This window comes from Salmo trutta, chromosome 13 (genome assembly GCF_901001165.1).
Source record: "Salmo trutta chromosome 13, fSalTru1.1, whole genome shotgun sequence".
NCBI lineage: Eukaryota > Metazoa > Chordata > Actinopteri > Salmoniformes > Salmonidae > Salmo > Salmo trutta.
The window spans coordinates 73,261,618-73,549,975 of record NC_042969.1 but is presented as its reverse complement, the minus strand read 5'-3'; the positions used below and the strand labels follow the sequence as shown (position 1 = coordinate 73,549,975).

Here is a 288,358-nt window from a genome sequence, read left to right as displayed (position 1 = left end):
AGGCAAAGAGTATAGTGAATGAGGGGTATAGCTGAAATTCCCTTGAGGACGATCAAGACTGTGTGTGTGTGCGTGTGTGTGTATTTGTCCACGTGCGTGGTGTAGTTACGTGTGTGCTTGTGTGTGCATGATTGTGTGTATGTTCTGTCACATTCATTGCTACGCCCTGATTCACACAGGTGGGTGATGTGCTTTTAATTAAGAACTCAGTCAAGTAGATAGTCCTCATTTGGTAAGTCTTCCCCAGTGGGGCTCTATAATGGGCTCCAAATTGACTTTGAATTAAAATCAAGGGTTATAAACAGGCCAAGGTGGACCAGTCTGCTGCACCCCAGCCTGAGTCAGAGGAAGCTGTCTGTCACCGGGGGTGGGATGGTGGGGGGAGCTCAGGGCTTCAGTGGGGGGTTAAGGATGGAGGGAGACTCCTCTAGTCTTTCTCTCACTGAGATAATTCCCAGGCTCTCTGCATGTATTGTGTTTACCTCCAGTTTCATGTCTGTTTTTAGCTGCATTTATATTTAGTAAAGCCAATTTTCCTTTCCCCTCAACAATCCCCCCTCCCCTCCTGTAATATCACAGTAAAATACCAATCAGGAATCTATTGTGGGACTACTGCAGTGGCTGCCTGGTTTGCCTTGATGGACCCAGAGTGATTGTCCATGGAGTCTCTCTCTCTCTCTGTGTGTGTGTGTGTGTGTGTGTGTGTGTGTGTGTGTGTGTGTGTGTGTGTGTGTGTGTGTGTGTGTGTGTGTGTGTGTGTGTGTGTGTGTGTGTGTGTGTGTGTGTGTGTGTGTACTGCTCCTGTGGCGGGGAAGATAACACACCGCCCAGCTTCTCTCTCCCCAAAAACAATGCTTTGTGTTCCGTGCCCGTGCCCACACACCCCACCCAAGCTGATTCACGTCACCTGGACGGCAGGCAGGAGCTGTCAGAACACTCAGGCACTGTGAAATGCAGCAGAATCAATGTTAGCTAGGAATCAGTGTGCTAAAGTCTGAACATTTGTTTCGCTCGCTTGCCTCCTAATAGACTGCAGTCCTATCCAGCGAGCGTGGTAGAACACCACCATCCCTTCTCTCTTGTTCTTCTTCTTGTTCCGCCCTGCATGGAAACAAGGCCCATCTCCAGCAAATTAGTTTTTCTATCACTTTTGTAAAGAGAAAAAAGAGAGAGAAAGAGGAAGGGGGTAAGAGAGAGAGAGAGAGAGAGAGAGAGAGGGGGGAAGGAAGTGAGATGACGGATACAAAGTCGATATGTGGCTTGTTTCTCTTGGGCCTCAGTGCTTCGGCGCAGAAATAATTGCTTTTCTGTAATTGTGGGGGTTTGGAGGGAGGAAAGAGTTTTGATTGCCGCACCTCCTCTGTGTGATGGCATCAGGGAACACTGCGTCTTTACACCCTGGGGAGTTCAAACGATCGAGAGGGAGAGAAAGAGCGTTAGAGATAGAGTTGGAGTTAGAGCGAGAAAGAGAGAGAGAAAGAGTTGGAGAGAGCTAAAGAGAGACAGAGCACTCCTTCCCCTGCCCTGCTTGAATAGACCCTAGCTGCATCTCAATAGGGCAAAGGGGCTTCTTCTTCTTCACTATACTCCCCCTTCAAGTTTAGACTATTGAGATGCAGCACTTTATTTGGGCTGACGTGAGCTGGTGTGCATGGGTGAATGTGTTTGTGTGATGTTGGATATTGGACTGTTCCAACTGCTGTCCACACACACACTGCCAGCCCAATCCAGCCCAGTCTCGACGGCGGGCGGGACTGTGCCAAGCTCAGTAGCTCTCTGCCAGGACAGTTCACCCCCACAATCAATATGTCTGAGGAAGGTGCCTCAACACTGCTGCCTTCTGGGACTGCTGCCTGCCTGTCTGCTGGTGACTCATTGTTTCTCCCTGTATCACTCTCTCTCTCCCTATATCACTCTCTCTCTCTCTACCGCTCCCTCTCTCTTTCTCTCTCTCTCGCTCTCCCTCTCTTTTTCTCCCTCTTGCCTCTCTTTCTCTCTCTCTCTCTCTCTCTCTCTCTCTCTCTCTCTCTCTCTCTCTCTCTCTCTCCCTGTCCCTCTCTCTCTCTCCCCCTAAACTCTGTCCCTCTTTCTGTCTCTCTCTCTCTCCCTCTCTTCTCCCCCCTAGACTCTCTCCCCCTCTCCCTCTCCCCCTCTCTCCCCCTAGACGCTCTCTCTCTCTCCCTCTCCATCTTCCCCCACTCTCTCTCCCCCTCTCCCTCTCACCCTCTCTCCCCCTCTCCCTCTCACCCTCTCTCCCTCTTTCCATCTCTCCCCCTCTCCCTCTCTCTCTTTACCCCAAGACTCTCTCTCCCTCTATCTCTCCCCCTCACTCTCTTCCCCGTAGACTCTCTCCCTCTCTCTTTCTCCCACTCTCCCTCTCTCGTCTCCCTAGACTCTTTCCCTTTGTCTCTCTCCCTCTCACTCTCTCTTCCCCTTAAACTCTCCCCCACTCTCTCTCTCTCCCCCTCTCCTTCTCTCTTCCCCCTAGACTCTCTCCCTCTCTCTCATGGTCTTTCCTTCTCTCTGTATCTCTCTCTGTTTCTCTCTATTTTGTTCTCTCTCTCTTTTTCTGTCTTTCTGTCTGCCAGAGTAGAATTGGGTGAGAGAAGTGATAGGGAGTGCAAAGAAGACAGAGGGCTGATGAGTTTTAAATGGAGGGAAAACTGTCCTCAGAAGCAGGTTTTAGAAGTGGGGGGGGGGGAATAACCTGGCGGTGGGCTCTGGAGGTCCTCCCCCATAATTTTTTTGGGGCATCTAAAGCTAATTTCCTGCATTTTTACACAATCCAATATGCCGTCTCCATTTAGAACAAAAAGTAAGCAAAAATGCTCACAGTCATCAAACTAGGTAGTGCCTTCGGAAAGTATTCAGACCCCTTGACTTTTTACACATCTAAAATGGATTAAATAAAAAATGTCCACAGCAATCTACACACAATACCCCATAATGACAAAGCGAAAACAGGTTTTTATACATTTTTGCTAATTTATTACAAATAAAAAAACAGAAATACCTTATTTACATAAGTATTCAGACCCTTTGCTATGAGACTCGAAATTGAGCTCAGGTGCATCCTGTTTCCATTGATAATCCTTCATTGGAGTCCACCTGTGGTAAATTCAATTGATTGGATATGATTTGGAAAGGCACACACCTGTCGCCGGAAGCTCTGGACGGGGACTGCGCACTAAAGGCCTGATGCGTGGGGCTGGCTTTGGAGGTGCCAGACTAGTGACACGCACCACAGGCTAGTGCGAGGATCAGGAACAGGACGTACTGGACTGGGCTGACGCACTAAAGGCCTGATGCGTGGGGCTGGTTTAGGAGGCGCCAGCCTAGTAACACGCACCTCAGGGCCAGTGCGCGGAGCAGGAACAGGATACACTGGGCCATGAACCCTCACCGGCGGTCTGATGCTTGCTACTTGCATCACCGGTCCTGGCTCGATGCTGGCTCTAACATGACCCCTGTGAGGAGCTTTCATCAAACGCACTGGACTGTAGCTGCTCACTGGCGATACCGTGTGTATCTCCGCATAACATGGTGCTTGCTTGATCCGTCGCTCCCCATAATAAGCACGGGGAGTTGGCTCAGGGCTAACCCTTGGCCCAGCCAAACTACCCGTGTGCCCCCCCCCAAATGTTTTTGGGGCTGCCTTTCAGGCTTCCTTGCCAGCCGTGTTCCCTCATACCTTCATCGTTGGTCCTTTTCTCCTGCTGCCTCCGCTCTTCTGAGTGCCTCCACCTGTTCCCATGGGAGGCGATCCCTTCCGGCCAGGATCTCTTCCCAAGTGTAGGATCCCTTGCCGTCCAGGATGTCCTCCCATGTCCAGTCCTCTTTACCCTGCTGCTCCTTCCTCCGCTGCTTGGTCCTTCGTTGGTGGGTGGTTCTGTAACGTTTGTCATAAGAAGTGGACCAAACTGCAGCGGGTATATTTATCATCTTCTTTTATTTGAAGGAAAAACAACAAAACACTTACACAAAACAAACGACGAAAACAGTCCCGTAAGGACAAGTAAAGAGAGGCAACCGACAGGCGCCGACAGGAAAAATGCTGGAAAGCTTGAACGAACAAGACAAACTGGCAACAAACAGACAGAGAACACAGGTATAAATACACAGGGGATAATAGGGAAGATAGGCAACACCTGGAGGGGGTGGAGACAAGCACAAGGACAGGTGAAACACATCAGGGAGTGACAATTCTCTATATCAAATTTCAGACAGAACAACCAGCCAGCCCGAGCCGCCTGCACACCCAACCCCCACCAGTCTAGTCAATAACTCAACTCTGTCCCAACACAATTGCCTTCCTAGTTCACACCTTTCATTTATTTTATTCCCAAGAGAAAGGTTTGATAGAAAAAAAACACACATACACCTTAAATATGTATTAACACACAGAAACAGCAAATCCTCCATATAATGAATCTCATAGGACTAATAGTACTGTAGCGCTCTTTTTACTTGCACACAATATACCTTGGTCACCCCGTTCTGTCCCTAGGGGTCAGACACCCTGCAGCGCCTCAACCCAACAGACCCCCCTCAGCTTTAGGATCTTAGTGAAACATTCATTATTGCATTCAGGTGTATTAGGCCAAGTCCAGAGTGACAACCCACAGGACGGCAGACCCCCAGGGCCAGGACTGAGCAGTCCAGCAGCTAGGTATTGCCTAAATAGGTATCTCCCCTGACGTGGGCATGCTTTCAATACATACTCCTTTAGTCGTATTGTATTCCATATAAGGCATCCAGACCTTAAGGAAGTTGCACAGTATACACTTAATCTTGTAATGAATCAAATCTAGTGATACATAACTTGACATTGTGGGAGGATAACCAACCTTCCAATTAAGGGAAATGCATTTCTTAGCTGCTATAAATGTTTGGTTGCATAGTTTCTTCAGATAACAGTCTCCAGTATCAGCAAACAAAAACAGGGAGAAGGGAGAATAAGGAGACATGGTGAGATAAAAGAATATACTCTTTGCCAGAAATCAGCCAGCCTTCACAAGACCATAACATATGCAAATATTTCCCCTTTTTGTGTTTTACACCTCCAGCAGAGGAATGACATCTCTGAGTGCATGTAATTCAGTTTCACTGGCATATAGTACGTTCTATGGATGGTCTTAAACTGCAGCAATTTATGTCTGAGATGATATGAACATGACTGGGCATTCAAACATATCGGTGTCAATTCATCATCATCATCAATAGCTTCTACCAGGTCTTCCACATATTTTTGTTATACATATTTTGTGTCATCGGGAAAAGCCTTGATACAGTTTGGAAATCAACTTTGGAGGTTTGTCATACTGCCTTAAAATAGCATCTGGCTTGTCCAGTGTTTGCTGCACAGAGAGAATAAAAATTCACCTTACCTGTCATAGACTTCCCTGGCTACCTGACCCGGCTGAGATCCCTGTCACCGTCTGATCCTAAAATGAGGCATGACAAAGAATTACCTTGCCGTACATTTATACATTATATTATCCAAGAATAGAATCAATGGTTCAATAATTGGAATGACAGTTATTCCCAGATCCCAGACTGTAATTTTGAGCCTAAACTGCTATGCTGTAGATAATGTAGGTCTACCCATCAATTCAAGATGGAACTTTGTATCACTCACTGTAGACATGCTGTGATAAAAGAACATGCTCTTTGCCAGAATTCAGCCAGCCTTCACACCATAGACTGTGTCGTGTCTTTGGCATCATTAAAACGGAAGACATGTTTATCAAATAACTCTCTTTAATTATTATTACGTGTTTAAACTGATTAATCGTGTAACTGTAATTAACTAGGTTGGGGCACCTTGGAAAATATTCAGATTACAAAGTTATAACTTTCCTAATATAACTTTCAGATATTATAATATCTGATCGATTAGTCTTCTTTAATGATGTTAGTTTACCTCACGTCAATCTCATTCCAAACGTCGTAAATTGTTGGTTATCTGCACGAACCCAGTCTTCACTATGAGTCATCCATACATCAATTGTCTTAAAATCATTTATTTACTAACTAAATAATTCACAGAAATGCATAAAACAGATATGGTTACAAGGAAATGATAGGAGAATGTGCCCTAGTGGGCTAAACCGGCATGGCGGCTTGTTAGACAAAGAAAGGGGGTTGGGCTTGAATGAAAGAGCGGGAAGACTGAGGAACAGAGAAACAGCTCTGCTATCGTAAATACAGAATCTTATGCATTCTAAATTACCGCCCATTTGGAAAAGGAAAATGCAATAAATATTTACTCTGAGCTGCGCATAGATGCTGGCCGTGTTGGCCAACAGAGATCTTCCTGTCCTCGGAAGAATGTCACTGGTGGTAAATTGGATACGTTGTAGTATCTTCGTTGTGTGTTAGATTGGATCCGTCATCCGTCCTTTCCTAGCCCACGTCTACAGCGGCCGCTGCTAACTCAACGGCTAGGAAGTATCACTTCTGTAATGAATAAAAGTTCAAAGGTCATACCATTCGCAACCAAAGCTCACGCTGAGGTTGGCTTAGTTCTGTACTTGACATGTGTGTCTTTTTAACGCAGAGGCTGCAGACCTCACGTACCCGGAACAGACTGATTATATTTTTGTCATTGTCTTATATAGTGGCGAGTGGAGAAGGGTGTGTTTCATCGTTTATAACCCCTGCCGCTTCACAGGGGCGGGCCACTGATTGGTCAGGGCTCTTTCCTTATGAAAACCCAATTCTCTCATTTGGAAGCTAAAATTACATTTAATCTCCTAACAAACAGTTTCAATATCAAACATTTAAATTGCACAACAATTCCATGTGAATCTGATAACTAGAATGTGTAGACTTTCCCAGGTACAGTTTATGTCTTCCTGTCATCAGTCATAATATCTCAAATGACAACCGAACTGACATCCATACTCATTAAGTTCCAATGCATATTTCCAGCTGGTTTTATTACCAAAATATGGTTCCTTTCCCCCAACTTGTTGGATGTTCCCAGACTCTCTATATTTAACAAAGGCTATTCAAAAGTCCTTCAGTAGGGTCCGAGAGAGAGGGGAAGGGAGAAAGGTATTTATGGGGGGTCATAAACCTTACCCACAGGCCAACGTCATGACAACTGGTCATTCCCTGGCTGTTTGATCCTGCTGGGACCCCTGTCACCATCTGATCCTGCTAAGATATAATGAGCAAGGTGTTGTGTACTGACTGCATTAGAGGACTGCATTCCCGCCAGATCATTTTTCATGCTGCGGGCGGGAGCGGGCGGTCAGACAGACGACTTTGGGATGAAAATATTATTGTTGTCCCACAGATTATTTGGAAACGGTCCTCTTTCTGCTTTTTATGCGTTAGCCTACCTATTGTATTAAAAGCACATCTTTTTCACATTATTCACACACTCACAATTCACTACTTCAACTTCAGTAGCCTACCTCTCCTAGTTTGGCGTGAGAGTTCAAGTGTCCCTAGTATGTGTGGTCTCATTAAAATAGAGTAGGCTGCCGACATGGGTGGAGAATGAAGTGGCTGTTAACTTGAATAGGAAATTAACTTAAATATGATTAGACTGTAGTTTACAGTGTCTATAAATAAATGTTAATAATAGAAAGATGTGGAGGGCGCTCAACCAACGTGAGTCAAAGTGCAATCAAAAAATGTAATCATCAATGAAAAGGAAAAGGCACAACACTTACATAGGTTAGGCTACTAAGCAAACATTGTGCCTTTTCATTTCAATAAATATTGATTACACACTTATTTGTCTCTGCCTGCAAGTCGTCCTCTTAAAAGGTAAACCAGTGTTATAAAGTACTTAAGTAAAAATACTTTAAAGTATTACTTATGTATTACTTAGGTATCTGTAATTTAATTTACATTTTATATTTTTGACTACTTTTACTTTACTTCACTACATTCCTAAAGAAAATAATGTACTTTTTACTCCAATAATGTACTTTTTACTCCACATCCCTGACATCCAAAAGTACTCGTTACATTTTCAACGCTTAGCAGGACAGGAAAGTGGTCCAATTCACTCACTTATCGAGATAATATCTCTGGTCATCCGTACTGCCTCTGATCTGGAGGACTCACTAAACACAAATGCTTAGTTTGTAAATTATGTCTGCGTGTTGTAGTGTGCCCCAGGTTATCCATATATTTAAAAACAATAAAATTGTGCCATCTGATTTTCGTATTATAAGCAATTTGAAATTACTCATACTTGTACTTTACTTTTGATATTTAAGTATATTTGTGCAATGAGATTTGCTTTTAATACTTAAGTATATTTAAAACCAAATACTTTTAGACTTTTACTCAAGTTTTTCTGGGTGACTTTTGCTTGAGTCATTTTCTACAAAGGTATCTTTACTTTTACTCAAGTATGACAATTGGGTACTTTTTCCACCACTGAGGTAAACTATATTTTCTATCCAAGATGGCGTAGCAGTTCAGACGTCCTTTACCCTCCTCTTGTCGTGTCCCGTGTATATATATATGTACATATTTTTCTTCGCATTATCTTTTTACATTTTTTCTTCTAAAACTCAACCTCAAAGCACTCTCCTGCAACCCGCCTCACCAATTTAAAAAAGAAAGTATTATTTACCTCAAATCCGAAATCCACAACAGAAGCTAGCCAGAGGTTAGCCATTTTCACTGGCTAACGTTGGAGTTCAGCTAGCCACGGTTAGCTGTCCTCAGCTATCCATTAGCTCGAAAAGCTATCGCCAGTTTTTGTACAGCGCGACTCAGACCAGAGCACACCGGACCTATTCTCTCTCCTTTCCCCGATTTCTACCGCAGCCTCTGGACATTTACACCTGGATCTTCAAATCAAATCAAATCAAATGTATTTATATAGCCCTTCATATATCAGCTGAAATCTCAAAGTGCTGTACAGAAACCCAGCCTAAAACCCCAAACAGCAAGCAATGCATGTGAAAGAAGCACGGTGGCTAGGAAAAACTCCCTAGGAAAAACTCCCTAGAAAGGCCAAAAACCTAGGAAGAAACCTAGAGAGGAACCAGGCTATGAGGGGTGGCCAGTCCTCTTCTGGCTGTGCCGGGTGGATCTTAAAACAGAACATGGTCAAGATGTTAAAATGTTCATAAATGACCAGCATGGTCAAATAATAATAATCATAGTAGTTGTCGAGGGTGCAACAAGCACGTTCGGTGAACAGGTCAGGGTTCCGTAACCGCAGGCAGAACAGTTGAAACTGGAGCAGCAGCATGGCCAGGTGAACTGGGGACAGCAAGGAGTCATCATGCCAGGTAGTCCCGAGGCATGGTCCTAGGGCTCAGGTCCTCCGAGAGAAAGAAAGAAAGAGAGAAGGAGAGAATTAGAGAGAGCATATTTAAATTCACACAGGACACCGGATAAGACAAGAGAATACTCCAGATGTAACAGACTGACCCTAGCCCCCCGACACATAAACTACTGCAGCATAAATACTGGAGGCTGAGACAGGAGGGATCAGAAGACACTGTGGCCCCATCCGATGATACCCCCGGACAGGGCCAAACAGGCAGGATATAACCCCACCCACTTTGCCAAAGCACAGCCCCCACACCACTAGAGGGATGTCTACAACCACCAACTTACCGTCCGAAGACAAGGCCGAGTATAGCCCACAAAGATCTCCGCCATGGCACAACCCAAGGGGGGGGCGCCAACCCAGACAGGAAGACCACGTCAGTGACTCAACCCACTCAAGTGACGCACCCCTCCCATGGACGGCATGGAAGAACACCAGTAAGTCAGTGACTCAGCCCCTGTAATAGGGTTAGAGGCAGAGAATCCCAGTGGAAAGAGGGGAACCGGCAAGGCAGAGACAGCAAGGGTGGTTCATTGCTCCAGCCTTTTCGTTCACCTTCACACTCCTGGGCCAGACTATACTTAATCATAGGACCTACTGAAGAGATAAGTCTTCAGTAAAGACTTAAAGGTTGAGACTGAGTCTGCGTCTCTCACATGGGTAGGCAGACCATTCCATAAAAATGCAGCTCTATAGGAGAAAGCCCTACCTCCAGCCGTTTGCTTAGAAATTCTAGGGACATTTAGGAGGCCTGCGTCTTGTGACCGTAGCGTACGTGTAGGTATGTACGGCAGGACCAAATCGGAAAGATAGGTAGGAGCAAGCCCATGTAATGCTTTGTAGGTTAGCAGTAAAACCTTGAAATCAGCCCTTGCCTTAACAGGAAGCCAGTGTAGGGAGGCTAGCACTGGAGTAATATGATCACATTTTTTGGTTCTAGTCAGGATTCTAGCAGCCGTATTTAGCACTAACTGAAGTTTGTTTAGTGCTTTATCCGGGTAGCCGGAAAGTAGAGCATTGCAGTAGTCCAGCCTAGAAGTAACAAAAGCATGGATTAATTTTTCTGCATCATTTTTGGACAGAAAGTTTCAGATTTTTGCCATGTTACGTATATGGAAAAAAGCTGTCCTTGAAACAGTCTTGATATGTTCTTCAAAGGAGAGATCAGGGTCCAGAGTAACGCCGAGGTCCTTCACAGTTTTATTTGAGACGACTGTACAACCATCCAGATTAATTGTCAGATTCAACAGAAGATCTCTTTGTTTCTTGGGACCTAGAACAAGCATCTCTGTTTTGTCCGAGTTTAAAAGTAGAAAGTTTGCAGCCATCCACTTCCTTATGTCTGAAACACAGGCTTCTAGCGAGGGCAATTTTGGGGCTTCACCATGTTTCATTGAAATGTACAGCTGTGTGTCGTCCGCATAGCAGTGAAATTTAACATTATGTTTTCGAATGACATCCCCAAGAGGTAAAATATATAGTGAAAACAATAGTGGTCCTAAAACGGAACCTTGAGGAACACCGAAATTTACAATTGATTTGTCAGAGGACAAACCATTCACAGAGACAAACTGATATCTTTCCGACAGATAAGATCTAAACCAGGCCAGAACTTGTCCATGTAGACCAATTTGGGTTTCCAATCTCTCCAAAAGAATGTGGTGATCGATGGTATCAAAAGCAGCACTAAGATCTAGGAGCACCAGGACAGATGCAGAGCCTCGGTCTGACGTCATTAAAAGGTAATTTACCACCTTCACAAGTACAGTCTCAGTGCTATGATGGGGTCTAAAACCAGACTGAAGCGTTTCCTATACATTGTTTGTCTTCAGGAAGGCAGTGAGTTGCTGTGCAACAGCTTTTTCTAAAATGTTTGAGAGGAATGGAAGATTCGATATAGGCCGATAGTTTTTTATAATTTCTGGGTCAAGATTCGGCTTTTTCAAGAGGCTTTATTACTGCCACTTTTAGTGAGCTTGGTACACATCCGGTGGATAGAGACCCGTTTATTATGTTCAACATAGGAGGGCCAAGCACAGGAAGCAGCTCTTTCAGTAGTTTAGTTGGAATAGGGTCCAGTATGCAGCTTGAGGGTTTGGAGGCCATGATTATTTTCATCATTGTGTCAAGAGATATAGTACTAAAACACTTTAGTATCTCCCTTGATCCTAGGTCCTGGCAGAGTTGTGCATACTCAGGACAATGGAGCTTTGGAGGAATACCCAGATTTAAAGAGGAGTCCGTAATTTGCTTTCTAATGATCATGATCTTTTCCTCAAAGAAGTTCATAAATTTATTACTGCTGAAGTGAAAGCCATCCTCCATTTGCGAATGCTGCTTTTTAGTTAGCTTTGCGACAGTATCAAAAAGACATTTTGGATTGTTCTTATTTTCCTCAATTAAGTTGGAAAAATAGGATGATCGAGCAGCAGTGAGGGCTCTTCGATACTGCACGGTGCTGTCTTTCCAAGCTAGTCGGAAGACTTCCAGTTTGGTGTGGCGCCATTTCCGTTCCAATTTTCTGGAAGCTTGCTTCAGAGCTCGTGTATTTTCTGTATACCAGGGAGCTAGTTTCTTATGACAGATGTTTCTAATTTTTAGGGGTGCAACTGCATCTAGGGTATTGCGCAAGGTTAAATTGAGTTCCTCGGTTAGGTGGTTAACTGATTTTTGTCCTCTGACGTCCTTGGGTAGGCAGAGGGAGTCTGGAAGGGCATCAAGGAATCTTTGGGTCTGAGAACTAGCTGCTACCTGAGTGACTATTGGCAACGTCGGTCCCGGAATTAACACACATTATTCCGGAGCTAGCCAGCTAAAGAGTTCCGTCAGCCACTCGTGGGCTTTTCCTGAGCTAGCCAGCCGAAGTGTCTCCTGGGCTACAATCACCTATCCTGACCCGCTTTACTGCCGATGCGGAGCCCCATCGGGCCTTCACGACTGGACCACCGACGTTATCTGCCCGAGGGAGTTATCCAACTGGCCCCTCCGTCGCGACGTAACCTGATCGCCCATCTGCGGCCCACTAATCGTTAATCGTTAGCTGTCTTATCGGCTGCGATCTGAACCCACAGACGGAAACGCACGAGGTGGCTAAAAACAGACCTCCCTCCATCTTCTACTAGCTTGCTACCTATGGCCCGGCTAGCTGTCTGAATCTCACTGGACCCTTTGATCACGCGGCTAAGCATGCCTCTCCTCAATGTCAATATGCAATGTCCACTGCTGTTCTGGTTAGTGTTTATTGGCTTATTTCACTGTAGAGCCTCTAGCCCTGCTCATTATACCTTATCCAACCTCTCAGTTCCTCCACCCACACATGCTATGACATCTTCTGGTTTCAATGATGTTTCTAGAGACAATATCTCTCTCATCATCACTAAATGCCTAGGTTTACCTCCTCTGTATTCACATCCCACCATACCTTTGTCTGTACATTATACCTTGAAGCTATTTTATCGCCCCCAGAAACCTGCTCCTTTTCTCTCTATTCTGGACGTCACAGACGACCAATTCTTATAGCTTTTAGCCGTACCCTCATACTCATTGTTCTCTACTCCTCTGGGGATGTAGAGGTGAATCCAGGCCCTGCAGTGCCTGGCTCCACTCCTACTCCCCAGGCGCTCTCTTTTGATGACTTCTATAACCGTAATAGCCTTGGTTTCATGCATGTTAACATTAGAAGCCTCCTCCCTAAGTTTGTTCACTGCTTTAGCACACTCTGCCAACCCGGATGTCCTAGCTGTCTGAATCTTGGCTTAGGAAGTCCACCAAAAACTCTGAAATCTTCATCCCTAACTACAACGTTTTCAGACAAGATAGAACGACCAAAGGGGGCGGTGTTGCAATCTACTGCAGAGATAGCCTGCAGAGCTCTGTCCTGCTATCCAGGTCTGTACCCAAACAATTTGAACTTCTACTTTTAAAAATCCACCTCTCCAAAAACAAGTCTCTCACCGTCGCCGCCTGCTATAGACCCCCCTCGGCCCCTAGCTGTGCTCTGGACACCATATGTGAACTGATTGCCCCCCATCTATCTTCAGAGCTCGTGCTACTAGGTGACCTAAACTGGGACATGCTTAACACCCCAGCCATCCTACAATCCAAGCTTGATGCCCTCAATCTCACACAAATTATTAATGAACCCACCAGGTACAACCCCAAAGCCGCAAACACAGGCACCCTCATAGATATCATCCTAACCAACGTGCCCTCTAAATACACCTCTGCAGTTTTCAACCAAGATCTCAGCGATCACTGCCTCATTGCCTGCACCCGTAATGGTTCAGCGGTCAAACGACCTCCACTCATCACTGTCAAACGCTCCCTGAAACATTTCAACGAGCAAGCCTTTCTAATCGACCTGGCCCTGGTATCCTGGAAGGATATTGACCTCATCCCGTCAGTAGAGGATGCCTGGTTATTTTTTTTAAATGCCTTCCTCACCATCTTAAATAAGCATGCCCCTTTCAAGAAATTTAGAACCAGGAACAGATATAGCCCTTGGTTCTCCCCAGACCTGACTGCCCTTAACCAACACAAAAATATCCTGTGGCGTTCTGCATTAGCATCGAACTGCCCCCGCGATATGCAACTTTTCAGAGAAGTTAGAAACCAATACACACAGGCAGTTAGAAAAGCCAAGGCTAGCTTTTTCAAACAGAAATTTGCTTCCTGCAACTCAAACTCTAAAAAGTTCTGGGACACTGTAAAGTCCATGGAGAATAAGAACACCCCCTCCCAACTGCCCACTGCACTGAGGATAGGAAACTCTGTCACCACCGATAAGCCCACTATAATTGACAATTTCAATAAGCATTTTTCTACGGCTGGCCATGCTTTCCACCTAACTACCCCTACTGCATTCAACAGCACTGCACCCCCCTTAGCTACTCGCCCAAGCCTCCCCATTTCTCCTTCTCCCAAATCCATTCAGCTGATGTTCTGAAAGAGCTGCAAAATCGGGACCCCTACAAATCAGCTGGGCTTGACAATCTGGACCCTTATCAGCCGAAATTATTGCAACCCCTATTACTAGCCTGTTCAACCTCTCTTTCGTGTCGTCTGAGATTCCCATAGATTGGAAAGCAGCTGCTGTCATCCCCCTCTTCAAAGGAGGTGACACTCTTGACCCAAATTGCTACAGACCTATATCCATCCTACCCTGCCTTTCTAAGGTCTTCGAAAGCCAAGTCAACAAACAGATTACCGACCATTTCGAATCCCACCGCACCCTCTCCGCTATGCAATCTGGTTTCAGAGCTGGTCATGGGTGCACCTCAGCCACGCTCAAGGTCCTAAACGACATCGTAACCACCATCGATAAGAAACAATACTGTGCTGCCGTATTCATTGACCTGGCCAAAGCTTTTGACTCTGTTAATCACCACATCCTCATCGGCAGACTCAGTAGCCTTGGTTTCTCAAACGATTGCGTCGCCTGGTTCACCAACTACTTCTCTGATAGAGTTCAGTGTGTCAAATCGGAGGGCCTGCTGTCCGGACCTCTGGCAGTCTCTATGGGGGTACCACAGTGTTCAATTCTTGGGCCAACTCTTTTCTCTGTATACATCAATGATGTCGCTCTTGCTGCTGGTGAATCTCTGATCCACCTATACGCAGACGACACCATTCTGTATACTTCTGGCCCTTCTTTGGACACTGTGTTAACAACCCTCCAGACGAGCTTCAATGCCATACAACTCTCCTTCCGTGGTCTCCAACTGCTCCTAAATACAAGTAAAACTAAATGCATGCTCTTCAACCGATCGCTGCCTGCACCTGCCTGCCTGTCCAGCATCACTTCTCTGGACGGTTCTGACTTAGAATTTGTGGACAACTACAAATACCTAGGTGTCTGGTTAGACTGTAAACTCTCCTTCCAGACTCACATCAATCATCTCCAATCCAAAGTTAAATCTAGAATTGGCTTCCTATTTCGACAAACAAAGCATCCTTCACTCATGCTGCCAAACATACCCCCGTAAAACTGACCATCCTACCAATCCTCGACTTCGGCGATGTCATTTACAAAATAGCCTCCAATACCCTACTCAACAAGCTGGATGCAGTCTATCACAGTGCCATCCGTTTTGTCACCAAAGCCCCATATACTACCCACCACTGCGACCTGTACGCTCCCGTTGGCTGGCCTTCGCTTCATAATCGTCGCCAAGCCCACTGGCTCCAGGTCATCTACAAGACCTGCTAGGTAAAGTCCCCCCTTATCTCCGCTCACTGGTCACCATAGCAGCACCCACCTGTAGCACGCGCTCCAGCAGGTATATCTCTCTGGTCACCCCTAAAGCCAACTCCTCCTTTGGTCGTCTCTCCTTCCAGTTCTCTGCTGCCAATGACTGGAACGAACTACAAAAATCTCTGAAACTGGAAACACATCTCCCTCACTAGCTTTAAGCACCAGCTATCAGAGCAGCTCCCAGATCACTGCACCTGTCCATAGCCCATCTATAATTTAGCCCAAACTACTACCTCTTCCCCTACTGTATTTATTTATTTTATTTATTATTTTGCTCCTTTGCACCATATTATTTATATTTGAACTTTGAACTTTCTTCAAATTATAAATCTACCATTCCAGTGTTTTACTTGCTATACTTTATTTACTTTGCCACCATGGCCTTTTTTGCCTTTACCTCCCTTATCTCACATCATTTGCTCACATTGTATATAGTCTTATTTTTGTCTACTGTATCATTGATTGTATGTTGTTTTCCTCCATGTGTAACTCTGTGTTTTTGTATGTTGTCGAACTGCTTTGCTTTATCTTGGCCAGGTCGCAATTGTAAATGAGAACTTGTTCTCAACTTGCCTACCTGGTTAAATAAAGGTCAAATAAAAAATAAATAAATAAAATATCCTATAGGCCTATACAAAACATAGCAAATGTCGCTGTCTTCATTATTGCTGCTTCCAGTTCAGTAGCCATACCTGCGAGATCAGGTGCACATGTGGTCTCAATTAAATAGAGTTGGCTATAGCCTATGCATTGGCAGAGAAGCACGGGGCAGTTATCCTTCCAAGGAAATGTACTTCCTAAATAGGCCTATGATTAGTCTATAGTTTACTACATTGCCTAGAAATAGGCCTAAATATTGATCACCCATATTTCTCCGTCTGAAAATCTTCCCACTCCTAAAAGGTAGGCTATAAAATAGCTCAAGAGAAAGTGCAAGTCTCTCCAACTCTGCTCACTTCAAACTACATCTAGCATATTGGCTGCTCTAGCCCAGTAATACAATATCAGGGCCATGTTAGAATCCCTGGTAATTTAAACTATTTCTTAAGTTATTTTTGCGCATTTGATATTTTGCCTATAGGACGCAAAATTGCTGGTCTGTGGTTGGGTTTGGGACCCGTTCTTGCGGTAGAGGGTGGGAGTCAGACAGAAAACTAGCGGGTGCAGGCGGGAGCGGGATGAAGAAATCAGTCCCACACAGACATCTACTGTGCACCATGACAGTGAAGTCTGTACCGTTAGAACGGTTTATTACTGGGTCAGTGTGAAAAGTAAGGAATTAGCTTGGGAAACTGACAGATCAATAACGTTACATTGTCATACTGACTAATGAAACTCACATTGCACTGAAAAAACATCATAATATCAATCTTCAATCGTTGGCCAAAGGTTTCATCGTGTGATTCAGAAGAAAATAGCTAACATTAGCCAACTTTTGGCCAGCTAGCCAAGTTAATTTACTTCTGAAACGGGACAAAACAAAGGCTACAAAACATTTCTGCAAAAACAACAGCTGTTAGATAGTAATAACAGTCAAGTCATATCACTATCTGACAGATAACTAGAGGCTAGAGCTGACCTGGCTTTGGTAGCTACTAGCTAGCGTAGCTTATTCATTCACCTCAATCGAGAGGGGATGATACATTAGCTAACCTAACATGTCAGTTAGAATACTAGCTCAGCACAGCAAATAAACACTAGTTTAGTTGTTTTCTGTTAAGATAAACAGCAGTTACCTTGCCAGGTACATCAACTAAAGAGTAGCCAGTTTCTGCTCTGATTGCTTTTACAACTCGGTTAAAGAGCGCAACACATACACACCGAACTAAGCTCAACTCTACCATGCTGGTCCAGCCAGCCTTCCAGATGCTTTGCCTTCACACAGCCTGTCAGCCTGCTCTGTGGTGTCCACACGGTCCTAAATCCAGCTGGCTGAACACTCCAAACAGCCTACCCGATCGCTCGGAGGCGTCCGCATGGTCCTAAAGCACACCGTTGCTGCTTTTTGTATCGCATTGCAATTATAAAACTGGGAGGGACAACAATGCAATTTCAGAATGTAGGGGGGACATGATCCAACCTCCCCTGTCCCCAGTGAAAGTGGCGTTGCTGCTCAGAAGTAAACCCACTGAAAGAAGAGCAGAGCAACACTCTCACTGTGAAAAATGGGACAGACAGACCTAAACCAAAGCATTTGATCAGAAGTAGGATTGATATGTTTTTGTAAGAACAAATGCTAAATACTGGAGAGGAAGACTACTTAACGATTAGGTTAAGAGAAAGAGAGTGAGATATTCACAAAGTGAAGGAGAGGATTGCTGGCTTTATATCAACATGAAGTTATGTAAAGTAAAAAAAACTGCATAATAAGAATTGACAAAGGTATGTACAATTCATACAATCACATCTTGTGTACTCTGCACACCCCCACTGGTATCCATCATGTAGTTCAGGAGGATAGCTCTCCAGGAACAGGGTTGGAGAGCCCTGATATAGTCACACACCCAGAGCCAAACACTCTGAAATAATTTTCCATGATATTCCATAGCGCCTCACTCCTCTTTCAAACCCCATCATTTGACTTTCAAACACATACACACTCACACACACTCACACAACAGCTGTGCAGTCAGCGGGGTCGCTGGCCCGTGGTAATGACAGAGGGGCTGATGGGATGGCAGCTGAATGTTTAGTGGCTTCGGAGGGTGATCCCAGCGTGTCTCCCCCCGTGCCACCCTCCCACCCATCTACAGACCTCTCTCTCTCTCTGCGATATGAGAGGGGGGAGGAGAGGGAGAATTGGGTGACATATGGAGAGAGAAGAGAAGAGGGAATGCTAGAAGGAAACAGCAAGGGAGCTATAGCTGGAAACGAGGAGTGGGGAGAGAGGGAGCTATAGCTGGAAAAGAGGAGTGGGGAGAGAGGGAACTATAGCTGGAAAAGAGGAGTGGGGAGAGAGGGAGCTATAGCTGGAAAAGAGGAGTGGGGAGAGAGGGAGCTATAGCTGGAAAAGAGGAGTGGGGAGAGAGGGAGCTATAGCTGGAAAAGAGGAGTGGGGAGAGAGGGAGCTATAGCTGGAAAAGAGGAGTGGGGAGAGGAGGGGAGCTATAGCTGGACAAGGAGAGGGAGCTAGGGGATCGAGGAGAGAGGGAGCTATAGCTGGAAAAGAGGAGTGGGGAGAGAGGGAGCTATAGCTGGAAAGAGGAGTGGGGAGAGAGGGAGCTATAGCTGGAAAAGAGGAGTGGGGAGAGAGAGAGCTATAGCTGGAAAAGAGGAGTGGGGAGAGAGAGAACTATAGCTGGAAAAGAGGAGTGGGGAGAGAGGGAGCTATAGCTGGAAAAGAGGAGTGGGGAGAGAGGGAGCTATAGCTAGAAAAGAGGAGTGGGGAGAGAGGGAACTATAGCTGGAAAAGAGGAGTGGGGAGAGAGAGAACTATAGCTGGAAAAGAGGAGTGGGGAGAGGGAACTATAGCTGGAAAAGAGGAGTGGGGAGAGAGAGAGCTATAGCTAGAAAAGAGGAGTGGGGAGAGAGGGAGCTATAGCTGGAAAAGAGGAGTGGGGAGAGAGGGAACTATAGCTGGAAAAGAGGAGTGGGGAGAGAGAGAGCTATAGCTGGAAAAGAGGAGTGGGGAGAGAAAAGGGGTGAGGGAGAGAAAGGATGGGAGAGAGAAGAGGGCAGAGAGGGAGAGAAAAGAGGGGAGAGAGAGGGAGAGAAAGGAGGGGTGGTTGAAGAAGAGAGAAGGAGAGTTGAAGTGCATGTGTGTGTCTCCAACATAAACATTATCATTCAGGCGAGAAAGTTATTGACAGGTGTCGTCAACAAGGGCTGCCGTTGTTTCTTTTTGTTTGTTGCCAGTGGCCCATTTGTACGTGTGTACGTTGCACGTACAAGCCTGCTTGTGCATGCATGTGTGTGTGTGTGTGTGTGTGTGTGTGTGTGTGTGTGTGTGTGTGTGTGTGTGTGTGTGTGTGCTTGCGTGCGTGCGTGTATGTTTAGTGCCCATGGCGTTTGTGTCTGGCTGTGTAAAGCTGATAGAACAGAAAGGAGCACGTGTTTGCATGCTGTGCTGGAGCTCACTTATTTCCCTCTTTTATATCCAAAACCAACAAGCCTCCATGGAGGAAAGTGGACTTGAGTTGAGCACCATACATCACTCTAAACGTTCATTACTTTCTGTGTCAATTTAATGGCCAATTAGTCATCAGCAACAATTTGAAACAATACATTTTCTAAACGACCAGGAAAAGGGAAATCAGACAATGAAAAATGGAGTGAGATCAAAGTTATTAATTATTGGCATTTGGAGGTTCATTATTAAAAGTCAACGGGTGGGTTTTCAATCGGGTGGTACGGCATTCAAATCAGCGGGAAGAGATTAAAGTTTCAGCATTAAAACACTCCACAGATTTAACATTAGCGGCTTATTTAAGCTTTGATTTCTTTCAATTGTTTCATTTAGTTAAACACAAATAATAGGCCTGAAACATGGAAATGGTAGTATGATCATACTAGGTTTGGGCGCAGCACACACACACAAACACAGGTGTACGGAGGATGTGGGCTTACAAGTGTGTGTGTGGAATGCGCATGTATGTTATGTGTATGTGTCTGTATAATGTACATCTATGTCGTGTGTGTATGAACTGCATACGTGATTGGAGGGGAAGGGGTTATTGCAGGTGACAGGGAATTAAGAAGAGATCTTTGAAAACGAGTCCTGAAGGTGGCACCTCATTTACAAAAGGCAATTGGAATCAATGTTAATTAAAGCACAACAATGCAATAACTGTCATCTCATTACGGGGAATAATAAAATTCAAATCACAACGTCACTCTCTCAAATGCCGACTGGTCTCTGTCAATCCCTTGGAGAAAGAAAATTACAATTGAGTTTAGAGTGATCGTTCCCCTCGTCTCCTTGCCTCATCCTTTCTCTCATCCCTTTCACTCGGTCGTAGGCTGTTGCTGGTGGGTTGGGGGTGGCTTGAAGGGGGTGGAGCTGTGGAGGGGGAGATATAGGGGCCTGAGGGGTATTGGGGATTGTTACACATGACATATGAAATGAGGAAAGATCTAACAGAATCTCAGAATCATGCCATCCATGCCCATGGGCGCTTGTTTTCTGTGTTTGTATTCAGGTCCTATAGTGAGTAGAGCCAACCCACTTGTTTTTGTATTCAATTGCCATATTCAATCCGATTACATTTTGTCTGCTATGCACACATTATAGGCAATGTTCCAGTGTTCACAGAGACCATATTCCCTAAATGTTGCATATGTCGCCTCAATCGGAAGTTACCTTTAAATATTAATCGCGCTATAACGCGGATCTTCCATGGTTCGGATTGAATCTAGACCTTAATCTTAGCACCCAGAACCAAATGATTATGGCCTTCTGTAACTGGGAACAGTTATGTTTTTGGCTTCTGTCTTTGTGTGCCTTCGGTTTGCCAGTGTAACTAACCCCGACGGCGGGGTTAGCAAACAATCTTTGGACTGGTAATTAGTCTAGCCAGCTATCCAAACTTGTAGTAATCATGGCTGAATACCTACCGGTCACGCATGGTGCATGCCACCCTCCAAGGGGCCACCTTTATTTTGTTAGTCATTCTCACACAGATATCACATTAGCATGACATAGGTCGTTACAAAATTGTAGAAATGTAGGAAATGAGCTTTAAAAATGCCAAAATGTGTCTTTGCCCCATGGCAAAATGTGTACAATTGCAGAAAACTTTCTTAAAAAACATTCATGGCATATTTTTTTTAAATTGCATTAAATCAACTTTCTCCACCGTCAGTTAAAATGTTTTACTGCGAGGTGGCGGCCCCCCCCAAAAAACATATTGGGTAGGGCCCCCGAAAGCCACCCCGAAAAGCCATCCATCCAAATAGGAACATGGGTGCTGTTTGGCAAATGGACAACATGTCACTACTATTGTTGAGGGCCAGCTCCTTTTTGTGTGTGTGTGTGTGTGTGTGTGTGTGTGTGTGTGTGTGTGTGTGTGTGTGTGTGTGTGTGTGTGTGTGTGTGTGTGTGTGTGTGTGTGTGTGTGAGAGAGAGAGAGTGTGCTTGGGTGTGGAGAGTTCAGGTGGTCAGTCCAATTCAAGTGTTCAGCAGATAGAAACTGTCTCTGGGCCTGTTTGTATTAGACCTCAGCTTGTGGCTGGGGTGTGTGGGGTCCGTATGGTTTGTGTGGCTCCAGTTACCGTGACCATCTCTTCATTGCTTACCGTAAAACAGTGATTATGAGAGAAAGAGAGATGGAGAGGGAGAGAGCGACACGTTCTCCTACAGCACATACAATTTAATTACAGCCACAATCAATCTGATTTACGCACTTACACACACTCACAGAGAGAGAGAGAGAGAGAGAGAGAGAGAGAGAGAGAGAGAGAGAGAGAGATCGAAAGAGAAACACAGAGAGAGGGAGATAAAATACACTTAAGCAAGCCCTTGGTCTTACTAATACACACTCATACACACTAACACACACTAATACATATGCCCAAACTCACAATTCAGTAAAGAAAAACATACTCACACCCTAAAAAATGCACTTACACACTACACACATACACAGTTTCCTTTGCCAGAGGGTACTACAACAAATAAGGCTTGATGGATTGATTAATTTTTATTTAAAAAAAATCACCTTTATTTAACCAGGTAGGCCAGTTGAGAATAAGTTCTCATTTACAACTGCGACCTGGCCAAGATAAAGCAAAGCAGTGCGACAAAAACAACAACACAGAGTTACACATGGGATAAACAAACGTACAGTCAATAACACAATAGAAAAATCTATGTACAGTGTATGCAAATGCAGTAAGGTTAGGGAGGTAAGGCAATAAATAGGCCATAGTGGCAAAATAATTACAATTTAGCATTAACATTTGAGTGATAGATGTGCAGATGATGATGTGCAAGTTGAGATACTGGGGTGCAAAAGAGCAAAATAAATAAATAACAATATGGGGGTGAGGTAGTTGGATGGGCTATTTACAGATGGGCTGTGTACAGGTACAGTGATCGGTAAGCTGCTCTGACAGCTGGTGCAGTAAGTGGGAGATATAAGTCTCCAGCTTCAGTGATTTTTGCAATTCGTTCCAGTCATTGGCAGCAGAGAACCGGAAGGAAAGGCGGCTAAAGGAGGAGTTGGCTTTGGGGATGACCAGTGAAATATACCTGTTGGAGCGTGTGCTACGGGTGGGGGTTGCTATGGTGACCAGTGAGCTGAGATAAGGCGGGGCTTTACCTAGCAAAGACTTATAGATGACCTGGAGCCAGTGGGTTTGTCGACAAATATGTAGCAAGGGCCAGCCAACGAGAGCATACAGGTCACAGTGGTGGGTAGTATATGGGGCTTTGGTGACAAAACGGATGGCACTGTGATAGACTACATCCAATTTGCTGAGTAGAGTGTTGGGGGCTATTTTGTAAATGACATCGCCGAAGTCAAGGATCGGTAGGATAGTCAGTTTTACAAGGGTATGTTTGGCAGCATGAGTGAAGGAGGCTTGTTGCAAAATAGGAAGCCGATTCTAGATTTAATTTTGTATTGGAGATGCTTAATGTGAGTCTGGAAGGAAAGTTTACAGTCTAACCAGACACCCAGGTATTTGTAGTTGTCCACATATTCTAAGTCAGCACCGTCCAGAGTAGTGATGCTAGTCGGGCGGGCGGGTGTGGGCAGCGATCGGTTGAAGAGCATGCACTTAGTTTTACTAGCATTTAAGGGCAGTTGGAGGCCACGAAAGGAGTGTTTTATGGCATTGAAGCTCGTTTGGAGGTTTGTTAACACAGTGTCCAAGGAAGGGCCAGCTGTATACAGAATGGTGTCGTCCGCGTAGACGTGGATCAGAGAATCACCAGCAGCAAGAGCGACATCAATGATGTATACAGAGAAAAGAGTCGGCCCGAGAATTGAACCCTATGACACCCCCATAGAGACTGCCAGAGGTCCGGACAACAGGCCCTCCGATTTGACACACTGAACTCTATCTGAGAAGTAGTTGGTGAACCAGGCGAGGCAGTCATTTGAGAAACCAAGGCTGTTGAGTCTGCCGATAAGAATGTGGTGATTGACAGAGTCGAAAGCCTTGGCCAGGTCAATGAAAACGGATGCACAGTACTGTCTTTTATCTATGGCGGTTATGATATAGTTTAGGACCTTGAGCGTGGCTGAGGTGCACCCATGACCAGCTCGGAAGCAAGATTGCATAGTGGAGAAGGTACGGTGGGATTTGAAATGGTCGGTGATCTGTTTGTTAACTTGGCTTTCAAAGACTTTAGAAAGGCAGGGCAGGATGGATATAGGTCTGTAACAGTTTGGGTCTAGAGTGTCTCCCCCTTTGAAGAGGGGGATGACCGCGGCAGCTTTCCAATCTTTAGGGATCTCAGATGATATGAAAGAGAGGTTGAACAGGCTAGTAATAGGGGTTGCAACAATTTCGGCTGATAATTTTTGATAAAGAGTGTCCAGTCTAGCCCAGCTGATTTGTTGGGATCCAGATATTGCAGCTCTTTCAGAACATCAGCTATCTGGATTTGGGTGAAGGAGAAGTGGGGGGGGGGCTTGGGAAGGTTGCTGCGGGGGTACGGAGCTGTTGGCCGGGGTAGGGGTAGCCAGGTGGAAAGCATGGCCAGCTTTCCACCTGGCTTTTTCAAATTTCTGTTTGAAAAGGCTAGCCTTAGCTTTCCTAACTGACTGTGTATATTGGTTCCTGACTTCCCTGAAAAGTTGCATATCGCAGAGGCTATTCGATGCTAATGCAGTACACCACAGGATGCTTTGTGCTGGTCAAGGGCAGTCAAGTCTGGAGTGAACCAAGGGCTATATCTGTTCTTAGTTCCACATTTTTTGAATGGGGCATGCTTATTTAAGATGGTGAGGAAAGCACTTTCAAAGAACAACCAGGCATCCTCTACTGACGGGATGAGATCAATATCCTCCAGGATACCCGGGCCAGGTCGATTAGAAAGGCTTGCTTGCTGAAGTGTTTTGGGAGCGTTTGACAGTGATGAGGGGTGGTCGTTTGACCACGGGCCCATTACGGACGCAGGCAATGAGGCAGTGATCGCTGAGATCCTGGTTGAAGACAGCAGAGGTGTATTTAGAGGGCAAGTTGGTCAGGATGATATCTATGAGGGTGCCCATGTTTACGGATTTAGGGTTGTACCTGGTAGGTTCCTTGATAATTTGTGTGAGATTGAGGGCATCAAGCTTAGATTGTAGGATGGCCGGTGTGCTAAACATATCCCAGTTTAGGTCACCTATCAGTACGAACTCTGAAGATAGATGGGGGGCAATCAATTCACATATGGTGTCCAGGTCACAGCTGGGGGCGGGGGGTCTATAACAAGCGGCAACAGTGAGAGACTTATATCTGGAAAGGTGGATTTTTAAAAGTAGAAGCTCGAACTGTTTGGGAACAGACCTTGATAGTATGACAGAACTCTGCAGGCTATCTCTGCAGTAGATTGCAACTCCGCCCCCTTTGGCAGTTCTATCTTGATGCAAAATGTTGTAGTTGGGGTTAGAAATTTCTGAATTTTTGGTGGCCTTCCTAAGCCAGGATTCAGACACGGCTAGGACATCAGGGTTGGCAGAGTGTGCTAAAGCACTGAATAAAACAAACTTAGGGAGGAGGCTTCTGATGTTAACATGCATGAAACCAAGGCTTTTACGGTTACAGAAGTCAACAAATGAGAGTGCCTGGGGAATAGTTGTGATGCTGGGGGCTACAGGGCCTGGGTTAACCTCTACATCACCAGAGGAACAGAGGAGGAGTAGGATAAGGGTATGGCTAAAGGCTACAAAAACTGGTCGTCTAGTGCGTTGGGAAAAGAGAACAAAAGGGGCAGATGTCTTGGCGTGGTAGAATAGATTCAGGGCATAATGTACTGACAAGGGTATGGTAGGATGTGAGTACAGTGGGGGTAAACCTAGGCATTGAGTGATGATGAGAGAGCTTGCGTCTCTGGAGACACCAGCTAAGCCAGGTGAGGTCTCCCCATGTGTGGGGTGTGTGACAAAAGAGCTATCTACGGCATGTTGAGCTGGACTAGAGGCTCTACAGTGAAATAAAACAATAACTAACCGAAACAGCAGAAGACAAGGCATATTGATATTAGAGAGAGGCATGTGTAGCCGAGTGATCATAGGGTCCAATGAGCAGCAATAGGTGAGTCCGGGAGCCGTTCGGTAGTCGCTACCATGCTAGGCGAGCGGGAGGCATGGCGTTCAGAAAGCTAGCGGGCCGGGGCTAGCAGATGGGTCTTCGGTGACATCGCAACGGAAAAGCCTGTTGAAACCACATCGGACAATTACGTAGGCAGACCAGTCGTGATGGATCGGTGTGGCTCCGTGTCGGCAATAAAGGGTCCAGGCCAATTGGCAAAAGAGGTATTGTAGCCCACGAATTAGCGGGTATACCTCTTCGGCTATCCGGGAGATGGGCCTAGCTCGAGGCTAGCTCAAGGCTAACTGGTGCTTACTTCGGGACAGAGGCATTAGCCAGCCGTAGCCTCTCGGTTGCAGCTAGCTAGCTGTGATGATCCGGCGTAATGGCCCAGAGCTTGCGGCAGGAATCCGGTGATGTGGTGGAGAAAAGCAGTCCGATATGCTCTGGGTTGATATCGCGCTGTGCAGACTGGCAGGTATTGCCCGAGCTAAAGGTGAAGACCGCTAGCCGTGGCTAACAGTGACTACTAGCTTTCCTACTAGCTCTGACTTTGCTTATAACTACATTGTTGAGGGAAAATGTACTTGCTACAATTGTGATATGTTGTTGTCTCACCTAGCTACAGTATCTTAAAATGAATGCACTAATGTAAGTCATGCTGCATAAGAGCATTTGCTAAATTACTAAAATGTATAAAAAAATATGATATCATAAGAGGTGCGCCTGTAAAGATACTTTAGCACTTCACAAATGATTGAATCAAAGGGTTTATAAATGTAACATGTTTCCCTTCACTCCTAAAAGGCTCAAAAGAAAAAATGTCTCAAATGACCTACTAAATCACATTAACGCTGAGTAGGGACAGTCTGGATGACGGTCGCTGGCTTCTTAACAGCCCAAGCTCCCAAGCTTAATTAAATAGATGTATGTCTTTGTAGGATGACATAAGTGACACAGTCAGCATTTTTGCTCATGTTCTTATTTAATATAGTGCATAGATTTTACATATTGTTGGTCCCGGGAATCAAACCCACTACCCTGGCATTACATGCACCATGCACAACCAACTGAGCTACAAAGGGCATTGGAAGTGTGGTTCCCTGTGGCATTTTCATATTGTATGTTCATTACACTTGTAGAGATATCATATTATCTGTTCATCACCCTTGTAGGGATATCATATTGTCTGTTCAATACCCTTGGAGGGATATCATATTGTCTGTTCATTATCCTTGTAGGGATATCATATTGTCTGTTCAATACCCTTGTAGGGATATCATATTGTCTGTTCATTATCCTTGTAGGGATATCATATTGTCTGTTCAATACCCTTGTAGGGATATCATATTGTCTGTTCAATACCCTTGGAGGGATATCATATTGTCTGTTCATTATCCTTGTAGGGATATCATATTGTCTGTTCAATACCCTTGTAGGGATATCATATTGTCTGTTCATTATCCTTGTAGGGATATCATATTGTCTGTTCAATACCCTTGTAGGGATATCATATTGTCTGTTCATTATCCTTGTAGGGATATCATATTGTCTGTTCAATACCCTTGGAGGGATATCATATTGTCTGTTCAATACCCTTGTAGGGATATCATATTGTCTGTTCATTATCCTTGTAGGGATATCATATTGTCTGTTCAATACTCTTGTAAAGATATTGATTTAACTCATAATGTGCAATTGGCATGAAAAACATGTAGCACATACATTGGCGAAAATCTGATATCAACTTTGGAGGGGACAATTACATGAAATTTTCTCAAGAGCAATTCCTGAGGGGGACACCAAAAGTAGTGCTGTAACACACAGCCTACATTGTAATATGGTAAATGTATATTGAGGAACAAAAGAAATAAGGTGTTTGCCGTACTCCTAACTACCGGTACCCAAAACTACACAACTAATCACAACAGCAATACCATTGCCTTTAACAAATCTTAGTTCAGTCACCAGTTTAAGTTGAGAGTGGGGGTATCCATGGCATTTTCCAATTATGTTCCTATTTTACAAGTCAAAAAAATTGAGAACCTTTCATAATGTTGCCAAACAAAGACTCAACAAACTTACCTGAGACTCCCTGTCTCTGCCAGTCTGTCCCTGCATATCTGTCCCCAACTCTGCTGTCTGTGTGCCATCTGTTGCCTGCTCTGCCTAATGACATCATTGTGAAACATTTCCTTTAGAATTTCATTTCTTTCTTATGAACATTTTATCAACTAGTCTTTGCGATATTAGGCTACTAGGGTTCTTACTATGCGTTTTGGTGTATTGAAAAATACTCTGATGTCCGTCTTTTATTTTTCTGCCATTTTTCTACCTGGCTGGCTGGCTGGCTACACACACAGTAGGAGATGGGCTTCTATCATCTTCAATCATTCTATTTGGGCTTCGATCTAAAAGGTAGCTAGCAAATGTGAAACGGATTAAAATGACAAGAGTTGACAGCTGTATGAGTTCACCATTTACACAACATATGCTGCAACCTTTTGTAATTTTAATAGTTTGTTTCATATTGGCTGGCTTCCAACAATAGCTGAATTTACAAAGCTAGCGAGCACCAATTCAGTTTCAGTGGTGTTTGCTATAATCTTTGCTACCCGGGTTAAATAAAGGTGAAATAAAATAAATAAATAAAAGTTCACTTGCGACAATTTAGCTTTTGCAACAAGACCATTAAATATATTTAAGACAATGGTAGAAGAGAGTGTAGTTCTGTTCAGTTTGTATTTCAGTTTATCGCTAACCTTATCACAGGGACTTTGAAGCACTAACTTACATCATCTGCATGCTGATTCCATCTTTGACGACGCCACATAAATGGAATAGGTACTAGCTAGCTTAATAGTTAATATTTGCGCACTAGCTCTGCATATTCAGCTAGTGTGTGTGCGCGATTGACTGGATTAACCTCACGTCAGTTACGTAGCAAGCTAAGGAACTGGCAGTGGATCAAACCATTGTGAGGCAAAGGGTGGGGGGGGTTGCAATCTTTTGAAACTTAAAAACGCGCTATTAAGTGTCTATAATCAGCACAATTGCTTTCATTGCATATTATTAATATTATTTAAATTACATAGTTATGTTTAAGTGATATATTGGGGGGGACAAATCATATTTTTCCCAGGATGGGGGGGTTGTGTCCCCCCGGGATTTCCGCCCCTGAGCACATATTGCTGAAAAATAGGTATATCATGTTTCCATGACTACAATCAATGTCCATGTGTGGTGATTTGCCACTTTTGTGTTGGAGGCATTTCTACACAGGAAGTATTATTTTAGAGGATGTCAGAATTGTACCATTTTCTATTATGATGGTGATGGTTGTGTTCAAAGTTTCCAGCTTTCATTTCCCCCTTTTCTCTACTTTAAGAATACAGGTGGTAAAATGGATCAAGTAAATCTCAATCTGAATGTGACCATGACCTTGCTCTAAGGTGAAGCACTACAGGCCTCCTTTAGTATTCTGGTTGCTCAAGGCTTCTATAAACATAATGAGGGAAGATTCTGGTGACAGACCCACTCCAGGTAGAGATGAAGTGATAAAGTATAGATGTTCCCATTTATGAGTATACTTACAGTACAGTTTGTGTTTGCACAGCAAAACAAAATTGGTTCAGTGAATGTTCCCAGAACATTTCATTACGTTGTAGAAAAAGGTGTATGAACATTTCTCCCAAAAGCTCTAATAACACAAAATCTGTCCAGTTGTGCTGATGATTATACAATGTTTGTATTAGGATGCATGGAAAATTCCTCTGATGTTGCAAGAATGTTCACAGAACACACTTTTAATGTTCTCTAAAAGTTCCCAAAACATTTAATTTTATTAGGTTGTGGGAACAGTGTGAGGACATTAGGATATAGGTTCCCAAAGCACAAAATATGTCCTGAAGTGATAAAAAAAGCATATCAGGATGCAGAAAACATGCCACTGATGTTGAATGTTCACACAAAAATGTATTTGCATTCTTTAGAGGTTACCAACATAGTATATTTTTTTTTTACCCAACATTTTCCAATGTTCTTAGAATTATAGTATTGTGTTCATAGAATCATAAAATTGCATTGGAAATGATTGACAACCAGATTGTGGTAACATGTCAATAGATGCACATATCTACTAAGACAAACAGTACTCTATATCCATGAGACTTGAAATTCTTAGCCTATGTGACACAATAGATAAGCTCCATCCTGGTCCCCACTTCTTCACATTATATGTTGGACAACATCTAAACATGAATTGATACCAATAAGCCATCAGAAGGTTCCGAGATGACATAGCAGTCAGACGTCCATTGTCCTCGTCTTGTCGTGTCCCGTGTATATATATATTTACATATTTTCTTCGCATACCTTTTTATATATATTTTTTTCTAAAAACTCAACTCAACCTCAAAACACTCTCCTGCAACCCGCATCACCAATTAAAAAAAAAGGTATTAATTACCTCAAATCTGAAATCCACAACAGAAGCTAGCCAGAAGTTAGCCAGTTCACTAGCTAACGTTAGAATTCAGCTAACCACGGTTGGCGGTCATCAGCTATCCCTTAGCTCGAAAGCTATCGCCAGTTTTGTACAATGCGACATACCGGACCTATTTTCTCTCCATATCCCCGGATTCCTACTGCAAGCTCTGGACATTTACACCTGGATCTTGCAGCTAGCTAGCTGCTATCCGAGTGACTATTGGCTAATGTCGGTCCCGGAGCTAACATCAATTATTCCGGAGCTAGCCAGCTGAAGAGTTCCATCAGCCACTCCTGGGCTACAATCACCTATCCGGACCCGTTTTACTGCCGATGCAGAGCCCCATCGGGCCTTCACGATTGGACTACCAACGTTATCTGCCCGAGGGAGTTATCCAACTGGCCCCTCCGTCACGACGTAACCTGAACGCCCATCTGCGGCCCACTAATCGTTAGCTGTCTTATCGTTTGCTATCTGAATAGGTCTATCGGACAATTTTCTTGGGCCACTAAATCTATAACTATTTTGCCAATTGGATTGGTCCCCCCCTACCACACGGAACCCCACTAATCTACAGACGGAAACGCACGAGGAGGCTAAAAATCAGACCTCCCTCCATCTTCTGCCAGCTTGCTACCTATGGCCCGGCTAGCTGTCTGAATCTCACTGGACCCTTATGATCACTCGGCTAAGCATGCCTCTCCTTAATGTCAATATGCCTTGTCACGACCAAAATCTATTCATCTGTTTTCCTCTGAGTTGCTGGAGGACTGAAGTGTTACAGTGGCGTTATCGTAGGTGGTAAAATACCACAGAGGAAAACATGATGCTGTTGGAAAGATTTGTATTATTTTTGTAACTTCTTGGTCTGAAGACTCTGCATCTTTTATCCATATAATCTCGTCCTGCTTTCACATACAATGATAATACTGATTATTCTACAATCATATACAATCTTACTAGCCTGGTCCCAGATCTGTCAACTCATTGCCACTCATGATGGCACAAACAGACTGGTAGCCAGGCTACAATCATACAATAGTCTACATGGCACAAACAGACTGGTAGCCAGGCTACAATCATACAATAGTCTACATGGCACAAACAGACTGGTAGCCAGACTACAATCATACAATAGTCTACATGGCACAAACAGACTGGTAGCCTTATTGTTTATACAGGTTATTCCCATTTAGATCATGTATTTTTCAAGAGTGACCTGTTCAAGAGTTTGTTTAAAGTGGCAATCCGTAGCTGAAACAATAACAAAGTGTTACCCCGCCCTTGTTTCTGTAAAACGCTGAGGGATGGGGCTAGAGAAATGTAACCACTCCGAAATTCATAGCCAGCACTATGGATGCAAGGATTGACCATCCATGATAACACAATTATAGTTTTAACCATGTTTTGAGGCTTTATAGTGTGAATTTATTACATTTACTTTTTACAAACATTTGAGTAAAACAAGTTTATATTTTGGTTTCTGATTGGTGTACAAGAGTTGAACTAAGCTCATGAGGCACTTATATGTTTATAAGAATCAATGGGTACATAAACTCAGCAAAAAAAGAAACGTCCCTTTATCAGAATCCTGTCTTTCAAAGATAATTCATAAAAATCCAAATAACTTCACAGATCTTAATTGTAAAGGGTTTAAACACTGTTTCCCATGCTTATTCAATGAACCATAAACAATTAATGAACATGCACCTGTGGAACGGTCTATAAGACACTAACAGCTTACAGACGGTAGGCAATTAAAGGTCCCAGTCATGAAAACGTAGGACACTAAAGAGGCCTTTCTATTGACTCTGAAAAACACCAAAAGAAAGATGCCCAGAGTCCCTGCTCATCTGCATGAACGTGCCTTAGGCATGCTGCAAGGAGGCATGAGGACTGCAGATGTGGCCAGGGCAATAAATTGCAATGTCCATACTGTGAGACGCCTAAGACAGCGCTACAGGGAGACAGGACAGACAGCTGATTGACCTCGCAGTGGCAGACCACGTGTAAACACCTGCACAGGATCGGTACATCCGAACATCACATCTGCGGGACATGTATAGGATGGCAACAACAACTGCCTGATTTACACTTTGGAATGCACAATCCCTCCATCAGTGCTCAGACTATCCGCAATAGGCTGAGAGAGGCTGGACTGAGGGCTTGTAGGCATGTTGTAAGGCAGGTCCTCACCAGACATTACCGGCAACAACGTCACCTATGGGCACAAACCCACGGTCACTGGACCAGACAGGACTGGCAAAAAGTGCTATTCTCTGACGAGTCGCGGCTTTGTCTCACCAGGGGTGATGGTCGGATTCGCGTTTATCGTCGAAGGAATGAGCGTTACACCGAGGCCTGTAGTCTGGAGCGGGATCGATTTGGAGGTGGAGGGTCTGTCATGGTCTGGGCGGTGTGTCACAGCATCATCGGACTGAGCTTGTTGTCATTGCAGGCAATCTCAACGCTGTGTGTTACAGGGAAGACATCCTCCTCCCTCATGTGGTACCCTTCCTGCAGGCTCATCCTGACCCTCCAGCATGACAATGCCACCAGCCATACTGCTCGTTCTGTGCGTGATTTCCTGCAAGACAGGAATGTCAGTGTTCTGCCATGGCCAGTGAAGACCCCGGATCTCAATCCCATTGAGCACGTCTGGGATCTGTTGGATCGGAGGGTGAGGGCTAGGGACATTCCCCCCAGAAATGTCCGGGAACTTGCAGGTGCCTTGGTGGAAGAGTGGGGTAACATCTCACAGCAAGAACTAGCAAATCTGGTGCAGTCCATGAGGAGGAGATGAACTGCAGTACTTAATGCAGCTGGTGGCCACACCAGATACTGACTGTTACTTTTGATTTTGACCCCCCCCCCCTTGTTCAGGGACACATTATTCCATTTCTGTTAGTCACATGTCTGTGGAACTTGTTCAGTTTTATGTCTCAGTTGTTGAATCTTATGTTCATACAAATATTTACACATGTTAAGTTTGCTGAAAATAAACTCTTTATTTTATTATCATTCATCATTCAAGTCCAGATTGCCCCTTTAATGTAAAACAGAAGAAAAAAAACATTTTGTTATCAAAAACATTCTTAGAGTGTTTGTGGGATGGTATCATCCTAATGTTAGATAAAACCATAACTAGAACTTATTGTAAGTATTTAGACATACCATGTGCGCTTGAATCCACACACTCATACACACCGCACACTCTCTCTTATCACTCTCTATGTCACACACACACACGCCAAGGTGTGGTGGTTTGATTCTGTCTGAGAGAATTCCTATCCTAGCAGGAGCGTTTTTCTCCTGTCTTTTTTCCTTAATGAGCCAGTGAAGCTTCGCTCATCAGCCCTTTGTCAGCGGGTGGCTGGAGCTTTACAGCCGGATTAAAACCGATTATGTTTTCATTTCACGCTCTTTTATTGGGCCCGATAATAGAATTTGGTGTAGTGGCTTAGGAAGAAGAGAGGGAGGGAGATAGAGGGATGAGAACACAGAAAGAGTGTCTTTCTAACCCCCCCCTTTCTTCTACTCATCTCTCTCTCTCTCTCTCTCTCTCTCTCTCTCTCTCGTGAATACACGCTCACGACTGATCAAAATAATATCCAATTATAGAGACTAACCTACAAGCAGTCATAAATTCACACCTCTCTTCGCTTTACTCTTTTTCACCCTTTCTTTTCCCTGTCCTCTCTCGTTCTCTTTTCTCTCTCTCGCTTCTCTCTTTCGTTCTCTCTCTCTTTCTCTCTCACTCTCTCTATCTCTCACTGTGCCACTAAACATTTTCTGGCCCATTCCTCTCTCTGTCTCTTTCCAATCAAACTCAAGGCAATGACTTTTGGCCTCTGTGAATTCTGTATATATCCCCTTCTCCCTCACCCTCACTCTTGCTCTCGCCGTCAATCAATCATCCATACCCTTCTAACTCACCCCCCCATCTCGCTGCCGTCGCCACCATAACACTTTAATTACGCTGAATAAAAATTACGAGCCGGAACACCAAGTCGCAAGCAGGTTGGCTTTAATTGCCTTGGTTTTAATTCCAGTCTGCGGAGAGAGTTTCATAAGAGAGAGAGAGAAAGAGAGAGGAAGAGAGGGATGAGAGGGGAGGGAGAGAGCGAGAGTGTGACTTTCAGATGACCTCCTTATCAATCGACAACCAATAGCATGAGACTGCGTTTTCCATTTCTCCTGCACACACAACGCCTCCTCAATAAAAACAAAAGATTAAGATGGGCAACAGAACACAGACACTGGACAGAGGAACTCTGACTTGAAGGCCAGCATCCCGGAGTCGCCTCTTCACTGTTGACGTTGAGACTGGTGTTTTGCGGGTACTATTTAATGAAGCTGCCAGTTGAGGACTTGTGAGGCATCTGTTTCTCAAACTAGACACTCTAATGTAGTTGTCCTCTTGCTCAGTTGTGCACCGGGGCCTCTCACTCCTCTTTCTATTCTGGTTAGAGCCAGTTTATGCTGTTCTCTGAAGGGAGTAGTACACAGCGTTGAATGAGATCTTCAGGTTCTTCGCAATTTCTCGCATGGAATAGCCTTAATTTCTCAGAACAAGAATAGACTGATGAGTTTCAGAAGAAAGTTCTTTGTTTCTGGCCATTTTGAGCTTGCAATCGAACCCACAAATGCTGATGCTCCAGATACTCAACTAGTCTAAAGAAGGCCCGTTTTATTGCTTCTTTAATCAGTACAACAGTTTTCAGCTGTGCTAACATAATTGCAAAAGAGTTTTCTAATGATCAATTAGCCTTTTAAAATGAAAAACTTGGATTAGCTAACACAATGTGGCATTGGAACACAGGAGTGATGGTTGCTGATAATGGGCCTCTGTACGCCCATGTAGATATTCCATAAAAAATATTCAGTTTCCAGCTACAATAGTCATTTACAACATTAGCACATAACCCCCCCCCCCCAGCCCCCCTAGACCCTTGGCAGCGACCTGAGGGAGAAATAAAGAAAACATCCCCCAACCTCGCTCTCTCCCACTTCCTTCTGTGCATTTATAATGAGTATGATTTATAGATCCTCCCACAGCCAGGGTCACTACTGTAAACACTCAGAGATATTAAAATGGAGGCCCTGCCACCGCCCACTTTCAAATCTAGACTGCTGGGAGAGGAGGATGAGATGCCAAAATAACAGCACTGAATAGTTACCATCATCCAATCAAGAACGGTAAATACAAGCACTAACCATGCCCTGATGGTTGGCGATTCCTTGGTGATAGTATATCTGAACCCCTATTCCTAACCGAACCACATCCATTGTTGAGGCCACTCCTGCTCTCTCCGCTAATGTTTCATATGTATTTATGTTCTTTGTGCTAAATGGTAAATGTGGATCAGGGTTGGAGAGAGGGTAAGTGGTGGTGAGGTGCAGTGATACTGATAGTGGCATCTGACCAAGTGCTCCATATAGGATGACATCACACTTTTAGGGCGTGTTTGAGAGAGTGGGGGAGGAGAGAGATGAGGGCAGTTGTCAGCGAGGCATGAGCTCAGAATATCAATGAGAGAGGACAGCACTAACTCGCAGGCACTGAATCTCACCCGTCTCTCCCAGTCCCAATCCCCGCCCTCTCCTTCTCTCCCGCCCTCCCTCCTCCTTCTCTCCCTCCCGATCTATAACTCCTCTCCTCGCTGGCTTTTATCAACAGGCCTGACACCTGTCCTTTTCTCTTCCCTCTCTCCTGTTCTCCCTCTCTCAGAATCTGCCTCTGATGGTGTAACCAGCTCTCTTTCTTTCTCACATACTCCCCGCCCCTGATATGGCTGGTAGATGGTGTATTCACAGTGGCTTCAGAAAGTATTCATACCCCCTTGACTTATTTCAAAATGTTTTCTGTTACAGCCTGAATTCAAAATGAATTAAATTGTTTTCATTTTTTTTACAAAATACAACATAATGACAAAGTTGAAAACATGTTTTTAGAAAATGTTGCTAATTTATTGAAAATGTAATAGACATATCTCATTTACATAAATATTCACACCCCTTTGCTATGACACTCCAAATTGAGCTCAGGTGCATCCAATTTCCTTTGATCATCCTTGAAATGTCACTACAACTTTATTGGATTCCACCTGTGGCCAATTCAATTGTTTGGACATGATTTAGAAAAAAACACACCTGCCTATATAAGGTCCAACAGTTGACAGTTCATGTCAGAGCAGAAACTATAACATGAAGTCCAAGGAACTTTCCATAGATCTCTGAGATAGAATTGCGATGAAGCATATATTTGCGGAAGGATATAAAACAATTTCTAGTGGTGAATGTTTCCAAGAGCACAGTGGTCTCTATCATTGGGAAATGTAAAAAAAAATATGGAACTACCCAGACTCTGCCTAGAACTGGCCGTCCAACCAAACTTGCGTAACAGGGCAAGAAAGACCTTGGTCAGGGAGGTGACCAAGAACCCACTGACCACTCAGACAGAACTACAGAGTTCTTTGGCTGAGATAGGAGAACCTGCCAGAAGGACAACAGTCTCTACAGGATCTCACCAATCTGGGCTTTATGGGAGAGTGGCCAGACGGAAGCCACTCCTGAGAAAAAGGCACATGACAGCACGCCTGGAGTTTGCAAAAAGGCATGTGAAAGACTCTTAAGAGCATAAGGAAAAAGATTGTGGTCTGATGAGACAAAAATTGTACTTTTTGTCATGATTGCAAATTGCTATATCTGGAGAAAACCAGGCACAGCTCATCACCCATCTAACACTATTCCTACCGTGAAGCAGCGTGGTGGCAGCATCATGCTATTGGGATGCTTTTCAGCGGCAGGGACTGGGAGATTGGTAAGGATAGAGGGAGCAATGAATGGAGACAAATACAGGTAAATTATTGCTGAAAACCTGCTTCAAAGTGCAAGCAACCTTGGACTTGGGGGTGAAGGTTTACTTTCCAACAGGACAATGACCCCAAGCATACAACCAAAGCAACATTGGAATGGCTTCAGAACAAGAAAGTGAAAGTCCTTGAGTGACCCAGCCAAAGCCCAGACTTGAATCCCATTGAAAATCAGTGGAAAAACCTGAAGATTGCTGTTCACCACCGCTCCCCATCTAACTTAACAGAGCTTGAGAAAATCTGCGAGGAAGAATGGGAGAAATTCCCAAATCCAGATGTGCAAAGCTGATGCAGATATATCCAAGACAACTCAAAGCTGTAATTGCCAACAAAGGTGCTTCTACAAAGTATTGTCTCAGGGGTGTGAATACTTATGTAAATGAGACATTTCAGTATTTCATTTTCAATAAATTTGATCAAAATTCTAAAAACATGTTGTACAGAGAAGTAACCAAACACTTTGAAATTTGACGTTTGGAACAACTTCGAAATATGAAGTTTGAGAAGCATGGATGAATGTCTAATTGTGACATGAGACTGTGGAATCTTGTTGGGTATTGTGTGTAGATTGTTGAGAAAAAATGTATAGTTAATCCATTTTGAATTCAGGCTGTAACACAACTAAATGTGAAATAAGTCAAGGGGTATGAATACTTTCTGAAGGCACTGTATATTTATTTACCTTCTTTTCTCTTTATCACTTGTTTCTACCTCTTCCTAACTGGTCCAGATGCCTCACCCTGTTATCCATCTCCCTGATTTATGTTGCTCTCTCATGAGCCCTATGCCATCTCTTACTCATGTCTCCACCCCTCTCTTCCCCTCCCTCCCTCTCACCATCCACACACTCTCTCTCTTTCTCTCTCTACCGCCCTGTTTGCCTCGTCTTTCATTATCTCTACTTTCCCCCGCCTCCCCCTCTCACCCCCCCTCCCTCCCTCTCTGGCGGTCTAACTCCAGACCCAGGGGAGGGCTCTTTGAGGGTCTACAGACTTAATTACTGTAATGGGGTTTCTGACACTACCGACTGGGGAGGGAGGGAGGTTATTGGTTTTATATAAGAGCCTCTGTCTTCAAGCAAACAAAAGTATTTCATTGGTCCTTAGAGAAGCCATTCTTTCCAGAGCACCACAGCAGCAGTTTGGGGCTCTTTTCATTACTCCCTTCATTATTGTGTGAGCGTGTGTGTGTTTGCGTTTGTGTGTTTAGAGGCTTGAGAAACTCTTAGAGAAAGTGTTAATTAAGCATTTAATGAACGCTGAATAATTTGAGTGGTTCCAGAGTTTTTTTGGGGGGTTCCTCAGCTTGTTTGTCGTTGTTTGCGGGAGGGGAAACGTTCTTCAGAAGTCTGCAATTCTCTGTTATGGCTCGGCAGGGAGTAAGAACCAAGCTGGGCCAGAGCTGGGCCTGGGGAACAGACTGCCACTGCAGCCTTAAAGAGGGGGGAGAGGAAAAGAGGAGGAGAGGAAGAAAGCCTGCCAGAGTAATTTGCCAAGTTCTGTACATCATCATCAGTTCCTTTCAATGTTTATCAATCACATCCATGTCTCAGATGTCTGGTTGGAGGAGGAAAAGGAGAGGCAGACTGGCACATAGACACATGCATGCGCAAAGTACAGTCGTGGCCAGAAGTTTTGAGAATGACACAAATATTAATTTCCACAAAGTCTGCTGCCTCAGTGTCTTTAGATATTTTTGTCAGATGTTACTATGGAATACTGAAGTACAATTACAAGCATTTCATAAGTGTCAAAGGCTTTTATTGACAATTACATGAAGTTGATGCAAAGAGTCAATATTTGCAGTGTTGACCCTTCTTTTTCAAGACCTCTGCAATCAGCCCTGGCATGCTGTCAATTAACTTCTGGGCCACATCCTGACTGATGGCAGCCCATTCTTGCATAATCAATGCTTGGAGTTTGTCAGAATTTGTGGGTTTTTGTTTGTCCACCCGCCTCTTGAGGATTGACCACAAGTTCTCAATGGGATTAAGGTCTGGGGAGTTTCCTGGCCATGGACCCAAAATATCAATGTTTTGTTCCCTGAGCCACTTAGTTATCACTTTTGCCTTATGTCAAGGTGCTCCATCAGGCTGGAAAAGGCATTGTTCATCACCAAACTGTTCCTGGATGGTTGGGAGAAGTTGCTCTCGGAGGATGTGTTGGTACCATTCTTTATTCATGGCTGTGTTCTTAGGCAAAATTGTGAGTGAGCCCACTCCCTTGGCTGAGAAGCAACCCCACACATGAATGGCCTCAGGATGCTTTACTGTTGTCATGACACAGGACTGATGGTAGCGCTCACCTTGTCTTCTCCGGACAAGCTTTTTTCCAGATGCCCCAAATAATCGGAAAGGGGATTCATCAGAGAAAATTACTTTACCCCAGTCCTCAGCAGTCCAATCCCTGTACCTTTTGCAGAATATCAGTCTGTCCCTGATGTTTTTCCTGGAGAGAAGCGCCCTGAAGCCTTCTTCACAACAATTGAACCGCTCTCCTTGAAGTTCTTGATGATCCGATAAATGGTTGATTTAGGTGCAATCTTACTGGCAGCAATATCCTTGCCTGTGAAGCCCTTTTTGTGCAAAGCAATGATGACGGGCACGTGTTTCCTTGCAGGTAACCATGGTAGACAGAGGAAGAACAATGATTCCAAGCACCACCCTCCTTTTGAAGCTTCCAGTCTGTTATTCGAACTCAATCAGCATGACATAGTGATCTCCAGCCTTGTCCTCGTCAACACTCACACCTGTGTTAACTTCTTTGGGATAGGTGGGACTTTAGTGTCCCACCTGGCCAACATTCAGTGAAATTGCAGAGCGCGAAATTCAAATTAAATTACTATAAATATTAAACTTTCATGAAATCACAACTGCAATACATCAAAATATAGCTTAACTTGTTGTTAATCCAGCCAAGGTGTCAGATTTCAAAAAGGCTTTACGGCGAAAGCAAACCATGCGATTATCTGAGGACAGCGTCCAGCACACAAATGCATAACAAATCATTTTCAACCAAGGAGTTGCGACATGAAAGTCAGGAATAGCGATATAATATATGCCTTACCTTTGAAGATCTTCTTCTGTTGGCACTCCAAAAGGTCCCAGTTACATTACAAATGGTCCTTTTGTTCGATAGAGTCCTTTTTTATATCCATAAAAACTCAGTTTAGCTGACGCGCTCAGTCAATAATCCACTCGGTTTCCCTCTTTCAAAATGCATACAAAATGAATCCCAAACGTTACCAATAAACTTATCCAAACAAGTCAATCAACATTTATAATCAATCCTTTGGTACCCTAATATGCAAATAAACAATCAAATTTAAGATGGAGATAAAGAAAAAGAACGCGCTGTCTCGGGCCATGCGCTTGGAAACTACAGCCAAAATGGGAGCCACTTAGAAAAACTATAACTTCTCCCTCATTTTTCCAAAAACCAGCCTCAAACTCTTTCTAAAGACTGTTGACATCTAGTGGAAGCCATAGGAACTGCAATCGGGGACGATTTCACCCTATTATAAAAGTGCCAGGCATTAACCTGTTGGGGCTAGGGGGCAGTATTTACACGGCCGGATAAAAAACGTACCCGATTTAATCTGGTTACTAATCCTACCCAGTAACTAGAATATGCATATACGTATTATATATGGATAGAAAACACCCTAAAGTTTCTAAAACTGTTTGAATGGTGTCTGTGAGTATAACAGAACTCATTTGGCAGGCAAAAACCTGAGAGATTCCTTTACAGGAAGTGGCCTGTCTGAGCATTTATTTGCTTTCTTTGACATCTCTTCCAAAAACTGAGGATCTCTGCTGTTACGTGACACTTCCCACGTCTCCAATGGGCTCTCAGAGCCCGGGAAAAACCTGAATGACGTAATTCAAAGCCCTGGCTGAAACACAGGAGCGCTTTTGCTAAGTGGTCTATCAGCAGACAAAAGGCTTACGCGCGTGCACTGCCCGCCCCCGCCTTTCTGTTTTTCCCTCTATTTACAGACAGGCAGATTCCCGGTCGGAATATTATCGCTTTTCTACGAGATAAATTGCATAAAAATGGATTTTAAACGGCGGTTGACATGCTTCGAAGTATGGTAATGGAATATTTAGAATTTTTTTGTCACGTTATGCGCCATGCGCATGACCGTGATTTACCATTCTGATAGTGTCTAGAACTCACGAACAAAATGTCGCTGATGGAACATAACGATGGATTATTTGGGACCAAACCTACATTTGTTATTGAAGTAGAAGTCCTGGGAGTGCATTCTGACGAAGAACAGGAAAGGTAAGACCATTTTTCTTATAGGAAATATGATTTTGGTGAAGGCTAAACTTGCCGGGTGTCTAAATAGCTAGCCCGTGATGGCTGGGCTATGTACTTAGAATATTGCAGAATGTGCTTCATCCGAAAAGCTATTTTAAAATCGGACATATCGAGTGCATAGAGGAGTTCTGTATCTATAATTCTTAAAATAATTGTTATGCTTTTTGTGAACGTTTATCGTGAGTAATTTAGTAAATTGTTAGTAAATTCCCCGGAAGTTTGCGGGGGGTATGCTTTTTCTGAACGTCACATGCTAATGTAAAAAGCTGGTTTTTTGACATAAATATGAACTTGATTGAACAGACATGCATGTATTGTATAACATAATGTCCTAGGTGTGTCATCTGATGAAGATCATCAAAGGTTAGTGCTGCATTTAGCTGTGATTTGGGGTTTTGTGACATTATATGCTAGCTTGAAAAATGGGTGTCTGATTATTTCTGGCTGGGTACTCTGCTGACATAATCTAATGTTTTGCTTTCGCTGTAAAGCCTTTTTGAAATCGGACAGTGTGGTTAGATTAACGAGAGTCTTGTCTTTAAATAGCTGTAAAATAGTCATATGTTTGAGAAATTGAAGTAATAGCATTTCAAAGGTTTTGAAAATCGCACCACAGGATTCAACTGGCTGTTACGTAGGTGGGACGATTTGGTGCCACCTAGCCCAGAGAGGCTAAAATCAGTGGTATGCTGAATTTTATTTTTTTGGATGGTTTGTCCTCGGGGTTTCACCTGCCATTTCAGTTCTGTTATACTCACAGACATTTTAACGGTTATAGAAACGTTAGAGTATTTTCTATCCAAATCTACCAATTATATGCATATCCTAGCTTCTGGGCCTGAGTAGCAGGCAGTTTACTTTGGGCACGCTTTTCATTCGGACGTCAAAATACCGCCCCCTATCCCAAAGAAGTTTTAACGAGAGAATCACTGACATGATGTCAGCTGGTTCTTTTGTGGCAGGGCTGAAATGCAGTGGAAATGTTTTGGGGGGATTCAGTTCATTTGCTTGGCCAAGCAGGACTTTGCAATTAATTGCAATTCATCTGATCACTCTTCATAACATTCTGGAGTATATGCAAATTGACATCATACAAACTGAGGCAGCAGACTTTGTGAAAATGTATATTTGTGTCATTCTCAAAACTTTTAGCCACGACTGTACTCTCTCTCTCTCTCAAACACACACACACGCACAGGGGAGGTCTTTCCTACAGGCTCCAACTGAGAGGCAAGTCCTGTTGGTTGGTGGGAAGTTAGGAATATAAATGGCCTGCTTCACTTCCCATTAGTCTGGCAGTGGCATGGTCAGGTGCTGCTGAGTGAGCAGACACAGAAAACACTCTGTTTTCTCTTCACCCTTTTGGCCATCTTTCTCATGTTAAGTCACCTGCCTTTAATCACACTATCACCCCTCTCCTTAAACCATTAAGATGTTTTTCTCATTTTAAGGGGGTTTAGAGTGGATATTCACATCATTCTAAACTGGAAACAGACTTTAGCTTTGAAATATCAAAAACTCTTCACTTTGAATGTAATGTGCCATTTTAATTGTTTTATTATTACATTCTGTTCTATTTACATTTATGAAATGTAGGCCTATTGCAAGGGGCCCTGGCGCTGAATGAACCAGTAGCCTACTTAATTGATATTTTTAGAATCTCAAAAATAGACTCAAGAGTTATGGTTTATAAACTCTTCGATTTTTGTCGTGAAGTGGTTGTATGGGTGAGGTTAACATGGTGTGGGTTTCCTCCCTCGTGTCACTGGCGGCAGGTGCGTAAATAACACCTTCATTAAACTCGAATAAATAAAAGTCCCATGGTATCCGCGCGCGCCACTCACGTGAAAGCCCCTCATCAAAACCCTCATCGATCGTGGCTCATCTGTTCACAGTCGGTGTCCTAACCGATACCCCGTCACTCCCTACCGTACAGGGGCGGGTTAGAATGATATGACTGTAGGCTAGGTGTCTCACTCGCAGTGTAATTTCGCCGAGTGCTCGGTCGTGTGGACGTTACACCAGAACGAGCAGATTAGACAGGTCTACTGTGGACCGGCTCAGTGTCTACTGTTTATCACCGATGTTTACCTTTCAGCTCCTATCAGAGCTAGGCTAGACTGGACAGTAGCTTGGTAATACACGACACTAATGACTTCTACACACTGACCGGGTTTAAAGTGAAAACTGTCGATACATGGCTATAGACATTCTGGACTCGAAGTAATTTGACACATACGTCAGCTCTTCCGAAATGTTTTCGTTTTCTTCGGGTGGGTGAGGGCTGAGGGTCAGCAAATGGTTAGTATATCCAGGCACCGGGGAGCCATGGAAAGCAACCGAACTGTGTTCGATTTATTTTGGCCATCTGTTGACATCTTTACAACTTGATCATCAGTCTTGAACGTCAAGATCGCGGGCAACAGCGTGGTTTCCCGCCACCTCTTATTCTGGCAAATGCACTATGAGATAGGATAAGGTTTAATGAAATGGGCCGTTATTGAACTGATTTGCATAGTAACTATACATTGAATGTTTGCATTCTATGTGGCTCTCTGGGCTTGGATGAGATTTCTCAGCAGTTTAATAACCTGTACAACTGACTTTTGATAGTAATTTTGACTATTTCGTTGTGTTTAGGCTATAGCCTAGTGCTTATGTTATTCATATTTGATGAGATGATTCAACTGGCAACATTGAACGACAGGCTACTCACTTATTATACTAGTAACATTGAACGACAGGCTACTCACTTATTATAGTAGTAACATTGCACGACAGTCTACTCACTTATTATAGTAGTAACATTGCACGACAGTCTACTCACTTATTATACTAGTAACATTGAACGACAGGCTACTCACTTATTATACTAGTAACATTGCATGACAGGCTACTCACTTATTATACTAGTAACATTGAACGACAGTCTACTCACTTATTATAGTAGTAACATTGCACGACAGTCTATTCACTTATTATAGTAGTAACATTGCACGACAGTCTACTCACTTATTATAGTAGTAACATTGAACGACAGTCTACTCACTTATTATAGTAGTAACATTGCACGACAGTCTACTCACTTATTATAGTAGTAACATTGAACGACAGGCTACTCACTTATTATAGTAGTACCATTGAACGACAGGCTACTCACTTATTATAGTAGTAACATTGAACGACAGGCTTATTCGCTACGGTGGTGGTGGTAGGCTACATCGTCCATCTTAGTCTCTCTCTCCCCTTCCCAACTCCTCTACCTCCCTGTCTGTCACACACGCTCTCTCTCACTCTCTCTCACTCTCTCTCTCTCTCACACACAGTCCTGTTGAGCAAATGAGCGCTGCTCCTATTCGGGTCTTTGGATTTGCAGTGAGTGGCATGTTTCACAGCGTCTAGCCCTCTGACCAGCTTCTGTATGTACATGTATGAACAGGACACGATCTGAACCACTATCGCAGACCACACTTGCATCAAAAGCGCATGGAAAGACTCTGAACACTGCATTCGTGCCGGTAAGTGTGTGTGTGTGTACCCATTGTACATTTCTATCGTGGCATGTCTGTCTAATTCCCAGCAGTTAGATCTGTTTGCAACAGCACGGACGTCAAGTTAATACTGTTTTCTATCACATTCATAGCCACTGACAGACAGTAGAATGTTAATGTGTTATTTCACGATCCTCTGTTTGATGAATGCGTTCTAAAGCACATGTATGCTAAACGGGGAGCAGTGCGCTGGTTTCTCCAGTGGGACCAATGCAACCACCACATCCCATATGAGTGATGGTGAGAACGTTTAATATAAAAATTATAAAGATGTACATTATTGACTTTGACAACTGAAAACAAAATGATATCAGAATGAGATTAGGAGGCTATTTCATGCGTTTTTACGCGCCCTGAGTTTTCCACAGTGTACAAAGAAACAGAGAGCTCTCCGACCATCTGCCCCTCTTTTTTTATTTAACCTTTTTTAACTAGACAAGTCAGTTAAGAACGAATTCTTATTTACTGTGACGGCCTACACTGGCCAAACCCGGACGAGGCTGGGCCAGTTGTGTGCCACCCTATGGGACTCCCAATCACGGCCAGTTGTGATACAGCCTGGAATCGAAACAGGGTCTGTAGTGACGTCTCTAGCACTAAGATGCCGTGCTTAGACCGCTGCGCCACTCGGGAGTCCCCACTTGTTCTCACTCTCGTAGCTCCGCCGCTTGTCCTCGTATCCATTTCAGTGACTCCAATAATATCGAGTGGCGGTAGCGAGCGTATTGGCTGTGTGTGTAGGGGCTCGATGGGGTCACCCTAGCCGGGTTAATTGAGTTAGCAGCCCGCGCCTGGTGGCTGCGTGACAGGGGAGAAAGGAAGGGACCCGGGATACCCTGGTGGGTCTGGGACGCACAATTATTTGTGCAATAGCGGTCCATCTAGTGGTTAAACGATCCCCCGGGAACGCGTGTGGTTATGTCACACTTGAGTACCAGTGACTGTGTGTAAGAGAGACACGGAAAGTGTACATTCTTGTGAGAAGTAGTTATGTTTCAGGTTCCCTTTGGTCCTTATGCAACAGTGTTCTCGAAAACGCTGTCACACTATAGCTGTCTGTCGACATTACACCGTCACCACGGCACTCTGTTGTGTGCGCAGGCTCTGGCAGGCGGCGATAAGAGTTAGTGGGAACCGGCCTGCTCAGAAACTCCAGTACCGCTGAATGTGATTAGAAGAAAATAAACCTTTTTACAGTATGGCGCTAACCCGGGTCTCCAAGCCCGGCCCGTGTGGTTGCGCGTTCAGGGCAGGCGGCAGGAAAGCCAGAGACGTGTGCGCCCTCCCCTGCTCCCATTCTATATGATAACCTATTGTGCGCTGAAATGAATTGGATAATAATAGCATTGATCTGAACCTGACCCCTCGGGCGTCGTGCCCTTCGGTCCATTGATCGTATCTAGGATTTATGGAGGGTGGTTAGGGACCTAGGCCATACTCTGGCCAAGATGGGTGTGGTGGGCTTTTGTGCATAACAGAGGTTTTCTTGTGTGCAATGTTTATGTATAATAATGTTTTATGTGTATGTGCCTAGAGTCGTTTGAACTGGACTTTGGCCTACTGCTATCTATGTGCTCCTCCTGATTGGTTAAATATGAGAAGCGCTTGACAACTGGTTGGGTCCTATGCATCATCCTGAGTGTATTTATATATATATATATATATATATATATATATATATATATATATATACAGAGAGAGAGAGAGAGAGAGAGAGAATCCGAGAGAGAGAATCCGAGAGAGAGAGAGAGAATCCGCATAGAAGAATGTGTGTGTATGGACCGTGCAGGACAGAGCGCAGCATTAATATCACTCTCAGACATTAGACCTATCATGTCTGGTACAGAACCATTCATCAGCCTCTCCTCTCATAGTGATGCCACTCAGATCCAATCCATTAGCCACGCAGTGTGGGCAACACAAGTTTATGTCTGCCCACTGCAAGAGGACTCAGTTAGTGTGTGTTATGATTCTGTAATTGTTTTAAGGACAGATTGGATGTAAGTGTATGTGTCCCTCTCCATGCTCGAGGCTATCCTACGAATGTGTGTGTATGTTGATAAGAGATACAGCTTAAGGTGGGTGTCTGGGGAGTGTGAGTAAGTATGTTTGTAATGTGTGTGTGTGAAAGAGGGAGAGAGTTGTGACTCGTGATGGATGATGGAGAGGATAGATAATGACATCTTGTGAAGAAACACCATTCCCTCTTTTCCACCCCCTTCATTTCACCCCCCCCCCCCCCCCCCCTAGGTGTCAACTAGAGAGGCCATGCAGGAGCTTGCAGGGATTTGTAGTTTTGCATGATGTCTACTTTGATGCTAATTAGCATTTTTGAATCGGAGAGTAAATAGAGCCGAATATATTAATAAAAGTCACCTTGTCCAAGAGAGATTTACATGGTTATCAAAATATCACGCCAGGGTAAGTCTACATGAAACACAGCCCTTATTTTAAGTGTTTCTAAAAATCCGCTACGGGAAAAATGAATAGTGGATAAACAATTGGAACCATTTCCCTGTTTGACCGCTAGGATTTATGGGTATTATGACACCTCCACTGTGGGGCTCTATTCACAGTCAACCCTTTTTTCTTCCTATTTTCCCCTTCCACAAAGAGAGCAACAAATATGTTCTACCTCACTCCATCTCTCCCTTGATTGCACTTTCTCTCTTCCCCCTTTCCCCCTTTCCCCCATTCCCACTGCGCAAAAACTGGTTGAATCAACGTTGTTTCCACGTCATTTCAACTCCAAAAATCTATGTTATGGGATTTGCAAAAAGTATTCAACGTAAGGGCATTTAGTATTTTTTCACGCAACTTTTAACCTAAATCCAATGACATGGTGAGATTTTTAGTTGATTTAACAATGAAATTACAATAGTGTACAACTCAATCAAATTGAAATCAAAACTAGACATTGAATTGACATCTGTGCCCAGTGTGTTCTCTCCTCACACACAGAGAAACAACTCTGCCTCTACCAATCTTTCTCCCCCTCTCCTCTCCTCTCCTCTCCTCTCCTCTCCTCTCCTCTCCTCTCCTCTCCTCTCCTCTCCTCTCCTCTCCTGCTCTCTTCCTCCTCTCTATAGTTCCTGTACTGGCTAAAGTTCAGCAGGTGTGCATAGCGATGTTGATTTGCAGTCTGGTATCTCATCAGTGGGAGGCAGGTCATTGATGTGATTGTGTCTCTGTCCCCAATGTCTCTCCCTCCGCACAAACATCATCTTCCTCCCCTCCTCTCTTCCTCCCCTCCTCTCTTCCTCCCCTCCTCTCTTCCTCCCCTCCTATCCTGTTACAGATTATGCAAACCACAATTATAGTTAGATGTAGTTATACACAGACATGCTCAAATTCAGATTCCGGACACACACACGCTGATATAATGCAGACTGTTTGTGTGTCGTTCTTTCTCACACTCAAAAACAATGACTTTGTTGTGTACTTATATTTCTTATTCTTTCAGTGTGCGGTTTATACTCTTGTTTATGAATACTAATTGTTCCTGCCAAAACCAGCACTGGACCTAGATCCACTGCTGTGCACAGGGTTTATCTAGATGTTTTACACTCAAACCCAATATTTGGTGTACTGGACCATAGTAGTAGACCTCAGGTCATCATAGAGTACATATTGAAAAGTTTCATTCCAAAACGTCATATATCAATTTTCTGAAATGTTGTTAAATTAGCTTATATTGTTTAAAGAACTTATGAAAGAGATTGGTGTGTTTTTTTTCTATATCTAATCATGGCATGGGTTTGTTCAATGACAGACATGTATTTGTTTAAAATCTATCACTTGATGGTTTCATTTCAGAGAGACACATAATAATGTTTTTTTTTGCAAAAAGCTATATATTCGCATCACTCAGAGAAATAAGTAGTACTGCTAGGTTTTACACAGTTAAATGTAGCAAATAACTACACTTTTAATAATGACATTTACAAATTATAAATTTGTAACATCAATATTTGTAAAATAATTAGAAATAATAATTCAAACAAATAATGTGAGATCTGTATGTAAAACATTTCCATTTGATATTTTAGTCATTTAGTAATGTTCTTATCCAGAGTGGCTTAGAGTTAATGTAGTCATCTGAAGATACTGTTGTTAGTTGAGATCACCACATATCACAATCAAATATGCAGGATACTAACATTCTATTCCAGCTAAACAATGGATATATAGCTTTTTGCTAAAAAAAAAAATACATTTTCATACACATATAAAATCTATGAATTCAAAATCTGAGAACAATAATATTTTACACACACACGAAGATACCCATACGCAATCATTTCTGATGAAAAAACACAAATGTGAAAAATTGGTGGATACATCGTTTTGGAATTAAACTCTTCAATAATGAATTGTAGAGAAAGATAATCACAATTACAATGGCTGCCAAGTCTAAATGCAAGGGAAATACAACTCACTGGTTTGATTTGGTAGACTAGTAACAGTCAAACAAACACAGAGCCAGATGCTCACACACTGTTGTCTCAACACACACCCTGGGACTCAACACACACCCTGGGACTCAACACACACCCTGGGCCTCAACACACACCCTGGGCCTCAACACACACCCTGGGACTCAACACACACCCTAGATCTCAACACACACCCTGGGACTCAACACACACCCTGGGACTCAACACACACCCTGGGACTCAACACACACCCTAGATCTCAACACACACCCTGGGACTCAACACACACCCTGGGACTCAACACACACCCTGGGACTCAACACACACCCTGGGACTCAACACACACCCTGGGTCTCAACACACACCCTGGGACTCAACACACACCCTGGGCCTCAACACACACCCTGGGTCTCAACACACACCCTGGGACTCAACACACACCCTGGGCCTCAACACACACCCTGGGACTCAACACACACCCTAGATCTCAACACACACCCTGGGCCTCAACACACACCCTGGGTCTCAACACACACCCTGGGACTCAACACACACCCTGGGCCTCAACACACACCCTGGGACTCAACACACACCCTAGATCTCAACACAAACCCTGGGCCTCAACACACACCCTAGGTCTCAACACACACACTGGGCCTCAACACACACCCTGGGCCTCAACACACACCCTGGGCCTCAACACACACCCTGGGCCTCAACACACACCCTAGGTCTCAACACACACACTGGGCCTCAACACACAACCTGGACCTCAACACACACCCTGGGCCTCAACACACACCCTAGGTCTCAACACACACCCTGGGCCTCAACACACACCCTAGGTCTCAACACACACACTGGGCCTCAACACACACCCTGGGCCTCAACACACACCCTGGATCTCAACACACACCCTGGGCCTCAACACACACCCTAGGTCTCAACACACACCCTGGGCCTCAACACACACCCTAGGTCTCAACACACACCCTAGGTCCTCAACACACACACTGGGCCTCAACACACACCCTGGCATACTACACATGTGATGTATTGAGGATCTGGAGCGGTCTGCCCACTTTCCAAATCTTTGATCTCTCTGCTCACTTTCATGAGGCAAAACATTTGTGTTTGTGTCTGTGTGTGTATGTGTTATGATGATAGGTGTGTATTGCTGTTTGTCACACTCCACTATAGTGAAAAGCCATTCTCAGACTTATCGAACTTCTGAAACCTGGGATAGCGATCTCTGTTAATTTAGATTTTTTTTTTACATGCGTGTGAAGTTATCACCTGCTCCGTGTGTGTGTGTGTGTGCCTCCAGCTCTCACCATCTCATGTCAGAATTAGACGTTCATCCATGTTTCTTACACGTCAAATTTCAAAGTTATTCCAAACGTCAAATTTCAAAGTGTTTAAGGTGAAGTTTAGGCATTAACTCAGAAATGTAAGGTTAGGCATTGACTACAAATGGTTAAGGTTTGAGATAGGCTTAAAACAAAAATACATTTCTAACACTGGATTTGAGCTTGAATCATTCCATCTCTGTCCACAACACCTTAACAAAACCAAAACCTCCTTGAAGGTAACCGCGCTCACTCACTGTTGCCCCTAGTGGCCAGTTTCCACATCATCAGACATGGATGGACATTGAATACTGACTTGTATTGTGTGTGTGTGTCCTCACATCCAGTCCTGCAGAATGTCCATTCCTGCCTGTCTGAATAACTCCCCCACACCATTTCCATCTCTGTCTACCCCTCCCCTCTCTCTCTCTCTCCTGTCCTTCCCTCTCTCTTCTCCTCCCCTCATCCTCTCTCTCCATCTTCCTAACCCTCCCTCTCTCTTCTCCTCCACTACTCCCTATCGATCCATCCAAAGTCATGAGTCACAGAGCAACATCATCTCCCTGATTGATGGGTGTCAGAAATCAATCCAAAATAACTTTAGGAAAGAATGACAGAATGAAAGAAAGAAAAAAAGAGCATCTCAACAGACAGTACCCTTCGTCATCTCTGTGTTGTAATCATGGATTCCATCTTCTGTATCACAACTGGCTGTGATTGGGAGTCCCATAGGGCGGCGTACAATTGGCCCAGGCTTGTCCAGGTTAGGGTTTGGCCGGGGTAGACCATCATTGTAAATAAGAACTTGTTCTTAACTGACTTGCCTAGATAAAAAATAATAATTCTCTCTCCTCCTTTTCTATTGAAAGGCAGGCTGAGGCTCCACTGGTGGGAAAGGAAAGAGACCAAGACCCAAGAGATAGCCTCAGTTGTCCCTAACTCTCTAACGGTAAGGGTAGCAGAGGAGACATACAAGAGGCAGTGTGTTAAGGAGAGCCAAGGTCATTTGGGCTGCGTTACCCCTTTAGGCCACTAGTGGGCGCCCTCCTCTCTCATATCAGGCCTGGAGGGACATGGCCATCTGAAAGACTCCTCTCTCTACCACCTTCCACCACTCCCTCTATCAGTCTCTCTTTTCAACAACGTAACGCTAATCAACCCTCGTTGCCATGGAGAAGACATACTCCCTCACGGCCCACTACGATGAGTTCCAGGAGGTCAAGTATGGTGGTCGCTATAGCAGCGGCACCCTTAGCAACGGCATGAGCCTGCACTTGGGCGGGAGCCTGGACCGTAATGTTGGGCGGGGCCGAGGCAAAGGGGGCGGGGCTAGTGATCGGAGTCGGGACCTGAGTGGCATCAACAGCGGACAGGGACTTCCTCGATGGAGCCGCAGGGAGATCTGCCTGCTCTCTGCTCTGGTGTTCGCTGCGGGGATGTGTGTCATCCTGGGCAGCATGCTGGCACTCAAATACATCTCCCTGGACTTCCAGCAGGAGGCGCACTGCAGACAGGACTGCCAGAAGAAACGCTCGTTAGTCCGAGCCGCACGCTTCGTCCAGGCCAACATCGACCCCACCATCCAGCCCTGCCAGGACTTCTACAGCTTTGCCTGCGGCGGCTGGCTACGACGCCATGGCATCCCAGAGGACAAGCTGAGCTACGGCATCATCACCGCCATCGGAGAGCACAACGAGGAGAAGCTACGACGCCTCCTGCTGGAGCCCGTGCACCGGCGCACTGTGGACTCGGCTGAACGCAAGGTGAAAGAGTTCTACCGCTCCTGTGTGAACATCCAGGAGATTGACAAGCTGGGGTCGGGGCCCATGACGGAGGTGATTGACAGCTGTGGCGGGTGGGACCTGGTTGGAGCGCCCTCTGGTGGTGCGGGGTGGGAGAGCAGTACTGCACCAGCCAGACCAGACTTTGATGAGCTGCTCTATAGGACCCAGGGGGTGTACAGCACGGCTGTCTTCTTCTCTCTCACTGTCAACGTAGACGATAAGAACTCCTCACGCAACGCTATCAGGGTAAGAATGTGTGTATGTATGTGTCTGTCTGTGAACACCTACTGTTCATCATCTGACTGATATACCATCTGTTTACTTACATGTCGGTGTTGTTAACACGTGTTCATATGTGTTCTCTTAACTGTGTGTGTATTTATAGATTGATCAGGAGGGGCTCACACTGCCTGAGAGGACTCTGTACCTGGGGCAGGATGAGGACAGTGTGAAGGTAAAGGATTACCCCCTCCCTCTTTCTATCCACCATTCCATCTCTCCATCTGTTCACTTATCGACCCATTCCTTTCTTCTCCATCTATCCACCTGTTTGTTCCTGTCATCGCTGTTTTATTTTGTTATCCCGTCTGCTCCGCCATATGTCACACTACTGTCCATTGACCATTAATAATGATGTCATGTTGTTGTCCAATCTCCATTAATGATGATGTCATGGACAGATCCTGGCAGCTTACAAGGCCCTGATGGAGCGTCTGCTAAGCATGCTGGGAGCTCACAATGCCACTCAGAAGTCCAAAGAGATCCTACAGCTGGAAACACGCCTGGCCAGCGTAAGTGTATGTCTGTGTGTGTGTGTGTGTGTGTGTGTTCAGTTGTAATGTTTCTTCCCCTCTGTTTCAGATCACTGTGTCTGAGTATGATGAACAGAGAAAGGACATCAGCATTATGTACAACCGCATCACCCTGAGACAACTACAGCGCATCGCTCCCAGTGTGAGTACCACACACACACACATCTTTATATCTGTATTGTGTGTGTGTGTGTGTGTGTGTGTGTGTGTGTGCAGAAGTATGATGGATTAAGAGCTGAACTCCAGCAGAGCATTGTGAAGAGTGTGTGTGCGTGTGAGGCGGGGGGCCATTCTACGCCCTGTAAACCGTTCATACTCACGCCTCTGTGGCTCAGCGAAGCTGTCCGCCCTGCAGGGATAGAAGGAGACCAACGGGGGGCTACGGAACGAGGGAGGTGGGAGGGAGAGAGAGGGTAGAGAAAGGGAGAGGACTGGATAAATGGTAGTCGACAGGGGGACTACAGAAGGAGGATAGAGGGAGGAGGGGGGAAAGGAGAGAGAGGGGAACCGATGGGGGAGCATATGGAATGAATCTGGGGGACAGAGGGACTTGGCGGGTAGAGAAAGAGGGAGGAGAGGGGTGAAGACAGGAGGGGAGAGCCATAAGGTGCGTTGGAGAGCAGCAGGAAACTGATGGAGAATTCAGAGCTGCTCCATCACTTCTGATTGGAGAAGAAGGGAGGGGAGGGGAGCGAAGGGGGGAGTGGACATGAACGGAGAGAGAGATGGATGATGTGAGCTTCACTAGCATCACTGATAAAACGAGAGAAAGAAACATGAGAGAAAAAGAAAGAAAGAAAGAAAGAATACAAGAAATGTGAAAGAGATTACTAAAAATATGCAAGTGGAGAGTGAAAATGACATACAGAGAGACAGACAGATGGATGTAGAGACAGACAGCAAAACCCAGGGGAGGAGTAATAGACAGTAGCTGTAACTGTTGGTTAGAAAGATGGACAATTAGATATACAGATGTAGGATATTAATTGATCACTCTTTTGTTGCTGAGAATTTTATTGCGCAGCACGAAATGCAAATTTGTAGTGTATTTGGATTTTAAAAAGGCTTCTAAGGTTTGTAATTTCCACTTAGAAATTTCTGACTTGATTTGCCCTAAAAAAAATGTGTCAACAGCTACAAAAATGTACATTCATTATAATCCTCATAATAATTCACATTTCCTTTTGCTGCAGGATTATTTTCCAGCTGAAGCAAACTGGCTCAAATTAAGAGAGCCTACATCAGACCACGCTCAGACAGACAGACATGGTCAAATTACGTTCATACTGATTTATCCCTCTCCACCTTTCCCGCTTTCCCTCTCTCTCACTCTTTTCTACTATCCCACTATTGCCTGTTAATAATAGTGGGAGATTATGAGACCATTTGGGATTACAGGGATGCTGTATGCTCAGAAGTTAAGGAGGAACTTTGTGTTGTGGATGACCTAAACTGTGAGCAGCAGTTTCTAGGGCTTTACCTTCTTGTTATCCTCTATATGTTTTTGATATTGTGGAGGCAGCATTTTCACTTTCCTTACTGATAAAATAAAGGCTTGTTGGAACTCCCCCTTCCTTTCATCAGAGCAGTGTGACAACAATCATGTTTTCTTATCTTGCTGAAACTCAAACCTCCTCTCCCTCCCCTTTCCTCTCCTCTCCTCTCCTCTCCTCTCCTCTCCTCTCCTCTCCTCTTCCTGCTCTCTCCCTCTCCTTTCCTCTTCCTGCTCCCTCCCTCTCCTTTCCTCTTCCTCCTCTCCCCTCCTTTCTTTTCCTTCCTGCTCTCTTTCTGCTCTCTCCTCTCCTCTCCTGTCCACTCCTTTCCTCTCCTGTCCTCTCCTCTTTCTGCTCTCTCCTCTCCTGTAACCTGTCTCTACAGCTGCACTGGAAACGTTTGTTGGACAGAATCTTCCATGATAACTTCTCTGAGGATGAAGAGATTGTGGTGTTGGCTACTGACTACATGGAGAAAGTCTCCGAGATCATCAAGACCACCTCCAAAAGGTGAGGGAGGGAGGGTGGGAGGAGGGGAAGGGTGGGAGGAGGGAAGGGTGGGAGGAGGGGAGGAGGTGAAGGGTGGGAGAGTGGGAGGAGGGAAGGGTGGGAGGAGGGGAAGGGTGGGAGGGTGGGTGGGAGGAGGAGAGGAGGAAAAGGGTGGATGAGAGGCAGAGGAAGAATGCAAAGGTTAGAGAGTTACATGGAAAATCAATGGCATAAGATACATGAGTTTTGAGCATTTGTAAGAACTTTTGCAGGAGTTGCTGAATTAGTGTGTGTGGCCTTTACTCAGGTTGTTACTATACGTTATGTCATGTTGAAGTGTCATAGTGTGTATACATTTGTTTTACTAGGGTTGTTACTATACGTTATGTCATGTTGAAGTGTCATAGTGTGTATACATTTGTTTTACTAGGGTTGTTACTATACGTTATGTCATGTTGAAGTGTCATAGTGTGTATACATTTGTTTTACTAGGGTTGTTACTATACGTTATGTCATGTTGAAGTGTCATAGTGTGTATACATTTGTTTTACTAGGGTTCTTACTATACGTTGTGTCATGTTGAAGTGTCATAGTGTGTATACATTTGTTTTACTAGGGTTGTTACTATACGTTATGTCATGTTGAAGTGTCATAGTGTGTATACATTTGTTTTACTAGGGTTGTTACTATACGTTATGTCATGTTGAAGTGTCATAGTGTGTATACATTTGTTTTACTAGGGTTGTTACTATACGTTATGTCATGTTGAAGTGTCATAGTGTGTATACATTTGTTTTACTAGGGTTGTTACTATACGTTATGTCATGTTGAAGTGTCATAGTGTGTATACATTTGTTTTACTCAGGTTGTTACTATACGTTGTGTCATGTTGAAGTGTCATAGTGTGTATACATTTGTTTTTGAGTGTGTGTGTATGTGGGGGTGTTGTGCTGTTGTGATGTTAAAGGCAGCTCTTGCCAGATTCCAGAGGTGGCTGTGAGGGCTAGTGGGAGTCAGGTTGCCTGTTACTACTGCTGACAGCTCTCCAATACTGACTGGTGTTATGCTCTACTCTACACTACACTACACTACACTACACTTCACACCTGTCTGTTTCCCAGTCTGTAGTAGTCTGTCTGTGGCTTACTGTCTCTCAGTTCATTTTAGTTCATATAATTACAGTACATTTCAATTGATGGTCTGTCTCTATAGCTTTTTTATATTTCAATACTTTACACCTCCACCCTCCCTCTCTCATCCTTCATACCCCCCCTCCCTCATCCTTCATACACCCTCCCTCATCCTTCATACCCCCCTCCCCCTCCTTCATCCTTCATACCAACTCCCTCTCTTCCCCCTCATTCTTAATTTCCCCTCCCTCTCTTCCCTCCCTCCCTCCCTCCCTCCCTCCCTCTCATCCTTCATACCCCATCCCTCCCTCTCTCCCTCCCTCATCCTTCATACCAACTCCCTCCCTCCCTCCCTTATCCTTCATACCCCCTCCCTCATCTGTCATACCTCCTCCCTCTCTCTCTCCCTCATCCTTCATACTAACTCCCTCTCCCTCATCATTCATACCCCCTCCCTCCCTCATCATTCATACCCCCTCCCTCATCCTTCATACCCCCTCCCTCATCATTCATACTCCCTACCTCATCCTTCATACCTCCTCCCTCCCTCATCCTTCATACCCCCTCCCTCTCTCCCTCCCTCATCCTTCATACCTCCTCCCTCCCTCATCCTTCATACAAATCAAATCAAATCAAATCAAATTTATTTATATAGCCCTTCGTACATCAGCTGAAATCTCAAAGTGCTGTACAGAAACCCAGCCTAAAACCCCAAACAGCAAGCAATGCATGTGAAAGAAGCACGGTGGCTGGGAAAAACTCCCTAGGAAAAACTCCTGAGAAAGGCCAAAAACCTAGGAAGAAACCTAGAGAGGAACCAGGCTATGAGGGGTGGCCAGTCCTCTTCTGGCTGTGCCGGGTGGATATTATAACAGAACATGGTCAAGATGTTAAAATGTTCGTAAATGACCAGCATGGTCAAATAATAATAATCATAGTAATTGTCGAGGGTGCAACAAGCACGTCCGGTGAACAGGTCAGGGTTCCGTAGCCGCAGGCAGAACAGTTGAAACTGGAGCAGCAGCATGGCCAGGTGGACTGGGGACAGCAAGGAGTCATCATGCCAGGTAGTCCTAGGGCTCAGGTCCTCCGAGAGAAAGAGAGAAAGAAAGAGAGAATTAGAGAGAGCATATTTACATTCACACAGGACACTGGATAAGACAGGAGAATACTCCAGATGTAACAGACTGACCCTAGCCCCCCGACACACAAACTACTGCAGCATAAATACTGGAGGCTGAGACAGGAGGGATCAGAAGACACTGTGGCCCCATCCGATGATACCCCCGGACAGGGCCAAACAGGCAGGATATAACCCCACCCACTTTGCCAAAGCACAGCCCCCACACCACTAGAGGGATATCTACAACCACCAACTTACCGTCCGAAGACAAGGCCGAGTATAGCCCACAAAGATGTCTGCCACGGCACAACCCAGGGGGGGGGGGGGGGGCATGGAAGAACACCAGTAAGTCAGTGACTCAGCCCCTGTAAAAGGGTTAGAGGCAGAGAATCCCAGTGGGAAGAGGGGAACCGACAAGGCAGAGACAGCAAGGGCGGTTCGTTGCTCCAGCCTTTCCGTTCACCTTCACACTCCTGGGCCAGACTATACTTAATCATAGGACCTACTGAAGAGATAAGTCTTCAGTAAAGACTTAAAGGTTGAGACTGAGTCTGCGTCTCTCACATGGGTAGGCAGACCATTCCATAAAAATGGAGCTCTATAGGAGAAAGCCCTACCTCCAGCCGTTTGCTTAGAAATTCTAGGGACAATTAGGAGGCCTGCGTCTTGTGACCGTAGCGTACGTGTAGGTATGTACGGCAGGACCAAATCGGAAAGATAGGTAGGAGCAAGCCCATGTAATGCTTTGTAGGTTAGCAGTAAAACCTTGAAATCAGCCCTTGCCTTAACAGGAAGCCAGTGTAGGGAAGCTAGCACTGGAGTAATATGATCAATTTTTTTGGTTCTAGTCAGGATTCTAGCAGCCGTATTTAGCACTAACTGAAGTTTGTTTAGTGCTTTATCCGGGTAGCCGGAAAGTAGAGCATTGCAGTAGTCGAGCCTAGAAGTAACAAAAGCATGTATTAATTTTTCTGCGTCATTTTTGGACAGAAAGTTTCTGATTTTTGCAATGTTACGTAGATGGAAAAAAGCTGTCCTTGAAGCAGTCTTGATATGTTCTTCAAAAGAGAGATCAGGGTCCAGAGTAACGCCGAGGTCCTTCACAGTTTTATTTGAGACGACTGTACAACCATCCAGATTAATTGTCAGATTCAACAGAAGATCTCTTTGTTTCTTGGGACCTAGGACAAGCATCTCTGTTTTGTCCGAGTTTAAAAGTAGAAAATTTGCAGCCATCCACTTCCTTATGTCTGAAACACAGGCTTCTAGCGAGGGCAATTTTGGGGCTTCACCATGTTTCATTGAAATGTACAGCTGTGTGTCGTCCGCATAGCAGTGAAATTTAACATTATGTTTTCGAATGACATCCCCAAGAGGTAAAATATATAGTGAAAACAATAGTGGTCCTAGAACGGAACCTTGAGGAACACCGAAATTTACAATTGATTTGTCAGAGGACGAACCATTCACAGAGACAAACTGATATCTTTCCGACAGATAAGATCTAAACCAGGCCAGAACTTGTCCATGTAGACCAATTTGGGTTTCCAATCTCTCCAAAAGAATGTGGTGATCGATGGTATCAAAAGCGGCACTAAGATCTAGGAGCACGAGGACAGATGCAGAGCCTCGGTCTGACGTCATTAAAAGGTCATTTACCACCTTCACAAGTGCAGTCTCAGTGCTATGATGGGGTCTAAAACCAGACTGAAGCGTTTCGTATACATTGTTTGTCTTCAGGAAGGCAGTGAGTTGCTGCGCAACAACTTTTTCAAAAATTTTTGAGAGGAATGGAAGATTCGATATAGGCCGATAGTTTTTTATAATTTCTGGGTCAAGATTCGGCTTTTTCAAGAGAGGCTTTATTACTGCCATTTTTAGTGAGCTTGGTACACATCCGGTGGATAGAGAGCCGTTTATTATGTTCAACATAGGAGGGCCAAGCACAGGAAGCAGCTCTTTCAGTAGTTTAGTTGGAATAGGGTCCAGTATGCAGCTTGAGGGTTTGGAGGCCATGATTATTTTCATCATTGTGTCAAGAGATATAGTACTAAAACACTTTAGTATCTCCCTTGAGCCAGGGTCCTGGCAGAGTTGTGCAGACTCTGGACAATGAAGCCCTGGAGGAATACCCAGATTTAAAGATGAGTCCGTAATTTGCTTTCTAATGATCATGATCTTTTCCTCAAAAAAGTTCATAAATTTATTACTGCTGAAGTGAAAGCCATCCTCCATTTGCGAATGCTGCTTTTTAGTTAGCTTTGCGACAGTGTCAAAAAGAAATTTCGGATTGTTCTTATTTTCCTCAATTAAGTTGGAAAAATAGGATGATCGTGCAGCAGTGAGGGCTCTTCGATACTGCACGGTACTGTCTTTCCAAGCTAGTCGGAAGACTTCCAGTTTAGTGTGGCGCCATTTCCGTTCCAATTTTCTGGAAGCTTGCTTCAGAGCTCGTGTATTTTCTGTATACCAGGGAGCTAGTTTCTTATGACAGATGTTTTTAATTTTTAGGGGTGCAACTGCATCTAGGGTATTGCGCAAGGTTGAATTGAGTTCCTCGGTTAGGTGGTTAACTGATTCTTGTCCTCTGACGTCCTTGGGTAGGCAGAGGGAGTCTGGAAGGGCATCAAGGAATCTTTGGGTTGTCTGAGAATTTATAGCACGACTTTTAATCTTCCTTGGTTGGGGTCTGAGCAGATTATTTGTTGCAATTGTAAACGCAATAAAATGGTGGTCCGATAATCCAGGATTATGAGGAAAAACATTAAGATCCACAACATTTATTCCATGGGACAAAACTAGGTCCAGAGTATGACTGTGGCAGTGAGTAGGTCCAGAGACATGTTGGACAAAACCCACTGAGTCGATGATGGCTCCGAAAGCCTTTTGGAGTGGGTCTGTGGACTTTTCCATGTGAATGTTAAAGTCACCAAAAATTAGAATATTATCTGCTATGACTACAAGATCCGATAGGAATTCAGGGAACTCAGTAAGGAACACTGCATATGGCCCAGGAGGCCTGTAAACAGTAGCTATAAAAAGTGATTGAGTAGGCTGCATAGATTTCATGACTAGAAGCTCAAAAGACGAAAACGTCATTGTTTTTTTTTTTGTAAATTGAAATTTGCTATCGTAAATGTTAGCAACACCTCCGCCTTTGCCGGATGCACGGGGGGTTTGGTCACTAGTGTAACCAGGGGGTGAGGCCTCATTTAACACAGTAAATTCATCAGGCTTAAGCCATGTTTCAGTCAGGCCAATCACATCAAGATTATGATCAGTGATTAGTTCATTGACTATAACTGCCTTGGAAGTGAGGGATCTAACATTAAGTAACCCAATTTTGAGATGTGAAGTATCACAATCTCTTTCAATAATGGCAGGAATGGAGGAGGTCTTTATACTAGTAAGATTACTGAAGCGAACACCGCCATTTTTAATTTTGTCCAACCAAGATCGAGGCACAGACACGGTCTCAATGGGGAAAGCTGAGCTGACTACGCTAACTGTGCTAGTGGCAGACTCCACTAAGCTGGCAGGCTGGCTAACAGCCTGTTGCCTGGCCTGCACCCTATTTCATTGTGGAGCTAGAGGAGTTAGAGCCCTGTCTATGTTCGTAGATAAGATGAGAGCACCCCTCCAGCTAGGATGGAGTCCGTCACTCCTCAGCAGGCCAGGCTTGGTCCTGTTTGTGGGTGAATCCCAGAAAGAGGGCCAGTTATCTACAAATTCTATCTTTTGGGAGGGGCAGAAAACAGTTTTCATCCAGCGATTGAGTTGTGAGACTCTGCTGTAGAGCTCATCACTCCCCCTAACTGGGAGGGGGCCAGAGACAATTACTCGATGCCGACACATCTTTCTAGCTGATTTACACGCTGAACCTATATTGCGCTTGGTGACCTCTGACTGTTTCATCCTAACATCGTTGGTGCCGACGTGGATAACAATATCTCTATACTCTCTACACTCGCCAGTTTTAGCTTTAGCCAGCACCGTCTTTAGATTAGCCTTAACGTCGGTAGCCCTGCCCCCTGGTAAACAGTGTATGATCGCTGGATGATTAGTTTTAAGTCTAATACTGCGGGTAATGGAGTCGCCAATGACTAGGGTTTTCAATTTGTCAGAGCTAATGGTGGGAGCCGTCGGCGTCTCAGACCCCACAACGGGAGGAGCAGAGACCAGAGAAGTCTCGGCCTCCGACTCCGACTCGCTTAACGGGGAGAACCGGTTGAAAGTTTCTGTCGGCTGAATAAGCGACACCGGTTGAGCATTCCTACAGCGTTTCCCTCCAGAAGCCATGAGAAAGATGTCCGGCTGCGGGGACCGTGCGAGGGGGTTTATACTAACGTTACTATCTGTACTTACTGGTGGCACAGACGCTGTTTCATCCTTTCCTACACTGAAATGACCCTTGCCTAACGATTGCGTCTGAAGCTGGGCTTGCAGCACAGCTATCCTTGCCGTAAGGCGATCGTTCTCCTGTATATTATGAGTACAACGACTGCAATTAGAAGGCATCATGTTAATGTTACTTAGCTTCGGCTGTTTGAAGTCCTGACGAACCATGTCCAGATAAAACCTCCGGGGTAGGAGAGTTGAATGAGAAAAAAGTTGAGTGAGGGAAAAAGTAAAAATATACGGTAATGAAAAAGTAAAGACCGTCAGGTAGCAAAGTAAAAACGGCAACAAAAACGCACAACAGCGTAAACAAGTCTGCAAGTTGTGACCGGAAACAATACCCCCTCCCCCTCTCCCTCCCTCATCCTTCATACCCCCTCCCTCATCCTTCATACCAACTCCCTCTCTCTCTCCCTCGTCCTTCATACCCTCTCCCTCCCTCATCATTCATACCCCCTCCCTCCCTCATCCTTCATACCCTCTCCCTCCCTCATCATTCATACCCCCTCCCTCCCTCATCCTTCATACCCCTCCCTCCCTCATCATTCATACCCCCTCCCTCTCTCATCCTTCATACCAACTCCCTCCCTCATCCTTCATACCAACTCCCTCTCTCCCTCCCTCATCCTTCATACCCCCTCCCTCCCTCATCCTTCATACCAACTTCCTCCCTCATCCTTCATACCCCCTCCCTCTCTCATCATTCATACCCTCTCCCTCCCTCATCCTTCATACCAACTCCCTCTCTCCCTCCCTCATCCTTCATACCAACTCCCTCCCTCATCCTTCATACCCCCTCCCTCTCTCCCTCCCTCATCCTTCATAACCCCTCCCTCATCCTTCATACCAACTCCCTCTCTCTCTCCCTCGTCCTTCATACCCTCTCCCTCCCTCATCCTTCATACCAACTCCCTTTCTGTCTCCTTCATCCTTCATACCCTCTCTCTCCCTCATCCTTCATACCCTCTCCCTCCCTCATCTTTTATATACCCTCCCTCTCTCATCCTTCATACCCTCTCCCTCCCTCATCATTCATACCCCCTCCCTCCCTCATCCTTCATACCCCCTCCCTCTCTCCCTCCCTCATCCTTCATACCCCCTCCCTCCCTCATCCTTCATACCCCCTCCCTCCCTCATCCTTCATACCCTCTCCCTCCCTCATCATTCATACCCCCTCCCTCCCTCATCCTTCATACCCCCTCCCTCCCTCATCATTCATACCCCCTCCCTCCCTCATCCTTCATACACCCTCCCTCTCTCATCCTTCATTTCCCCTCCCTCATCCTTCATACCAACTCCCTCTCTCTCTCCCTCGTCCTTCATACCCTCTCCCTCCCTCATCCTTCATACCAACTCCCTTTCTGTCTCCTTCATCCTTCATACCCTCTCCCTCCCTCATCTTTTATATACCCTCCCTCTCTCATCCTTCATACCCTCTCCCTCCCTCATCATTCATACCCCCCTCCCTCCCTCATCCTTCATACCCCCTCCCTCTCTCCCTCCCTCATCCTTCATACCCCCTCCCTCCCTCATCCTTCATACCCCCTCCCTCCCTCATCCTTCATACCCTCTCCCTCCCTCATCATTCATACCCCCTCCCTCCCTCATCCTTCATACCCCCTCCCTCCCTCATCATTCATACCCCCTCCCTCCCTCATCCTTCATACCCCCTCCCTCCCTCATCCTTCATACCAACTCCCTCTCTCCCTCCAGCTGTATTCCTGCTCTTATCTCCTCCTCCTTTTCTCTGTTCTTGTATGTAGTTATATCAGTTCTTGAGTAAGATGTTCTTTGAAATGAGAAAAGAGAAACACAGTGGGGTGAGTGCTCTCATAAAATGCCACATCACCTAATATCAGATAATGTAATAATAATCTTATCATAATCCTCTTTACTATAATCACCCTTATTATCGTCACTGTGGTGACGACCGGCATTACAGCCAATCCACTTTGATCCTGAAGTCGCTGGAGATTTTGTCTTTTCTTTAGTTTTTTCCCCTTTCTCTCCATCCTGGTGATTTCAGTGATAAACCCCTCACTTCATGTTCCCTCCTCTCTCTGTTTTCTCCTTCCTCTCTCTTTTTACTGTCTGTTTTCTCCCCATCCCCCTCCCTCCCCCTCTCCTCCTCCCTCCCCCCTCCCTCAATGGGAAACATATGTTAACATTGCCAAAGCAAGTTAAGTAGATAATAAACAAAAGTGAAATAAACAATAAAAATGTACGGTAAACATTACACTCCCAAAAGTTCCGAAAGAATAAAGACATTTCAAATGTCATTATGTGCAAATAGTTAAAGTACAAAAGGGAAGATAAATAAACATAGATATGGGTTGTATTTACAATGGTGTTTGTTCTTCACTGGTTGCTCTTCTGTTGTGGCAACAGGTCACAAATCTTGCTGCTGTGATGGCACACTGTGGTATTTCACCCAATAGATATGGGAGTTTATCGATATTGGGTTTGTTTTCGAATTAAATTTTAACCGCACACTTGTTTGTGTTCATGGATTTTATAGTGTCGTATGTTTTTCCCCCAACACCACTTTCCATCAATTTGCATAGCAGACCCTCATGCCCAATTGACTCAGAAGCTTTTTTGAAATCAACAATGCATGAGAAGACTTTGCCTTTTTTTGTATGTTTATCAATTAGGGTGTGCAGGGTGAATGTGTGGGCTGTCGTACGGTAATTTGGTAAAATGCCAATTTGACATTTGCTCAATACATTGTTTTCACTGAGGAAATGTACGAGTCTGTTGTTAATGATAATGCAGAGGATTTTCCCAAGGTTGCTGTTGACACATATCCCACGGTAGTTATTGGGGTCAAATTTGTCTCCAATTTTGTGGATTGGGGTGGTCAGTCCTTGGTTCCAAATATTGGGGAAGATGCCAGAGCTAAGGATGATGTTAAAGAGTTTAAGTATAGCCAATTGGAATTTGTGGTCTGTATATTTAAGGATACCATCAACATCAGAGGCCTTTTTGGGTTGGAAGGTTTGTAATTTGTCCTGCAGTTCATTCAATGTAATTGGAGAATTCAGTGGGTTCTGGTAGTCCTTAATAGTTGATACTAAGATTTTTATTTGATGATGTATATATTTTTGCTGTTTGTTCTTTGTTATAGGGCCAAAAAGATTGGAGAAGTGGTTTACCCATACATCTCCATTTTGGATAGATAACTTTTCATGTTGTTGTTAGTTTAGTGTTTTCCAATTTTCCCTGAAGTGGTTAGATTCTATGGATTTGTTACGGCTGTCGTAGAGAGGGGACCAAAGCGCAGCGTGGTAAGTGTTCATACTTTATTATAGATAACGAAACACTTAAACAAAAGAAACAAAACGAAAGCCAACAGTTCTGTCAGGTCACTGAATAACAAAACAGAAAATAGCTACCCACAAAACACAGGTGGGAAAAGGCTGCCTAAGTATGGTTCTCAATCAGAGACAACGATAGACAGCTGCCTCTGATTGGAAACCATACCTGGCCAAAACATAGAAATATAAATACATAGAATGCCCACCCCATATCACACCCTGACCTAACTAAACAGAGAAAAACGGCTCTCTCAGATCAGGGCGTGACAGGATTCCTCAATTACATTGATCTGATTTCTGACGTGCTGTTCCTTCTGTTTCCGTAGTGTATTTCTGTATTGTTTTAGTGATTCACCATGGTGAAGGCGTAGGCTCAGGGTTTCTGGTCTCTATCTTTTTGGTTGAATAGGTTTCTCAATTTCTTTCTTAGGTTTTTACATTCTTCATCAAACCATTTGTCATTGTTGTTCATTTTCTTCAGTTTTCCGTTTTACATTTTTAGATTTGATAGGGAAGCTGAGAGGTCAAAATATATTGTTTAGGTTTTCTACTGCCAAGTTTACACCTTCACTATTACAGTGAAATGTATTGTCCAGGAAGTTGTCTAAAAGGGATAAAAAATGTTGTTGCCTAATTGTTTTTAGGTAGGTTTCCACACTACTTTCCTTCCATCTATAGCATTTCTTAATGTTATTCAGTTCCTTTGGCTTTGATGCCTCATGATTGAGTATTGCTCTGTTCAAGTAGACTGTAATTTTTCTGTGGTCTGATAGGTGTGTCAGTGGGCTGACTGTGAACACTCTGAGAGACTCTGAGTTGAGGTCAGTGATAAAGTAGTCTACAGTACTACTGCCAAGAGATGAGCTATAGGTGTACCTACCATAGGAGTCCCCTCGAAGCCTACCATTGACTATGTACATACCCAACGTGCAACAGAGCTGCAGGAGTTGTGACCCGTTTTTGTTGATATGTTGTCTTAGTTGTGCCTAGGGGGGCATATGGGGGAGGGAATGCTGTCACCTCCAGGTAGGTGTTTGTCCACCTGTGTGGTGAGAGTGTCAGGTTCTTGTCCAGTTCTGACATTTAGCCACAGACTATTACATGTCCCTGGGACTGGAAATTATTGATTTCCCCCTCCAGGGGACTGCCAGCTCTCTGTAAACTACAGTAGAGGGAAACCAGTGGGCCCATCGCCTCTATACCATGTTTCTTGTAGGATGACAATGTCACAATGCTTTGTGTTCCATAAAGTGTCCAGTGTTGTTATTCATGTGGTTTAGCCTCAGACCAGTAAATGTGAGCAGAGCCTGCTGAGCATCTGGTACATGCCATTGGCTTGGGCTAGTGTAAGAGTGGGAAACATGGTTGGGCCTGTTTGCCTGCTCACGGCCTGGGCATATTTGTGACTTTCATGTTGAGGCCCTCTTTGCGGGGGTGGGGTGCATGGGGTGGGCAGGATTTACATTTACATTTACGTCATTTAGCAGACGCTCTTATCCAGAGCGACTTACAAATTGGGGCATAGGTCTGATCTGATGGGACCTAAATGGGGGTGTGGGCATGGTTGACTTGGGGTGTTGATTGGTTGGGGTGGGGGTGTGGATGTCGCTGGTAGTGCTGTGGTCTGGATGTATGTCCTCTCGGCGTGGGTCCTCTATGTGTAGGTTCGGGGGGAGGGGCCCGGCAGGTCTGGGATATTGTCTCGCTGGTCTGGGCGGGGTGTCTGTTGATCTGTTGCTTCTGTGTGAAGTGTAGGAGCTGCGGTTGAGGGTGAGATCCTTTAGAGTCCGGGCGAAGGTGGGCACTGCTGCCTTGTATAGGTGGACATGGTCATAAAGACTGTTCAAGTCCAGGGTGGAGTGGGGGGCCAGGTAGACATTTGGTTTTGGGGCACAGTCGCGGGAAATACTTGCGTTTACCCGCTGTATGGTAGCAGGGTGGAAGTCTTTCGTGGTAGCAGGGTGGAGATAACCACTTGTGCGTTGGGGAAAGTAGAAGAAGCTTTTTCAATCACTCCCTTCAGTGCTGTGGCCACCCTTTCCTGCTGTGTTCTCAGGTTGTTTGTGTCTGTGTGTATTATTATGTGGCTGGGTGACCCTATTTGGTCCTCAGACAGAAGGTCTAGGGAGCGTTGAGTGTTTGGACACCAGAGTTTAGACACTGTATGTTTGGGAAAAAGTTTATTTTCTTCTATATATTTCCAGTTTGAGTCCATAAGGAGTAAAATCTGTGGCTTGTATATGTTCTCAGTGAGTGTGGGGGGGTTGTCAGGTGGGCTATCAGGGTGGCTGACAGGGGGGTGCTCAGAGGGGGTGGGATCCCCTGGGCTTGGGGTTCTTCATTTGTCTGTCCTGCTGTGATGTTGAGGCTGTGGTCAGGTTCTGAGGTGGGCTGTTCTGCTGGCTTCTCGGGGGTGGCCAGCTCTCTTATGGGTTGTTCTCTGTCACACATCGTCTTTCTCACACGTCGTCTTTCTCTTATGGGTTGTTCTCTGTCACACGTCGTCTTTCTCACACGTCGTCTTTCTCTTATGGGTTGTTCTCTGTCACACGTCGCCTTTCTCACCTTCTCCTCTAGTGTTATGTTCTTCGCCTGCTCCTTCTCCTGTTGATGTTATCTCACCACAGGCCAGAGTGCAGATATGTCTCTCTCCACCTCCAGCTCTCCAGGTCTGGTTGAGGGGGTGTTTGTTGAGCTGGACCATTTTTTTGTGCTGACTGAAGTGTGTTCACCTGCTGTTCCTGCTCCACCTAACTTACCTCCAGGTGGGTGAATTGATCCTTCATTTCAATGAGGGAGTAGTACTCTGTGCTGGGAGGTTGACTTACCGCTTGGGGTTGCTCGTCTGTGGGGTTGTATAATTAAGAGGTCTGGTCTGACACGCTCGGGTGGGGGTATCTTTCTCCCGCTGAGCTCTCTCTTTGATTATGTGAACGTCCAGCTGAAACTGTTTGGCGTTGCCCTGTAGCATTACTGTTCCAGACTTGTACAGGTTGACATTGGCTGACTCAGAGTCCTCGTTGTCTAATATCCTGAGTTTCCACCCATCACTAACAACCCCCTTCTTATCAGAGAGGTAGTGTGTTAATATTGCACTGTGCCATGCCAGGGGATGATCTGTGAGGAAAATTAAGTTGCTTATGTTCCCATTTTATGGCAGTCAGCAAAGTGTCTCTTGATTTTCCATAAAGAGCTTCTTTTTGTACTTTTTTCGTGCCTTCTCATTTTTTACTTCCAGAGGGTACTGTATTGTAATGACCTCTGAACAGCGGCAGGGGTTTCAAAGGCCTCTGCATTTGGGTGGGGTAGGCTGTGCAACTCTCCTGCCATTGTTGGGCTCAAAGGCTTTGACACCTCTCACTTCACACCTCAGTGCTAATTGAAGTTACAGTCAGATATGTTCTGTCCTAGCAAGCTTGGTAGCCTTAACTTAGCATTCAGTCCTTATAAAGTAAAATATACTGCTCAAAAAAAGAAAGGGAACACTTAAACAACACAATGTAACTCCAAGTCAATCACACTTCTGTGAAATCAAACTGTCCACTTAGGAAGCAACACTGATTGACAATACATTTCACATGCTGTTGTGCAAATGGAATAGACAACAGGTGGAAAGTATAGGCAATTAGCAAGACACCCCCAATAAAGGAGTGGTTCTGCAGGTGGTAACCACAGACCACTTCTCAGTTCCTATGCTTCCTGACTGATGTTTTGGTCACTTTTGAATGCTGGCGGTGCTTTCACTCTAGTGGTAGCATGAGACGGAGTCTACAACCCACACAAGTGGCTCAGGTAGTGCAGCTCATCCAGGATGGCACATCAATGCGAGCTGTGGCAAGAAGGTTTGCTGTGTCTGTCAGCGTAGTGTCCAGAGCATGGAGGCGCTACCAGGAGACAGGCCAGTACATCAGGAGACGTGGAGGAGGCCGTAGGAGGGCAACAACCCAGCAGCAGGACCGCTACCTCTGCCTTTGTGCAAGGAGGAGCAGGAGGAACACTGCCAGAGCCCTGCAAAATTACCTCCAGCAGGCCACAAATGTGCATGTGTCTGCTCAAACGGTCAGAAACAGACTCCATGAGGGTGGTATGAGGGCCCGACGTCCACAGGTGGGGGTTGTGCTTACAGCCCAACACCGTGCAGGACGTTTGGCATTTGCCAGAGAACACCAAGATTGGCAAATTCGCCACTGGCGCCCTGTGCTCTTCACAGATGAAAGCAGGTTCACACTGAGCACATGTGACAGACATGACAGTCTGGAGACACCGTGGAGAACGTTCTGCTGCCTGCAACATCCTCCAGCATGACCGGTTTGGCGGTGGGTCAGTCATGGTGTGGGGTGGCATTTCTTTGGGGGGCCGCACAGCCCTCCATGTGCTTGCCAGAGGTAGCCTGACTGCCATTAGGTACCGAGATGAGATCCTCAGACCCCTTGTGAGACCATATGCTGGTGTGGTTGGCCCTGGGTTCCTCCTAATGCAAGACAATGCTAGACGTCATGTGGCTGGAGTGTGTCAGCAGTTCCTGCAAGAGGAAGGCATTGATGCTATGGACTGGCCCGCCCGTTCCCCAGACCTGAATCCAATTGAGCACATCTGGGACATCATGTCTCGCTCCATCCACCAACGCCACGTTGCACCACAGACTGTCCAGGAGTTGGCGGATGCTTTAGTCCAGGTCTGGGAGGAGATCCCTCAGGAGACCATCCGCCACCTCATCAGGAGCATGCCCAGGCATTGTAGGGAGGTCATACAGGCACGTGGAGGCTACACACACTTCTGAGCCTCATTTTGACTTGTTTTAAGGACATTACATCAAAGTTGGATCAGCCTGTAGTGTGGTTTTCCACTTTAATTTTGAGTGTGACTCCAAATCCAGACCTCCATGGGTTGATAAATTGGATTTCCATTGATTATTTTTGTGTGATTTTGTTGTCAGCACATTCAACTATGTAAAGAAAAAAGTATTTAATAATATTATTTCATTCATTCAGATCTAGGATGTGTTATTTTAGTGTTCCCTTTATTTTTTGAGCAGTGTATATCATTGTAATGTGTTTTTCTTCTTGGCTTTAAAAGTAGCTTCAGACTTAACATGACTCACTCAGTTCCAGGTTGGATGGTATTTTCAGGTTTTTGTTGTTTGTTTGTCAGAGCATTTGCTGTATAGCGTGGAAATAAGAATCCTTGGTAGTAGGAATAGTTCCAGGTCATTTTGTCCAATATCAGGTTGTAGGTTTGGAGTTTGGATTTGGAGTGAAGGTTATGTTGTGGAGGGTATTATCCTGTATATGTCCTTGGCGAAAAATCCAAGTTTATCTAACTCAAAATCTATCTATTTGTAAAAACATGCTGAAAAATGCGGGAGCTCATCTGCTCATCTGTTCTCTCTCTCTCTCTCTCTCTCTCTCTCTCCATTATCTGTTTTTAATCAAAGGTTAGTTTCGCTGTTTCCTCACACACACACTGGGTGTGGCGGACTCCTGTTCCTACCGCTACCCACTGTGCACCCCTTTGTTCATTTGCATAAGTGATGAGAAATGCCCCTGTGCTTCTCAGTGTGGGGTCTCTCCACTGCTCTTTATGAGTCTCCAATTACACAGCTACACACACACACACACACACACACACACACACACACACACACACACACACACACACAATCAAACATTCACACCTACATGTGAGCGATCCCATTGATATAAACAACCACACACTCACGCCCAGACACACACATACGCTCACAAGCACTCTTTCTCTTTCTTATAAACACACACAGACAGACAGAGGGACACACACACACCTCTTTTGGAACACACACACAGACAGAAGGACACACACACAGACAGAGGGACACACACACACATCTCTTTGGGAGACACACACAGACAGAGGAACACACACACAGACAGAGGAACACACACACACATCTCTTTGGGAGACACACACAGACAGAGGAACACACACACAGACAGAGGAACACACACACAGACAGAGGAACACAGCTCTTTGGGACAAGCACACACAGACAGAGGAACACAGCTCTTTAGGACACACAGGGGCCAGGCAGGGGGTGAGGCTGTGACAGAGGTGTTTGACGGAGGCCAGCCGTGCATCTGTCTGCTTTATGGAGCAGCAGAGCTGAGAGGCCCTGGGAGGTCACTAATGCAGCCCAGAAACAGGTCTTTGTCTGGGCTCTGGACACGCTGGGCTGTGGCCTCCTCATGGGTTACTGTCACTCACACCACATACTGCCTGGAGAGAGGGGGCGGGCAGACACACACTCATAGACACACTTGCAGGAATGCATACAGTCTCAGTCTGTTCTCGCAGTGGGAACTCACTGAGCTTCTCTACCTGCTGAGTGGCAAAAGGGTGACAGACAGTGAAAGAAAAGAAAACACACAGACCTACATCCACTGAGTTCTGGAACAGTATGTGGTTAGAGAGTTGGACTAGTAACCGAAAGGTTGCAAGATCGAATCCCTGAGCTGACAAGGTGAAAATCTGTCGTTCTGCCCACTGTTCCTAGGCCGCCATTGAAAATAAGAATTTGTTCTTACTGACTTGCCTAGTTAAATAAAGGTAAAAAAAAAAAAGGTAAAAAAAAAAGTGTTCAGAGCCCCACAGTCAGAGGGAGAGTGGAGAAGCAATTCCACACACACTTAAACTTTTTACAAGGCCTCCTTTGTGTGTGGGTTTCTTCTTTCTGTCACCCTCAGTTTAATTCTCTAGTTGTTTGCTTGCACATATTCCTTTTTAAACCCTGTGCCGTCCCATCTCTCTTTCGCTTTCTCTCTCGCTCCCTTCCCTCCCCACACCCTCCTTCTCCCTCTCTTCTCTCCCCCACCCTCCTTCTCCCTCTCTTCTCTCCCCCACCCTCCTTCTCCCTCCCTTCTCTCCCCCACCCTCCTTCTCCCTCCCTTCCCTCCCCACACCCTCCTTCTCCCTCCCTTCTCTCCCCCACCCTCCTTCTCCCTCCCTTCTCTCCCCCCACCCTCCTTCTCCCTCCCTTCTCTCCCCCAACCTTCCTTCTACCTCCCTTCTCTCCCCCACCCTCCTTCTCCCTCCCTTCTCTCCCCCACCCTCCTTCTCCCTCCCTTCCTTCTCTGCCGCACCCTCCCTTCTCTCCCAACCCTCCTTCTCCCTCCCTTCTCTCCCAACCCTCCTTCTCCCTCCCTTCTCTCCCCCACCCTCCTTCTCCCTCCCTTCTCTCCCCCACCCTCCTTCTCCCTCCCTTCTCTCCCCCACCCTCCTTTTCCCTCCCTTCTCTCCCCACACCCTCCTTCTCCCTCCCTACCTCTCTCCCCCACCCTCCCTTCTCTCCCCCACCCTCCTTCTCCCTCCCTTCTCTCCCCCACCCTCCTTCTCCCTCCCTTCTCTCCCCACCCTCCCTTCTCTCCCCCACCCTCCTTCTCCCTCCCTTCTCTCCCCCACCCTCCTTCTCCCTCCCTTCTCTCCCCCACACTCCTCCCTCCCTCCCTTCTCTCCCCCACCCTTCTTCTCCCTCCCTTCTCTCCCCCACCCTCCTTCTCCCTCCCTTCTCTCCCCCACCCTCCTTCTCCCTCCCTTCCTTCTCTCCCCCACCCTCCCTTTTCTCCCCACCCTCCTTCTCCCTCCCTTCTCTCCCCCACCCTTCTTCTCTCTCCCTTCTCTCCCCCACCCTCCTTTTGCCTCCCTTCTCTCCCCCCCACCCTCCTTCTCCCTCCCTTCCTTCTCTCCCCCACCCTCCTTCCTCTCCCCCACCCTCCTTCTCCCTCCCTTCTCTCCCCCACCCTCCTTCTCTTTCCTTTCTCTCCCCCACCCTCCTTCTCCCTCCCTTCTCTCCACCACCCTCCTTCTCCCTCCCTTCTCTCCCCCCCACCCTCCTTCTCCCTCCCTTCTCTCCCCCACCCTCCTTCTTCCCTCCCTTCTCTCCCCCACCCTCCTTCTCCCTCCCTTCTCTTCCCCCACCCTCCTCCCTCCCTCCCTTCTCTCCCCCACCCTTCTTCTCCCTCCCTTCTCTCCCCCCCTCCTTCTCCCTCCCTTCTCTCCCCCACCCTCCTTCTCCCTCCCTTCCCTCCCCCCACCCTCCTTCTCCCTCCCTTCTCTCCCCCACCCTCCTTCTCCCTCCCTTCCTTCTCTGCCGCACCCTCCCTTCTCTCCCAACCCTCCTTCTCCCTCCCTTCTCTCCCAACCCTCCTTCTCCCTCCCTTCTCTCCCCCACCCTCCTTCTCCCTCCCTTCTCTCCCCCACCCTCCTTCTCCCTCCCTTCTCTCCCCCACCCTCCTTTTCCCTCCCTTCTCTCCCCACACCCTCCTTCTCCCTCCCTACCTTCTCTCCCCCACCCTCCCTTCTCTCCCCCACCCTCCATCTCCCTCCCTTCTCTCCCCCACCCTCCTTCTCCCTCCCTTCTCTCCCCACCCTCCCTTCTCTCCCCCCACCCTCCTTCTCCCTCCCTTCTCTCCCCCCACCCTCCTTCTCCCTCCCTTCTCTCCCCCACCCTCCTTCTCCCTCCCTTCTCTCCCCCCACCCTCCTTCTCCCTCCCTTCCTTCTCTCCCCCACCCTCCCTTTTCTCCCCACCCTCCTTCTCCCTCCCTTCTCTCCCCCACCCTTCTTCTCTCTCCCTTCTCTCCCCCACCCTCCTTTTGCCTCCCTTCTCTCCCCCCACCCTCCTTCTCCCTCCCTTCCTTCTCTCCCCCACCCTCCCTCCTCTCCCCCACCCTCCTTCTCCCTCCCTTCTCTCCCCCCACACTCCTCCCTCCCTCCCTTCTCTCCCCCACCCTCCTTCTCCCTCCCTTCTCTCCACCACCCTCCTTCTCCCTCCCTTCTCTCCCCCCACCCTCCTTCTCCCTCCCCTCTTCTCTTTCCCACCCTCCTTCTTCCTCCCTTCTCTCCCCCACCCTCCTTCTCCCTCCCTTCTCTCCCCCCACCCTCCTCCCTCCCTCCCTTCTCTCCCCCACCCTTCTTCTCCCTCCCTTCTCTCCCCCACCCTCCTTCTCCCTCCCTTCTCTCCCCCACCCTCCTTCTCCCTCCCTTCTCTCCCCCCACCCTCCTCCCTCCCTCCCTCCCTTCTCTCCCCCACCCTCCTTCTCCCTCCCTTCTCTCCCCCCACCCTCCTCCCTCCCTCCCTCTGGCAGTGTGTGTAATGCCCATGTTGCTGGGTTCTATTGACAAGACCCAGACAACTGCATCCAATCCCATTAACCAGATGAGCTGATGTCCAATGAGGCTGAAACATTAATGACAACACCAGCATCTCTTTACAACCTCTCCTCCTCTCCCTATCGTTCCTCCTTTCTCTCTGCTCATCCATCTGTCACTCTATCACTGACGCTCACCTCAATGGGAAGTGTGTATGAATGTGGTTGTGTGTGTGTGTGTGTGAATAGGGAAGTTAGACTGTGGGTAGAAGCTGTACGACCATTATTACAGAAGGTAATGTCTGCAGGTATTCTGGACGGACAATGTATTCTGTCTTAATAATGGGCTCCATTCAAACCAGTCTTCTAATGATTTTTAATTCCCCTCCCATTGTGATTCAGGGCTATTGTTTGATCATTAGAATACATTTTACTAAAGCTTTTTCCATCTAATCTCACAGGTCTCCTAAATCTTCCCACCACCCCACACACCAACTCTATCTGGGATTAGATTTTGACACACACACACACACACACACACACACACACACACACACACACACACACACACACACACACACACACACACACACACACACACACACACACACACACACACACACACACACACACACACACACACACACACACACACTCTAGCTATGCCCCATGCAAACAAGTCATCTGCAACAAATGAATAAAACAGGTGTTTTATTCAACCAAGAAAACAAACTCAAACACACACACACACAACCAAGCGAAGCTGCCACACCTACAACATACTGATCTGTACTGATTATAAGGTATAAAAGAACAAGGACACTGAGTCTTCTTCTTCCTCCCTCCCTCCTCCTCGCTCTCCCTCTCTCTTCTCAATTCATTTCACTTCAGAAGTGCTTTGTTGGCGAGACACTGGGGCTGCCTTGCCAAAGCAATTTTGATTTAATATGCAGCACTCGTGTCAAAAATAAAAACCGAAAACAAAAAGCATTTCACGTGGAGCGAAGTCTCGCAGTAGGAGACAGAGCCAATTGTCCTGAGGACAGAATGGTGTGTTCATTCTGTGGGATCCCTCAACACATTAAATACAACTTTACTTTACCGAGAAGAGAAAATAACATTTGAATACATGAATGAAATACACATCACTCTTGGACTCTTTTCATTTGCTGTCCATCTCTCCTCTCTTCCCCCCACCGATACTCTCGGTCTCTCTCCTCTTCTCTAACCTGCTTGTATCTCCTTTGCTTTACTCCCCCTCTCTCTCTGTCCACCTTTTCTGTCTTCCCCCTTCTATATTTTTAGCTTCTCTCTTTTTCAGAGGATTCTACATTGAATCTCTGTAGGGGCACTCCTTAATTATACAAAAAAGGCTTGTTAAAAACTAAAACTCATCGTTCCCCCCTTCTCTCTACCTCCTCCCTCTCTTGCCAGGGTTCTCCATAACTACATGCTGTGGCGGATTGTAGCAGCTCTCAGTGAACACCTGTCCACGGCGTTCCGGAGCACCATCCATGAGTTTTCCCGGGAGATTGATGGTACGGAGCGTCAGCTGGAGCTGGGGATGCTGTGTCTCACTCAGGCTAACAAACACTTCGGCATGGCCCTGGGAGCACTCTTCGTCAAGCAACACTTCTCCTCTCACAGCAGGGCCAAGGTAGGGCAGCTTCTATCTCTGTCTCTCTGTTTCTACATCTCTCCTCACAGCAGGGCCTAGGTAGGGCAGCTTCTATCTCTGTCTCTCTGTTTCTTCATCTCTCCTCACAGCAGGGCCAAGGTAGGGCAGCTTCTATCTCTGTCTCTCTATTTCTACATCTCTCCTCACAGCAGGGCCATGGTAGGGCAGCTTCTATCTCTGTCTCTCTGTTTCTACATCTCTCCTCACAGCAGGGCCAAGGTAGGGCAGCTTCTATCTCTGTCCTTCTGTTTCTACACCTCTCCTCACAGCAGGGCCAAGGTAGGGCAGCTTCTATCTCTGTCCCTCTGTTTCTACATCTCTCCTCCCAGCAGGGCCTAGGTAGGGCAGCTTCTATCTCTGTCCCTCTGTTTCTACATCTCTCCTCACAGCAGGGCCAAGGTAGGGCAGCTTCTATCTCTGTCCCTCTGTTTCTACATCTCTCCTCACAGCAGGGCCAAGGTAGGGCAGCTTCTATCTCTGTCCTTCTGTTTCTACATCTCTCCTCACAGCAGGGCCAAGGTAGGGCAGCTTCTATCTCTGTCTCTCTGTTTCTACATCTCTCCTCACAGCAGGGCCAAGGTAGGGCAGCTTCTATCTCTGTCTCTCTGTTTCTACATCTCTCCTCACAGCAGGGCCAAGGTAGGGCAGCTTCTATCTCTGTCCCTCTGTTTCTACATCTCTCCTCACAGCAGGGCCAAGGTAGGGCAGCTTCTATCTCTGTCTCTCTGTGTCTACATCTCTCCTCACAGCAGGGCCAAGGTAGGGCAGCTTCTATCTCTGTCCCTCTGTCTCTGACTGTCTCTCTTTCTTTGTTACCTTTTGTAATTGTTTGGTGAAGTAGAATTGAAAATATCTCTCTCTCTCTCTCCATCCCACTCTTCCATCGTCACACCGTAACCCTCTCTTTTCTAGTCTGCCTCTATATATTGTCTTCATTCTAGGGGATGTGGTTTCCAATGGCATTTCTAACCCCTCTGACCCTTCTCTTTATTTAAGCTCTTCATCCTCTATTCCTCCTTCTGTCTCATCCCTCTCTCCCCCTCTGTTGTGTTCAATGCCAACCGAGCCTCAACCCCAGAACCTAGCCCTAGGCACTTTATGTTGGAATTTCCTACATATGACAGCTAACCCATCCTTTCAGTTTCAGATCTATGAAAAGTGCCTAGGGGTAGGATCAGGGGGCGAAGGGTCTATTTGGCGTTGGGCGTACCCAATATAGCTATCTCTCTGGCCCACTCCCAATGGAACCTTTAGACAACTGACCTCTAACCTCCTACCCATATTATCTTCCCACAGGTACAGGAGCTGGTAGAGGACATAAAGCACTCACTGGACCTCCGCCTGCAAGAGCTGGACTGGATGGATGAGGTGACCAAGGAGGCAGCCAGGGCCAAGGTCAGGATACCACACTACCTTATATATATATAACCAAAAAGATACTGTAGGCCTGCTGTATTACCATTTAGGATGAAAGCAGGGGTTATTTTATTCTGGATCAGTCTAATACTGCTTTATTAAATCCCTATCTGAGTATGTTGTCTAATAATTTCAGAATATAAGGTCTTAATCCTTTTAGAGCATGTGCTGAAACAAACAGGTCTCCAGTATAATCCCATTATAACGGTCTGCTCATGTGTGTGTGGTCTATGAAGGATATGGCAGCTAAATATTTGCAGTCTATTTTTCACTCCCCATCTTCTCTTTCACTCTCTCTCTCTTTATCTCCCCCTCTTTATTCTCTGACCCTTTCCTCCCTTCCCTCTCTCAGCTGCAGCATATGATGGTGATGACAGGCTATCCAGACTTCCTCCTCAAACCAGAGCTCATAGACCAGGAGTATGGGGTGAGACAACTTTTACTTTTGTGAAATAGCACAGTTACAAATATATGGCAAATAGAAATCAAACTGGATGTCCCAGACCTGCTGGAACCCTGACCTGTTCACCGGACATGCTACCTGTCCCAGACCTGCTGTTTTCAACTCTCTAGAGACAGCAGGAGCGGTAGAGATACTCTCAAAGATCGGCTATGAAAAAGCCAACTGACACTTACTCTTGTGTTACTGACTTGTTGCACCCTCGACAACTACTATGGTTATTTTATTTGACAATGCTGGTCATTTATGAACATTTGAACATCTTGGCCATGTGCTGTTATAATCTCCACTCGGCACAGCCAGAAGAGGACTGGCCACCCCTCAGAGCCTGGTTCCTCTCTAGGTTTCTTCCTAGGTTTTGGCCTTTCTAGGGAGTTTTTCCTAGCCACCGTGCTTCTACACCTGCATTGCTTGCTGTTTGGGGTTTTAGGCTGGGTTTCTGTACAGCACTTTGAGATATCAGCTGATGTAAGAAGGGCTATATAAATACATTTGATTTGATTTGATTTGGATGGACATCAGAAATAGAGGAAGGCCAGGACTAAAAACAAACAAAATATAACCACTGTAAAATAGATTGTGTCTGTAAAATGTGTATAGTATGTATAAGCTGGAAGTGGAAGCCTAAGTGTTATTGTTTAATAGCTTATTCCAGTTGGGGGAGGGGTGGTAGAGTTTGGGGAATAATAAAGGCATATTCTAAAAAGATGTGTATATGTATGTATGTGTGTATATGTATGCATGTTTCTATATATATATATATATATATATATATATATATATGTATGTGTGTATATGTATGCATGTTTTTATATATATATATGTATGTATGTATATACAGTACTGTGCAAAAGTTTTAGGCAGGTGTGAAAAAATGCTGAGAAAGAATGCTTTAAAAAACACATGTTAATAGTTTATATTTAGCAATTAACGAAATGCAAAGTGAGTGAACAGAAGAAAAATCTACATCAAATCCATATTTGGTGTGACCACCCTTTGCCTTCAAAACAGCATCAATTCTTCTATGTACACTTGCATACAGTTTTTGAAGGAACTCGGCGGGTAGGTTGGCCCAAACATCTTGGAGAACTAACCACATTTCTTCTGTGGATTTTGGCAGCCTCAGGTGCTTCTCTCTCTTCATGTAATCCCAGACAGACTCGATGATGTTGAGATCAGGGCTCTGTGGGGGCCATACCATCACTCCCAGGACTCCTTGTTCTTCTTTACGCTGAAGATAGTTCTTAATGACTTTCGCTGTATGTTTGGGGTCATTGTCATGCTGCAGAATAAATTTGGGGCCAATCAGATGCCTACCTGATGGTATTGCATGATAGATAAGTATCTGCCTGTACTTCTCAGCATTGAGGAGACCATTAATTCTGACCAAATCACCAACTCCATTTGCAGAAATGCAGACCCAAAGCAGCAAGGAACCTCCACCATGCTTCACTGTTGCCTGCAGACACTCATTCGTGTACTGCTCTCCAGCCCTTCGGTGAACAAACTGCCTTCTGCTACGGCCAAATATTTCAGTCCAGAGCACCTGCTGCCATTTTTCTGCACCCCAGTTCCTGTGTTTTCGTGCATAGTTGAGTCGCTTGGCCTTGTTTCCACGTCGGAGGTATGGCCTTTTGGCCGCAAGTCTTCCATGAAGGCCACTTCTGACAAGACTTCTCTGGACAGTAGATGGGTGTACTAGGGTCCCACTGTTTTCTGCCAATTCTGAGCTGATGGCACTGCTGGACATCTTCTGATTGCGAAGGGAAGTAAGCATGATGTGTCTTTCATCTGCTGCAGTAAGTTTCCTTGGCCGACCACTCCGTCTACGGTCCTCAACGTTGCCTGTTTCTTTGTGCTTCTTCAAAAGAGCTTGGACAGCACATCTAGAAACCCCTGTCTGCCTTGAAATGTGTGTCTTGTTGCTGTGCTCAATCTTGCCATGGTGTATGACTTTTAACAGTAAACTGTCTTCAGCAACCTTACCTTGTTAGTGGAGTTTGGCTGTTCCTCACCCCGTTTTATTCCTCCTACACAGCTGTTTCTGTTTCAGTTAATGATTGTGTTTCAACCTACATATTGAATTGATGATCATTAGCACCTGTTTGGTATAAATGTTTAATCATACACCTGACTATATACCTACAAATCCCTGACCCTTTGTTTTGAAGGCAAAGGGTGATCACACCAAATATGGATTTGATTTAGATTTTTCTTCTGTTCACTCACTTTGCATTTACTTAATTGATAAATATAATCTATTAACATGTCTATTTTTGAAAGCATTCTTACTTTACAGCATGTTCACACCTGCCTAAAGCTTTTGCACAGTACTGTATATAAATATAGCTTTATCCCAAAAAAATATGGGGGACTGGAAATGATGTAGACAATTACATTGATGGAAGTAACAATCTATCCGCAATATTAAACTGATCCACCCCCTAAAAAAAAAAACATAAAAAATGTCAAACTTTTACTCACTCACAGACGTACTCTCTCTCCCTCTATTGCTCTTATTGACTCTCTCTCCATCTCTGTTATTTGTTATCCAGTTTGATGTGGATGAAAATACCTATTTCAAAAACATCCTCAACAGCATCAAGTTCAACATCAAGATGTCTGTCAAGAAGATCCACAAGCAGGTGGACAAGACTGCGTGAGTGATGCTTTCAACTGCTCCAGATGTTCAGTGTCACAAGAACACAACTAAACACAACTACACACAGATTCAAAATTATATGCACCTCTTGACACAAAACATTACATTTTATGACAAGAGTAATAGAAGTGATTGAAGATACCATAAGCTTGTCTTTTGTGTGACTGTTTAAAATGTGCTCCTAGGACAGCACTCAAAACGGATTTTGTGTCCAAACAAGCTGAAGCCCTCCACCCTGTACTGCCAAATCATGTCTTCCTCCTTTATCACAAATACACTCCTTTCATGGTTCTTCTCTCTCTCTGCAGAGAAAACATGTCCTCCTGCCTCCATCCGTGTCCCCATCTCTCCGCTGCCGTAGGGCCATTTATCTTTCCCACCAGGACAGGGGCATCTCTGAATTTCAAAGTTATTCATTTGGGAAATTTCCACAAATCAATGTGTCTGGATTTAAAAAGATTATGATGAAGGGACTGTTTTCTTGTGCAGACAGGAACTCTCAATATTGGACAAAATATTGAATGATTTCACCTTAAAATATCTCAAGTTTTGAGATAAATTGCCTGTGACACTTGAGAAGTGTCTGTGTCTCTTGTTGTTTGAAGATGTTTAGTGAATGTAGGATTAATAAACCCCTGATTGACTGTTTCCCTCTCAGGTGGCTCCTTCCCCCTCAGGCCCTCAATGCCTACTATCTCCCAAACAAGAATCAGATGGGTGAGTCAGTGTGTGATCCCAATGCACATCAATGCTCTTAGTATATACAAGATAACACACTCCCTCTTCTTCTTTCTGGTCCATCCATGTGATGAGGCACCCACACGTCCTAACCCACGTATTCTGCATTCACTTACTTACACCAGCCCCCTAGACTTTCCTCCGCCCCACACACACTTTGTCATCTCCCCTCACTTTCCCACCAGTGTTGGCCTCTACTGGTGTCTGCGTCTGCCTCGTGGATCAAATTTACCTCACAGAAAAATCAATGGTGAGTTACAGAGCAGGCAGCAGAGGACAGAGAGAGCCAGACAAACACAGCCATCAGCCACAAGAGCTCATTTTTTACCCTACCTCTCCCTCCCTCCCTTCCTTTCTCTCCCTCTATCTACCCGTCTCTTTATCTTATGCTATCATCACTTTCTTTACTTTTAGTATTTCCCGCTGGAATCCTTCAGCCCACGCTGTATGACCCTGAGTTTCCACAGTGAGTACAACTGTATATTTTGAAGTCATTCAACTAATCAAGACATTGATTAGTTGTATCAAGTGCGTTAGTTAGTAGCCTACTAGGCTGGAACAAAAGCCTGCACCCGCTGTACTGTAGTTGTCCAGGACAACCCCTATACACCATTACTTTCCCCTTACATTACCCCTCGTATTCTAGCTCCAAACCATTCCCCTCTCCCTTAATGATCACAACACAATCACAGCTATACTGCAACCCTCAACCCTCACGGCACGGTATTATTTATTCACATACTTATTCCATTAGAGGTGATCACTACCACTCCACATAAACGACCGCTGCATCCACCCATGCATACTGATGAATGGAATATGATATTAGATGTGTGTGCGTGATCGTGGTACCTTTCCCTGGAGTTATTACTGCAGTAGCCCTAACCTGCCATAAAGACTGAGGCTAGTCCAGCGCTGCTATCAAGCCCCAGGTAATGAAGCCTCACTCAGCCAGTTAGTTTATTCAGGTTTGGAGGGCAACTCTCAGCAGGGTATCGACGTCCTGTCAGAAAGTCATTTTCAGACTTGGTCATGTGGATAGCCGCAGGCCTCGGGCAGTCCCTGCATCGCATCAGTCTCCATCTGCATGGTCTGCCAGACTACACCCACCCAGGTCAAGGAGAGGTGGCCAGAACTCTCCCTCTATTCAGTTATTAACAGAGTTAGATATGATATCAACGGGTCAGATTATGATTCATGTAACATTCTACTGTCCCCTTCAGGACAGGGGTGAGAACTGCAGGCTGATAAAAAGTTTCAGATTGTGTTATGTGTTATTATCAATACATTAAGCTGTTGTCCTCATATGCTAAGTGATTAGTAACTCATCCCCTCTCCCTCCTCCCTCTAGATCTCTGAACTATGGAGGAATAGGAGCCATCATCGGTCATGAGCTGACACATGGATATGATGACTGGGGTGAGAGAACGCTTCCTTGTCTTACACGTGTCCTAGAAAATATTAAAATCCAATGGGGCATGACCAGTAGTAGCCTAGCAGTAGGAAAACTGTAATGTCAGTGTAATATCAGTTCTGAATAAGGGGTTCATGTCTTTTGTCCACATTGGTCATCCTAACTCAAGCCTCTTGCCCCCCATCTAAGTGGGTCGTCACTATCAGACCATGCTGCAAGGTATGGAAGTCCCACTCCACTTAACCCAACCAATGAAATCAGTCAAATGACTTAAGAGAGTAAAAGGTTATAGCCAACAACTGTACCTTGCAGCATGGCCGAATAGTGACCACCATGCTAAATTATGTCATATTCCTCTTAGGGGGCCAGTATGATCGCCACGGCAACTTGAAGCAGTGGTGGACGGAGGAGTCATACAAGAAGTTTCAGAAGAAAGCAGAGTGCATCGTCAAACTCTACGACAACTTCACGGTCTACAACCAGAGAGTGGGTGCATAGCATACCTTGTTACACTGCTTACTAGACACTCACCTGTAATGGGAGTTGCAATGGTATCTTTCCCCTGTGTGTCTGTAGGTGAATGGCCGTCTGACGCTGGGGGAGAATATAGCAGATATGGGAGGCCTTAAACTGTCTTACTTTGTGAGTGAAATCTTCCAATAGGCTGTGCTAGCTGTCAATCAATATTGATTACCATCTGTCAGGGCTCTATTCAATCAGCATCACGGAAGTTCAGCTTTACAGCGTGATTTACATTTTAAATAAATGTTCCTGCTTTAGCGAAGACTGCATTCACCGTAAACGCTTGCATGTCGGCTCATCGGGAATGACCTTAACGTTTATATAGCAGAATCCTTTTCAGCGTTACAGATTAAATAGAGCCCTCAGTCACTATCTCTGTGGACTAATGACAAGCTACAGTATGTTTATAAGCCCAGGTCTCAAATATCTCTCTCCATCCATCTCTCCAGGCATATCAGAAGTGGATCAGAGAACATGGTCCGGAAAGACCTCTCCCTGGACTCAAATACACACATGAACAACTACTCTTCATTGCCTTCGCACAGGTACACAAACAACTACATAGAGACTGTTTAGTCTTGGGAATCTTTTTATTTTTAGTTGGAGTAAAGATTATATATTTTTTATGGCCTTTACTGCTGTCTCCTCTCTCCTATTAGAACTGGTGTATGAAGAGACGGTCTCAGTCCATATACTTGCAGTTACTGACTGACAAGCACGCACCAGAACATTACAGGTACATACACTTCCTCACTTTCCTGATGTGCATCAGCCTATCACAGGCCACACCTAATATGACTCCCCTCTCCGATTGGACCATTCTCTCTCTATCCCCTCTACCTCTGCAGGGTGATTGGCAGCGTGTCCCAGTTTGATGAGTTTGCCCGAGTGTTCCACTGTCCAAAGGGTTCCCCCATGCACCCTGTCGACAAATGTTCTGTATGGTGACCCCTCAACACTGACCTCTGAACTTCACCACCCACCAACAACTAGAACTTACCTGTGACCTGAACTAAACTCTTCTAACCAACCTATCAGACATTATGTTCAGTTTCACTTTTACTTCCATCTCAATCCTGGGACTACCTTTTCCTATTATCACAGAATTTGCAAGCAAATAATGTCATCACCACCAGGCAAAACCATGATCACTTCACTGTCTACTCATGTAGATATCCAGTGCTTGACTTGGGCAGGAGCTCCCCAGAGCAGAGTACCGGCACCTCAAATTTTCTACTGCTTGAGCTCCTGTTTCTCTTATAGAATATTAGCTCAAAGTATTGTGGAGCTCTTAAACCTAAATAAACAGCTCTTAAACCTAAATAAACAGTGCCGGCACCCAACATGAGTACCTGCACCTATTTAAATCCAAGTCAAGCACTCATTTAAGCATATATTTTTAGATATACATCTATTTTTTTCAACAGATGTACTGTATCATGGGATTACCTTGTTGGTTTTGAGTTGTGTGATGTCAATTCATTATAATTATTTGAATCACTTTTGACAGTAGTAAAGTGTTATTAAATCCAATTTAATGCAACAAGTTCAGAGTTGGTGTTAAAGAACTTTGTGTAGAAGGGATTTGGAATGGGGATTGTACTGCCTGAATGACAATGGCCAGTATGGACTGCACTCACTGGGATCAGTGTGTTGCCTGCCAATGTTTTTGTGAGTCTTTTCTATGAGGTAAATAGTGGACACCGTGCTGCCATGCTGCCCTCAAGTGGCTGAACAAAGAAGGGGTCTCCGCTGTGGAGTCCTTGTTCGTCTTGACTGTTGTTTCTTGTCTGGTCTTGGCCTTGTGGACATCATTGGAATGGTGTTACTGTGAGTATGTGTGTGTTTGTACGGTTTTGAAGGTCCCCTTTTTAATGAGAGTGGAATCCATAGTGACCTTTTGCTCAGGATTTCTAGCTAAGTGTGTGTCCAGTGGCCAAAGTGCCAAAGAATAGTGATGGAACATCATGGATTAGTCCGTCTAAACCCTTAACCCCTCCACTCCTACCTTAGTGTACATCATGGTGAACTATGCTTCTCGATCCACCGGATTCTCCTCACAACCCCATGTCTCACTGTCACACCCTAGAGTATGGATTATTTAGCAAGAAGACTGTGTTTCTAAGATGGAAGCATGGTCCTGTTGAACAACTTCATCTATCCTATTGGACAACTTCAACTGAGAGTCATTTCGATTTGACATTATGGACTCGGAGCCCTTCCTATTGGATTATGTTAACTCTGGGGCCTTCCTTGATACAGCACATACTCTCTCTGATGAACGCCCCTGGCCTGGTCTGAATAGCCAAGAAGCTTTCAAAGGAAGGATCAATATGACTGATATTCCACGGTCATAACAAATCATCTACATGCTGTACATACAAAACTGTGACTCCAGTCAAGTCAGAGAAAAAAAAGAAAAAACATTTGTACAGTGAAATAAAAATATTATAATTTTGTATAAAGAATCTAAAAATAAGAACAATCTATGTATAAGTTATAATTGTACAGTTCTTTTTCTGAAAACAGCATGTTCAAAACCAGCTTTACAGTTAAGACTGAGATAAAAGGATGACATCACACACAGTTCTCAGCATTCAGCTGCCATGTCATATATGTGGCTGCTATCTCATATATGTGGCTGCTATCTCATATATGTGGCTGCTATCTCATATATGTGGCTGCTCGTGCTCGCTCATATTTCTTGGTGTTCAATGTTTTAAATAAATAAATGGGATCACTGTGAGGGGCTGGTTTCTCCATGTGCCTTGGTCCAGTAGTTGTGTGTGTATGTATGCACTATACACATCTTGTTGTGTGTGTGTCAGTGTGTTAGCGCATATGTCCCACCAGGTTTGTATCCACTTGCGATGCGAGCCAGCTCGCTCTTGGTCTACCAGCGTTGCATGGTGGATCTCCATCTCTCCCACTCTGGAGGTTCTGGAAGCCTGCTATCACACAGAGTCTGGAACATAACAAGAATAAAATAGAGAACTTATGTGTCTACGTCCGGAACCGCTCTCATCCCCTGTTCAGATACAGACAGTTACCCAGCGGCTATGGGGATGTGTAAGACAACACCACTCTCTTTGACAAGACACAGAATAACCCCATTGAGACAAACACCTCAGGCAATTTTCATAAAGTGTCTGACAAAGTTATTTGGATCACATAACTGTGCTTAACATTCCCACCAAGAGGTTTCAATAAGGTGTGTGCTTATAAAAATGCTCAGGGCAAAGCCGTGACCGTATTTCAAAAATATAAAATTGGATGGTTCAGCCTTGATGTTTTTCCAGCTACAGTTCTGCACGTCTTTGTTAACTTTGGTGGAGAACTGTAAATCGCCATTACAGAGAGACATTTTTGTACAGCAAATTTACTCAGTACCTCCTTTTTATTAGAAATCTCCTTCCCTGAAAAATGCGAATAGTCTGTGCCTGCAACCGAGAAAATTCTCAGGTCTTTAAACCCCCTCTAGAGAACCAAACATTTACCCGATAGTGCTTTTAGAGCTAAGAGGCTTTCTCAGAGGGTGTGAGGACTTAAATATTTGATAAGTGAATGAATAGCTGTAATTCCTACTCCTACGGATTGGACAATTCTCTGAATTTCACAGGCAGTTAAGACATACTAGTGATTTTAGCACTTCCTAGCACTCTAGAGTCTATCTTTCATTGAGTTTAATGGAGTCACTTTGGGAGAACTGTGGTAAAGAAGTACCACTGAAACACCAAACAAAGAATGCATTAAAAGCTGAGAGGACTGCAGACTCATGGCATTATAAGTGAGAGTTGATAAAGGGATACGAGAGGAAAGCACCTTCTGTTGCGTTTGCATGATGAACTGTGTGCACTCACTTTTTTGTTGTTGACTATTTGTGTTTGACATTTTACTTCATTGTTAGGAGCTAGTAACATAAGCATTTCACTGCATCCGCTATAACATCTGCTAAACTGTGTACGCGACCAACACACTGATTTGATATAGTAGACAGTACTGTAGATACTTCTATTTTCTGAGAGTTGCCCAGAGTGGCTCTGTTATCCAGATGTTGCTTGAGCTGTGTCTTCTGATCTCTGAGACGGGCATTCTGATTGGACACCACTTTCTCCAACTCAGACATCTTCTCCCGCAGCTCCCGATTGGCCGTGGAGAGGTCAGCTGACCTAGATGACGAGTCCAAGAGCTTTTCTCAACTGAAGAGAAAGAGAGAGACATAAACAGAAGGGAAAGAGAGTGATGAGGACAGAGGCCGGATGATATTTCAGAGTTCTGACTGATGGAGTGTGAGAAAGTGCAGTACCTCTGAGATTTCTCTCTGTGACAACCTCTTCACAGAGTCCCTCTCTTTCCTTATCTGAAGCTTCATAGATTCCAGATTCCAGAACCATCGACCAATCTCGGTTCTGGCCTCAGCCAGCTCCGTCTCTCTGATAGACATGCAAAATTTAGACATGAATGTCACCTTCATGCTAAGTAGCCATGTACGCTTTCACATAATTAAACCACACTAAAATAAACCCCCACTATCCACATTAGTCCTAGTTAGTTACCTCTGTGATATGGTGTTCAGGGGTTGGTCTCTGGCTCGGTCTAGGTTGGCCTGCAGAGTGCTGTTGGCCAACACAACCTGCTCCAAACTCTGGGCTAGTTTCTTGTTGTCCAGCCTTGCTACATCCAGAGCCTTATGCAAGGCTTCCAGCTAGAGAATCAAATGTATCTTTGTAAACTACTATGACTACTAAAAGCTAAGAGCTGTCTGTGGGTATATGTGTTTTGATGACTCATTAATCGATGTAGTTTCCATTTAGTTTTTCTTGGAGTGAGTTGTTGCCATGATGTCTTGGAGCTTCTCCACCTCTGCCTGTAGCCTCTGAATCACTCTCTGACAAATACTTTGGTTGTTCAAACATACACCCATATACACATGCACAACAGACAGACACACACCTACCCATCTCTCCTGAGTGAGGCTAGCTCCTGCTCTCGTCGCCCCACCTCCTTCTGTACAGACTCAGTGTTGTGTTGCAGACGGGAGTGGGAAGCCAAAACATTCTCCAGGGTCTGAGCCACACTGCCCCCACCCTGACGAGAGACACCTAGCCAGCCCTCCAGCTCACACAGCTACAGGACAAACACAAAGAGCAGAATCAGGTGGGTTAGTGCTGGGCTGGAACAAAAGCATGCATACACCCTGTAGCTCTCCAGGACCCAGGTTGCGTAACCATTTTACTAGCCCTCTGACCTTGTCCCCATGCTGCTCCTACAGTTTGTCCAGTTGTCCCCTCAAGGTCTGGCTGTCCCTCAGAGCCTTGTCTCTGGCTGACACAGCTGACACCACCTCCCCCTCCTTCACCTGGACTGCAGCCTGGGCCTGCCTGAGCTGAGCCTCCAGTTTATGACAGGTTGTCTTTAGGGTGCCAATTTCAGAGCTGACCTGTAGGGGAGTAAACAGGTGTATGTTAGGGAGTTAACTTATTTTTGACATATGAACACATTACTACCATGAGTGTGTGTACTTGTCCTCTAACACAGAGCTCAACTTGCATTGTTGGACACTTCCTACATGGGTGTCCCTTAAAGCTTTCAGCTCCTCCTGGAGTTGATCTACCCTGGTCTGGTCAAGAGGAAGAGCATTAGGAGGAAATACACTTCAACGTGAGGATACATGAACACACACACACATATCAACAGGTGTGGTCGGTGTGTTTTAGTCAGTGGTACACAGTGAGGGAAAAAAGTATTTGATCCCCTGCTGATTTTGTACGTTTGCCCACTGACAAAGAAAGGATCAGTCTATAATTTTAATGGTAGGTTTATTTGAACAGTGAGAGACAGAATAACAACAAAAATATCCAGAAAAACGCATGTTAAAAATGTTATAAATTGATTTGCATTTTAATGAGGGAAATAAGTATTTGACCCCCTCTCAATCAGAAAGATTTCTGGCTCCCAGGTGTCTTTTATACAGGTAACGAGCTGAGATTACGAGCACACTCTTAAAGGGAGTGCTTGTTACCTGTAAAAAAGACACCTGTCCACAGAAGCAATCAATCAATCAGATTCCAAACTCTCCACCATGGCCCAGACCAAAGAGCTCTCCAAGGATGTCAGGGACAAGATTGTAGACCTACACAAGGCTGGAATGGGCTACAAGACCATCGCCAAGCAGCTTGGTGAGAAGGTGACAACATTTGGTGCGATTATTCGCAAATGGATGAAACACAAAAGAACTGTCAATATCCCTCGGCCTGGGGCTCCATGCAAGATCTCACCTCATGGAGTTGCAATGATCATGAGAACGGTGAGGAATCAGCCCAGAACTACACGGGAGGATCTTGTCAATGATCTCAAGGCAGCTGGGACCATAGTCACCAAGAAAACAATTGGTAACACACTACGCCGTGAAGGACTGAAATCCTGCAGCGCCTGCAAGGTCCCCCTGCTCAAGAATACATATACATGCCCATCTGAAGCTTGCCAATGAACATCTGACTGACTCAGAGGACAACTGGTGAAAGTGTTGTGGTCAGATGAGACCAAAATGGAGCTCTTTGACATCAACTCAACGTGTTTGGAAGAGGAGGAATGCTGCCTATGACCCCAAGAACTGAGTGTGGTGTCAAAAAAGCATAACATCTCTTTATTACAGACAAACCTATCCTATCTTTATAACTATTGAATCTATTTGTTTTAACCATGACAGTTTACAATCTATGCTAATGCCAAGTAATTTAGTCTCAACTTGTACAACAGCCACACCATTCATTACCAGATTCAGCTAAGGTCTATAGCTTAGGGAAAGATTTGTACCAAATACAATTTGTTTGGCCCTATCCGGGGGTATCATCGGATGGGGCCACAGTGTCTCCTGACCCCTCCTGTCTCAGCCTCCAGTATTTATGCTGCAGTAGTTTATGTGTCGGGGGGCTTGGGTCAGTCTGTTATATCTGGAGTATTTCTCCAGTGTCCTGTGTGAATTTAAGTATGCTCTCTCTCATTCTCTCTTTCTCTCAGGGGACCTGAGCCCTAGGACCATGCCTCAGGACTACCTGGCATGATGAATCCTTGCTGTCCCCAGTCCACCTGGCCATGCTGCTGCTCCAGTTTCAACTGTTCTGCCTGCGGCTATGGAACCCTGACCTGTTCACCGGACGTGCTACCTTTCCCAGACCTGCTGTTTTCAACTCTCTAGAGACAGCAGGAGCGGTAGAGATACTCTCAATGATCGGCTATGAAAAGCCAAATGACATTTACTCCTGAGGTGCTGACCTGTTGCACCCTCGACAACTACTGTGATGATTATTATTATTATTATTATTATTATTATTATTAGACCATGCTGGTCATTTATGAACATTTGGACATCTTGGCCATGTTCTGTTATAATCTCCACCTGGCACAGCCAGAAGAGGACTGGCCACCCCACATAGCCTGGATCCTCTCTAGGTTTCTTCCTAGGTTTTGGCCTTTCTAGGGAGTTTTTCCTAGCCACCGTGCCACTACACCTGCATTGCTTGCTGTTTGGGGTTTTAGGCTGGGTTTCTGTACAGCACTTTGAGATATCAGCTGATGTAAGAAGGGCTATATAAATACATTTGATTTGACAACGCTCTTAGTTTTAAAGATGTTCATGATCAGTTTATTACTGGCCACCCATTCCAAAATGGACTGCAACTCCTTGTTTAGGGTTTCAGTGACTTCATTAACTGTGGATGCTGACACGTATATGGTTGAATCATCAGCATACATAGACACACAGGCTTTGTTAAATTCCAGTGGCCACACCCTACAGGTTTGACATTAGATAATCTTCCATTAAAGAAAACCCTTTGAGTTATTTTAGATAACAGTACAGTACATGTTGAGTGCCCCTTTCTTTAAGCATGCTGAAAGTCTTGTCAATTTGTTAAAACCTCTTAAGGATCCGCACCTTTTTTCAATTTTCGCCTAAAATGACATACCCAAATCTAACTGCCTGTAGCTCAGGACCTGATACCATTTGAAAGGAAACACTTTGAAGTTTGTGGAAATGTGAAATTAATGTAGGAGAATATAACACATTAGAGCTGGTAAAAGATAATACAAACAAAAAAAACTTTTTTTTTTTTTTTTTGTACCATCATCTTTGAAATGCAAGAGGAAGGCCATAATGTCTTATTCCAGCCCAGGCGCAATTTAGATTTTGGCCACTAGATGCCAGCAGTGTATGTGCAATAGCATGGTATTCTTTCACTGTAATAACTACTGTAAATTGGACAGTGCAGTTAGATTAACAACAACTTAAGCTTTCTGCCAATATCAGATACATCTATGTCCTTGGAAATGTTCATGTTACTTACAACCTCATGCTAATCACATTAGCCTACGTTAGCTTAACCGTCCCGTGGGGGGGGGGACCGATACTGTAGAGGTTTAACAGAGAAATAGCATTGTATTTGCTAACACAATTTTTTCCAAAAGTTGCTCAGAGCTGGTAGCAAGTTTATAGGTCTGCTGTTAGAACCAGTAAAGGCTGCTTTACCACTCTTCTTTTTTTTATGCATGAATACAATGACTCACTGTTCGTTGTTGGCATTTCCTGCCTAAGTCTTCCCACTTTGCCAATTAAGTAATCATTAAAATTGCCAACATCAAATGGTTGTGATGAATAAGATCTGGTTAAAGATGGAGTTGAATGTGTCTTTCTGCCCATAGTTTCATTTAAAGTATGCCATTTCTTTTTTCATCATTCTTTATATCATTGATATTGGCTTCATAATACAGTTTCTTTAAGTTAAGTCACATAATTTCTCAATTTGTGCTGCTAGACTTATTAGCCACTCCTTTTGCCCAATATCTTTAAACCATACAGTTTTTCAATTCCTCATCAATCCATGGAGCCTTACCAGTTCAAATAGTCAGTTTCTTAACAGGTGCATGTCTATCAATAATTGGAAGAAGCAATTTCATAAATGCATCAAGTGCAGCATCTGGATGCTCCTTATTAAAACACATCAGACCAAAAAATATTTTTTACATCATCCACATAAGAGTCACACAAAAACTTTCGTACACTATTTTAGGCCCAGCTTTTGGAACCTTGGTTCTCCTAGATATAGCTACTATATTGTGATCACCAATGGGTATGGATACAGATTAAGTGGTAACCTACACATGGTCTTAGAAATACTGTATACTCCAATCTATTGTTAAATAAGGGATAATCAACGAGGGGCTATGCGTTCTTTGTAAATTAATGAATGACGTGGAAGGTACAGTATGTTCCACGACGTGCCAGCGGAACTGAACTGACCTTCCACAGAGTTGCATTATTTTCCAGAGAACGCATAGAGTCCCGAGTTGACTATCCTTTTTATACCATGGCTATAATTGACCACATTTGCCGCTAGAAGTAGCTAGCAAGTTTACTAGATAGGAACAGTAGTTGCCATGGTAACCAAACAAACAGACCTAGTTTTGTTTACTACTAGCTTGCCATTATGAAAATCGAATTCAACAACGCCAATAATGGTTTTCAATGAGACTTTTGCTTTCAAAAGCAGCTCAAACATAGAACATGTAAGAATGAAATATATCCACTGAATTCTACCGTGCAAATATACTGTGTGTTATAGGGAAATAATGCACGCTCAAGAATGCCCTTCAAGCCAATAAGAAATAAGTATTCAACAATGCGACGGTATAATGATCTTTAATGTATAGTATGTATATTCTGAGATGAGCCACTGACCTGGAATTTGTCAGCTGCAGTCCTCAGATCTCCATCTCTCAGTAACCTGCTGTTCTCCTGCTGCTGCTTCTGCAGGGCTAGCCATGCACACTGCATACACAATATACTAATTAACACACACAATACACATTCATGTACACACACTCGACACAGTTGATTGATATCACTCAAGTGCTGGCACTTACTTTTAGTTCACCTGTCAACTCCAAAACAAGGGCATCTTTCACCTCTGTAAAAGGATGAGGCGTTCAACCATTTAATTGTCCACATGAAATCTGTCATTCAGGAACCCTAACACATCAAATGATGGGACCACACTGTACAGTATAATATGAAAACATCCAGAGAAACTTCAACTCCCATAATACAGTGTTGCTGACCTGCCTGCCCTTTGAATTGCTCACACTGTTCCTGTAGCCTCTGTCCTTCTCCTCTTTGTCTGTGTGGTGGCCTGTCCATCAGAATGCAGGGCATGGCAGTCTGCCTAAACTGTCTGGGCCTGGGGTCAGAGAGGGACAGGATATCAATGGTTCTCTCTGTTTTCTTTCTCTTCCTTTTCCTCAACTTGTATTACTTCACACCTACTGTACCATCTCCTCTCCATCACCACCACTCTCTCCATTTCATCCACGCTCTGGAGCAGTGCACTGTGGGATTTCTTGTTCTCAAAAAACTGAGCAGACTCCTGGGACATCTGATCCTTCAGCTAAAAAAGTTAGGGGTCATTAGAGTTGAAGGGTTGTTTTGTTTAGGTAAATAAGTATATCAGGCATCATATACTCCCTTCTCTGTCAGACGGCCCATGTAACGCCTACAGTGACCGCACCTGCAGCAGCTTCTCACTCATTTGGACTTTGACAATCTTCAGCTCCTCTACAGCCAGAGCCACAACCATCTGCAATAACAGCACCAGAACTATTAGGGTTATCTAAATATCAGAACATGGCTATATTTGCCATATACTCATAGTAAATAAAAGGTGTGTAAACTCTGACAAAGAGTGTTTGTGTTGATGAGAGCATTTAAGAGCAGTTGGAGGCCACGGAAGGAGTGTTGTATGGCATTGAAGCTCGTTTGGAGGTTAGTTAACACAGTGTCCAAAGAAGGGCCAGATGTATACAGAATGGTGTCGTCTGTGTAGAGGTGGATCAGCAAGAGCGACATCATTGATATATACAGAGAAAAGAGTCGGCCCGATAATTGAACCCTGTGGCACCCCGATAGAGACTGCCACAGGTCCGGACAACAGGCCCTCCAATTTGACACACTGAACTCTATCAGAGAAGTAGTTGGTGAACCAGGAGAGGTAGTCATTTGAGAAACCAAGGCTGTTGAGTCTGCTGATAAGAATACAGTGATTGACAGAGTCGAAAGCCTTGGCCAGGGTGATGAAGACGGCTGCACAGTACTGTCTTTTATTGATTCCGGTTATATCGTTTAGTACCTTGAGCGTGGTTGAGGTGCACCTGTGACCAGCTCAGAAACCAGATTGCACAGCGGAGAAAGTACGGTGGGATTTGAAATGGTCAGTGATCTGTTTGTTAACTAGGCTTTCCATGTGTCATACCCTGCTCACTAGGCCATCACACTGGCACCACAGTAGTCCTTCTCCTCCGGGCTCTCTCAGGGTACGGTGCATCTTCAGGGGACTAAAGGGATGCTGGATGGGGTCACTCACCATGGGGTCCAGGAGCTGCTCTCTGGACACCCCCAGACTACCCCTATCTCTGATGAGAGCCTCTGCCTGTTCCTCAGCCACCAAGAGGCACTGTTGTAGCAGGGACAACGCCTCTGGGGCAGGGGCCCCTGCACTCTGGGTCTGGATCACTGAGCTGGACATTACTGGTGAGTGCAAGGGGGTGGAGAAGGGGCACAGCATCAAGATGCGCATGACTCACTCGAACAATACAGCTTTCCTTTAGTAACATGCATTAGTTGCAATAAACCGTTTATACATGTAGCATAATTCATACTAATTTACCTAGTTTGACAAGTTGGTAAACAAATTCGCTGGCTTATGTTATCCACATGACGTAGTTAGCGTGCTTGCCAACAAGCATCAATAAACATTTGAACCGACAATAACGTTACTGTAAGTAGCTAAATTGCATCAATGAGTGTTGGCTAAAGTTAGTTTCTAGCCAACGTTAACATTAGCTTACGTCTATGAGACTAGAAGTTTTCCAATCTTTTCAGTTCAAGTGGCCTCCCATAATACAACTTATAAGGATAGGCAAAATCAGCAACAAACAACTTTATTGGTTATAAAAACCTAAAACTAAAATATTTTTACAGGCAACATAACATTCTCATAATGCAATGTGTGTACCTACAGCATTCAAGGTGCAATAGTGCACTGGCTGCTTTTGTTGTGTGAACACACAAACTAAAATATTTTAGTTTTAGGTTTGTGATGAATAGACTGAACGCAGATTATATACACACTCGTAAAATATATTTTACATTACTGATTAAACTGTACAAAAACACATGCAAGTACAAAATAAGTGCAAACACAGAACACACGACAACAGATAAAACTGATATTCAGTATCATTGCGGAGACTGCTTGGCCGTAGCTTCTGTGAAAAGAGAAAACAGAATTCATATCAATTCAAACTGACTAATGTTGATGTATATCAATCCACTTCAACTTTCAATTAATTCAATATACAGTAATGCCAGATACAGTATCATGTTTAATTCCTTTACAAATTGAGGTATTTTAAATGTTACCTTGTGAAACTCTTTGGCCTTCTCCCTGTTTTTGGCATGTGCCTCCTGTCTGCTCCTGACCTCCTCCTGAAGCTTTACCTCATCTAGTCGGCTGTACAACCTGCAGAGAGACCATGAGAGAAACGGGTGCCGCTGAAAAAACCTTAGGTACCAGAGTAGGATATCATGTTAATGTGATGTGTGGTTGGGTCTTGTTCCAGCAGAATAGAAAGAACTTGTCACCTCTCTGTTCTCTGGCGCATGTCAGCCACATCCTGTATCCTCATCTCAGGAGTTCTGATCCTCACCTCCCCAACCTTCTTCAGCTTGGCTTCACTCACCGAGGACAAAGAGAGGACTCTGTTCAGTAACACTACAACACCTAAGACCAAGTGTTTGACCCATTACTAACCCCACATTCCTTCCCCAAGATTTGCAATGTGTTGGTTGGTTAACACAATATTAGACGTATCTATTGTTACCTAGCATGGGAGGCTGCAAGGGAGTTTGGAGCTTTGGCTGTTGCTTTTTCTGCTTGGAATCCACTCCTGCATGGGTTGACTCTGCACTCCTCCCGTCCCTCCTGGGTTTAGTAGTGGATGACTGAACAGTGGTTGGGTCAGACTGGGCCCTGGTGGTTGTGTTGGCCCTGGTCTCAGTGGTTTCAGACTGGGCCCTGGAGTTTGCTTTGGCTTCAGACGTCTTGGCCTGAATCTCCTCCACCCTGCGGGCAGACCTCTGGATCAGGGCTCTGCGTTTCTGCTGGAAGGCCTCCTGTAGATTCACGCTGGGACACGACTGGAACTCCAGCAGCATTACTTGCCATGGAAAGAAAAAAATATATATAAACAAGGATTCACGTATGTACTTACAGCACTTCAGGGCCTTGTACAGACCAAGAAAGGACTCAGAAGGAAAGAAAGAAGAGTCAGAAGTTTCAGGTCTTCTGGTTCTCACCTGCATGAGAGGGGGTTGTCCTGTAGGCTGGCGTCCTCCTCTGGCAACACTGTCCACTCTGATTCCTAGAAAACATCACACCAAGGTCAGAGACTACCCAACAAAATGCATGCAGCGGAGGAGGTTACAGCCGAGACTCAGTTGCTCAGTCTTCACAGACTCCTCTGGTCATTGGGAAATTACCTTTTCCACAATGCCTTCTTGGTCTGATACCTCATCCATCTCTCCTTCCTCAGCGAGTCCGTGGTCCTTTAAATGTGGTGTCTGTCAGGCTCATCAGGGTCAGCATGGAATCGTCCATTATCCCCTTCACACTGCCCACCTAAGAGAGAAGAAGAGAAAGACATCAAATCACAAAGATCAACTAATAGCATTACAGAAGACACCTTCTCAGAGCCCGCCTCGAGTGACATCCGTTAAACAACCCCTTCACTGGACCAATAGTCTGAAACATTTGAATAGTGAATTAAATGTAATGACATACCATTATTCTCTCCCAGATGGGAGGGCTGATCTTTGACTCTGAACATAGCTGGGCATCCGGCTCTCCTGCACCCAGGTCCTTAATGGTAATAGCACCTCCTTGGTCAAATGTCTGAGGTGCTGGTGTGCTCTTCATATCAGTGTCCCCGCCTTCAAGTGGCTTGTCCAAAGTGGGGACATCTTCACAGAGAGAGGGAACATGCTGCCAGACCCCCCACCTCTGCTCCTGGGGATACATCCAGAGCAGAGTTATGAGGGAGGCACTGGGACGTGGTCAGCTGGTACAAGGAGTCGTGCAGGGCGGGCGAGGGCTGAGGTGGCTCCTCCCGTCCTCTCAGACACTCAGGAGGGGGGTCAGATGTGACAGACCAAGTGTTGTCCACAAACTCAACTGAGCATGCAGAGAGTTCAAGGTCCCCTGCAGGTGCGTCATGGTCACTTTCTTCTTCGTGGGAACATGGCCCCTCCACTTCCTCTTCTGGAAGGTGAAAGGTCATGGAGGGTTCAGCTGTCTTGTTGTGTGTGACTTCAGCCAGGAGGGGGTGGAAGGAGTCGGAGGCTGGCTCCACAGAGACAGAACATAGCAAAATATGATTAACAGTCTGAACCTAGTACCTCAGCCATACCATCACAACAAATGAGGGAAAGGGGATTACTAGTTAGGTGGGTCAACGATGTAGGAAACAGAGGATGAGGTCAGAAAAAAATAATCAGGAAATCCTGATTCATCAATAGAAAACATCTCGAATAGACTTACCCCCAGTCCTGTCTGCTTCCTGGGAGCTGGTGCCAGAGTGTTGCAGGCACTGGTAGTGTGGCAGAGGTTCCAGTCCAGGGAGAAAGGAGCTGCTCAGTGAATGGGCTTCAGGGGCTCCCTCTGGGTCAGATGACACTCCTGTCTGGCCTCTCAGATCCACCCAGCCTAGGGAGTTAGACCCATCAGCTCCTAATGTAGGGGGGGTTCAGCACAGCATTAGCAAGAAATGTGCTCTTGCACAACCAACACACCCTAAGCAGACAGTAATATTCCATCCATATTCATTGACTGTTACCTGAGCTCCCACTCCATTGGGCAGCAGACTCATCCAGCTCTCCAACTAGAGGCCCCATCATCCAGCTCTCATCCTGGCCTTCATCCAGCCACTGGGATGACTGGTCCAGTCGCATCTGACCAATCAGCTGGCTCACACAGGTTAACTGATTGGAGAGCTGGCCAATCATTCTGCTCAAAGTCGAATCCCACCCTTGGTCCAGTGAGGTTGATTGACCTGAGAGCTGGCCAATCATTCGGCTAAAAGTCGAGTCCCACCCTTGGCCCAGTGAGGATGACTTATCCAAGGGCTGGCCAATCATTTTGCTGATAGTGGAGTCCTGCCCCTGGTCCAGAGCCAATGAGGAGGACTTGTCCGAGAGGCAATCCATGATCCGGTTGACAGTGCTGTCCCATTCCTGAATAAGAAAAAATATATATAGTCAATGTTGAATGGATTGTGAGGGTGGGGATGAATCCACTTGGTCGTGCCTCTGAGCTCCTGACTCTGTGTCCAAGGGGAGAGTGTGTGGGTTGGCCCCCCACACAGGTGACCTGTCTGGTCCCTCATTCTCCTGCAGTTGCTTTGACCAGGGCTTTTGCAGCTGCTGGGACAGAGAAGCTGGGCTCCTCAAACACTGACCCCTATATCACTGCAGAGGGACGTGGGTGGGAGGAGGAAAAATAATTAGAGAGGAAGGGGAATTGTAAGAGGCTGCTGTTTGGAAATTCCCTAAAATAGGATACTGCAATCAAAAAGAAAGATTCAAATTGTATGTGTACCCATCTGGTTCCCAGCAGAACTGAGAGAGAGGTTGAGCTCCCTGATGTATTTGTCTATGATGCGCTGGATACTGCTGCTGTTTAGGAGTGAGTCTGAGATGGGAGACCCAGGACCAGATACGTCTGGGGGGGGGGGAAATAAAACAGAGGATTAGATTTCTCCATTTTAAATGCAACTATCATTTATCACATAGAATTTCTGACATGACTGGCCTGGATAGATAATTGACTAGGCTTACAAACAAGTCACACACACACACGCGCACACCTATTTTGGTGGAGGTGTGTTCAGGGTCAGTGGTGGTGAAGCTGCCAGAAGAGATGGTGGTGGAGGACAGGTAGTCTGGTTGAGGGTCTACCGGCTGACTGGAAGGACAGGATCTCCAACTGGACAAAACTGTTGACAGGGACACAACACAGGGGAAGACACCAGGGTTAGACAAGGTTTGATAACATAGCGACTGTATATACTGTGCATTCAGAAAGTGTTCAGACCCCTTGACTTTTCCACATTTTGTTACGTTACAGCCTTATTCTAAAATTGATTAAATAAATGTTTTTCCTCAACCTACACACAACACCCCATAATGACAAAGCAAAAACAGGTTTTTAGAATTTAGACTAGAAATACCTTATTTACATCCTTGTGATGTTTCTACAACTTGATTGGAGTCCACCTGTGGTAAATTCAATTGAATGGACATGATTTGGAAAGGCACACACCTGTCTATACAAGGTTCCACAGTTGACAGTGCATGTCAGAGCAAAAACCAAGCCATGAGGTCGAAGGAATTGTCAGTAAAGCTCCGAGACAGGATTGTGTCAAGGCAGAGATCTGGGGAAGGGTACCAAAACATTTCTGCAGGATTGACGGTCCCCAAGAACACAGTCGCCTTCATCATTCTTAAATGAAAGAAGTTTGGAACCACCAAGACTCTTCCAAGAGCTGGCCGCCCGGCCAAACTGAGCAATCGGGGGACAAGAGCCTTGGTCAGGAAGGTGACCAATAACCCGATGGTCACTGACAGAGCTCCTCTGTGGAGATGGGAGAACCTTCCAGAAGGACAAACATCTCTGCAACACTCCACCAATCAGGCCTTTATGGTAGAGTGGCTGGACGGAAACCACTCCTCAGTAAAAAAGGCACATGACAGCAGCTTGGAGGTTGCCAAAAGGCACCTAAAGACTCTCAGACCATGAGAAACAAGATTCTCTAGTCTGATGAAACCTAGATTGAACTCTTTGGCCTGAATGCCAAGCATCACGCCTGGAGAAAACCTGGCACCATCCCTACGGTGAAGCAATGTGGTGGCAGTATCATGCTGTGGGGATGTTTTTCAGCAGCAGGGACTGGGAGACTAGTCAAGATCAAGGGAAAGATGAACAGAGAAAAGTATAGAGAGATCCTTGATGAAAACCAGCTCCAGAGCACTCAGGACTTCAGGCTGGGAAGGTTCACCTTCCAACAGGACAACGACCCCAAGCACACAGCCAAGACAACACAGGCGTGGCTTCGGGACAAGTCTCTGAATGTCCTTGAGAGGCCCGGCCAAATTGTAAACATGTTTTTGTCGATTCAGCCGTTTGATCCTTTGGGAAGAATAAACTTGGTTTAAGTTTTCATAGTGTCCGTCGAGTTCTTACTCTGATAATTAGAACCTAACAAACATAACAAAATGTGGAAAAAGTCAAGGAGTCTGAATACTTTCCGAATGCACTGTAAATAATACTGTGGAAAGAGCTCAGTTCAAGTGTAGAAACCCTCATGAAATATGTTTTCACATATACTTCAGGAATATTTGATTTACATCATGGCTCAGAAAAAAAACACAGGCACGCACACACACACACACACACACACACACAGAGCTCAGTTCAAGTGTAGAAACCATCATGACATATATTTCAAATATACTTCAGGACAATATTGATTTACATCGTCGCTCAGAAAGGAAACAGAAATCCAGACACAAGACACACAAATAGAACAAACTTATTCTCAAGCAATATCATGGGCATTGTAGGACAGACCACAAACCCTCAGATTTGGTAACTCCTCAATTTATCCACAATATGGTGGACCTCCGAGGGAGCCAAATATAACCAGCAAAAACCCTCAGACATAAATCATGGGTTAAACTTGCCTCAGGAGATTTTCCAGGGACACCTCTCCCAAACTCAGAGGAGTGATGAAACTATTCTGGGCAGACCGGGGTGGGATCTAGGTGAAAGGATCCCTGTCCTATACTCCTGTGGTAACCACCCTGGTGGTAACCACCCTGGTGGTAACCACCCTGGTGGTAACCACCCTGGCATAAGATATCTCCCTATTCCCCTTCATCCATTTCCTCCTTTCCTTACCAGGTTCAGGAGAGGCACCAGCCTCCAGCTGTAATCTCTCTCTCTCCAGGATAGCTTGCTGGATCTACCAAACCTGGTTAATGTCTCACTCCCAGCTGTGTGTTCCCCTGCACTGAACACAGAGGTGCTGGAGTGACCTCTCTCAGAGTGGGCCAAGGGGTCCTGTTCTTCTGGGAATGCCCTTTCAATACGAGACAGCCTCACACTCCCTTCTGGACCTGTGGACACAGCACACAGTAGCTGGTTAGAGATACACGCTTGTTTATGAAGGATGTATGCAAGTGGTTACCAAAGCTGACCACTGCCACATTTGGTGTAGTGTATGGTGCCCCCTGAGGGTGTGGCTGGCTGACCAACCTGTGATCAGGCTAGTGTTGGCTGGTGTCTCCACCTCCTGGATGGCACTGAGCTCATGCTGCTCTGTCATCTCCATGACGGCCAGCCTGGCGCAGGCCACCGGGGGTTTGGCTGCTCGGGGGTGGTGGTTGGGGAAGTTGGTGAGGGGCGGGTCTGTCTGGGTGTGAACTCTGGACATTGAGTGTGTTGTCTTGGCTCTGATTAGCTTCTACAGATGATGATGTTTGCCCATTGGACTCCAATGGCCCTGAGCAGAGCTGCAATCAGATGGACACGCTCTGACCCCAGGACCTTTGACCCCAAACCATCAGCGATCTCTGAACCAGGCTGGGGGAGCCACACACACACACCGACACAGAGAGAGACCAGCAGACACAGAAAAGTCTAAACTACTTTAGAGTCAGTAGACAAGAGAGTATATCCACACAATTTCATTGACAATTTACATGTTTGGGCTACCTATTTATTTATTAGTTAGTGTTAATCTTACTTTTTGAATCACTTTAAACCAATAGTGGCCCTGCCTTAGTAACAGCAGGTAAAACCCTTGAGGTGTTGTTTGTTTCCTCACCTGTGTGTCATCAGCAGTGAGCAGTGTCTGTAACACCTCCCTCCGTCTCCTCCTCTGCTCTTCCTCCAGCCATCTCCGTTCTTCCCCCTGCTCCCTCTGGGCCTCGCGTATCTCCTGCCTCTGCCTCTCCACCTCTTCCCCAGACCTGGCTGAGGCCCACAGGACAGGCCCATGCTTCACCGGGGCCTCCCCAGGGAGAGTAGCTGACTCTTCTCAAAGGGTTGGGATAATGGCTGGGATGGAGTCAGCTTTTGATGGGAGTGGGATGCGTGGAGTAGAGTGGAGGGAAACAGGATGTGGTCTGTAGGACTGGGGGTCCAACGAGGTAGAGGGGGCAGGTAGCCTCTCAGAGAGGTCCTCTGTGACCCTACTAAACACATTGTCCGCCAGCCAAGCAGAAACACCTGCTCTTTGGTCTCTTAGGCTTTAAGCGGTGAGTTCTAGCTGCACTGGTGAGGCCCTGGAGTTGATATGCGAGCAGACTGTTGCACCAGGAAGGAAGAGAGTTTGAGCCAAGATGGAGGGCTCCCGTGTGGAGAAGTCCAGAGGGGTGTGAGCTCTAGAGTGGGTACTAAGTGCTACAGGGAGACAGGGGAGCCAGAGGGGAGTTCTAGTGGCACTACCGGGGGAATGATTCCTCCTTTAAAGTGTGGTAGAGGACGGGCTGTGGTACCAGGAGGGAGACATGTTGCCGTAGTTATACCAGAATAGCGGTTTCTCAGCGTGTGTTGGTACTCTTCCAGACGCCGGCGAGACTCTTCCACTGACTGCTTATTAAGCCTAAGAGATGGAAACATTGAAAAATATGGGGGGTGGGGGGTTATTCCCAAAAACAACCATAACAGAAGATGTTCATTTTATTGTTACATACAATAGATAGGTGCAGTGAGATGTGTTGTTTTACAAGGTCAGCCACAGCAAATTAGCATTCAGTGCCTTGTTCAAGGGCACAGACAGATTTTTCACCTTGTCGGCTCGGGTATTCTAACTAGCGACCCTTTGGTTACTGGCCCAACACTCTAACCGCAAGGCTACCTGCCACCCTACGATATCGGCTGTGCACATGTGATACACAAATCAGCAATAGGCAGCTCTTTTAAATTTCATCATACGAATCTGCCATTGCGAGAAACACAGCTGTTCTGGTCTAAGAGACGCTGCTGATACTGATTCTCCTGGGGTGGTCATCCTCAGCAGCTGAGTGTAAAGTAGACTGCACAGGGACAAACACAAAACAAGTCAGTGTCGCTATTGCATGTGGAAACACACACACAGAGCGCAGTTCAAGTGTAGAAACCATCATGAAATATATTGAAAAATAAAATTCAGGGTATTATTGATTTACATCATGACTCAGATAGATACTGTGGTGGCTAATTTCTGCATTACCAAATGAGGAGTTACAAACACACAGGTCTGAGTTAAACTACATCTTTAATACTTAAGATACTTTTACAAAGGCACTTTGACCTACAATGATGCCATTGAAAAGTGATTACACAAAAGTACAAATATATTTTATACCCAAAGACCCACCCCTCTCAATGTACATGACGAACAACAGATCTTAGGAACAGTTCACAAAGGTTAAGTACTGTTTGAAAGATATCTATAAAACATAGCAGACAGCAACTGCTGTATCAAGTGTTCATTGTATAGACCGGAATCTGGTCCTCCCACCCCAAACTGGAACCGTCTCTCCCTGGTACAGTATAGAACAGAACCATTAGCTCATCCAGTGGCATAAATCAATTGACAACTCTAGATACTCCCATCTCAAGTAAACCCCCTCTTGACTCCACTCCTGGACAAGCTCACTGAGGGAAGTGAACCTCTAGGTCATACACTATCCCACAACATAGAAAAGGAGGGAGTGACTTGCGCACAGACATTGTGGAGACAAGTAATTGGTTCCCCATTAATCACGCCATCCCTTCACATGGTTTAAGAATAGGTAAAGACAATGTTTCATTCTGACTTCTCCCCTCTCTGGGCCCCAAGTGACTGAGCCCTAGCTAAGGGAAAAGTACAACTGTCAACACCAGAGTCCAAAGGTCGCTATCCTAATGACAAGTATCTCACATAAGCATATTATGCTAATAAAACATCTTAATTATCCATGTTACCCAACTAATTCTGATTCATCCGCCACAATACATCCACACAATCCCACCCACATCCACCTACCTCAGGAGATGGAGCAGCAGGGCTGACGTCCTGGGCTGGTGTTTTCGGTGTTCCAGATGCAGCAGCAGTGTCTTGGGTCATGGCCGTCTGCAGCTGCTCCCTCTCTTCCTGGGCCTCCTGCAGTAGCAGCAGCTCCAGCTTGCTCTTCTTCTCCCCTAAATCCTGTAGCAGGGCAATCTGCTCCTGCCTCTCTAGCTCCTCCTCCTGGAAAACAGAGGCACCCACAGGTCAAACTATGAGCTTTCAGCTTTAGACACTTTCCCAGAAAGGTAAATACACATTCACTTGTTTTATTATACATCCCCCTCAAGACAGAAATATTACGCAGACATGTTATAGACATGCATGAATACATAGATACAAAAACACACACCCTTCTCTTCCTCTCGGTTTAAATGTGTGGATCTTGATAGCTTGTTTATCAGGATGGAGCAGGGTACCAGCTACTATGGAATCCTCTGTTGTCTCTATACCTGAACAGATAAAATACATGAAGTGGATAATCAAACAAACACTGGGACGCTATTTTCTCAATCAATGCTTTTCTTGACTCTTCAACGTTTGGTAGCAAATAAAGACGGTCTACTAAGGGCTCTCTAACCTTGGGCTGGCTGAGAGGGGTCAGGGAGTCTGGGAGTAGTGGTCAACGGTCAGCCCTGCTTTCGCTGGCCAGAAAGCCCGACTCAATGGTCGTACCATCTGAGGTCGTGTCGCGCTCTGCTGTCTGAATAGTTTGGCAGCCAGATGTGGGGTCAACCAGCCTCCGGTAGCTCCACTGGTCTCTCTGTGACCTGACACGGGTCAGTAGCTTCTTCAAGGCCTGTCTGGGAGCGCCACCTAGAGGCCTGGATGGTTCTACCATTAAAGGTCAAATAATTGTTTACTTTGTGCACATGATCCAACTCCATTTATTACAGTTTGCATAACCTTTTTTGACAACACTATGGTCATCCTCTGATAGTCAGTGATTCAAACATTAATCAAAGCCAGAGTCCAACATCAGAATGTCATCCATCACTTCACCTTCATCCGGTTGTTCCTCTGCCCCAGCCGAGGGTGTAAGGTCAGAAGTGGCCTCCTCCAGGGTCAGGTCTAGGTGTTCATCCTGGCTGCCAGTGGACACAGCTGGGAGAGGCTCTGGGACCAGCTGCAGCACCAGGTCACTTTTCACTCCTGCAGGCAAAAGAGCAGTACAGGTTTAATTAGACGAATAGAGAAACTCCATGCCAATGTACTAATGGCAATAACAACAAATTGTGTACTCGGGGCCAGAGTAGAGCATGGAAAAATTCATCCCGATTTGGACCCCCCACCCTTACTACTCTCTCCAGTGTACATGTCCTCAAAGGTGAACTCCATGTCCCTCTGCCAGTCCTCCCTCATCTCCTGTCTCTTGTAGAGCGGCTGGAAGATTTGGGCAGGCATCTGAGCCATCATCTGCCTGCGCCTCAACAGGTCTGTCTGATGCATGTGTTCCAGCTCCACCAGGAGGCACTCTCGGTCCTGACACAGCAGAAACAAACATAGGTATTGCTGTTGTCTTGGCCTTGACGCATACAATATGCATTGAAAGGATTTCAGGCATTCCTTTAACAGCTCAGGACAGATTTAGCCTCATAATGCAGAAAGTTGGACATGAACTTTTCTGTCATGTTATCACTTGAATAGTCTTCAACAAGGTGAGTGTGATTGTGTAGAAGTATGTACCTGTGTGAGCCGTTCCCTCCTCAGCGCGTGGTTGCCCCTAAGACGAGCTTTCTCCAGCTGCTCCTGTCTCTCCCTCTGCTCCTCCCGTCCTAGCTCCTGCAGGCGCCGCACCTCCTCCTCTGCCACCTCCCATGCCTTTGGCTGAGGGAACAAAACACACCGGTTACATTAGAAATATCACACTGGGCCATTACATATTTTTTAGCTTTGAAAGAGTAGATTACCTGTGCTGTGTCAACTTCCCTGTCCACTGCAGTCTCTGGCATGTGATAGTGGGTCACAGAGAAGGCATCTCTGTCCGATTTCTTCACTCCAGGTAGCTTCCTTGACTCAATATTCTGTTAATAGTCAAATGAAATGCACAAAAACCTTAGAATATATTTTCTGGTATTGTTTTGAAAAGCTCTATTCAGACTGCTGTTAGCTCGTACTACAATGGAATACTTTTAAATGTGTGCTTTTAGAATGTTATGTGGGTTCTGTATTCCGCTGCATCTGATTATGAACTATTCATCCCAAACCTACAGGCTCATAATACAACTTTTTAATGGTAGGAACATAGGTCACAATGTGCCCGAATCCTAAACCTGAATTGTACCTCAATTGGGTTGGGTGGAAGGGATGGGAGGTTGGCCACATTTGCTGCCCTCTCCTTCTCCACTTGTATGGCCTTCTTCCTAGCCTCAATAAAACTTTGGGGAGAAGAAAAACGAATTAATATAAAACAAAGTAAAAATACCATGTTTGTTTGGCCAAATAAAATCCAGTGGATAGGCTCACCGATTTTGCTCCTCCTCCTCTTTCTGTCTCTGTGATTTGAGCTGTTTGATGGCGTCTCGATAGCGTTCATCTGCCGAACGTTATTCCCCTCATTTTTCTGTGCAATTGCCTCACAGTCAGGCTTCTGGGGAAACATGGAAACATGAAGTGTGCCGTGATCAACCCGTTGTATAGTGAAGTAAATAGTTATTTTCTGCTCTGGGGCAAGACCTATGACCTTAAACATTCCAACAAAACCCAGTAACATTACACTGGCAGTCTGCAATGGATCACACATAGCTAAGACATGGGTTGAGAGATTTCACATTTTCTTTGGCACTTCTATGTCCCTCTCCCAAAACTCGGAGATTGTCCTGATATAACTTTTGCAGGGTCTCCTGTTTCTCCCTCTGCTGTCGCTCCCACTCCTCCTTCAACTCGCGCTCCCGTCGCTGCCGCACCTCCGTGCGGATTTGCAGGGCGATATATCGCTCCTGTTCCCGCACCTGTGAAAGAGTGGTAGCTAATGATCCGCACTTGGCAGTGTATGCATTGGCATACTGACAGCGAGTGGTTGCTAGCCGTTAGCTACGGTATACCTGTTCTATTCACAGCTTCCTTCTCCTTTCGTGTTCATCTCGAATGAGTTGCGCTTCTTCATTTAGACTTAACCGTAATCGAGCCACTTTTCTCTTCATCTTTAGAAAATCCAGGGATGTTGACAGGCGAAAAGACTAGTTCGCTGGTCAGCACTGGCTGAAAAACACCCATGAAAAACAAAGGCCATCCAGTTGTTGTGATAAGCTAGCACCAGACACTTCATAGCAAAACAAATATACCCGTTTTCCCATTCTACATTGTTTTAAATCTTTATGATGCGTTAGCTAAATAAATAAATAAAACACTCTGCTAATTTGAATTAGCTAACGTTCAAATGCGTTGCAAAATCATCTTCGAAAGTGTTGTTTATTAACCAAAGCGTTAGATCGTCGTCAAACGTCACTTCCTGTATTTTAAACTGCCCGCTAAATCATGTGATTGGATGCGTTCCACCATGACCAAAAACTGAGCGACTATGGCTGCGTTGAGACAGGCAGCCCAATTCTGAAATATAATTGGGTGTTTTTCAGAGCTGATCTTTTTATTCGAAAGACCAAATAGTTAAATAAATCAGAATTGGGCTGCCAGTCTAAACACAGCCTTAGAAATGCTTGCAACATGTCATTTATCTGTTGCTGCATTGCTGATGAAAGGACCAGTGCTGTTTAAAGGACCAGTGCATTCAACTCGATTTTCTTGTGTTTATATATATATTTCCACTCTATGACGTTGGAATAATACCGTGAAATTGGGAAAATTATGATAAAGCCCTTTTAGTACAAGTCTTTGGAAAGACCTCCTGAAATGTCAGCCTGTTTCGATGGGATGGAGTTTTGGCCTGCCTAGTGAAATCACAGGCGGTAAACTATTTAATAGACCAATAAGAAAGAGAGTTCCAACCCAATCTGCCAATAACAGCTAGTTTTCAGTTTTCCCCTCCCCAATCCCAGACAGTCCTAGCTAAATTCTTGCTTGAGATATTGCTCTTCCACTACAACGGTACTAGCCTACGGATCAGCAAGATGAACTGCCCCTCCATACCTTTAGGTTATGCTCAAACCCTACACCCCTAAACCGAACACTCCATCACAGATAGAACATGAGACAGATATTTCAACGGATTTATAAATGTGAAGCACCTGCCAAATATGGTAGTGAGAGGAAGCCCAGTGTCCGGCAGTGGGAGAAGATGGAACAAGATGGATTTTGGCTGACATTCTGCAAATTTTCTCATTGATGAAACATTTGATCTTAATACAGTTTTCTGAGTGCAAAGGCGAATTGAGTTATTGCACACGCGCACTTCACAGAGTAGGCGTTCCCTAACGGGATCTCGCTAGCTTGCTAGCTCCTGCATGGCTCTGCCCACCTCCTTGCTTGTTCTGCCCACTATGACTCATTTGTTCCCGTTGGAAACAACAGGCTGTGGTCTATCTTGGTTTAGTTATAAACACCCTGTTCTGCCACCTCTGGTCTTATTAGCCCTCCCACCCCTACGAGAGGGCAGCACCCGCTCAGTCCAGTCCAAGCTCTTCTCTTTCCTGGCACCCCAATGGTGGAACCAGCTTCCCCCTGAAGCTAGGACAGCAGAGTCCCTGCCCCTCTTCCAAAAACATCTGAACCCTACCTCTTCAAAGAGTCTTTTAAATTATCCCACAGCGCCCCTCTCGCACCCCTTCCTCACCCTGCCCCCAAAATGCCTTTCGTGAACTAACACTCGCACCTTACTTTTTTCCCCCTTACTAGCTCTGACTTTGCTGATAGATTCTTTATTGAGATCAAATTTACTTTTGATTTGATATTGAGTTAAACACGGTTGCATTGGACCTTTAATAAACAAAATCTTTATCAGTTATTAAACACAAAATTGCCTGAACACACAGTATGTGTGGAACGTACCCATATTGTACACTGAAATGCACTGTAGGTGGCAGCATAGCCCACGTCCAGTGGTAGGTTTCCAGGACAGTACACACGAAGAAGACATTGTAAAAGTCGTCCTTTTCCTAACGGTGAGCTATATTTATATTTAGCTAGTTAGCTATCTATCTCACATTCCGTTGAAAATCGTTTGTATAACATAAATTGTTTTCCGCTTTTATCTAATTGTAATGTGCATTAGGGAGCTGGATTTTATACTAGGCTAATCGGACTGGCTTGTTTGCTTTGTTTAGCTAGCTATCTGTTGTTAGCCAATGCTAATGTTAACTAGCTACAGTATGTGACAATGTCTAGCTAGCGTCACTCAATGCCAACTAGCTAAGTTAGCCAACTATATTTTCTACATGGCTAGCTGTAGTCTTTTTAGCTAGGTCCTTATTTGTCTAAACTTGCCTATGGTCTGTGATCATCATAGTTATGGTGGGTAAAATGTAGTGATTAGAATGGTTTTGTGTGCTTTAGGTGTGATTCATCTTCGCCATCAACATGTCGGGTAGTGGTCCAGCAGTGCGTGTCAGCATCGAGTCGTCCTGCGAGAAGCAGGTCCAGGAGGTGTCTTTGGATGGCATGGAGACATATGTCCCTCCCCTGTCCATGTCCCAGAACCTGGCCAAGCTAGCCCAGAGGATCGACTTTGGCCAGGGATCAGACTCTGATGAAGAGGGGGCGGAAACAGAGCCCAGGGACCCCCAGGAGTGGGGGAAGCAAGAGCCAGAGGAGGATGAAGGTATGTCACCCCATGGACACATTCAGTGTTTGTCTTGTGATAGAAAAATTACACATTTACCTGATTTTGTTTGATATTAATAGTTAGCAATTAATACTTAACAAATATGAGGATATTTCTGTCCTGTTAGTGTCTGTGTTTTTATGGTCTCCACTCTAGTTCCCTGCAGAGATGGCTTGAGCTGACAAATGAGTTAAAGACAGAGTTGCATAGACAATAATGTGTTTTCCTAGAGATAGCTTAGGAGTCGAACAATCCCTCATCGTCTCAAAGTCATCTTTGCATCTGGGAAACTAAGCCAGGTTTTGGGTTAAGACAACAACCCACATGCAGATAATGACAGGATGAACCCAGAGTGGCTTATGATGCTCCTTGGTCTGCATGAGGGGGGTTGAACCAACCATGGCTGAGCATTGTTAGTGTCAGCAATATAAAGTATACCTTCATTTGTGTGAAGGTTAGGTTTCTCGGTCCAACAGTCAAGGGTGGGGGGTCGACCAGCCTCATTATTGCAATAATTAATCAATATAAAATAAAGATGATTGTTTGAAGAAATGACCAAATCTCTCTCAGTACTGAATTTCCACGACAGTCTACACCAGCTTCATTAATTGACTGTAAAGGTATTATTTCTGCCTTGGAGAGTTATTATTGAAAAACCACCGTACCTTATGTTCCTGAGACCATCTGATAGACATCTGTAGCAGGGCTGCGATGATACCAATAGCACAATATTTTTTCCATGGCAAAAATGAAAACACGAAGCAGACCTAACTCTTTGGTCCTTTGAAAACCTGCTGTCTGTAAAACATTGTGTGCTAAAGCTTGGAAAATAAATAAATGTGACTGGATGACAACATAATAACATTTGTTTCCAACATTAGGTCTGTTTTACTAAAAAGTTAAATCCGCTTCGTGTTTTGTTTCCTTGCCAAGATACTAATGAGTATCGCAATACTGGTATGTACCCGGCCCAAATCTGAAGCAACACTTATGATTTCTATTAAGTGCTCTGTAGGGAGTTGATCTGAACAGAATGGTTGATTGATACTTGCTCCTCCTTCTTCCAGCCACAGTGAAGTTCCAGCCATCCTTGTGGCCCTGGGACTCTGTGCGTAACAACCTCCGCAGCTCCCTGACAGAGATGTGTGTGCTATACGACGTCCTCAGCGTAGTCAAGGAGAAGAAGTACATGGCCCTGGACCCAGTGTCCCAGGATCCCTCAGCCGGAAAGGTAGGCCTAGCTTAGTGGCTGTACTCAGGACTTCAATCTTTTCAATGCATCTCAGTAGTCTTAAGTGGTTCATTCTTCATTTGCACTGACGTGGAAGAACTAAACTGATAGTGAAAGCTAATTCCTGGTACACAATACACATCCAACATATTGCTTATTTTGATCTATCCTGTGTTTTGAGGTCACTGCAGATGAAGGAGATGAAGCCACTGGACTATTTGACATGTACCTATGACCTCCCTCTCTCTCCCCTGACCTCCCTACCTCACTCCTTACTATAGACGCCCCAGGTGTTCCAGCTCATCAGTAAGAAGAAGTCTTTGGCCACAGCAGCTCAGCTGCTCCTGAAGGGGGCAGATAAACTAAGCAAGTCAGTGGCAGAGAACCAGGAGAACAGGAGACAGAGAGACTTCAACTCAGAGCTGCTGCGGCTCCGCTCGCAGTGGAAACTACGCAAAGTAGGAGACAAGATCCTGGGAGACCTCAGCTACAGGAGCGCAGGTGTGGAGGCTTTAACTCTGCTCAAATGTCTCATTTAGTGTCATTGCAGTGTTTACCACCTTCTGCACATTCATTGTTTTTCTGACATTATATAGCTCATTTCTAATGCCATGTATCTCTCTGCAGGATCCTTGTTTCCTCATGCCGGCACCTTTGAGGTGATAAAGAACACGGACATCGACCTGGACAAGAAGCTCCCGGAGGATTACTGTCCACTGAACGTCCAGATCCCCAGTGATCTGGAGGGATCAGCTTACATCAAAGTGAATAGATACTGCTCAGGGAACATACCTCATTGTGATAATGTTGATGTTCGGCCTGGCCTCTCAAACATTATGTGTTGTCTTCCAGGTTTCAATCCAGAAACAAGCCCCTGACATAGGTGACCTAGGTACTGTGAGCCTGTTCAGAAGGCAGCCTAAAGCTAAAGCAGGTACTCAGCCGTGGCATGTGAAGCTGGAAGCTGCCCAGAACGTGCTGCTCTGTAAGGAGATTTTCGCCCAGCTGTCCCGGGAGGCGGTTCAGATCAAGTCCCAGATCCCCCACATCGTAGTCAAGAACCAGATAATTTCTCAACCCTTCCCAGGTGAGGATACTTCACGATGCTTTTAGGAGAGTTATTGTAGCCTATAGAAAATGAATACTCCATGAAACCATGCATTTTTCAAAATCAATCCATTTTACATGTTTTTTGTTGTTGTCTGTTACCTGGAGTAGTATGGTCTAAGTGTCCAGAGATGCTTTAGCTGTTATTTTGCTGTTATTCACCCCTCGTCAGATGTGCAGAGTCCTACTCTTGGAGATTTCTGTATTACACCACTATTAAGGTTGTCTATCCTCACTGCAGGTCTCCAGTTGTCCATTTCTCTGTGTCACTCCACTGGAGAGAAGAAGAACCAGAGGGCGTCACCAGAGAAACCCAAACCCGACGACCACCTCTACGTTTTAGAACACAACCTGCACCAGCTCATGAGAGAGGTGGGTCCGCCAGTCTTTCTGGGTGGAAAATTCTGGAAGTAAATTGAACCTTACCATCTAGTAATTATATTGTTGACCAAAAGACGTACTCAGGCAGATACTGACCAAACTAAGTCCCCCGTGTTTTATTTCATCTTATACATATGCACATGTGTGTATCACTGCTGATTGTGTGAACTGTGATACATATTGATCAGTATATAAATGCCCCGCCCTTCCCACCCACAGTTCCACAAGCAGACCTTGAGTTCCATAGTGATGCCCCATCCGGCTAGTGCCCCCTTTGGCCACAAAAGGCAGCGTATGGCAGGGCCCATGGCCTATGACAAGGCTGAGATCTCCAACCTGCAGCAGAATGAGGGTCTACTGGAGAAGATCATCAAACAGGCCAAACACATCTTCCTACGCAGCAGGTAGGCACAAAAACACACCACATCAATGATAAGCTCATACTTTTTTATTAATTATAATATTCTTCTGTCAGGCTTGTTGTTTCACTCAAAGCACCCCTTATCTTTTTTGTCAAATCACAAATCATGAAAATGTTTGCACAAGGAAACAATATGTTACTGAATAAACATTTTAAAGGACAGCAAATCAACATTGACTGCAAGTCCACCCCTCGTGTCTGTTTCAGGACGGCGCGGACCATCGACAGCCTGGCCAGCCGTATAGAAGACCCCCAGATCCAGGCCCACTGGTCCAACATCAACGATGTGTACGAGTCCAGTGTCAAAGTCCTCATCACCTCCCAGGGTTACGAGCAGATCTGCAAGTAAGTGGAGCAGGAGCCAAGCCAGAGCAACAGAGGCAGAGTACTGTTAAAGCCAGGAGGACTGGCTAGGCCAGAGCAACAGAGACGGAGTACTGTTAAAGCCAGGAGGACTGGCTAGGCCAGAGCAACAGAGACGGAGTACTGTTAAAGCCAGGAGGACTGGCTAGGCCAGAGCAACAGAGACGGAGTACTGTTAAAGCCAGGAGGACTGGCTAGGCCAGAGCAACAGAGGCAGAGTACTATTTCTACATGGTTTAAGGGACAGTGTTTAGAGAATATACTTCTGGGCCAGGAAGTGTCAACATATCTTCTAGGCAAGTTGGTTAAGAAAAATATCTTATTTTCAATGACGTCCTTCACTGGCCAAACCCGGCTGACGCTGGGCCAGTTGTGCGCCGCCCTATGGGACTCCCAATTACAGCCAGTTGTGATACAGCCTGGATATATGGTGAGAATAAATTAAAAGGGAAAAAGTTAGGTTCCTTGCTCGAACAACAGAAGAAGAGGTTTCACCTTAATGAATTACCACCAATTTAATTGGGCAATTTTTCAGCTTTTTCAACATTCGGTAAAAATAAAAAGTATTGTCTAGCAAAACCTTTGACCATGGAGAAAGAATGTTCCATGACCTTCTGTGTGGGTGTGTGCAGGTCTATCCAGCTGCAGCTGAACATAGGGGTTGAGCAGATACGAGTGGTGCACAGGGACGGCCGTGTCATCACCCTCTCTCACCAGGAACAGGAGCTGCAGGACTTCCTTCTCTCCCAGGTCAAGGGACACAGTGACTGCTGTCATATCACCGCCAACTGCTGTTTACGTACCCTGTATTACACTCAAGTATAGCTAGAAGCCACCTATATTTTCTAAAGTGCATAACATTTGCTAGACCTAGTTCTTCACTTGGCTTATTGCTCCAGGGAAACTTTTATTCAAATCAATTTCAAAGTATTGATGTAGCCGTTTTGTAGCCGCCTGTCTGAACCAGTGTGAGTAACAGTGTCCCCTGTGTCTGTCCCCTGGTAATACAGATGTCTCAGCACCAGGTCCATGCGGTACAGCAGCTAGCTAAGGTGATGGGTTGGCATGTTCTGAGCTTCAGTAACCATGTGGGCCTGGGCTCTGTGGAGAGCATCGGAAATGCCTCGGCCATCACCGTCGCCTCCTCCAACGGGGAGTACGCCATCTCAGGTACCGTCTTCAATCAATCAATAAGGCATATTGGATGTCATACACCTTAAACAACTAATTTAGTCTGAAAACTAATATAATGACTGAAATGTATAAGATAATGGTAACATTTGTCCAAATGAATGTATCTTCTCCAGTGCGTAATGGTCCAGAGAGCGGTTGTAAGGTCCTGGTCCAGTTCCCACGCAGCCAGAGCAAGGAGCTGCCCAAGTCTGACGTCATCCAAGATGGGAAGTGGAACCACCTGCGAGGGCCCTACAAGGAGGTCCACTGGAGTAAGATGGAGGGACGCAACTTTGTCTACAAGATGGAGCTTCTCATGGCTGCCCTCACCCCCTGTCCTTAGGTCTCTCTCTCTCTCTCTCTCTCTCAATCCACTTTTGTGGAAATCATGCATTGATGTTAGTAGAATTGCTTGGACATTTGACTTACCCGTGTCGATGTAAAAAAAATATATATATATTTCAAATGTTGTTACAGTAAAAAAAACTCAGCTGTGAAAATAAATATATAGTTTGTTTCCACTTGTCAGTGTGTTTCCTTACATTAAATAGCATGGACTAATATCAGCTGTTGTGTGTGTGTGTATAGTAAAAGAATACATGCAGCTAGTCTTGAGGCACGTAGGTTGACAATCCTTCATCTGTTCCTGGAATCAGTGACCTGGTGATATTTACACGCTGTGGACGCTTAACATTAGTCTTTCATTTTAGCTCAGATTGGTTGTTGGGCAGTGTCATCTGGCTGTCGCATAGATCTTCATATCAGAGAGGTTGCAGGTCAGTTACATCATTCTCTGGAGAGAAAAACATGAGATTCAATGACACAAACCGAGTACACACAAGAACAGTTAAACTTGAGTCTTTGAATTACTGAATGTATCTATTACACCAAAAAGCATTCTAAAATAATTTACCTGGCATCTGCCTCCTCTGTCTCCATGCCTTGATCCGGCAGTAGGCTTTGTCCATGAGCCACATGGAGACCATGAGGAAGCCAGCCAGGGAGGCCAGCCCTACAGCAAACACTGCCAGGAACTGGAGGTCCTCATACAGAACCTCTACAAGACAAGGAGGGAGAACACACCATGTTCATTCTCACTTCCACTAACTAGCTTACTCAGAAATGAAGGTCACTTGTACTGAACTACTTGTAAAGATACTGTTCATTAACACCATAAGGTCGCTACAGAAAACGTCTCCAGGACTGAGAAGAAAACAGTTCCATAAAGGGGTTCTTGTAAATGTCAGCTATGATGAAACACTAACACTGTAGCCTAAAGCAAAATGCCACATTGTGATACAGGCCTGCGCCCACTATTCACTCACCTTCCACCTTCAAGACAAATCCTTCATCTTTGCTGCTCCCGGACAGTTCAGTCACAGTGATCACGTAGAAGCCGGCGTCCTGAATACGTAGGTCCGACAGTCCCATAGATCCATTAGTGTATGTGTGGACTCTGTCCATGTAGTCCTCTGATACATTGGTATACCCACCAGTTTGCCAGGCCCCAATGTCTCTGCTCACCCTGCCAGACATAAAGGTCCATTGTATGGTGGGAGTCCCAACACAGGAGATGTCCACAGAGAACAATACATCCTGTTGGACAGGCCTGGTCAGACTCTGCTGAGGAGACTGTATGGAGATGGCTCCAGCTGCCAGAGGAAGAACATAGTGGAGGGAGGAAGGGAAAGAGAGGAACAGTGCTGGTTAATGTATGATAGATAGAGATAACCTGATATATATGATTTGTATTTTAGAATCAGATAAATCAACATTATGACCCACACACTGATGTGTTATTGACATGTTATCACCATAGTAACTTCCTGACTCCTGTACTGACTTGAGCCCACTTGCCTTTTTATGAGCAAGGGATCAAATACCTTCAGTTTTTATTTTCTTTAGAGCACAATTGGCCCCTCAGTTCTGGACATAAGAAATACCCACCCTTTACACTACTCCCTTACATAACCATATTCAAAATACAGGATGTTTTCAGTTCCACAACAGACAATACATAACATATTATTCTATAAAAAACAGACTTTTACATTTATATTGGCCTATTTCATACTGTATGATGGGGTTGCTGTCATCAAATGACTTTGAGATGGCTCACTAGCATGTGATTCTAGCGCATCGCTCATTTCAAATCAAAGTTTATTGGTTGCGTACACAGATTTGCAGATGTTATTGCAGGTGCAGCGAAATGCTTGTGTCAACTTCAACAGTGCAGTAATACCTAGAAAATACAAAACAATACACACGTTAACCCTCGCAAGACTGCTGGCCCAGACAGCATCCCTAGCCACGTCCTCAGAGCATGCGCAGACCAGCTGGCTGGAGTGTTTACAGACATATTTAATCTTTCCCTTTCCGTCTGTTGTCCCCACGTGCTTCAAGATGTCCACCATTGTTCCTGTACCCAAGAAAGCAAATGTAACTGAACTAAATGACTATCGCCCCGTAGCACTCACTTCTGTCATCATGAAGTGCTTTGAGAGACTAGTCAAGGATCATATCACCGCTACCTTACCTGACACCCTAGACCCATTTCAATTTGCTTACCGCCCCAATAGATCCACAGACGATGCAATCGCCATCGCACTGCACACTGCCCTATCCCATCTGGACAAGAGGAATACATATGTAAGAATGCTGTTCATTGACTATAGCTCAGCATTCAACACCATAGTACCCTCCAAGTTCATCATAAGCTTAAGGACCTGGGTCTGAACCCCGCCCTGTGAAACTGGGTTCTGGACTTCCTGACAGGCCGCCCCCGGGTGGTGAAGGTAGGAAACAACACCTCCACTTCGCTGATCCTCAACACTGGGGCCCCACAAGGATGCGTGCTCAGCCCCCTCCTGTATTCCCTATTCACCCATGACCACGTAGCCATGCACGACTCCAACTCAATCATCAAGTTTGCAGACGACACAACAGTAGTTGACTTGATTACCAACAACGACAGGGAGGAGGTGAGGACCCTGGGAGTGTGGTGCCAGGAAAATAACCTCTCACCCAACATCAACAAAACAAAGGAGATGATCGTGTACTTCAGGAAACAGCAGAGACAGTGTGCTGAAGAAGGCGCAACAGTGCCTCTTCAACCTCAGGAGGCTGAAGAAATTTGCTTGGCACCTAAAACCCTCACAAACTTTTACAGATGCACAATTGATAGCATCCTGTCGGGCTGTATCACCGCCTGGTATGGCAACTGCACCGCCTGCAACCGCAGGGCTCTCCAGAGGGTGGTGTGGTCTGCCCAGCCCAATGCAAACTACCTGCCCTCCAGGACACCTACAGCACCTGATGTCACAGGAGTGCCAAAAGGTTAATCAAGGACAACCACCACACGAGCCACTGCCTGTTCACCCTGCTATCATCCAGAAGGCTAGGTCAGTACAGGTGCATCAAAGAGACTGAAAAACAGCTTCTATCTCAAGGCCATCAGACTGTTATACAGCTATTTTCAGGCCTCTCCAGTAGATATTCGATCGGGTTCAATTTCGGGCTCTGGCTGGGCCACTCAAGGACATTCAGAGGCGTGTCCCGAAACCACTCTTGCGTTGTCTTGACTGTGTGCTTAGGGTCGTTGTCCCGTTGGAAGGTGAACCTTCGCCCCAGTCTGAGGTCCTGAACGCTCTGGAGCAGGTTTTCATCAAGGGTCTTTCTGTACTTTTCTCCGCTCATCTTTCTCTCAATCCTGACTAGTCTCCCAGTCCCTGCCACTGAAAAACATCCCCACAGCATGATGCTGCCACCACAATGCTTCACCGTAGGGATGGTGCCAGGTTTTCTCCAGACGTGATGCTTGGCATTCAGGCCAAAGAGTTCAATCTTGGTTTCATCAGACCAGAGAATCTTGTTTCTCATGGTCTGAGAGTCTTTAGGTACCTTTTGTCAAACTCCAAGATGGCTATCATGTGCCTTTTACTGAGGAGTGGATTCTTACTGGCTACTCTACCATAAAAGGCCTGATTGGTAGAGTGTTGCAAAGATGGTTGTCCTTCTGGAAGGTTCTCCCATCTCCACAGACGAACTCTGGAGCTCTGTCATAGTGACCACCGGGTTCTTGATCACCTCCCTGACCAAGGCCCTTCTTCCCCGATTGCTCAGTTTGGCCGGGCGGCTAGCACTAGGAAGAGTCTTGGTGTTTCCAAACTTCTTTCATTTAAGAATGATGGAGGCCACTGTGTTCTTGAGGACCTTCAATGCTGCAGAAATCTTTTGGTACCCTTCCCCAGATCTGTGCCTCGACACAAACCTGTCTCGGAGCTCTACGGACAATTCCTTCGACCTCATGGCTTGGTTTTACTCTGACTTGCACAGTCAACTGTGGGACCTTATATAGACAGGTGTGTGCCTTTCCAAATCATGTTCAATCAATTGAATTTACCACAGGTAGACTCCAATCAAGTTGTAGAAACATCTCAAGGATGATCAATGGAAACAGGTTACACCTGAGCTCAATTTCGAGTGTCATAGCAAAGGGTCTGAATACTTATGTAAATAAGATATTTCTGTTTTTAATTTTTTATATATTTGCAAAAATTTCTAAAAACCTGTTTTCGCTTCGTCATTATGAGGTATTATGTGTAGATTGATGAGGAATTATTATTTTTTTCATCCATTTTAGAATAAGGCAAAATGTAACAAAATGTAGAAAAGTCAAGGGGTCTGAATACTTTCCGAATGCAATGTGCCTATAAAGTGGAAAAAAACAGTACAGTATGTAAACATTATTAAATGCAATTTTATAAGGTGCAGAGTAGTGTACCGGGTGGTAGCCTTCTAGTAACAGTGACTAAGGTTCAGGGCAGGGTACTGGGCGAAGGATGGCTAGTGGTGACCTGGAGATAAAAGCTGTTTATCAGTCTCTCGCTCCCAGCTTTGCACCTGTACTGTCTTCACCTTCTAGATGGTAGAGGGGTAAGATAGCCATGGCTCGTGGCTGAGGTCCTTGATGGCCTTCCTGTGACACCAGGTGCTGTAGATGTCCTGGAGGGCAGACCGTTTGCCCCCAGTAATGCGTTGGTCTGACCGTATCAACCTCTGGAGAGCCCTGCGGTTGCGAATGGTGCAATTGCCATTCAAGGCGGTGATACAGCCCGACAGGAGGTTCTTAATGGTGCATCTGTAGAAGTTCATGAGGGTTTTACGAGCCATGCCAAATTTCTTCAGCCTCCTCTGGTTGAAGAGGCGCTGTTGCACCTTCTTCACCACACTGTCTGTGTGAAGGGACCATTCCAGGTTGTCAATGATGTGCACGCCTAAAAGCCTGAAGTCTAAGTCGTGTCCAAGTCAGTCTTGAGACCAGTAAGATGTTAGAAATGTTAGGAACTTAAAAAATATATTATACTATAGAACAGGTTCTTCCAGGTACAGTGAACCTTCTGCGTCACTCTCTTTAATAACAGGTTGTTCTTAGTTCGTCTTGCTTGAAACTTGTCAAACAAGCTTATGGCTTCTGGAAAGAAATGCTGTCGGCATGCTCAACCATTGTCGCTCATTAAGCCAATAGAAACTTTCAACTGGTTTTCCCCACCAACCAACAAGTCGGAGTCAGAGCCCGAGTCAGAGCCCAAGCATTTCCAGGTCTCTCCTCCACCCGTTACCGGGTCTGAGCCGCCGAAGCCTCCCACCATTAGCTCTGACAAATTGAAAACACTAGTCATTGGCGACTCCATTAACCGCAGTATTACACTTAAAAAGAATTATCCAGCAATCATACATTGTTTACCAGGGGGCAGGCTACCGACTTAAAGGCTAATCTGAAGAGTGTAGGGTATAGGGATATTGTTATCAATGTCGGCACCGACGATATTAGGATGAAACAGTCAGAGGTCACCAAGCGCAACAAAACTTTGGCGTGTAACTTAACTAGAAAGATGTGTTGGCATTGAGTAATTGTCTCTGGCCCCCTCCCAGTTAGGGGGAGTGATGAGCTCTACAGCAGACTAACACAACTCAAACTGTTTTCTGCCCCTCCCAAAATGTAACATTTATACAAAACTGGCCCTCTTCCTGGCACTCACCACCAACAGGACCAAGTCTGTCCTGCTGAGGAGCGAAGGACTGGAGTGGTGCTCTCATCTTATCTATCAACATAGACAGGTCTCTAACTCCTCTAGCTCCACAATGAGATGGGTGCAGGCATCAGGCTGTTAGCCAGCCTGCCAGCTTAGTGGAGTCTGTTCTCAGCACAGTCAGTGTAGTCAGCTCAGTTTCCTCATTGAGACCGTCTGTGCCTCGATCTAGGTAGGGAAAAACTAAACATGGCGGTGTTCACCTTAGCAATCTCCCTGAAATAAAGACCTCCATTCCTGTCATCATTATTGAAAGAGATTGTGTTAATAACTACGACTACTTAATGTTAGATCCCTCATTTCAAAGGCAGTCATAGTCAATGAACTAATCACTAATCATATGATGTGATTGGCCTGACTAAAACATGGCTCAAGCTTGATGAATTTACTGTGTTAAATGAGGCCTCTCCTCCTGGTTACACTAGCGACCATATCCCCTGAGCATCCTGCAAAGGTGGAGGTGTTGCTAACATTTATGAAAGCAAATTTCAATTTACAAAAAAAGTATATGCAGCCCTCTCAATCACTTTCTATAGCTACTGTTTACAGACCTTCTGGGCCGTATACAGCGTTCCTCACCGAGTTCCCTGAATTCCTATCGGACATTGTAGTCATGGCAGATAATGTTCACATTTTTTGTGACTTCAATATTCACATGGAGAAGTCCACAGACGCACTCGAAAAGGCTTTCGAGCCATCGTCGACTCAGTGGGTTTTGTCCAACATGTCTACGGACCTACGCATTGTCACAATCATACCCTGGATTTAGTTTTGTCCCATGGAATAGGTATTGTGGATCTAAATGTTTTTCCTCATAATCCTGGACTATAGGACTAGCATTTTATTAGCTCAGACCACAAGCAAGGATTATTAAAACCCTTGCTATACATTTTCAGACAACCCAAAGATTCCTAAATGCCCTTCCAGACTCCCTCCACCTACCTAAGGATCAGTTAACCACCTAACCAAGGATCTAAACTTAACCTCGCGTAATATCCTAGATGCCGTTGCACTGCTAAAAACAAAAACATTTGTCACAAGAAACTAGCTCCCTGATATACAGAAAATACCCAAGCCCTGAAGCAAGCTTCCAGAAAATTGGAACGGAAATAGCACTCCACCAAATTGGAATTCTTCCAACTAGCTTGGATACTCAGATCTTATCTGACAGGAAGATATCAGTTTGTTTCCGTGGATGGTTTCAGTGTTGCTCAAAGTTCCATTTTAGGACCACTACTGTTTTCACTGAGTGTATAAAACATTAGGAACACCTTCCTAATATTGAGTTGCACCCTCTTTTGCCCTCAGAACAGCCTCAATTCATCAGTGCATTGAATTTACGAAAGTGTTCCACAGGGATGCTGGCCCATGTTGACTCAAATGCTTCCCACAGTTGTGTCAAGTCGGCTGGATGTTCTTTGGGTGGTGGACCATTCTTGATATACACGGGAGACTGTTGAGCATGAAGACCCAGCAGCATTGCAGTTCTTGACACATTCAAACCAGTGCGACTGGTTGAACTACCATACCCCGTTCAAAGGCACATAAATCTTTTGTCTTGCCCATTCAGCTTCTGAATGGCACACATACACAATCCATGTCTCAAGGCTTAAAGTCCTTATTTAACCTGTCTCCTCCCCATCTACACTGATTGAAGTGGATTCAATAAGTGACATCAATAAGGGATAATAGCTTTCACCTGGATTCACCTATGTCATGGAAAGAGCAGGTGTTCCTAATGTTTGGGACACTCAGTGTATACCTCTTAGTGATGTCATTCGGAAACACAATGTTAACTTTCACTGCTATGCAGACGACACACAGCGGTACATTTTGATGAAACATGGTGAATCACCAAAATTGCCTACCTTGAAGGCCTGTGTTTCAGACATAAGGAAGTGAATAGCGGCAAATGTTTTACTTTTAAACTTGGACAAAATAGAGATGCCAGCTCTAGGTCTCAAGAAACAAAGCGATCTTCTGTTTGATCTAACAAATTAATCTCAATGGTTGTACAGTTGTATCAAAATAAAACTGTAAAGGACCTGAATGTTACTCTGGACCCTGATCTCTCTTTTGACAAATATATCAACAATATTTCAAGAGCAGCTTTTTTCCATCATCAAAACATTGCAAAAATCTTTTACTTTTTGTCAGAATATTATGCAGAAATGCCAATCCATGCTTTTGTCACATTGAGATTAGAATTCTGCAAAGCTCTACTCCCTGGATACCCGGATAAAGCACTAAATCGACTTCAGCTAGTGCTAAATACAGCCGCTAGAATCTTGACTGTTAAGGCGAGGGCTGATTTCAAGGTTTTACTGCTAACCTACAAAGCATTACATGGGCTTGCTTCTACCGATCTCTCCAATTTGGTCTAGCCGTACACACATGCACATACCCCACGGTCATGCAGGCCTCCTTGTTGTTCCTATAATTATAAAGCAAACAGCTGGAGGCAGGGCTTTCTCCTATAGAGCTCAATTTTTATGGAATGGTCTGCCTATCTATGTGAGAGAGACAGACTTGGTCTTGACCTTTACATTTTTTCTGAAGTCTCATCTCTTCAGTAGGTCCTACTGAGTGTAGTCTGGCCCAGGGGTGCGAACGTGAACTGCAAAGCACTAGAGTGATGAACCACCCTTGCTGTCTCTGCCTGGCCGGCTCCACTCTCTCCACTAGGATTCTCTGTCTCTTACCATACTACGGGGGCTGAGACACTGACTTGCTAGTGCTCTCTCATGCCATCCCTATGAGGGGTGCATCACGTCGTGCCAGGCTTTTTTTGCTATACTCGAATTGTCCGGTTTTGTGCCCACTCAGGCTCGTGCGGTGGGGGAGATCTTCATTTATGCTGTTCTGCCTGCGGCTATGGAACCTTGACCTGTTCACCGGATGTGCTACCTTGTCCTGGACCTGCTGTTTCGACCCTCCCTCTCCCTCTTTCACTCTCTCTCTCTCTCTACCGCACCTTCTTTTTCGACCTCTGAATGCTTGGCTATGAAAAGCCAACTGACATTTACTCCTGAGGTGCTGACCTGTTGCAACCTCTATAACCACTTTGATTATTTTTGACCCTTCTGGTCATCTATGAACGTTTGAACATCTTGAAGAACAATCTGGCCTAAATGGCCATGTACTCTTAAAATCTGCACCGTGCACAGACAGAAGAGGACTGGCCACTCCTCAGAGCCTGGTTCCTCTCTAGGTTTCTTCCTAGGTTCCTGCCTTTCTAGGGAGTTCTTCCTAGCCACCATGCTTCTAAATCTGCTTTGCTTGCTCTTTGGAGTTTTAGGCTGGGTTTCAGTATAAACACTCTGCTGATGTAAAAAAGGCTTTATAAATACATTTGATTGATTGATTGATTGATGGGTTTTGAATTGCCCACATGGCTACCTGCTTTCGGTTGTTTTATCATGTAAGATGTGTTGCAATCAATGTGAATTACTGACTCAGACACACCAGTCCAACTAAAGGTGTGTGTGTACACAAGATGAAGCATGCATAAATAATTTTGTTACAGTGTGGAAAGAATGACAGAGAAACATTTGGCTGCCAGAAGAATGCCTTGAAACCATCATTCCGTATCGAAGTTTTGGTGAATTAACAAACCACTGTGTGTCTAACTGTACTATTATTACTATACACCGGTACAAACCACATCAGAGCAAATGTTGGAGAATACTCAGTTAGTCAACTGATACCAGAAGAAAGTTTCTTCTGCAAGTGATTGGCATACATCATACACCCTGAGGCAAACATAGGCATGCCCTTAAACACGCAAGTACTCACACATTTAAACACATTCAAATCAGTATTTCCATATATGAATACATGCTGACAGAAGTGTTTCCATGTATGAGTAGGATACATACCTAGGTGGCACACATACAATGTGAGGCTGAGGAAAAGAGCGACTTCCTGTGCGTCCCAGAGCCGCAAAGGCCACATTAGATCCCCAGGTCCATATATTCTCACCAGTACGGAGTGTCTACTGGGTCATTTTGCATTCCGGAGCATTCGCTTTACTCTTCTCTGAAAATCCATTCTTTCCTGTGGTTCTCCTTCCTTTTTATTCTCAGTGTATTGTTAATGTTTTATTCTGGTGGAAAACATTATCTCTCTTTTGTTGGTGATGTTCTCTTCTGTCCTTCTCAGTTCTGTGCTCTCTGGCTACCTGTGCAACGGCAGCTCACCTATCAGACAGGATCAGGAGGAGATTACTGTGTATATATTCAAACTAACACACAGAGAGAGAGAGAGAGAGAGAGAGAGAGAGGGAGGGAGGGAGGGAGCCAATAACAGAGTAAACACACATGCAGACACACACACATGCAAAAACACACACACAGAGAGACACACCTGTACTGCCACCCTGTACTGCCACCCTGTACTGTCTCCCTGTACTGCCTCCCTGTACTGCCACCCTGTACTGCCTCCCTGTACTGCCTCCCTGTACTGTCTCCCTGTACTGCCACCCTGTACTGTCTCCCTGTACTGTCTCCCTGTACTGCCTCCCTGTACTGCCTCCCTGTACTGCCTCCCTGTACTGCCACCCTGTACTGCCACCCTGTACTGCCTCCCTGTACTGCCTCCCTGTACTGCCACCCTGTACTGCCTCCCTGTACTGCCTCCCTGTACTGCCTCCCTGTACTGTCTCCCTGTACTGTCTCCCTGTACTGCCTCCCTGTACTGCCACCCTGTACTGCCACCCTGTACTGCCACCCTGTACTGCCTCCCTGTACTGCCTCCCTGTACTGCCACCCTGTACTGTCTCCCTGTACTGTCTCCCTGTACTGCCACACTGTACTGCCACCCTGTACTGCCTCCCTGTACTGCCTCCCTGTACTGTCTCCCTGTACTGCCTCCCTGTACTGCCTCCCTGTACTGTCTCCCTGTACTGCCTCCCTGTACTGCCACCCTGTACTGCCTCCCTGTACTGCCTCCCTGTACTGTCTCCCTGTACTGTCTCCCTGTACTGCCTCCCTGTACTGTCACCCTGTACTGTCTCCCTGTACTGTCTCCCTGTACTGCCACCCTGTACTGTCTCCCTGTACTGCCACCCTGTACTGTCTCCCTGTACTGCCACCCTGTACTGTCTCCCTGTACTGTCTCCCTGTACTGCCACCATGTACTGCCTCCCAGAAACGCACCACCGTGGGATAAATAACTGGTATTCGAGTTTGGACACACCTTGCTGAGCAGGCCAGACAGGAAGGAGTGTCTATTCATAGATATATTCTAAGAGGACTGCACCTCTCTATGATGGCCACATGAATAAAAGTTGCAATGTAGTAAATCACAAATCGTCTTTGCCTATTGGCCGCCTGGTCACTGTTGCAATAGCTTAGAATAGTACGGGTTTTTTTTTCCTTAAAATGTGTTTTGTTTAGTCAAGGATCAATGTAAGAACTGTGATCCTTCTGTTTTAATCTGCAGTCAGTCTTTCTCCTATCTAAAGGGTTTTGGTTTAACACTGTATTATGCATGAATTGGATTAGATGAGTCGTGTTTCTTTGTCACTTATTCAACCACTCTCAATCAATGTACAGAAGTAGGATCTTAATTTGCATAGCAGGAAATGCAAACTTGTAGTGTATTCAAAGTTTAAAAAGGCTTCTTAACTTTGTAATTTCCACTTAAACATATATTTTTTTGCCCTATAAAACAGTCAATTAATTATAATCTGCTGTGAGAAACTGGTTAAATTAAGATCATATATCTGTAGACCTGTCTACTTTTGAGGTAAGGACCAATGACTGCATATGATTAGACAAACCATTGACACCATTCATTCCTATGTGAAGACTCAATAGAGCTCGTCAGCTTGTAGTCCTAAAGCCCGGAAATGAGTTATCTCTGGTTCATTCAGCCATCCTATGGGGAAAGAATAGGGTTTTGAAAAAAATGCTGAAAAGGTATGTGGTAAACAAAGGCTTAGGAGGTTTTGTACTATGAGATAATATCAGTTAGTTAACATGATCTTTATAAATTATGAAGTCTTTATGTGCTTTTTTAAATTACATAAATGCTTAAAAATTCACAAAACGTTGTGTAGCTGATGAAGATTATCTCATAGAAAAAAACCTGTGTTAACCACAGATCTTATTTTCGGTGTTAATCCATAAACCCTACAAAAATGCCATTCATTTCCCCATAAGCTTTGTCCAACGAACCATGGCGGAGGTAGCGCCTACAAAAATACGCAATTTATATTTCTCTCTATAGCGCATTGAAGCCAAATAAAGTCGGTTAAGATGGCATCTCATGGAGACAACATACACAGCTTGAACTCAACCATGAAGTGACGTTGCAGGCAGGCTCAGTGCTGCCGCCTTTGACCCCTCTCAAATTGAAGGCCGACCAGGGTACTGCAGACTGCCATTAACAACAATTATTCTTATAACTTCTTCTGTGTGATTTTTAAATGATCGGTTCAAGGACATACTTCAGGTGTATTAGAAGCAATTATTGGTACCATGATTGTCTTCCAAACATTTTTTTATTTACATGAAGATTCACATTTTCCCATTCACTATAATGGTGGTGTCCTCTTTTCTGCTAACAATGCCTGCAGTACCGGGGTAGGCCTTGAACTCCCATGGCTTCAATGAGAGTAGGCTGTAGTTCTCCCCACTCTTCTCAGTGGCAAGTGGTTAACAGTGCCACACAAGTCAGTGCCACATAAGTCAGCATGTGATGTGCTGTGAAGTGGTTTGGTTTCAAAGGGCGTTTTGGATCCCTTCAATTTAATTGTAATTTTAATTTAACCTTTATTTAACTAGGCAAGTCAGTTAAGAACAAATTCTTATTTATAATGACGGCCTACCAGGGCAACAGTGGGTTAACTGCCTTGTTCAGGGGCAGAACAACAGATTTTTACCTTGTCAGCTCGGGGATTTGATCCAGCAATGCTCTAACCACTAGGCTACCTGCCACCCCAATTAAATATAGGTAAACATGTAGTAGTTATTCTAGCAGCCTTTACCCAACTGCAGCTTTAAGGCAATGTGAGATGGAGTGAAAGGTTGCAAGACGTTTCATCAAAGGTAACATTACGCCCCACCAGCTACTAGTCTTAGCAAGGCCATGCAAACCTTAACCTTATGTGAGATATTTCCATGAAGTCTTTGAAAAACAGATGTATTCCTTAGTAGACTATTGGTTGTAATGCTTTATGTCATCTGTGTCACACATTCCTACAGAGACAGACTGGCCATAGTGCAGTTCTGGCAAATGCCAGATGGGCTAATTGATCTGTAGCACAATGGGCCTGTCTAAGTTGGTGTTTTTGCACATATGTATAATTATTTGGCTAATAATGGGGCATCTGGAGGAAAAATGGGCCGGTGTGTTAGAAATGCCTAATTTCTGGTCCTAGTTGGTCCCTGCATACCAATATGAAAACTTTTGAAAGTAATGCTTTTTTTAAATAATGAATAGGACTATGCTTGTGAAGTTCTATTCATTTAGTTGTTTGGACTGTATTGAAAGAATGCAGTCCAACTGGTTAGGTTATTTAACCAGGTTATTTCCTGGTTATTTCCCAGCAATGGGGACAACACTCTATTGTCTGATTTGCATGCCCAGATGCTGATGACAGATTCACTGGCAAGAATGCATTCCTAGAACATAGAGAGGACTGAAAAACCACCTCACCAGTCCCTCCACTGTAGTTGCTCCTCCTCCTTGTCTCGCTTCATTACTTGAATTTGTCTTAGAAAATGAAGGGGGAAGGAATGTATTTAATTTAAGTGCACAATGAAACAAACCAGTCTGTTTAGGTGAGTACTCAGTGCAGTGCAAGGTGTATCAGTACAAAAGCTGTATCTGTACATTACTCCTTCACACTACTGGAGAACATGAGGACCCTGCTACTGACAACCGTGCTGCTGGTGCTGCTCTGTAGCACTCAAGGTGAGCAAACTTAATAAATATAGACTGGTTTATAAACATGATAGATGCAACTCTTGGTTGAGGTGTGCTTTTAAAAAACTCAATTTCAGGTCCAGGGCAAAATGATTAATATGTAGCCTATGTTTGTTAGGGGAAAAGTTTGATCTTATAACAGTGAAGGATCTTCAACAACTTAGTAAAGGAATGAAAATGCTCACACTCCTCTTGATAGACTTACAACTAACTTTCTCATAACCAATGAATTTATTTGCAGTGGTGTAAAGTACTTAAGTAAAAATACTTTAACGTACTACTTAAGTTGTTTTTGGGGTATCTGTACTTTACTTTACTGTTTATATTTTTGACAACTTTTACTTTAACTTCACTACATTCCTAAAGAAAACAATGTACCATACATTTTCACTGACACCCAAAAGTACCAGTTACATTTTGAACGCTTAGCAAGACAGGAAAATGGTCCAATTCACACACTTATCAAGAGAACATCCCTGGTCATCCCTACTGCCTCTTTTCTGACAGACTCACTAAACACAAATGTTTTGTTTGTAAATGATGTCTGAGTGTTAAAATGTGCCCCTGGCTATCCGCCAATTAAATCAACAACAAAATCGTGCCGTCTGGTTTGCTTAATATAAGGAATTTGAAATTATTTATACTTTTACTTTTACTGTTGATACTTAAGTATATTTTAGAAATTACGTTTTCTTTTGATACTGAAACATGTTTAAAACCAAATACTTTTAGACTTTTACTCAAGTAGTATTTTACTAGATGACTTTCACTTTTATTTTTGTCATTTTCTATTAAGGTATCTTTACTTTTACTCAAGTATGACAATTGGGTACTTTTTCCACCACTGTTTATTTGATAAGCTAATGATGATCCACACTTTAAATATCCTATCATCACTTCTGCTCTAAATGTGAATTTCTCCACAGTGCTTACACTCAGCTGTTACACCTGTGAGGAGGATGACGCTGACTGCAAGCAAGTGACAGAATGTCCACCATCGAGCATGTACTGCAGAACTGTGGTGACTGGTAAATATTCCCCTTTTCTTCTTTCATTCAGTCCTTTCAATCTGTATCAATAATATTGATGTATTATTAATCAACTGAGTGCAATAATCATCTGTAAATTGCTCAAACATTTTCTACTTCCTTCTTTTCCTTCACAGCGGACACAGTGACTCGTACCTGCGAGGAGATGTGTGTCTCGGGTGTCAACGCCTACTGTTGCCAGGGTGACCTGTGTGAGAACTGACATGATCCACGGAGAACCATCGCCACTGACTACACACGGTCACCTTCTGTTTAGAATGTTGTGTGGGAAATACTTTGGAATATGGGTTACATTATAACCTTTCAATTAATTACATTTACATTTTAGTAATTTAGCAGACACTCTTATCCAGAGCGACTTAGTTTGTGCATTAATCTCAAGATAGCTAGGTGAGACAACCCATATCACAGTCATAGTAAGTTCATTTTTCCTCAATAAAGATGTTATCATTGTTTGTGATAATCTTAAAAAAAAGGCAATCTTATACTTTCTGTCGTGCAAAAAAATCTAGCCCTTTGAATGACTCTCAACTGTTTCTGCTGTCCTTCAAAGCTTGACTTAATGCCATAAAACATGGAGGTTTTACAGTAATGAGGATTTCCAATGCCTGAGCTGTGATTCTAGTGTAGCCTCTCCTAGTCTCCTCTCTCTCCGGATGCTCCTGAGTGGGTCATGCTGGCTCATGGCCTCCTGCTGGGATGTGGGTCGCCAGACGGGGACAATGCTGGCCTGTTGTGGCCGTATGCATCTGGGCAGGCAGGATTATCTAAATCCATCTGATGAGGGGGAGTTATGGAGAACCTGTACCACTCACCTGGCAACTCAACCCCACTCTCCTCTGAAAAAAGTATGCTTGATCATGGTGTAGATTGCTTTGTTTTCGAGAGATTAAAAACAAAGAAAATGACTGTTTTAGAGTGAGAAAAGAGGAAGACTTTACACATATAAAATTATCTTATTCTGCATAACTGTAGATAAGGCAAATGTTTAAATGTCATCACTCAGCACAGGTCAGTGCCCGTTCGGCACAGACGTTAATTCAACGTATACTCCATGTTGGTTGAGGCTGGTCATCTAAATCAAACAGGCAAATATGTGTCACATCTAGATATGTATTTATCTTCCAACCATTATTTCCTTTTCCATTAGAGCTCCAAATTTGAGGATTTGTGGGTGTTAAAAATAACCCTGGAGTGTTAGAGAGCCAACCTTCACTCCTTTACACATCATGTGAAAGGTGTTTCATTCAAACCTCTTAAAGGGCTCAGCATAACACACATTCCACGAACAAAAGAGAACATGTTATCCCAGAAAACCTCTGATCTTACAAGGCACTTTTATAGTTGCCCAGAAAAGGCAGAAACGGATTTAGAGTTTACAGAAACAGCACTCAAACTGATTAGTGCATGAAAACAATACGTTATGATATGAATGTCATGAATGGCATGTTTGGCATTCAACCAAATTAACTACATGTAATACAAATGAATTTTTGAATGAAGCAGTGATTAAATTATTTGTTCCTTTACCCTTTGTGATCCAACAACTACATCACATGCTGACATTTAGCGGCCTGGTATACAGCTCCGTATTATGGTTTTAATCTCTATTTTGAATCATAAGAGACTCTGTTATTAAGCAGGTTTTATGATAAACCCAGTTGCATAACTTACAGTGATGAACAAAAGCCACTAGAATCAGAATAACCTTTATTTTAACAGGGAATACATATTGAGACCAAGGTTTCTTTTACAAATGCTGTATATACAACATACAGTGCATTCAGAAAGCATTCAGACCCCTTAACCTTTTCCACATTTTTTTACGTTACAGCCGTATTCTAAAATGTATTCAATTTTTTTTCTCCCCCTCATCAATCTACACACATAGACCATAATGACAAAGCAAAAAACGTTTTTAATTTTTTTTAAACCGGAAATATCAAATTTACATAAATATTCAGACCTTTTACTCAGTACTTTGTTGAAGCACCTTTGGCAGTGATTACAGCCTCAAGTCTTCTTGGGTGGCTGGGCCACTCAAGGACATTCAGAGACTTGTCCCGAAGCCACTCCTGCATTGTCTTGGCTGTGTGCTTAGGATCATTGTCGTGTCGGAAGGTGAACCTTCGCCCCAGTCTGAGGTCCTGAGCGCTCTGGAGCAGGTTTTCATCAAGGATCTTTCTATACTTTGCTCCGCTCATCTTTCCCTCGATCCTGACTAGTCTCCCAGTCCCTGCCACTGAAAAACATCCCCACAGCCTGATGCTGACACCACCGTGCTTTCCTCCAGACGTGAAGCTTGGCATTCAGGCCAAAGAGTTCAATCTTGGTTTCATCAGACAAGAGAATTTTGTTTCTCATGGTCTGAGAGTCTTCAGGTGCCTTTTGGTGAACTCCGAGTGGTCTGTCATGTGCCTTTTACTGAGGAGTGGCTTCCGTCTGGCCACTGTACCATAAAGGCCTGATTGGTTGAGTGCTGCAGAGATGGTTGTCCTTCTGGAAGGTTCTCCCATCTCCACAGAGGAACTCTACAGCACTGTCATAGTGACCATCGGGTTCTTGGTCACCTCCATGACCAAGGCCCTTCTCTCCCGATTGCTCATTTTGGCCGGGTGGCCAGCTCTAGGAAGAGTCTTGGTGGTTCCAAACTTCTTCCATTTAAGAATGATGGAGGCCACTGTGTTATTGGGGACCTTCAATGCTGCAGACATTTTTTTGGTACCCTTCCCCAGATCTGTGCCTCGACACAATCCTGTCTCGGAGCTCTGCGGACAATTCCTTCGACCTCATGGCTTGGTTTTTGCTCTGGCATGCACTGTTAACTGTGGGACCTTATATAGACAGGTGTGTGCCTTTCCAAATCATGTCCAATCAATTGAATTTACCACAGGTGGACTCCAATCAAGTTGTAGAAACATCTCAAGGATGACCAATGGATGAGCTCAACTTCATAGCAAAGGGTATAAAAATAAGGTATTTCAGTTTTTTATTTTCTAAAAAACAGTTTTCGCTTTGTCATTATGAGGTATTGTGTTTAGATTGCTGAAAAGAAATGTGGAAAAAGTCAAGGGGTCTGAATACTTTCTTAAGGCGCTATAAATATACACATTAAGGTTGGAGGAAATGACTGGGGGTAAATAAGCTGTTAGTTGTTAAGGCCCCCTGCTGTGTTGAGTGGTGGGTTTTTGGGAGAGCAAGTTTTTGGCCTGGGTGAGAATAAACTGAGGATATGGTACAGTAATGTAAGAGTACATATTACATGTTCGCCTGTCTAGGTCTCTCATCCTATATATTGAATCACAGCAGGGTCTATAACATTAACATGCACCCTACTGGTTTTGAATATTGGGAAGTCCGAATCCCCAGGCCAACTGTGGAAGAGCACGCTATGTAGGCTACTGTATGGACTCATGTTTTAGTAACGCTGATCTGGTCATTTTAATTTTTATTTATTTCACCTTTATTTAACCAGGTAGGCAAGTTGAGAACAAGTTCTCATTTACAATTGCGACCTGGCCAAGATAAAGCAAAGCAGTTCGACAACATACAACAACACAGAGTTACACATGGAGTAAAACAAACATACAGTCAATAATACAGTAGAAAAATAAGTCTATATACAATGTGAGCAAATGAGGTGAGATAAGGGAGGTAAAGGCAAAAAAAAGGCCATGGTGGCAAAGTAAATACAATATAGCAAGTAAAACACTAGAATGGTAGATTTGTAGTAGAAGAAAGTGCAAAGTAGAAATAGAGATAATGGGGTGCAAAGGAGCAAAATAAATAAATAAATAAATACAGTAGGGGAAGAGGTAGTTGTTTGGGCTAAATTATAGATGGGCTATGTACAGGTGCAGTGATCTGTGAGCTGCTCTGACAGCTGGTGCTTAAAGCTAGTGAGGGAGATAAGTGTTTCTAGTTTCAGAGATTTTTGTAGTTCGTTCCAGTCATTGGCAGCAGAGAACTGGAAGGAGAGACGGCCAAAGGAGGAATTGGCTTTGGGGGGGACCATAGAGAGATATACCTGCTGGAGCGCGTGCTACAGGTGGGTGCTGCTATGGTGACCAGTGAGCGGAGATAAGGGGGGACTTTACCTAGCAGGTCTTGTAGATGACCTGGAGCCAGTGGGCTTGGCGACGATTATGAAGCGAGGGCCAGCCAACGAGAGCGTACAGGTCACAGTGGTGGGTAGTACATGGGGCTTTGGTGACAAAACGGATGGCACTGTGATAGACTGCATCCAGTTTGTTGAGTAGGGTATTGGAGGCTATTTTGTAAATGATGTCGCCGAAGTCGAGGATCGGTAGGATGGTCAGTTTTACAAGGGTATGTTTGGCAGCATGAGTGAAGGATGCTTTGTTGCGAAATAGGAAGCCAATTCTAGATTTAACTTTGGATTGGAGATGTTTAATGTGAGTCTGGAAGGAGAGTTTACAGTCTAACCAGACACCTAGGTATTTGTAGTTGTCCACATATTCTAAGTCAGAACCGTCCAGAGTAGTGATGCTGGACAGGCGGGCAGGTGCAGGCAGCGATCGGTTGAAGAGCATGCATTTAGTTTTACTTGTATTTAGGAGCAGTTTTTCCGGTTAGGAGAAGGGGAAAGAGATGAAAACGATGCAGAAAAGACATCAAATGCACTTAACTTAAGCTGTGATGTGGACTACTTCTTTAATCCTGCAGAAAGAATAAAAAGAAAAGGAAAGATAGAGCGAGAGAGAGAGATAGGGAAAGAGAGAGAGTCATGAGCAGATGAGCTCCTGTATTTTTCAGCATGTTCTTCAAAAAAAATACATTGCATTACTTTATAAGGACTGAATGCTAAATTAATGCTGCCAACCTTGATACAACTTCAACTAGCACTGACGTGTCAAGTGAGAGGTGTCAAAGCCCTTTAGCCCAACCATTGCAGGAGAGTCGCAGTCTACTCCAACCAAATGGAGAGGCCTTAGAAGCTGCCTCCCTCTGTTCAGAGGTAATTAAATGAAAATACAGTACCCTTTGTATGTAAAGCATGACAAGGCAAGAAAAGATCACAAAATGAAGCTCCTTATGGAAAATCAAGAGACACTTTTTGCTGACTATTATAAAAATGGGAACATCAACAACCTCATCTTCCACACAAACCACCCCCTGGCACAGTGCTATATTAACCAGACCATCCCCTGGCATGGCACAGTGCTATATTAACCAGACCATCCCCTGGCATGGCACAGTGCTATATTAACCAGACCATCCCCTGGCATGGCACAGTGCTATATTAACCAGACCATCCCCTGGCATGGCACAGTGCTATATTAACCAGACCATCCCCTGGCATGGCACAGTGCTATATTAACCAGACCATCCCCTGGCATGACACAGTGCTATATTAACCAGACCATCCCCTGGCATGGCACAGTGCTATATTAACCAGACCATCCCCTGGCATGGCACAGTGCTATATTAACCAGACCATCCCCTGGCATGGCACAGTGCTACATTAGTACACTACCCCTCTGTTAAGAGGGGGGGGGTGTTAACGAGGGGTGGAAGAAACTCAGAATACTAGACAACGAGGACTCTGAGTCAGCTAATATACATCTCTATAAGTCTGGAACAGTATTGGTACAGGGCAACCCCAAACTGTTTCAGCTGGACTTAATCAAAGAATTAGCCCAGCAGGAGAAGCTCACCCTTGAGAAAGATACCCCCAGCCCTAGCGGGTCAGACCAGACCTCTTCATTATATAACACCACAGACGAGCAACCCCAAGCGGAAAGTCAACCTCCCAGCACAGAGTACTACCCCCTCATTGAAATGAAGGATACATTTACCCAGCTGGAGGTAAGGCAGGTGGAGCTGGAACAGCAGGTGATTACACTCCAGCCAGCACAGACCCAGACAACAGTCCAGGGGATTTCACCCCTTCTGAGCACCCCCCCTTTCAGCCACTCTGATAGCCCTCCTAACATCCCCCCACATCCACTGAGGACATACACAAGACACAGAGTGTAATCCTTATGGACTCAAATGGGAAATATAAAGAAGAAAATAAACTTTTTCCCAAATACAGTGTGTATAAACTCTGGTGTCCAAACACCCTAGACCTTCTGTCTGAGGACCAAATAGGGTCACCCAGCCACATAATAATACACACAGGCACAAACAACCTGAGAACACAGCAGGAAAGGGTGGCCACAGCACTGAAGGGAGTGATTGAAAAAGCTTCTTCTACTTTCCCCAACGCACAAGTGGTTATCTCCACCCTGCTACCACGAAAGACTTCCACCCTGCCACCATACAGTGGGTAAACACAAGTATTTCCCGCGACTGTGCCTCAAAACCAAATGTTTACCTGGTCCACCACTCCACCCTGGACTTGAACAGCCTTTATGACCATGTCCACCTATACAAGGCACCTTCGCCCGGACTCTAAAGGACATCACTCTCAAACGCAGCCCCAACACTTCACACAGGAGCAACAGATCAATAGACACCCACCCAGACCAGCGAGACACTCTCCCAGACCTGCGGGACCCCCCCCACACCAGCCACATACACCCCCCCCCATCCCAACCAATCAACACCCCCAAGTCAACCATGCCCACACCCCATTTAGGCCCCCTCAGATCAGACCTATGCCCCTCCTGCCCAACACATGCACCCAACTCCCACAAACAGGGCCTCAACATGGAAGTCACACATACGCCCAGGCCGTGAGCAGGCAAACAGGCCCAACCCCCACTCTTACACTAGCCCAAGCCAATGGCATGTACCAGATGCTCAGCAGGCTCTGCTCACACTTACTGGCCTGAGGATTAAACCACACAACCAACAACATTGGACACTTTATGGAACACAAAGCCTTCACTATCTCATCCTGGAATATCATCTGCCTTTGGCCTAAAGAGCAGGAACCTGGACTTCATCAAAGAAATTGGAAATACAGACATTGTCATCCAACAAGAAACATGGTATAAAGGAGACGGACCCACTGGTTGCCCTCTAGGTTACAGAGAGCTGGTTTTCCCATCAACCAAACTACCAGGTGTGAGACAGGGAAGGGACTCAGGGGGTATGCTAATTTGGTATAGAGCAGACCTAACTCACTCCATTAAATTTTTCTAAACAGGAACATTTTACATTTGCATAGAAATTCAAAAGGAAATGATCTTAACAGAGAAAAATGTAATCCTGTGTGCTACCTACTCTATATCCCCCCACTAGAATCCCCATACTTTAATGAAGACTGATTTCCCCCTCCAGGATGGAGAAGCTATCATTTCCAGGCCCAGGGACATGTACTAGTCTGTGGCGACTTAAATGCCAGAACCGGACAAGAACCTGACACCCTCAGCACACAGGGGGACAAACACCTACCTGGAGGTGACAGCAATCCCTCCACCATATGCCCCCTTAGGCACAACTATGACAACATAACCAACAAAAACGGGTCACAACTCCTGCAGCTCTGTCACACACTGGGTATGTACATAGTCAATGGTAGGCTTCGAGGGGACTCCTATGGTAGGTACACCTATAGCTCATCTCTTGGCAGTAGTACTGTAGACTACTTTATCACTGACCTCAACTCAGAGTCTCTCAGAGCGTTCACAGTCAGCCCACTGACACACCTATCAGACCACAGAAAAATCACAGTCTACTTAAACAGAGCAATACTCAATCATGAGGCATCAAAGCCAAAGGAACTGAGTAATATTAAGAAATGCTACAGATGGAAGGAATGTAGTTTGGAAATCTACCAAAAAACAATTACGCAACAACAAATACAATCCCTTTTAGACAACTTCCCGGACAAAACGTTCCACTGTAATAGTGAAGGTGTAAACTTGTGTCATGACGTGGCCCTCTTTGGGTATAGCGTGCCTTCTCCTTCTCTCTCTCTCCTACACCCAGGCTTCTGTTATCTTAGGTCGTAAATTCCTGGAGGAGATTCTTCCTCATGGCCAGACAGTATAGAGAGAGAGTGAGTTTTCAAAGAAAGAACAAAGGAATCTCTTCTTCAGCATAGAACTTGAGGACTGAGCAATGTACATGTTTTGGAGAAGGTGTACACGGTCGGGGAAGAATCCAGCTACGACCGGTTCATTTTGTTTAATGTTTGTGAAACTCATGAGAGACAATACAGCCACATTACCATAACCCTGTTAATACAAGAGTCTCAGTTATGAGGCTTGCATCTAATTGTTGTATAAAATGAATGACTAAAGATGAAACTATTTGTGAAATGATCTAATGTAATTTTAAACTGTTTAATGAAGGAAACTCCAATTCCCTTTGGAGTTTAACTAAATCATTGGCCCGCCCCATGAGCACAGATATTGATCTGGCGTCATGGGACCGCCCCTTTCTGCTCTTCCGAATATAACCTCCACTTTGGGACTTTATCTTCAGACCAAGCTTACCTCAATTACGAGAGGGCTAAGGTTAGAGCCCAGACCAGCTTACCTCGATAACCACGAGAGGGCTAAGGTTTCAGACGATTGCTGAATTCTTAACCATACCACGTGGTTAAACTCTGAGACTATCGATACCGACAGAATGAGAACAAATCTTTGATACTAATTATTAGTCTACAGCTAGGAATTATGTACCCGTGAACGCGAGGACTGACAACTGCCGAAACATCTATTCTATAACAACATTGCTGAATCTTACTCTGAACTATCATTTCTAACCACGGCAGAGAGAGAGTGGGCGGACAAACTCTCCAACAGAAACTAACTTTCCAACAGAGATCACGACGACGCGTCAACAGCAACCTTGGGAAAATCATCTGCATTATCATTAACAGCAGACTCGTACATTTCCTCAGTGAATACAATGTACTGAGCAAATGTCAAATTGGCTTTTACCAAATTATCGTACGACAGACCACGTAATCACCCTGCACACCCTAATTGACAAACAAGCAAACCAAAACAAAGGCAAAGTCTTCTCATGCTTTGTTGATTTAAAAAAATCCTTCGACTCAATTTGGCATGAGGTCAGCTATACAAATTATTGGAAAGTGGTGTTCGGGGAAAAACATACGACATTATAAAATCCATGTATTCAAACAACAAGGTTAAAATAGTCCAAAAAAACACACATTTATTCCCACAGGGCCGTGGAGTGAGACAGGGATGCAGCTTAAGCCCCACCCTCTTCAAAAAAAAGGTCCAGTTGCCAGGACCACAAATACAAATTCCATCTAGACACCGTGCCCTAGAGCACACAAAAAACTATACATACCATGGCCTAAACATCAGCGCCACAGGTAACTTCCACAAAGCTGTGAACGATCTGAGAGACAAGGCAAGAAGGGCATTCTATGCCGTCAAAAGGAACATAACATTTGACATACCAATTAGGATCTGGCAAAAAATATTTCAATCAGTTATAGAACTCATTGCCCTTTATGGTTGTGAGGTCTGGGGTCCGCTCACCAACCAAGAATTCACAAAATGGGAAAATACCAAATTTAGACTCTGCATGCAGAATTCTGCAAAAATATCTTCCGTGTACAACGTAGAACACCAAATAATGCATGCAGAGCAGAATTAGGCTGATACCCACTAATTATCAAAATCCAGAAAAGAGCCATTAAATTCTACAACCACCTAAAAGGAAGCGATTCCCAAACCTTCCATAACAAAGCCATCACCTACAGAGAGATAAAACCGGAGAAGAGTCCCCTACATTTCCATTTCCATTTACGTCATTTAGCAGACGCTCTTATCCAGAGCGACTTACAAATTGGTGCATTCACCTTATGATATCCAGTGGAACAACCACTTTACAATAGTACATCTATATATTTTTTGGGGGGAGGGTAGGGGGGAGGGTTAGAAGAATTACTTAATCCTATCCCAGGTATTCCTTAAAGTGGTGGGGTTTCAGGTGTCTCCGGAAGGCGGTGATTGACTCCGCTGTCCTGGCATTGTGAGGGAGCTTGTTCCACCATTGGGGTGCCAGAGCAGCGAACAGTTTTGACTGGGCTGAGCGGGAACTGTGCTTCCGCAGAGGTAGGGAGGCAAGCAGGCCAGAGGTGGATGAACGCAGTGCCCTTCTTTGGGCGTAGGGACTGATCAGAGCCTGAAGGTACGGAGGTGCCGTTCCCCTCACAGCTCCGTAGTGAAGCACCATGGTCTTGTAGCAGATGCAAACTTCAACTGGAAGCCAGTGGAGTGTGCGGAGGAGCGGGGTGACGTGAGAGAACTTGGGAAGGTTGAACACCAGACGGGCTGCGGCGTTCTGGATGAGTTGTAGGGGTTTAATGGCACAGGCAGGGTCCGGGGGCTAAGCAAGCTGGTCCGGGGGCTCTGTTCACAAACACAAAGACACCCCACAGAGCCCCAGGACAGCAGCACAACTAGACCCAACCAAATCGTGAGAAATCAAAAAGATAATTATATGACACATTGGAAAGAATTAACAAAAAAACTGAGCAAACTAGAATGCTATTTGGCCCTAAACAGAGAGTACACAGTGGCAGAATACCTGACCACTGTGACTGACCCAAACTTAAGGAAAGCTTTGACTATGTACAGACTCAGTGAGCATAGCCTTGCTATTGAGAAAGGCCTCCGTAGGCAGACAGAGAAGACAGGCATGTATGTGCACACTGCCCACAAAATGAGGTGGAAACTGAGCTGCACTTCCTAACCTCCTGCCCAATGTATGACCAGATTAGAGACAATGGAGAACAAACACCATTGTAAATACAACCCATGTTTATGCTTATTTATTTTCCCTGTTGTACTTTAACCATTTGTACATCGTTGCAACACTATTTATACATAATATGACATTTGTAATGTCTTTATTTTTTTGGAACTTCTGTGAGTGTAATGTTTATTCTTCATTTTTATTGTTTATTTCAGTTTTGTATATTATCTACTTCACTTGCTTTGGCAATGTTTACAATTGTTTCCCATGCCAATAAAGCCCCTTGAATTAAAATGACTTGAATTGAGAGAGAGAGAGAGAGAGAGAGAGAGAGAGAGAGAGAGATGGGGAGGATATGCAATATTCAATAATGTCCACTTTCCATTGAAATATTACAGAAAATAGGAAATAACTAGTTTGCAAATGTGAATGATACGAATAATAGACATCTGATCATTTCCACTGACTTGCAAAAGTATTCACCCCCCTTGGAATTTTTCCTATTTTGTTCCCTTACAACCTGGAATTATGGATTTGCAAAAAGGCAAAACTGCTCCAGCTCCTTAAAGTTGGATGGGTTCCGCTGGTGTACAGCAGCCTTTAAGTCATACCACAGATTCTCAATTGGATTGAGGTCTGGGCTTTGACTAGGCCATTCCAAGACATTTAAATGTTTCCCCTTAAACCACTCGAGTGTTGCTTTAGCAGTATGCTTAGGGTTATTGTCCTGCTGGAAGGTGAACATCTGTCCCAGTCTCAAATCTCTGGAAGACTGAAACAGGTTTCCCTCAAGAATTTCCTTGTATTTAGTGCCATCCATCCTTCCTTCAATTCTGACCAGTTTCCCAGTCCCTGCCGATGAAAAACATCCCCACAGCATGATGCTGCCACCACCATGCTTCACTGTGGGGATGGAATTCTCGGGGTGATGAGAGGTGTTGGGTTTGCGCCAGACATCTTCCTTGATGGCCAAAAAGCTCAATTTTAGTCTTGTCTGACCAGAGTACCTTCTTCCATATGTTTGGGGAGTCTCCCACATGCCTTTCGGGAAACATCAAACATGTTTGCTTATTTTTTCCTTCAAGCAATGGCTTTTTTCTTGCCACTCTTCTGTGAAGCCCAGCTGTGTGGAGTGTACGGCTTAAAGTGGTCCTATGGACAGATACTCCAATCTCCGCTGTGGAGCTTTGCAGCTCCTTCAGGGTTATCTTTGGTCTCTTTGTTGCCTCTCTGATTAATGTCCTCCTTGCCTGGTTCGTGAGTTTTGGTGGGAGGCCCTCTCTTGGCAGGTTTGTTGTGGTGCCATATTCTTTCAAGTTTTTAATAATGGATTTAATGGTGCTCCGTGGGATGTTCAAAGTTTCTGATATTTTTTATAACCCAACCCTGATCTGTACTTCGACACAACTTTGTCTCTGACCTGTTTGGAGCGCTCCTTCGTCTTCATCGTGCCACTTGCTTGGTGGTGTCCCTTGCTTAGTGGTGTTGCAGACTCTGGGCCTTTCAGAACAGGTGTATATATACTGAGATCATGTGACAGATCATGTGACACTTAGATTGCACACAGGTGGACTATTTAACTTATTTAACTAATTATGTGACTTCTGAAGGTAATTGGTTGCACCATATCTTATTTAGAGGCTTCATAGCAAAGGGGGAGAATACATATGCACACATCACTTTTTCGTTTTTTATTTTTTTGAATTTTTTTAAACAAGTAATTTTTTTCATTTCACTTCACCAATTTGGACTAGTTTGTGTATGTCCATAACATGAAATTCAAATAAAAATCCATTTAAATTACAGGTTGTAATGCAACAAAATAGGAAAAATGCCAAGTGGGGTGAATACTTTTGCAAGGCACTGTAGCTCATCACAAAGCTAATGTCTTCACTATTTGAACAGTTTTGGAGGTCACAGATGACCAGCACAGTCAAATGAGCTCAAGACTTTTCAGAAGTATTATAAAGGTCATATTATGCTACCAAAGGAGGAATTGACTCTGTGCTTCTGAAATACTGAGCAAAGCTATCCATCCCTAACAGACCTGTACTTAAAACAAGAACATACGTCAGCAATATGCATACGCTGAAAGTGGTAAACGTCACACCATTATGAATTCAATACCTCTAGTCTAAAACATCAGCCACATCATGCAGTAGTACGAGTGGCCCACTGAAATAACTTATGAAAGCATTGCCCCAGAAACATTGACTTTCTATCCACCCCATGGCTTAATCTACGCTACATAACCAAAAGTATGTGGACACCTGCTTGTCAAACAGCTCATTCGAAAATCATGGCCATTAATATGGAGTTGAACCCCCCTTTGCTGCTATAACAGCCTCCACTCTTCTGGGAAGACTTTCCACTAGATGTTGGTACATTGCTGCGGGAACTTGCTTCCATTCAGCCACAAGAGCATTAGTGATATCGGGCACTGATGTTGGGCGATTAGGCCTGGCTCACAGTTGGTGTTCCAATTCATCCCAAAGGTGTTCGATGAGGTTGAGGTCAGGCCTCTATGCAGGCCAGTCAAGTTCTTCCACACCGATCTCAACAAATCATTTCTGTATGGACCACACTTTGTGCAAGGGGCATTGTCATGGAAAGGTCCTTCCCCAAACTGTTGCCACAAAGTTAGAAGCACAGAATCGTCTAGAATGTCATTGTATGCTGCAGTATCAAGATTTCCCTTCACTGGTACTAAGGGGCCTGGCCCAAACCATGAAAGACAGCCTCAGAAAATTATTCCACCTTCACCAAAATGTACAGTTGGCACAATGCATCGGGGCAGATAGCGTTCTCCTGGCATCCACCAAACCCAGATTTGTCCGTCGGACTACTAGATGGTGAAGTGTGATTCATCACTCCAGAGAACACGTTTCCACTGCTCCACAGTCCAATGGAAGCAAGCTTTACACCACTCCAGCCGACGCTTGGCATTGTGCATTGTGATCTTAGGCTTGTGTGCGGCTGCTCGGCCATGGAAACCTATTTCATGAAGCTCCCGACGAACAGTTCTTGTGCTGACATGGCTTCCAGAGGCAGTTTGGAACTAGGCAGTGAGTGTTGCAACCGAGGACAGACAATTTTTACGTGCTTCAGCACTTGACACTCCCGTTCTGTCAGCTTGTGTGGCCTACGACTTCACGGCTGAGCCGTTGTTGCTCCTAGAAGTTTCCACTTCACAATAACAACACTTACAGTTGACCGGGGCAGCTCTAGCAGCGCAGGAATTTGACGAACTGACTTGTTGGAAAGGTGGCATTGTCACGTCCTGACCATAGAGAGCTCTTATTTTCTATGGTAGAGTAGGTCAGGGCGAGACTGGGGGGGTTTAATCTAGTTTTATTTTTCTATGTTGTTTGGTTCTAGTTTCTGTTTTTCTATGTTGGGGTTTTTGGATGATCCCCAATTAGAGGCAGCTGGTCATTGTTGTCTCTAATTGGGGATCATATTTAAGTAGATGTTTTTCCCACCTTTGTTTGTGGGAGATTATTTTGAGTTAGTGCATGTTGCACCTCTGTCGTCACGGTTTGTTGTTTTTGTTTATTGTTTATTGTATGTCTTGCATAGTTTCACATTATCATAAAATATGTGGAACGATATTCATGCTGCGCCTTGGTCCGTTCCTACACACAATCATGGCAGGCATCCTATGACGGTGCCACATTGAAAGTCACTGAGCTCTTCAGTATGGCCATTCTACTACTATTGTTTGTATATGGAGATTGCATGGCTGTGTGCTCAATTGTATACACCTGTCAGCAATGGGTGTGGCTGAAATAGCCAAATTCACTAATTTGAAGTGGTGTCCACATACCTTTGTATACACTACCGGTCAAAAGTTTTTTCTTTATTTTTCACTATTTTCTACACTGTAGAATAATAGTGAAGACATCAAAACTAGGAAATAACACATATGGAATCATCTAGTAACCAAAAAAGTGTTAAACAAATCAAAATATATTTAAAATTTGAGATTCTTCCAATAGCCACTTTGCTTTGATGACAGCATTGCACACTCTTTGCATTCTCTCAACCAGCTTCATGAAGTAGTGATTTCTTTGCAGCAATTCGACTAATTACATAGCCTCCTCTGAACAGTTGATGTTGAGATGTGCCTTTTACTTGAACTCTGTGAAGCACTCTAATGAACTTATCCTCTGCAGCAGAGGTAACTCTGGGTCTTCCATTCCTGTGGCGGTCCACATGAGAGCCAGTTTCATCATAGCGCTCGATGGTTTTTCCGACTTCACTTGAAGAAACTTTTAAAGTTCTTGAAATGTTCTGCATTGACTGACCATGTCTTAAAGTAATGATAGCCTGTCGTTTCTCTTTGTTTATTTGATCTGTTCTTGCCATAATATGGACTTGGTCTTTTACCAAATAGGGCTATCTTCTGTATACCCCCTTACCTTGTCACAACGCAACTGATTGGCTCAAGCGCATTAAGAAGGAAAGAAATTTCACAAATTAACTTTTAACAAGGCACACCTGTTAATTGAAATGCATTCCAGGTGACTACTTCATGAAGCTGGTTGAGAGAATGCCAAAATTGTGCAAAGCTGTCATCAAGGCAAAGGGTGGCTATTTGAAGAATCTTAAATATAAAATATATTTTGAATTGTTTGATACTTTTTTGGTTAATACATGATTCCATATGTGTTATTCATAGTTTTGATGTCTTCACTATTATTCAACAATTTATAAAATAATAAAATTACAAAAATTAAAAATGGAATGAGTAGGTGTTCTAAAACTTTTGAACGGTAGTGTATATAGTGTAGCATTCTGGTACTCCAGTGAGGGGCTTCTTTTGTGAATGAGTGAGGTCTCTTTGGTTTTAATGGAGTAATGGTCCCTCCTTCTGTTGGATTATGGGAGGGATTTCATGTGATATTAATCTGAGCAGACGGCAGGCAGGCAGGCAGGCAGGCAGGCAGGCAGGCAGGCAGGCAGCCCTTGACTAGCGACTAGCAGAGGGCTGTTGTGTCTCTGACGGAGTGACTCCCCGACTCCCCGGCACAGGTCTCTACAGCTCTGTCTGGTCCACAACAGTCTCTACAGCTCTGTCCAGTTCACACCGCTCTCTATAGCTCTGTCCAGTCCACATCACTCTCTACAGCTCTGTCCAGCTCTGTCCTTTCCTCTCTACAAATATGAACCTCTTCTGCTTCTCTCTGGTAAGGTTCAACTTTCTTTTTCTACCTCTCCTCGGAGTGTAGGGCTTCTCTCTCTCTCTCAGACATGTCTGTGTGATGAGGAGGGGCTGATGTGTTCCTAAAAATACAGCACACTGGCGTAGCACACTGGCGTAGCACACCGGCGTAGCACACCGGCGTAGCACAACTTGCCACCCCAAAAAGTACATTAACAAATCATAAGCCATGATTGTTCAGTTTTTTTATGACAGGAAATTAGTTTTAAAACATTTTTCTCTCTGCCCCTTGGGCTTTGCGCTACGCCACTGGAGCGGCATGGCTTGATTTGGTGGTGGATTTGAGCCCAGCAGGACACAAACAGACTAGGATTTCTGTGGGGCTTTACTTCAGTGTCTTTGATGAATTTTATGGTGCTATAAAATCACCTTTTAAAATGGCTGTTGTAGTCTTTGGAAGGAGTACAATTGTGTCTTGTACTGTACATTTCTGGGATTGTGTATGGAAGCAACTAAGTGATGCTATTTCTGTAATTACACTAGAGTGTAGCTTTGATGGGTTGTTTTTGGGATGACCCAAGTATGGGAGTTTTCATAGAAAGTAAATAAATCACAAGCACAACTGTATTAGAGGAGTATGTTGCTGTAGCCTACCAAGTCCTCTCCTTGACCAGATGTTAGGGATGTTGAACACAGTTATTATTGACCGACTTGTCCTCAGAACTGATCCAAGATCAGCAGTTTGATGAAGCGTGATTGTTGCTTCAGGCTTTTGATTGCAGCTTTGATGTTTCTGTTGTTATTCACCATCATGTGTATCAGGATCTGCTACGGAATAGTTCACAATACATAGTAGTGTCCCAGATGTAATGGATCAAGACAGTTCTACAGGTGCTGCTGACAGATTGTCTATTTACATTTTTACTAAAATATAAACGCAACATGAAGCAATTTCATCAATTTTACTGAGTTACAGTTCATATAAGGAAATCAGTCAATTGAAATACATGTATTAGACCGTAATCTCTGGATTTCACATTACTGGGAATACAGATATGAAGCTGTTGGTCACAGATACCTTAAAAAGAAAGTAGGGGCGTGGATGAGAAAACCAGTCAGTATCTGGTGTGACCACCATTTGCAGGGCGACACATCTCCTTCGCATAGACTTGATTGATTGTTGATTGTGGCCTGTGGAATGTTGTCCCACTCCTCTTCAATGGCTTTCAGCTTCAAGGAATTGTGTACAAATCCTTTCGACATGGGGCTGTGCATTATCACGCTGAAACATGAGGTGATGGTGGCGGATGAATGGAACGACAATGGGCCTCAGGATCTTGTCACGGTATGTCTGTGCATTTAAATTGCCATCGATAAAAGGAAACTGTGTTCGTTGTTTGTAGCTTATGCCTGCCAATGCCATAACCCCACCGCCACCATGGGGATCGCTGTTCACAACGTTGACATCAGCAAACTGCTCCCCACACAATGCAATACACGCTGTCTGCCATCTGCCTGGGACAGTTGTAACTGGGACTCATCCATGAAGAGCACACTTCTCCAGTGTGCCAGTGGCCATCAAAGGTAAACATTTGCCCACTGAAGTCAGTTACGACGCCGAATTGCAGTCAGGTCAAGACCCTGGTGAGGACAACGAGCATGCAGATGAGCTTCCGTAAGATGGTTTCAGACAATTTGTGTAAACCCACAGTTTTATCAGCTGTCCAGGTGGCTGGTCTCAGACTATCCCGGATGTAGAGGTCCTGGGCTGGCGTGGTTAGACGTGGTCTGCTGTGTGGCATTGTGGACACTGTGGACACTTTGGACACTTTGTTAACTATCCTCTAGATGAGCTTCAATGCCATACAACTCTCCTTCCGTGGCCTCCAACTGCTCTTAAATGCAGATAAAACTAAATGCATGCTATTCAATCGATCACTGCCCACACCTGCTCGCCCGTCCAGCATCACTACACTGGACGGCTCTGACTTAGAATACGTGGACAACTACAAATACCTGAGTGTCACGCCCTGACCTGAGAGAGCCTTTTCATGTCTCTATTTAGGTTTGGTCAGGGTGTGATTTGGGTGGGCATTCTATGTCCGTGTTTCTATGTTTGGGCTTTCTTTGTTTCGGCCAGGTATGGCTCTCAATCAGGAACAACTGCATATCATTGTTGCTGATTGGGAGTCGTACTTAGGCAGCCTGTTTTTCCTATGGGTTTTGTGGGTAGATGTTTTCTGTATAGCTACTTTGCCTTATGGAACTGTGTAGTCGTTGTTTTGTTTATTTTGTAAGTGTTCACTTTTCTCAATATTAAAAAAGATGAGCATTCATATTCCTGCTGCGTTTTGGTCCTGTGTTCACGACGACCGTTACACTGGGTGTCTGGTTAGACTGTAAACTCTCCTTCCAGACTCACATTAAGCATCTCCAATCCAAAATTGAATCTAGAATCGGCTTCCTATATCGCAACAAAGCATCCTTCACTCATGCTGCCAAACATACCCTCGTAAAACTGACCATCCTACCGATCCTCGACTTCGGTGATGTCATCTATAAAATAGCCTCCAACACTCTACTCAACAAACTGGATGCAGTCTATCATAGTGCCATCCGTTTTGTCACCAAAGCCCCATACACTAACCACCATTGCGACCTGTACGCTCTTGTTGGTTGGCCCTCGCTTCATACTCGTCGCCAAACCCACTGGCTACAGGTTATCTACAAGTCTCTGCTAGGTAAAGCCCCGCCTTATCTCAGCTCACTGGTCACCATAGCAGCACCCACTCGTAGCATGCGCTCCAGCAGGTATATCTCACTGGTCACCCCCAAAGCCAGTTCCTCCTTTGGCCGCCTTTCCTTCCAGTTCTCTGCTGCCAATGACTGGAACGAACTGCAAAAATCTCTGAAGCTGGAGACTCATATCTCCCTCACTAGCTTTAAGCACGAGCTGTCAGAGCAGCTCACAGATCACTGCACCTGTACATAGCCCATCTGTAAACAGCTCATCTATGTACCTACCTCATCCCCATACTGTATTTATTTATTTATCTTGCTCCTTTGCACCCCAGTATCTCTACTTGCACATTCATCTTCTGCACATCTACCATTCCAGTGTTTAATTGCTATTTTGTAATTACTTTGCCACCATGGCCTATTTATTGCCTTAACTTACCTCATTTGCACTCACTGTATATATACTTTTTGTTTTCTTTTGTTCTACTGTATTATGGACTATATGTTTTGTTTACTCCATGTGTAACTCTGTGTTGTTGTATGTGTCGAATTGCTATGCTTTATCTTGGCCAGGTCGCAGTTGCAAATGACAACTTGTTCTCAACTAGCCTACCTGGTTAAATAAAGGTGAAATAAAATAAATAAAATAAAAAATTGTGTTGGGTGACAAAACTGCATATTTTAGAGTGGCCTTTTATTGTCCCTAGCACAATCAGCTTCTTGATATGCCACACCTGTCAGGTGTATGGATTACCGTATCTTGGCAAAGGAGAAAAGCTTACTAACACGGATGCAAACAAATTTGTGCACCAAATTTGAGACATAATAAAATAAGCTTTTTGTGCATATGGAACATTTCTGGGATCTTTTATTTCAGCTCATGAAACATGGGACCAACAACAGTTCACATGTTGCGTTTATATGTTTTTTCAGTGTAAAAATAATTCAATCAAGAGATGGTAATCCATAGAGATATCTGATCAATACTTATCAACCTTCCCCCACTATGCAAGAAATCTCAAACTGTTCTTTGTTGCTAGATTAGCGCAGCAGTCTACAGTGTGTCTCCTGATTGTGTCTGTGATTGTGTGTGTGTGTGTCTAGGAGGGTTCTATGGGCAGTCTATATGAGGCTGTGCAGGACTCCAGTGATGCCCAGGTCTACACCATCCTCAGCCGTTCCTCCAGCCGTTCCTCCAGCCGCTCTTGTAGCCCCGCCGTGCTGCTGAATGAAAACCCCAAGTTGCGTGGCTCGGGACGATCCATCTCCATGGTGATTACACACACACATATGCAATATGCACACGTGTGCACAAACGGATGAATACACCTATGCAAATGAATGCACACATATACACACACATATACACACACACAAAAACGCACACACACTTTGTACCCTTAGATTGAGTTTTCATGGGGATGTCCATTTTCCAGAATTAAGACCTTGACCTTAAACATACCAAATGCTAAAATCTGTAGCTCCTCTTTTTTCTGTGCCCCCAAAATACTCACTGATAAGCTCATTCATGGCAGGATATTGTCAACTATATAGTGTATAATTTATATAATGCCATGTCATGGGTATAAGTTAGCCATCTGGACAAAACCAGAGATAAACCTTGTGGGGTACCTGTTCTCGCAGGAGTTGAGATTTGTGGTCTGCCAGAGGATTAGATTAGACCCAAACAATAAAGCTCATTATTAAATTATGAAGATGAAAACAATCCATTGACAGCTGGTCTTAAAGTCATAACCATCAGCCGCCAATCCATTCTGTTCTGCTAAGATAACGTGGACATCACAACCAATAATTTTGCCATGTTTATGCAAATGTTTTCTTGACAACAGGCAAGCTCTTCCACGTGTTTACATTTTAATTGAACCTTTATTTAACCTGGCAAGTCAGTTAAGAACACATTCTTATTTACAATGACGGCCTACCCCGGCAGACACTGGCCCAATTGTGTGACGTCCTATGGGACTCCCAATCACGGCCAGATGTGATACAAACCAGGGACTGTAGTGACGCCTCTTGCACTGAGATGCAGTGCCTCAGTCCGCTGCGCCACTCGGGAGCACATACAGTATAAGCATGTAGAATCAAAGATTGATACGGTTGTCTTTTGCTTTCAGGAGATCTCCCAGATGCAGAACAACACCAACAAGAAGAAAAGAAGGTGAGTTCATGTCATACTTTGCTCAGATCGGTTTCTATTGACAGAGTGTGCGTGCAGGGTAGTGTATCCATAATAAAAAGCACATGGGAGTGGAGCAGCCCTGAGTTAAATGTAGAGTTAAATGTCTCCAAAGGCGCTCTATCCTGCCAAGGGATAATACTTTAAGTCGCAAATCTTTACCAAGCTTCCTGCCTTTCTGCCCCTATGTAGATTTCACACGGTAAGCCCCCCAAGCATCTGTCTATTTATACACTGCTCTCTAAAGCAAAGGATTGGAAAGGAAGAAACATCACAATCCAAATCAATTACACACTGGAAAATTTCATTTTCATTTCGGTGTCACTTGTCAAACCAATCTTATGTGATCAGATGAAAAGGAGGCCCTGTTATGTTGGTTGCCAAGAAAGCAGGAGGCACAGGGCTCTGTGCTAGTTTGAGTAAGTGGATTCGAGCCCATCCACGTACTCTACAGATCTCAGTCAACACCTTTGGCTTCTCTAATAGATGTCCCACTTCAAAAACTACACAAGCAGCACTTAAGAGCAATCTCTATGTCCTTTATGGATTTAGACAGCAATAAACTGCAAAGACAAATGTTGAACCACAACAACTTACATGATTGAATTATATGGGAATTCTCTCTCACTTGAAGACATACCAGGACTTTCTTTAAATACATCTATAGCAGTAGACCACAAACGGTTCACAGCCCCTTGGTAATAAAATAGTGTTGTGGTTAGACTGGGAATTAAAACAATATCCACTTAAATTGTAGTCAGATCTAATGCAAAGATCCCTGGGACTTACTGTCTTAAGTGCACAGTATCCCTTTGGGTCAGTCAGGTTGTTGAAATGGCAGATTGTGGCTTTAATCCTGTAATTTGTCTGCCCTTTCATTTCAGAACACATGTATCCAAATCAGCATCAGTTAACGCAACATTAGGTATGTATAATAAAGGTTTGCTTGTGAAGTGTACTTGATGAAAAGAGAAGTGATAGCCAGGCAGATTTATTTCAATACTTTTTTTAAATTTTTTTATTCTCATCTTTTTTAACCAGGTAGGCTAGTTGAGAACAGGTTCTCATTTACAACTGCAACCTGGCCAAGATAAAGCAAAGCAGTGCAACACAAACAACAACACAGAGTTACACATGGAATAAACAAACATACAGTCAATAATAAAATAGAAAAAAGTCTATGTACAGTGTGTGCAAATGAGGTAAGATAACCTCTTACATCTAGATGTTCCGCTAGCGGAACGTCTGCTCCAATATCCAATGATGGGCGTGGCGCGAAATACAAATTCCTCTAAAATCCGAAAACTTCAATTTTTCAAACATATGACTATTTTACAGCTATTTAAAGACAAGACTCTCGTTAATCTAACCACACTGTCCGATTTCAAAAAGGCTTTACAGCGAAAGCAAAACATTAGATTATGTCAGCAGAGTACCCAGCCAGAAATAATCAGACACCCATTTTTCAAGGTAGCATATAATGTCACAAAAACCCAGAAGACAGCTAAATGCAGCACTAACCTTTGATGATCTTCATCAGATGACACACCTAGGACATTATGTTATACAATACATGCATGTCTGTTCAATCAAGTTCATATTTATGTCAAAAAACAGCTTTTTACATTAGCATGTGACGTTCAGAACTAGCATACCCCCCGCAAACTTCCGGGGAATTTACTAACAATTTACTAAATTACTCACGATAAACGTTCACAAAAAGCATAACAATTATTTTAAGAATTATAGATACAGAACTCCTCTATGAACTCGATATGTCCGATTTTAAAATAGCTTTTCGGATGAAGCACATTTTGCAATATTCTAAGTACATAGCCCAGCCATCACGGGCTAGCTATTTAGACACCCGGCAAGTTTAGCCTTCACCAAAATCATATTTACTATAAGAAAAATGGTCTTACCTTTCCTGTTCTTCATCAGAATGCACTCCCAGGACTTCTACTTCAATAACAAATGTAGGTTTGGTCCCAAATAATCCATCGTTATGTTCCATCAGCGACGTTTTGTTCGTGAGTTCTAGACACTATCAGAATGGTAAATCACGGTCGCGCGCATGGCACATAACGTGACAAAACATTTCTAAATATTCCATTACCGTACTTCGAAGCATGTCAACCGCTGTTTAAAATCAATTTTTATGCAATTTATCTCGTAGAAAAGCGATAATATTCCGACCGGGAATCTGCGTGTCTGTAAACAGAGGGAAAAACAGAAAGGCGGGGGCGGCCAGTGCCCGCGCCTAAGCCCTTTGTCCTCTGATAGACCACTTAGCAAAAGCGCTCGTGTGTTTCAGCCAGGGCTTTGAATTACGTCATTCAGGTTTTTCCCGGGCTCTGAGAGCCCATTGGAGCCATGGGAAGTGTCACGTAACAGCAGAGATCCTTAGTTTTTGGAAGAGATGTCAAAGAAAGCATATAAATGGTCAGACAGGATACTTCCTGTACGGAATCTTCTCACGTTTTGGCCTGCCAAATGAGTTCTGTTATACTCACAGACACCATTCAAACAGTTTTAGAAACTTTGGAGTGTTTTCTATCCAAAGCTAATAATTATATGCATATTCTAGTTTCTGGGCAGGACTAATAATCAGATTAAATCGGGTACGTTTTTTATCCAGCCGTGAAAATACTGCCCCCTAGCCATAAGAGGATAAGGGAGGTAAGGCAATAAATAGGTCATAGTGGAGAAATAATTACAAAATAGCAATTAAACACTGGAGTGGTAGATGTGCAGAAGATGAGTGTGCAAGTAGAGATACTGGGGTGCAAAGGAGCAAAATAAATCAAATAAATAAATACAGTATGGGGATGAGGTAGTTTGATGGGCTATTTACAGATGGGCTATGTACAGGTGCAGTGATCTGTGAGCTGCTCTGACAGCTGGTGCTTAAAGTTAGTGAGGGAGATATGAGTCTCCAGCTTCAGTGATTTTTGCAGTTCGTTCCAGTCATTGGCAGCAGAGAACTGGAAGGAAAGGCAGTCATAGGAGGAATTGGCTTTGGGGGTGATCAGTGAAATATACCTGCTGGAGTGCGTGCTACGGGTGGGTGCTGCTATGGTGACCAGTGAGCTGAGATAAGGCATGGCTTTACCTAGCAGAGACTTGTAGATGACCTGGAGCCAGTGGGTTTGGCGACGAATATGAAGCGAGGGCCAGTCAACGAGAGCATACAGGTCGCAGTGGTGGGTAGTATATCGGGCTTTGGTGACAAAACGGATGGCATTGTGATAGACTGCATCCAATTTGCTGAGTAGAGTGTTGGAGGCTATTTTGTAAATGACATCGCCGAAGTCAAGGATCAGTAGGATAGTCAGTTTTACGAGGGTATGTTTGGCAGCATGAGTGAAGGATGCTTTGTTGCGAAATAGGAAGATTTAATTATGGATTGGAGATGCTTAATGTGAGTCTGGAAGAAGAGTTTACAGTCTAATCAGACACCTAGGTATTTGTAGTTGTCCACATATTCTAAGTCAGAACCGTCCAGAGTAGTGATGCTGGACGGGCGGGCAGGTGTGGGCAGCGATCGGTTGAAGAGCATGCATTTAGTTTTACTTGCGTTTAAGAGCAGTTGGAGGCCACGGAAGGAGAGTTGTATGGTATTGAAGCTTGTCTGGAGGTTAGTTAACAATGTGTCCAAAGAAGGTCCAGTATACAGAATGGTGTCGTCTGCGTAGAGGTGGATCAGGGAATCACCAGCATCAAGAGTGTGTGACTAAATGATATACTATACCACTAAGAACAAAAATACAATTTTATAGAATTTTTATTTTACCCTTATTTTACCAGGTAAGTTGAATGAGAACACATTCTCATTTACAGCAACGACCTGGGGAAGAGTTACAGTGGAGAGGAGGGGGGATGAAATGAGTCAATTGGAGGCTGGGGATGATTCGGTGGCCATGATGGTATGAGGGGCAGATTGGGAATTTAGCCAGGACACCGGGATTAACACCCCTACTCTTACAATAAGTGCCATGGGATCTTTAGTGAGAGTCAGGACACCTGTTTAACGTCCCATCTGAAAGACGATCAATCAACAGTTTAGCATTAGCCAGACACACATTTTCAACCGAATAGTCAAACATGAGCAATGCACAGACAAACAGTTACATTGCCAAGAGAGCATTGCACCAAAACCTCTAGATGTTTTTGTGCTGAATGAGGTAAAAAGATCACTGGCACTTGTCCTAGGAGTCTACTACAGTATTTTGTTGCAAAACTTGTTTGAAGGAGGAGGACACATTCAAAAATAAAATTGGAAAGCTTAAACTCTCATAGCCAGCCACGGTAACCTACTTGTCTGTCTGTGGTCCTTAGGGCCTCCATTTTGTTTTCACTGTGGCCTGACCTGAACTTGGTCAGCCAAATAAACCCTTAACAGTTTTGATTTCTCTCCCTGCAGATCATGCCGCTGCCAGCGGCAATACTGCTCTCTGGCTGCCCGCCAAAGTCCCTCCAGAAAACGATTTAGATTTAGTCCACATTGTGAACAATCAAAACGAAGGTAAATTGTTTGGGGATTTTGAGGTTAAGCGGATCTATTCACATGCTTTCATTTAGACACTCCACCACATGGGATCTGGCTGTGGCGTCACTTGAGTGTGGCCTACAGTTTTCAAGTGTCTGATGAGATTTCCATAGCACCCAAATCCCTCTTACGTAGAGTGTTGTGCAGACTCAAGCTTTTCTTAACACACTTGGCTGTCAGGCCTTGGATGAATTACAGTGCATTCAGAAAGTATTCAGACCCCTTCACTTTTTCTACATTTTGTTACATTACAGCCTTATTATAAATTGATAAAATAGTTTTTCCCTGTCATCAATCTACACACAATACCCCATAAAATGTTTTTAGAAATGTTTGTAAAAAAATATTAATTATATATCACATTTACATAAGTATTCAGACCCTTTACTCAGAACTATGCTGAAGCATCTTTGGCAGTGATTACAGCCTTGAGTCTTCTTGGGTATGACACTACAAGCTGGGCACACCTGTATTTGGGGAGTTTCTCCCATTCATATCTGCAGATCCTCTCAAGCTCTGTCAGGTTGGATGGGGAGCATCGCTGCACAGCTATTTTCAAGTCTCTCCAGAGATGTTCGATTGGGTTCAAGTCCAGGCTCTGGCTGGGCCACTCAAGGACATCCAGAGACTTGTCCCAAAGCCACTCCTGCGTTGTCTTTCCTGTGTGCTTAGGGTTGTTGTGAACTTTCGCCCCAGTCTGAAGCCTGAGCGCTCTGGAGACAGTTTTAATCAAGGATCTCTCTACTTTGCTCCATTCATCTTTCCCTCGATCCTGACTAGTCTCTCAGCCCCTGCCACTGAAAAACATCCCCACAGCATGATGCTGCCACCACCATGCTTCAACGTAGGGATGGTACCAGGTTTCCTCCAGATGTGACACTTGGCATTCAGGCCAAATAGTTCAAGCTTGGTTTCATCAGACAGGAGAATCTTGTTCCTCGTGGTCTGAGAGTCCTTCAGGTGCCTTTTGGTAAACTCCATGCGGGCTGTCATGTGCCTTTTACTGAGGAGTAGCTTCCGTCTGGCCACTCTACCATAAAGGCCTGTTTGGTGGAGTGCTGCAGAGACGGTTATCCTTCTGGAAGGTTCTCCCATCTCCACAGAGGAACTCTGAAGCTCTGTCAGAGTGACCATCGGGTTCTTGGTCACCTCCCTGACCAAGGCCCTTCTACCCCGATTGCTCCGTTTGGCCGGGCGGCCAGCTCTAGGAAGAGTTTTGGTGATTCCAAACTTCTTCCATTTAAGAATGATGGAGGCCACTGTGTTCTTGGGGATCTTTAATGCTGCAGACATTTTTTGGTACCCTTCCCCAGATCTGTGCCTCGACACAATCCTGTCTCGGGGCTCTACTGCCAATTCCTTCGACCTCATGGCTTGGTTTTTGCTCTGACATGCACTGTCAACTGTGGGACCTTATATAGACAGGTGTGTGCCTTTCCAAATCATGTCCAAATTATTGAATGTACCACAGGTGGACTCCAATCAAGTTGTTGAAACATCTCAAGGATGATCAATGGAAACAGGATGCACCTGAGCTCAATTTCGAGTCGCATAGCAAATGTTCTGAATTCTTATGTAAATAAGGTATTTTATTTGTATTGTTTTATACATTTCAAAAAAAATCTAAAAACCTGTTGTCACTTTGACATTATTGTATATTATGTGTAGATTGATGAGGAAAATGGTTTATTTAATACATTTTAGAGTAAGGCTGTAACGTAACAAAAAAAAGTCAAAGGGTCTGAATACTTTCCGAATGCACTGTGCCAACAGGATATTCGTTTCGTAACGCTGGGGGCGATGCAGGGCATGTGTCATTTAGTCAGTGTACTACAGTACATGAAGTTGTGGTGGGGGCATTGCATTAGTGTCTAGTACTTGAGACACAGGGTAGACTTCACTGTATAGTCCTGAAACTGAATGTGATTATGAATGGACACAAGAGATTATATCTCAAAATAAAAGTCTCAATCACAGTGCTATATTGGAACATTACCTATCAAGGTTTAGGAGTTTAGAGAGACTTCTGACTGGTGTGACTCTGTTGTTCAGAGATGGTTAAGCCCATGCTCAGAACTGAGGTCCAAGCCAAAGCCATGATCAGAACCGATGTCAAGACCAACGGGGGAAGAGGAGGATGCAAGTCGAGCATAAAGAAGAATGAAAAACCACCAACCCCACCAATACCACCAACTCAGGTTGGGGAAAATAACTATCCTTCACTTTGTCCAGTACCATCAGCTTATACAATTTATTTACAATTTACATATTTCTATTTGTTCTATCTATTTTTTCCTAAGGTTGATTTAATAAATGTTTTCTTTCTGTTGTTGTATGTAGATGGTGAGTTACGAGGGGTGGGCTCAGAATCCAGACAGGCCCAACAGCAGGCAGACAGACCTGGTGAGTGATCGGCCCAGCAGCAGACTCCATGCTGCACATCCCATGCCAGGCCAGAGTTTTACAGTCTTATAATGGGACGGCGGTCTGCCTGTTTTCACATCCAAAGAGCCTCTTGGCCTTAAATTGGGCAATCACTTAACACAAATGCTGATTAAGTTTTAATGCTGTACAGATGGCTCAGCTGGGAGATGGGTACCACTATGCCCCCATAATCTCCTGGCCACATGGCAAAGAGGGGTGGGTTGTTGGGGTGGCACCATGGGAGTGCCAAGGGAGTGCCTACTCTCACTAATTCACAGTGTGGTCCAGACATGGTATTGCTTGCCAATGGTGTTGGAGTGGATCCACATTTGGGCACTCAGAGCCTCTCTCAATCGCTGTGTTGGCAGCTTGGCACAGATGCTAACAAGTCTAGTGCAGTGTGCTGGTATCAGAAAATGGGATTTGGACACCAGTAGTGCCAGCATCTCACCCAGAGAAAATGCATGACTAGCTGTTCATAATACTAACCCGTAAAACCACCATAAGACACGACTGAGCTTTTTGAACCTGACAATAGCTAGGTTTCCATCCAATTGGCAACATATTTTCACACCAATATACATACTCTAGAATCCACATAAAGAACATCTGTGCATTTTTCCACCAGTGGTGTTTCCACCAGATTAACTTTTTGCAGATACAAATCTGTGAGTGATGACGTATTGCACACAAAACTTAATCTTCTCTTAAGTTTTCGTGTACCTAAAGTTCCAAATGTTTCCATCGCATTTTCAACTCTACCGATAGTTTTGTCACAAACTGTTGCGTTAAATAGCAAATGGGCATACTCTGGTCTTGGCACGTGTGGCTTACCAACAGTTTGCAGATACAGTGCAGGTAGGCTGCGTGGGTATAGTCTACATCAGTGGTTCCCCAAATATTTTTTGGAGTTGTAGGAACTCAATCCAATTTTCAACTTACTCTTCAAAGTTGTAGTAGTATAATGCACAACGTGCAATGTCAGGCATTGCATTCCTCAGAGAGCAATTTATAACTTGTCAGATTTTTTTTTTACCTTTATTTAACTAGGCAAGTCAGTTAAGAACAAAATATTTGTTTCAATGACGGCCCAGGATCACAAGGTTAACTACCATGTTCAGAATGACAGATTTTCACCTTGTCAGCTCAGGGATTTGATCTTGCAACCATTTTGGTTACAAGTCCAACGCTCTAACCACTAGGCTACCTGCCACCCCATGTACCGTAGGGGTTAGAGCATTGGACTTGTAACCGAAAGGTTGCAAGATCAAATCTCCAAGCTGACAAGGTGAAAATCTGTGTCCAGATCAACTAGCCCATGTCAGCTAACTTTATTTATCCAGGTTTTTTATCCCATAGATTTTGTTGTAATGTTTGAGTCACTCAAATATCACATTAATAAACAGACATGGCAAAATGTATAGAATAATTGCAAGAAAACTAGCTTCAAAACGGCAAAATATTCTCTGCACCCATGACAAAACGTGTAGAATTGAAGGAAATAAGCTGTAACATTAATAACCTGTAACATTTTCTCTCCACCAAGAGGGATGTGAACAGTTTGTGTCATGAACAGTGCTTGTGCCTATAGAAATAGACGTGGGAGGCACGGGATGTTCCCCAATGCTGGAAGGGGGGCCTGAGTGAAAAAGTTGGTCTACATGATGAGATTATTATTGATAAGAGCGAGAAAATGTGTATTTGTCAGACGGCTGTCAAGCGTCGATCATCATGTCACCAGAACAAGACCCTCAATATTTATTGAAAAGGAGCATCAAGATCACAGTCTATTTACCATCCTCTGATGTTCATCAAACTTATTTGATCTGTAACCTAATAAACTGCATGGTTTCCCGAGGCGTAGTGGGATAAGAACCACACACCATATCATCGTGTTACTCCAAGTTTACTTAGATATGATGGTTATTACATCAGTATTGGCTCATAAAGGTATTTCCACCATTTCCACTGCCATTTCTGTCCTAATTAATTTTATTGACACAAAAAGATCCAACCGTGTCAAACGAGCAAATTATCTGTCAGCATTTATAACCAATTTGTAAGTCGCTCTGGATAAGAGCGTCTGCTAAATGACTTAAATGTAAAATGTAAATGTTATAAACTTGTACCGAAACTTCCTGTTTTCATCACAGTTGTCATATTATTATAATTTTTTTATATGATGACTTAAGTTGGATAGAAACTGTGAATGGAAACGTGGTTATTGACAACCTCCAAAACGGACATGTTTTTATTATGTGTTTGATTTTTGTTGACGCTCCAGATTGTCCATGCCAACGGGGAAGTGGCCAGGCCCAGAGTGCCAATCAAAAGGAGTCCAAAGCCTGGGAGTCAAAAGACTGGGAATCAAAAGACTGGGAGTCAAAAGACTGGGAGTCAAAAGACTGGGAATCAGAAGACTGGGAGTCAAAAGACTGGGAGTCAAAAGACTGGGAGTCAAAAGACTGGGAATCAAAAGACTGGGAGTCAAAAGACTGGGAGTCAAAAGACTGGGAATCAGAAGACTGGGAGTCAAAAGACTGGGAGTCAAAAGACTGGGAGTCAAAAGACTGGGAGTCAAAAGACTGGGAGTCAAAAGACTGGGAATCAGAAGACTTGGAAGAAAGGAAGTGCAAAAAATGGAAAAGAATGGGCCAAGAAAAATCAGGACACCACACGAAGTAAGGAACTCAGAAAATCTACCACAGACCAAGCCACTTATGGTATGTCTCCTTGATCATATTGACATAGATAGTAACAACATGACAAAGCATGACAAAACACGTGTTCTATAGAATTTTGATGAATATCAATAATTTGTCAGATGTTCATTTCTGTACCCTTCTTCTCCGGTCACCACCCAGCAGGGCCCATCCCAGTGATAGCAGGACCGTATCTGGATGTGGTCCGGAGGTCAGCTGCTGATTGTGAGTCTGTACTACCATCAGCCCAGGAGAATCCTACCCTAGCCCCAGGTGCCATGGAGTTGAGGACCGGGCCTGGAGGCCCTGGAGCTCATCAGAGGAACCATTGCTGGAGTAACTCAGCTGAGAACGCTCCAGCATGTGGGACGTCCTACCACATCTACCGCAGGCCCCTCACAGAGTGCCCCGTTTATGCCCATGACTACACCCTGCCCCTTGACAAGGACAAACACCAGGAGCTGAACCAAGATGAGAGCCTGAAACGGGACCCCTCGCCCCAGGGTGTCCCCCTCTCTGTTACTGATGTGGACCTCTGCAACCCCAATGTGAGTTAATGGCAAAAAACAACAACATAGCCATCTGTTAATTAAAGTAGATTATAATAGATTATATAGTATATCTGTAATTGACTGGGCATTTTGTGGACATTTTTGTTCCAATCTATACCCTACTTCAAATGCCTTGGAACGAACCAATCATTACATTCCATTGAAATAGATGATTTGGTTTTATTTTAACCCATTGTAAGTGACTGCTATAAAAACTATGGTTTGGTAAACAAACACTAGGAAAGAGGATGGGCTCGCATGCACTCATTGAGATATTTCTATACATGCAGTATACTGTATCAATCTGAAATTCAGTGAGCACATGCTCTGAGTGCTTTGTGTGAGACAAAGCTGTTGTTTGGAGTTTACGTGACATTGGGGCAGATTATTTCAGATTACTCCAGTGTTGTGATTGCATAGGCTCCTATAGATGTATTTTTTTCCTTTGGTTCCTGGAGAGGGATCAATACCTACTGGTTACAGGCCATTTAAGGCAAAACTAGGAAAAAGCAGTGGCTAGTATTTAGACAAATGTTTATCTTTAGGAATCTGTAATATGGCTATTTAAGATTTTTCTTTCTAATAAACAGGGTTATGAAATATAAAATAGGGCCATGTCTAAAAATATAGGATTATACTGTATCTGTCAACAGCATCAATTGGAAAAAGAAACATTCCTAATGTCACAGTAGGAGTGTTTAAGGTGTTCCATTCTAAATCAATATAAGTGTGTGTACTGTAGATACATTTCCACTGCATGCTACCCTCTAGTAACGTCATGTACAGTCGTGGCCAAAAGTTTTGAGAATGACACAAATATAAATTTTCACAAAGTCTACTGCCTCAGTTTGTATGATGGCAATTTGCATATACTCCAGAATATTATGAAGAGTGATCAGATGAATTGCAATTCATTGCAAAGTCCCTCTTTGCCATGCAAATAAACTGAATCCCCCAAAAACATTTCCACTGCATTTCAGCCCTGCCACAAAAGGACCAGCTGACATCATGTCAGTGATTCTCTCGTTAACACAGGTGTGAGTGTTGACGAGGACAAGGCTGGAGATCACTTTGTCATGCTGATTGAGTTTGAATAACAGACTGGAAGCTTCAAATGGAGGGCGGTGCTTGGAATCATCGTTCTTTCTCTGTCAATCATGATTACCTGCAAGGAAACACGTGCGGTCATCATTGCTTTGCACAAAAAGGGCTTCACAGGTAAGGATATTGCTGCCAGTAAGATTGCACCTAAATCAACCATTTATCGGATCATCAAGAACTTCAAGGAGAGCGGTTCAATTGTTGTGAAGAAGGCTTCAGGGCACCCAAGAAAGTCCAGCAAGCGCCAGGACCGTCTCCTAAAGTTGATTCAGCTGCGGGATTGGGGCACCACCAGTACAGAGCTTGCTCGGGAATGGCAGCAGGCAGGTGTGAGTGCATTCTGCACGCAGAGTAAGGTGAAGACTTTTGGAGGATGGCCTGGTGTCAAGAAGGGCAGCAAAGAAGCCACTTCTCTCCAGGAAAAACATCAAGGACAGACTGATATTCTGCAAAAGGTACAGGGATTGGACTGCTGAGGACTGGGGTAAAGTAATTTTCTCTGATGAATCCCCTTTCCGATTATTTGGGGCATCCGGAAAAAAGCTTGTCCGGAGAAGACAAGGTGAGCGCTACCATCAGTCCTGTGTCATGCCAACAGTAAAGCATCCTGAGACCATTCATGTGTGGGGTTGCTTCTCAGCCAAGGGAGTGGGCTCACTCACAATTTTGCCTAAGAACACAGCCAAAAATAAAGAATGGTACCAACACATCCTCCGAGAGCAACTTCTCCCAACGAAGTTAATTGACAGCATGCCAGGCCGGATTGCAGAGGTCTTGAAAAAGAAGGGTCAACACTGCAAAAATTGACTCTTTGGATCAACTTCATGTAATTGTCAATAAAAGCCTTTGACACTTATGAATTGCTTGTAATTATACTTTAGTATTCCATAGTAACATCTGACAAAAATATCTAAGCAGAAAACTATGTGGAAATTAATATTTGTCATTCTCAAAATATTTGGCCACGACTGTAGGACTAGTTGATGAAAATCATTTCTTGCAACATTTAAGAACAATCATGAAAAACCGCTGAGTATTTATTTCCAAGGGTCTGTCTGGAGGGTCAGAAGAAATAGATTACAAACTGTAATCCTGGACTGAGACATGCAGTCCTGATTGCAAGCAGTGTGGGATTAGGGAATGTCATTGTCCATAGACTTCTATTATTTGCCATTGGTCAATTGTAGCTCTGTAATGTAAACATTTAATTTAATCACCTTCCTATAACATCAGAGGACTGATTGTACAGATATACAGTTGAAGTCGGAAGTTTACATACACCTTAGCCAAATACATTTAAACTCAGTTTTTCACAATTCCTGACATTTAATCCGAGTAAAGATTCCCTGTTATAGGTCAGTTAGGATCACCACTTTATTTTAAGAATGGGAAATGTCAGAATATAAGTAGAGAGAATGATTTATTTCAAATGTTATTTCTTTCATCACATTCCAAGTGGGTCAGAAGTTTACATACACTCAATTAGTATTTGGTAGCATTGCCTTTAAACTGTTTAACTTGGGTCAAACGTTTCGGGTAGCCTTCCACAAGCTTCCCACAATAAGTTGGGTGATATTTGGTCCATTCCTCCTGACAGAGTTGGTGTAACTGAGTCAGGTTTGTAGGCCTCCTTGCTCGCACACGCTTTTTCAGTTCTGCCCACACATTTTCTATAGGGTTGAGGTCAGAGCTTTGTGATGGCCACTCCAATACCTTGACTTTGTTGTCCTTAAGCCATTTTGCCACAACTTTGGAAGTGTGCCTGGGGTCATTGTCCATTTAGAAGACCCATTTGCGACCAAGCTTTAACTTCCTGACTGATGTCTTGAGATGTTGCTTCAATATATCCACATCATTTTCCTTCCTCATGAAGCCATCTATTTTGTGAAGTGCACCAGTCCCTCCTGCAGCAAAGCACCCCCACAACATGATGCTGCCACCCCCGGCTTCACGGTTGGGATGGTGTTCTTCGGCTTGCAAGCCTCCCCTTTTTTCCTCCAAACATAACGATAGTCATTATAGCCAAACAGTTCTATTTTCGTTTCATCAGACCAGAGAACATTTCTCGAAATGTGCGATCTTTGTCCCCATGTGCAGTTGCAAACCGTAGTCTGGCTTTTTTATGGCGGTTTTGGAGCAGTGGCTTCTTCCTTGCTGAGCGGCCTTTCAGGTTATGTCGATATAGGACTCGTTTTACTGTGGATATAGATACTTTGTAACTGTTTCCTCCAGCATCTTCACAAGGTCCTTTGCTGTTGTTCTGGGATTGATTTGCACTTTCCACACCAAAGTACGTTCTTCTCTAGGAGACAGAACGCGTCTCCTTCCTGAGCGGTATGATGGCTGCGTGGTCCCATGGTGTTTATACTTGCGTACTATTGTTTGTACAGATGAACGTGGTACCTTCAGGTGATTAGAAATTGCTCCCAAGGATGAACCAGACTTGTGGAGGTCTACACATTTCTTTGAGTTCTTGGCTGATTTCTTTTGATTTTCCCATGATGTCAAGCAAAGAGGCACTGAGTTTGAAGGTAGGCCTTGAAATATATCCACAGGTACACCTCCAATTGACTCAAATGATGCCAATTAGGCTATCAGAAGCTTCTAAAGCCATGACATAATTTTCTGGAATTTTCCAAGATGTTTAAAGGCACAGTCATCTTAATATATGTAAACTTCTGACCCACTGGAATTGTGCTACAGTCAATTATAAGTGAAATAATCTATCTGTTAACAATTGTTGGAAAAATTACTTGTGTCGTGCACAAAGTAGATGTCCTAACCGACCTGCCAAAACTATAGTTTGTTAACAAGAACTTTGTGGAGTGGTTGAAAAACGAGTTTTAAACCGCTGCCTATACAACTTCTGCATGAACTCACTAATTTATATGTTTCTGATGTGCATTTGACCATTATTTGTGAGGACAATGTTTGTTTGTTCCTCTTTGATTACTTTGTAGAAGGCAACAGGATCCTCTCCAAACTGAGGCCTACACACTTAGAAAAAAGGGTTCCAAAAGGGTTCTTCGGCTGCCCCCATAGGAGAACCCTTTTTGGTTCCAGGTAGAACTATTTTGGGTTGTTTTAGGTTCAAGATAGCACCTTTTTTTCTAAGTGTATAAGTAATGTTGAGAATGACTAATGGTTAGGAACATTCCAATGCAAGGAAGAAGTCATGTAGAAAAGCTTGCTGTGTATCAGGTATGAAGGTAAGACCCAGATGCAGACAACGTCGAATTAACAATGGTTTAATAAACCAACAGGGGAAGGCAATAGACAGGTCAAGGCAGGCAGGGGTCAGTAAACCAGAGGTGGGGCAACGGTACCGGACGGCAGGCAGGCTCAGGGTAGGTAGAGGTCAAAAATCCAGAGGTGGGGCAAAGGTACAGGTCGGCAGGCAGGCTTAGAGTCAGGACAGGCAAGGGTCAAAACCAGGAGAGCGAGAAAAAGAGAGACTGGGAAAAGTAGGCGCTGAGAACAAAAACGCTGGTTGACTTGACAAACAAGATGAACTGGCAACAGACAAACAGAGAACACAGGTATAAATATACAGGGGATAATGGGGAAGATGGGCGACACCTGGAGGGGGGTGGAGAACAATCACAAAGACTGGTGAAACAGATCAGGGTGTGACACTGTGACCTAATAACCAACGTACTAGTTTGCTAAAAAGTTACCAACCACAGTATGAATTAAATAGGTAACTAACGCTGACTGATTCCCTAATTTTCTGAGGGAAACATTTATCTTAGAATAGCTATTTATATTTTACTAATTTAGCAGATGCTCTTATCCAGAGCGACTTACAGTAGTGAATGCATACATTTCATTTTCAAGCATTTTTTTGTACTTGCCCCCCATGGGAATCAAACCCACAACCCTGGCGTTGCACACACCATGCTGGCGTTGCAAACACCATGCTCTACCAACTGAGCCACAGGGAAGGCCTATATAGCCTAATGTAAGATAATCACAGCATGTTTGATTTAATGTGGCAGTAAATAACATTTAATGTGTCAAATGTATTATCAAGAAGAGCTTGTTTTAGTCAAACGTCCATACGGAGTCCAAATGTTCAAACGGAAACTGTTTCGACATAACAAAGTTGCCATCTTTCTGTGTCTGCAGTTCATAGCCTCAACACTTCCTCAAAACATTCACCCGAGATTTTGACATTTGAGCAAAGAAAAGTTCAACATTGACAGTATAATTTAGGATAATTCTATTTCCTGCTTTTTTCTTACTGGAATGTTTTGTGTGACAGAACTTTGGAAAGTACTGATCCCAAATAATAGTAATTGATGAAGGTTTCAAAACATTGTTTATCCCACAATTTCAGTCCACAAAAAAAAAATTACAAAATTTGTGCTGTCTGGGATTGCATAATATAATATTTTTGAAATGATTTAGACTTTTTTTATTTTACTTTTAATACTTAAGTATATTTTAGCAATTACATTTACGTTTGATACTTAAGTATATTTAAACCAAATACACTATTACCCAAGCGGTATTTTACTGGGTGACTTTCACTTTTACTTGAGTATGACAATTGGATACTTTTTCCACCACTGCCTACACACAATGCCCTATAACGTCAAAGTGGATTATGTTTTTAGAAAATTTTACAAAGTAACTAAAAATGAAAAGCTGAAATGTCTTGAGTCAATAAGTATTCAACCCCTTTGTTATGACAAGCCTAAATATGTTCAGGAGGAAAAATGTGCTTAACAAGTCATAATAAGTGTGTGCAATAATAGTGTTTAATCTGATTTCTGAATCGCCTTATCTCTGTACCCCACACATAAACTCAGCAAAAAAAGAAACGTCCCTTTTTTAGGACCCTGTCTTTCAAAAGATAATTCGTAAAAATCCAAATAACTTCACAGATCTTCACTGTAAAGGGTTTAAACACTGTTTCCCATGCTTGTTCAATGAACCATAAACAATTAACTTCTTAAAGTGTAGGGGGCAGTATTTTCACGGCCGGATGAAAAACATACCCAAATTAAACTGGTTACTACTCTGGCCCAGAAACTAGAATATGCATATTATTAGTAGATTTGGATAGAAAACACTCTGAAGGTTTTAAAACTGTTTGAATGATGTATGTGAGTATAACAGAACTCATATGGCAGGCAAAAACCTGAGAAAAATCCAACCAGGAAGTGGGAGATCTGAGAAATGTAGTTTTTCTTTTGAATCCCTATCAAAACTACAGTGTCTGTGGGGTCACGTTGCACTTCCTAAGGCTTCCATTGGCTGTCAAAAGCCTTCAGAAGGTGTTTTTTTCATCATTCTCCTGTAACTGGGCAGAGAATAGGAGCTCAGTCAATGAGTGGACTGCCTATGGACAAAGGACTTGGTGATGCGCGAGCCCGATAGCGCGCCCCTCCTTCTTTTTCTTCTGGAATGAATACGGTATTGTCCGGTTGGAATATTATCGCATTTTTAGGTTAAAAATACCATAAAGATTGATTGTAAACGACGTTTGACATGCTTCTTCGAACGGTAATGGAACATTTTGACTTTTCGTGTCTCGAATTACGCTCGCGCATTATGCCTTTGGATAGTGACCTGAACGCACGAACAAAACGGAGGTATTTGGACATAAATATGGAGTATTTCGAACAAAAACTAAATTTCTTGTGGAAGTAGCAGTCCTGGGAGTGCATTCTGACGAAGATCAGCAAAGGTAAGAGAATATTTATAATACTAATTCTGAGTTTAGGTGACCCCAGAACTTGGCGGGTGTCTGTATAGCTTGCTTTGATGGCGAGCTATGTACTCAGAATATTGAAAAATGTGCTTTCGCCGAAAAGCTATTTTAAAATCTGACACAGCGGTTGCATAAAGGAGTACTGTATCTATAATTCTTAAAATAGTTGTTATGTATTTTGTCAACGTTTATGATGAGTATTTTTGTAAATTGATGTGCTCATTCACCGGAGGTTTTGGTGGGAATACATTTTCTGAACATCACGCGCCAATGTAAAATTCTGTTTTTGGATATAAATATGAACTTTATCGAACAAAACATACATGTATTGTGTAACATGATGTCCTAGGAGTGTCATCTGATGAAGATCGTTAAAGGTTAGTGCTTCATTTAGCTGTATTTTGGGTTTTGTGACATATCTCCTTGCTTGGAAAATGGCTGTGTGGTTATTTTTGTCCATGTACTCTCCTAACATAATCTAACATTTTGCTTTCGCTGTAAAGCCTTTTTGAAATCGGACAATGTGGTTACATTAAGGAGAAGTGTATCTTTAAAATGGTGTAAAATAGTCGTATGTTTGAGAAATTGAAATTATGATATTTTTGCTGTTTTGTATTTCGCGCCATGCTATTTCACTGGCTGTTGAATAGTGTGGGACGGTCACGTCCCACCTTGCCCAGAGAAGTTAATGAACATGCACCTGTGGAACGGTCGTTAAGACATGGACAGCTTACAGACGGTAGGCAATTAAGGTCACAGTTATGAAAACTTAGGACACTAAAGAGGCCTTTCTACTGACTCTGAAAAACACCAAAGGAAAGATGCCCAGGGTCACTGCTCATCTGCGTGAACATGCCTTAGGCATGCTGCAAGGAGGCATGAGTACTGCACATGTGGCCAATGCAATAAATTGCAATGTCGGTACTGTGAGACGCCTAAGACAGCACTACGGGGAGGCAGGACGGACAGCTGATCGTCCTCGCAGTAGCAGACACCATGTAACAACACCTGCACAGGATTGGTACATCCAAACATCACACCTGAGGGGCCCCCCTCCCCCCTTTGTTCAGGGACACATTATTCAATTTCTGTTAGTCACATGTCTGTGGAACTTGTTCAGTTTATGTCTCAGTTGTTGAATCTTATGTTCATACAAATATTTACACATGTTAAGTTTGCTGAAAATAAACGCAGTTGACAGTGGGAGGACGTTTCTTTTTTTGCTGAGTTTACAATTATTTGTAAGGTCCACCAGTCGAGCAATGAATTTCAAACACAGGTTTTCCAATGCCTTGCAAAGAAGAGCACCTATTGATAGAAGGGTACAAATAAAAAAACAGACATTGAATATCCCTTTGAGCATGATGAAGTTATTCATTACACTTTGGATGGTGTATCAATACACCCAGTCACTACAAGGATACAGGTGTCTTTCCTAACTCAGTTGCCGGAGAGGAAGTAAACAACTCATGGATTTCACCATGAGGCCAATGGTGACTATAAAACAATTACGGAGTTTAATGGCTGTAATAGGAGAAAACTGAGGATGGATCAACAACATTATAGTTACTCCACAATACTAACCTAAATGATAGAGTGAAAGAAAGGAAGCCAGTACAGAATACAAATATTCCAATACATGCATCCTGTTTGCAATAAGGCACTAAAGTAAAACTGCAAAAAATGTTGCAAAGTAATGAATTTCATGTCCTTAATACAAAGTGTTATGTTTGGGGCAAATCCAACACAAGTACCACTCTTCATATTTTCAAGCATGGTAGTGGCAGTATGTTATGGGTATGCTTTTAATCGGCATAATTTCAGCAGGACAATAACCTAAAACACAAGGCCAAATACACACTGTGGTTGCTTACCAAGAATGTTCCTGAGTGGCCTAGTTAGAGTTTTGACTTACATTGGCTTTAACATCTAATGCAAGGCTGTCTAGCAATGATCAACAACCAACTTGACAGAGCTTGAAGAATTAAAAAAATTATAATGTCCATATATTGTATAATCCAGGTGTGCGAAGCTATTAAAGATTTACCCAGAAAGACTCACAGCTGTAATCACTGCATTTATTCAATTTTGAATTCAGGCTGTAACACAACAAAATGTGGAATAAGTCAAGGGGTGTGAATACTTTCTGAAGGCACTGTATAGCCTATGCCAGGTGTGAGTCATGCAGCAAATGTAGCCCAAACACAAATGGTAACTAGGTTCCAAAATTATGTCACCTTCATCACAGTGTTCCTAGAAATTCAAATGTTTTTAGAGGGAGACCGCAAAGTGCTCATCTAGCAGAATGTGTTTTTCTCCTTCTGAAACGGATACCGTGGTAATAGAAATAATGTTGATTGCCTCACATGTCACATCCTGTCATTTTGAGGAAGCCAAGCATTCGTTCTGGGTTAGTTTAGTGCAGTTAACACTTAACTACCATCAGAGTTGGTCAGAGTACAGATAGGCTTCTTTAAGATTACATTAGACTGAACTCTAAAACCAAACAACATCAACACAAAATGCTACAGAGGGCAGCCTCAAATGTTTCAGACAAACCAAAGCCCAGTAAACCAAAGGTAGGTGGAAACACATTATTTCTAAGTAGCACGTTTAAATGCATTGAATTGATAACTATTTGTGTAGAATTGACAACTCTTTAGTGCTAACTACCCACAATAGTTAGCACTAAAATGTGATTCTAACTAAAAGAATAAGCAATGTCTTTGACTGATGATCAGTAGATAGAAGACATTGGTCATCTGTGTGGAAGTGCAGCAGATATATGGTCAAAAGGTTCCCTAGATTGCTGCAGTGTGTGGTCCTGGTATTTAATAGGGATTTACTGGAATTATTCATTATATACTTTTAGGTTTATGAAAAATGTGAAAATCTATTAACTGTACCTCACAAGCACATCATGATAGAGATACACGCATAGTGCAAATGGGATTGAGTTCAAGTAGCCTCACGTGCCAGACTTCTAGGCTCAAGACACATTGCTCAAGACAATGGCACAGTATTACTGTAAATCAAGGGAGTATGATAACATAATTCATTACCATTGAATTGGTCCTTCATAGGCATAATATGAAACGTAAAAGGAAAGGAAATCATCAAAAACCCATAGTGATTGGGTGGGATGGGGGTGCTACATGTATTGCATAATGTTCCAGATTGAGTCTTGACTCCTGCTGCCACTGTGGCAAACACATATTCAATCTGTCATCTGTGATCTCTCCATGCAGCGCTCCACCAGTTTTGGGCGATTTGACGGCATCAGACAACCATCACCAGCCAGACTAGAGGAAAATGTAACAACAGTGACAGAGGAGTCTGGATGTGAGAGTTCTGATCAAACCAAACAAGGCAGCCTGGGGAAGAAGATGAAAGCCATCTCTCTAACCATGCGCAGGAAGATGGGCAAGAAGCACTTCAAAACCTTCTCTGAGGAAGCTGTGAGTCACGCTACAGACTGCCTCTTTCTCATCCTACACAGTACTTATATTTGCGTAGTGTATCAAGAGGCTCTTGAAATATTGTATATTTCCCATCTGACTGGGTATAACCCACATCCTCAAATGCAACATTGTGACGTCTACCTATGTCATAAGAACACTCTTGTAAAATACACTATATATACAAAAGTATGTGGACACCCCTTCAAATTAGTGGATTCGGCAATTTCAACCACACACATTGCTGACAGGTGTATAAAATCCAGCCCACAGCCATGCAATCTCCATAGTCAAACAATGGCCTTACTGAAGAGATCAGTGACTTTCAATGTGGCACCGACACAGGATGCCACCTTTCCAACAAGTCAGTTCTTCACATTTCTGCCCTGCTAGAGCTGCCCTGGTCAACTGTAAGTGCTGTTTTTGTGAAGTGAAAACTTCTAGGAGCCACAACGGCTCAGCCGCAAAGTGGTATGCCACACAAGCTCAAAGAACGGGACCGCCGAGTGCTGAAGCACGTAATGCGTAAAAATTGTCTGTCCTCGGTTGCAACACTCACTACCAAGTTCCAAACTGTATCTGGAAGCAACGTCAGCACAATAACTGTTAGTTGGAAGCTTAATGAAATGGGTTTTCATGGCCGAGCAGCTGCACACAAGCCTAAGATCACCATGCGCAATGCCAAGCTTCGGCTGGAGTGGTGTAAAGCTCGCCACCATTGGAGTAGTGGAAACTTGTTCTCTGGAGTGATGAATCACACTTCACCATCTGGCAATCCGATGGACGAATCTGGGTTTGGTGGATGACAGGAGAGTGCTGCCTGCCCCAATGCATAGTACCACCTGTAAAGTTTGCTGGAGGAGGAATAATGGTCTGGGGCTCTTTTTCATGGTTCGGGCTAGGCCCCTTAGTTCCAGTGAAGGAAAATCTTAACACTACTGCATACAATGACATTCTAGAGGATTTTGTGCTTCCAACTTTGTGGCAACAGTTTGGGAAGGCCCTTTCCTGTTTCAGCATGACAATGTCCCCTTGCACAAAGCAAAGTCCATACAGAAATGGTTTGTCAAGATCGGTGTGGAAGAACTTGACTGGACTGCACAGAGGCCTGACCTCAACCTCATCGAACACCTTTTGGGATGAATTGGAATGCAGACTGCGAGCCAGGCGTAACCACCCAACATCAGTGCCCGACCTCACTAATGCACTTGTGGCTGAAGGGAAGTAAGTCCCTGCAGCAATGTTCCAACATCTAGTGGAAAGCCTTCCCAGAAGAGTGGTAGGCTGTTATAGCAACAAAAGGGGGACCAACTCCATATTAATGCCATGATTTTGGAATGAGATGTTCGACGAGCAGGTGTCCACATACTTCTGTTCATGTAGTGTAAGTCTGGCCAAGCAAGCCTCAATTTGTGTTGAAATTAGGTCTAAGTGACAAAATAGCATCTAACAACCTGGTCAGTGTTTGTAAGTGGCTATGTTGAATTGTTAACCTACTGACACTTCCTTCCTTATATAAATGGCACTGTTATTGATATAGCAAAGGAATCCACCCTGAGATGATTTAGCTGACTCACATAGTGGCTTGTCCATCTTGTATTTCCCAATGCAGGGTGTGGACACTAACAGAGACCTAGAGGAGGAAACAGAGAGCAGTCCTCCTGTTGAGAAAGGCTCTGAAGAGACCAGCAACTCTTTGGAGAGCCTCTACAGCGGACAGAGCTCCTCCAGTAAGTCCTCTCCACAGGGGTGTCAACAGAAAGTCATGTCTCTCCTCATACAAGTCTGTAAATTAAGTTACACGTTTGTAAATGAAGAATAAGTTTTATTTTACCATTGTATTACCATATTATTAAGATGGCCCCGGAGAAGAAGGCTGACGTTTTACGTGTTCCTATCCAATTGTGTTTTTTTGTTGGTTTCTTTGCGTTGTTTGTAACTTCTTTTTTTACTTATTTTGTATTTTGTACATAATGTTGCTGCTCTACATCAGAATTGCGATTACTCACCACGAACTGGCAGAATCCTTTTTTTCCTTTAACGAGCCTAACAATGACATACTATTTTCCTGGGAACAGGCCCAGATCCCTGTCATTTGCGTGAAGAGAAGGCAGAGAAAAATGGGCCGGAGGGCGGACTGTCTTCTGAGAATTCGTAGGCGATCGAATAAACCCCCACTGCCTTCCATTCTGCTAGCAAATGTGCAATCTTTGGAAAATAAAACAATGACCTACGAAAGATTAAACTACCAACAGGACTTTCAAAACTGTAATATATTATGCTTCACGGAGTCGTGGCTGAACGACAACATTATCAACATACAGCTGGCTGGTTATATGCTGTATCGGCAGGATAGAACAGCGGCGTCTGGTAAGACAAGGGGTGGCGGACTATGTCTTTTTGTAAACAACAGCTGGTGCAAGATATCTAAGGAAGTCTCAAGGTTTTGCTCGCCTGAAGTAGAGTATCTCATGGTAAGCTGTAGACCACACTATCTACTTAGAGAGTTTTCATCTGTATTTTTTGTGGCTGTCTACATACCACCGCAAACTGATGCTGGCACTAAGACCGCACTCAATGAGCTGTATTCCGCCATAAGCAAACAGGAAAACGCTCACCCAGAGTCGGCGCTCCTAGTGGCCAAGGACTTTAACGCAGGAAAACTTAAATCGGTCTTACCAAATTTCTATCAGCATGTAAAATGTACAACCAGAGGGAAAAAAACTCTAGACCACTTTTACTCCACACACAGAGTTGCATACAAAGCTCTCCCTCGCCTTCCATTTGGAAAATATGACCATAATTCTATCCTCCTGATTCCTGCTTACAAGACAAAATTAAAGCAGGAGCACCAGTGACTCAATGAATGATAAAGTGGTCAGATGAAGCAGATACTAAGCTACAGGACTGTTTTGCTTGCACAAACTGGAAAATGTTCCGGGATTCCTCCGATGGCATTGAGGAGTACATCACATCAGTCATTGGCAACAGGCAACATCCGCACTGAGCTAAAGGCTAGAGCTGCCGCTTTCAAGGAGCGGGGCTCTAACCCGAAAGCTTATAAGAAATCCCGCTATGTCCTCTGACGAACCATCAAAGTGTCAATACAGGACTAAGATCGAATCGTACTACACTGGCTCTCTTGTCGGATGTGGCAGGGCTTGCAAACTATTACAGACTATAAAGGGAAGCACAGCCGAGAGCTGCCAGGTGACACGAGCCTACCAGACGAGCTAAACTACTTCTATGCTCGCTTCGAGGCAAATAACACTGAAACATGCATGAGAGCATCAGCTGTTCCGGAAGACTGTGTGATCATGCTCTCTGCAGCCGATGTAAGTAAGACCTTTAAATCGGTCAACATTCACAAGGCCACAGGGCCAGACGGATTACCAGGACGTGTACTGCGAGCATGCGCTGACCAACTGGCAAGTGTCTTCACTGACATTTTCAACCTCTTCCTGTCGAGTCTGTAATACCAGCATGTTTTAAGCAGACCACCATAGTCCCTGTGCCCAAGAACACTAAGGTAACCTGCCTAAATGACTACCGACCCGTAGCACTCACGTCTGTAGCCATCAAGTGCTTTGAAAGGCTGGTCATGGCTCACATCAACGCCATTATCCCAGAAACCCTAGACTCACTCCAATTTGCATACCGCCCTAACAGATCCACAGATGATGCAATCTCTATTGCACTCCACACTGCCCTTTCCCACCTGGATAAAAGGAACACCTATATGAGAATGCTATTTATTGACTACAGCTCAGCGTTCAACACCATATTGCCCTCAAAGCTCATCAATAAGCTAAGGACCCTGGGACCAAACACCTCCCTCTGCAACTGGATCCAGGACTTCCTGACGGGCCACCCCCAGGTGGTAAGGGAAAATAACAACACATCCGGCACGCTGATCCTCAACACAGGGTCCCCTCAGGGGTGAATGCTCAGTCCCCACTTGCGCTCCGTGTTCACTCATGAATGCACGGCAAGGCACGACTCGAACACCATCATTAAGTTTGCCGATGACACAACAGTGGTAGGCCTGATCACCGACAATGACGAGACAGCCTATAGTGAGGAGGTCAGAAACCTGGCCGTGTGGTGCCAGGACAACAACCTCTCCCTCAACGGGATCAAGACAAAGGAGATGATTGTGGACTACAGGAAAAAGAGGATCGAACACGCCTCCATTCTCATCGACGGGTTGTAGTGGAGCAGGTTGAAAGCTTCGAATTCCTTGGTGTCCACATCACCAACAAACTAACATGGTCCAAGCACACCAAGACAGTCATGAAGAGGGCACGACAAAACCTCAGGAGACTGAAAAGATTTGGCATGGGTCCTCAGATCCTCAAAAGGTTCTACAGCTGCAACATCGAGAGCATCCTGACTGGTTGCATCAACTGCCTGGTATGGCAACTGCTCGGCCTCTGACCGCAAGGCACCACAGAGGGTAGGGCATACGGCCCAGTACATCACTGGGGAAAAGCTTCCTGCCATCCAGGTCCTCTATACCAGGCGGTGTCAGAGGAAGGCCCTAACAATTTTCAGACTCCAGCCACCCTAGTCATAGACTGTTCTCTCTGCTACCGCACGGCAAGCGGTACCAGAGCGCCAAGTCTAGGTCCAAGAAGCTTCTAAACAGCTTCTACCCCCAAGCCATAAGACTCCTGAACATCTAATCAAATGGCTACCCTGACTATTTGCATTGCCCCCCCCCTCCCTTTTTTTACACCGCTGCTACTCTCTGTTGTTATCATCTATGCATAGTCACTTTAATAACTCAACCTACATGTACATATTACCTCAAATACCTCGACACCGGTGCCCCCGCACATTGACTCTGTATCGGTACAACCCTGTATATAGTCTCGCTATTTTTATTTTACTGCTGCTCTTTAATTGTTACTTTTATTTCGTTTTTTAGTGTTTTTTTTTACTGCATTGTTGGTTAGGGGCTCGTAAGTAAGCATTTCACTGTAAGGTCTACCACTGTTGTATTCGGCACATGTGACAAATAACATTTGATTTGATTTTATTATTACCGTCATATTACAATATTAGGAAAGGCTGGTAACCTTCCCTCCAACACAAGGATACACACATAACATATTCTTGGTCCAGGGGTAAATCTGTGCAGTGTAATCATATTGTGATGTATTGTCCCCTGTTGGCTCAGGTGGTTTGGCCAGCGTGTCAGATGGCTCCAGTGCCAGAGACAGTCTGAGACTAGAAGAGGACGGCTCCTACAACGGACACTTCTGTGGTAGAGCACGGGTCCACACAGACTTTGTTCCCAGCCCATATGACACTGACTCCCTCAAACTCAAGGTAGACAAAAGATAATGCTTCCAGAATGGGTGTACTGTGAAATGCCATGAAAGCTGTTTGTAAGAGCTGTTTCATGATCTATATGTATGAGTCCAATCTATTGATATCTCTTACCAGGTTGGAGACATTATCAGCATCATCAGTAAACCTCCCATGGGCATATGGACGGGGATTCTGAACAACAAAGTGGGAAACTTCAAGTTCATCTACGTTGACATGCTCACGGAGAAAGAAAGAGAGGAGGAGGTGCCAAAGATCAGGCCTCAGAGGATGAGCAAGAGACCACGACCAAAGACACTACTGGAACTACTGGAGCGGCTACATCTAGAGGTGAGTGCTGGGATGGCATGGCTAGAAGGGATCCATCTATTGTCAAATTAACTTCAGATTTGACTTTTCGTAGCAGGTTAGGAGAATTAACCTAGCAGGTTAGAATAATTGGGTTAAGGTTAGGAAAAGGGTTATGGTTAGCTAAAATGACATTAATTTGACAAAAGCTGGATAGCTTCTAGCCATGGTCAAGCTCTGACCCTGTTAAAATGACTTCCAAATACAGACACATTTTGTTCTTTCCTCTTTACAGTAACCAATCAGTGTTGTCTCTACACAACAAACATTTTTTAATATGCATAAACATAACCTAAAGCACTCAAAGGTGAACAGATTAGTATAAGATTATGAAAGGTAGATGAGATTGACAGTGGAACTGTATCTTGTTTATTCAAGGAGTATGCATCTGCACTGCTTCTGAATGGCTACCAGACAGTAGAGGACCTGAGGCACCTGCAGGAGAAACACCTTATAGAGCTGAACGTGATGAATCCAGAACACAGAGGCAGGCTGCTGGCTGCTGTCGACTGCAGATATACAGAGAGTGAGTAGCAAAACCAATTTCTACTGTAGCCTAGCCCTACTGTATTTATACTGGGGCAAAGGGAATAGCGAATTATACCACAGACATTTTATGCTGCACAGCCCTACACTCAGGAAGTAACATCTTGATCTTTGTATGTTAAAATAAGCAGATGCTTATCGCTGCTATTATTTTAGAATTGCTCATCCTGCAGAGTTGGTTCCAGTCAGAGAGAAACTGCTTAAAGAGGCAAAATGTCTTCCTCTGTAAAACACTGCAAGGCTCTGAAACATAAAATGAAACCGAAAGATTGTTCTCCAATCCAGATTAGGAAATGAGCAATACTAGACAGTTTCTGTCAGCTGCTTACAAAACGGGATGCGTTCAATTAGCATAAAGGTTATTTATGTTTGTGTCCCCACATAACACCATTTAAGTTGGTCTAAATTAAGGTCATAAATGTGTGTTTGGGCTAATTTCAGACCAAACAGATAGCACTGCCACCCTGGCTGAACCAGATATCGTGACTGTGGGCTAGTTTCGGACCAAACAGATGGCACTGCCACCCTGGCTGAACCAGATATCGTGACTGTGGGCTAGTTTCGGACCAAACAGATGGCACTGCCACACTGGCTAAACCAGATATTGACTGTGGGCTAATTTTGGACCAAACAGATAACACTGCCACTGTAACGAGGGTCGTATAAAGGGGACCAAGCCGCAGCGTGTAGAGTGCTCATACTTTAATGAAACACTTAACCAAAAACAACAAAACGACAGCCAACAGTTCTGTCAGGTAACTAACAAAACGGAAAACAACTACCCACACCAACACAGGAAAAACAGGCTGCCTAAGTATGGCTTCCAATCAGAGACAACGATAGACAGCTGCCTCTGATTGGAAACCATAACTGGCCAAAACATAGAAAAGAAAAACATTGAATGCCCACCCACCTATCACACCCTGACCTAACTAAACAGAGAAAACACAGCTCTCCTAGGTCAGAGCGTGACAGCCACCCTGGCTGAACCAGATATCATGACTGGCTGTTGGCTAACCCTGGCAAAGATTACCAGCCAGGGATGAATCTAGTCATTAAATCAAGCTTAATTCCATTTGGATGGTTTGAGAATGGCAACCCAAATTAATTTAAATTGACTTGGATCGGGGCAGCTAACCTGGCAACTCGCAGGTTTCTTTCCTGGGTCTGAGGATCCAACCAACCAGCCTGCTTTGTTCTTGTGTTTGCAGGCGATGATGTGAGGGAGAGTGAGGAGCCCTCTTCATCACACAGTTTGAAGGTGGAGAAAAGCGACTGTCCAAGAGACTCAGGCTGCTTTATTCTATCAGAGTGCTCTGAAAACAGCAAAGAGGACACAGAGAGCCAACCAGTCACACACTGATAGGCTGCACTATCCTAACTAACAAGTTTTGACATGTAAATTACGATGGCTCACCATGTTTGTCTTGTCTGTATTTGGTTTAACAAGATGGGATTTAATTAATTAAATGTTAAATGTAGCCAATTTTTCTTAAAACCCAATGAATTTGTTGAATGCACCTTTTATCTAACCTATTCATTCACATGAAGCACAGGTGTCAAACTCATTCCACGGAGGGCCGAATAGCTGCGGGTTCTCACTCTTCCCTTGTACTTGATTGATGAATTAAGGTCACAATTTAGAAAGGAACTCTCTACAACTGGTAGTTTATGGCTTAATTGAAAGGAAAACAACTAAAACCTGCAGACACTAGGCCCTCCATGGAATGACACCCCTGACAAATTATATTTGACTTAAATCAAATCTTATTTTTTGTGTATTGTGCTGGAAACTATGGTCTGTGTGTGTTTGGTTTTACTATCCTTGTGGTGACAGAAGGCTATTTCAGGCTTAAGGGGTTAGGTTTAGGAGTTAGGGGGTTGTGGTTAGGGGTAGGTTAGGTTTAAGGTCAGGGAAAATGGGAGTTTGAATGGAAATTCATTGTTTACTATCCTTGTCCCAACAAGGATAGTAAAACAAATGTGTATGTGTGTGTGCACGGGAGTTTTTACATATCTTTTTGAACAATCCTGGTTCAACAAAATGTACAGTACCAGTGGAGGCTGCTGAGGGGAGGACGGATCATAATAATGGCTGAAACGATCGAATGGAATGGCATCAAACACATGGAAACCATGGAAACCATATGTTTGATGTATTTGATACGTTCTACTTTTTCCGCTCCAGCCCTTACCACGAGCCGTCCTCCCCAATTAAGTTGCCACCAACCTCCTGTGAAATGCACATACTTGTAGAACTCAATAAGTGCAATATGTCACACATGAATAAAGTATTTAAAGAGTAATCTGTCTAACTAATCCGTTAATTTGTACTGCATTGAATGTATAATATATTTTCAAGCAAAATGTGCACAGAAAAGGTGTTGCAGTTGTAAAATATTGCTATATGTTGCATGCCTCAAAATGTTACGACACTGAACACACTCATTTGAACGTCATTTACGACTAGTGTTCATGGGAAAGGTTGTTCCTTTGCTTTCTCATCCTGTGTATATATAAGCGATAACGCATGGATTGGACTACGGTACCCAGAAGCTTTAGACCACATTATGGGTGAGTTCGTAAATTCGCTCAGAATAACTGATTCATTTACGAACGCTCAACACCCGTGGAGTATGGCCGGTGTCAGTAAACCTCGGCAAAAAGGCGTAATTAAATTGTTGCCATCAGCACAGTTACAGTCACCAACGCTCTGAATAACATGAACACAGCATAACCAGCGCGAGAAAGGGCGAGAAAAATGGTCAGAGTGAGGTGTTCTCTCATTTATGCCAGGAAGTAGCTAGCATGCTAGCTAACTTTAGCCAGTTAGCTTGGGTGCTTCACTGCCGTTGTGAGGTCAGAACGCTCGGATCAACCCTACTCCTCGGCCAGAGCGCTCAGTGTGCTCTCCGAGAGCGAAACACTGAATTTACGGAAGGACAATCTGACAACGCTCTGCGTGTTTTTAAATTCAGAGCGTTGGTCAGATTGTCCGTTCGTAAATTCAGAGCGGACAATGTCCTCTGGCACTCCAGAGTGAATTTACGAACGCACCCTATAATGGTGACGTGTAGTTCTGTGAATCATACATATTATTCTGAACGTAGAACAGGTCAAGAGGGGTATCACTAATTACTACAGTCACAAAGTCAAAATTGGCCATCGTAAAAAGGATATGGTTAGAAGTGTATTTAAGGGTTAAGTTTAAAATTGCATTTGAAGAAGATAAATTGTAGATATAGGCGGGGTTTAAGACTTAGTGGCTGTGGTAACTAGTGACACCATTCATCCATTCCGAAACTGATGAGGCGAATTTCCTAGATTTTGTTTTACTACGTCTCAGTTCGGTGGTGATCAATACATGACAATGGCTGGGGAAATGTCTATGATCGGTAAGTAAGATTTAACCGTAACGTGTGCTTATTGTGTAACTAACCAGCTGTTTAGCTAGCTAACAGTAAGTAGCAAGTGGGCAGACAAATTACCGGTGGTAACAGCTGGCTAGTTGCTACCTAATTCACAGTAGTCAAGTTAGCTGGAAAGGTAAACGAAGTGTCAGAACTGTCAACGCTGAATTAATATGTAAATAAGTAGGCTATCGGTACCAGTTGTTAGTTAGTTAGTTAGTTAGCTACGTAGTCAACATCCATCCCTAAACCCACGTCATTTCTTTATCTTCCGTGTCGCAGGATCGGTCATTCTGGCTTTATTTCTGGCTGGCTATCTGGGCCAGCAGTATCTGCCTCCACCGAAACCCAAAGTTATCGGCCTAGATCTGGGGACCACTTTCTGCTCCGTGGGAGTATTCCACCCGGGTACCGGGGATGTGGAGGTGATAGGGGATGAGGAGGGGCGGAAGAGCATCCCTAGTGCGGTGTCGTTCACATCTACCGAAGTCCTCGCCGGTCACGATGGTCTGGATCTGGCCGACAGCAATCCTGAAAACACCATCTATGATGCCAAGCGGTTTATTGGAAAGATATTCGAACAAGAGCTCCTTGAGCAGGAAAGTGCTCGTTATCCATTCAAGGTACAGTACATACTGCTGTAGTTACTTTGACAGTCAATACACCACAGTGAAAATGATTTAATACATCATCAGCATTTGGCTACATAAGCTATGTGTGATTACAGGTGTATGAATATTCTACATCAATGACTGCTGACTTTAATTTGTAACACCTTTCTTTCAGGTGATAAACAACAATGGCAGTGCAGAGTTCTTTGTCACCACCAACCAGACGTTCACAGTTACTCCCGAATTCATTGGTTCTCGACTGCTGCTGAAGATGAGGAAGATGGCGGAGCGTCACCTGGGTGTCCCCATTCAGAGGGCTGTTATCTCTGTCCCTGCTGAGTTTGATGAGAGACAGAGGAACTACACCATCAGGGCTGCCAACCTGGCTGGTCAGTCTATCTGGCAATACTGTATCAACAGTCAAACAATATCTGATTTGATGTGTAAACACTGCTACAGGAATAACTTACACTGTATAGCTGTTTAGTGTAGTCTCATTTAGAAACAGTCTATCATACAGGGATTGACATTAAGGGTTGCCCTATTGCCTGGGGCAAGTAAAACTGAGCGCAAGTTGAGCCTGCTCTGGTTCATCCACATTGTGTAAGTGAAAGACAGACCATTTATGACGAGCTGAGCTTGCTCTGATAACTTTTTTTTAGTGATAACAACCAAAATACAAATAATTAAATGACTGATCTTTCTGATTCCTCTCCTATGGGTAGGTGAAAGGAAGGCAATATGTCACTTCTGCTTGTAAATAGCTAATTTACATTTTCGGATGTGCAACTGCATTAGACTTTAATGTCAATCCCTGATATAATTAGGTGTTTGTTCTAAAATAACTGTTTTGCATGCATGCATGCATACATACATACATACATACATACATACATACATACCACACATACCACTTTATTCAGACCCCTTGACTTTTTCCCCATTTTGTAACGTTACAGGCTTATTCTAAAATTGATGAAATATAACTTTTCCTCATCAATCTACACACTACCCCATAATGGCAAAGCGAAAACAGGTTTATAGACATTTCTTGCAAATGTATACTTTTTTTAAACCTTATTTACATAAATATTCAGGCCCTTTACTATGAGACTTGAAATTGAGCACAGGTACAGCCTGATTCCATTGATCATCCTTGAGATGTTTCTGCAACTTCATTGGAGTCCACCTGTGGTAAATTCAATTGACTGGACACCTGTCTATATAAGGTCCCAAAAACCAAGCCATGAGGTTGAAGGAATTGTCCGTAGCTCACCGAGACAGGATTGTGTTGAGGCACAGATCTGGGGAAGGGTACCAAAAGATTTCTGTAGCATTGAAGGTCCCCAAGAACACAATGGCCTCCATCATTCTTAAATGGAAGAAGTTTGGAACCACCAAGACTCTTCCTAGAGCTGGCTGCCCGGCCAAACTGAGCAATCGAGGGAGAAGGGCCTTGGTCAGGGAGGTGACCAAGAAACTGATGGTCACTCTGACAGAGCTACTCTGTGGAGATGGGAGAACCTACCAGAAGGAAAACCATCTCTGCAGCACTCCACCAAACAGGCCTTTATGGTAGTGGCCAGACAGAAGCTACTCCTCAGTAAAAGGCACATGACAGCCCACTTGGAATTTGCCAAAAGGCACCTAAAGACTCTCAGACCATGAAGAACAATATTATCTTGTCTGATGAAACCAAGCTTGAACTATTTGGCCTGAATGCCAAGCGTCACATCTGGAGGAAACCTGGTACCATCCCTACTTTGAAGCATGGTGGTGGCAGCATCATGCTGTGGGGATGTTTTTCAGCAACAGGGACTGGGAGACTAGTCAGGATCGAGGGAAAGATGAACGGAGCAAAGTAGAGATCCTTGATGAAAACCATTGAGTGGCCCAGCCAGAGCCTGGACTTGAACCCGATCGAACATCTCTGGAGAGACTTGAAAATAGCTGTGCAGCGATGCTCCCCATCCAACCTGACAGAGCTTGAGAGGATCTGCAGAGAAGAATGGGAGAAACCCCCCAAGTACAGGTGTGCCAAGCTTGTAGCGTCATGCCCAAGAAGACTCCAGGTTGTAATCCCTGCCAAAAAGTGCTTCAACAAAGTACTGAGTAAAGGGTCTTAATACTTATGTAAATGTGATATTTCAAATTTATTTTCAATACATTTGCATTTCTGAACATGTTTTTGCTTTGTCATTATGGTCTACGTGTGTAGATTGAGAGGGAAAAAAACTATTTAATCCATTTTAGAATAAGGCTGTAAAGTAATAAAATGTGGAAAAAGTGAAGGGGTCTGAATACTTTGCGAATGCACTGATACATACAGAGTAGAATATTGGACACCTAATCCAAAATCATTAAGATTCCTTAAGGGCTTTGACCAAATCTACACTACCCACTATAACTAACATCTGATTGTTCTGTTTACACCACTCAGGACTGGACATCCTGCGTGTGATCAACGAGCCCACAGCTGCAGCAATGGCGTACGGGTTACACAAGGTGGACGTGTTCAACGTGCTGGTGGTAGACCTGGGAGGAGGAACGCTGGACGTCTCTCTGCTCAACAAACAGGGGGGCATGTTCCTCACCAGAGCCATGGCAGGTAAGATGCTAATTTACTCTCAACTCCTTATGTTGTCGATACGAATGGTTTAGTTGGTCATTTTCATTTAACTTCTGGTTTTAAATTGGGCATACAGTACAAGTGGAACATTTGCCATATTGTAGTTAAAGAGGACCATTTCCAATTAGCACAACTAATTCAAACCATACAGTACATGACCTAAAATGGAATCAACCCCAATACAGCACTATCAGATAGTATTCTTGGGCTCAGAGAATGATCCTTGCTGTTGTCTTCATTTCCTAGGTAACAACAAGCTGGGGGGACAGGACTTCAGCCAGAGGCTGCTCCAGTACACCATGGAGAGGGTCCGCCAGCAGTACGGCATTCCCCCCACCCTCAAAGAGGACATCCACCACCTCCGCCAGGCCGTGGAGGCAGCCAAGCTCAACCTCACCCTGCAGCCCAGCGCCGACCTCAGGGTACCCCTGCACCTGGAGCCCCAAGGAGACCCCAAGCAACCACCACAGGGGCCCACCAAGGACCCAATCATCTTCCAAGCAGTCATCACCCGTGAACTGTTTGAAGAGTTGAACGCCGACCTCTTCCAGAAGATTCTGGTGCCTGTAGAGACAGTGCTGGCCGAGGGCCACCTGGGGAAGGAGGAGGTGGATGAGATAGTTCTGGTGGGAGGCTCCACCCGCATCCCTAGGATTAGGAAGCTGATCAGTGAGTACTTTGGGAAGGAGCCCAACACCTCAGTGGACCCAGACTTGGCAGTGGTGACTGGGGTGGCCATCCAGGCTGGCATCATGGGCGGCTCCTGGCCCCTACAGGTCAGCGCTATAGAGATCCCCAACAGACACCTCCGCAAGACCATCTTCAATTGATCTAGTCTAGAGGTAGCAAGGGACATAAGGATGCCACCAGACAGATACTTGCCATATTAAAGGATGGTCTGCATTCTAACTGTTAATTGTGCTTCTCCATCTTCACAAGGTGTGCAATAGTATTATGAGGTTAAAATATGATCTTCAGCTGTAATAATAGCTACTGGAATATATTCTCTCAGAGAAACTCAAATTGCACCATCACTTTTTTACTGTCAGCCCAACTTATTAGACCGAAAATGGTGTTCAACTCAGGGAACAACCTTTATTTCTAGAGAACTGTGACCAGCCAAGACACCTTCAGCTATTTATTTATTTATTTCTAGTGTTTGTACTGTGAGTGGGGGGGTGTACTGTACATGAGGTGTTTTGTTTTTCAGTGGATGACAACGTGCTTGTGCCTTTTCAGAGAGCTGCACTATTAGGCTTTGTGCTTTTAAGTCACCTGATATGAAGAACCACCAGTCCTTTAGGGAGTCCTATTGACGAAGGCATAATGCTATTAGTTTCAGACCAAATATTTTTGCACACATTGTTACTAGCTTTACATTCAAGCAATAGCCTATGCTCAGCTTTGTATGGGTTAACAGATTTTCTAAATAAGGGACATGCTCAGTATTCCACTTTAACTTGTTAACCAGCATCATCATTCTGGTGCAATTGAATTATAAGAATCACTGGCTGACACTTAGTACTTCTATATGTGTAAATAAGTGCCATAAAAACACAGGACTAGGCTTATGGTGCCTGTTTGAAGTGTTACCGTGTCTCACAAGACTGCAGGTGGACAGTAATGGTTGAGGCTGTTACAGCCCCTGGCATTAGAACAAACATGTTCGTTGATAATTGACATTCTCATGTATAGAATGTACATTCCATAATACCAGTCTAGTTAAGACTGATACAGTGGACACATTTAAATAATATATACCTTTTAGAGGTTTGGTAAACAGTTTGCATGCATACCTTGTTGAACGTGCCTCAGATACTGCACAGTTCTCTAGCGATATGCTATAGGAATTTATCTGGACCGTTCCATTTCAAAGTATGTAGATTAAGATATTTTTGTACTGCAAGTTTTGCTTCTTCAAATCACCCTTCCAAATGGCTCCCTTAGATTTCTGCTTGTACTACATGCTGCTTTAAATAAATCCTGAATTACCAAAATACCATTGAATTTTCTTTCTATGAGGGATATTCTAGAGCAGCGAACAAAATTAAAGCCAGCTTTAATATACATACAAATCCATTCAAACACAGTTCAGGACCCAACAGAGATTGCCATTGCTGTAAGAGAAAACAACATACAGATGCATCTTGCTGTCTGCATTCCATGATAAAGACTTTCTAGTACAGGTGGGAGGAAAAAAATAAAAGGACATTTGTGATAATGTTCCCAGCACATATCAACTGAAAATCGTGAAAATTGCATTTACCATAGTCACTCACTAGCTTCTTCAGCAATGTGGCAACATCTTGCCGCGTAACTGTAAAATTGATGGAAAAACATCAGTATGTTAGAGATCCACAATGGTGTTAGTTACTGGCATGGGCTACTGCATAGAACATACAGTACATTCAGAAAGTATTCATACCCCTCGACTTATTCCACATTGTGTAACAGCCAGAATTCAAAGTGGATTTGTTTTTTCACACTACCCCATGACAAAGTGAACGTTTTTAGAAATACTTAAGTATTCACCCCCGAGTCAATACTTGTTAGAATCACCTTTGGTAGCAAGATTAGTCTTTCTGGGTAAGTGTAAGAGCTTTGCAACATATTACTTTTTACTCCTGAACTTATTTAGGCTTGCCATATCAAAGGGGTTAAATACATATTGACTCAAGACATTCCAGCTTTTCATTTTTAATAAAAACATAATTCCACTGACATTATGGGGTATTATGTGTAGGCCAATCAATTTAATCCAGTCTAACACAAAATGTGGAAAAAGTCAAGGGGTATGAATACTTTGAAGGCACTGTACATCAAGCGTTGACATGAGCTAAATCTACACAGTCAACAGTAACACCAACCTAAATAGTGTGTTACAGTTATCTTCCATCTAGAAAAATCACAATAAAAGGATATCACTTTGGTATCAGAAGCATTTTAATGTTGACTTCTGAGGCACACAAATACCAAAGGAGTAAATGAACACAAGTCAATCCATTCCTTGACCCTGTGTGAACTATTCTGATACTCAGCGTTGTCCCTTCAACAGCCTAGAGCTTTATTTTCACAGTTAATATAACACACCCCACTTCATCACGACATAAAATATACCCTTTAATGTCACTCTATATGATGCAGTTTGCTTTTCAAACACCACAACACCATCATGAGTTCAAATGCCATTGAAGAGTTGGTCTGCAAAATATTTAAATGACTTGACTTTCATAAACTTCTCAACACTATTGCTATTATTATGCATCACATTTCCAATATAATCCTCAGACAGCCATAGCATATAAAACTTTTGTAATATGTACACACTCCATGTAGAACTGCATACTTGGGGTAGGTGGTGAAATCTCTACTGCCATAATACACTGTTCACATCCTTTAAAAATCAAAACATTCACAATGAACTGAAAACATCACAAAAACACACCCAGCAGACATAGTTCTGCCTGAACAAAAGCCTTGCCCGAGACAGCACAGTCACTTGATATTGTATGTCACATGCATGGATGAAGGAAATGCTGTTAAAATCATTATCTTACATCATGTAAATATTTCACTTAGTCGGAGAAGGCAGGACCCTCTGTAAACAGCTTGTTCATGTTGTTTTTGTTCCTAAAAATTAGAATAGCGCCCAAACGTGGCAAGAAATAGGGGCAATGCTGCACAAGTATTTAAAATCCTCTAAATAACTAAGAATTAGCTGTGCTATGAAGTGGCTGCAAGTAAATAACAGTTTAAAAACAAACTAACTGGGGGGTCTCCAAAGCACCTAGATTAGGGGTGGGCAAACTACAGTCCGTGGGCCAGATATGGCCCATGAGCCCATTCAATCCCTGCCCACGGGAGATTTGAGTGAAAAACAATATATAATGGACCAATATATTTTCAAATAAATGCCCTTTTCTGACAAACAAATTGTAAAAAAAAAAAAATGATCTAGAGGTGAGAAGAGGCCACAGATCTGACGAATCAATTGGTTCATCAATAAAAAGTGCTTTTAGTCCCACATTGTATTTAACAAGCAAAAACAAACCTATTTACAGAATGTACAAAGCAATGGGTGGTGCTTGCCTGGGATTCTTCAGCAATACAGCAGCCTGTCAATCAGTAGTTCAGAGGAACAAACCAAAAACTATCTGGATGCACTGAGTAAAACAAGAGTAATCAGAACAGACAAGCCAATCACAAGACAGTCACTTGGAAGTCTTAATTTACTCAGTTTCCACATGCTAGTAGAGTCGGGTGTCTTTCAGTAGATTCACATTAGGAGAGTGAGAGTCAATGGGAGATGCCTTCGTTGTTGTAGTAGTCGAAGCCATTCTCCATGTACAGGTCCTCAGCACTGCCCACACCATTGCTCACCTCTGGGAGGCAGAAGAGTGAAGGGACATCAGTAGGTGTTCACAGGGTATTTCACTAATATAACACAGACCACATCAATGCACACTGAATACACAGAACATCAAAAACAATGTCACTGCAACATATCCAAACCACACCAGAGAAATCCCTTAGCTTCCTTTGCTCTGTATGTCACCACGTATCTTCTAAGACCTACTAGTGTGATTTTAGAGTGGTTTGGACTGACTGATGGTCATTGAAGACTCATCAGCATCCCCATTAGACTTACCTTTCACCACCCACCAGGAGAGGCTGGTGGGTCACAGTGGGCTGTCTAGGAGCCCTTATACATGATGCAGGACTCTGTGGGCGATTGGGGGGGAGCGAGGGGAAGGGCGGGGCAGGCAGAGGGAGGGAGGCGGGAAGGGAGGCATGGATGGAATGGTCGGAGGAATGGTCACAGCAGCCGGAGGAGGATGGACAGATGGCAGGATGAAGAGTGGAGGTGGAGAGGAGTGCAGGTCACACACACACACAGGATGAGACGGCTACTGCGGTTGACCTTGAGGAGGGCAATTACATCAAACACTCAGAGAGATGCATGCTGGGATAGGGTCACACACTGGCATCCTCAGACACTCCTAAAATGGCTGCCTTCCCTTGTCTCCTTTTCTGTGACCACTGATTAATAGGTGAAAGCAATATGACTGGCCAAAACAACAGGCATCCACTTCATCTATCAAATGTCATCAGATCAGTGGTAAATAAATAAGGACAGGAGAAAAGGAGTGGAAGACATTTCAGAGTACTGGGACACAGCCAGAGAAACAAACACCAACACACAATACAGTAGACACAGGAATTCCAGTTCTCCTCTCTGTGGGGTCCTTCCTTACCGGAGAAGATTAGTTTCTCCTTCATGATGTTGACGTCTCTGCTGGACCTCCGGACTGCGGCACTCAGCATGATCTGTTCAGGGTTGTAGCTGTGCATGCCACTCAACCTCCATCTGGTGAGGAAAGGTCACACAGGGTCAGGGCATCATATAGAGCAGGTCTCTCCGAACCCTGTTCCTGGAGAGCTACCATCCGGTAGGTATTCGCTCCAACCCTATTGTAGCGCACCTGATTCTAATAATTAGCTGGTTGATAAGCTGAATCAGGTTAGTTACAGCTAGGGTTGGCGTGAAAACCTACAGGAGGATAGCTCTCCAAGAACAGGGTTGATAGCCCTGATATAGAGCCTCTGGTCATACCACAATACTGCTGTCTCTGCTCTCAAGGACCTGTCCTATATGAAGATAACGTCATGTCAAAATGCGTCGCCCAATTTTCTTGGAGATAGCTGGGCAATGGGCACTATTTTGCCTCAAAGTCTTTTACTTCTAATTGGCTGACCTCAAAATGACACCAAGCAAACAGACATATATTGAAGTTGGGTGCTGTACTGAATGAATCAAATGATTTATGCACACATGCATCTACAAGGACACGTACAAATAGAGTCTGAGCCAAAGACATCCCCACTTCTCTGAAAGCTCATACTTATCAGTTACTGACTAGCAGTGACTAATATTTATATACACACTAGATGACTGATAGGGGGTGCTGTGTTGAAGCCACCGTGCCTCCATCCTGGCACTCCCAAAATAGTTTCTACAATGGTGGGGAAGCTATAGAAATGCCTTTATTTATGTACATTGGTTTTCCCCAATTTATTCTATTACAGACACTGTAATGCATACTTTTACATTATATTATGTGAGCTAAACATACAAATAAAACATTCCTTAAAGTATAATTTGTTTTAATTAATGTTATTGTACCCACTACAACAAAATACATTTTGTCCATGATCACATTTAATTGAAATACAGTAGGGAGTGCCAATACGCCTGACCGGTGGCTTCAATGCCTCTCAATGGCCAATACATAGCATCAGCAATCCAGGGTTTATACAGTGGTGGAAAAAGTACCCAATTGTCATACTTGAGTAAAAGTAAAGATAATTTAAAAGAAAATTACTAAAGTAAAAGTCACCCAGTAAAATACTACTTGAGTAAAAGTCAAAGTACTTGGTTCAAATCAAATACTTAAGTATCAAAAGCAAATGTCATTGCTAAAATATACTTAAGTATCAAATGTAAAAATTATTTCAAATTCCTTATACTAAGCAAACCAATGTTACAGATAGCCAGGGGCACACCAACACCAATTTACAAACAATCTCAAGTCCATCAGACTGTTAAACAACCATCACTAGCACATTAGAGGCTGCTGCCTATAGGTATAGACTACGCATCACAGGCCACTTTAAGGAATGGAACACTAGTCACTTTAATAATGTTTACATATCTGCCATTACTTATCTCACATGTACACTACCGTTCAAAAGTTTGGGGTCACTTAGAAATGTCCTTGTTTTTGAAAGAAAAGCACATTTTTTTGTCCATTAAAATATCAAATTAAATCAGAAATACAATGTAGACATTGTTAATGTTGTAAATAACTATTGTAGCTGGAAACAGCGGATATTTTATGGAATATCTACATAGGCGTACAGAGGCCCATTATCTGCAACCATCACTCCTGTGTTCCAATGGCGCGTTGTGTTAGCTAATCCAAGTTTATAATTTAAAAAGTCTAATTGATCATTAGAAAACCCTTTTGCAATTATGTTTGCACAGCTGAAAACTGTTGTGCTAATTAAAGACATCTGTTTCCTATACTATTCTACTGTATCTTAGTCCGTTCCGCTCTATCGCTCGTCCATATGTATATAGTTTTAATTCATTCCTACTTAGATGTGTGTGTATTGGGTATATGTTGCGTAATTTGTTAGATATTACTACATTGGCGGCGCTAGAAGGACAAGTATTTCGCTACAGCCGCAATAACATCTGCTAATCACCTGTATGTGACCAATAAAATTTGGTTTTGTTTGATTTCCTGCTAAGCATTCAAAAAGTACTTTGGGTGTCAGGGAAAATGTATGGAGTAAAAAGTACATTCTTTTCTTTAGTAATGTAGGAGTAAAAGTTGTCAAAAATATAAATAGTGAAGTACAGATACCTAAGAAAAACGACTTAAGTAGTACTTTAAAGTATTTTTACTGAGTTTATATACATCATTGGTTGTGACTGGCTTTGAACATCACAACTGGAGTAACATTTGAGGCAAGAAGATTTACTTCCCTAATCCATTTGGTTATGGTAATTACCAAATAGAGGCATGTAAATCAAAATGATTACATTAGCAATATTGTGTCTTGGCTAATGCATCAATGCACTTAAACATAACCCAGCAGAGCTTTTGTCCAAATCAACACCATAAATGAAAATGAGCGCTTCCCTCTAATACATTTCTAGAATTAATTTGTAGACTGTCATTCGGTCGATAATGTAAACAGTAAAACTCAAGCGAGATAAAAGTGAACACAAGCATTTGTGCTGTGTGGGAGAAAGCATTGCCGTCTGCCACTAAAAGGCCAATAGTGGTAGCCTCGCTTGTATTTACTGTATACTCCCCTCTAGCGGGGAGGACGAGAAGTAGCAGCAGTGAAATACAACAACGATACAGGTGAGAAAAAGGGAGAGATCTAAGATGTAAATGATGACGTATATAGAAATAAAGGATGGAGATACTGGCTTCACTGAGATAGAGGAAGAAAGATAAAAAGGGAAACCATCGTGGGTCAGAGTTGACCCAGTTACCTGATAATGTGATAGCTGCCAGATGCCAAAATGCAGCAGAGAAGAGGAGGAGCATGCACATCAGGCAGAGGAGAGGAGGAAGAAGAAAGAAGAAGGCGGAGAGATTAAAATAAGTCAGTTTAGAAGCCAGCAGCGACCAGCACTTTGCTAAGCATAGCAAACCCACACATAAGACTAGAGGATGGAGGCCTTGCTCTGCTGTCCTCCATCCCACAACAGCATTATGGCTCAGGAAGGAAGATTAAATTCTTTTTAGAAGCTTCCCATAGTCTTTCAGAAGATTCAAGGAAGCATACTTTCTGATTTAATGTTACTTCAAAGTGCAAACAACTGTAAGGGGAAACATTGTTTGGTTGACGAGAGATACTTCTCCAGCTGATTCTCAAAGCCAAGGTGTTGGCATTGTAAATTAGCTTTATCAAATAACTAGTGTTTCATCCATTTCTGTGTTTTAACACGCTTGCTGGAAAATGGCCTTTCTGGTAATGTGTGTATGCAGAGTTATCTGTTAATGTGTGCTTGTCCAACATACAGTATACATGGAGCCTGCTGGTCCTCTGTAGCTCAGTTGGTAGAGGATGGCTCTTGCAAAGCCAGGATAGTGGGTTCGAATCCCCAGGACCACCCCATACGTAATAAATGTATGGCGCATGACTAAGTCGCTTTGGATAAAACCATCTGCTAAATGGCAGATATCATTATTATGCATTAAGCCCCTGAGAGGTATAACACACACAGCTGTGTGGAAAGAGAGAGGGTGTGAAACGGACACACTGAGGGAGGAAGAGATGTGATAACTGTGTAAAGGCTGCCAGAGGCACTATGGCAGCAATTACAGATCATTAATTAGAGAGAGAGGAAAACACTGAATTACTACATTTAAAAATTACATCCTAAGAAAAAAACAGCAGAGTACTCGGCCTCCCGAGTGGTCTAAGGCACTGATCAGTGCTAGAGCCGTCACTACAGATCTGGGTTCGATCCCGGGCTGTGTCGCAGCCGGACGTGACCGGGAGACCCATGAGGCGGCACACAATTGGCCCAGCGTTGTCCGGGTTAGGGGAGGGTTTGGCCGGCTCGGATGTCCTTGTCCCATCGCGCTCTAGGACTCCTTGTGGCGGCCGGGTGCATGCGCGCTGGCTTTGGTCACCAGTTGTACGGTGTTTCCTCCGACATCTTGGTGCGGCTGGCTTCTGGGTTAAGCGAGCAGTGTGTCAAGAAGCAGTGCAGCTTGGCAGGGTTGTGTTTTGGAGGACGCATGGCTCTCGACCTTCGCCTCTCCCGAGTACGCATGGGAGTTGCAGCGATGAGACAAGACTAACTACCAATTGGATATCACAACATATTATATATATTTTTGAAGGAGTACTTACTTTTGGAATACAAAAATTCCTACAACTACAGTGAAGGAGATGAGATCAGCGGCGACCCAGATCAGACAATATTCATCTGGACTCTGAAACACAACATGGCAGCATTAGACCACCAGGTGGCACTGTCTCCTAAAACAACTCACAGCCAGGTAGCAACAAACCTAGAACAAAGAATGCCTTCCTAAAATGATGTAATATTGAAATTCATATAATATTGTGGTACAGTAATTAATGTGTAATGCATACTGGACTAGTTAATCAAAAGGTGCTCCAAGTTACAGATGGGACAATAACAAAAGAATACTCTAGTCAGAATAATGTAAGTTCCACATAGACCTAGATCCCATACTATCAGACAGGGTGGGTGTAGATAGTGGCCATATTGACTAGCAGGCAAGCAGACAGGACAGACAGACACAGGGTGGGTAACAGATGCAGTGATAGCCTGAACTCCATGTCAACCTCACCCAGGATGGGCTCTATTTTCTAGTCTTCACCACCCATTGTGTTCCCTGCTGTGAGTCAGTCTGCTAACCCAGGGAGGGGTGCCAGGAGGGGCTGGGGCAGTGTGGGTGCTAGGGGGGTAATGGTGTGGGTACTAGGGGGGGTACAGTGGGGACAATGGTGTGAGTGCTAGGGGGGTGTTGTGGGGTTAATGGTGTGAGTGCTAGGGGGGTGTTGTGGGGGTAATGGTGTGCGTGCTAGGGGGGTGTTGTGGGGGTAATGGTGTGAGTGCTAGGGGGGTGTTGTGGGGTTAATGGTGTGAGTGCTAGGGGGGTGTTATGGGGTTAATGGTGTGAGTGCTAGGGGGGTGTTGTGGGGGTAATGGTGTGAGTGCTAGGGGGTGTTGTGGGGTTAATGGTGTGAGTGCTAGGGGGGTGTTGTGGGGTTAATGGTGTGAGTGCTAGGGGGGTGTTGTGGGGGTAATGGTGTGAGTGCTAGGGGGTGTTGTGGGGTTAATGGTGTGAGTGCTAGGGGGGTGTTGTGGGGTTAATGGTGTGAGTACTAGGAGGGTGTTGTGGGGGTAATGGTGTGAGTACTAGGAGGGTGTTGTGGGGGTAATGGTGTGAGTGCTAGGGGGGGTGTTGTGGGGTTAATGGTGTGAGTGCTAGGGGGGTGTTGTGGGGTTAATGGTGTGAGTGCTAGGGGGGGTGTTGTGGGGTTAATGGTGTGAGTGCTAGGGGGGTGTTGTGGGGGTAATGGTGTGAGTGCTAGGGGGTGTTGTGGGGTTAATGGTGTGAGTGCTAGGGGGGTGTTGTGGGGGTAATGGTGTGAGTGCTAGGGGGGTGTTGTGGGGGTAATGGTGTGAGTGCTAGGGGGGTGTTGTGGGGGTAATGGTGTGAGTGCTAGGGGGGTGTTGTGGGGTTAATGGTGTGAGTGCTAGGGGGGTGTTGTGGGGGTAATGGTGTGAGTGCTAGGGGGGTGTTGTGGGGGTAATGGAGTGAGTGCTAGGGGGTATTGTGGGGTTAATGGTGTGAGTGCTAGGGGGGTGTTGTGGGGGTAATGGTGTGAGTGCTAGGGGGTGTTGTGGGGTTAATGGTGTGAGTACTAGGGGGGTGTTGTGGGGGTAATGGTGTGAGTGCTAGGGGGTGTTGTGGGGTTAATGGTGTGAGTGCTAGGGGGGTGTTGTGGGGGTAATGGTGTGAGTGCTAGGGGGTGTTGTGGGGTTAATGGTGTGAGTGCTAGGGGGATGTTGTGGGGGTAATGGTGTGAGTGCTAGGGGGGTGTTGTGGGGGTAATGGTGTTTCTTTTATTTTACTAGGCAAGTCAAATAAGAACAAATTCTTATTTTCAATGACGGCCTAGGAACAGTGGGTTAACTGCCTTGTTCAGGGGCAGCACAACATATTTTTACCTTGTCAGCTCGGGGATTCGATCTTGCAACCTTTCGGTTACTAGTCCAATGCTCTAACCACTACTTGCCGCCCCAGTGCTAGGGGGGTGTTGTGGGGGTAATGCTGTGAGGGACTTACCATGAGCCAGATGGGGTAAGGCACCTTTCTGAGGATGTTGGGGGCTTCAGAGGAGACAGAGGAGACCCCGCTGCACCAGAGCACAGAGAACAGCCAGGGCTCGTTGACCGTGTACAGAGTCACACTCACGTTGCTCCTGGAGAACTCTCTGGAGGGTGCAGACAGACACATTAATATTTCATACACATATACAGAAGAAGCACACAGTGTATGTGTGTCTGTGCCTGTTAACCCACTGGATGTCATAGGGGCTGGCCTGGCTGTAACGTAGCAGCAGGCTGCTGATTCCCTGCTGGTGAAGGACTTGAGGCGGCAGCTTCTCTACTGATGTCTGCTGAAGCCCTGGAGCCACCTGTCTTACCTGCCCCCTGTCGCAGTCTGGGGTCCACATCACCTGCGCACACACACAGACAGACAGACACACAGATCGGCCGAGACACACACACACACACACAGATCGGCCCAGACACACACACACAGATCGGCCGAGACACACACACACACACACACACACACACACACACACACACACACACACACACACACACACACACACACACACACACACACACACACAGCTCAGATTACTTATGGGACATGTAGATGTGCAGTTAGTGACATCAGTGGTGACAGAATAATGATTATTACATTGGTGACAGTGATGGATGTCACAGGCAATCTTCAGGTCAGCCTCAAGCTGACAGTAGTCAGTTCCCTCTCTCCACTATGAGTGCTGTTTTCCTCCTCTTGATTTCCCTAGATAACCCAGGGGGACAGTGTCTGAGCCCTAACAAGGTTCTGTCCACTATCTATAATAATAATATTATATAATAATATGCCATTTAGCAGATGCTTTTATCCAAAGAGACTTAAATCAATCATGTGTGCATACATTTTAAGTATGGGTGATCCCGAGATTCAAACCCACTACCCTGGCATTACAAGCGCCATTGCTCTACCAACTGAGCTACAAAGGACCCCTATCTGAGTCGGGTACACTAGTGTTGCCTGTCTCACCAGGTGCTGTGGAATCCCAGACAGGCGTATGACTTCCAGGGTATCGTTGATCCAGCTGTGGTAGCAGGGGTGTCTGTGCGGGGGTCGTCGCAGGCTGAACACCACTGTGTGGTTATGGAGGGAGGCTAGCCTCAGCAGCTGCTCCAGACTACACACGCTCTGGTTCCCCACCAGCATCACCTCCCTCTGAGCCATGGACTGGACCGTCCAGAAGGGGTCATCCTAGAGGAGAATGCACACAGATGCTCACAGTCAATCTGAACAATTTACTGTATTTCTAAGATTATATGGCAATCGTAATAATACACCACTTTATGATGAGAGATGAGATCAGGGGTCAATTCTATTTCAACTCAATCCAGTGAAGTAACCTTGATTGATAAAATTGGGCACTTTCTCCACATTCATCAGATTTCCTATCAGCCGAGTGGCAATGAAATGGACCCAAAACATGGGGGATAAATATAGGCCTAGTGAAAGAAAGGGTGGTGTGATGACTGCATGATTAAAAACCTTCAGAGAGTGAAAGATGGCATAAGAGTATACCATTCCTCCCTAGAGAGGGTGTGACAGACCATACCATTCCTCCCTAGAGAGGGTGTGACAGACCATACCATTCCTCCCTAAAGAGGGTGTGACAGACCATACCATTCCTCCCTAGAGAGGGTGTGACAGACCATACCACTCCTTCCTAGAGAGGGTGTGACAGACCGTACCACTCCTCCCTAGAGAGGGTGTGACAGACCATACCATTCCTCCCTAAAGAGGGTGTGACAGACCATACCATTCCTCCCTAGAGAGGGTGTGACAGACCATACCACTCCTTCCTAGAGAGGGTGTGACAGACCGTACCACTCCTCCCTAGAGATGGTGTGACAGACCATACCATTTCTCCTATAGCGGGGTGTGACAGACAGTACCATTCTTCCCTAGTGGGGGTGTGACAGAACCATTCCTCCCTAGCGGGGTTGTGAGTAATATTGTGGTACCTTGAGGAACCACTGGCCGGCGTTGAGGCTGTGTAAGTCTGTCCAGTTGAAGGAGGAGGCATCGTCCAGCTGTCTGGCTGGAAACACCTTCCCCACGTCTGTAGTCCTCCTCAAGGTGCGGTCTCGCATCAGAAATGGCACCCCGTCAAAGCTAGGACAGGAAAGAGTTAAACAGTCAGGTCTACTAATAAAATAGTATATTCATTGCCATACAGATTTTTTCAATATGATCTTATTTCTCAAAATCTCAGATTTTTATATCCCCTGATATTTTGTGGAAGTTCTTACAACAGAAATACTGAATGCTCTCTAAGGAAGCCCCAAAACACTTAAATCATGACAGAAACAGACTAGAGTTGTTTGAGGCAAAACTAACTTTACATCAAAGCTACTTTCATGTTGCTTGCTTCACCTTCGTTTTGAATGCCAACTCCTTTTCCCACCTTTTCAGTAAACCTCAAGTTTTAAGACATGGAAAACAACAAAATTACCTACACTTGGAATTGTTTGTCAAATTCAAAAGTAGAATCGCAACACTTTCGTAAGATTCCATACCAAGCAACTAAATCGGACCAAAAACATCATGTAGCCTATCATTCCTCATCATTCTTCAAGGCAAAACTGCTCCAGCTCCTTCAAGTTGGATGGGTTCCGCTGGTGTACAGCAATCTTTAAATCATACCACAGATTCTCGATTGGATTGATGCCTGGGCCATTCCAAGACATTTAAATGTTTGCCCTTAAACCACTCAAGTGTTGCTTTAGCAGTATGCTTAGGGTCATTGTCCTGCTGAAAGGTGAACCTCCGTCCCAGTCTCAAATCTATGGAAGACTGAAACAGGTTTCCCTCAAGAATTTCCCTGTATTTAGTGCCATCCATCATTCCTTCAATTCTGACCAGTTTCCCAGTCCCTGCCAATGAAAAACATCCCCATAGCATGATGCTGCCACCACCATGCTTCACTGTGGGGATGATATTCTCGGGGTGATGGGAGATGTTGGGTTTGCGCCAGACATAGTGTTTTCCTTGATGGCCAAAAAGCTCAATTTTGTCTCATCTGACCAGAGTACCTTCTTCCATGTTTGGGGAGTATCCCACATGACTTTTGATGAACATCAAACGTGTTTTCTTATTTTTTTCTTTAAGCAATGGCTTTTTTTCTGGCCACTTCCGTAAAGCCCAGCTCTGTGGAGTGTACGACTTAAAGTGGCCCTATGGACAAATACTCCAATCACCGCTGTGGAGCTTGGCAGCTCCTTTAGGGTTATCTTTGGTCTCTTTGTTTTAAATTACAGGTTGTAATGAAACAAAATAGGCAAAATGCCAAGTGGGGTGAATACTTTTGCAAGGCACTGTATGTCTCTCCCTCCCATTCCTTTAAATTAGGGCCGCACAGGGACCAGAGAGAGTGGAGGATTGTAAACACACACTAAATGAGCTTTCATGAACACAAAGGCACATACAGACAAGAAACGCACGTGGCTCCATACAGATACAATCACACATTCATAAAGATGGCACAAAATGAAAAGCACACAGACACACACAGCACACTTGTAACTGTATGCATACATCTATGTGCGCAAACGCACACTCCAACTCATTCACAAACATGTCCTCTATTGAATTTTCTCTTCTAGCTCATCTTGTCATCTCATGTTATCTAAAAACAGCCATGGGTCTATGAAAGTGCAGTCCTGGCTGCTACTACTACCGCTACTACCACCACCACCACTTATGCTAAAAGGGCAACAACTACCACCGCCGCTACTGCTAAAACTACTACCACCACCGCCGCTACTGCTAAAACTACTACCACCACCGCTGCTACTGCTAAAAGGGCTACTGCTACTACCGCTGCTACTGCTAAAACTGCTGCTACTACTACTACCGCTGCTACTGCTACTGCTAAAACTGCTGCTGCTAATACTACTACTAAAACTTCCGCCGCTGCCGCAATTACTACTAAAACTGCCGCCGCTATTACTACTAAAACTACAGCCGCCGCCGCTACTGCTACTAAAACTACCGCCGCCGCCACTAAAGCTACCGCCGCTACTAAAACTACCGCCGCCGCGGCTACTAAAACTACCGCCGCGGCTACTAAAACTACCGCCGCCGCGGCTACTAAAACTACCGCCGCCGCCGCTACTAAAACTACCGCCGCCGCCGCTACTAAAAATACCGCCGCCGCCGCTACTAAAACTACCGCCGCCGCCGCTACTAAAACTACCGCCGCCGCTGCTACTAAAACTACCGCCGCCGCTGCTACTAAAACTACCGCCGCTACTAAAACTACCGCCGCTGCTACTAAAACTACCGCTGCTGCTGCCCATACTACTATTAAATCTACCGCCACTGCCGCTACTACTAAAACTACCAGCGCCGCTGCTACAAAAACTACCGCCGCTACAAAAACTACCGCCGCCGCTACAAAAACTACCGCCGCCGCTACAAAAACTACCGCCGCCGCTACAAAAACTACCGCCGCTGCTACAAAAACTACCGCCGCAGCTACAAAAACTACCGCCACCACTGCTACAAAAACTACCGCCGCCGCTACTACTAAAACTACCGCCGCTGCTGCTACTAAACTACCACCTCTGCTGCCGCCGCCGCCACTACAACAACAACTACTACTACTACTACTACTACGGCTAGTACTGCTACTGCTAAAATTGCTACTGCTACCACTGCTACTGCTAAAACTGCTGCTACTACTACTACCACCGCTGTTACTGCTACTACTGCTACTGATAAAACTACCGCCGCTGCTACTAAAACTACCGCCGCCGCTGCTTCTACTACAACTAAAACTACCGCTGCCACAATAACTGAAACTGCTGCCGCCGCCACTACTAACACTACAGCCGCCGCCGCTACTAAAACTACAGCCGCCGCCGCTACTAAAACTACAGCCGCCGCCGCTACTAAAACTACAGCCGCCGCCGCTACTAAAACTACAGCCGCCGCCGCTACTAAAACTACAGCTGCCGCCGCTACTAAAACTACCGCCGCCGCTGCCACTACTAAAACTACCGCCGCCGCTGCCACTACTAAAACTACCGCCGCTGCCGCTACTACTACTAAAACTACCGCCGCTGCTACTACTACTACGAAAACTACCGCCGCCACTGCCACTGCTGCTACTAAAAGTACTGCCGCCACCGCAGCTACTACTACTAAAACTACCGCCGCTGCCGCTGATGATACTACTACTAAAACTACCGCCGCTACTGCTACTACAACTACCGCCGCTACTGCAACTACCACCGCTACTGCTACTACAACTACCACCGCTACAACTACCGCCGCTACTGCTACTACAACTACCGCCGCTACAACTACCACAGCTGCTACTACAACTACCACAGCTGCTACTACAACTACTAAAACTACCGCCACTGCTGCTACTAAACTACCACCTCTGCTGCCGGCGCCGCCACTACTACTACAACTACTACTTCTACTACTACGGCTAGTACTGCTACTGCTAAAATTGCTGCTGCTAAAACTGCTGCTACTACCACTGCTACAACTGTTACTACAACTACCACCACCACCGCTGCTACTGCTAAAACTGCTGCTGCTAAAACTGCTGCTACAACTGTTACCACAACTACCACCACCGCTGCTACTGCTAAAACTGCTGCTGCTACTACTAAAACTACTACTACTGCTAAAACGGTTAGTACTGCTACTGCTAAAACTGCTGCTACTACCGCTGCTACAACTGTTACTACAATTACCACCACCGCTGCTACTGCTAAAACTGCTGCTGCTACTACTAAAACTACTACTACTGCTAAAACGGTTAGTACTGCTACTGCTAAAACTACTACCGCTGCTACTGCTAAAACTGCAACTACTACCGCTGCGACTGCTAAAACTGCTACTACTACCGCTGCGACTGCTAAAACTGCTACTACTACCGCTGCGACTGCTAAAACTGCTACTACTACCGCTGCGACTGCTAAAACTGCTACTACTACCGCTGCGACTGCTAAAACTGCTATTACCACTGCTACTACTGCTAAAACTGTCACAGGTTGGTTGAGGTAATATGTAGGTAGTGTTAAAGTGACTATGCATAGATAATAAACAGAGAGTAGCAGCAGCTTAAAGGGGCAGGGTGGGGAGGCAATGCAAATAGTCTGGGTAACAATTTGATTAGCTGTTCAGGAGTCTTATGGCTTGGGGGTAGAAGCTGCTAAGAAGCCTTTTGGACCTAGACTTGGCTTTCCGTCATGCTGCCTGCCTGACTATAAGGGGCCGAATCCTGGACAGGAGGGCCAGACCAGCAGAATGACATGTGCTTGGCTGGACTCCTCCATCAACCACAGCAGACTTGACTGTACTCACTACTGATCTTGTTTGGCTGCACTGTGAGTCTCTTTCGGTGTGTGTACCTGATGGCCACGTCAGCCTCCAGCCCACTGACGTTCATCTGCAGAGCCCTCTGGAAGGACAGGATAGTGTTCTCTGGAGCCAGCTACAGACAGACGGACAGAGAGGAACATCAGCACATACATTATATTGATGTTTCATGGAGGTCAGAGAGGTTCATATACCTTACTGCAATCTGAGAGTTCACAGTTTCATATAGGTTTCAGAAGTCTAATACTCAGTTGAAATGCGCCATTTTCACATAGTATGTTTTTGGGGTGGTGCTGGAGATTTTTTAAATTTCCCATTAAATGGCTATGAGGAAACTTGGAGAATGGATTCCAGTTAAAAGTCATGGGTTATGAGCTCATATGTTTGATAAACAACGGACTATTGAACATAATGACTTGTGCAATACACGATATCAGGCCACATGGGTCAAACTGTTAACAGTCAGTGATACTGTAGTTCAAACAAATACTGTGAGGGGACTAGAAGCCTGGGAACATCAATGTAAAGTGCTGCTGGTAAACAGAGTGGGTCATGTGGTGTGTCCTGGGGGAGTTCTCAGGTCTTTAAGACGGCTAATTCCACCACAGTGTTTAACTTCTGGGGTGATCAACTACTGCAACATGCCCCAACCGGCTGGCTGGAGAGCAGAGCAGGGGTGTGCGTGTCTGTCTGCTGCTCGCTGGATGTGTCATGTGTACGAGTCATTAGGACAAGGCTTCTCAAACTAGGGGAAGCCTGATTGGGGTCGCGAGAGCAAGTTCACGCTTAGTTCATCGAACAAGGGGTTACGTCAGTAACATCTGGTAACCACTAGATGCAGTTATATTAAACAGAGCGGTTTCTGTTTCCTTCCTACAAATGTGGCTTTTGAATGGTTTAAGCTACAAAATATTATGACCCCATCACTGAAAGACATGACTCTCAGGAACAAGTTGGTATGTATGGTTTCCCTTTACTTTGCCCACAAGCTGTTAGAACCGAGTGGACAAGACCAAGCACTAAATTAGACAGGGAGAAAAATAAAATCTGTAACCACGTTTCCATCCACAGTTTATATGCAAGTCATACCGTAAAAAATCACGACAGCTGTGATGGAAACAGGAAGTTTCGGTACCATTTTATAAATGCCAAAAAGTAATTTGTTAGTTTGACATAGTGGGATATTGTGGTGTCTGTAAAATGAATTATGAGCAAATATTGTTTTGCTCATTGTATCTGCGAGCTGTTGGCTAGAGTGCACGTGCGAAGACCAGAGTAGGCCCATTTGCTATTTAACACAACAGTTTGTGACAAAACTATTGGTAGAGTTGAAAATGCCATGGAAACACATTGAACATTCTATTTTTATTTGGTACATCAAAACTCACGTGAAAAAGTAAATTTTATGTGCACTGTCAGTATGCACTGATTTTTATCTGCAACAAGTCAGTTTGGTGGAAAATGTGCATATTTTCTTTATGCAGATCTTAGAATATTCTCATGAAAAATCTGTTGTCAATTGGATGGAAACCTAGCTAATGATGTTATTTTCTACACAAAAGATCATACAACATTACCTGATGATCTTCTGAACTTCCCAATACCTTTCTGATGCATTTCAGTCACTTCAAACCATATCAGCTTCAGATTGAAATACTGTCAAAAACACTGCCAGACTGATTTGTAATAGACTGTTATAGCCCAAATTAAAAAAGTAAACATTGGCTGGTGATTAAATAAAACATTTTTTAATTGGTGGGGTCCCAAATAATGTTTTATAGCAAAATGGGGTCACGGGACAAAAATGTTTGGGAAACCCTGTGTTAGGAGTTGAGAGGTGAGGCTTTGGCAACAGCATGAGAATTCTTCATGCTCTAGGCTTATACAGTATACAGTCATACAGCATCTGGCTGACAAGTCAAACAAAGCAGGCGTGGGCTCTCTCACACACACACACTTCCTCTCAATCAAATACACAATTTAATTTGATAAAATACAACAAACAAATGCTTTTAGATGCCGGAAAGGAAAGACATGCCTGGGGAGAAATGGAGCACAACGTGATATGAATGAAGAAAACAAGTGAAGAAATACTAGACATGGTATCATATTAAATCTTACTTCTATAGATTGAGCTGATAGGTAAATAATCTCACATACAATAGCCTATAGTTTCTATATAGTGCTTACAGAAAGCCCAGAATGTTTACAGCATCTATTTCTGGGCTATTTTCAGCTCGGGTTCAGAGGGTCATTAATACACTAGAATAGCCATAGGTAGTATGAAGGAAGTGAGTGGGTGGAAATATCAAGGTAAACTGTTGGCCAGCATGGTTTCTTTAGTGCCCTCTACGTAGGTTACATCTCTATGGGTCTGTTATTGTATACTCTATAAGCATAGCGTAGGAGGTGCTTCCCCCTACAAGTCCTCTGAATGGGCAGCTGGTTCAGCTGACTCACCATGGGGGCGCCCTGGTGGCCAATGATGTCAGGGCGTGGAGTGAGGTTGGCGTGGTCCATGATGCAGGGGGAGGTGATGGAAAGGGGGGCCATGTAGAGGCCCAGTAGAACACTCAGGTAGAGCAGGAGAACCACTACCTGGAACCCTGGGCAGGGGGTAGAACACAACATGGATATAAAATGAATAGAAACCCTGGGGCAGGGGTAGAACACAACATAGATATAGAATGAATAGAAACCCTGGGGCAGGGGTAGAACACAACATAGATATAGAATGAATACAAAACCATGGGTTAGACAATTTAAACAAAATGAATAGAATACCTGAGTATATAGAATAGCTATGGCCAAAAGTTTCAATGTCATGGAATACTTTTTTGCTCTCGTCACAGATGTCTATTGTACTGAGATGGTCAAGGACAGAAATAAATAGCACATCTGAAAGTAGCTTCTCTATGAGCAGGAAGACCATTCACTAAATGTTTCTTAACATTTTACATGGACAGTTTGGGTTGAGATATATACAGTGTCAAAGCCAGCCAGCCTCTAGCCACACTTTCTCCTGTTCCATCTCTGTGTGCTGTAGTGCAGGTAAGTGATGATGAATGTAGCTAGAGTACATCACTGACACAGGAGGTCGGATTCATTTCAAGGTCAGTACTTGGGCCAGATCGACTGCATCAGAAGAACTCTTGTTACAGACACAAGGCTGAAAGCCTTACATTTACATTTTAGTCATTTAGCAGATGCTCTTATCGAGAGCGACTTACAGTAGTGAATGCATACATTTCACACATTTTTTTTCTGTGCTGGCCCCCCGTGGGAATCGAACCTACAACCCTGGCGTTGCAAACACCATGCTCTACCAACTGAGCTACAGGGAAGGCCTTCACCCTCTGCCCTCAGAACCTCTGGCATTCACAGAGGTACACCAGCTAGCTACACATCTAACCTCACGTCCAGGACCTATTGACCTCTGTAAGCCACCGCTAGACCACAGGCTAATGTATGCTGCACTGAAATAGATTTTATTTGTTGAAGAGATATACAGTGCATTCGGAAAGTATTCAGACCCCTTGACTTTTTCCACATTTTGTTACGCTACAGCCTTATCCTAAAATGGATGAAATTGAGAAAAAATAATCTACATACAATACGTCATAATGACAAAACAAAATCAGGTGTGTAGAAATTTTTGAAAATGTATGAAAAAAATACAAAACCATCACATTTACATAAGTATTCAGACCCTTTACTCAGTACTTTGTTGAAGCACCTTTAGCAGCGATAACAGCCTTGAGTCTTCTTCGGAAGCTTCGCACACATGTATTTTGGGAGTTTCTCCCATTCTTCTCTGCAGATCCTCTCAATCTCTATCAGGTTGGATGGGGAGCGTTGCTGCACAGATATTTTCAAGTCACTCCAGAGATGTTCGATCGGGTTCAAATCCAGGCTCTAGCTGGGCCACTCAAGGAAATTCAGAGACTTGTCCAGAAGCCACTCCTGCGTTGTCTTGGCTGTGTGTTTAGGGTTGTTGTGCTGTTGGAAGGTAAACCTTTGCCCCAGTCTGAGGTCTTGAGTGCTCTGGAGCAGGTTTTCATCAAGGATCTCTCTAATATGCTCCGTTCATCTTTCCCTCGATCCTGACTAGTCTCTTAGTCCCTGCCGCTGAAAAATATCCCCACAGCATGATGCTGCCACCACCATGCTTCACAGTAGGCCAGACGTGACACTTGGCATTCAGGCCAAAGAGTTCAATCTTGGTTTCATCAGACCAGAGATGTGGCTTTTACTGAGGAGTTGCATCCGTCTGGCCACTACACCATAAAAGCCTGATTGGTTGTCCTTCTGGAAGGTTCTCCCATCTCCACAGAGGAACTCTGGAAGAGTGAACATCGGGTTCTTGGTCACCTCCCCTGACAAAGGCCCTTCTCCTACGATTGCTCAGTTTGGCCGGGCGGCCAGCTCTAGGAACAGTCGGTTCCAAACTTCTTCCATTTAAGAATGATGGAGGCCACGGTGTTCTTGGGGACCTTCAATGCTACAGAAATCTTTTGGTACCCTTCCCCAGATCTGTGCCTCAACACAATCCTGTCTCGGCGCTCTACGGACAATTCCTTCGACCTCATAGCTTGGTTTTTGCTCTGACATGCACTGTCAACTGGGGGACCTTATATATATATAGACAGGTGTATGCCTTTACAAATCATGTCCAATCAATTTTACCACAGGTGGATTTTACCACAGGAGGACTCCAATCAAGTTGTAGAAACATCAAGGATGATCAATGGTTAACAGGTTACACCTGAGCTCAATTTCGAGTCTCATAGCAAAGAGACTGAATACTTGTGTAAATAAGTTATTTTATTTTTTATAGATTTGATAAAATTTCTAAAAACCTGTTTTCACTTTGTCATTATGGGGCATTGTGTGTAGATTGATGAGGAAAAAAACGAATTTTATAAATTTATGTATAAGGATGTAACGTAACAAAATGTGGAAAAAGTCAAGGGGTCTGAATACTTTCCGAATGCACTGTATTTCAATAAGACTAGCCTGGTAAAATGAAGGATAAATAAATTATAGGGTTTTTATATTGTAGCAATATTACAGCACGCAATAATGTAACTCTTCGTTAAAAGTTACTGTGAGAGTAAACAAACTGCTACGGGCACTGTTCTACCCAAATACAAAGTATAAAAAAATGGAAATGGAGTGTCTATAAACTACAACTGAATATTCATTAAAGTAATGTGCCTCCAAAAATAGCACTGATGATTCAGTATTTAATCTAGATCCCCAAGCAACTAAGAAACACTACTCTGCCTCCCCTGTACTACAGATTTAAGGATGGCAAAAATACCCCAGTACTTGATGTCTAACTGGCCATGTCAACAGACCTCAGGGCCTAATAATGTCCTGTGGACTGGTGGTGTCATGTGAGGCCAGAAGAACGCCTAGTATCCCTGCCAACCTGACGGGGGCCTGGCGGGGGCTTGCCCTTTGTGTACATGGTGTTAATCATTTAAAGCCCAGGGCTCTGTGAGGCTGTTATAGGAAAACTCCACCCAAAATCTATCTTTTGGTATTTCTTTCATTAGTCCGTTGTTGACATAGTCCCAAAAGGTTTTGCTTGTCAGCAATCAAGTTTTCAAGATATGTAACTTTCAAAAAACAGAAGTCATCACCGTATGATGCATGTTGCATCCTATGATGTCAACAATGGACTAATGAAACATACCAAAAGATTGTTTTTGGGTGGAGATTTCCTTTAAGTCATGTGGCAGTAGTGGCTGAGCTTTCTTCAGTGAGGTGAACAGTCGGTAACATGGTCTAGTGTTGTCACAATACCAGATTTTTTTTTTTACTTCAATACCGATACCAGGTTTAGTATCATAATACTAGATACCAAAACGATATTCATTACCAAAAGGCTACTCAATAGTGAAATGTTGCCACTGCAACAAAAAAAGAAAGCGTATTACTGTAGCTAGTCCCAGAAAACCACTGGGGTTGATTTTTTTATTTTTTACATTGAACAATATGTTGATAACTGGTAGAACTACTAAAATAACAAATAGAATATCTTCAATTTTTTATAAAATGTCTTGCAAAAAATAAACACCATTAAATAACATAAGAATATCTTCAACTTTCCTTATGCAAAACTATAAATCGGAGACTCAGAGCAGACAAAAGCTTTAATTTACTTATCTATGGCCAAAATATTGGGTCAAATTACGTTCATTAGAACTATAATTCATTATTCATTACAGCTAAATAATGTACTAAATGAACAGTTTAGTTCCTAAACCACAAAAAAAAACACTGAAGCTCATTTTTTAAGCTTCTATATCGCAATAGTCTACACGCCATAGATGGAATTTACACAGTATACTACGATTCCCAGAGTGCATTTCACTTCCCATGGTGCAATGCTCTGCCTAGGGCTGCTGGCAGGCTAGCAAGCCCAGACAAATGTGAAGTAGTCTAAATATATTGCTGTCAAGTTATTAGTGCATTTCACCTAACTCTTGGGTTGTGTAATCACATTATAATGCTCACATGAATGTCATTCTAAATATATTGTAATGAAACAGGCAGGGAGCGTGGTTCGAACTATCAACCTTATGGCCCGAAGGCCAGCGCGCCATCGACTGTACCACAAAAGCATGCTCGTGTGGCTGAGTCGATATCCGTGCTTATAAAACAGGGTCGCTACAATATGTTCATACAAAAACAATTCAAATTTCGTAGAATAACTACAACGTTATGATGCAAATGTCATGTGTAAAATAGAAAAAAATACTATGTAGTTTTGGAACTAAACGTCCCTTGCACTGCTTTGTAACACCTTTTGCTTAGTTTATCGGTGGGCAAGCCCTCATCTGCACCGCAAGCAAAGTATTCCCACAGTTCGCTTCTGGAGACAGTTTTGTCAACAAGCTGCAGACGTGGAGGTATGATGTTTTCTTTTGAAGAAGCCATGACGTCGGCATTTTCGCTCTCCTCTCTCTTGCTTATTAAAACTGGCTGGCGCTGTGTCAGCTGCATGCACAAGCGCAAGTAGCCTGGCTAGCTTACTACTGCCCCCTTGAGAAGATTCAGACAAATTACTAAAAAGACTCAATCCTCTCAATCCATATATGACCTGAGACACATTTGATAGAAGTACCGAAAGTAACAAAAACTCTAGTACAGAAGTTTCAGTATACCGTGCAACACTACCATGGTCAGTAACACAGTCGGTTCGGGTCGGGCTGCTTACTTATTTTTTCTGTGCGGGCGACCTGCCCAGCCACCAGCCAGGCCAGAGCGGTGACAGCCACCAGAGCTCCTAGGTGTAGGAAGGGACCTGTTGCCTGGACAGGGGACCAAAGGAGACCCATTCTATTAATGAAATCATTCAGTGTTGAAGGTGTGGAATTACTACTCTCAATCACAGTTGTCAATAGTATGACATACGGTAGGCTACTGCATGATTACTAAAACTATAAATTATTCAATAAAATAAATTATTAATTAACATATTGACTCAGTCTTAATAATATATATATATATATATTAGACGCATTTCCATTTTGAATGTTGCAATTTTATGTACAGTAACTGTCAAAGGTTTGGACATATCTAGTCAAAGTAATGGACTGTCGTTTCTTCTTCTTATTGGTGTCCTTAGGTAGTGGTTTCTTTGCAGCAATTTAACCATGAAGGCCTAATTCACACAGTCTCCTCTGAACAGTTGACGTTGAGATGTGTCTGTTACTTGAACTCTGTGGAGCATTTATTTGTGCTGCAATCTGAGGTGCAGTTAACTGTAATGAACTTATCCTCTGCAGCAGAGGTAACTCTGGGTCTTCCTTTCCCGTGGCGGTCCTCATGAGAGCCAGTTTCATCATAGCGCTTGATGGTTTTTGCAACAGCACTTGAAGAAACTTTCAAAGTTTCCGTATTGACTGACCTTCATGTCTTAAAGTAATTATGGACTGTCATTTCTCTTTGCTTAATCGAGCTGTTCTTGTCATAATATGGACTTGGTCTTTTACCAAATAGGGCTATCTTCTGTATACCACCCTTACCTTGTCACAACACAACTGATTGGCTCAAACGCATTGAGAAGGAAGGAAATTCCACAAATTAACTTTTAACAAGGCACACATGTTAATTGAAATGCATTCCAGGTGACTACCTGATGAAGCTGGTTGAGAGAATGCCAAGAGTGTGCAAAGCTGTCATCAAGGCTACTTTGAAGAATCTCAAATATACAATGTATTTCTTTAACACTTTTTTGGTTACCACATGATTCCATGTGTGTTATTTCATTGTTTTGATGTCTTCACTATTATTCTACAATGTAGAAAATAGTAAAAATAAAGAAAAAACATGGATGAGAAGGTGTCCAAACCTATGACTGGTACTGTAGTTCAATACAGTTGTTCACACATGATTTTTCAAGAATATAACCACATATCAGGAAGGTGTCCTGTGTAATACAGTATGATGCACAGCCCTAAAGGGGCACGGGTTGTTGAACTGACCTGGAGTGATATAGGAATGACTGCCCACTCCTCCCCCCATATTTGATTGACAGATATGAATCCGATGGAAGTGGTCAGCAAGGCAGCACTCACTCCAATCTATGGGGGCAAACAGAGAGTGTTACAGACAATCACACACACACACACACACACACACACACACACACACACACACACACACACACACACACACACACACACACACTTCCCCCCCAAGGCTAACTATACCAACCATCTGTAGTGTTTGGCCAGATAACAGCACCCTGGGGCAAGATGTTACTGCTTTCACAACCCCCAGGAAAACATGAACTCAAAACGTGGGGTTCAGGCAGTGTTCAGTCGGCCACTTGAAGACACACACACACAGTATACAGGCCATATACACATATGCGCAATTACAGTCAAACACTAAAGCACGTACAGTTGAAGTCGGAAGTTTATATACAACTTAGCCAAATACCTTTAAATTCAGTAAAAAAAAAACTGACATTTAATCCTTGTCAAAATTCCCTGTCTTAGGTCAGTTAGGATCACCACTATATTTTAAGAATGTGAAATGTCAGAATAATAGTACAGAGAATTATTTATTTCAGCTTTTATTTCTTTCATCACATTCCCAGTGGGTCCAAAATTTACATACACTCAATTAGTATTTGGTAGCATTGCCTTTAAATTGTTTAACTTGAGTCAAACATTTTAGGTAGCCTTCCACAAGCTTCCCACAATAAGTTGGGTGAATTTTGGCCCATTCCTCCTGGCAGAGCTGGTGTAACTGAGTCAGGTTTGTAGGATCCTTGCTCGCACACGCTTTTCCAGTTCTGCCCACAAATTTTCTATAGGATTGAGGTCAGGGCTTTGTGATGGCCACTCCAAAACCTTGACTTTGGGGTCCTTAAGCTATTTTGCCACAACTTTGGAAGTATGCTTGGGGTCATTGTCCATTTGGAAGACCTATTTGTAACCAAGCTTAAACATCCTGACTGATGCCTTGAGATGTTGCCTCAATATATCCACATAATTTTCCTTCCTCATGATGCCATCTATTTTGTGAAGTGCACCAGTCCCTCCTGCAGCAAAGCACCCCCACAACATGATGCTGCCACCCCCGGCTTCACGGTTGGGATGGTGTTCTTCAGCTTGCAAGCCTCCCCCTTTTTCCTCCAAACATAACAATGGTCATTATGGCCAAACAGTTCTATTTTTGTTTCATCACACCAGAGGACATTTCTCCAAAAAGTACGATCTTTGTCCCCATGTGCAGTTGTAAACCGTAGTCTGGCTTTTTTATGGCGGTTTTGGAGCAGTGGCTTCTTCCTTGCTGAGCGGCCTTTCAGGTTATGTCAATATAGGACTCGTTTTACTGTGGATATAGATACTTTTGTACCCGTTTCCTCCAGCGTCTTCACAAGGTCCTTTGCTGTTGTTCTGGGATTGATTTGCACTTTCCGCACCAAAGTACGTTCATCTCTAGGAGACAGAATGCGTCTCCTTCCTGAGCGGTATGACGGCTGCGTGGTCCCATGGGGTTTATACTTGCGTACTATTGTTTGTACAGATGAACGTGGTACCTTCAGGTGATTAGAAATTGCTCCCAAGGATGAACCAGACTTGTGGAGGTCTACACATTTCTTTGAGTTCTTGGCTGATTTCTTTTGATTTTCGCATGATGTCAAGCAAAGATGCACTGAGTTTGAAGGTAGGCCTTGAAATACATCCACGGGTACACCTCCAATTGACTCAAATGATGTCAATTAGCCTATCAGAAGCTTCTAAAGCCATGACAATTTTCTGGAATTTTCCAAGCTGTTTAAAGGCACAGTTAACTTAGTGTATGTAAACTTCTAACCCACTGGAATTGTGATACAGTGAATCGTAAGTGAAATAATCTGTCTGTGAACAATTGTTGGAAAAATTACTTGTGTTGTGCACAAAGTAGATGTCCTAACCGACTTGCCAAAACTATAGTTTATTAACAAGAAATTTGTGGAGTGGTTGAAAAACTGAGTTTTAATGACTCCAACCTAAGTGCATGTAAACTTCCGACTTTAACTGTACATACACAAACAAACACACCAAAAATAGCACACTTGAGCATTACCTTGTGCAGCCAGTGCAAGTTCAGCTGTTGTCCCACTGCTATGTGGCAAAGTGCTAAAATCTGAAAGAATAGACACACATAAATAAATCACATCACGTGAAATTCCACAACCACTGTTTTCAAAACAGGTCAACAGCTGCATGTGCCATCATAACTTTCACGTGTGGACTTGGTCCAGACATGCATGGCGACACGTTTCTGCCCTGCCAGGTTACACCCCTAACATTACCTGGCTGTTACCCAGGGCCTAGACACAGTATCAATATCATCTCACAGTGAAAGTTTGATGAGATGACACAACTCACCATTAAAAATGCAATATAAGTGAAGCCGGCAGCGGTAGTGGCCAGGATTGGAACGGTCCCGTCGCTCCACTCCCCAGAGCGGTTATATAAAAACCTGTCAAACGGAAGCCAGTTACACAATAGTAGCGTCTCATGGATATCAGGGCAGGCTACAGTTAGTGCTGCTTTGGTCTGTGAGATGAGCGGAAGATTGTAGAAACCAGCACTGGCCAACCAGGAGTAGGTGTTGACACTGATCTAATGTTAGTTTTGTGTTTCATCTAGTGGAAAAGGTTTGGATTCGGGGGGGAAGGGAAGCGGATCCTAGATCTGTGCCTAAGGGCAACGTCGAGCTCTTATCCCCAGGGGTCTTTTTGTAAGCCTGAGGGAAATTAATTGGCTGACTATAGATTATTTTTTTCATTTAACTACGCAAGTCAGTTCAATTCTTATTTACAATGACGGCCTAACCTGGCCAAACCCGGACGATGCAAGGCCAATTGTGCGCTGCCCTATGGGACTACCAATCATGGCCGGACGTGAAACAGCTTGGATTCAAACCAGGGACTGTAGTGATGCCTCTTGCACTGAGATGCAGTGCCTTAGACTGCTGCGCCACTCGGGAGTCCTAAATGATCTAACAGCCGACACTGATGCTTAAACCGGAAGGCTTGAACTCCCAGGGCAGGCATAACGTGTTCTAGTGTCCAGGATCCTAGGCCTTCATTATCCCCATAAAAAAAACTAACAGACAGATACACACAACAAAGGAAGCTGCTCAGAGCAAATGGCTCCAGTCGCTTCTTCTCTGTAATGAGAATTGGTGCACAAGGAAATTATGTAACTATTACAGTTGAAGTCGGAAGTTTACATACACCTTATCCAAATATATTTAAACTCAGTTCTCACAATTCATGACATTTAATCCTAGTAAAATTCCCTGTCTTAGGTCAGTTAGGATCACCACTTTATTTTAAGAATGTGAAATGTCAGAATAATAGTAGAGTGATTTATTTCAGCTTTTATTTCTTTCATCACATTCCCAGTGGGTCAGAAGTTTACATACACTCAATTAGTATTTGGTAGCATTGCCTTTAAATTGTTTAACTTGGGTCAAACATTTCAGGAAGCCTTCCACAAGCTTCCCACAATAAGTTGGGTGAATTCTGACCCATGACAGAGCTGGTGTAACTGAGTCAGGTTTGAAGGCCTCCTTGCTCGCACACGCTTTTTCAGTTCTGCCCAAAAATCTTCTATAGAATTGAGGTCAGGGCTTTGTGATGGCCACTCCAATACCTTGACTTTGTGGTCCTTAAGCCATTTTGCCACAACCAATGAATTATGCTTGGGGTCATTGTCCATTTGGAAGACCCATTTGCGACCAAGCTTTAACTTCCTGACTGATGTCTTGAGATGTTGCTTCAATATATCCACATAATTTTCCATCCTCATGATGCCATCTATTTTGTGAAGTGCACCAGTCCCTCCTGCAGCAAAGCACCCCCACAACATGATGCTGCCACCCCCGTGCGTCACGGTTGGGATGGTGTTCTTCGGCTTGCAAGCCTCCCCCTTTTTTCACACCAAAGTACATTCATCTCTAGGAGACAGAACGCGTCTCCTTCCTGAGCGGTATGGCGGCTGTGTGGTCCCATGGTGTTTATACTTGTGTACTATTGTTTGTACAGATGAACGTGTAACCTTCAGGCATTTGGAAATTGCTCCCAAGGATGAACCAGACTTGTGGAGGTCTACAATTTTTTCTGAGGTCTTGGCTGATTTCTTTTGATTTTCCCATGATGTCAAGCAAAGAGGCACTGGGTTTGAAGGTAGGCCTTGAAATACATCCACAGGTGCACCTCCAATTAGCCTATCAGAAGCTTCTAAAGCCATGACATCATTTTCTGGAATTTTCCAAGCTGTTTAAAGGCACAGTTAACTTAGTGTATGTAAACTTCTGACCCACTGGAATTGTGGTACAGTGAATTATAAGTGAAATAATCTGTCTGTAAACAATTGTTGGGTAAATTACTTGCGTCATGCACAAAGTAGATGTCCTAACCGACTTGCCAAAACTATAGTTTGTTAACAAGAAATTTGTGGAGTGGTTGAAAAACGAGTATTAATGACTCCAATATAAGTGTATTTTAACTTCCGACTTCAACTGTATGTTAACGTGGCAAATTATAGATGCCTTGTTCTAAAAAGACTGTCTCCTTAAGGCTGTGTCTCCACACACAGAAGCGTAAGTACATCACTGGGCCCAGGCTTCCTGCCAGAGGACCTCTACACCAGACAGTGTCAGAGGAAGGCCCTAAAAATTGCCAAAGACTCTAGCCATCCTAGTCATAGACTGTTCTCTCTGCTACCGCACGGCAACCGGTACCGGAGCGCCAAGTCTTGGTCCAAAAGGCTTCTTAACAGCTTCTACCCTCGAAGCCATAAGACTGCTGAACAGCTAATCAAATGGCTACCCAGACTATTTGCATTGACCCCCTCCCCCCCTTTTTTACGCAGCTGCTACTCACCGTTTATCTATGCATAGTCACTTTACCCCCACCTACATGTACATATTACCTCAACTAACCTCTTAGATTTTTTTAACTTCAGTTTATTTAGTAAATATTTTCTTAACTCTTATTTTTCTTAAAACTGCATTGTTGGTTAAGGGCTTGTAAGTAAGCATTGCACAATAAGTTGAACTACGGTTGTATTCGGCACATGAGACCAATAAGATTTTATTTGATTTAGCTGAGTTCAGCTAGGCACCAGCCGAACTGAAGCATGCTGACGCCTTCAGAGAGAGTGTGTAGAGAGAGTGATGATAAAATTAATAGGAGAGAGGAGAAGAGAGAGGAGCAGAGAGATAAGAGAATGAAAGGAGAGGGAGAAAGTGGGATGAGGGGGCAGGGAGAGAAATACGGCGCAGAGGACGATGGGGGAAGGAGAGGTGACATTGAGCACTAATGAGAGAAAGAGAAAGGCGGTGGCGAACAGAGAGAGTGAGGGGAATGACCTTGGGTGGACAAAGCAAATTGCACCTTACAAGAAGAAACAAAGCTTCGCTCTCTCTCTCAAGGCACGCACACATTGCACCAAATGTGTTTGTAGAGGTCTGACTGCCAACATTTTTTTACGCAATTCTACATGTAAAATCGGTACTCACTCGGTTTGCAAATTACGCTCAGAGGTGCAAAGTGCTCTCGGCCAGCAAACGCTGTTGGTGTGTCCGAGAACTTAGTCTTTAGTCTCTGTTTTCTGGGTGACAGAATGATTGTCAGACACAAGCTGACCTGACCATGTGTCTGTCTGGTCTGACAGCCCAGCGTGAATGAAATGCCACTGAACACTATGAAACTACAGTACACACGGATCTGGCTGGACTAAAGCTTAGAGGCACATACTGCCATGTAGGAGTTTCTCATATCATAGTGGACTCTGGGGCATAGCGTGCACATTCAATGTAGAAGGCTTTGAGGACTTGGTCAAGAGCTTGGTCAAAAGCTCAACTAAATAAACCCAATTCATAATTTCAGTGGTAGTATATTCTTCAATTGAATGCTCAATATCTCTTGTCTCATGGCAAAACCAACACCTGAATTGTCTCTAATTGGTTTTATGGTAACTGTGGGGAAGACATGAATGGAATGATCTCAGAGGTGATTTAGGGTCAAAGGGTATTCCTGCTTTATGTAATCATGCTCACTATAATCTGCAGTGATAAATGCCCTAAGGTCCATACATCCGCACCCATATTAGGGAAGAGGATTATCCCAAAATGTGTTTGGCAAACCCCCAAAAAAACAACACTCTAGAGTTAGAATTTTCAGTTCAGGCAAAAACATATGGAGACAAAATGGCAGCTTTTAAAAGTAAAACATTAATCTAAGTAATTGCCAGAAAATCAATGTAGGGGACGGTCATAGGAGCATTTAGTGAACAGAACACTGACGGATGACGCCGATATACTGAGAGACATTAATCTACGAGTTGTATAACTAGCACACACACACACACACACACACACACACGGTACAGCAGGACTCACCAGTTGAACTCACTGAAGTCATTGTGTGCCTCCCACCAGAAGTAGAACCAGACCAGGAGCAGAGAGAAGGTGAAGAAGAGGATGAGAGACCACAGGAACTCCCACTGGAAATCAAAACACACAAAGGAAGGACTATTACCTTTATCACAGTACCATTAATCAAATATCATCAGATTGACATAAAGCCCTTTGGCCAGTGTTGTGTTGAAACAGGTGAGGAAACATTGGAATACTATTGGTACATTCACTGTATTGCTTTCTTTGATTGCAAGTGAGCAAAGGGCTGATGAGAAAGTGCTTTCTCCACCCCAGACTGGCACACCGCTTAACATTACCCCCATACGTCAACAACACAATCAACACTGACAACAGAAATGCAAGCAACAAAAGTCTCCTAAAAATCTGGCAGAGTCATCATTGGGCAATCTGCCCTAATCCAGCCAACGTGAGAGAGCCAAAGACTATAATCTGGATGTAGAGAGACTGATGACGGTGCAGCCAGGGCCGGCACACAGACTGATGGCTCAAACCTGGAGTCATGACAAACATTTAAAACACCATTCGCTAGCTGTATCAGATTAAGGTGGTAAACCACAAACAAATGAGGAATGGTCTGGAGAACAAGTCAATACAATAATGCTCATGTTTTATAGTGAATGTACTGTCAATTCTGTTCATAAATAATTTCACACTCCCACTTTGTGTACACATTCACAAAGCCTGCATGACCAAAGACAAGACAACATTCATGCCGCTTTGCAACTGATTGAAAAGAGAGAACCACATGTCTGGTTTCAGCGGCGGTAGAGGCAGTATATGTGACAAATAAAACACGATCTGAACTGTCATAGGGCGATATGGTCTCAGTAAAAAAGCAGGGGGGCTCAAAGCTTACATCCCTCAATCCACTGTCATCCCTATCAAGTAATTACTCACATTAACTTAAATAGCCAATGAGGCCATGAGCCGACTATTGGTCAGCCTTCCAATGCCACCACAAGCTGTAATAAGAGCTCTAATAAAAAGAGATACAAGATATAATGTTAGCATGCGGACATGCACACAACTTGGAAGACAATGCACAAAAAGTGAGCATTTCAAACAGACAGCAAGACTGGCTGCTCTTCACACTGTATTTGTACACCAGCCCACAAATTAGCACAATCAGGCTTACTCAGAGTCTGGAGGACTGGAGAATGCTCAGATAGAGATGTAGAAATATAACGGACATGACTGTCTGATTTGCAAAAAATATATAAAAATACAAAATAAAACACTTGTTCCAGCTCTATACATAACATTTCTATCTGCAATAATGTTCTTACATTGCACCATCCAGAATAAGACCCAGTTGACCCTGTACATAGCCTTGCTGTGATAGGAGATATCAAGGTGATATGAGAGCACAAACAAAAAGCTGTCTGGACGTTCACCTTGGGTGACAGTTCCATGGAGGGCATCGGCTGGCAGTAGTACAGAATGTAAGACAGGGCCAGGTCTACCTTCTGCCCATCTCCCTGGGCACTTAAGAGGAGAGCCTAAATGTGTTTATGTGGAGTTCAGCCCAGGCCAAACAGCAGTTTAACTAGGGGGACACTAAAGCACATGTTTTGGATGGTATGAGGATTATTACGTAGCAGGATGGGGCAGATTTGGTGATTTGGGGCAGGGATTGAGAATATAGTAGTATGAGGGAAGGAAGCATGTGGGATTTGTAGGTGGCGATTCTTTTTAGCCATCAATCTCTTCCGGATAAGTAATTATAATAAAATAAAATAAAAATATATTTAAAAAAAAAAAAAAACGGGAAAACAACATATGTTCAATTATTATTATTATTATTATTATTATTATAATATAGACCAGAACCTTGTTACTGTTTGAAGTCTAAGTTTGAACATTAGTCATGAAGATTAGGCTATTCTCTATTGGCTCAGTTGGTAGAGCATGGTGTTTGCAACGCCAGGGTTGTGGGTTTGATTCCCATGCAGGACCAGTACGGAGAAAAAAATGTATGAAATGTATGCATTCACTACTGTAAGTCGCTCTGGATAAGAGCATCTGCTAAATGACTAAAATGTAAAAATGTATTTTCTGACCTAGAACATTTACTACTTCCTTCAATGACCGTACTAAGAAAATCACTCTCATTCAGAAATCATAGTAATACAGACTCCAGAACAATTACCATAGGGTTAGTTTCACATGGCTACACTTACAAATCTCGTATTGATTGCAACGTGAGAAAGCCAGACATAAAGCTAACCATAGGGTTAACCCTGAGGTAGGGAGGTGGTCCCTGTGGTGCAGGCTAGGGTCTGACTGGCAGCCCTGCTGACTGATCCAACTGCTCTGGCCCTGTCCCCCTGGCTTTTAATGACTACCCAGAAACACCTGGGAGAGGGACACCTTGAGGTCATGCAAGGGGACATTGTTCATGTGCTGAGGGCAAAATGGATTACAGAGGTGACACCCCTGGGAGAGGGGACTGGATGGTCAATTAGTAGGCAGTGTTTAGACAACAAAGGAGACAAAACGTTGGGGATCATTTTAACCTGATTGTTTGGGAGCTAATCGAGTTGCCAGGCCAGTTATGTGAGTGGCAAAGATTACATACAATGTGCAATACATGTGTACGTAAATAATGTGCAATTCAAGCCTCAAACGAACATATAATTTCAAACGCGTTTGGAGCAGTATTAGGCTGGCTGTCACATTTATTCCTTCAATTAATATTCAGCCAAGCCAGCATCATGTATAGTATGTGCAACGTGTACAGTATGACTGAACATTAATCCTGTCTCACTGTTCTTCTCTGCTGCTGTTTAGGAGCTGATCAAATCAGAGATGTCTGGCATGATATGGCCTGCCTGCCTGCCTGATGACATCACATTTGCATTCTGCAAGGCTTGCTTTATTTTGGAAGGAACATACGCCTTCAGGCCAGGGCCGACACCATAGCATTAAAAACTGCTTTCTCACTACAGTCGAAACAAGGAACCAACTCAAAATGTACTGAGCGTAATAGATCTAGTAGTCTGTTGAACCATACAGTATGTTGAACTTCCATTCAAAAATGAGGGAAATGAGGGATGCAACCTTTTTATTATATTTACCACAAGACGTGTCCAAGTGAGGTTAAATGGTCAATGTTATCTACCAGTCAAGAGGGGTCAGGATTTTTTTTGTAAAAGTACAGTATTTAATGGGTCTGAGAGGAAATAAAAGGTTTTAGATTGTGTTGAATGGGAGAATTTCAAGCCCAACAGAGCCGACTCATTCAGCCTTGTACTCTGCTAGTGGGAGCGGGGTGAGGAAATTACTTTCCTCTACTGGGAAGAAAAATGTTTATTTATTTTTTGAAATGTCATGAAAATTGCCGTACTGCTTGTCTGAAGGGCACTAGGCAGGCAGGCAGCTGAATAAGGATGGAATACATCATAGCCTAAGCCTCATTGACCAACAGAGGCTAAAAATAGAGGGATGAAAAGGATCAGGGGATAATTCTCTTCTGTGGAACCGTAAACCCCTCGTATTACTGCTAAAAATCTGAGAGGATCCTCCACTGTCTCTCAGGACCAAATATGAGTAGATTGCAGACATGTCATCACTTAAATAACATATTTGCATGTACAGCCGAACAAACACCATATTATAAATTGTTTAAAGCTGCAATATGCAACTTCTTTGGGGCAACCTGACCAAATTCACATAGAAATGTGTGTTATGTCATTCTCATTGAAAGCAGTAGATATGTTCTATATGTGCCATTTCTATGCTTCCTGTTCTTAAGTTTTGTTTTTGCATCTTTTACTTTAGGTTTTGTACACCAGCTTCAAACATCTGAAAATACAATATTTTTGGTTATTGAAAAGGTATTTCACAGAGGTTTAGATGGTACAATGATTCTCTACACTACACTTGCATGTTTAGTCAAATTAACTATTAGAATTTTAGCAACCAGGAAATGCAGAGCGATTTGTGCATAGTGCATCTCTAAATTAATAATTGAAGATGGTTAGAAAAGAGCTCTACTCATTACATCACAGTAGCCTTCTTCTGACCAGTTTAGGTATAACGACTTTAGTTTTGGTGACGTAATATATTTGCAGATGTTCAAGGCCATCTTGCTATGCTGTGCCTAAATGGGACTACTCCACAAAAGGTGCTTGTACGTAATCCAATTTCCTTCCTACTTGCTAGCTCCAAGGCTAGCAGAGTATTCTCCACTATTCTCCAGTGGCTCCAGCTAAACAGCCAGCAGTCAGGAGTGTAGTGTTATATGATTGTATTGGCTATTCTCTTGTGGGGCCATTTCCTCTCATTACCTCCCAGTACCAGTCATTATAGCGTCTGCCTCTACCCATGCCTGCTAGGAGTCCAGGCTTTTATAGTGTCATTATGACTATCGATAGACTTACCAGCATTCGGCTGCACGGAAGATATCACACACACACACACACACACACCCACACACCTAGCATGGAACAGTCCACCTTCACTGCAGGTCAACAAGCTAGAGAGCGCTCCCACGAGACGGTCATAAAAAAAATCACAGGCAGGCAAATTATAATGAATGTAGTGATGCTAGACTAGAACTTCCACATATACTGTAAACTCATTATCAGGTTTAACTCCGTGTTTGAAATAGAAAAGGTGAACGTTGGATCCAAGTGCACCCGCAAGGTAATAGGAGGACAGACAGATGGGGCACATAATAAATTAATGATTCACTAACACCATGATGATGATAATATTATTAGGCTCCAGAATTCCCCTGCTCTACTGCTGTCCCATCCACAGTAGCTCCTGACTGCAGCTCAGTAGAGGAATGAGCTAATTCCACACCAACCCCTGAGGGCTGGGTCTATCAAATCAAGCATGCAGGCATGTGAAGTCCACTGGAAGGGAATCCACTGGAAGGGAATCCACTGGAAGGGAATCCATGTGGACATCTAGAGCAGAGCAAGACTTTGAACTCAGAAAGGAGATGTAGAGACATTCTAGATGAGTGTTTGGAACATCGTCTTACAGAGGTTAAGAACAATGTTTCATTAGTAGCTACACAATTGACTGCTGCCATTGCCGAAATAAATTATATAAATGTTCTGTTCTTGTGTAATTTATTGTGCTACAGTATATCATGTAATCTTGTACAATATTAAAGGAATGAAGGCAATTTGTTGGACTGGCTACAGGATTATGTCTGCAGAATTAATTATGTTACAGTAAGGCACAGCAATTCAAACTACATTAGCCCAGTCAATCCACAGAAATACTACTTCTACACATCAGCAGTCCTCAGGCTAAATGGTAACCAATCCTTCAATTAAAAAACTCCCAAATTGAATAATTTGCATGAGATTTATTGAATGCACTTATTGAACACTTTGAATTACACTTATTTCACATGGCAATTCTGTGGAAGCAAGATAAGAGGTGTGAGGAAGAACCCACCCATTACTCATCATATACACACACATCATGCAAACACGCTACCACATGCCAGAAGGCACACTTGGAAATATCCATGGAAATGTGTCGAGAGCATTTTAGCCTAGAGAACCAATTCCGCCTAGTATTCACACACTCCTCAATCTCAAAGGATAATGCTTTAGTTAGCTTCTGTACATTGATGGGGTCAAATTGGGGTCATGATAGGGGCTGCACCAAATGTTTGATGTATTATAATTGATAATGCTTATGTTGTATTAATAAAAGGGGAAGGTCTATAAGACCCCTCCCCCTCCACATTTATAGGGTCCTAGACTACAGATTAAATATATAAATAAATATCTATATATATATATATATATATATATATATATATTGCTCAAAAAAATAAAGGGAACACTTAAACAACACATCCTAGATCTGAATGAATGAAATAATCTTATTAAATACTTTTTTCTTTACATAGTTGAATGTGCTGACAACAAAATCACACAAAAATAATCAATGGAAATCCAATTTATCAACCCATGGAGGTCTGGATTTGGAGTCACACTCAAAATTAAAGTGGAAAACCACACTACAGGCTGATCCAACTTTGATGTAATGTCCTTAAAACAAGTCAAAATGAGGCTCAGTAGTGTGTGTGGCTTCCACGTGTCTGTATGACCTCCCTACAACGCCTGGGCATGCTCCTGATGAGGTGGCGGATGGTCTCCTGAGGGATCTCCTCCCAGACCTGGACTAAAGCATCCGCAAACTCCTGGACAGTCTATGGTGCAACGTGGCGTTGGTGGATGGAGCGAGACATGATGTCCCAGATGTGCTCAATTGGATTCAGGTCTGGGGAACGGGCGGGCCAGTCCATAGCATCAATGCCTTCCTCTTGCAGGAACTGCTGACACACTCCAGCCACATGAGGTCTAGCATTGTCTTGCATTAGGAGGAACCCAGGGCCAACCACACCAGCATATGGTCTCACGAGGGGTCTGAGGATCTCATCTCGGTACCTAATGGCAGTCAGGCTACCTCTGGCGAGCACATGGCGGGCTGTGCGGCCCCCCAAAGAAATGCCACCCTACACCATGACTGACCCACCGCCAAACCGGTCATGCTGGAGGATGTTGCAGGCAGCAGAACGTTCTCCACGGCGTCTCCAGACTCTGTCATGTGCTCAGTGTGAACCTGCTTTCATCTGTGAAGAGCACAGGGCGCCAGTGGCGAATTTGCCAATATTGGTGTTCTCTGGCAAATGCCAAACGTCCTGCACGGTGTTGGGCTGTAAGCACAACCCCCACCTGTGGACGTCGGGCTCTCATACCACCCTCATGGAGTCTGTTTCTGACCATTTGAGCAGACACATGCACATTTGTGGCCTGCTGGAGGTCATTTTGCAGGGCTCTGGCAGTGCTTCTCCTGCTCCTCCTTGCACAAAGGCAGAGGTAGCGGTCCTGCTGCTGGGTTGTTGCCCTCCTATGGCCTCCTCCACGTCTCCTGATGTACTGGCCTGTCTCCTGGACACTACGCTGACAGACACAGCAAACCTTCTCGCCACAGCTCGCATTGATGTGCCATCCTGGATGAGCTGCACTACCTGAGCCACTTGTGTGGGTTGTAGACTCCGTCTCATGCTACCACTAGAGTGAAAGCACCGCCAGCATTCAAAAGTGACCAAAACATCAGCCAGGAAGCATAGGAACTGAGAAGTGGTCTGTGGTCCCCACCTGCAGAACCACTCCTTTATTGGGGGTGTCTTGCTAATTGCCTATAATTTCCACCTGTTGTCTATTCCATTTGCACAACAGCATGTGGAATTTATTGTCAATCAGTGTTTCTTCCTAAGTGGACAGTTTCATTTCACAGAAGTGTGATTGACTTGGAGTTACATTGTGTTGTTTAAGTGTTCCCTTTATTTTTTTGAGCTGTGTGTGTGTATATATATATATATATATATATATATATATATATATATATATATATATATATATATATATATATAGTTAATCTGTAGTCTAGGACCCTATAAATGTGGATTTATAATATATATATATATATATTCATTATAAGGTTTAATTGTTCCAGTCTTTTCTAGTCTCTGCCTCTTATAAAGAAACGGCCTGAGAGATGTGTGAATTATTGCAGGGTGTCTGTGAGAAGGCACCTCTAGGCTAAAAGAGATTAGACACAGAACCCTGCAGGGGAGTGAAAGAGATAAGAGACTAGTCAGACATTCCTCTAAGTCAAATTGGGGAGTGGACATTTACTGCTGAGCCTTTTGAAAACACTGGAACTATTGTATCTCTCTTGCAAGTTATAAATAGCTGTGTATGGATGGGCTTGGACTGATGAGTAGAAGGTAATGACGTATGCAGTGACATCACTAGGGCTGGACTTCGGGCTTAATAAAATAACTTAGGACTTTTCCTATTTTGCAGAACTCAAGAGAGGCATCAGTTGTATGTGTGATGTTTGATTTTTGACTTCTGTCTACAGCTGTATTTTGATTAAAATTGTTATGATTTATAAGTGCACATTGAGTGTTCCTTATTTGTTAAGTAAATAAAATGGAGCACAGAAAAACAGAACCAACAACATCAAAACTGTGAATCTGTACTGTATTAAAACACACTTCACCACTTAACACTACAGTCCAAAGTGTATCATCAATTAACTATCTGGAATATGCCTGTGGGTGTGTGTATGCCATATACACACACACACACACACACTCATTCAAAATGCACACACACAAATAGTGCTATACATGCACTCAAACATTCAGTTCGCCTTGCTGTTATGACTTTTGTTATTTTCTGTTTTCCTTGTCTTTTGTTCATTTTCTTGGTTATTAGGGGGGGTCTTGGAGGTGGGGAATGGATTATTTTATTGTGGGAGGGGTCTCAGATGGTTGAGGGGCAGCTCTTGGGGAACTGTGGGGGGGTATTTTGGAGGGCTGGTGTCCTGGCGGTTGGGAGCTTGGGCCGGTGGATCGCTGGATCGGGTCCCCTTTTTGACCTTGTGGGAGATCTGTCGACGTGCCCTTGAGCAGGGCGTTGACCCTGTTTGCTTCTGTGTGTCGCTCTGGATGGGAGTCCATTAGATGACTAATGTGATGTAGTTGTTGAGCGGCTTCACTGCAAGTATATTGTATGTTTTAAATATTCAATACATTTCTTTTTTAAAGAATGCAACTAGGGACTGAAGCAGGTGTACACAGGCCGAGCGAGCGAGCCCTCCCCACCATCACCCACCCTTTCCTCAGGCAGTGGTCTGCCCGTCTCCTTGTTGTCCTGGGCCAGACCAGCAGCTGGTGGGGTTGTCACTGAATGTCCCACAGCTCATCACAGCCCTAATCCCTTCACAACTTCCTCAAAATCATTAGTGTATTTCCCCACCCAGCCAAGGCCCACCTATCAGACGAATAGCATTGCCCTGAGAAGATCAGGGTTAGAGAGTTCCAGCCCTCTGTTCCTCCACCCACTCTCCAGTTATGACAGAACTGTCAGGAGCACCAACTGGCCGTGGCTTCACTTATTACAGAACAGAACAGAACGGCCTCTTCAGCTCTGTGGAGCTGCTGACCTCATAGCTACAACTAATATGATATACTGATACCCTAGATATTTTGGTATTACCTGTTCTTCTTGGTCAGCTCTTGATCTGAAACAGCGTGTTGTCATTGGACACTCATATCTGAAGAGTTGAAAAGTTCAGGAAAACACTGGAGACCTTGGTAACCTCACGGACTGGCTGAACTCACTGAACACTAGCACAGGGGAGAGAATACAGCCTCTGCTAAATCACACAATGTGGTAAGAGTCACACACTACTGCTGAAAGTGTATTCTCTCTGGTTAGCCTTTTGGACATAACACGTACTAGAAGGTAGCCTACACTTCCACCAACCAACGAAAGCTATATGATTATGGTAAACAAAATGAAAAATTGTGCTTCAAACATTCTCTAGAAGTTTGTATCCATCTTATCTTCTAAAAAGCACAAACCCACAGAATGTCTTTACACAGTGCCAAGAGCTGGTGAAAAGTAAATTGAGAGGGGATGTACTGAATTAACCAAAAGAGAACCAGCCAAGTATAATCAGTGTCATATCAATCTTTCATTCCATAGATCTACACGCAAAGGACATGACACAGCATTAGCAATAAGGTTGATGACAAAAGAAAACCACCTAATAGGCTAGTTTAAAAAAAAAAAAAAAAAACACCTGGCTATTTTTGCAGCCAGGCCTGGCTGTTGTTTGTTGTTGTAAGGACACAACAGACTTTAATACCATGTCTACATGGAATAATTCCCCTCAATATAACCAGCAATTGTAGTGGGTAAACAGTCCCCTCCTGCCGCTTTGAACTTAGCGAACTCAAAGAGAATCTGAGTAGAGACAGACAGGCAGAGAGGGATTTAAACTGACAGACAGAAAACATTTCCCTTCGGAGGGAGACTGGATTCAGGAAGATTAGGCTATTCCCCTCCTCGCCCAATATTAAGAGGACTTGTTTGAATGTCAGCACTACTGGAAGTGAGTGCAGACTGAGTGCAGAGCTTACATATGAACAAGGGGCTATTAGTACAAAGGTTACCAGTTAATTTGTTTTCAAAGACAATTAATCGTGACCTCCACCAAAGGGTATTAATATAATTGCTTACCTGAATGTCTTATATGAACATAGTGCTTAAATGAGTCAAATTCCATTTCACGTAATCAAATTACCATCAAAATAAATTTCCATCATTAAACTTATCAGACATTAGAAAACCTAGGACTGTGATTTCTAGTCCCTCTAAAGCTTTACTAACGATCATGACAGACTATCACCATCGTCCTCTCATTCAGCTAGCCTAGCGGCTGCTGGTTTAGTCATCTCATAGAAGAGAATCACACAGAAGTCTGAGGATGAGTGCTGGATACGCACCTGTATCCCAGAACGCTCCTGGGCCCACCAACACCATCACTGCACATTACGGTTACCGTTCCGAGGCCCTCTTGGCCCTGTCCCACAGGAATATAGAGACATCCTCCTAAACGCTTGTTTACTCAGTAACTTTTACAGCTCTGACAGCCTGTAAATGTGTTTTCTGCAGAGGTGTTGAAGCTTTTGACCTTTATTCTGCCAGGGAACTAAAGAAGTAATGGAAGACTTGAGAGGAAGACAGGAAAAAGCTAGCAAAGAGAACGCTCCCTGCATATTGCCTGAATGTTCCCTGCCATATTAGAATGTCGCCCATCTGGTTTTCTAGTTTAGTGCAGACTTTAGTTGCGACATAAACCAGTGATGGTAGCAACTGATTTGAACAGGATTTCAGTTTCACGTGTCTCTATGTCATTTAACAGACCAAGGCTACAGAATTATGCTCGTCCCTATTTCTAGACCCATTCTGCTCCAGGTAAAGACTGGCTAAATGGAAAAAACTCAATTATTACTGAGGGCAGATCAGCTTGCAGTGCCAGTGACATGGGCGGCCTTTCTACAAACCACTAACTCAAAGACCAAGTTAACAAAGAGGGAGGCTCAGGCACACTGGCCTGTTCATTATCCAGCTCTGAGAGGAGACGACGACAGCAACCACTTCTATTCTGTTCTGAATCTGGGCATTATGAAGGGAGTCCATGTCACATTAAGACCTTGGGTTTCTCATGGTCATGGTTCAGTGATGCTGCCTGTCAGTTTTAAACATCACATCATGTAATTGATACCATCTTTTGATTAGCAACACTGATTGGTCACATTGGCTATTAAAAAGATGCATCTATGATGTCATCTGACCTGGCAGTGCTGGCACACTTAAGAGGCGATCTGCCAATGTAAGATGACTATAGGCCTCCAATACAAGGCAGCACAGCATCCATAGTTAAAGGGATACTTTGGGATTTTGGCAATGAGGCCATTCACCTACTTCCCCAGAGTCAGATGAACTTGTGGATAGCATTTTGGCTCAGTGTCCAGTATGGCTCTGTGTCCAGTATGAAGGAAGTTAGAAGTAGTTTCACAAGCCAAGGCTAATTAGCACAATGACGAAGTCTATGGTATCTGCTAGCAGATACTCAGACTTCCAGTAACTGCACTAGCGCTAGTTAGCACAACTGCAATAGCGCTAGTTAGCACAACTGCACTAGCGCTAGTTAGCACAACTGCACTAGCGCTAGTTAGCAACTGCACTAGCTAGCAACTTCCTTGAAACCACAAACAGAGACATAAAAATGGTATCCACGAGATCAGACTCTGGAAAGTAGATAAAGGGCCTCGTTGCCAAAATCCCTAGGTATCTCTTTAAAGTCATCCTGTTCATTTGAAAGAGAACAAAAATGGTGACAATGTAGGCCAGGGCTTTGTGTGGGACTGTGTGTCTATTCTGCCATGTGGGACACAATTATATTCAATGTTGGCCTGGATGTCACTCCATCTCTGCAGTGACCCTTTGGTGCTGTAGCCGTAGGCCTCGGCTGTTGGAGCTGCATAAACGGACATCAAATCAAACTTTATTTGCCACATGCGCTGAATACAGCAAGTGTAGACTTAACCGTGAAATGCTTACTTACAAGCCCTTAACCAACAGTGCAGTTAAATTTTTTTTGACTATGCATAGGTAACAAACAAACAGCGAGTAACAGCAGTGTACAAGGGTGGGGGGCAATTTTTATGAATTGTTCAGCAGTCTAATGGCTTGGGGGTAGAAGCTGTTGAGGCTTTTGATCCTAGACTTGGCGCTCCGGTACCACTTGCCGTGCGGTAGCAGAGAAATCAGTCTATAAATTGGGTGACTGGAGTCTCCGACAATTTTATGGGCTTTCCTCTGACACCGCCTATTATATAGGTCCTGGATGGCAGGAAGCTTGGCCCCAGTGATGTACTGGGCCGTTCGCACTACCCTCTGTAGTGCCTTAGATGCCGTACAGTTGCCATACCAGACGGTGACGCAACCGGTCAGGAAGCTCTCGATGGTGCAGCTGTAGAACCTTTTGAGGATCTGTGGGCCCATGCCAAATCTTTTCAGTCTCCTGGGAGGGAAAAGGTTTTGTCGTGTACGACTGTCTTGGTATGTTTGGACCATGATAGTTTGTTGGTGATGTGGACACCAAGGAACTTGAAACTCTCGACCTGCTCCCCTACAGCCCCGTCGATGTTAATGGGGGCCTGTTCGGCCCGTCTTTTCCTGTAGTCCACGACCAACTCCTTCATCTTGCTCACATTGAGGGAGAGGTTGTTGTCCTGGCACCACACTGCCAGTTCTCTGACCTCCTCCCTATAGGCCGTCTCATCGTTGTCGGTGATTGGGCCTACCACTGCTGTGTCGTCAGCAAACTTAATGATGGTGTTGGAGTCGTGTTTGGCCACGCAGTTGTGGATGATCAGAGAATACAGGAGGGGACTAAGTACACACCCCTGAGGGGTCCCAGTTTTAAGGATCAGCGTGGCAGACATATTGTTGCCTACTCTTACCACCTGACGGCGGCCCATCAGGAAGTCCAGGATCCAGTTGCAGAGGAAGGTGCTTAGTCCCAGAGTCCTTAGCTTAGTGATGAGCTTCGTGGGCACTATGGTGTTGAATGCTGAGCTGTAGTCGATGAACAGCATTCTCACAGTGGTTCTTTCTGTCCAGGTGAGAAAGGCTGGTGTGGAGTGCGATTGAGATTGCGTCATATGTGGATCTGTTGGGGCGGTATGCGAATTGGAATGGGTCTATAGGGTGTCTGGGAGGATGCTGTTGATGTGAGCCATGACCAGCCTTTCAAAGCACTTGTAGTAGGATTCAATGTTAATCCCGTCTTGACGCTTTGCTTGTTTGATGGTTCGTCTGAGGGCATAGCGGGATTTCTTATAAGCGTCTTGATTAGTCTCCCGCTCCTTGAAAGCGGCAGCTCTAGCCTTTAACTCGATGCGGACGTTGCCTGTAGTCCATGGCTTCTGGTTGGGATATGTACGTACAGTCACTGTGGGGCCGACGTCGTTGATGCACTTATTGATGAAGGCAATGACTGAGGTGGTGTATTCCTCAATGCCATTGGATAAATCCTGGAACACATTCCAGTCTGTGCTAGCAAAACAGTCCTGTAGTGTAGCATCCGCGTCATCTGACCACTTCCATATTGTGCGAGTCACTGGTACTTCCTGCTTTTGTTTTTGGTTGTAAGCAGGAATCAGTAGGATAGAATTGTGGACAGATTTGCCAAATGGAGGGCAGGAGAGAGCTTTGTACGTATCTCTGTGAGTGGAGTAAAGGTGGTCTAGAATTTTTCTCCCCCCTGGTTGCACATGTAACATGCTGGTAAAGATTTGGTAAAACTGATTTAAGTTTGCCTGCACTAAAGTCCCCGGCCATAGGGAGCACCGCTCCTGGGTGAGCATTTTCTTCTTTGCTTATGGCCTTATAGAGTTGGTTGAGAGCGGTCTTAGTGCCAGCTTTGCTTTGTGGTGGTAAATAGACTGCTACGAATAATACAGATGAGAACTCTTAGTAGATAGTGTGGTCGACAACTTATCATAAGGTACTCTACCTCAGGCGAGCAATTCCTTGAGACTTCTTTAATATTAGACATCGCGTACCAGCTGTTATTGACAAAAAGACACACACCCCCCACCCCTTGTCTTTCCAGAGGTAGTGTCTCTGTTCTGCCGGTGCATGGAAAATCCCGCCAGCTCTATATTGTCCATTTCTTCGTTCAGCCACATCTCGGTGAAGCATAAGATGTTTCAGTTTTTAATGTCCCGTTGGTAGGATAATCTTAATAATAGGTCAATTTTATTTTTTTATGAATGCACGTTAGCAAGAAGAACGGATGGCAGTGGGAGTTTACTCGCTCGTCTCCGGCTTCTCAGAAGGACAGCCAATCTGCATCCCCTTTTCCGGCGTCTTTTCTTCACGCAAAAGGCGTGGATCTGGGCTTGTTTCAGTGAAAGCAGGATATCCTTCTCGTCGGACTCGTTAAAGGAAAACATTTCTTCCAGTCCGTGGTGAGTAATAGCTTTTCTGATGTCCAGAAGTTATTTTCGGTCATAAGAGGCAGCAACACAGCAACACTATGTACACAATAAGTAAAAAAATAAGTTACACAAAAAGCAAAAAAAATGAAAAATTGCCAAGACTGTAGACATCCATTTTAACGTAATTTTTTACAGTTATGCTTCTTTTACTGAGTTTTTATTCATTATACTGAATAGTTATTCATGCTTAGTTAGCAGCATTCAAATGTACAGTACTTTCATAATAATAGGCTCATGGGAGGAAGCAGAAAAATATGCTACTGAAACATGGCATAGTGGGGGTCTGAGGTTGGGATACAGATTCTGGCAAAGGAGGAGACTGGTAAACACACAGAGTAGCACCACGGCAGGTCCAATATAATCCTGTGGTACTATACACAGACAGGCTGCTGATTGGCCGATTCTTCCCCAGTGGGCCAACGCGCCCGCCACACATGGCCATGGTGGCCAAGGCTACACACAAACACACACACAGCTGACTCTGCAGTACCATATCTACCAGTCTCAGAGACAACAGGAAACAGAGCCACAGGATCCTATTCCCACCAAAGGATGAAAAAAATGCCTCCATGTGGCCTTCGACCTGTCAAACATGAATGTGCTCCATCTATCTGAAGATTTAAAGAACTCATGCAGCATTACCTTCCTGAGGGCAAATAGGGTAGGAATGAAAGGTCAAAACGTATAGCTCATCCATCCACCACTCAGCAGAGCTTGCATGTTAAGCTCACAGGACGAGAGGTCATTCCTATAACTAGAAAAAGGGTACTTGGACATATTTTTGTTTGAGGTGCACTTGAGTTGTAGGATGACACGCAATACATGTTACAGTGTGTCAAATTGTATGCAACACCCAAAAGGGAATTTTCTACTTTTAAACTCGGACAAGACAGATGCTAGTTCTAGGTCCCAAGAAACAAAAAGATCTTCTGTTGAATCTGACAATTAATCTTGATGGTTGTACAGTAGACTCAAATAATACTGTTTCAAGGACAGCTTTTTTCCATCTACGTAACATTGCAAAAATCAGAAACTTTGTCCAAAAATGATGCAGAAAAATGTATTCATGCTTGTATCACTTCTAGGTTAGACTACTGCAATGCTCTACTTTCTGGCTACCCAGATAAAGCACTAAATAAACTTCAGTTTGTGCTAAATACCGCTGCTAGAATCTTGACTAGAACCAAAAAATGTGATCATATTACTCCAGTGCTAGCCACTCTACACTGGCTTCCTGTTAAGGTTAGGGCTGATTTCAAGGTTTTACTGCTAACCTACAAAGCATTATATGGGCTTGCTCCTACCAATCTTTACGATTTGGTCCTGCCGTACATACCTACACATACACTACAATCACAAGACGCAGGCCTCCTTACTGTCCTTAGAATTTCTAAGCAAACAGCTGGAGGCAGGGCTGCCTATCCATGTGAGAGACGCAGACTTGGTCTCAACCTTTAAGTCTTTATTGAAGACTCATCTCTTCAGTCGGCCTTATGATTGAGTGTAGGTCTGGCCCAGTGGTGTGAAGGTGAACGGAAAGGCACTGGAGCAACGAACCGCCCTTGCTGTCTCTGCCAGGCTGGTTCCCCTCTCTCCACTGGGATTCTCTGCCTCAAACCCTATTACAGGGGCTGAGTCACTGGGTTACTGGTGCTCTACCATGCCGTCCCTAGGAGGTGTGTGTCACTTGAGTGGGTTGAGTTAATTTTATTAATTTTTTATATCACCTTTATTTAACCAGGTAGGCTAGTTGAGAACAAGTTCTCATTTACAACTGCGACCTGGCCAAGATAAAGCAAAGCAGTGCGACACAAACAACAACACAGTTACACATGGAATAAACAAGCGTACAGTCAATAACACAATAGAAAACAAAGAAAGTCTATATACAGTGTGTGCAAATGTCGAGGGTTAAGGCAATAAATAGGCCATAGTAGCGGAGTAATTACAATTTAGCAAATTAAACACTGGAGTGATAGATGAGCAGATGATGATGTGCAAATAGAAATACAGGTGTACAAAAGAGCAGAAAAGTAAATAAAAACAATATGGGGATGAGGTAGGTAGATTGGGTGGGCTATTTACATATGGGCTATGTACAGCTGCCGTGTTCGGTTAGCTCCTCAGATAGCTGATGTTTAAAGTTAGTGAGGGAAATATAAGTCTCCAGCTTCAGTGATTTTTGCAATTCGTTCCAGTCATTGGCAGCAGAGAACTGGAAGGAAAGGCGGCCAAAGGGGGTGTTGGCTTTGGGGATGACCAGTGAGATATACCTGCAGGAGCGCATGCTACGGGTGGGTGTTGTTATCGTGACCAGTGAGCTGAGATATGGCGGAGCTTTACCTAGCATAGACTTATAGATGACCTGGAGCCAGTGGGTCTGGCGCCGAATATGTAGCGAGGGCCAGCCGACTAGAGCATACAGGTCGCAGTGGTGGGTGGTATAAGGGGCTTTGGTGACGAAACAGATGGCACTGTGATAGACTGCATCCAGTTTGCCGAGTAGAGTGTTGGAAGCTATTTTGTAAATGACATCACCGAAGTCGAAGATTGGTAGGATAGTACGTTTTACGAGGGTATGTTTGGCAGCGTGAGTGAAGGAGGCTTTGTTGCGAAATAAGAAGCCGATTCTAGATTTAATTTTGGATTGGAGATGTTTAATATGAGTCTGGAAGGAGAGTTTACAGTCTAGCCAGACACCTAGGTGTTTGAAGTTGTTCACATATTCTAAGTCAGAACCGTCCAGAGTAGTGATGCTAGTCGGGCGGGCCGGTGCGGGCAGCGAATGGTTGAAAAGCATGCATTTGATTTGACTGGCGTTTAAGAGCAGTTGGAGGCCACGGAAGGAGTGTTGTATGGCATTGAAGCTCGTTTGGAGGTTAGTTAGCACAGTGTCCAAAGAAGGGTCAGATGTATACAGAATGGTGTCATCTGCGTAGAGGTGGATCAGGGAATCACCCGCAGCAAGAGCGACATCGTTGATATATACAGAGAAAAGAGTCAGCCCGAGCCCTGTGGTACCCCCTTAGAGACTGCCAGAGGTCCGGACAACAGGCCCTCCGATTTGACACACTGAACTCTGTCTGAGGAGTAGTTAGTGAACCAGGCGAGGTTCACGTGATCTTCCTGTCAGGGTTGGCGCCCCCCCTTGGGTTCGTGCCATGGGGGTGATCTTCGTGGGCTATACTTGGCCTTGTCTCAGGATAGTAAGTTGGTGGTTGAAGCTTTCCCTCTAGTGGTGCGGGGGCTGTGCTTTGGCAAAGTGGGTGTGGTTATATCCTGCCTGTTTGGCCCTGTCCGGGGGTATCATCAGATGGGGCCACAGTGTCTCCTGTCTCAGCCTCCAGTATTTATGCTGCAGTAGCTTATGTGTTGGGGGGCTAGGGTCAGTCTGTTATATTTGGAGTATTTCTCCGGTGTGATCTCTCTCTCTCTCTCTCTCTCTCTCTCTCTCTCTCTCTCTCATTTGAACAGCTTGGCCATGTTCAGTTATAATCCCCACCCAGCACAGCCAGAAGAGGACTGGCCACCCCTCATAGCCTGGTCCTCTCTAGGTTTCTACATTCTGGCCTTTCTAGGGAGTTTTTCCTAGCCACCATGCTTCTATACCTGCATTGCTTGCTGTTTGGGGTTTTAGGCTGGTTTCTGTACAGCACTTTGTGACATCAGTTGATGTATGAAGGGCTTTATACATACATTTGACTGATTGATTGATGTGTTTTACCTTTCTCCCTCCCCGTATGGATCCTTCCATACATTTAAAATCTACACACAATACTCAATAATGACGAAGAGAAAACAGGTTTAAACAATTTTAGAAATATATATATATATATATATAAAAAAAACGTTATTTACATAAATATTCTGCCCCTTTGCGATGAGACTCCAAATTGAGCTCAGGTACAACCTGTTTCCATTGATCATCCTTGAGATGTTTCTACAACTTGATGGGAGTCCACCTGTGGTAAATTCAATTGATTGGACATGATTTGGAAAGACACACCCCTGTCTATATAAGGTCCCACAGTTGACAGTGCATGTCAGAGCAAAAACCATGCCATGACGTTGAAGGAATTGGCCGTAGAGCTCTGAGACAGGATTGTGTCTAGGCACAGATCTGGGCAAGGATACCAAAGGTCCCCAAGAACACAGTGGCCTCCATCATTCTTAAATGGAGGATGTTTGGAACCACCAAGACTGTTCCTAGAGCTGGCCATCCGCCCAAACTGAGCAATCAGGGTAGAAGGGCCTTGGTCAGGGAGGTGACCAACAACCTGATGGTCACTCTGACAGAGCTCCAGACTTCCTCTGTAGAGATGGGAGAACCTTCCAGAAGAACAACCATCTCTGCAGCAGTCCACCAATCAGGCCTTAATGGTAGTGTGGCCAGATGGAAGCCACTCAGCAAAAGGCACATGACAGCCCACTTGGAGTTCGCCAAAAGGCACCTATAGACTCTCAGACCATGAGAAAAAAGATTCTCTGGTCTGATGGAACCAAGATTGAATTCTTTGGCCTGAATGCCAAGCCTCACGTCTGGAGGAAACCTGGCACCATCCCTACGGTGAAGCATGGTGGTGGAAGCATCATGCTGTGGGGATGTTTTCAGCAGCAGGGACTGGAAGACTAGTCAGGATCGAGGGAAAGATGAACTGAGCAAAGTTCAGAGAGATCCTTCATGAAAACCTGCTCCAGAGCGCTCAGGACCTCAGACTGGGGCAAAGGTTCACTTTCCAACAGGAAAACGGCCCTAAGCACACAGCCTTGACATGCAGAAGTTGCTTCAGGATGTCCTTGAGTGGCCCAGCTAGAGCCCGGACTTGAATCCGATCGAACATCTCTGGAGAGACCTGAAAAAAAGCTGTGCAGCAACCCTCCCCATCCAACCTGACAGAGGATCTTCAGAAAATAATGGGAGAAACTCCCCAAACACAGGTGTGCCAAGCTTGTCGCGTCATAGCCAATAAGACACCCTGCTGTAATCGCTACCAAAAGGTGCTTTCAACAAAGTACTGAGTAAAGGGTCTGAATACTTACATAAATGTGATATCAGTTTCTAATTAAATAAATTTGGAATGATTTACGAACACCTGTTTTTGCTTTGTCATTAGGGGGTATTGTGTTTAGATTGATTAGGAACAATTTTTTTGAAACAAATTTTACAATAAGGCTGTAATGTTACAAAATGTAGAAAAAGTCAAGGGGTCGGAATACTTTCCGAAGGCACTGTATATCATATTTCTATGCCATATAAAACATTTACGGTACGTTTTATTTCACACACACACACGTTTCAGCCCTCTCAGCTCTGTCTCCTTGTCCCAGGCTAGCTAGGTGATGATGGACTATTGTTCTCCAGCCCTCATGCTCTCTCTGAGCTACTTACCATGCAGTACTAAATTTGACAGACCAGGGCTGATTGGCATTATGGAAAACCTACTTAGACAAATAAAGGCTGTGATGAATGTGACCAAGGGGATAAAATGCTTGATAAAAAAATGTAATACTATCTGCAGCACGTACAGACTTAAACACAGTTCCAGGACATGTTGGTGCTCTACAAGGCCAAAGGCACCTCCAGTGACAGGCCAAGGACAGGTTATTACGGAAGGGATGGGAAAGGGAAAAGGGGATACCTAGTCAGCTGTACAACTGAATGCGTCTTCCGCATTTAACCCAACCCCTCTGAATCAGAGAGGTGCGGGGGTTGCCATAATCAACATCCACATCTTCGGCGCCCAGGGAACAGTGGGCCTACATGGCTTTTTATAAACGCATCTTGAAAGATGGGGCGTGGGTAACGGATGGCATAAGGGAGGAATCCAGCCCACATGCACTGCACGCTCACAGACATGCCAAATTAGAGTGTTTTTAATTAATAGTGAGATGCAGTGTGGTGCTGTAATCCTGCAGTGAACTTGGAACGAAAAAAATAAAAATTGGACTGTCTGGTACCATTCAATTACACTTGCTCCCGTCAACCAACTAACATTTGGCCGATAATAGATCTTCCAGAACTTACTAACGTCCATATACCAACACCAATATGCCATGTCCATTATGGTCATTTAGGTCCAAACATAAGGCCTGCTAGGCAGAACTCACCTTGGTGGTGTCATCATGTGACCGTTGGTACCGCTTCCACCGGCACCCATAGATCCCTGTGAGACATGACAAACACAGCTGCCTCTCGTAAACCTGCAGGGGTTGGTGCTTCACCATGCTCCTTCAGTTCTGGCATGCACACCTCCAGACCTCTAACATTCCATTGACCAAATGGGAAACCTGCATGGGAGAGCAACAAGAAAACAGAAACATTAGTATTGCCTACAATACATTCTAAAAGGAAATATTGTATCCATTAGGACACAAGACCGGTGTATGGTTGATTGTTGTGGGTATTTCACTGAGGTGACATTTGAATATCAACAGTCAGCAAGACAGATGAAATTTGAAGAGCAACATGCCACACGCTTATTTACGCACTGAATGAGAAGAGAAAGATAGCGTCGCTAGTGATGGCAGCTTCACTTCAAGTCCTTAGGAAACTCTGCATTATTTAGTTTTTTTATGTATTATTTCTTACATTGTTAGCCCAGAAAACCTTAAGTGTTATTACATACAGCCGGGAAGAATTATTGGATATCAGAGAGACGTCAATTTACCAGCACGACGACCAGGAATACGACTTTCCCAAAGCAGATCCTTTGTCTGCACCACCCAGGGCATTTGAACTGATCACAGAGGCCGACCCAAAACAACACCGTTGAAGAAGCGGTCTTCTAGTGAGCCTTCGGATGCACGTACACCACCCACCGCTTCCAAGTATATTACTCGCTAATGTCCAGTCCCTAGTTAACAAAGTCGACGAAATTAGGACAAGAGTAGCTTTCCAAAGAGATATCCGGGATTGTAACTAGAGATCAACCGATTATGATTATTCAACGCCGATACCGATTATTGGAGGACAAAAAAAACCCGATGTCGATTATTGGAGGACCAAAAAAGGCCGATTTTGATATATATATATATTTGTAATAATGATAATTACAACAATACTGAATAAACAATGAACACTTATTTTTACTTAATATAATACATAAATAAAATATATTTTGTCTCAAATAAATAATGAAGCATGCTCAATTTGGTTTAAATAATGCAAAAACAGTGTTGGAGAAGAAAGTAAAAGTGCAATATGTGCCATGTAAAAAAGCTAACGTTTAAATTCCTTGCTCAGAACATATGAAAGCTGCTGGTTCAATATTCCCAGTTCTTCAATATTCCCAGTAAAGTAATACTAGGTTGCAGTTATTATAGGAATTATGACTCGTCGTCTATTTCTCTCTATACCATTTGTATTTCACATACCTTTGACTATTGGATGTTCTAATAGGCACTTTAGTATTGCCAGCCTAATCTCGGGAGTTGATAAGCTTGAAGTCATTAACAGCGCTGTGCCTCAAGCATTGCTAATAGCTGCTGGCAAACGCAGTAACGTTTGAATGAATACTTACGAGCCTGCTGCTGCCTACCACCGCTCAGTCAGACTGCTCTATCAAATCATAGACTTAATTATAATAATCACAGAAATACAAGCCTTTGGTCATTATGGTCAAATCCGGAAACTATGATTTCAAAAACAAATGTTTATTCTTTCAGTGAAATACAGAACGGTTCGGTATTTTATCAAATGGGTGGCAACCCTAAAGTCCAAATATTGTTGTTACATTGCACATTCTTCAATGTTATGTCATAATTATGTAAAATTCTGGCAAATTAGTTGGCAACGAGCCAGGCGGCCCAAACTGTTGCATATACCCTGACTCTGCGTGCAATGAACGCAAAAGAAGTGACACAATTTCCCTAGTTAATATTGCCTGCTAACATGAATTTCTTTTAACTAATATGCAGGTTTAAAAAAATATATACTTCTGTGTATTGATTTTAAGGAAGGCAAAAGATGTTTATGGTTAGGTACATTTGTGCAACGATTGTGCTTTTTTTGCGAATGCGCCTTTGTTAAATCATCACCCGTTTGGCAAAGTAGGCTGTGATTCGATGATAAATTAACAGGCACCGCATTGATTATATGCGCTGACTATGTGAGAGACTGACTTTTAAAACCTTCCCTAACCAGAAACCATGGGTTGATGGAAGCATAAGCGCAAAATTGAAATTACCACCGCATTTAATCATGGCAAGGCAACTGGAAGCACGGCCGAATACAAACACTGTAGTTACTCCCTCTGTCAGGCAATCAAACAAGCAATGTGTCAGTATAGAGACAAAGTGGAGTCGGAATTCAACGGCTCGAACACAAGACGTATGTGGCAGGGTCTACAGACAATCACGGATTACAAAATGAAAACCAGCCTCGTTTTGGACATTGACATCTTGCTCCCAGACAAATTAAACAACTTCTTTGCTCTCTTTCATGACAATACAGTGCCACGAACACGGCCCGCTACCAAAAAATGTGGGCTCACCACCTCCGTGGCCGACGTGAGTAAAACATTTATACATGTTAACCCTTGCAAGGCTGCCGGCCCAGACGGCATCCCTAGCCGCGTCCTCAGAGCATGCACAGACCAGTTGGCTGGTGTGTTTACGGACATATTCAATCAATCCCTATCCCAGTCTGCTGTCCCCACATGCTTCAAGATGGCCATCATTATTCCTGTTCCCAAGAAAGCTAAGGTAACTGAACTAAATGACTATCACCCCATAGCACTCACTTCTGTCATCATGAAGTGCTTTGAGAGACTAGTCAAGGATCATCACCTCCACCCTAGACCCACTCCACAGACGATGCAATCGCCATCACACTGCCCTATTCCATCTGGACAAGAGAAATACCTATGTAAGAATGCTGTTCATTGACTACAGCTCAGCATTCAACACCATAGTACCCTTCACATTCATCATTAAGCTTGAGACCCTGCGTCTCGACCCCGCCCTGTGCAACTGGGTCCTGGACTTCCTGAAGGGCCGCCCCCAGGTGCTGAAGGTAGGAAACATCTCCATCTGCACATCGCATCACCAGGGGCACACTACCTGCCCTCCAGGACACCTACAACACCCGATGTCACAGGAAGGCAAAAAATATAATCAAGCACAATCACCAACCGAGCCACTACCTGTTCAACCCGCTTCCATCCAGAAGGCGAGGTCAGCACAGGTGCATCAAAGCTGGGACAAAAAGATTGAAAAACTCCTGAAAGTCCTCTCGAAAGTAGCAGGAATGAAACTTTCACCTAGCGGTGTTCAGGCTCTGTTCGATCGATAAGTGGTTCATAGAGATTACAGTTTCTATGTGAAGGAAGACGTATGAGATCACGTTTTACCTAACTTTTTAGTAGAGGCCAGGGATTAAATATTGCGGATTCCTTACGATGGGAAATTGGCTAAATTTGTCACAGGAAAACGTATTTTGGGTTGAAGAATCTAGGCGAAATGCCAGGGGAATGGATTCTAAAGGTAACACATTTAAATTAGATGGCCAAACACTCCTTGCAAACTCAGAATGCCTTGTTTTTTGGGGGATATCATGAGACATTTTGTGGTTTTATTTTTAAATAGATTTACGTTTTATGTCGTCTTATTCTGGAATAGAATTCTAGAATGGTCTAAAGGGTGGAGGGGTCACGAGGAATTGGTATAGGGGTTACCAAACCTAAAATGAACTTTAAAATGTTTTATGTGATGTGGTGGTTATGGAGAATCATGGGGTAAGAAGACCAGTGTTAGACTCGGTGGTGAGATAATGTCGCCGTGTCTAAGGGTAGTACATGCTAAATAAAGGATGGTGTGGATTAAAACAAACATTTAATGACTGGAGTAAGGACAGTGAATTTACAATTACTTTTGGATTGCTGATTAAAATGTTGCATAGTGAATGCTAACGGAATGTACACTCTTTTCCGAAAGAGGGGTTTCATTATTTTGATTTCGAAGGTCCCCGGAGATTGAGGGGGGAGAGCAGTTAGTGATATTCGGCAGTTTGAGGTATTAACGTATCTGGATTAGGCCATAAACAAGTTCCCAATAATAAGTGAGGCAGGTTCATGTGTGTTCTGGACCTACGGTTCACCAGCACGCACACACCATTTACTGGTTACGAATGTGCATTAGTGGTGTGTTGATACTGTGGGATTTATTGGATGGGGTCTTCAAATCAGTTAAATTGGGTATGCAGAAGGATGGAAATGTTTGAAAAAGGTATTTAAATGGTTTCTGAAGGACAGGGAAAGAAAAGGTAGAGGAAACATTTTAATGGTGACGAATTCCCTGTATCCTAAAAAATTATCATGAGGAATGATCAACCTCACTAGAAATTAACGGAACAGTGGGATTTAATTATAAAATGAATGAGAAACACCAGTCTCTATCCAAATTGTACCATTACTTTAGGAGATTATTATTTCTGTATGGAGTTATAAAAAGTTGTAATTCTAAATTGATTAGTTATTCGAATTTGTTTATTTTTGATTTAACATGTTTTTGAATCACGTGTTCGAAAGGGGAAAATGACCAGTTCCCTGAGGTCCTGGTCTTTGTGCACTTATACAGTGGTACAGTATTCAGTCTGCATATAGAAAGGAAAATATATGTTAATAAAGGATGACAATTACTTAAAATGGATTGTGATATATGTATTGCTGATTTCATTTTGTGTTTTGATACAAATTTTACCAGATTGGATAATGGAGTGTGGAATTCCGCGAGGGGTTAGGATGCTAACTTCATAATCTGGTAACTCTTCCGAGAAATAGTATGGACTAATTTAGAAAAATGGTTTTAACAGTAACAATATGTTGTTATGCTTTTTGACATTTGTCATTGAGATAATGTTATGAAGAAAAGGTTAATGTCAAAATTCGTCATATAGTCAATGTTTGTCCGGATTTCCTGAAACAGAAATGAAATGAACTAAACTATTGTTACGATCTGTACTTTTTTGAGGTTATCATCATGGAAGGTGACGTCAGATCATGTCTTAATGCATGGTAGGAATAATTTGACCACAGAGTGTGTGTAAACCTCAAAACCCTCCCTAATCGGCTGAAGAAAGAGCGACAAAGGCGTGCAATCGGGACATTATCAAGGGCCATGAAATGTCACAGGCAAATGTTACATGTACCGTTGGGAAAATGATCTGTAAACGATATCTGAAGAAGACACGCTAGAATGACGTGTCGGGTGAAGGAAAGGAGGGGTGGTGGTATACACCCTGCTAACTATTTAGACTAACAATTCATTGAGATACTGATCTTTCATTACCAGGCCACTTGTGACAGGAAAACAGGGACAATGGGGAGCTGTAATGAGAAGAGTTATAACCAGAAATAAAAGGTTGTTTATAAATATATGTTCTAACAGGGATGATGTGTGCTAAAATGAGAAGCTGGAATTCGAGTCCTAGACTCAAAGTCAGCACTAAGGACTGTCATTCTACATTTTGGTTGGATAATTTATAAAATGTTTTATTTGTGATTGGGATACAGCGAGAAAGAATTGCTACAGAACGATGAGGCGTGGGGGCGCTGCTAAAATGTATTTGGCCAAGAGAGTGTCCAGAAACCTTATCTCTAAGTGTCATCCTGAAGGGAAGTGGTTTGTTAGGGAATCACTGAATGATAGCTTGGGACAACCATGAAAGTTTGTTCTCTTTTGTTTTACACTGTATTCAGAATTTTTATGTTACATCGCATCAATGGATGGTGCTAAGTTATTAAACATGTACTTTTTTTCCCTCTTTCCTTTTCAAGTCAATATGTTTTTAGGTTTCGTGGAACATGAGGGTGTTCATTGTTCCAGAGGAGGGAATGAAGTATATTGACTAACTGATGTGAGAATGTGTTAGTATGTTTATAACTATAGAAAATGCATTAGGAGTAGTGACTAGCATGTTATGGGTCAGATGTAATAATAGAGGAGTATCATTCCCAGAGACTGTATACGGTTACAGGAGATAGCTGTCTTCCCTCTTCTATGAGCTAACTGTACACAATATGGGGATTTAGTTGAACATTACACATACCTAGTTCATGGTGAGAGTAGAAGAGATAATGGTGGCATTTTAGACACTATAGTAAACTTTCAGGACACCTGTGACTCAGAGTTTTGTTAGGTTGGATATTTTTCCTAAATCATTCATCTTTTTCCCAGTTTCTAACAACCGGCAAACATTTGACAGATGACATGCAGGAGTTATTCTCACGGTAGTCACAGTAGGGACAGTAACTGAAGGAGCAGTACTAGTAGTGAAGGATGCTATATTGACAGCATGGAACTGGACTACTGCGCAACTGAGGGGTATTGTGAGACTATAGTCATGGGACATGTTAGTAGTAGCAGGGGTTACTTTAGTAGCATTGTTGAAATATCAGTTTATGAGGACTCGTGCCACATGGTAACTGGTAACTTGGGAGACCGATGGGAGTACATGGGAGGCTGTTATTAAAATGTCACAAATTACTGATCTTCCCATAGGAGGAGAGTTTATGTTGTCAGGAAATGACCCATGTGTTGCAGTGTGTATATCCTCAGGTGAAAGCAGAGATAACCAAGGGCACAGGCTGAATTCTGGAGATTGAGTGTACATCAAGAGACACCAGGCAGGGGTGTTGGGACAGCGTTGATTTGGGCCACACACACTACTCCGTACAGTACCTGCAGCGGTAAAGATTGTCATGTCTCTCCTTGGGGGGTGCATAGTTATCACGTAAAGTGAGGTCCAGCAGCATAATGGGTGAGCTTGAAGACACCATGACAAGAGGTAACGGAGCGAGCGAGCGAGCGAGACTAGATTCCAATGTAAGACATACAGATGGGTTGGGTCTGGGAGCTACTTTAAACATCATAGTTGGGTTGGGTTTAGCTGCTTTATTGGTTAATGCATCATATGATAGAGGATAGATGTTGTGGTAATTGTACAATGAACAAAATGTTGAAGGCATTTATCTGAAAGCATTTACGGTGCCGAGTTACCTCAAGAGGAAGTAACGTCTATTAGGGATACACACTTGCATATCAGGTGACATGTCTATCAGGTGAAATGGAGGAGATGGGGAACACCTCCCGGAACCTGGGGCCTAAAGGGGAAGACTGGGCGAAAGCATGAGGAAGCTTTTATAGAGCTTTCATTTTTTTGGAACCCAGCAGGAAAGTTTCCTGGAGGCATAAAGTCAGGTGAAGAGAGAGTGGGAATTGTCATGGTCTCAGACTTTGGTTTTCATGCATATATAATTATGCATAGCTTATCACATTATTAATGCCGTTATGTTTTATGTATTTTTGTTGCTTTCCAAGTCTTGTGCTATTACTCTTAGGAACCAGAAGGGGGAAGTGGAGAAACTAAAAGCCGCTCCATCTGACATGGAACAAGACAGCAGATTCAGCTGGAATAGCATTTTGTTGTGTGATGAGATGGAAATAAAATTGTGTATGACGTGATCATAGTACAGAGGTCATAAGTCTCTGATTTTGTAAACCTCACGGTGAATGTTTGTTTATTGTTTGTTCCATTTGTTTGTTTGTTTAATTCATGTTTTATAATCATTGTTTATCCATTTAGAAGTAATTTCAAAGTTTATGTAAATTGAACATTAGGACGCTATTGTTCAAGAGGAGGGACTGTTGGATTCGGGATAAACTTTGAACATTGAGATATTAAAGACATTATAGATCAGACGTATAGTATATAAAGGAGTGAGATGTGTAGAAAGACAGAGTGACAGTGGAATGTGCTGGGTGGACAGCAGGAGATACAGGATTGCTATAGGGGAGCAGATGGACATCTGTGGATTTGAAGAAGCAGGGGTTGAGGTTAGGAGGTCAGGTCATATCCCCTGAAGGGAGTAATAAGGGTTTATTACCCTCTTCCTGTGGAACCATAAGTTGTAAGGATTGGAGAGAAGGAGGACTGTCCAAAGTGGGGTAATATATATATATATATATATATACACACACACCACTTTAGACAGTCCTCCTTCTCTCCAATCCTTACATCTTATGAAAAATTGTGATGGTGAGAACATGTTTTTTTGGCTGAATTACAGCTGTAACGACCCCCTTAACCTGTTGGGGATAGGGGGCAGTATTTGCACGGCTGGATAAAAAAACGTACCCGATTTAATCTGGTTACTACTCCTGCCCAGTAACTAGAATATGCATATAATTTGATTCAAATACCTTAGAAATGCTATTACTTCAATTTCTCAAACATATGACTATTTTACACCATTTTAAAGACAAGACTCTTGTTAATCTAACCACACTGCCCGATTTCAAAAAGGCTTTACAACGAAAGCAAAACATTAGATTATGTCAGCAGAGTACCCAGCCAGAAAATCAGACACCCATTTTTCAAGCTAGCATATAATGTCACATAAACCCAAACCACAGCTAAATGCAGCACTAACCTTTGATGATCTTCATCAGATGACAATCTTAGGACATTATGTTATACAATACATGCATGTCTGTTCAATCAAGTTCATATTTATATCAAAAACCAGCTTTTTACATTAGCAGGTGACTAGCATGTGACTAGCATTCCCACCGAACACTTCCGGTGAATTTACTAAATTACTCACGATAAACGTTCACAAAAAGCAGAACAATTATTTTAAGAATTATAGATACAGAACTCCTCTATGCACTCGATATGTCCGATTTTAAAATAGCTTTTCGGTGAAAGCACATTTTGCAATATTCTAAGTAGATAGCCCGGCATCACAGGGCTAGCTATTTAGACACCCAGCAAGTTTAGCATTCACCAAAGTCAGATTTACTATAAGAAAAATGTTATTACCTTTGCTGTCTTCGTCAGAATGCACTCCCAGGACTTCTACTTCAATAACAAAATGTTGGTTTGGTCCCAAATAATCCATAGTTATGTTCAAACATTGGCGTTTTGTTCGTGCGCTCAAGACACTATCCGAAGGGTAAATAAGGGTTACGAGCATGGCGCATTTCGTGACAAAAAATGTCTAAATATTCCATTACCGTACTTCGAAGCATGTCAACCGCTGTTTAAAATAAATTTGAATGCCACTTTTCTCGTAAAAAAGCGATAACATTCCGACCGGCAAAGCCTGTTTACATTCAACGAGAGAGAAAGTAAAAGCATGCTATCCCCTCATGCACAAGCCTCGTCTAATGGCCCTCTGATAGAGCACTTGCCAAACGCGCTAGTGTGTTTCAGCCTGGGCCTTGAATTACGTCATTCAGCTTTTTCCTGGGTTCTGAGAGCCTATGGGAGCTGTAGGAAGTGTCACGTTACAGCAAAGATCCTCAGTCTTCAATAAAAAGAGCCAAGATGGACAACAACTTGTCAGACAGGCCACTTCCTGGTCAGAATCTTCTCAGGTTTTTGCCTGCCATATGAGTTCTGTTATACTCACAGACACCATTCAAACAGTTTTAGAAACTTTAGGGTGTTTTCTATCCAAAACCAATAATTATATGCATATTCTAGTTACTGGGCAGGAGTAGTAACCAGATAAAAAACGTACCCGATTTAATCCGGCCGTGTAAATACTGCCCCCTATCCCCAACAGGTTAAGCCATTTTGCCACAACTTTGGAAGTATGCTTTGGGTCATTGTCCATTTGGAAGACCCATTTGCTACCAAGCTTTAACTTCCTGACTGGTGTCTTGAGATGTTGCTTCAATATAGTCACAATTTTCCTGCCTCATGATGCCATCTATTTTGTGAAGTGCACTAGTCCCTCCTGCAGCAAAGCACCCCCACAACATGATGCTGCCACCTCCGTACTTCACGGACGGGATGGTGTTCTTCGGCTTGCAAACCTCCCCCTTTTTCCTCCAAACATAACGATGGTCATTATGGCCAAACAGTTCTATTTTTATTTCATCAGACCAGAGGACATTTCTCCAAAAAGTACGATCTTTGTCCCCATGTACAGTTGCAAACCATAGTCTGGCTTTTTTATGCCGGTTTTTGAGCAGTGGCTTCTTCCTTGCTGAGCAGCCTTTCAGGTTATTTCAATATAGGACTTGTTTAACTGGATATAGATACTTTTGTACCCGTTTCCTCCAGCTACTTCACAAGGCCCTTTGCTGTTGTTCTGGGATTGATTTGCACTTCTCACACCAAAGTACGTTCATCTCTAGGAGACAGAACACGTCTCTTTCCTGACCGGTATGACGGCTGCGTGTTCCCATGTGTTCATACATGTGTACTATTGTTTGTGCAGATGAACGTGGTACCTTCAGACGTTTGGAAATTGCTCCCAAGGATGAACCAGACAATTGTTTTCTGAGGCGGAGATCTTTGTGGGCTATACTCGGCCTTGTCTCCTTTGATTTTCCCATGATGTCAAGCAAAGAGGCACTGAGTTTGATTGAAGGTAGGCCTTGAAATGTGAAGGTGAACGGAAAGGCTCTGGAGCAACAAACCGCCCTTGCCGTCTCTGCCTGGCCGGTTCCCCTCTCTCCACTGGGATTCTCTGCCTCTAACCCTATTACAGGGGCTGAGTCACTGGCTTACTGGTGCTCTTCCATGCCGTCCCTAGGAGGGGTGCGTCACTTGAGTGGGTTGAGTCACTGACGTGGTCTTCCTGTCTGGGTTGGCGCCCCCCCTTTGGTTGTGCCGTGGCGGAGATCTTCGTGGGCTATTCTCGGCCTTGTCTCAGGATGGTAAGTTGGTGGTTGAAGATATCCCTCTAGTGGTGTGGGGCTGTGCTTTGGCAAAGTGGGTGTGGTTATATCCTGCCTGTTTGGCCCTGTCCGGGGGTATCATCAGATGGGGCCACAGTGTCTCCTGACCCCTCCTGTCTCAGCCTCCAGTATTTATGCTGCAGTAGTTTGTGTCGGGGGGCTAGGGTCAGTCCGTTATATCTGGAGTATTTCTCCTGTCTTTTCCGGTGTCCTGTGTGAATTTAAGTATGCTCTCTAATTCTCTTTCTCTCTCTTGGAGGACCTGAGCTCAAGACTACCTGGCATGATGACTGCTTGCTGTCCCCAGTCCACCTGGCCGTGCTGCTGCTCCAGTTTCAACTGTTCTGCCTGCGGCTATGGAACCCTGATCTGTTCACCGGACGTGCTACCTGTCCCAGACCTGCTGTTTTCAACTCTCTAGAGACAGCAGGAGCGGTAGAGATACCCTCAATGATTGTCTATGAAAAGCCAACTGCCATTTACTCGAGGTGCTGACAACTACTGTGATTATTATTATTTGACCATGCTGGTCATTTATGAACATTTGAACATCTTGGCAATGTTCTGTTATAACCTCCACCCGGCACAGCCAGAAGAGGACTGGCCACCCCTCATAGCCTGGTCCTCTCTAGGTTTCTTCATAGGTTTTGGCCTTTCTAGGGAGTTTTTCCTAGCCACCGTGCTTCTACACCTGCATTGCCTGCTGTTTGGGGTTGTAGGCTGGGTTTCTGTACAGCAATTTGAGATATCAGCTAATGTAAGGTTATTTAAATAAGCTTGATTTGATTTGAAATACATCCACAGGTACACCTCCAATTGACTCAAATGATGTCAATTAGCCTATCAGAAGCTTTTAAAGCCATGGCAAGGCACAGTCAACTTAGTGTATGTAAACTTCTGACCCACTGGAATTGTGATACAGTGAATTATAAGTGAAATAATCTGTCTGTAAACAATTGTTGGAAAAATTACTGGTGTCATGCACAAAGTAGATGTCCTAACCAACTTGCCAAAACTATAGTTTGTTAACAAGAAATTTGTGGAGTATATCGTGCATCCCTAATCAAAGCAAAAAAAATACATGTTCCCAAGTGTCATTGAAGTACCTCAGTAAAATAGAACACACAGTACCAGTGGCGGACTGGCCATCTGGCATGACGGGCAAATGCCAGATGGGCTGGTCTAGTTTTAGAGCAGTGGGTCTGTCTAACTTGGTTTTATTGCGCAAAATAATAATTATCTGGCTAGTAATGGAGGCCTCAAGGGGGGGATTTTTTTTTTACTTGTGTTAGAAATGCCAGGGCCGATTTCTGGTCCCAGTCCGCCCCTGCACAGTACAATGACAAGCCCTTTCAGTGCTTTGATACCAAGCCAAGACACAAATTCGAATTGCCATTGTCAAATCCTGTTTCCAATGACAACTGTGGCTGCCTCTCGTGGCTTCAATCGATACCAACAAGGTCAGAGCTAAATTACAATCTAGTCATAATTTAAAGGACTGGGCGCACAGAGCGTCTATCGAACATTACATGGGGGCACTGTGCAGGCGGGGCAGGAGCCAGTTTTGGCCTGGGTCTACTCTTGACTAATCACAGATGAATTACTCAGATTCCAACTCATATCAGCTGAAATAATAACAATAAATGACATTAACATTAAGCCTGGGCCTGGCTGGCTCCATACTGTATGTGTCACAGTCCTCCTGGGGTATGAAGGAGCATGCTGATCAAGTTTACTCTGAAAAATGCATGCTGATTACAATCTGAAAGTGAAACAATCCAAGACGTTATCAAGAGTGTAAATAATTGATCTGTACACAAGATTACAACCGAGGATGCGAGTTTAAACTGTTAGTAAACATGGCTTGGTGATTAATAAAAATTATTACAAATGGAGATAAGAATGCAATATTATCAGCATGTTTCTCAATTGAAGATTTTGCCTGACTTGCTAGTCCTCCCACTGCGCAGGTTTTAATTGCAGCCATCCTATGGGCTGTCTTTGTGAGCAGCGCTGTGTTTTAGGAGGGATTTGAAATACATGTTAATTACACTCATCAGCATGCAATCAGGGCGGTGTGAGCTCTGCTGCTCTAGACAGCTGTTTATTTGCATCGTCGGAGGGGGCTGTGCTTCCTGTTATTAGTGGAACTGCAGTGAGGAGGGCAGGAGGCTTGTCAAGACCACCCTGTCATGCCCCAGCTGGCCCTGTGGTGCAGCTCCATGACCAGACCAAAATCAGGCTGAGCCCTGTGGTGGAGTAAGACTAGTCCTGGCTGAGGAGCTTCAGGGTGCTGTAGGATTTAGCTGAGGATCAGACACTGTTGCCTGCCCTGCCTTGCAGCAGCATAGCTATTTGATCATCTGTTTTTTGTCTAAATAAATCACATCAGAGGGGTGGATGGATGCATAACACAAGTACAAACCATGGGCTTATAAAATCTGCTGTGGAAACAAACTGCTGTCCAAAGACTTCCCAACCTCACAGGTTTCACTGCTTCCATCAGAATCCTCAAGGCTGTAACTAAGGGACTATATGCACTTCGTATCTAAGGAACTGGGGTACTAGTACTTCAAGGGTTTAGTGAGGAATGGAAATATTAAAGGGAGTACTGCATAATGAAGTAGTTCCAGCTTCTATTATTGGGCACCATCGTGTGTGTGTGTGTGTGTGTGTGTGTGTGTGTGTGTGTGTGTGTGTGTGTGTATTAATATGGGAAAGGACTTGAGAGGGTCTTAGTTCCATAGACAGGATGATGACACTGAACTAACCAACTTCAAATATGAGCTTAAGTAAAACATATACACACCTATTCTAGGTCATCCTATTATGTAGTAGGGTTAATAAGCAGCACTCAACTTCACTGTAGTGAATATCTTGGATCATAACATTCTCTGATAATTATTTGTATTTAGGTTTCTAGTCCAGTCAGGTTTCCAGAGTAGAGATTGATCGTTACAGAATATCCATTGCCCAACGAAGTGGATGGGTATTTTTCAAATGGACCAATGGAAAGGCATGACCAATGACAATGGTTGGGCATACTCTTAGACTAGCTGTTCCAGTTCAGCATTAGTCACTAATACATTATACTGCACAGAATGCAGACAATTCGATATTCACAGAAAGGTTGTTTGCATTAGATAATGAACAGGCAAAGAGAGATATGAGAAAAGGTGTAGACCTGTGGTCATCAACCAGTCGATCACAATCGATGTCGAACTCCAAGGCATTCCTTGTCGATCACCAAACATTTATGTAAAAAAAAACACCAATAAAGCCTTGCGTTCCTATTATTTTTCAATTTGTTTCACGCTGTTGGCGGTAGGTGCACTTGAGTCAGCAGCCCTAGTGCCGGGAAAGCAGTGTTCTCATTTTTAACCATTTCATGTGTCTGATGGTAGAAGTCCACCTACCCGGCAAGCCCAGAGAACAAATCAATTTCACCTAAAGACCTAGCGCTGGCCAATCAGATAGATCACCATGTCTGCAGTTTCCAGTAGCCATAGGCTTAGACTGTAAAAGAGACCTTGGTCTCAGTCTGTGTTCCTTGTTGAAATAAAGGTATAATATAAAAAAGCTTTGAACGCATAGCAAAGTTTATACTGTGAGATTTAAAAAATGTAAAACCATGTCTAGAGAGAGACTCAACTAATACAGCAAAGAGCTGCTGTTTTTATGAGTACGTTCATGTTAAGTTGTTACTCAGCATGGTCAACACTTCATTCAACACTGTTATAAGCCATAAAGTGTGTGATCTCCCTACTTCCACTCACACTACAACCAGCACAGCAGCTGAATACAGCAAAGTGTTCCGATAAACTGCCGTTGTTATTATTAGCGGCTTGTGTCTTTTTTCATATCAAGGAATATTTAACTTTCTCTGGTCATAGGAGTAACATGAATTGGTGAATTTTTATCATTGATTAATGTTGCATAGGCTTACTTTTTTAAGTGATGTTTTAAAAAAAACTGAGGGGTCTCTGCTTGCATTTTGACTCAAAGTGATCTTGACCCAGAAAAGGTTGGTGACCACTGGTGTAAACCGTACACCACCCAGATGAAAGCTCACCATGACAAACAATGACCAGGGTTGGGGAGTAACTGATTACATGTAATCTAATTACAAAAAAACTAACTAACCAGTTACATTACCAGCAAAAATCATGCAAATCAGATTGCCTTACATCTTGCATAAAATTAGGATTAACAACTGCTTGTATGAAGTGTTAGACAAGATATGTAATGTAATGGCTGGGCATGCAGACTAAGCCTTCAAGATAAAGACAACATGAAAGATGTAGAAATAACTAATGTAAATATAGCCTATGCAGTTTAGACTATTTGCAGAGCAATCTTGGTCTCGTTATCTCCAATGTGATCCAATTGAGCTAAAGGCACGACTGAATTGTGTCTGAAGTGCATTTTGTTCATTTTCCTGAACATTATGCAATGGTGACCGATTGCAAGTAAAGAAGCCTGGCAGCATACTGTTAGGAGCGTGGGCTGTCCCAACAAAGTCACACATTGTCTGTGACCGTCTGCTGAACAAGACCAGCTCTTTCTTTACAAAGCCCAACATTCTCAAAATATTTGTTGTGGACAGCAAATCCCATTTCCTTGAATGCTCTCTGTCCTAATGTCTGAGAAATCAGACAGAAGGGGGAGGAAGGCCCAAATTGTTCATCTCAGATTCTGCTGCCTCATTTCCTCCAATCAAAGAGGCATGGTAGGAAATGCTTCAGCACTTTTCCCAGGCCAGCAAAGAGAGAGGGGAGAGTGAAACTCCTTTAACCACCAAACAGACTGGAAGTACACTGAGGCCAAGTAGCACAGGCCTTCAGCATGACCAGATGTCAGGCCACAGCCATTGGGCTGGAGTGTTACAGATAACATAGTACAGACACCTCCCAGACTTTCATAGCTTCTCCTCTCAGCAGAGGTAACACACTGGAATTTTTATTTTTTTTACCTTTAACTAGGCAAGTCACTTTAGAACAAATTCTTATTTTCAATGACAGCCTAGGAACAGTGGGTTAACTGCCTTGTTCAGGAGCAGAACGACAGATTATTACCTTGTCAGCTCAGGGATTCAACGTACTAAACACTAGGCTACCTGCCGCCCCAACCTACCGCCTCAATTGGCTGGAGCTCAAAGACCCATTGGCAGCTAAACTTCACAGTGTCAGTCGGATTCAGATTCCCAAGGCTATTTTAGATGGACTTTGTGCAAACTTAAATCTGTAGACAATTGTGGACAAGCAAATCGAATTTTGGACAAGCAATCGCAACGCTCCAATCGAGTCCGACACCACCGACAAGCTCACATTTAAAATCACATGAAGCTGGGGAAAAAAAATCTGCCAATCCTCCGTCGTTCACGCAATGGAAAGGTCAAATGCTTTATTACAAAAATGTAAAGAGAGTGGGCAACATAGAGAAACAAAATTGTGCAGTTTGAGGCCATGAGGCAGAAAGTCATAAGGGCACTGGAGATAGGGGTGGGGGCTAGTGGGTCTAGGCAGATATAGTCATGTTTGTATGATGTAGTCGTTTGTATGTGTATGTTTTGTATTGTTTATAAAAGATAAAATCTTATAATCGCATGAAAGTGAGAAAAAAAAAATATATATATGGATAAATAATTGAACAGTTCTCCAGCAGGACTTGCTACTCTGATTCCTGAAATGCAGAGCCTGTTGGGGGTATTTTTCAAATCCAAAATGATACTTTTGTTACATTGTTTGCTAGCTCAGCTGGTTAGCTAGCTCTCAGTCTCATTAAATACCAAGCATTGCTAGCTAGCTAGTTAATATACTGCTCAAAAAAATAAAGGGAACACTTAAACAACACAATGTAACTCCAAGTCAATCACACTTCTGTGAAATCAAACTGTCCACTTAGGAAGCAACACTGATTGACAATAAATTTCACATGCTGTTGTGTAAATGGAATAGACAACAGGTGGAAATTATAGGCAATTAGCAAGACACCCCCAATAAAGGAGTGGTTCTGCAGGTGGTGACCACAGACCACTTCTCAGTTCCTATGCTTCCTGGCTGATGTTTTGGTCACTTTTGAATGCTGGCGGTGCTTTCACTCTAGTGGTAGCATGAGACGGAGTCTACAACCCACACAAGCGGCTCAGGTAGTGCAGCTCATCCAGGATGGCAAATCAATGCAAGCTGTGGCAAGAAGGTTTGCTGTGTTTGTCAGCGTAGTGTCCAGAGCATGGAGGCGCTACCAGGAGATGTGGAGGAGGCCGTAGGAGGGCAACAACCCAGCAGCAGGACCGCTACCTCCGCCTTTGTGCAAGGAGGAGCAGGAGGAGCACTGCCAGAGCCCTGCAAAATGACCTCCAGCAGGCCACAAATGTGCATGTGTCTGCTCAAACGATTAGAAACAGACTCCATGAGGGTGGTATGAGGGCCCGACGTCCACAGGTGGGGGTTGTGCTTACAGCCCAACACCGTGCAGGACGTTTGGCATTTGCCACAGAACACCAAGATTGGCAAATTCGCCACTGGCGCCCTGTGCTCTTCACAGATAAAAGCAGGTTCACACTGAGCACATGTGACAGACGTGACAGAGTCTGGAGACGCCGTGGAGAACGTTCTGCTGCCTGCAACATCCTCCAGCATGACCGGTTTGGCGGTGGGTCAGTCATGGTGTGGGGTGGCATTTCTTTGGGGGGCCGCACAGCCCGCCATGTGCTCGCCAGAGGTAGCCTGACTGCCATTAGGTACCGAGATGAGATCCTCAGACCCCTTGTGAGACCATATGTTGGTGCGGTTGGCCCTGGGTTCCTCCTAATGCAAGACAATGCTAGACCTCATGTGGCTGGAGTGTGTCAGCAGTTCCTGCAAGAGGAAGGCATTGATGCTATGGACTGGCCCGCCCCTCCCCAGACCTGAATCCAATTGAGCACATCTGGGACATCATGTCTCGCTCCATCCACCAACGCCACGTTGGACCACAGACTGTCCAGGAGTTGGCGGATGCTTTAGTCCAGGTCTGGGAGGAGATCCCTCAGGAGACCATCCGCCACCTCATCAGGAGCATGCCCAGGCGTTGTAGGGAGGTCATACAGGCACGTGGAGGCCACACACACTACTGAGACTCATTTTGACTTGTTTTAAGGACATTACATCAAAGTTGGATCAGTCTGTAGTGTGGTTTTTCACTTTAATTTTGAGTGTGACTCCAAATCCAGACCTCCATGGGTTGATAAATTGGATTTCCATTGATTATTTTGTGTGATTTTGTTGTCAGCACATTCAACTATGTAAAGAAAAAAGTATTTAATAAGATTATTTCATTCATTCAGATCTAGGATGTGTTATTTTAGTGTTCCCTTTATTTTTTTGAGCAGTGTATAACTTGCTTTTTCAAAATGTAAGTTAACTAGCTAAGTTAGCAATGTTATGAATACAACTCCCATCTGCTGTCGACATCAGGATATGATTTGAAACCTCTAGCTCCAAAAGTGGTTATAGCTTTGACTGCATGCTGACAGTGAATTAAGACCCATTCACATTGTAATGACAGTCCACCACAACATACCCAAGTTTCCCAACTAGCAAGGGGTAGTCTGCATTTAATTTTATTGGGTATTAGAAACACAGCTTGAGATCATTGTGAGGGGATTTCGCCAGTGGTTGAATGGGAAATTGGGCTTCCGGGAAAATGTTGTCCGAGGCCGCAACAGTAATCAAGGGGGACAGTGCTTCGCAAAGGGTCAATTGTTGAGATTGAGGTCCAGGCATGGATTCCCTTTTTCAATTGATAGATTAGTTTGGTCCGTTCATTACTACCTGACATTCTATCATAAGACCACCTCATTAAAGGATTATATTGGCTTTAATAAATCTCTCATTGCCATTAAAAACCACAACCATCTCCTTGGAGAATTGAGCTATAGCCATCAAGCATATAGATGAATAGGGGAGGCTTTGGTTAATGAAACGCCCAGTGAAGAGTACATTTTAACAAGCAGGCTGATAGTAATCAGATCACTGACGTTAAAAGAAGCTCAGACAGAGTTGGTGAGTCAGTGGAGTGGTGACAGTCACAGCCTATCACTCAGTGTCACGTCTGCCCTCTCCTCTCTCCCTCTATGATTCAACAACACATTTAATTAACAGATGGTTGGTTTTCATTTGGTCAAATGCGAAACGAGTGACTTCCTCCCTCGATTCACTCTCCCACACGGCTCCAAAAGGCTGACACAGCTCCTCGTCCCACTTGCGCTAAATCACTTGCCAGGAACTGCAGCGCATATTCATGCACCAACACCTCGTGAGCCAGAGAGCTCACCTCGATGCGTTGAGTGGCATGCTACAACTGCCTGTTTAGGTGTGTGGGCTCCAATCTCACTCTGTGCAGGTTTGATAGAGTTCCATGTGCATTGGGCGGAATTATTGAGTCTCTCTTATTCCAGTCCTGTATTAGACTCCTCAGGCCCAGTGAAGTGCACTGCAGAGTGCATTAGGGAGTAGATATAGTGGAAGTATTCCTGAGAGCCTGTCCACTCCACATCAACCCACTGAGGTACAAAGTCACCAACAAAGTGGTTGATTCATAATAATATCACTCATTTCTTAAGGGAAACTATTCTACATTTAGGCATCCCATTGGGAAATACAATTTTAACTGTCCATAATGGGACGACATAATGAAGTGAGGGGAATCTAAGGCACACTGTGATACTTAGTTATTTGCATAAACAGCAGTTTGAGTGACATAATAGAGAAATCCATTACGCAGCCCACCCTCTCACATTTCAAATCCTCTTCCTATTTCAGGGTCAATCATTCTAAATGAATCCTGTTTAGTGAAATGGACTGGGCTGTGTCTATCTGAGAGGGCTGCAAATACAATCATTACACATGGCTATAGCAGTGGTATGTGAAAGAAATAGGATTAGGCCAAGATGCCCTGGGCTAAATTAAAATCTTAAAATGCCAAATGTCACATGATTACATTTTCAATGAATTCTCTCATCAACAGCCTTTTCAGTGTCATATAGGTATCCAACCAAAGGGAATAGTGAGTGGTTTAGAATAGGAAACCTCATGAATGTGATGCACTGTCGTAGATTGCTTACAACAGTAAATGTTCAATATAAAACTAAATCATATAGGATATTTGTCCCCCTTCAGTGCCATAGACCTTTTAATGCAGAGCAACAGCAATTTATAATATAGTGGTGAGAAATTTCTCTCAAGGTAGTATATGGCTTCAAACCAGATATGTGAGAAGTTGTTAGCCCACATCTACCCCAATGCCAATAGACTGCTGCACAGTTAATGAAATGGCTACCTGGACATATTACCTCAAATTACCCCAACTACCTTGTACACCAGTACACTGACTCGTTACCAACACTCCTTGTATATAGCCGCGTTATTGTTATTTTATTATGTCATTGCGTTACTATTTTCATCTAGATGTTAAAATGTTCTTTCTTTTTAAACTGCATTGTTGGGAAAGGGGTCGTAAGTGAGCATTTCTCAGTAAAGTCTACACTTGCAGTATTCGGCGCATGTACAAATTAAATGTGATTTGATTTTGTAGCCTACTAGCCTTGAACATGCACATGATGCATGTGGCCTCAAGCTACAAAGAAATCACAGCAACCCTATCACACACCGTTCCTAACAGGAGTCCATGATAAATCACACAGACAGCTGTAACGGTGTGCTGTGGCATGACTTTGCGTGCCGTGCGCAGTCAGAGCAGACGACTGTCTCAGGCCCAGCATACTCCTATACACCCTTCACCACCACAGCTGCTAAACATAGAGGACAATAGCAGGCTAACACACAAAACACTTTCCAAAAGTACTCCCGTCAGCATAACTCTAATGCAAATACAGTTGGCACATTCCACTGGACAGGCAGAGGGATGTCCTGGCATCCCCGATCATCAGAGAGAGAGCCTGATGATCATGAACAACCATTGTTCAGCAGAGTTCCAGGTGGGTGGGTTTTACATTTTTGGGACTATTCCATTAGGTGCCATCGTGTCAGACTCTCTAAGTTAAGCACAACCTTTAAGCTTTTTTGGAAAGATATCAAATACTATATTGAAAAAATATATACGCAACACGTAAAGTGTTCGTCCCATATGCACAAACCGCTTACTTCTCAAATTTTTGGCACAAATTTGTGTACATCCCTGTTAGTGAGCATTTCTCCTTTGCCAAGATAATCCATCAACTGACAGGTGTGGCATATCAAAAATCATGATCATTACACAGGTGCATCTTGTGCTTGGGACAATAAAAGGCCACTTTAAAATGTGCTGTTGTCAAACAACGCCACAGATGTCTCACGTTGAGGGAGAGCGCAATTGGAATGCTTACAGCAGGAATGTTCACAAGAGCTATTTCCAGAGAACTGAATGTTCATTTCTCTATCATAAGTGGTTTTAGAGAATTTGGCAGTACGTTCAACCGGCCTCACAACCGCAGACCACGTGTAACCACGCCAGTCTAGGACCTCCACATCCGGCTTGTTAACCTGCGGGATCATCTGAGGCAAGCCACTCAGATAGCTGATGAAACTGTGGGTTTACACAACCAAAGTATTTCTGCGCAAACTGTCAGGAACCGTCTCAGGGAAGCTCATCTTTGTGCTCGTTGTCCTCACCAGTCTTGACATGACTGCAGATCAGCGTTGTAACCGACATCAGTGGGAAAATGCTCACTGTCGATGGCCACTGGCACGCTGGAGAAGTGTGCTCTTCACGGATGAATCCCGGTTTCAAACGTACCGGGCAGATGGGAGACAGCGTTTATGGCGTTGTGTGGGGGAGCAGTTTGCTGATATCAACATTGTGAACAGAGTGGCAGTGGGGTTATGATATGGACAGACAATCTGCGGACAATGAACACAGTTACATTTTATCGATGGCAATTTGAATGCATAGATATACCGTGACGAGATCCTGAGGTCCATTGTCATGCCATTTATCGGCCGCCATCACCTCATGTTTTGGCATGATAATGCCCAGCCCAATATCGCAAGGATCTGTAAACAATTCCTGGAAGCTGAAAATGTCCCAGTTCTCCAATGGCCTGCATACTCAGACATGTCACCCATTGAGTATGTTTGGGATGCTCTGGATCGATGTGTATGCCAGGGTGTTCATGTTCCGGCCAATATCCAGCAACTTTGCACAGCCATTGAAGAGGAGTGGGACAACATTCCACAGGCCACAATCAACAGCCTAATCAACTCTATGCGAAGGAGATACACTATGTCGCGCAGCATGAGGCAGATGGTGGTCACACCAGATACTGACTGGTTCTTTTTTCCCCCATGTGAAACCCATAGATTAGGAACTAATTCATTTATTTTAATTGATTGATTCCTTATTAACTGTAACTCAGTAAAATCTTTGAAATTGTTGCATGTTGCGTTTATATTTGTATATATAATTTTTTTGAAATATATTTTTGTTCAGTGTATTTTAACTCAGAGCTGTTGTACAGTAGTTTAGTGCAGTGAGACCTGGAGTGTTGCTGCTAGCTACGGCAGAGCATGCGAGACTGTACTGTTAAGTAGGGATAAAACTGATGTGTGCGCCCTGGCTCTCTGAGCTTTAATTGGGGCAGGCAGCTAGCCTTGGAAACAGATGAGCGTGCTTGTGAATAATCGATCTGAGACATTGTCTCTTCTTAGGGACATTGAGGGACACTAATTAGCCAGCTACTCACTCAGAAGGAGGGGGTTGGGGATATTGATGAGGCACCAAGACCACAGGTAGCCTTAATGAGGCCTGAAAACCCACTACAGCATTAACACTAGCAGTACATTCATTATGTGGTGTATCCATTATACGGTGCATCCAGGTTGAAAAAGCCTGACCATCAACACCACACACACACTTGGGAAGTAGTCCGCACTCCACAGTTGAGTTATCAAGTTCATCATCTCCATAGTTTCCATTAACCCTGGCCTACGGTAGGTAGTTAGGTAAGTAGGATCGGATTCGAATAAAACATGCAGTCACAACACAGCACTAAGCTGCTTAAACTTCACTACTCTGGAGTCCTTTTCCAACAGCCAGCTCCATATCCCTGACCCCTCGGAGTAACTGTCCTCTATTGCTGCAGACTAAATGCAATTTCATGACAGCTGACAGGAAGCGACCAGATCCTTCCCAGCAAGCTGACTTCCCAGAACCCAGTGGGGCAGCAGAAAGGCCATCACCTGTCAGATGTGTTCTGAGATGAGCATGCATGCAGTGCGCTGGGCCAGGGAGCTCAACCTTTAGAGGTGTTACGCCTCATGCATCTCAAAGAGCCATGGGGTTTTATGGAGATGGACAACGGTGCTCTGCAAAGTAATACAATTTTTAAAAACAGGCATACACCACCCCAGTGGACAAATGACAAAAGCCATGCAGGGAAGCAAAAGTAGTGCTCAGACTACTGTATATTTTCTCAAAGTGCCTACCATCACACCTAATCAGGTGGTTCTGGATGAGGGATCCCCTTACAGATCCAATGCAGATATTTTTTTTTATCTCAATATCAAATAATTTATGGGTAAGAACTCAGTTTTCAATTAAAATGGTAAAAAAGAAACCAAAAATACCTTCTTAGCAGAAAGAAATTTCTCAAGCAAGAAATTTGTTAGCACTGTCTGGGAGTGGGGAGGGGAAAATGGAAAATGTGCTATTATTGGCAGAGGTTTGGATCCCTTATTGGTCTATCATCTAATTTACCACATGTTGATGTCACCATGGAAGGCCAAAACTCCAGAGCACCAAATCAGACTGAAATGTCAGGCAGTCTTTTCACAGTATTATTCCAACCTGTGTGAATAAGCAGTACCAGTCAAAAGTTTGGACACCCCCACTCATTCAAAGGTTTTTCTTTATTTTTTACTATTTTCTACATTGCAGAATAATAGAAGACATCAAAACGATGATATAACATATGGAATCATGTAGTAAACAAAAATATATTTGAGATTCTTCGAAGTAGCCGCCCTTTGCCTTGATGACAGCTTTACACACTTGGCATTCTCTCAACCAGCTTCATGAGGTTGTCACCTGGAATGCATTTCAATTAAAAGGTGTGCCTTGCTAAAAGTTAATTTGTGGACTCTCATTTTAATGCGTTTGAGCCAATCAGTTGTGTTGTGACTTGGTAGGGGTGGTATACAGAAGATAGCCCTATTTGGTAAAATACCAAGTCCATATTATGGCAAGAACAGCTCAAATAAGCAAAGAGAAATGAGTTACCTCTGCTGCAGAAGATAAGTCCATTAAGTGCATTCTTGGGGCAGCAGGTAGCCTAGTGGTTAAAGCGTTTGGCCATTAACCGAAAGGTTGCTGGATCGAATCCCCGAGCTGACAAGGTAAAAATCTGTCGTTCTGCCCCTGAACAACGCAATTAACCCACTGTTCCCGGTAGGCCATCATTGTAAATAAGAATTTGTTCTTAATACCTCTTAGAGAGGAAATCCCGCTAGCGGGATCAAATTCGACAACATTCGGTGGAGAGCGCCAAATTCAAACATTCATGAAAATACAAGTATCCTACATCATTTTAAAGCATAACTTCTTGTTAATCCAGCCGATTTGTCAGATTTCAAAAAAGGCTTTATGGTGAAGGCATACCATGCGATTATCTGAGGACAGTGCCCCACACACAAAAGTATTAAACATTTTCCAAACCAGCACAGGTGTCATAAAAGTTGTAAATAGCAATAGAATAAATCACTTACCTTTGAAGATCTTCCTCTGTTTGCAATCCCAAAGGTCCCAGCTACATAACAAATTGTCGTTTTGTTCTAAAAAGTCCTTCTTTAAAAAGGTCAGTTTAGTTGGCGCGCAAATTCTAGCTCATTTTTCAAAAAACAAGCCTGAAACTCTTTCTAAAGATTGTTGACATCTAGTGGAAGCCCTAGTAACTGCAATCTGGGAGGTATTCCTTTGACTTTCACCATGAACAAGGATTTGGATGGGCAGACACCTAAAAAAAAAAAGAAGAGCCAGATGGATTCTCCTAGGGTTCTCGCCTGTCAAATCAGCTCTGTTATACTCACAGACATTATTTTAACGGTTTTAGAAACTTCAGAGTGTTTTCTATCACATAGTACCAATTATATGCATGTCCTAGCTTCTGGGCCTGAGTAGCAGGCAGTTTACTTTGGGCACGTCAGTCATCCGAAATATCAAATACTGCCACCAGCCCTCAAGAAGTTAACTGACTCGCTTATTTAAATAAAAGTTAAATAAAAAACTTCATTTTTTTATTTATTTAACTGCACCTCAGATTGCAGCCCAAATAAATGCTTCAGAGTTCAAGTAAGACATCTCAAAATCAACTGTTCAGAGGAGACTGAGTCAGGCTTTCATGGTCGAATTACTGCAAAGAAACCACTACTAAATGACACCAATAAGAAGAAGAGACTTGCTTGGACCAAGAAACACAAGCAATGGACATTAGACCTATGGAAATCTGTACATTGGTCTGATGAGTCCAAATTTGAGATTTTTGGTTCCAACTGCCATGTCTTTGAGACTCAGTGTAGGTGAACGGATGATCTCCACCTGTGGTTCCCACTGTGAAGCATGGAGGAGGAGGAGCATTGTTTTTTTACTGGTGACACTGTCAGTGATTTATTTAGAATTTAAGGCACACTTAACCAGCATGGCTACCACAGAATTCCGCCTTCCTATCTGGTTTGCGCTTAGTGGGACTATCATTGGTTTTTCAACAGGATAATGACCCAACACACCTCCAGGCTGAGAAGGAGTGATGGGTGCTGCATCAGATGACCTGGCCTCCACAATCACCTGACCAATTGAGATGGTTTGGGATGAGTTGGAACGCAGAGTGAAGGAAAAGCAGCCAACAAGTGCTCAGCATATGTGGGAACTCCTTCAATACTGTTGGAAAAGCATTCCAGGTGAAGCTGGTTGACAGAATGCTAAGAGTGTGCAAAGCTGTCATCAAGGCAAAGGGTGGCTACTTTGAAGAATCCAAAATATATTTTGATTTGTTTAACACTTTTTTGGTTACTACATGATTCTGTGTGTTATGTCATAATTTTGATGTCTTCACTATTATTCTACAATGTAGAAAATAGTCAAATAAAAGAAAAACCCTTGAATGAGTAGGTTTCCAAACTTTTGACTAGTACTGTATGTATGTATGTATGTATATATATATATGAAAACATAGGAAAATCACATTTATGACTGAATTGCGGTGATGTGGTTGAATCACAATCACCTGGATGAATATAGATGTTATGTAAGCACACAAGACCGGTGGCATGGCAGTTCAAGGTACATTGACTCTTGAATTTCTATACCCCACGACACTGGATTGAAACAACAAGTATTCAACAACAGCTTGTAAAGAAACACGGCTGCCAGAACATTTTGGCCTCTGTTGGAGGCCCATTAAAAATAAGTTGCATAATATGTCCTAACGGATCTGTCAACACGTACATTCTGCACATTTCAACATGCACTAGAGTCGTTTTTATTGATTCATAATCATGTGCTTACAGCTACCATTAGGTGAACCAACAAGGCATATTCTACTCCACCTGAGATGTTGAGCAAGATAGTACTACTAGATGTCTATGACTAAGTCATTTCACTCACTGCGCATGCCCAGAAGACAGAACAGAGCAATAAGAGCTTGAAGAGCTGTGTGCACTGTAAAGAATGAGTGACAAACCTAATATAGTTAGTAGTTTCTCCCTGTGGCTTGCTGCCTGGCATATTGAAGGCAGGCAAACAGGCTGCTTGCTGCCTTTAATATGTCAGCAGCAGATGAGTCATGCGTCAACTCAAACTAACAGGAAGGCTTGGAGTCTAGGGAAATAAAGCATCCCAGTCAGGCCCGTTGAGACAAGGGATAGCTGGCTACCAGAGACACCAGGAGAAAGCATGCCTCTATGCCAGGGCCTGTGAGACCAGGGCTAGCGAGCTACTACCAGAAGTATCAGGAAAGTAGAGTTTACCCCCCTACCTCACAGCAAACTATTCACCATCACTGCTCCCCATAGTCCCTATCCACGAAAGCACAGAGGAGCCAGGGAACATTCTTCAAAGCTTTGCCGAGGGAGGGGTCGACTTTGTGGGGAAAAGAAAACAACAAACTAGAGGAATTGAGTGAATTGAAGATTTTGCACCGACTGCAGCGCTTATGAAACACCTTTCTAGGAAAACTTCAGCCAGCAAGTTCTCAAAAGTCTTACTTACACAAGGGCTAGGCTTGGGGCGGTATATCGGTCTTATCCAAGATGGCGTAGCAGTCAGACATCTTTGTCCTTCGTCTTGTCGTGTCCCATGTATACATCTTTTTATATATTTTTCTTCGCATATTTTTTTATATTTTTCTAAACCTCAACTTCAAAATACTCTCCTGCAACCCGCCTCACCCAATGTGGTGTGGATCTGTTTTTTCGAAAGTATTTTTATTTACCTTGGAACCGGAACCCCCCAGCTGAAGCTAGCCAGCTCACTAGCTACTCGTTAGTAGTCAGCTAACCACTGCTAGCGGTCATCAGCTAACCTTTAGCTCGGAAAGCTCTCGCCAGTTTGTACAACGCGACTCAAACCAGAGCATACCGGACCTATTTTCTCTCCATATCCCCGGAATCCTACCGCAAGCTCTGACCCTTTTCACCTGGATCGTCGCAGCTAGCTAGCTGCAATCCGATTGACTACTCCTGGCTAACGTCTGTCCCGAAGCAAGCACCAATTAGCCTGGAGCTAGCCCATGCTAGGCCCATTCTCCCGGCTAGCTGAAGAGGCCCATCAGTCACCCCTGGGCTACAATACTCCCCCCGCCAATCCTTCACGACTGGATTACCGACGTAACCTGCTCGAGGGGGTACTCAACTGGCCCCTACGTCGTGACGTCCCCTGAATGCCCATCTGCTAGCAGCGGCCTGCTAGCCGCGGCCCGCTAGCCACTCGGCTACGCATGCCTCTCCCTAATATCAATATGCCTTGTCCATTACTGTCCTGGTTAGTGATTATTGTCTTATTTCACTGTAGAGCCTCTAGCCATGCTCAATATCCCTTAACCAACCATTTAGTTCCACCTACCACATATGTGGTGACATCACCTGGTTTAAACGTCTCTACAGACAATATCTCTCTCATAATTACTCAATGCCTAGGTTTACCTCCAATGTACTCACATCCTACCATACCTCTGTCTGTACATTATGCCTTGAATCTATTCTATCGCGCCCAGAAACCTGTTATTTTTACTCTCTGTTCTGAATGTACTAGACGACCAGTTCTGATAGCCTTTAGCCATACCCTTACCCTACTCCTCCTCTGTTCCTCTGGTGATGTAGAGGTTAATCCAGGCCCTGCAGTGCTTACCTCCACTCCTACTCTGCAGGTGCTCTCATTTGTTGACTTCTGTAACCGTAAAAGCCTTGATTTCATGCATGTTAACACTAGAAGCCTCCTCCCTAAGTTTGTGCTAAAGCAGTGAATAAAACACTCTGCCAACCCAGATGTTCTAGCCGTGTCTGAATCCTGGCTATAACATTTTCGGACAAGATAGAACTGCCAAAGGGGGCGGTGTTGCAATCTACTGCAGAGATAGCCTGCAGAGTTCTGTCTTACTATCCAGGGCTGTAGCCAAATAACTCGAGTTTCTACTTTTAAAAATCCACCTTTCCAGAAACAAGTCTCTCACCGTTGCCGCTTGCTATAGACGACCCTCTGCCCAGTGTGTGCCATGGACACCATATGTGAATTGATTGCCCCCCATCTATCTTCAAAGCTCGTGCTGCTAGGTGACCTAAACTGGGACATGCTTAAAACCTCTTACATCTAGATGTTCCGCTAGCGGAACCCCGCTCCAATATCCAATGATGTGGCGCGAATTACAAATTCCTCGAAAATCCGAAAACTTCAGTTTTTCAAACATATGACTATTTTACACCATTTTAAAAGACAAGACTCTCCTTTATCTAACCAGAAATCATTAGATTATGTCAGGAGAGTATCCAGCCAGAAATAATCAGACACCCATTTTTCAAGCTAGCATATAATGTCACAAAAACCAAAACCACAGCTAAATTCAGCACTAACCTTTGATGATCTTCATCAGATGACACTCCTAGGACATTATGTTATACAATACATGCATGTTTTGTTCAATCAAGTTCATATTTATATCAAAAACCAGCTTTTTACATTAGCATGTGACGTTCAGAACTAGCATTCCCACCGAACACGGTGGGAATTTACTAAATTACTCACGATAAACGTTCACAAAAAACATAGCAATTATTTTAAGAATTATAGATACAGAACTCCTTTATGCAATCGCGGTGTCCGATTTTAAAATAGCTTTTCGGTGAAAGCACATTTTGCAATATTCTGAGTAGATAGCCCGGCCATCACAGGCTAGCTATTTTGACACCCACCAAGTTTGGTACTCACCAAACTCAGATTTACTATAAGAAAAATTGGATTACCTTTGCTGTTCTTCGTCAGAATGCACTCCCAGGACTTCTACTTCAACAACAAATGTTGGTTTGGTTCCAAATAATCCATAGTTGTATCCAAATAGCGGCGTTTTGTTCGTGCGTTCAAGACACTATCCGAAGGGTAACGAAGGGTGACGCGCCGGCGCGTATCGTGACAAAATGTCTAAATATTCCATTATCGTACTTCGAAGCATGTCAAACGCTGTTTAAAATCTATTTTTATGCGATTTTTCTCTAAAAATAGCGATAATATTCCTACCGGGAGACGTCGTTTTCGTTCAAAGACTGAAAATGTAAAATGGACTCTTCACGTGCACGCGTGCACCCGTCTCATTGTTCTCAGATCGACCACTATCCAAATGCGCTACTGTTTTTCAGCCATGGACTGCAGAGTCATCATTCAACGTTCTGGCGCCTTCTGAGAGCCTATGGGAGCCTTAGAAAGTGTCACGTTACAGCAGAGATCCTCTGTTTTCAATAAAGAGGCTAAAGAAGGCCAAGAAATGGTCAGAGAGGGCACTTCCTGTTTGGAATCTTCTCAGGTTTTGGCCTGCCATATGAGTTCTGTTATACTCACAGACACCATTCAAACAGTTTTAGAAACTTTAGGGTGTTTTCTATCCAAATCAAACAATTATATGCGTATTCTAGTTTCTGGGCAGGAGTAATAAACAGATTAAATCGGGTACGTTTTTTATCCGGCCGTGAAAATACTGCCCCCTATCCATAACAGGTTAACACACCAGCCATCCTAGAATCTAAGCTTGATGCCCTCAATCTCACACAAATTATTAATGAACCCACCAGGTACAAACCCAAATCCATAAACACAGGCACCCTCATAGATATCATCCTAACCAACTTGCCCTCCAAAAACACCTCTGCTGTTTTCAATCAAGATCTCAGTGATCACTGCCTGCATCCGTAATGGGTCTGCGGTTAAATGACCACCCCTCATCACTGTCAAACGCTCCCTAAAACACTACAGCAAGCAGGCCTTTCTAATCGACCTGGCCCGGGTATCCTGGAAGGATATTGACCTCATCCCGTCAGCAGAGGATGCCTGGTTATTCTTTAAAAAAAAGTGCCTTCCTCACCATCTTCAATAAGCATGCCCCACTCAAAAAAATGTTGAACCAGGAACAGATATAGCCCTTGGTTCTCTCCAGACCTGACTGCCCTTGACCAGCACAAAAACATCCTGTGGCATTCTGCATTAGCATCGAATAGCCCACGTGATATGCAACTTTTGAGGGAAGTTAGGAACCAATATACACAGGCAGTTAGGAAAGCTAAGGCTAGCTTTTTCAAGCAGAAATTTGCATCCTATAGCGCAAACTCAAAAAAGTTCTGGGACACTAAAGTCTATGGAGAATATGAGCACCTCCTCCCAGCTGCACACTGCACTGAGGCTAGGAAACATTGTCACCACCGATAAATCCACTATAATTGAGAATTTCAATAAGCATTTTTCTACAGCTGGCCATGCTTTCCACCTGGCTACCCCTATCCCGATCAACAGCACTGCACCCCCCACAGCAACTCACCCAGGCCTCCCCCATTTCTCCTTCACCCAAATGTTCTGATGTTCTGAAAGAGCTGCAAAATCTGGACCCCTACAAATCAGCCGGGCTAGACAATCTGGACCCTCTCTTTCTAAAATTAGCTGCCAAAATTGTTGCAACCCCTATTACCAGCCTGTTCAACCTCTTTCGTATCATCTGAGATTCCCAAAGATTGGAAAGCTGCCGTGATCATCCCCCTCTTCAAAGGGGGAGACGCTCTAGACCCAAACTGCTACAGACCTATATCTATCCTACCCTGCCTTTCTAAGGTCTTCGAAAGCCAAGTTAACAAACAGATTACCGACCATTTCAAATCCCACCGTACCTTCTCCGCTATGCAATCTGGTTTCAGAGCTGGTCATGGGTGCACCTCAGCCACGCTCAAGGTCCTAAACAATATCATAACCGCCATCGATAAGAGACATTACTGTGCAGCCGTATTCATCTACCTGGCCAAGGCTTCCGACTCTGTCAATCACCACATTCTTATCGGCAGACTCAACAGCCTTGGTTTCTCAAATGACTGCCTCGCCTGGTTCACCAATTACTTCTCAGAACGAGTTCATTGTGTCAAATGGGAGGGCATGTTGTCCGGACCTCTGGCAGTCTATGGGGGTGCCACAGGGTTCAATTCTCGGGCCGACTCTCTTCTCTGTATACATCAATGATGTTGCGCTTGCTGCTGGTGATTCTTTGATCCACCTCTACGCAGACGACACCATAATGTATACCACTGGCCCTTCTTTGGACACTGTTAACTACCCTCCAGACGAGCTTCAATGGCATACAACTCTCCTTCTGTGGCCTCCAACTGCTCTTAAATGCAAGCAAAACTAAATTCATGCTCTTCAACCGATCGCTGCTCGCCTGCCCACGTCCAGTATCACTACTCTGGACGGTTCAGACTTTGAATATGTGGACAACTACAAATACCTAGGTGTCTGGTTAGACTGTAAACTCTCCTTCCAGACTCACATTAAGCATCTCCAATCCAAAATTAAATCTAGAATCGGCTTCCTATTTCGCAACAAAGCATCCTTCACTCATGCTGCCAAACATACCCTCGTAAAACTGACCTTCCTACCGATCCTCGACTTCGGCGATGTCATTTACAAAATAGCCTCCAACACTACTCAACAAATTGGATGCAGTCTATCACAGTGCCATCCGTTTTGTCACCAAAGCCCCATATACTACCCACCACTGAGACCTGTACGCTCTCGTTGGCTGGCCCTCGCTTCATACTCGTCGCCAAACCCACTGGCTCCAGGTCATCTACAAGTCCCTGCTAGGTAAAGCCCCGCCTTAACTCAGCTCACTGGTCACCATAGCAGCACCCACCTGTAGCACGCGCTCCAGCAGTTATATCTCACTGGTCACCCCCAAAGCCAGTTCCTCGTTTGGCCGCCTTTCCTTCCAGTTCTCTGCTGCCAATGACTGGAACGAATTGCAAAAATCTCTGAAGCTGGAGACCTCCCTCACTAGCTTTAAGCACCAGCTGTCAGAGCAGCTCACAGATCACTGCATCTGTACATAGCTCATCTGTAAATAGCCCATCCAATCTACCTCATCCCCATACTGTATTTATTTATTTAATCTTGCTCCTTTGCACCCCAGTATGTCTACTTGCACATTCATCTTCTGTACATCTACCATTATAGTGATTAATTGCTATATTGTAATTACTTCGCCACCATGGCCTATTTATTGCCTTACCTCCCTTATCCTACCTCATTTGCACACACTGTATATAGACCTTTTCTATTGTATTATTGACTGCATGTTTGTTTATTCCATGTGTAACTGTGTTGTATGTGTCGAACTGCTTTGCTTTATCTTGGCCAGCTCACAGTTGTAAATGAGAAGTTGTTCTCAACTAGCCTAACTGGTTAAATAAAGGTGAAATAAATTTAAAAAACATTGTATATACCGGGGTATTTGTAAAAAGCTATAAGATGGTTTTTCAATACCGTTGAAACTATTTCTTTGAAGTTTTTAAATACATTTGAATATTTTAAGTAAACACCTGCAGTCAACTTGTGCAATACATTAGGAGACAAAGAACATTGCGTTCATTTAATCTGTCACATTACTATGAAGCTTACGGTAGTCCCCAGTCACGTGTCTGTGAGTCACTCACTGTTGTGCAGCACGTGCCAGGTAATCTAGTTACAGTATGGAATTCACAACTAAATGTTTGCCAACTGTCCTTAATGTGCTAAATGCTCTGCAGTTGTGCATTTGGTTTGCTAATTTAGTAGCTAAACTCAGCAAAAAAGGAAATGTCCCTTTTTCAGGACCCTGTCCTTCAAAGATAATTCGTAAATATCCAAATTACTTGACAGATTTTCATTATATAGGGTTTAAACACCGTTTCCCATGCCTGTTCAATGAACCATAAACAATTAATGAACATGCACCAGTGGAACGGTCGTTAAGACACTAACAGCTTGCAGACGGTAGGAAATTAAGGTCGCAGTTATGATAACTTAGGACACTAAAGAGGCCGTTCTACCGACTCTGACACCAGCATGACAATACCACCAGCCATACTGCTCGTTCAGTGTGTGATTTCCTGCAAGACAGGAATGTCAGCACTCTGCCATGGCCAGCGAAGAGCCCGGATCTCAATCCCATTGAGCACGTCTGGGACCTGTTGGATTGGAGGGTAAGGGCTAGGGCCATTCCCCCCAGAAATGTCCGGGAACTTGCAGGTGCCTTGGTGGAAGAGTGGGGTAACATCTCACAGCACGAATTGGCAAATCTGGTGCAGTACTTGAGTAGGAGATGCACTGCAGTACTTAATGCAGCTTGTGGCCACACCAGATACTGACTGTTACTTTTGATTTTGACCCCCCCCCCCCCCCCCTTTGTTCAGGGACACATTATTCAATTTCTGTTAGCCACATGTCTGTTGAACTTGTTCAGTTTATGTCAGTTGTTGAATCTTGTTATGTTCATACAAATACTTACACATGTTAAGTTTGCTTAAAATAAACGCAGTTGACAGTGAGAGGACGTTTCTTTTTTTGCTGAGCTTAGTTAGCTATCTAGCTAAGTGGTTGGCTTCTTCCAAAATCAAGCATGCACTTGGTAACAGCAGAGAATCCCCTACTGGCTAATATTTGGTTTGTGCATAGAGCAAACTGAGTAGAATTTGAGTTACTTGTATAGTTTAGGTCAGAAACATTTAGTTAGCATTCTCTATGGGATTATACATGTAGTTGTTAGCATTGCTAACCTTCGGATTACAGAATATCAGTGGAGTTTGAAAACAGCTTCCTTTGTGTTCAATGCTGATATTACCGAATATCCAGGTATGGCACAAGGACGGTATGACAATCTGGATACCCACCCACCCAAGCATAACAAGGGCGCCTGATGGAATAGGCCCATCTTATCTTGCGATACTGAAGGGTGACATGATGAAACTATAGACACGTTGATCTGTTTACCTTTTGGTGACACACACACACACACACACACACCACATTCAATACAAGCATGTGAAATACAAGCAAAGTTCACAGAGAGGTGGTGGGAAATTATAGTAGAACATGAGTTGTTTTGACACTCAGTTACCCAATATTGTTCACCACTGAAAAGGTGCAGTGTAGGTCCAACAAGTTTCCAGATATCCATGATAAAATTGGGAACATGAGACTTTGAGCACTGTCCTTACTCAAGATAAAACTAATGACCCATTCTAGGCTACTTTAGGAGAACATCTGCAAAACTAGGGCATGTTAGTCTCCATTTTGTACTGGTCTAGACAGATAATATATAAGCAAAATCCTGCAAATTAAAGATATTCAAAGTGAAATAATCCCAACAGATCCTTTTTCAGCTAAAAGTTTAAAAAGGGAATAGGCCAACCGTAGATCAACACGTGTGAATTCCACAAATGGACTATAAAATGCACAATTAGTTTCAAGTGTCACCATTATAGGCAGGCATCCGGTGAGGAGGAGAGTCAGGAGACAGACTGCGAGATAGTTGTGGAATGATATGTCGGTACATTCACTGTAACACCAAGTGAGGCATGAAGGAAAGAGAATCTCCAAAAGGCATTGTCTTTTTCCCAGAAAGCACAGGAAACGTCACAGTAACCTGAAGCAAAGTCCCTCTGCAGTAAAGCCTAATATTGCAGGTACACTTTCCAAACTGCTGACATTGTCTGTGAGGGTATAACCTAATATGTTGCAAAAACTATTATGATGATACATCGCAGAAACGTTTTTCCCTTGGCCATAATAACACTGAAGCAAGCAATGAAGAAACATCTTCATTTCTTAAGATTTACAGTCACTGCAGTTTGCCTCATTAACAGATACAACATTTGCAAGCACTGAATTTCCCCAGCTCTAAATTCTCAACAGAGATGCTGTACAGCGTGAAAGGGAAGGCTGATACTAAGCCACATTCATCATTCTGAAAAATGGGTCACTGGTAATCTAACATCTAATGGACATCTAATAACGCTTTGGTATTACTAAGAATGTGGGGGTGTGCCACTGGGTCATTATTTTCAATTAAAATTAGTACAATGAATGAATAAAGGAACAGCTGTCACCCAGCTCATTGGGATCATGATGGAGCACCGGAAATCTGCCTGGACAGGTCAGCATAGGGATCCTGAAGGAGCACCAGAAGTCTGCCAGGACAGGAGGGGTACAGTAGAACTGGGTCAGATGCCATAAAGAGATCCTCCTCTCATTTTTTCATCTGAGAAAAAGGATCTATCTCAGAGGAAGGGCTCAGGCCCTGTCTCCTCTCATGGGCCAAAGAGAGGTATGATCCATTGCAGGCAGGACACAGGCAGGGGGAAAAGAGCTGAGTCAGACGGTTGGTAATACTGGGTTATACTGCATCCAGTGTGCATCTGGAATCAGAGCCCGAGGAGAAGGTGATTGATCAGATGATAATAGATTTAGGTAAATATAGCCTTCTCCTTGGGGAGTTTGAGGGAGGCATCACCTGCTGGGGCACCAAAGCATCAGTTACAACAGGTGTCCTCATTTATATTGCTGCTGACATACATTCATTTTACATAGGCAGGCAAGGGAGATATGCTGTAATCCAGAATTATGTGCCACAGATTTTAAAGGATTACATATTAAAATAAAAATGTGAAAAGACACCATGCAAAGGAGATATTGCTTGGATATACAAGGCAGACTTTTGCATAATCACACACTACTTGGTTTCAAACACAGTTTTGTTCTCCTTGATCAAACAGCCAATTAAATCAGACTAGCATCAACAAGCAGTAGCTCTCTTTCAGCCTGTCAGGTGGTGATGCATTTCAGTGAGTCATGCAGTCTCCATAACAGTGAGCCTGTCATCATGTATGTTTGCAGATGCCTCGTCTCCCTCAGAGGTGAAAGCCTGTGATTAAGGCTACCAGAGACAGTGGAGGAGAGCAGCGCTAACCAACAGGATGGTGCTAGAGACCTGATGAGTGTAGTGATAATCAAAAGACAACAGCAGGAGTTGGTTGCCATTAAGCAAAAGTGGCAATGTGGAGGCCAGGCCAGAGTAGTACAGTTTCCAAGTCACCCACACAACAATTTAACTGTCCAGAGTAAAGTGCAGCACATCCATTATTCCACGAGGCAACACATACTAGAACACCCAAAACCACTAATTCCTTTAATATAGGAGAACAATATTATTTGTGAACAAATGTTTCATTTTGGCATTATAATAAGGTTGGCAGCAACATGGAAAAAACACTGGAAATCTGTTGCAGCTCAAGTCGACTACAAAATCCACAATGCAATGCTCTCTGGCTAGCTAGCAAGCAAACATACCTACACACAATAATACCAAAGACAATATCACCATGTAAAGAAACTAGTTAGCAGCAAAATAGCCTAAACAAACTGCACTATTGATTTAGGAGTCTACAATCTAACCATGTTCAACCTGTAGATCGATGTGAGTCTAACATTTGCAACGCAAATATACTTTTGAGGAGATGGGAAACATTGCCCATGCTACGTCAATGGGCCACGTGGTGCATTCTGGTACAAGGAGCGCTCTCCTTCAAGGAGTGAATGGGAGTCTATTGGGCGCTAGCTCAAAAACCAAACAACCCAAATTTCATCAACAAGAAGTACAACATTACAAATATTTTCAGAGATGTGAGATAATTAACTGGCTACCTTTAGTATCATATAGCTTTGGAATTGTGACATTGCGTACTTGAGGAAAATAGGCACGTTTCTCAACATTTAGAAGGGATTACGCAACGATTAGCTTAGCAAGCGCATGATGCAGCATGATAACGTGAACGCAATTGATCAACAGTCTGCTGGGTGGCGTGTTATACATTCCTTCATTCATTGGATTCCTATCTCCTTTCTATAATACCCCCGGCAAAGGCACCATGCCAGTGTTGCCAATTTAGCGACTTTGTCGCTATATTTAGCGAGTATTCAGACCCCTCTAGCGACAAATGTAGCAACTTTTTCTGGTGTTATTGGAGACTGACGTGAAAGCACGTATTGTTCTTACTCTTCTCAACGAGCAGCGGTACTGCCGTGGGCCCCGTCCCAAAGCCATCACAGGTGGCCCAGTCCTCGCGCAGCAGTCCCTCCCAGCTGCAGTCAGAGCAGGAGATGTTCACCCCTCCGCGTACAGACTGCAAATGAATCGCGCATATGGGAAGCCGCCGCTGGCTTACATAAAAAAAACACAACCTGAATTAGGGCCAGACTAGTTACCATAATTTTCTTACATTACCATTGACAGTTTTTTCTATTGTCTTTTTTAGTCAATTTAAATGTTATGGTTAAAATGTTAATGTTTTACTGTGACTTGTAGGTTTCTAAGTGGACCATAAAGTAAAATGTAAAGGTTAAAAACCAAACCAAATTAAGAAAACTAAAAAACAAAAACATTTCATTAAATAAAAAACTAAGTAACTCCGCCAGAGTGTCTCTTTTGGGTCACTTTTGCCGGTCCCAAGCCCAGGAGGAGGGTTCGGAATTGTGACATAAAAACAAGAATCGACAGAAGAAAGTTCATTTGTAGTTCTAAACATATTTAGGGTGTTTTTTACTCACTTTTTGTCTCTCCCACGATGTTATTCCTCTCTCCTACTGTGTCCATCACAATTACATGCACATGGCCAATTATGCAAATTAGGTGATGATGTCATTTAGCGACTTTTAGGACAGCCAATAGCTACTTTCCTTACTGAGGAGTTGGCAAACACTGCACCATGCAATGCACCCTGCACCTGCCTCTATTGCTGCTTCTCTACTATACCAAAACTGACAGCAGCTGTAGGCCATCTGGGGAACCCTCCTCTCCACCTGAGTTTCATATCAAGAAAGCCTGTCTTCTATACTTTTTTTGCAGTCTCAAGAAGCTATGAAAGTATTTGAAAACGTATGACTACAGTAGCAGCAGTTTGTGTGAGGGGATGTTCCCTGTGGTTGGTTTTTAGAACACTTTTAGATACAGAGGAGGCTACATAGCTAGAGCTATTACAGTGCACTAAAGGAGACTTAATACTCTCATCACTCAGCCACGTAATTGTCTTTGTAAAATGACTTATTATGTATGGACCACGAACTTTTAGGGATGAAATTAAATCCGAAATTATACTTATTTTTGGATACTCAGGACATACTAGATAGTGGAATGGAGAGAGATCATTAATTATGCTATGGTCCGTTTGATAAAACTGCGAATTTTATAGCAATTCATAATGTGTAATTGCAACAATTTGACCAGCTGCTCCAGGACAGACGCAGTAGGCCTACTGTTTGGTAAGAACTCTTTACAATTCTCAATACGTTCCTCCCAACGAGGCGATTCGCCTCTCATTTTGACCTTTCCCCACACAGCTGGGGATTCTTACCTAACAAATCACATGGATTCCTGCTCTTTTACAACAAAAATGCCCTTGGTTATGCCAGCAGAGAACCTCTGTCAAAGACTGCAGAGATGTATCTCGGTGGCATGGTTATACCTCCACATGAAAAATAACCCCTAGAAAAATATTTCCATTTTAACTGCCTCTAGTTTGTTGGCTGAAGCAGCTTCTCAGATGAAGGAGCAACAGAACCAGGCCCTACGTCTGAACAAACAGTGCTTTGACTGGCCGATCTCATGTTACATACACTTCCACCTGGGGCGCTTCCTCAAACCTTGTCCCGTCTGCCTCACACAATGTTCCCCGTATCATGCTGGTGTTGCCTGCTCAGTATTAAAACAATGGCTCAGCTCTCCCTCCCAGTCTGTCCGGCAGGTCGAGGTAGGCCAGGGAAAGTAATTCTGGTGTTGGCTCCTAATCATAGGTGCTGATACAGTGGCCTGGAAAGGAAACTGCTGACAAAGGCCTCTGTGGCATGCAGACACAGGAGGAACTATTGTTTAGTTGTGTGAACGAACAAACGCCATCGCCATTCTCATTAACTCATTGTGTGCTCTACAGTACAGCCCGTGTTTTACTGTACTGAACGTAGACGCAGGCAGTATCCAGGCAGGTGCCATCTGTATGGATGGGCAATAGATGGCTGGTCGGTACGGTAGCCATCTGTCTGTTGTTGGCATCACACAAAGCTATGTCCTCTATTAGGGAACTGATCTGTGCCAGGTGACGTTCTCCTCACAGAGTTGAGGTAGACAATCAGGGACAGACAAGCCCAGTCTGTTAAGCAGTCCTTCTCCTTGAAAATCTCTTTCCCATATAGAGAGAGCTGGGGCGCTACTGACTCTTCTAATCATTGGAAGGTTCATTTCATACTTGTTTTACAGGATAAACATGTGTCTGCAAAGAGAAGGAACATTGTTGGCTCTGACTCACCATATGGTTAGACTAGTGTTGCATTTCACCGTGGGGGTAGAAATATAACATGATTGGGTGCCTCTTGCTTTGATTCGCTATGGAGACTAAGTAAACATGTCAATTACCGTAATTTCCGGACTATTAAGCGCACCTGAATATAAGCCGCACCCACTGAATTTTTTAAAAAGTATTATTTTGAACATAAATAAGCCGCACATGTCTATAAGCCGCAGGTGCCTACCGGTACATTGAAACAAATGAACGTTACACAGGCTTTAACGAAACACGGCTTGTAACAAAAATAAATAGGCTTTAACGAAACTCGGCTTGTAATAAAAATAAATAGGCTTTAACGAAACACGGCTTGTAACAAAAATAAATAGGCTTTAACAAAACACGGCTTGTAACAAAAAATAAAACATTTGCAGTAAACAGTAGCCTACCAAGAAAGTCATTGGTCACTATCTTCCTCCTCCTGTGCACTGAAACAACTGAAGTCATCTCCTTCGGTGTCGGAGTTGAATAGCCTCAGAATTGCTTCATCCGATATTGGATCGTTTTCATTGTCGCTCTCGTCACTTTCATCCGGAGGCAAATCCCCCGCTGAGCCCTCTTCAACATGCAGCAGTCCAGCCTTTCGAAACCCGTTGATGATAGTGGATTTTTTGACAATGCTCCACGCTGTCAGGACCCACAAATTTGAAAGCGGGAAAAATCCATATATTAGCCGCGTCATTGTTTAAGCCGCGAGGTTCAAAGCGTGGGAAAAAAGTTGCGGCTTATAGTCCGGAATTTACGGTAGTGATGGGGGGGAATCTATACAGATACATGTCAGGATATTATTTCTGACAATATATCGTATTGACAATATCAAATACTTTTTTTGCGCTAGTTCGCTATACCTGCACCAAAACTCCAGTATTTTTCCTTCATAGCCTTTTCTCCATCTTCTTTATAAATAGGGAGCCAATTTGTTTTCAGCACTTTTATTTCCATGACTGATCAAAACGTTTCTTATGGCTCTCTTGTCCTTCTGCAGCAGACAGGTGAGCAAAATGTTTGGAAAATCGAAACACAAAAATCAGTAACGAATCGCAATACATATAGAAATCGAGATAAGCGTGAGAATAGCAATACATATCGTATTGTGATAATATCATATCGTCCCTGGCAATTCCCAGCCCTTATGCCAATGATGTTCAAAGAAGATTTAATTGCTAGCAATAAGCGGGGTAAAATCCTTACTGATCTAATCAGGTAAAGGAATCAGCATGCTTCAGTACAGCTGACGCCTCAGCTAGTGCACTCGCATACTCCCTTATCCTCTCTGGGATTGTTCGGGACATGAGCGTCCCACCTCGCCAACAGCCAGTGAAATTGCAGAGCGCCAAATTCAAACAACAGAAATCTCATAATTAAAATTCCTCAAACATACAAGTATTATACACCATTTTAAAGATAAACTTCTTGTTAATCCAACCACAGTGTCCGATTTCAAAAAGACACCATGTGATTGTTAGGTCAGCGCCTAGCCACAGAAACCATACAGCCATTGTGTCACAAAAGTCAGAAATAGCGTTACAATTAATCACTAACCTTTGATGATCTTCACCGGATGGCACTCCCAAGACTCCATGTTAGACAATAAATGTGTGTTTTGTTCGATAAAGTTCATATTTATGTCCAAAAACCTCAGTTGAAATTGGCGCATTTAGTCCAGTAATCCAAATGCACAAAGTGCGGGCACAAAGTCCAGACGAAAAGTAAAAAATGTTCCATTAAAAGACCTTCGCTTGAAGAATGAGGAAAAAGTAGCAATAGTACCGTTTGTCCATTTTGAGATGCTGCAGCCAGTATACACTTTCCTCAAACTCAATAAGTCATCCAATGGTATTAAGGAGTATACTACCTCAATCAGAGGCTTCATCAATAAGTGCATTGACGACATCTTCCCCACAGTGACCGTACGTACGTATTAGGGATGTGCAATATAAAAATAAATAAAAAATCGATAAGCATATCGGAATCGGGTGATATTAGCTAAAAATGTCAACGTCGGCATCGGCCCGATGTTAAGTTTAACGGCGATGTGCAAAACCTATGTCAAAGCTGACGTGCATACCTATATAACGTAGGTAGATGACAAGAAAAATACAGTGCTACACAGAAAAGCAGAAAAACACTAAGCACACACTTCCAACAACTAAAAAAAGTTCAAATCGAGCAGTCTGAAAGAGTAAGAAAATTTCAACGAGACACCTCAAAGGCAAAATCCATTAACACCAAGATAATGAAATTCATTGCTCTTGACAATCAACCGTTCTCTGTCGTGGATGATGTTGGCTTTTGCTGACTGACCGAGCACCTCAAGCCCCGGTACACACTGCCAAGTAGGTGCTATTTTTCAGATGTTGCCCTACTGGAGTTACAAAGTATTGTTGAAACGCATATCCCTGAGCTACTTGCTATGGGCGTCACTGCTATTAGCTTCACGACTGACACGACTGACTGTCAGTCCCATGAGCATGCTGAGTCTGACAGCACAGTGAGTTGATGAGGATTTCATACTAAGGAAAGCCGTATTGCATGCTCAAGAATGTGCTGGTTCTCATACCGCTGCTGCCATTTCAATGGCATTTGAGAACACGAATACACTCCTAGCTTCGTTCGAACAACTCACTCGAGAAATAAGCTAATCAACTACATCTGCAGCAGATGTTATACTATCAGTAATGGCATTGAAACACCTGCTCAACAAAACTGCTGACACAGAACGTGGGGTTAAAACTTGCAAAAGTACTTGAGGCGATTCAGTGGCATTCTCTCTGAGCCGCTTTACGTTGTCGCTGCCATGCTCGATGCTAGGTACAAGGACCGCTACTTCGATGCAGACAAGAAACAGGGTTTACATGAAATATTAGACACAGCTGGACAAAATGGAAAAGGACACAAAAAACAATGCACACCGAGGAGGAGAGGCCACAGACAGACAGAGCTGAAACTTCAAGGCTTGACATGTACTGTATGATTCAATTCTGGTTGAGACTGAACAAATTAGCAACAAAACAGCACAACAAGTAAGTGAAAGAAATAGGTTTTGATTATGTTTTACTGGTAATGTGGACAAAATAACTTTTTGGTCAGTGTGTGTGTGTGTGTGTATTTCAACTATTTAACTGTACTAGAATGATTAAAATATCGGTATAGTTTTTTTGGCAAGGAAAATATTGTATATATCGGTATCTGACAAAAATGCATCCCTAGTACATACCCCAACCAGAAGCCATGGATTACAGGCAACATTTGCAACGAGTGAAAGGCTAGAGCTGCCGCTTTCAAGGAGCGGGACACTAATCAGGGTGCATATAAGAAATTGTGCTATGCCCTCAAACGAACCACCAAACAGGCAAAGCATCAATACAAAACTAAGACTGAATCCTACTACACCGGCTCTGACACTCATTGGATGTAGCAGGGCTTGCAAACTATTACGGACTACAAAAGGGAAACCCAGCCGCGAGCTGCCCAGTGACACAAGACACCAGACAAGCTAAATGCATTCAAGGCAAGCAACACTGAAGCATGCATTTGAGCACCAGCTGTTCTGGATGTAGCCGATGTGAGCAAGATCTTTAAACAGGTCAAAATTCACAAGGCCCAGACGGATTACCAGGACGTGTACACAAAGCATGCATGCACCAACTAGCAAGTGTGTTCACCGACATTTTCAACCTCTCCCTGACCGAGTCTGTAATACCTACATGTTTCAAGCAGATCACCATAGTCCCTGTGCCCAAGAAAGTGAAGGTAACCTACCTAAATGACTACAAGTCACTAGCCATGAAGTGCTTTGAAAGGCTGGTCATGGCTCACATCACCATCATCCCAGAAACCCTAGACCCACTCCAACTCACATACCGCCCCAACACATCCACAGATCAATTGCATGCCCCACTGTCCGTTCCCACCTGGACAAAAGGAACACCTATGTGGGAATGCTGTTCATTGACTACAGCTCAATGTTCAACACCATCGCGCCTGCAATGCTCATCTCTAAGTTAAGTACCCTGGGACTAAACACCTCCTTCTGCAACTGGATCCTAGACTTCCTGATGGGCCGCCCTCAGGTGGTAAGGGTAGGCAACAACATCTGCCACGCTGATCTTCAACACTGGTGCCCCTAAGGGGTGCTTGCTTAGTCCCCTCATGTACTCCCTGTTCCCCCATGACTGCGTGGCTAACCACAACTCCAACTAGAGGTCGACCGATTAATGATTTTTCAACGCCGATATGGATACCGATTATTGGAGGGCCAAAAAATGCCGGTACCGATTACTTGGCCGATTTTTAATTTATTTTTAATAATGACAATTACAACAATACTGAATGAACACTTATTTTAACTTAATATAATACATAAATACTATCAATTTTGCCTCAAATAAATAATGAAACATGTTCAATTTGGTTTAAATAATGCAAAAACAAAGTGTTGGAGAAGAAAGTAAAAGTGCAATATGTGCCATGTAAAAAAGCTAACGTTTAAGTTCCTTGCTCAGAACATGAGAACCTATGAAAGCTGGTGGTTCCTTTTAACATGAGTCTTCAATATTCCCAGGTAAGAAGTTTTAGGTTGTAGTTATTATAGGAATTATAGGACTATTTCTCTCTATACGATTTGTATTTCATTTACCTTTGACTATTGGATGTTCTTATAGGCACTTTCGTATTGCCAGTGTAACAGTATAGCTTCCGTCCCTCTCCTCGCTCCTACTTGGGCTCGAACCAGGAACACATCGACAACGGCCACCCTCGAAGCAGCGTTACCCATGTAGAGCAAGGGGAACAACTACTCCAAGTCTCAGAGCGAGTGACGTTTGAAACGCTATTAGCGTGCACCCGCTAACTAGCTAGCCATTTCACATCGGTAACACCAGCCTAATCTTGGGAGTTGATAGGCTTGAAGTCATAAACAACACAATGCTTGAAGAATTGCGAAGAGCTGCTGGCAAAACGCACGAAGGTGCTGTTTGAATGAATGCTTACGAGCCTACTGCTGCCTACCATCGCTCAGTCAGACTGCTCTATCAAATATCAAATCATAGACTTAATTATAACTTAATAACACGCAGAAATACGAGCCTTTGGTCATTAATATGGTCGAATCCGGAAACTATCATTTCGAAAACGAAATGTTTATTATTTCAGTGAAATACGGAACCGTTCCGTATTTTATCTAACGGGTGGCATCCCTAAGTCTAAATATTCCTGTTACATTGCACAACCTTCAATGTTATGTCATAATTATGTACAATTCAGGCAAATTAATTACGGCCTTTGTTAGGAATAAATGGACTTCACACAGTTCGCAATGAGCCAGGCGGCCAAAACTGCTGTATATACCCTGACTGCTTGCACGGAACGCTAGAGAAGTGACACAAATTCATGTTAGCAGGCAATATTAACTAAATATGCAGGTTTAAAAATATATACTTGTGTATTGATTTTAAAGAAAGGCATTGATGTTTATGGTTAGGTACATTGGTGCAACGACAGTGCTTTTTTCGCAAATGCGATTGTTAAACCATCACCCGTTTGTTGAAGTAGGCTGTGATTCGATGAGAAATTAACAGGCCCCGCATCGATTATATGCAACGCAGGACACGTTAGATAATCTAGTAATATCATCAACCATGTGTAGTTAAGTAGTGATTATGTTAAGATTGATAGTTTTTTATAAGATAAGTTTAATGCTAGCTAGAAACTTACCTTGGCTTCTTGCTGCCCTCGCGTAACAGGTAGTCAGCCTAGCATGCAGGCTCCTCGTGGAGTGCAATGTAAGGCAGGTGGTTAAAGCGTTGGACTAGTAACCGGAAGGTCGCAAAAACGAATCCCCCCTGAACAAGGCAGTTAACCCCCGTTCCTAGGCCGTCATTGAAAATAAGAATGTGTTCTTAATCTGACTTGCCTAGTTAAATAATGGTGTAAAAAAATTAATGAAAAAAAATTATTCGGCAAATCGTGGCCAAAAATACCGACTACCGATTGTTATGAAAACTTGAAATCGGCCCTAATTAAATTGGCCATTCCGATTAATCGGTCGACCTCTAACTCCAACACCACCATTGACTTCGGTAGGCTTGATCACCGACAACGATGAGACAGCCTATAGGGAGGTCAGGGAGGAGTTGTGCCAGGACCACTTCTCGCACCAAAGTAGTGTTCTGTCTCCTAGAGATGAACAATCTCTTTCCTGAGCGGTCTGACGGCTGCGTGGTCCCATGGTGTTTATACATGCGTACTATTGTTTGTACAGATGAACGTGGTACCTTCATGCGTTTGGAAATTGCTCCCAAGGATGAACCAGACTTGTGGAGGTCTACAATTTTTTTTCTGGGGTCTTGGCTGATTTATTTTCATTTTCCCATGATGTCAAGCAAAGAGGCACTGAGTTTGAAGGTAAGCCTTGAAATACATCCACAGGTACACCTCCAATTGACTCAAATGATGTCAATTAGCCTATCAGAAGTTTCTAAAGCCATGACAATTTTCTGGAATTTTCCAAGCTGTTTAAATGCACAGTCAACTTAGTGTATGTAAACTTCTGACCCACTGGAATTATGATCGTGAATTCTAAGTGAAATAATCTGTCTGTAAACAATTGTTGGAAAAATGACTTGTGTCATGCACAAAGTAGATGTCCTAACTGACTTGCCAAAACTATAGTTTGTTGACAAGAAATTTGTGGAGTGGTTGAAAAACAAGTTAATGACTCCAACCTAAGTGTATGTAAACTTCCGACTTCAACTGTATCTAGTAAACTTGCTAGCTACTTCAGTGGATGAACTCTTCCGAACTGTTTCGTTTGGGAAGCGTGTGGACGCCTTAAGACAGGCTGTTTGCCTTTCTACAAAAACCAAAGATAGAAGTCATATGATTGAAAGTACTATACATAAGGTGAGAATTTCAAATCCCCAGTCTAGCAGTGGAACTAACCCTGCCCCCCCACATCACGTTCTTGTCCTCCAGTGGTAGTGCTAAAGGGGTGTGGTTAGGCATGCAGTGACCCCGTTCTTACATTAGGCCTACTCATCACACCAGGATACATGGGGGGTCAGAGAGAGGGTGTGTCTTTACTGGAGGTAGGGTGTCAGAGAGAGGGTAGGTGGTTGTGGATGGCTTAACTCCCACGGGACAGGCTGTAATAATAGGCTCGCTCACCATCTTCCGCTCCCACATGTTAATTAGGATAATACCATACTGCCATCTCATCTCGACTGCTAAACATGCAGTTGTTGCCTTAGTGATAGAAGCTCTTATTATAGATATAAGACCAACAGCAGATCTTGACTGTTGCCTTTCTCAAGGAACACACACTGGCTATAAAAAAAATGATGGCACCATTTATGGAATAAACATTCCTCTGGCAGTTTATGCCCCCAAGAGCAATTATGCAAAGAAATGTTGAGAACTACATACATAAACAAAAATAGTCTAAGAAAAGGTTCCAGATATTAGAGTCCATCACGTAACATTTCATGTCATCTTAACATTTGTATTATAAATAGGTTAACAGTGAGACTGATACTCTCTTCCTCAGAATCAATTACTGTGAAACTGAAACTGACTCAAACTCTAGTCAAGGAGTAGGCTGTGGGCACCCCGATCAGCGTGTTTGGTGTGTACACATGAAACACATAATAAGAATAACTGTTGAGGACACACGTGCATTCCATGGAATGTTCTAGTCCATTTTCCTGTGCCTGTCCTAGCCAGACTGCTGCAATTATGCAGAGTTATCCATACAAAAATAACACATATCAGCATTTAGACACCAATATCTATGATGATTGATGTTTTTAAGTTCACACTCGCCAATAATACGAGACTTCTAGTCTGTCTACATCAGAGTGTAGAGAGATTGGCATCAAAAACCTGAGTGGTGAGAGTGTCAAAAGTAAAATGCATTGCCTCACACAACACACGTCAGTCAAAGTTGATAGCATTTTTGACAGAGCATAGATATTCCATTCTGTATACTTCTGGCCCTTCTTTGGACACTGTGTTAACTAACCTCCAGATGAGCTTCAATGGCCTCCAACTGCTCTTAAATGCAAGTAAAACTAAATACATGCTCTTCAACCGATCGCTGCCCGCACCTGCCCGCTTGTCCAGCATCACTACTCTGGACGGTTCAGACTTAGAATATGTGGACAACTACAAATACCTAGGTGTCTGGTTAGACTGTAAACTCTCCTTCCAGACTCACATTAAGCATCTCCAATCCAAAATTAAATCTAGAATCGGCTTCCTATTTTGCAACAAAGCATCCTTCACTCACGCTGCCAAACATACCCTTGTAAAACTGACTATCCTACCGATCCTTGACTTCGGCGATGTCATTTACAAAATAGCCTCCAACACTCTACTCAGCAAATTGGATGCAGTCTATCACAGTGCCATCCGTTTTGTCACCAAAGCCCCATATACTTCCCACCACTGCGACCTGTACGTTCTCGCTGGCTGGCCTTCGCTTCATATTCGTCGCCAAACCCACTGGCTCCAGGTCATCTATAAGTCGTTGCTAGGTAAAGGCCCGCCTATTCTCAGCTCACTGGTCACCATAGCAGCACCCACCCGTAGCACGCGCTCCAGCAGGTATATTTCACTGGTCACCGCCAAAGCCAATTCCTCCTTTGGCTGCCTTTCCTTACAGTTCTCTGCTGCCAATGACTGGAACGAATTGCAAAAAAAAAAAAGCTTTTTCCACTTGGTACTGGCAGGTTCACGCGACCTTATTCATGATTTCCTCTGTGTACATATCTGCAGTTTGTTTTTATGCATTTTGAAATTCGCCATACATCAGTGAAGGCCGCTGATTGGCTGAATACCCAGGGCACCAGGTGGTTGGAGTTGTCAACAAAGCAGCATGACAGAAATATGATGCCAAGTTTTTGAACTACTGGTAGTTGCTTTATGCATCTTCTCAAAGAAACCTGTGCATTTGAACAACAGCATAAATACACCTATTTCACTTTTGCTTGTCAAAAACCAAACGTTCACATGCGGCACATTCTGCCACTGTTTTGAACAGATTAGATTATACTATTTACTGTTTAGAACGAGCAGCCAGCGAATGAGTGCACTAGGTAGAACGCAACAACCATGCAAATGCAATAAGTGAACACACATCTAACTAGCTAACAATGTCACAAAGCATGTGGCACTAGCCAGTTAACTTTCATTTTGAAATAACTTCAAATTTCAGAGTTAGTCAGATATTAGTTTTGAAAGACATGAAATTGGCATGGGAGCTAGCAAGCTACCAACTAGCTAGCTGCTTATCAATGGTAGATCGACTGGTTAATTATAAAAAATAAATAAAAAATGTAATAAAATAAACAAAACAAATATATTTATATTTCTCAAAATTACTGTAGCTGCCTAATTAATTTGATCATGCTTTGTGATACACCCGGTTTAATACAATTGTAGTCCACACAACATGTCGCCCCGTCGCCTAGCTACATTAGAGCCTGATGAACAACATGGGGGAAAACAATAAGCCACAGTCTTGCTTTTTTGTCCTACCAGATCCTCCATGAGAAGGTTCTAGCTAGTGTTCTAGTTAATTGGATGTAGAGGTCTGGATTATCAGTTCTCAGGCTTACATGACTGTTATGATTATTTATTTACAAGTTAATTACAATTAGCGCCATCTGTACCTGATAGAGCAGATCTAGTCGTGCAGAAGTAAGCCGTATGGTGCGAGATAAATATTGGGAGGAAGACTAGAGCAAACATTTGAGCGCAACAAGACAGCCTATTTTTTATTTAACCTTTATTTAACTAGGCAAGTCAGTTAAGAAAAAAATTATTATTTACAATGACAGCCTACCCCGGCCAACGCTGGGCCAATTGTGCACCGCCCTATGGGACTCATAATCACAGCTGGATGGGATACAGCCTGAAATCGAACCAGGGACACATTTAAAACAAAATCCGTTAATGGTATAATATTTTTAAAAAGTAACAATTTTAATTTATCACAAGCATGTTTTGTTTTCAATTACAAGTGGAGCGCAGCCCCTAACGCCCTAATGGGAGGGCCGCCGCTGCCATACCACAATTCAGAGATGCATGTGAATTAGGGTATGTGCATTAGTCAAAAGGGGGCTGTTATCCTATGTTTACTGCTGCTTCATACAGCCATAGATTTGGAAGTGAAACCTGCATGTTCAACAATAGTGAAAGTTACTGCCATTGATGCCAGATTTATTTGTCTGTAAAATGGACAGATGAAAATGCCTGTTTAGGCTGGTTGTCTGAGGTGGTGTGTAGCCTATAAATAGATAATAATACATCCGTAGCTAAGTATAGTCAGATTTTCTCCCAATACAGTTAGGGTTTTCCAACCATAGGCTATGTCTCGCATACACGGGCGTGTCCTTTGTAGCCTATTAGGTTAATTCAAGGTGTGAATGAATTAATATTTCATGATAAGCGTGTCATGCATGTGAGCTTCTGAAGTTACTAAATTTACAGAAATAAAAAGGCAACAACTTCTCCTGAGTGAATGAACAAATAGGTAGGTTACTTTGTCATAAAAGGTAAATAACCACCGTTTCTTGTTCCTTTTCAACAAAAAACTACTTTGATACAATGAAATGGCACCCACTTACTTCAACTGCTCAGATAATCGCTTGGATATGACAACACTTACCTTTATCAATTATTTCAGGCTTTTTCTCCCAAGTGAAGTTGTAGGAATATTTTACGAAGTCCTGAGACCAACTGTCCTCACACCACGCGACAAATGGGCTGCTGTCTGTGTCAAACGTGTTGAGGTGGGTGGCCACCAAATGTTGTCAAAACGAAATGTGTCCTGTCACAACAAAGGAAAACCATTCGACCCAGAGTTATTCCACTAAATTCAACCTCGTGGGTTTGTGCTACATTGAAGTGTGTATCAGTTTAACTTCGTTTTCTCAGTAAATATTCCAAGGTTGGAGTCTTCTGAGGTTAATGCAAGCCTTGCCTATGAACACCGGGAGAGTAAATCAATCGAATGACTACCAGTAGGCGGAGTTGTAGGTTTTATTTTAAAGGGAAAGAGCGTCACCCATCTTCCGGCACGCGACGTCTCCTATTGTAAGAAGCCTCAAAAGGCTGAAAAACAAAGGATGAGGTTATGATCATGTAAAAGTAATCAAAAATAGCACCATAACCCACAACATACACACAGTAAAATGCTATATATAGTGGCTCTGATGGGGCACGGCCAAAAGCATCACTGACTCAATAGCAATCTAATAAAGAAAAAGTGTTAAAACACGTTGAGACTGTTGGTGGACAGTCAACACCACCCAGTAGACTAGAGGAACAGCAACCCCACTGCTGTCACAAATCTGAATCTGAATCTGTCATTACATCCATGAGCATTTATTCAGATTGTGGGAGGGTGAAGTGTGTGAATCCATAAAAAAG

At 43.9% G+C, this 288,358-nt stretch overlaps 11 protein-coding genes across 21 annotated transcripts; 5 read left to right on the top strand and 6 right to left on the bottom strand.

Moving 5' to 3' along the window:
- The first annotated feature begins 44,773 nt into the window (after nt 1-44,773).
- On the top strand, nt 44,774-84,552 carry LOC115206500 (endothelin-converting enzyme-like 1). Of its 2 annotated transcripts, none has more exons than XM_029773567.1 (18): nt 44,774-44,958; nt 51,650-52,806; nt 52,946-53,014; nt 53,241-53,351; nt 53,422-53,514; nt 55,251-55,375; nt 75,877-76,099; nt 77,417-77,515; nt 77,889-77,963; nt 80,552-80,655; nt 81,317-81,375; nt 81,811-81,862; nt 82,748-82,815; nt 83,172-83,296; nt 83,387-83,452; nt 83,782-83,877; nt 83,992-84,068; nt 84,181-84,552. In XM_029773567.1, the coding sequence occupies exons 2-18, from the start codon at nt 51,946-51,948 to the stop codon at nt 84,278-84,280; spliced, it is 2,403 nt and encodes an 800-aa protein (XP_029629427.1). In that variant the 5' UTR covers nt 44,774-44,958; nt 51,650-51,945; the 3' UTR covers nt 84,281-84,552. The 2 variants fall into 2 exon arrangements, with proteins under 2 accessions (XP_029629427.1, XP_029629426.1); XM_029773566.1 differs by having other exon boundaries at nt 51,646-52,806.
- A 2,865-nt stretch (nt 84,553-87,417) lies between these two features.
- On the bottom strand, nt 87,418-88,591 carry LOC115206841 (coiled-coil domain-containing protein 150-like). The gene is made up of 6 exons (XM_029774020.1): nt 88,581-88,591; nt 88,440-88,459; nt 88,290-88,339; nt 87,889-88,037; nt 87,639-87,765; nt 87,418-87,531 (listed from the first exon to the last, which is right to left on the bottom strand). Exons 1-6 carry the CDS (start codon nt 88,589-88,591, stop codon nt 87,502-87,504), a joined length of 387 nt encoding a protein of 128 aa, XP_029629880.1. The 3' UTR covers nt 87,418-87,501.
- On the bottom strand, nt 88,302-95,300 carry LOC115206503 (uncharacterized). The gene is made up of 8 exons (XM_029773569.1): nt 94,636-95,300; nt 93,895-93,963; nt 93,659-93,774; nt 93,449-93,567; nt 93,254-93,297; nt 93,069-93,158; nt 88,581-88,772; nt 88,302-88,459 (listed from the first exon to the last, which is right to left on the bottom strand). The coding sequence occupies exons 1-7, from the start codon at nt 94,957-94,959 to the stop codon at nt 88,599-88,601; spliced, it is 936 nt and encodes a 311-aa protein (XP_029629429.1). The 5' UTR covers nt 94,960-95,300; the 3' UTR covers nt 88,302-88,459; nt 88,581-88,598.
- Nucleotides 95,301-95,307: 7 nt separating this feature from the next.
- On the bottom strand, nt 95,308-105,130 carry LOC115206504 (uncharacterized). 5 transcript variants are annotated; one of them, XR_003880807.1, is made up of 18 exons: nt 105,114-105,130; nt 104,886-104,985; nt 104,513-104,716; nt 102,326-103,105; nt 101,755-102,081; nt 101,398-101,615; nt 99,668-99,713; nt 99,305-99,433; nt 99,037-99,159; nt 98,276-98,906; nt 97,981-98,169; nt 97,225-97,786; nt 96,924-97,062; nt 96,741-96,805; nt 96,266-96,601; nt 96,027-96,114; nt 95,805-95,904; nt 95,308-95,650 (listed from the first exon to the last, which is right to left on the bottom strand). XR_003880807.1 is itself a non-coding variant. In XM_029773571.1 (18 exons), exons 10-12 carry the CDS (start codon nt 98,643-98,645, stop codon nt 97,406-97,408), a joined length of 936 nt encoding a protein of 311 aa, XP_029629431.1. In that variant the 5' UTR covers nt 98,646-98,672; nt 98,746-98,906; nt 99,037-99,159; nt 99,305-99,433; nt 99,668-99,713; nt 101,398-101,615; nt 101,755-102,081; nt 102,326-103,105; nt 104,513-104,716; nt 104,886-104,985; the 3' UTR covers nt 95,308-95,650; nt 95,805-95,904; nt 96,027-96,114; nt 96,266-96,601; nt 96,741-96,805; nt 96,924-97,062; nt 97,225-97,405. The 5 variants fall into 5 exon arrangements, 4 of the variants coding, with proteins under 4 accessions (XP_029629431.1, XP_029629432.1, XP_029629434.1 ...); XM_029773571.1 differs by lacking the exon at nt 105,114-105,130 and having other exon boundaries at nt 97,225-97,782; nt 98,276-98,672; nt 98,746-98,906; XM_029773572.1 differs by lacking the exon at nt 105,114-105,130 and having other exon boundaries at nt 97,225-97,782; nt 101,755-102,138.
- A 129-nt stretch (nt 105,131-105,259) lies between these two features.
- LOC115206506 (centrosomal protein of 295 kDa-like) lies at nt 105,260-107,998 on the bottom strand. Of its 2 annotated transcripts, XM_029773577.1 has the most exons (9): nt 107,578-107,998; nt 107,305-107,484; nt 107,000-107,123; nt 106,818-106,911; nt 106,444-106,557; nt 106,220-106,360; nt 105,826-106,015; nt 105,536-105,685; nt 105,260-105,357 (listed from the first exon to the last, which is right to left on the bottom strand). In XM_029773577.1, exons 5-9 carry the CDS (start codon nt 106,483-106,485, stop codon nt 105,350-105,352), a joined length of 531 nt encoding a protein of 176 aa, XP_029629437.1. In that variant the 5' UTR covers nt 106,486-106,557; nt 106,818-106,911; nt 107,000-107,123; nt 107,305-107,484; nt 107,578-107,998; the 3' UTR covers nt 105,260-105,349. The 2 variants fall into 2 exon arrangements, with proteins under 2 accessions (XP_029629437.1, XP_029629436.1); XM_029773576.1 differs by lacking the exon at nt 105,260-105,357 and having other exon boundaries at nt 105,430-105,685.
- A 1,518-nt stretch (nt 107,999-109,516) lies between these two features.
- med17 (mediator complex subunit 17) lies at nt 109,517-115,441 on the top strand. The gene is made up of 12 exons (XM_029773568.1): nt 109,517-109,590; nt 109,982-110,246; nt 111,317-111,480; nt 111,762-111,981; nt 112,108-112,244; nt 112,333-112,567; nt 112,829-112,959; nt 113,188-113,372; nt 113,597-113,734; nt 114,385-114,502; nt 114,763-114,922; nt 115,060-115,441. The coding sequence occupies exons 2-12, from the start codon at nt 110,006-110,008 to the stop codon at nt 115,266-115,268; spliced, it is 1,938 nt and encodes a 645-aa protein (XP_029629428.1). The 5' UTR covers nt 109,517-109,590; nt 109,982-110,005; the 3' UTR covers nt 115,269-115,441.
- Nucleotides 115,301-125,357, bottom strand: LOC115206505 (V-set and transmembrane domain-containing protein 5). Its single transcript, XM_029773575.1, has 4 exons — nt 124,896-125,357; nt 116,251-116,577; nt 115,839-115,982; nt 115,301-115,718 (listed from the first exon to the last, which is right to left on the bottom strand). The coding sequence occupies exons 1-4, from the start codon at nt 124,969-124,971 to the stop codon at nt 115,687-115,689; spliced, it is 579 nt and encodes a 192-aa protein (XP_029629435.1). The 5' UTR covers nt 124,972-125,357; the 3' UTR covers nt 115,301-115,686.
- A 3,417-nt stretch (nt 125,358-128,774) lies between these two features.
- ly6d (lymphocyte antigen 6 family member D) lies at nt 128,775-130,473 on the top strand. Its single transcript, XM_029773565.1, has 3 exons — nt 128,775-128,937; nt 129,876-129,977; nt 130,115-130,473. The coding sequence occupies exons 1-3, from the start codon at nt 128,883-128,885 to the stop codon at nt 130,198-130,200; spliced, it is 243 nt and encodes an 80-aa protein (XP_029629425.1). The 5' UTR covers nt 128,775-128,882; the 3' UTR covers nt 130,201-130,473.
- Nucleotides 130,474-170,211: 39,738 nt separating this feature from the next.
- LOC115206498 (SAM domain-containing protein SAMSN-1-like) lies at nt 170,212-179,792 on the top strand. Of its 2 annotated transcripts, none has more exons than XM_029773564.1 (7): nt 170,212-170,379; nt 171,049-171,258; nt 172,871-172,988; nt 176,441-176,592; nt 176,710-176,922; nt 177,319-177,466; nt 178,698-179,792. In XM_029773564.1, exons 1-7 carry the CDS (start codon nt 170,323-170,325, stop codon nt 178,847-178,849), a joined length of 1,050 nt encoding a protein of 349 aa, XP_029629424.1. In that variant the 5' UTR covers nt 170,212-170,322; the 3' UTR covers nt 178,850-179,792. The 2 variants fall into 2 exon arrangements, with proteins under 2 accessions (XP_029629424.1, XP_029629423.1); XM_029773563.1 differs by having other exon boundaries at nt 176,435-176,592.
- Nucleotides 179,793-180,333: 541 nt separating this feature from the next.
- hspa13 (heat shock protein 70 family, member 13) lies at nt 180,334-186,133 on the top strand. Its single transcript, XM_029773562.1, has 5 exons — nt 180,334-180,881; nt 181,179-181,519; nt 181,683-181,896; nt 183,948-184,115; nt 184,383-186,133. The coding sequence occupies exons 1-5, from the start codon at nt 180,851-180,853 to the stop codon at nt 184,964-184,966; spliced, it is 1,338 nt and encodes a 445-aa protein (XP_029629422.1). The 5' UTR covers nt 180,334-180,850; the 3' UTR covers nt 184,967-186,133.
- A 924-nt stretch (nt 186,134-187,057) lies between these two features.
- On the bottom strand, nt 187,058-287,964 carry LOC115206496 (glycerophosphodiester phosphodiesterase domain-containing protein 5-like). Of its 4 annotated transcripts, none has more exons than XM_029773557.1 (17): nt 287,595-287,964; nt 237,423-237,602; nt 216,866-216,969; nt 212,839-212,932; nt 212,534-212,593; nt 210,436-210,534; nt 209,166-209,259; nt 204,398-204,543; nt 201,970-202,052; nt 197,560-197,710; nt 196,571-196,792; nt 195,790-195,947; nt 195,554-195,701; nt 193,581-193,663; nt 192,208-192,222; nt 189,392-189,504; nt 187,058-188,518 (listed from the first exon to the last, which is right to left on the bottom strand). In XM_029773557.1, exons 2-17 carry the CDS (start codon nt 237,537-237,539, stop codon nt 188,433-188,435), a joined length of 1,773 nt encoding a protein of 590 aa, XP_029629417.1. In that variant the 5' UTR covers nt 237,540-237,602; nt 287,595-287,964; the 3' UTR covers nt 187,058-188,432. The 4 variants fall into 4 exon arrangements, with proteins under 4 accessions (XP_029629417.1, XP_029629418.1, XP_029629419.1 ...); XM_029773559.1 differs by lacking the exon at nt 187,058-188,518 and adding an exon at nt 188,899-189,057; XM_029773558.1 differs by lacking the exon at nt 192,208-192,222 and having other exon boundaries at nt 287,595-287,963.
- Between the last annotated feature and the right edge of the window lie 394 nt (nt 287,965-288,358).

Excerpts from the sequence above, each read along its gene's own strand:
- LOC115206500 (XM_029773567.1), top strand. The coding sequence starts at position 51,946 with ATGGAGAAGACATACTCCCTCACGGCCCACTACGATGAGTTCCAGGAG. Across the intron at positions 53,352-53,421 it reads TGGAAACACGCCTGGCCAGC|ATCACTGTGTCTGAGTATGA; the intron begins GTAAGTGTATGT and ends CCTCTGTTTCAG. Across the intron at positions 55,376-75,876 it reads ATCAAGACCACCTCCAAAAG|GGTTCTCCATAACTACATGC; the intron begins GTGAGGGAGGGA and ends CTCTCTTGCCAG.
- LOC115206498 (XM_029773563.1), top strand. The coding sequence starts at position 170,323 with ATGCTACAGAGGGCAGCCTCAAATGTTTCAGACAAACCAAAGCCCAGT. Across the intron at positions 172,989-176,434 it reads CAGCGGACAGAGCTCCTCCA|GCTCAGGTGGTTTGGCCAGC; the intron begins GTAAGTCCTCTC and ends TGTCCCCTGTTG. Across the intron at positions 177,467-178,697 it reads CGACTGCAGATATACAGAGA|GCGATGATGTGAGGGAGAGT; the intron begins GTGAGTAGCAAA and ends TTGTGTTTGCAG.
- med17 (XM_029773568.1), top strand. The coding sequence starts at position 110,006 with ATGTCGGGTAGTGGTCCAGCAGTGCGTGTCAGCATCGAGTCGTCCTGC. Across the intron at positions 111,481-111,761 it reads AGGATCCCTCAGCCGGAAAG|ACGCCCCAGGTGTTCCAGCT; the intron begins GTAGGCCTAGCT and ends TCCTTACTATAG. Across the intron at positions 112,245-112,332 it reads AGGGATCAGCTTACATCAAA|GTTTCAATCCAGAAACAAGC; the intron begins GTGAATAGATAC and ends GTTGTCTTCCAG.
- LOC115206506 (XM_029773576.1), bottom strand. The coding sequence starts at position 106,485 with ATGCCAGAGACTGCAGTGGACAGGGAAGTTGACACAGCACAG. Across the intron at positions 106,361-106,443 it reads GGGAAGTTGACACAGCACAG|CCAAAGGCATGGGAGGTGGC; the intron begins GTAATCTACTCT and ends TTGTTCCCTCAG. Across the intron at positions 105,686-105,825 it reads CACTGGAGAGAGTAGTAAGG|GAGTGAAAAGTGACCTGGTG; the intron begins GTGGGGGGTCCA and ends TTTTGCCTGCAG.
- LOC115206505 (XM_029773575.1), bottom strand. The coding sequence starts at position 124,971 with ATGTGGCCTTTGCGGCTCTGGGACGCACAGGAAGTCGCTCTTTTCCTC. Across the intron at positions 116,578-124,895 it reads ATTGTATGTGTGCCACCTAG|CTGGAGCCATCTCCATACAG; the intron begins GTATGTATCCTA and ends TTCCTCTGGCAG. Across the intron at positions 115,983-116,250 it reads ATTTGTCTTGAAGGTGGAAG|AGGTTCTGTATGAGGACCTC; the intron begins GTGAGTGAATAG and ends CTTGTCTTGTAG.
- hspa13 (XM_029773562.1), top strand. The coding sequence starts at position 180,851 with ATGACAATGGCTGGGGAAATGTCTATGATCG. Across the intron at positions 181,897-183,947 it reads CAGGGCTGCCAACCTGGCTG|GACTGGACATCCTGCGTGTG; the intron begins GTCAGTCTATCT and ends TACACCACTCAG. Across the intron at positions 184,116-184,382 it reads CCTCACCAGAGCCATGGCAG|GTAACAACAAGCTGGGGGGA; the intron begins GTAAGATGCTAA and ends TTCATTTCCTAG.
- LOC115206504 (XM_029773572.1), bottom strand. The coding sequence starts at position 98,645 with ATGGATTGCCTCTCGGACAAGTCCTCCTCATTGGCTCTGGACCAGGGG. Across the intron at positions 98,170-98,275 it reads CCAATGGAGTGGGAGCTCAG|GAGCTGATGGGTCTAACTCC; the intron begins GTAACAGTCAAT and ends CCCCTACATTAG. Across the intron at positions 97,783-97,980 it reads GGAAGCAGACAGGACTGGGG|CCTCCGACTCCTTCCACCCC; the intron begins GTAAGTCTATTC and ends CTGTGGAGCCAG.
- LOC115206841 (XM_029774020.1), bottom strand. Across the intron at positions 88,038-88,289 it reads GCCTCACTCAGGAGAGATGG|CTGGAAGCCTTGCATAAGGC; the intron begins GTAGGTGTGTGT and ends TTGATTCTCTAG. Across the intron at positions 87,766-87,888 it reads CTGAACACCATATCACAGAG|AGAGACGGAGCTGGCTGAGG; the intron begins GTAACTAACTAG and ends CATGTCTATCAG.
- LOC115206496 (XM_029773557.1), bottom strand. The coding sequence starts at position 237,539 with ATGGTGAAGCACCAACCCCTGCAGGTTTACGAGAGGCAGCTGTGTTTG. Across the intron at positions 212,594-212,838 it reads CTTATATTGCATTTTTAATG|ATTTTAGCACTTTGCCACAT; the intron begins GTGAGTTGTGTC and ends CTATTCTTTCAG. Across the intron at positions 195,948-196,570 it reads CTGGGATTCCACAGCACCTG|GTGATGTGGACCCCAGACTG; the intron begins GTGAGACAGGCA and ends GTGTGTGCGCAG.
- LOC115206503 (XM_029773569.1), bottom strand. The coding sequence starts at position 94,959 with ATGCGCATCTTGATGCTGTGCCCCTTCTCCACCCCCTTGCACTCACCA. Across the intron at positions 93,964-94,635 it reads GTGATGGCCTAGTGAGCAGG|ATGGTTGTGGCTCTGGCTGT; the intron begins GTATGACACATG and ends CTGTTATTGCAG. Across the intron at positions 88,773-93,068 it reads CTGCAGCTGACAAATTCCAG|GTCAGCTCTGAAATTGGCAC; the intron begins GTCAGTGGCTCA and ends ACTCCCCTACAG.
- ly6d (XM_029773565.1), top strand. The coding sequence starts at position 128,883 with ATGAGGACCCTGCTACTGACAACCGTGCTGCTGGTGCTGCTCTGTAGC. Across the intron at positions 128,938-129,875 it reads GCTGCTCTGTAGCACTCAAG|TGCTTACACTCAGCTGTTAC; the intron begins GTGAGCAAACTT and ends ATTTCTCCACAG. Across the intron at positions 129,978-130,114 it reads CTGCAGAACTGTGGTGACTG|CGGACACAGTGACTCGTACC; the intron begins GTAAATATTCCC and ends TTTCCTTCACAG.